Here is a 258153-nt window from a genome sequence, read left to right on the forward strand (position 1 = left end):
ATCATCTTCTGGCCGAGCTGCAGCAGAGCAGCACACTCTGGATTTATTAAGGGGTGCACCCCTCCATTTGGAGGGATTAATCAACATGGTGGTCGGAAGCCACCACATAAAAGGTTTAAGGCCGTACATTTTAATATAGCTTTTTAATGGTAAATGGAAAAGCATCCAAATTGGCATGGCCCTGCAGACCATGAACTCAAACTATTAAAGGTGGAGTAGGTAATGTTGGAGAAACCGGCTCGAGATCGCTAGAATTTGAAAATACACAGCCGGAAAAAATCTGCCACTTCCTCACAGAGCCCCTCCTCCAACACACACGAACGCGCACATGACCAATGAGGGCACGAGATAAGTGTGTTCCCAGATGGAAGGCTGACAGGCAGGTAGGCCATCCAGTCAGATTGGTCGTGCTTTTTACAGTATTACGGCTTCCACTGATTACATTTTTGTATGGACATTTTGTCAAAGCACTTAATATATCCATTGCTATCGGGATGTTAAGAGCATTCCATGGAATATAACAAAAAGTGTATCTCGAGCCGGTTTCTCAAACGTACCCAACCCACCTTAAGAAGATGTGCATTCAATGGCCACATTCAAACAGTGACCCCTTCTGTTTAGAGTGTGATGCTAATTCACTGTGCTAATGTAGCATTCATTATCGTTGTGATAAGCTATGAAATGTATAGTCATGCTCTACAAATGTCCTGAATACAGACTCCAGGTAAAGTATTCACAGCACACAAACTAACATGGTGATGAGGTGCAAGTGAGCAGGTAACAGGCAGGAGTAGGACGTGATTGGACATCCAGCCAACAGGCCATCACAGCCTGGAGAAATGCTCGCCCCGCCCACTTTCCGGTGAAAATAAAGAGTCAGCGCTACCCATGCCTTAAAGCTGCTGTGTCGTTGCACAAAGGTCCAAAGTGTACACGTTCTTTAATGTTCTATACTTAAAAGAAGGACGATCAAATGTAATATCTGTGTGCTCAGGCTCCACAGGGCAGAGCTCCAATGAGACCCGCCAGTCAAGACATATATCCGTCTGTTCCAAACACTTCCACACAGCTACATTATGATGCTATGAGGCTAACGTCAAAAAAGTATTTTGTATCCATGATCGAGGTCTGTGCCTAATCTCAACCAATTCCTATTGTCTCATCCTAACCACATCTGCAGTGGAAACAATAGAGACATAATATGAATCCTTCATGTTGATCTGGCTGAGAGCACACTGCTGCTACCATCTGGAGCGTCGGACCAGAAGAGCTCGTATGGAATGTGTCCAGAGAGTATGATGCACATCAAATGATGTCGCTGCCAGAGGAGGATCACATGAGGTTGTTTGCAACCTGGCAACTCATCATTTCTGATTGATAATGGCTTAATACTAATGCATACTCATTCATAAATAATGTGTTAACCACCAACACATATATTGTTTGAAAAGACAAGTCTACATTATTAAAAAGTGGTTGTAGAACTTACTCACATTAGAGCCAACTAAAGTCAACACATACAGTGAACGAAATAATGATGTGATTCCTTGCAGATTTTGTAAGTTTGCCCACTTACAAATAAATGAACAGTCTCTATTTTAACAGTGAGAGTAAGAATATCAAAAAGAAAATCCAGAAATTGACATTATATAAAAGATAAAAATTGATTTGCATTTAACTGTGTGAAATCATTATTTGATCCCCTTGCAAAACATGCCAAGATGTGACGGTGCATGGCCCCGTCCATCCTGTCCTCGATGCAGGAAGTGGTCCTGTCCCCTTAGCAGAGATACACCCCACAGCAGAATGTTTCCACCTCCATGCCTGACGGATGGTGTTCTGGGGTTATACTCAGCATCTCTCTTCCTCCAAACACTGCGTTTCGAGTTGATGTCAAATATCTCGATGTTGGTCCAATCTGACCTCATCACCTTCTCCCAAGCCTTCTCTGAATCCTTCAGAGGTTCATTGTCAAACTTCAGAAGGCCTTTCATGTTCTTCTTGAGCAGGGGGCCTTCAGGCGCTGCAGGGTTTGATCCATAATGGTGGAGTGTGTTACCAATAGTTTTCTTGGTGATGGCACCGACAGTGGTCTCCTTCTCACCAAGCTGCTCTCTGATGGTCTTGTAGCCGATCCCAGCCTGGTGGAGGTCTACAGTCTGGTCCCTCAGGTCCTTAGACAGCACTTTAGTCTTGCCTGTGGTGGAGAGGTTGGAATCGATTGATTGATTGATTGATTGATTGATTGATTGATTGATTCTGTTGACAGGTGTCTTTTATACAGGTAACAAGTAAATATTAGGAATATTTTTTAAGGCAGAGGACTTATGTAACCGGTCTGTGGGAGCCAGAATTCTTGTTGGTTGCAAGGTGATCAAATACTTATTTCCCACAAGTAAATGCAAATCAATTTATATCTCTTACATTCTGGATATTCTTTTTGATATTCTGTCCCTCATTAGTACATTAAACCGCCCATTAAAATGATTAAGATAGACTGTTAATTCCTCTGTACCTGTACCAAATTTAACAAATGCAAATGCAAATAATGAACATCAGAACCTTTTTATCACAGCCATTAGCAGTGTTTTTACTTTCAAGGTGCTATTTAAAAGTTAAGCATCTTACTATCTTATGCATCCTATATTTCTCTAAATAATTTAATTTCATGTTTTCCTGTAATTGTTTGTCTGAGTAAGGATAAGCTAAATACCACTAACTGTGCATCATGGTATGCATGTTCAGACCACAAACAGCGTGTCTGGACCGGACTGCACTAGCTACACATGAGCCCATCTCTAATATCATTTGTGAAGCCCTTTAGCAGCTACTTCACAAGTGATTTACTAAACCTTAACCTGTCTTTTACAAAATACTTTTATATATTACTTGATTGTTCAAAGGCAAGGTATTTTTGAGAGAAAGGAGATGTAAGGAGGTGGTCAAGGTAAGGGACTTTGGCCCCAGAGGCCCCTCACATTCTGTCTGTGGTTACAGTGGCTTCAGGAAGCTAAGGCACTCTGTTTAAGGTGAGTGAAAGATCATGGTTTATTGTAGATGTTAATTAACACCATATTTCTCAAGTCAAGTTAAGAATTTTCTAATTAAGATGGTTTTCCAATTGTCAGGAGAGATATGTACACCATGTTTCATATCATTCACTTTACTCTTCAGTTCAAACAGGTCAATGTACCAGATCAACACACTCTCACTCCATAATGTTCCAGGAGTGACCTTTGGTCAGGGTCCGTGGCGTGCAGTTGTGACGCTCCTAGGCTCCTTCAGCGTCATAAAGGGACGCACATAGCTTTCAACTGATTGCAATGTATTCCCATCTGCGGCGGGATTTGACGCTCATGGAAGCACGGCATTCGTTTGTGTCGGCTGCCGTTGCCTCCATTTTGTACCCTTTACATTCACACAATACATCTCAAATTATGATGCAATACTTTAAAAAAGAGGCAGGACCATAAGGAACCAATAGTAGTGTTTGAATTTGTCCCATGACTCTCTGGTGGCCAATTTGAAGACCCTGTTTGCCGCCTTTCCCACAAGGATCAGCTCAGCCATTTCTTGTCTGGAAAAAAATGTATTCACAATAATAGGTGAGTAAACCTTCTTTTCTAATAGTTTAATATACTTAATTTGCTAATTAGGTAATGGAAACTTGTTAAAATGCTAATGTTGCCTGGAGGCAACATCGTACCATTATGGTCAATTGTAAATATTGCCTTGAGGCAACACCGTACCATTATGGATTCACCATGATATTGGGGTATTGTGTGTTTAGGTATAAAATGTTCAAAAGCATACCATTCATCATAGATCTCTACAATTTAACCAAGATACATTTGATGTTAAAGCCAACCCAACGATCTGTGCAAAGATGGGATAAGAAAAAGAAAGAAACATTGCAGGTTACCTGCCCAAGTGTCGTGCATGCATACAATAAAAGTATGGGAGGAATGGATCTTCTAGACTCGCTGATTGCTCTCTACAGAACAAAGATCAGGTCAAGGAAGTGGCATCACAAGATCGTGTTGCACATGATGGACTTCACTCTAGTGAATGTGTGGCTCTTGTACCGCAGGGACTGCAAGGACTGCGGCATCCCCAAGAAAGAAATGTACAGCCTGCTGAAATTCAAAGCTGAAGTTGCAAGTTGTCTTTGCAACGAGAGGAAAGTCTTGAAAAAGAGGGGGAGACCATCTCATAATGTTGACAGAGACCTGGCTGAGAAGAAGCACAGAGGTTCTTCCTCATCAGTTCCATCAACACATGTGCATCAAGACCACACTGACCATTGGCCTGTGTGGGTGGAGAAAAAGGCCCGGTGCAAATATCCTGGCTGTAAGGGTGAAAGTGCAGTGATCAAAGTGTGTCACGTACCTGTGCTTCACTGCTGACAATAACTGCTTCATGAACTTCCACAAGCAGTGAGTCTATTTTGTCAAATGGCTCAATAAAGTTTGATGAAAGATGCCTAGGCTCTTCGTGTATGTATTCCTAAAGGTTGTTTCACAATGGTACAATGTGCCTGCAGGCAACATTCAGACATGTAATCTTGTTAAAATATAAAAAATAAAGATGTTCACATTTGAATTGGCATGCAATTTAACCTGTTGAGGCTATTTAGTATTTTCCATGTGTTTTTAAATACATTTTGTTCAAATTTGAATCAATAACTCTCTTTTTTCATAACTTACCATTATGGTACAGTGTTGCCTCAAGGCAACGTACCCCAAAAAGTACCCCCAAATAATAATTTATTTAAATGTCTTTAGATTATGTTTATTTGGTCTATTATATGACAAAAAAACACTCCAAACATTTTTTTCCCAAATGGCATCATAGTGCGTACCATAGAGGGCACACTCTCACTCCATAATCGTCCAGGAGCGACGTTTGGTCAGGGTCCCGTGGCGTGCAGTTGTGACGCTCCTAGGCTCCTTCAGCGTCATAAAGGGACGCAAATAGCTTTCAACTGATTTCAATGTATTCCCATCTGCGGCGGGATTTGACGCTCATGGAAGCACGGCATTCGTTTGTGTCGGCTGCCCTTAAAGGCAATGTGTGCGTCCATTCCCATTGGATAACGGAGAATTGTACACCCGGAAGTAAGTATTCCCCTTACTGTCGATTGATTTTACAGTGATATCTGCACTACTCATCGACTAAAAAACACCAGATTATCCTTGTTGATTACACAACATTGATTGGTTTAAATTGTGTGCAATGCTTTTGTATTTTTCCCCTTCGATTCGGAGAAACAAATATTTTTTCGGAGTAAAGGATGGCAGAAGACACTACACTACCCAGAATCCCCAGCTATCGTTTAGGACTACACCATGTGCTCTGTTTGACAAACCCCGTGATTAGTTCTCAAGCTCTGTGATTGGTTGACCTCCAACTGCATTTCATATGAAAAAAAAACGTTTCGTAAAAGAGAAAATCATACTTTATTCAGCAGTGCTTGCTTTACTCTTTGATAGTCATCACATGAATGCATTGTAATAATTGGTTCGGCTGCATTAAATATATTACACATCTGTCGTAGTTCTTTATTTTTATGTATCTACAGAGATCGGGCTCAGAATAGACCGGAAACTATTCTTTTACCCTTCAGTTTGAATTTCACAATAAAGTTATTAATATTTTATTTTAATATTATTGTTTTTTATTAACTACTAGACCGCTGGGTCATGTTAAGACCATCTTTTCTGTGTTGCTGTGGGTTTTTTCCATTGCTTTTGTGTTACAAATATCAAAACAATAACTAAATATATCCGTCATAAACTAAACCAGAAACAGCAGTATATTTTATTTTGTTAACACTGTAAACTTCACAGCTTTTTAACCCAAACCACCTACTGGTTAAAGCACGTTATTACACGTTTAGAGTAATTGCAATGCAGGAAGATTGTGTTGCTTTTTAATGACTGTTTAAAATGCCTTTTTCTTAATGTCTTTTATTATTATTAACTACTTGTTACTTGTTGCTAGGGATGCTCCTATCGATATTTTTTCTGTTATGTTTAATGGTGTTATCTTTATTGCTACCCCCTTCCCCGTCAATGTATAGTGTTGGTCCACAGCGCAAACTTATTAGCTTAACAAAATCCGCATCTAAAATTGTGGCATAGATAGCCTACGTTATTTTGCAATTCTCCATTTACTCAACAATAACACATAATTATCCTTATGTTTATTTGTTTGATTAATAAACACAAGTTGGAGTCCGTCAGGACCGAGGGTCGGAGCAGCTCATTTGCTTTAGAGAATATTACACCGGGAAGTAAGTATTCTCTCCGCTTCGCTTGACAAACCCTGTGATAGTCCTCAAGCTCTGTGATTGGAGAGTGTGCTCTGAGGGTTACGCCGAGCGTTGAACAGCACTTGAAATGCGATGGAACCACGGCAGACTGTCCAAAACTGGATTTGAACGGGTCCACCTTGTCCCCCCCTCCCCCACCCCGTCCCCAGAACTACCTATGCTGGCTATTGTGTTTCGCAACATGTTCTCTATCTATGGCACTTCTCTACTGGGAGTTGTCGTTTTAAACGACGTTTTCGTATTTCCCATAATAAGAAGTTGCCAGTATTAAACTGTGTACATCCCTGGAGGTTTAGGGGACAGGAAACACTCACATTTAAAACTTATAATATTATTATATATTAATAAATATATATTAATAAATGGGTCAAAATTGCTTGTGCCCATAATTGGCAGCATTAATATATACCCACAGGCCTAAGGTCAGAAGAGCTTTATTTAACAGCTGGTCTTATGTCTGTGACCCCTCCTGTTGTTAATTGATAAGCCTGAAACATGCACTTGTTCACAGGCAAATATTGCAAATATGGCAGTAGCCATCGATCATCTTAATAATAATAATCCTTATATTTATTATAGCGCTTTAACTTAAGATAAGATATACTTTATTGATCCCAAGTTGGAACATTTGCGTTACATCAGCATGTGTAACAGTTGTAAATATGCAGTGGTGTTTATTTGTAAATCATTTAGTATAATCACACAAATTCTGTGTTTTATATTTAATAATTCTGTGTTCTTCATTTATTGATTGTTCAATACCTGACAAGGCCGGAGATGAAATATCTATATACATCTTATAAGAGTATAATCAGTTAAAATAAGTGCTTCAATATAGTTAACATTGCTGGAGGTAATGCACTGTTGAGGAACCTCCGACCCAAGTGTTTCATTAATTGCATAACTACACCATAGTTGTGTATATGATATGTCAATAAACCTTAGAAAATCTTGAAATCTTGAAAGGGATGTGCAAAATAGTCATTATATGTGACCTGGGGGGTATACTACGAAGCAGGATTTTCACTTAGCCGGCTAAATTCAGGGAAAACTCCGGCTTTCCGGTCCTACGAAGCTGGTTCTCTTTTTAGCAGGCTAGATCTCCATGGTAACTTATGCTTAGCGGCTAACCTGGTCGGGACCAGGTTAGGTTGCAGGCTAAGAGCTCAACTCAGTGAAAGCACCGCCTGCTGACCAATCAGAGCTCAGTGTGCAGAGTTTAAAGCGATCAAGTCATATTACAGGAGAAAGGAAATACAGAAAAACTGCCGTTGCAGGAAAGACTGCCGGCAGAAATCACCGACTGTGTGAACGTGAACATTAATAGAATATCACCTCCATCTTCAGAGCAATCTGACTATTATAGCATTAGCGTTAAGAAAGCTTACTTAAATATCGGCCACAACATAAGTAACCGGATCAAAGTACATTAAGTACAGTCCGCGGCATATCACTTCATAATGTATCATATATCTCCTGATCTGAGTCAGCTGAGCCGTATCTGGCCGTGCAACACTCACAGTGTCACATACTGTATGCAGAAGTATTATTTTAAGCAACACATAAGTTGACGAAACACTCGAGACAAATGTAATTAAAGTCAGATCGTGTTTTAGACGCGCAGTGATATCATAAACCTGTTAATGTACGCATTCAAACACTTTTTCTGTTACCAGCTGTATTCACCTTGCAGGTGCAGCTATGTGGCTTTGATCCTGGATAAAGTGTTTAAGTAATGGATGTTTAAAGTTTAACTTCTTCATATTTGACTAGTATTAAAGTTCACTTTTCATTCAGGAAATATGACGCTGCGCTGTCAGTGCGCTTCTCCATGTTTGTGATTGGTCGAATGCTGCAGATACCACCCCTTTCATGTGAACGCGCACCTAACTAGATAGGACACGGCTGGCTTGAGCGATCCACTTGATAACCCGCGTCGTAGTACCGTTTAGCGACAGCGCGTATGTTTTGGATTAGGCCAACCGGCTAACTCAAACATATCAGGTTAGGTTGAACCAGCTTCGTAGTATAGGCCCCTGCTCTATTGAAATCAGTCGCATTGACCAGAAGACACATTTTGAGTTGTATACACCGTTGGAAAGAGGAGATTCCTAGCTTTCTAATGATATCAGGATTGTTGTTGTACTCCAAATATTAAGCAAAAATATGTCACATTATATAATGACTATGACTGAATCATCATTTTGAGAAAAAGGCCTTCAAAGTTTCCTCTTCTCTGGAATCCATCAATCTGAAAGTAGTATGGAGGGAAAATATTTTTGTTTGGATTACTGGTCTGGGGGAAGCTCACGAGTGTGTGTGTATGTATGTGTGTGTGTGTACAGTATGTTTGCGTGTGTATTGTGTTTGTTTCCCGGGGAAAACCCTCACGAGAAACACCGGCTGTTGTTCTGCCTGCTGTGACGTGAAGTTACTCCGTTCTCCGCTTGTAATTATGCCAAAGCTTCAAAGTTGTATTTATCATCTGAATTTGCCGAAACAAATTTAATATTCTGAAAGCCAAGACTTTGTTTATTTGAAATCAGATGAAAACAAACTGTAACGGACCCTGCTGTGTTATCTATGATTACTATACTATACTATATTTTATGACTATAAAGTCAGCCGAATTAGTGTTGATACTGCAAGGAGACGTATTGTGTGAAAAGAAATGTAAGATGTTGTTTAATTGCTGATATATTTATGATCCACGTCACGTTTTCAGTTCCTCATGTTTGTCTAAGTCTTCTCATCAGGGCTCTATAAATAGAGAACTACGGCACATATGTAATATTAAATGCAGCCGAACCGAGTATTACAATGCCGTTATGTGATGACTTTCAAAGAGAAAAGCAAGTACACTCGGAATAAAGTATTATTATTATTTTATTTATTTTTTCGGTCTGTTTCCAGTATTTGTTTATGACGATGTGCTGTGAGATGTGAGACTGGGTTGGAGAATTGCACAGGGGAAAATAACATATCTATGCCACCATTTTAGATGCAGATTTTATTAAACTAATACGTTTGCGCTGTGGACCAACACTATACATTGACGGGGAAGGGGGTAGCAATAAAGCAAACACCATTAAACAGTTACACAACATAACAGAAATAATATCGATAGCAGCGTCCCTAGCAACCACCTTGATAACAATGAAAACGTTGAATGGACACAATTTCCTGAAGTAATCTTCGTAATAACTAGCAAACATTTTAATCTGAGCCAACTTTATGGAATTGTAATATAAAACTGCTAGATCCCTTTCAATGTGCAAGAGATATTAGATGCATACAGCTTTCAAATCAATGCACTCAAGTATCACATAAAAACATGCTTTTTTGCCCACATAGGTTCATCCCACCAGGTATTATGTAACAACAAATTCAATCAGTCAACACTAGGTCTTAAGGTTTTAATGGCACAATGTATACACAAACATAACAGATAACAAAGTGTCTTATGTAAAGCCTGTATAATGTTAAAAAGCACAATTGTATATCAAACACAACATCGATATAACAACAATTGCTTAAATTAAATAAAAAATGACACAATTAAGCTGATTTATTAAGCACACACCTACTGGCAAACATGAGCCATTATTTAAACTTCCTTGTACTTCGTTCACATCATTTCAATGTGCAACGTGATTTATTATAATTCCAGGCATCAGTGCCTCGCGCACAGCAGACCCTCCTGCAGACCGGACCGGACCCAGGACAACAGGGCTTCGATCCTGAGCTGGACCCAGGACAGCAGGGCTTCAGTCCTGAGCTGGACCCAGGATAGCAGGGCTTCGGTCCTGAGCTGAGACGTGCCGCAGCAGGCCGTCAGTTCACCGCATGTGAGACTGTGCGCCCAAGCTCTGCGCAACCTAAAAATATCCCTCCCCAAGAGCGCGGATCAAAGGGGGCAGCAACACGGCCACGAATCCCGCCCAGGCATCTAACCCACAGCCTCTCAGAGGAGGAGCAAACTCCGTGAGCAAAGGGCCGCGGCATCCGGAGCTGTGAAAGGAGGGGGCTGGCTCGGGTTTCAGAGACGCGCACTGACGGCTGAACTGCGGCACGGTGCGGATCGCTCAGAGGAGAGCAGCGAATGGGATAAACGGAGCGGAACGCAGAGGAATCAGCGCCCGTCCCTAAGAACCAGAAACATCACTCACTGACTGATGACTAGCTACCATGTATGGACTCTAACTTCTAGCGAGCTGCTCACCTGAGTTTATTAGAGAAGTTTGGACAGTTTGAAGAGGAAGGAAAGACATCTAGTAAACTTTTGCATCAACAGAGAGGTAGCCTCATCACGCGCAGCAGGTCGACAGGATCTCTCTTCTGCTGCTCTTCACCTAATGAAGATAGGGATCCCTGTGGATAAAACCTGAGTTAGGAGTTTAAAATGTGTGAGGATCAGAAGTGGGGGGTCGCGGGTAAACAGGGTGAGGAGAGGACCCGCAGCGCGCGGTCCAAGCAGCCCCGCTGGAGGAACTGGAAGGATTTGTCAGGCGTTTCAATTTGCATTGCAGTGTCTCTGCTGTGCCTTGGAGTTTGCATTGTGGTTTTTGTGCGTAGCTTGGAGCTGCAGTCCAGGATATTAAGTCTGGAGCAGCGGGACGCGCAGCTCTCCGCCTGGGTTGGGTCTCTGGAGCAGGTGGAGCCCGTTATCATGGGCCGGCTGGACCGCATCCTGGAGGAGGTGAGCCCCTTTCTTTGAAAACAGAACCTACACGTTTGAGAAACAACATGGAATGTTCTGTAGGGGATATATCAGCTTATTCACATGTGAATACGTTTATTAAAATAGATGAATATTTGGGCTTTGTCTTGATATAACTGTCTCTCTTTGGTGTAGAAACACTCCACACAGTGTCTGTATAACTCACACCTAAAACACGCCAAACACTCGGACCTCATTTGCATAGCCTATTAATTCGACATTTTAGAAAAACCCATTATAATAAGTGCAATTAATCAAATCAATGGTGTCAAGGCCATATAACCATATTTCAAAGTTCTAATTTTCCTCTGTCAGGTTTGGTTTATTTGGGATACATGGATTGAATGTAGGTTTAGGGGTGTTGTCTGCACTGTTTAAGGGTTGAAGGGGCTAACACTCCCTGGTACTTTCTCTGGTCCTGTATTAGTGATATTAAAATACAACAACTTCAGCTAAACAGTTAACCCCCACCCCCCCCAAATAATTAGTAGTAGATACATTCAAGTTATTATGAGGTAAAAGGGTTCAGTTTCATATTATGCCTCATGCTGACATTCCAGACTTCGAGCGGTGGTTCAGTCACTTTGACCAGAGGATGGAGTTAGACAGAAGCATAGGTGATAAAGTGAGGCCACTGATTTTAGTCTGGATGGAAATCAACATCAAATATGTTTTTTAGTTGCTTCTTACTGTTTTCTGGGTGTTCTGCTGATGAATTATTACATTCTACAGAAACGTGTGAGAAATGTGTCTATAAGTCGAACTTCATTGATACAGCTTATTTTGGCAACACCCAAACGTGTTATTTGTAATAGCTTCTAACTGGTTTAAAGAGCATTAGTAAATGCTCATTAATTAATAGTTAGCCATCGTTGACAATTTATAAACACCTGATTCAGAGAAAATGTTAGGCGATCCAAAACATGTAAATGGACAATTATGGCTTCTACCTGATGTATAAATCATTACTAAAGGCTTTCTTAATCAATAATGAAGCTTTATCAAGCCTTGGGTAAAGGGTGCTACAGTAGAAGTACTACGAGAGGTTCCTGCTTGTCTCTGAGTGAGATGTTGCCAGTGTGTACATGTGTTATAAGCATCATGGTTCACTGAGATAACGCTGAGGGTCTCTCCCTCACATCTGCTGCTCTTCTGTGGCCCACTGCTGTCCTTGCATTGACCACTTCCACAGCTACACCAACAAACTGTCAAAGTGATTGAAGTCAGGCCTGTTTCACCTTCCTCCGTTTGCTTTGGCCAAACTGTTATCCCCCCCCACCCTGACCCCTCTCACTAGGAGTAGCACAATACACTGACCAGGAGAAGTGAGGGCACTGGGATCCTACGTTGGGGTGATGGCCTTATTGCACTCCTTATGTTAGCCAACATTTCATCAGACCAAAAACCTGAAAAAGAAGGCACTCTATATCTGGAAGAGGGTATAAAGAGATGATGAGCTGACAGGTTATTTATTGTTGTCATTTTGGGAGGTGTACGCATTCCTTTGAGGTGAGAAGAACGATATCAATGGATGAGTTCAGCGCTATGGGCATGATTTAAAAGTGAACTGAGGTCATGAGGTTAAGTCTCCTAAACCGCCACCCCAACAGAAGTGTAAATTACTTTTGACTAATGATGCATCTGCATTTCCCTGCAAACACTCTGTGTAGCCCGGGTAGTCCGGCAGGTTAGTGAGAACAGACTTGGTTTTGATCAGAAAGCTTTCAACGTGTTGCCAGGTTTATTTGATCCCCTGTAAACATAGCTCACTCCCTTTGGTCTACCTTAATGTCGAGCTCTGTTCTTAACACACAGACTTGATATCATTACCAACCATTCCATGTCACTTTCTTTGTGATGAACAAATGAGGTTGTACTTTTTCATATTTGTTTACAAAAAGAACATAGGGGTTGATGCACTAAACACACAGTTCTGGGGAGTCAGTGGTGTTTGTCAGAGGTGGAAACATATCTCAGGTAGGAATTCAACTCTGTTACAGTAAAAGTCCTGCATTCAAAATGTTACTCAAGTAAATGTAGAAAAGGCTACAAAATATAGTTAACGTACCAAAGGTAAAAGTAGTCATTGTGCAGATTGGTCCATTTCAGAATAATATATATGATATGTTTTATAATGATTGATCATTAACCTGTTGAACCCCATCCCCCCGCCCCCGGGCGGAAAAACGCATCATCTGCAGGAAACAGCGTCTGAGGGCTTCTTAATATTTAATAAACTATGAATACTTTATATCCATGTAACGGAAAGAAACTCTTTTTTTTTTTAAACCCACAAAGCTAGCGCTTAGCCTCTAATTTAGCCACGAGCGAAAAAATGCTAAAGCATTACTGCACAGAAACTCACTCATAACACCCTTATTACTTATCATAGCTGCACGTCCAACCCATCAATTAGCATCTTGAAGAGACACAAAATCGATAGGTACATACATTATCGCTCCATGATAAGAACTCGTGACTTTATAAACAAAAATAGACATCAAAACATGTGGCGCTAGGTACTGTAGCTAAAAATGGCAAAATGGCTTACCTGTGTGGTAGTCTGGTCAAACAACCCAGTCTCACGGCATTTCGTGTTCACCAACACGATTTTTAATCTATTGATTCGTGTTCACCAACACGATTTGCCCCTTTTTTTCGTGTTGCACAGCACGATTTTAAAAGCAATGTATTTCTACTGCCTGCAGCACGTCTTTTTCTCCGGTCGGGTCGAGGAAGACCGGAAGCTGTGTGGTTCATAAAAACATGTTCTTACTCAATATCAAGCCACAGTTATTGCTTTTATTTGAAATCGTATAATTTCGGACTTTTGTTGCAGTCTGTGAGGAAAATAAATGGGGCTCAGAGCCTCAGGTTACTGACATCTGTATTTTTTAAATCTTTTGTTCCTTCAGATGTGTTATTCTTTTCAAAATAACACACTGTTATTTACTCACCAATAACACTCAATTATCCTTGCTTTTATTTATTGGTTTAATTCCATAATCTCGGGCTTTTTTGGCGTCCGTCAGGAACTGAATTTCAAAATAAAAATAACCGGAAACAGACGTAGGCATTTCGAGCGATTACCCAAGATCCTCAGCTATGGTTTTAAGCTCGCTTATTGGATGTTTTAGCCGCAATGCATGCTGGGATTTGGTGTTTATATGATATGAAATCCGGAAAACATTTTAAAAGAATAAAATAATACTTAATTCCGAGTGTTCTTGCTTTTCTCTTTGAAAGTCATCACATAACGGCATTGTAATACACGGTTCGGCTGCATTGTATATTACAGATCTGCCGTAGTTCTTTATTTATAGCGCCCTGATGAGAAGACCTTTGGAAAAACTGAGAAAATGCCGCCGAAACTGAAAACTTGACGTGGATTATAAATATATTCAACAATTAAACAACATCTTCAATTTCTCTTCACACAATACGTCTCCTTGCAGTATCAACACTAATTTGGCTGACTTTTACATTTGATCTAATTCACAGATATTATATTTACACCATAATGGTGCACAGCTGATAGAAAAGGACTGTAGTTTTTAAAAATATTACTGATTTTCTTTGAATGTAAGAATGTAAATACTGAGTCTGAAATAGTATAGCAATATGCTGTAAAATTGCGTGAAAGCATGAATAAAACGTGTCCTACACTAATAATACAAAGTTATTATGGCTGTGTGTACCTTGTGTGCACCGCCTAGTGGTTAAAGCACGTTATTGAATTATTGTTTTTATGTGTTATAATATAACACATACAAACAATAATGTACTCTTAATATTTTTTTCATCAAATATTATTTCAATATTTGAATACAAATATGAAGAGTACATACTTTCATAGGGGGAAAGTAGAAGGTCTGTGATAGAAATATAGAATATAAAAAATCAAGAAGATACTATAAGTGATCTCTACAATAAAACAGTTTAGTGCAGGATGTACAAAGATATTAATAGGAGGATGTGCAAAACAGACAAACTAATTGACCTTTATTTAAACATTAAATAACAGATTAAGGTCTTCTTTTAAATAAGAAAAAAACTTTGGGGGTATCTACTGTATCTACAGATAAATATTAAGCCTGACAAAGTACTTAACGTCTAATATATTGCTTTCCTGCAATGTTAACTATGTTGAAGCACTTATTTTAACTGATATTATACATATGGATTATACTCTTACTGTATGTATGTAGATAGAATAAGAAATGTGCAGAATATGACAGTTTAATGGTGGAGGTACACACATATTGATAGATGTCTTGTAATGCACTGTTGAGGGACCTGCGACCCAAGTTTTTCACTACACCGTAGTTGTGTATGATATGTCAATAAACCTTTGAAAATCTTGAAAGGGATGTGCAAAATAGCCATAATATACAGTCTTTAATTAACTATTAGTAGAGAATAACGAGTAATGAATATACTTTATTACTCGTTTCCATTCATGTCAATTGCAGATACATGTTTAGTCTTCTCAAGCACCAACTATCAAATATCTCTCCTGATTGTTGGCACTTGACAATCACCTTACCTGAATTTTACTCAGGTGTAACTAAAGTCTGATTTAAGGGTTGTTTATATTTCACATCATTAATCAGAATCTGCAAAGTAACTCAAATAAATGCAGTGGAGTAAAAATACCAGGTTAACCTCTGAACTGTCGTGGAGTAGAATTACAAAGTAGCAATGAGCTGTCATGTGGGTATACGGCATTAATATAATGCTGGGCATTATGGACACAAGTGATTTTCACCCATTTATTAATTATATGTTTTACATTTGATAACACCTATGTGTTTAATAATGGCAACTTCTAATTGTGGGAAAAACGAAAACGTTCAGTAGAGACGTCCCATAGAACATTTTGCGAAACACAATAGCCAGCATGTGTAGTTCTGGAGGGGTGTTCGATTCCAGTGTTGGATAGTCTGGCGTGATTTCGTTCCATTTCACACAGCTGTTTGACGCTCTGCGTAACCTTACGGAGACTGTAGTCCTAAACGATAGCTGGGGATTATGGGTAGTGTAGTGTCTTCCGCCATCCTAAACTCAGAAATGTTGACAATCGCAATGATGCTCGAAATGTCCCTTATAGGCCTACGTCTGTTTCCGTTTTTTTTTGTTGTTGAAATTCAGTTCCTGACGGACACCAAAAAAGCCCGAGATTATGGAATTAAACCAATAAATAAAAGCAAGGATAATTGTGTGTTATTGGTGAGTAAATAACAGTGTGTTATTTTGAAAAGAATAACGAATTAGAAGGAAAAAAAGATTTAAAAAATACAAATGTCATTATCCTGAGGCTCTGAGCCCCATTTATTTTCCTCACAGACGGCAACAAAAGTCAGAAATTATACGATTTAAAATAAAAGCAATAACTGTGGCTTGATATTGAGTAAGAACATGTTTTTATGAACCACACAGCTTCCGGTCTTCCACGACCCGACCGGAGAAAAAGACGTGCTGCAGGCAGTAGAAATACATTGCTTTGAAAATCATGCTGTGCAACACGAAAAAAAGGGGCAAATCGTGTTGGTGAACACGAATCAATAGATTAAAAATCGTGTTGGTGAACACGAAATGCCGTGAGACTGGGTTGGGTCAAAAGTGGTCTTCAATGGCATTAAAACGATAAAAACGCTGCTGAAGTCAATCCATAGGTTAATCCAATGTGTCTGTGTCCCTTTGAAATTATTTCTGATAATCCATAAGCAATAAACCTGCTCTTCCGTTTCCAGATGTCAGAGCGAGAGATAGGTTCACTCTCATGCAAACCTGCATGCGCAAAGCCCCCTTTTTTTTGTTAACGTGTGTGTCTATGTGGAAATTCCCCTTTGATTCTATTGGCTCTAACGGTTAAAAAGAGATGTCAATCACCAAAATTGACCAATGGGTTCCAGAGAAACGGCAAAAACGCCCATTTCCACCCAAATCACCTCAGAGGTGGAGTTCTTTTTGCTAAACCTCTCTAAAAAGGTCAAATGTCACTTGTTTTGCATCAATCTTGATACAGGGTACTTATTATATGTTGTACTTTGGATTCCTAAAGCTTTTAGTCTACCTAACCATCATCCAAGGGTAGTTCACTATAAGTAAAAAATGATTTTTGGACGGACACTATAATTTACAGTTTTTTACTATGTTCAATCTGAATTTTTTTTTAAATAAAAAACATCTATATTGATTCTGACATTTCTACATCCAACTCACAGGTTTATCATTACTTTGAGAAAAAAGATTATTAACTTAACCCTTTTAGAAGTGTAGATATGGTCATTTGTTCTGGGAATGTCATTTTCGAGCCTGAGACCTGAAAAACAGGGATGGGGTTCAACAGGTTAAAGTGTTCTCTAAGCTGGTAAAGGTGCAGCTAGTTTGAATGACTTTGTAGACTGCAGGGTAGCTTGTGAATGTACTCCAGGTGGAACTAAAGTCTGATGTAACACTTGATTATATTTCACATCATTCATCCAGATCTGTGAAGTAACTAGAGGTATTAAATACACGTAGTGGAGTAAAAGTACACCATGTACCTCTGAATTGTAGTGGAATAAAAGTACACCATGTGCCTCTGAATTGTAGTGGAGTAGAAGTACACCATTTACCTCTGAATTCTAGAAGTACAGAGTAGCAAAACATTTAAATACTAAAGTAAAGTATAGTCTCTCAAAAGGATACTTCAGTGCAGCACTTGATAAATGTACTTACACCACTGGTGATTTGAGCCTGGCTCTGGGGCTCCTCCATGTGAAGGGGGGCTCCATCTTCAGCCTGCCTCTTTGTTTAGCTCTGTGTGTATACAGTAACTAATTATTATTAATGAGACACAAGCACATATGTGTCCAGTTGTTGAAAGAGAGAGATGTCTACGTAGACATAGAGTTACACCCAGCATTACCCAGAATCCTCCTCTCCTTCGGTGATGACCACTTATGTTCCAGCAGCATAAAGTTGTTTCTTTTTTAAATAATTATTATTCCAGTACAATTGAGGTCAGAAATCCATTTGCTTATTGAGGTATGATCAAAGAGATTGTTTCCCTAATGCACCATTACAAATAAATGACACATTTTAAACAAAATATGACATCAATGCACCACTTTGCTTAGCTGGATAACATGTTCCTTTATTACCATGAACACACTCTGTAGATGATTTCGACTCAATCCCATAACACCGTCCTGCTGTCACAGAACTCACAAGAACACCAAATGTGGGTTCATCCTCAGCTGATAATAGTCGCACCATTTCCTGCTCTTGGAGTAAAGTGTGTTAGAAATACACTGAGCAGCTGTTTGAGGAAATAATTTAGCCTTTTTATTTTTTAGAAATGAACCTGTACATTCTGAAGTGTTTTCAAAATAAATCTTCAGGAGGAACCAATGTAATGCAATGCAAAGAGCCACAGACAGGAAGAACATGCAGACACATTATTGGTTTGGGTCTTTTCCTTAAATTCGGAGACAATGAGAAAAATAATGAATAATGGAATCTTAACGCTTTAAATTGTGTAAACATCAAAAGTAGATCCATTTTAGATTTGAAACATTTCAAACCTTTTGTGAAATGCTCAGTCAGGAGTCAGGATGCGGTTAGCTTAGCATAAAGACAAACAGTTGGCCTGGCCCTCATTAACACATCTTGTTAAGATCCATTCTAGTTTTCTCAGTCATCGGAAGCAAAATTGTTAAGGTCAAAAGATGATTCATTTTATTATGTAGGATTTCACAATTTCTGTTTAAATGTGGATTAATTGTGAAATGTTAGGGTGGTGGTGGCTCAGTCCATAGGGTCTTGACTTGGGAATTAGAAGGTCAACCGAGTACCACCAATAAAGATTCATCTTATTCTTAAACATACAATCTATGATGTCCTTAGAGGTGTGGGTTGGTGTAGTGTAGCAGTTGCCGAATGTGTCCAGTCTTTATGTTAAGCTAGACTAATGTCCTGTTAGCTCCATGTCTAACCCACAGACATGACAGCCGTATTGATATTGTGTATATACTATAACGTAACGCTTGATTTTCTAGCAGCTTTAAAGCAGAGTGAGACATGTTTTTTGGATCTTACTCATCCAAAATATATCTCTCTGTTTGAGCACAACATAAAGTGTATTCCTATGTTCCTAAAGGTTGACAGCAAATTCTCAACGGGTGTCAGAGTTAAGAATAATGTTTGTGAGGTTCTTGAATTGCATGAAAACATGAAAACAACTGCCATAAAGTTAACAACACCCTTGAAAAGAGCCCCCCCCGCTCTGTCGTTATCTCACCCCACACTTTGAAAAGGTAAAAGCAATGGTTGACAAAGGAGATGTTGTTGGTGCAGTATTCTTGGATATACGCAAAGCTTTTGATACAGTCAATTATAAAGTCCTTCTGTCCAAACTGTCGGCTCTCCATTAACACTCAGTTGGATCATACCTCACTGGTAGGCGTCAGCATGTTACCGTCAATAATCGACTCTCTCCAGCTCTAGACTTAAGCACCGGAGTACCACAGGGTTCAATACTTGGTCCACTTCTTTTTACCTTATATATTAATGACCTGCGATCTGTCTGTCCTGATGTGGAAACACAGCTATATGCCGATGACACTGCGATACATGTGCATGCCAATACAAAGCAAAAGGCTGCTGATAAACTGACCTCAGCTTTAGTGCTGATCACTAGCTGGCTCATGCCTTCAGCTTAAAGAGCCTGTGACACGGTTTTCCCCCATCATCCAAACCCATCAATTTGAGTACATATTGTCCCCTTGAAAACCGTTACTGAACTGATTTTGGATATTTGTACTTTGATAACCATTAATCTGCCCTTCAATGTTGACAATTTTCTGGATCTTCTCGCGGATTCTTCAAGTCCCGCCAAATGATGGGTGACGTCATTGCGGGCACAGCGCTCCAGCTGCACCGTTCAGGATCCCAGCATCTGCATGTAAACCTTTATATATATACAGTCAGATGTAAACGCACGACGGCGCACACAGCAGCAAGCTCAGACAGCGATGACAGGTTAATGTTGAACGTGTCTGAGAGCTCATATGAGGCTGAAGGATCGGTTTATGTTGTATCTGTTAGAAGTTTAGGAATGAGGTGCGTCAATATGGGCGATCATATGGTCATGTAGCCAGTGGTGGAATGGGACTAAAAATCATCCCGGGACTCTCGACCGGCCCACTTCGGTACCGCTAGTAAATTGTCAACGGGGGGAGTGGGGGATGTCAGGGGCGGCGGGTGCTGTAGATAGTAAATGTAAATATGTAAATATTTGTGTCACTGCATCCTGGTAAAATACAAATATAATGTATAATGTCTGTGTCTTTGACCTTAGCGCTGCTAGCCACCTGTGCCCTGTACTACGAAGCCAGTTCAACAGACCCTGGATATGTTGTTAGTTTGTTTGAGTAACAAACAAACTAACAACAACAAACTAACAAACGAGATCTCGCTAAGCGGTCCTACGACGCTGGTTATCAACTCGGTAAATCAAGCCAGGGTTTCTCTCTCCAGCTGAGAGCGCGTTCACGTCTAAGACACGAGTGGATCTGACTTTAATTACATTTGTCTCGAGTGTTTCGTCAACATAATGTGTTAAATAATACTTCTGCATACAGTCTGTGACACTGTGTTGCACGGCCAGATGAGGCTGGAGAAGCTGACTCAGATAAGGAAATATATGATATATTATGATATTATATGATCGATGATCTGATTGATGATGTAATATGAATGATAAGTGTGACACGTCGGCGTCTTCTCTGCATACGGCAGTTTAAACTGTATTTTCTTTATCCTGTAATATGACTTGAGAGATTTAAACTCCGCACACTGAGTTGATCTCTTTTCTATAGACGCCGGAGGCGGGCAGCGTCAGGTAAAATAAGTTATTTGGCCTTCCCAAACCTGAGCCTCACGCTCTACTTATCGCGTGATAGTTACTTATCCGACCGGCCCACTTCGGTACCCGGCCCATCGGGATTCGTCCCGATGGCCAGTCCGCCACTGCACCCAGCCCACGTAAATTGTCAACGGGGGGAGCCTCGCTGCGGGGAAACGGTGGACCTAGTGTCCCGATCGGAGTGGGAATAATAATAATAATCCGTGCATTTTATCCATTAATTTCGCCAACATTGTGGTAAAAAAAACACACGTTTAATCCATGTTGTTGGTGTACTACAACTACAAAAAGCATCGGTTTGTTTTCTCATCAGGAAATGCAGACCGGCTCAAACAAACGATTTTTAATCATCATCCTCACTCATCATTTAATGTATCATATGTTTGCCGAATTGACATGAAAGCACTAATAAATGTAGTTTCATCCACTTGAGTTTACAACCACAAAAATAATCGATTTGTTTTTATATCACATCCGACGGGAGGAAATTCAGTTCCCGCATTGACGTCACTTCCGGCTTCCCCCAAAACTTCAAAATGAGTCGAAGGAATTTCCCCGCGATGTTCGAAATTATTGATATTTAACGGAACGGTATCGCTTTTTCTTTTTTAAACTGACGGTTCGAGATTACTAGTAGCCCAATATTTCATTGCACAACAGTTGTTGGGATGGTGTCACAGGCTCTTTAATGTAAACAAAACAGTAGGAATGTTTTTCACAAAAAGAAAAGCATAAGATATGAGATAAGCATCTCAGGTGAAAATATTGATATTGTGCCGCAGGTTAAGTACCTTGGAATCATTATTGACTCTAATCCAACATTTAAAACACAAGTCAAAAAAGTGACCCAAAGAGTAAAGTTTAGCCTAGCAAATGTTAAATACATAAGAAACACAATGACATGAATTCTGCCAAATGATACATGAATGCCATGATCATGTCACACTTAACATACTGTCTCACAAGCTGGGGGCAAACTAACAGCTCCACACTGAAGCCACTAGCAACCCTGTACAAACAAACCCTCAAAGTACTGAACCAGAAACCTAACCGCTCCCATCACTGTACCATCCTCAACAAGCATAACATCCTGAGTTGGGAAGATTTAATAAAGTATAGGAACATCGTTCTGGTGTACAAAATCCTGCACAATACAGCCCCTCCACCTCTTAACTCATTGGTTACTCAACGTAACAACACCAGACTGACCACTAGAAGCTCCACACATGGCGACCTATCAGAACTTTTGGTCAGTCATCATTTTCGGTCACAGCAATGCAAAACTGGAACTCTCTACCCAAGGCAAGGCAAGGCAATTTTATTTATATAGCACCTTTCAGCACGAGACAATTCAAAGTGCTTTCCAAAATAAAAATAAAAGACATTTAAGAATAAATGCAGCATTAACACATTATTAAATGACATTTAAAAACAGGCATAAAAAAGCAAAGATAATGAAATCAATAAATAAACGCAGCAGGTACAGAATACATGAATAAAAGGCATATTGCAGTATGAGTATGAACAGCTCATTTAAAAGCAGCGGCAAATAGATATGTTTTTAGTCTGGATTTGAAAATAGGAAGTGTTTCAGCGGACGTGCACGATTCCGGAAGTTTGTTCCAGATTGTCGGGGCATAATAGCTAAACACTGCTTTTCCATGTTTAGTCGTTATTCTCGGAACAGAGAGCAGACCCGACCCAGAAGACCTGAGACTCCTGGATGCTTCATAGTGATGGAGTAGGTCGTCTATATACCTCGGTCCTAAGCCATTTCGTGATTTAAAAACTAGCTGTAGTATTTTAAAATCAATTCTTTGACACACAGGAAGCCAGTGTAATGATCTCAGAACCGGAGGGATGTGATCCACTTTTCTAGTGTCAGTGAGGACTCTAGCAGCAGCATTCTGATGGATTTGTTTGTGAGCCCTGTGAATACACTATTGCAGTAGTCGAGTCTACTGAAGATGAAAGTACTCAAATTAAAGACATACATACACATACCACCTTCACAGCTCACTTAAAAACATGGTTCACTGAGAATTACACCTGCACACACTAGTCTGTGTTGAGTATGACGTGAGTGTTACATGTTGTGGTACATGTTGTGTTACATGTTGTGGTCATGGATGTTGCCCCTCGTTTCTGTTATGTGATTGTGATGTGCTCCATGTGAAATGTACTGTATGTAGTAACGTGTATTATTTATTGTTCTCTTTTATCCTCTCTTATCCTTTCGCCTGTATCTACTTGTCTTTCATCCTTTTTATTTTATTTTATATTTTTGTATAACTAATGCTGTTGATATATTGTAATTGTAAGGGTGTCTATTACCATCTGGCCGGGGACAACAGCTGGAAATTAGCCATGTCGGCTAAAGCTGCTCCATTTACTGTTTTTGTGACAGTTCATCGATGGGTACTGTCCACGACACTATAAATAAATAAACTAAACTAAACACTTGACCCCTCTAAAATGTACTATTTACCACAAAGTGCTCTCTGCAGACCTGGTAGAAGCCTGGTGCACATAGTGAGTGCAGAGGCATGATGGGAACTGGAGGCCACGTAGTGAGGTGTAGAAATGTGTAAAATATAGCATTTTATGACACAGTATTACATGCTTAAGGAGGACTGTGTGATTAATCATACCCACGTGCGGATAGTGTACCTGCCTCATAAATCAGAGGCAGTCAGAAAGGATCCAGATCTCCCAGCAGAACAGCAGGAGGCCTGGATCCCTGCGCTGTGTCTCCGGAGATGGCTCATAGACATCACATCCCTGCCAGCTCTCAGTGCTCTCTGGGGAGTTTATCAGTTATAAATGATTATCTTCTCAAACCAGCACTTGCTTATAAAAATTAACACTTTTGTATAGTCATTATGGTATGCAATTTAAAATGTTTATCTCAATCAATCAATGTTTATTTATATAGCCCAATATCACAAATGTTACATTTGTCTCAGTGGACTTCACAGTTTGTACAGAATATCAGTATGACAATACGACACCCTCTGTCCTTAGACCCTCACATCGTACAAGGAAACACTTCCAGAGAAGACCCACAGTTTAAAGGGGAATATGGGAGAAACCTCAGGGAGAGCAACAGAGGAGGGATCCCTCTCCCAGGACGGACAGATGTGCAATAGATGCCGTGTGTAAATTGAAGAGATAATACATTTTACAGCATAGGTAGTCCAAATGTTTGGAAATGCATGTGTCTATAATAAGAAGATGAATCCACGAGGATGTCAGCAATACTGTGGGAGCCATCAGGGAAGAAGTATGATGAGAGTCAGGCAGGACCACAGTGACAGGTTCAGCCACGACTCCAAGTCCAGGACTCAGATCAGGACTCAGGATAGAGGATCCAGGACACACGACCACAGCAACAGGATTAGCCTCAACTCAGGATCCCGGCGTAGATATAGACACAAAAAAGAGATTTGGGGGAAGCTGGGTTAATCGGAACATGAGAGTACACAGGTACAAACAGAAAGGAAGACGGAGTAAGGTGTCCCCCCAACAGTCCAAGATTTTCATTTCATTTCAAACCTTTATTTATACAGATAAATCCCATTGAGATCATTGATCTCTTTTTCAAGGGAGACCTGCTCAAGTAGTTCCACATGAAACATAAAAGCATAAACAGAACAACAAAAGGACATCATCCAGCATCATTTACATAATTATCCACATAAACAGGTACCAATAGCTTCCGATAGAGTAGCATCCAACCGAGCTTTAAAAACATTTAGTGGCACCAGATTGTTCAGTTTCCATTTAATTTGCAGACTGTTCCAAGACAGAGGAGCTGCGCATCTAAAAGCTGTCTTCCCTAAGACAGTCCTAGCAGTTGGCACATTTAATAAAACCACAGCATTCGATCTCAGGCAGTAGCCACTTACAATTCTCCGTGAGATCAGGGAGCAGATATAAGATGGAAGTTTCCCTAACATGGCTTTGTATATAAAAATGTACCAGTGACTGAGCCTCCGTACAGTTAGTGAAGGCAAACCAGCCCTTGCATACAGGGTACAGTGATGGGTTAATGCTTTACAGTTTGTCACATATCTCAGAGCACTGTGATACGCAGCATCTAACTTGACCAGGCAATGGGCAGGTGCATTCATATACATCAGATCACCATAGTCCAGCACAGGTCAAAAGGTCACAGAGCCTTTTCCTGGCCTCAAGCGAGAAACAGGACTTGTTCCTGAAGAAGAAACCTAGCCTAACCCTCAGCTTTTTTAGCAGGTTATTGACATGAAGTTTAAAGGTGAGACAATCATCAAGCCAGATACCAAGGTATTTGTAACAGGCAACAACTTCAAGTTTTGTTCCTTGCGTAGTTACAATATCTAAAACAGGCTCTGGTGTCTTTTTAGCTTTAGAAAAGAGCATTACCTTGGTTTTATCCACATTTAAAAGAAGCTTTAATTCAGAGAGCTGAGTCTGAATAATGTTAAAAACAGCCTGTAATTTAACAACAGCCTCTTTAATGGAGGGACCTGCACAATACATCACGGTATCGTCCGCATAAAAATGTAAAGTAGCTTCATCCACATTATCACCTACGCTGTTAATATATATGGAGAATAAAAGTGGTCCTAAAACAGAACCTTGTGGTACACCATTAGAAATGTTTAACCACTCAGAAGACAGTCCATCAAAATGAACACATTGGGACCTTTCAGAGAGGTAGTTCACAAACCACCCACTGCAAGGCTGGATATGCCAATACTGAGTAGCCTCTGCTTTAAGATGCGATGATCAACGGTGTCAAACGCTTTGTAAAGGTCAATAAACAGAGCTGCACAACTCTGCTTATTATCTAAAATACTAGTAATGTCATTTACGACTTTCATTGTCGCAGAGATGGTGCTGTGTTTCTTTCTGAATCCTGACTGATGTTTAGACAGGATATCATTTATAGATAAAAACTCCTTTACTTGTTCACTCACAAGTCGTTCGAGCACCTTAGCCAGAACTGACAATTTAGAGATTGGCCTATAGTTATTTAAAATAGTTGCCTCCCCTCCTTTCAGTAAAAGCAAGAAATAAGCAGACTTCCATACTTTTGGAATTGTATTTGTGCTGAGGGAGAGGTTAAAAAGAGAAGTAAGAGGTGGAGCAATAAAATCTGCAGCTATCTTTAAAAAGAAAGGTTCTAAGTTGTCCGGGCCAGCCGGTTTCCTAGGATCTAACTTGGATAATGCTTCATGAACAATACCAATAGTTAAAGGAGTAAAACTGAAAGGGTTTTCCAGACCACATTGTTCAGAGTCAAGGATTGGAGCGTTCACAGAAGCAGAAGTACAGTCAGTGACAGAATCAAACATAGAGCCACAAGACACAAAATGCTTATTAAAGCAATTTAGCATAGTAGCCCTGTCTGATATAGTGCCAGATGCTGTGGTGAGGCACGGAGGTAGCTCATTTGGTATATCACCAGTGGAAATCGATTTTATGGCTTTCCAAAATTTCCTAGGATTATTCAGGTTTTCTGTGGTAACCGACAAATAGTACTTTGATTTAGCACTTTTTATTTGAGATGTGAAGCTATTTCTTAGCTGCCTAAAACGTAGCCATTCTACCTCTGAGCCTGATTTCCTAGCCTTAGCCCAAGCATTATTTCTCTCATGAAGTAGACTGGACAGCTCAGCAGAAAACCAGGGATTGTTTCGTCCCTTCACTCTAAATGTACGCAGAGGTGCATGTCTATCTATAATTTTCATAAAACCAAGATAAAAATAAGACCATGCAGTTTCTACATCAGCACACAGATTGATTTGACCCCAATCAAAATCAATCAGATCATGTAAAAAACCCTGCTCCACAAAGTGTTTTTTGTCTCTCTTTGTGATGATACGTGGTTTAACCTTTTGGACCTTAGTGTCCCTAATTGTGGCTACAACACAGTGGTCACTCAGATCATTAGCAAATACTCCCACAGATGAGTATTTATGTGGAACATTTGTTAAAATTAGATCAATTAAGGAGGATTTATTTGGGGACTTAATATTTGGGCGAGTAGGACTGTCTATAATCTGGGTAAAATTCAAAGAGGTACACAGGTTTTTAAAATCCTCTGACACAGAAGTTAACCAGTCCCAATTAAAATCACCAAGCAGCACTATCTCCTTGTAGGAAAGTTGTGATAACAGTTTTGCCAATGACGATAAAGAGTCCTTGACAGCCGAAGGGGCCCTGTAGCAGCCCACCACCATGACCTGTTGACCCTTTGTTACCTCAATATTCACGGCTAAAAATGCTAGCTGTTTACTAACAGATTTGGAAACCATATTGGTTACACAAAACTTATTTTTCACATAAATGGCAACGCCACCACCTTTTTTAGGCCGGTCAGTACGATATACACTGTAACTAGTGCTGCGTACCGGTACGCCGAACCGGTACTGGACTTGTAAAAAGTTTCGGTTCAAGTCCGGTTAAAACCGGAACGTCAGGAACCGGTACTTGGACTCGCAAAAAAACTAGCACTTACGTATTATCTGGTGTCTGTGGTTATTTAAACATTCCCTGATAAACGTTATTCAGTGTCAATAAATGAGTGCTAATCCCAGTGTGCTCAGTGTACAACATCACATGTCATTTCACCTTCGATTCACGGTTTGAAGACGTAGCATTTCGCCCCATGCTAATGCTAACCGGAAGTGAAGAATTTTCAGAATAAAAGTATTAAGTAAATAGTGTGAACTTCCGGATTTTCAGAATAAAACTGATTTAAATTAAATAGTGTATTTAATTCAAAATTACGCCATATCAACATTGATTTTAATTTCTAACAGTATGTATGTACATCACTATGTATGTAGTATGTACTGTATAATGTAAACATGTAGAGTTGTAGAAAAGACATGGTGTACAGACAGTACAGTACACTCTGACTGTACAGTCACTACAGTGTAGCCTATACTGTATAGTAGGTGTGTAACAGTGTAATGTGTATAGTCTACTCTACACTCTACCTTTCAGCAACGTTTTAGGGATTGAGGCTCAGTCAGCTCAGGGACTGTTTGGTTACTTTAGTTTGGTAAATGAAATAAATGTTTGAACGTTGTAGTAGTTCACTGTAGTTGCTGTCATAAGTCATTTGTAGACTAAGTGGAAAAAAGTGTTTTTTTTACATTTGTACTTTTTAGAGAAATGTAGACACAAGTTGGAAGGGAGCACAATAAATCTGACGAGTTTGAATTTGAGTTGTTTATGAGTTAATTTCAATTGATAATTAGCTCACAATAAGTTCACTTTAGTTACTCGCACAACTTGACACAAGCCATGGGTTCAGGTCCGGACTTATAAGTCCGGACCTGAACCTGAACCTCTGGACTTGAGTCCGGACCTGAACCTGAATGTGAGTCCAGGTACGCAGTACTAACTGTAACCATTTATGTAAATGTCAGAGGCCAAAATGGATTTATCTAGCCACGTTTCTGATAAGACAATGACATCAGCATCAGTCGAACTCGCCCAAATACGGACAAAATCTAATTTAGGTAACAGACTACGCACATTTAAATGAATTAAACCTAGCCCAGATCTAGATATAAGATCAGCAGGAGTAGCTATTTGACTAATACTGCTCGGTGGACCTGGATTTGGCTGTACATTTCCAGATAGTAACAACAATAAAAATACCAAGCACCTTTTCCTCTTAATCAACACACATACATTGTCAGCTGTTCTAGAGTCACCAGCAAACTTCGCGAAAGTGAGATTAGAGTTTAAAAAACAATTTTGAAGAACCATCGTGGCAGGCATGTGAGAAAGACAAACATTTTCCGAAATGAATGTCCGCGACAGTGCAACCAGCAATTGTTTGTGCAACACCTCCGAAACTGTACAGGGGATGTCCACTGCGGGCGGCAGAACATACCCACATCCAGTAGATTTTTCAGGACGACTAGCGATCTTCTCCTTGTCCAGCACAGCCAAGAAAAGGCACAGCAGAAACATGACACCTGCCATTCTCCCAGTCCAGCACAACCAGCACAATCCACTCTGTTCCCGGAGCAAGGTGGAACCAGGCCTCAGCTACAGCAGCACAGCAGAGCAGAGAAGGTGGAACCAGGCCTCAGCTACAGCAGCACAGCAGAGCAGAGCAGGTGGAACCAGGCCTCAGCTACAGCAGCACAGCAGAGCAGCGCAGGTGGAAATAGCAGCTAAACTAACGTGTCTACATACATGCACTCCCTTAGGATAGGTTGAGGGAAAGGGGTAGCAAGTAAGAAGTAGGAAACAGAGGTGGAGGCACACGCAGGGAGAGAGGTCCCCACTGGAACCTGAATTGGAATTGATGAGAGTTAAGGAGGTATGCTGTGAATACGGTCTAAACACTCCCCGGCCGGAATAGGCCTCTCTCCGTTTCAGTGCACACAAAAACATAACTTGGAGAAATAAATAAATACGGATATGTTATTTAAAACCACCTCGAATATGTTGTGTTAATGTTATGAAATGTTTTCTCATAAATGATGCGGTAAGCAGGAGGACAGAATTACGTCTAAACCGACGCCGTTTTGCATTTCTTTAGGTTGTAGATACGAGCATGGTTTTATATACTATTCTAGTGCCGAGAGATAAGGAGTCAGAGGCGGTGCAAGGAAGGTGTAAAAGGGAACTTTATTTGAGAGCAGCTAAGGTCATGTTGTCCGGTTGCAGTCCGGGAAGAAGAGAGAGAAGCCAGGAGGGCACACAACATATATCGACAACACATTACATGTCCGGGTGGAAACAAAACCCCAACTGTAGTTCCATGTGTGAATTATGAAACCCAGTGTATTAATGAGTGGTCACTACACAATCATGTTTAATCGTGTTTTATGCCGTTTGCCAAGACTTGATAAGTCGCTCGTAAAACACAGGGGGTATGGAAACTAAGAACACCATATGTGGTAATTGTACAGCTAATATAACACAACACATTAGTTGTATTTCCTCTAACTGGTGGATATAGGGTTGCTGCGGGGCCGGGGGGGGGGGCTTGTGACGCACAGGCTGCAGTGGAGACGCTGCGCACAGCTGATCGACAGCTGGGACACAAACCACCAAATACAAAAACATAATTCAGATCCAGTCATGACTCCACTTCCCCGATCACTTCTTACAGTTTCTCATCAAGGGGGGGTCTCCTGTCCCCGGTACAAACACACTGCCTGAGGAAGGCTATGTGTATGTTTTTGCATTAACCTTTTTCGGACCACTTATTTATTTATTTTTGGATTCCTACTATGTAAGCAACCTTCCCACGTGAATCCTACGCACAGCGTTATAAATGAGGCCCCTGCTCTAGCAACAACCAACAACCGTGCATTCTTGGAACGCAATGCCCTAGTAGGACAGTAGGGTATAATGAGTTATTTAAGGTAAGATGGCGCCTGCCCATTAAGGGCTTTGTAGGCGAGAAGAAGTATGTAGCCTATTGCTAAGTATCGCAGTGGGAATTGTCGTTTACTATAAAGGACGATATGCAACCGGAAGGTGAAAACACACATTTGTATCTGTCCATTTTGCATTTCAGTCATGTCCTGACTGTAGATCATTTGATAAGGAACAAGTGACATGATTACAATATGACATGTGACATTATGAAACAAAAACTGACATTTTGAAAAAATTGAACTCATTAAAGTTTGCCTCAGATAATGAGATCATTGTTACATACAGAGCAAAAGCAGTTTATAATGTATGCACTTTTAGGAAAGTATGGATGAAGACAAGCAATAAAGACTAAAGACAGTGTTAGAAGTGAGGCTGGTGTGTTTACACTGTAGCTGCAGCTCTCTCTGTTAGACCTGAAGCTCCTCTGCATCATCAGGAGGATCTGTGTTCTGTTGCTTCAGGCTGCACACAGAGCTGGCTGCAGGGATCAGCCTCACTAAAGACTTCTCCAGTTGTGAGCGGGGTCTGCCAGTATCAACCAAATACATTCCTGGAAGTATTCATGAATAATATAAAGTGGGTTAGAGGAATTGCGTGCCTGAGAGTGCAGTCCTACAATTGATCCAGCATGAGGCCTGAATGATGAAAGCAATGCACTTTTGAATCTGTGGTTATTTTGAGGCATTCAAAGATTTGTAGTAGGTTTCATAGCCAACCCCATACATAATGAATGAAATACTCACGGAAAGCCAGGCGGGTCATACATCTATTTTAAGTTATTGTATCTGCATTTGGTTTCTCTTCAGCCTTAATGTGCAATAAAGCCTTATGCTTCAGACTAATGCTGCTACTGTCACCGAGTGGCAGCAATGAGGATTCTCAGATGGATTTTCAAAAATAGTGTGGCTTTTTTTCGAGTTGTGGGCCCCGAGTAAAACTCTCTGCTAGCTTATTAGCATACAAACTGAACACAACAGAGAACCTATGATGGCTGATCCAAAGGTTACTAAGTTTGTGTGCTACAAACTGAAAATAATGTACCCCCAATTTTGATGTATGAAATTAAAGGTGGCATCATTTATCTGTTCGCTGATGTGTGAGCAATGTGCTAAGGTCATAAGGTCAACAAACGTAGACGAGAAAATAACTATTAAGCGTGTTTCTGACATTTAAATGATCTGTGTGGCAGAGTTGCGGCCATCACACTGTCCTTCCTCAAACCAGGATCACACACTGATGTAACAGGCTGTACTCAGATTGCAGCAGGGCCTCCATAACATCCCCTCCTGCACCTGCTGCCTCTAAACATTCCGGGGATAGTAACGACCAGCAGTGGGAGCGACTGCTATTCTGAGAGAATGTCCTCGGATGCTTTTCTGTTCTGTTCAGGTTCAAACCACACGCAGCCTTTTGTATATCCACTGAGGTCAACAGTCAACTGTGCTGTCTCAAAAAAGACTAAAAGGTGTTGGCAGGTCTTCTGCTAAACAGTGAAGCCATAATAGACAACATCGTTTTTAGGTTTATATTTCCAAACACATTACGTAGGGACTGTTCCTATTCTAATGCAGGCAACTCACTAAGGCTACAACTAACATATTGTTTTATTATAAATTAAACTGCTGTGTAGAATCAGTTTTAAAATACTTGTATTCTTTTTTACAGCTCTTAACACTAGAACCGCCAACGGGTAAATGTTACCCGCAGCTGTTTTTTGATTGTATTTCACTTTTTTTCCATAACATATTAAAGTCTCCCAGTCGGTGACTTTTCCTGAAAGTGTGTTATATAGCACCCTCTGTTGTTAAAAATGGTCAATAGGAAGTCAGATTGAAAAAAATTGCCAAAAAAAATTGCCATTTATACCTATATCCACCAGCGGGTAATATTTACCTCATGGAAAATGCAGCGTAAACATGACGTGTTGCTATAGTAACGCCTTTTGTCTACTGCGGTTCCTTATAGATAGCTAGATAGAGAGAGAGAGAGAGAGAGAGAGAGAGAGAGAGAGAGAGAGAGAGAGAGTTATAGTGTAACATCTTAGAGAATACAAGATCTTGGATGACTGAGCTCACGTTGAGGACGTAATGCATGTGTGCAGGTTACGTGCCAGTTGAATAAAGATGGACACTCGGAATGAGAGAAGTAGTCTGTGTCGTCTGTTTATGTAGACAATTATATGTCCATAGAACAGAACATTGCAGATAGATCTATAGATACTGTAGTTATAGATAGAGAGAGAGAGAGAGAGAGAGAGAGAAAGAGAGAGAGAGAGAGAGAGAGAGAGAGAGAGAGAGAGAGAGAGAGAGAGAGAGAGAGAGAGAGAGAGAGAGAGAGAGAGAGAGAGAGAGAGAGAGATTTGTACCTAAACAAAACACAAGTCTAACACCAAGCGTTTAAATCAGCACTGGTAGCGATATTTTATACTTCATGCTATCAGCAGCACAAACGATATCATATGAAAAGTTGAGAGTCCACAGATTCTATTGGTATAAGTGTCATCCCTGTGCAATCAAAACTCACTGTTCTGTATGATAAATAAAAGAACATTGTACCTTGCAAATCAATAGCGGGTACATTTGACCCGTTGCCGGTTTTATGTATACAGCGACCTCTGGCGGTTCTAATATTAATGGTCCTGGGCCTAGGTATTTATCAGTTAGCTTTAACCTATGAGCACTATAGAACCCTCAGGTGTTCTGGTACTGGCTTTTTAATCATACCCAAGTGAAAACAAAGACCCACGGTGAGGAGTCTTTTTATCATCACGGCCCATGACTGTGGCACAGCCTCCCAGAGGACCTGAGGCAGCAGAGCACTCATACTTTTAAGAGCAAACTCAAGACCCACCTTTTTAATTAGCTTTTAACTGAATTGTATTTTATTCTCATTTTATTCTAATTTTGTTCTAATTTTGTTCTTTTTATTCAGCCCTGTGTTGGTATTATTTGTTCTTTTTAATCACAAAGCTTTGTTTTCTCTGGTTATTACCTGGGAAGGGGGAGATTGTTGTTTTTATTTGTTGTGTTTGGTTTGTGAAGCACTTGGAGATGAAAAGTGCTTTATAAATTAAGTTTGGTATTAATCATTTTCAATAAAATGTCAGCTAGTAATAGGAAAATGCATCTTACTATCTTTAAGTATATGGCGATAAATGGCGATCTTTAAAGTTCTTGTTTTGTCAGTCCAAAACCCAAAGACATTCACTTTGAAATCTCTGTTACAGAAAACTACATTGAGGTTTCTGAATCACATGTTTTCTGAATCTCTGATTTCTGCTGTGATGTGGTAACGTGTTTATGTCCGGGCCCGTAGGCGAGGGGAACTGTGGATCCTTTTGGTGCAACATGAAGGTGAAATGTCAGCATGTTCTACAATTATTTTTCTGTTCCTTCTCCTTCAGAAGCTTGCAGCGCAACTACCGAAGACCCGGGAGGTGAGAGAGGCCCCCTACAGCTGCCTGTGCCCCCCAGGTAAGACCCTGCCCCCCCACCCATCAACCCATCCACATGTGCCTCTCTCTCTCACTGTGTGTGACGGTGTACATGGCAGCTGGTGGACTCGCTGCACCTGTGTTTTGTTTTGATACATTTCCTTTGTCCCTCATAATTTAGCAAGCCAAAGAGTTACAGGAGATGCAACTTCAAATAATGCTTTCAGATCTGCATCCCAAAACCCATGCAGCTGATGCAGCTCACTTATTCACGTCATTTATAAAGATGGTAGAAAAGATTCCCACGCCTCTAGTGCTCACTTGATCGGACAACTCAAGAGGTCTTATTGATTAATTAAATCATTTATTTTATAATGTTAACCACATAGAACATTGATCAGCATCGATGTAAATGTACCAGTGTTATTTACAATTATTGTAATCTTCTCTTGTAGTTGTATAAAACAATTTAAATCAGTTTCTTGGATATGCATTTTAGCCATCACACACAAATCAGAGGAAACAGCAGAATGTTATTAATGCAGCCCAGCTACACACAGGTAGCTAAGCAAGGTGACATTTAATGAACTAGTTCTGTTTAAAACAACCACTCTTTATATAAAACAAATCCAAATGGCAATTATAATATTCCGTTTGCTGGATCATTACAAAGGGTAATTTCTAATATTTTGTCAACCACATAGAAACAGTTTTAGGAACATGGAGGTTGGAACTACAGCAAGGCTATTGCATTAGACTACATGTATGACGCAGTCCCGGGATATACTGGAAGTCTATGAAGTCATGATTTGTAACTAACCGACCATGTAGGAAAATCGATACAATTTTGTTTCATCATTTGGAACTTGTGAGTCGCGTTTTTACTGTTGTAGAGTGGTGAAATGTGAACACTTCATGTTGTTTATCATTTCAAAAATGATATAGCCTACCATGTTAGTATTTACCAGTTTCTGCTCTGGTGAGGTTTGGAAAAATGCCTTCTGCTTATACTCATTGGAGCTGTAGTTGTTTGTTGAATACAGGGGTACACATGTTGGGTACGGGCTCGTTTAGGTGATCTTCTGGTGTGTGTTGTCTGCCTGTGAGAACAGGGGGAGCTCCCAGTCACCATACATTAGTGTTAATTGGTCTGTTAGTGTTTTAACATGGTGGTAAGTGTCTGTGAGAAGGCGTGTGAACGCCTGTTAAGAGGGAGAGGGGGGTGTGCTCGCAGCTTCAGAGGAGATTCTCCAGCCGCTGCAGGTGTGGAAGTCTTTCAACTCCCAGCTTCCAGATGGTCTGCACTTTTACAGCTTTCTGTGACTTTCTGTGTCCCACAACTGCTTCAATGGGAGTCTGGGGGAAGAAGTTAGTGCCAAAACTCACTAGTTACCTGAAAGCAGTAGTGTATTCTTTATTTTGTTCTATTTCTCTGTAGTGGATGTTTCATAGAAAATACATGTATGTTAAAGGACAGGTTCATTACTTCTAAAGTCCCTCTTTCGATCCCGTTTACACGAGGACGATACGGGTTGTATCCGCATAGTTTCTCTTGCGTATAGCCCTTTCGTGAGGCCGTAACAAAACGATAGAAACGGACCCCGCAAACGATAACGGGTCCCAAGGTGGATAGATCTGAAAACGGAACGCTCTTGGGGGGCAAACGGCTCCGTGTGTAAGTCTCTATACCAGTGCTTCTCAAAGTGTGGTCCGCGGACCACTGTTGGTCCGTGAGCGCCCCCTAGTGGTCCGTGAGTATATTGGTAACATTTCACATTTGAAATAAATAAGTACATTTAAGTTTTCCGCACTCTCGCGGGAATATCTCCGCAATGGAGCAAGGTTAAGTTTCATTTTCAATTGCATGATATAGCCCAGCGCAACACCTTCATCACACATGTTGCCACTAGTTTGTACCATTTTCAAGCGATTTCTAATCTGTTCTAGAAAAACAATGTGTTTTATTATATTTGTGGAGTTAGTTGGTCCGCAAGTGTTTTTTTATTGGTTAAGTGGTCCTTGGTATGAAAAAGTTTGAGAAACACTGCTCTATACAATCATTTTCTGATAACTATGAAATAACCCTGCCTCCCTCTCCCCACGTCTCCCTCTCCCCACGTCTCCCTCTCCCCACGTCTCCCTCTCCCCACGTCTCCTGCTCAGAGATCAGCTGCTGGGCTGTCAGAAGAGGGGGAGGAAAAGAGAGGCTCCGTGTATTATTCTTATATTATTATTAGGGCTGTCAGTCGATTAAAATATTTAATCGCGATTAATCGCATGATTGTCCATAGTTAATCGCGATTAAGCGCAAATTAATCGCACATTTTGTATCTGTTCTAAATGTACCTTAGAGGGATATTTTTTTTTAAAGTTTTTAATACTCTTATCAACATATGAGTGGACAAATATGCTTTATATGTGTGTTTATTATCATTTGAACAATGACAAATATTCGAATGAATATTAAATACAACAAAGCTCGGTTGGATGCTAGTAAAGCTCGGTTGGATGCTAGTAAAGCTCGGTTGGATGCTAGTCGTGTGTGTGTGTGTGTGTGTGTGTGTGTGTGTGTGTGTGTGTGTGTGTGTGTGTGTGTGTGTGTGTGTGTGCATGTGCGTGGGTGTGTGCGTGGGTGTGTGCGCGTGGGTGTGTGTGTGTGTGTGTGTGTGTGTGTGTGTGTGGAGAGACACTGTGATGGATCGTTGGAGCTATGTGCAGCTCAAGGCATATGCTCGAATGGGAGCTGCCTGGACGCTGCAATCATGTTGCGCGCACTATCCGTGCTGAGTGTGCTGACTTTTCGTACAATGTCCCACTGTCTGGCTGCCTGCATCAAGTCAAGTGCTCGGCGAAATGTCGCTCCTCTTGTTTTCATTGAAACAGCTCCTTATATCCGTTAGCGCAGCTAGCTAGCACCAGATGCTAACAACAGCAATACACGTAAGGTATGCCTCGCTCGCTCGCGCCACACATACATACACCCTCCCGGTCCTCCCGATGGCCAGTCGGTGCCTGCCGGTGAGCGTGGAAGTGTGGTCTGCCGGGTCTGCCACAAGCGGGCGGCAGGAGCAGGGCTGTCAGCATCAGCTTGTAGAATGTTTTTTAAACTCGATGCTCTCTGAAACTACGGGGCGGCCGACGACAAAAAGTAAACATGCGTTAATCGCGTTAAAATAATTAGTGGCGTTAATTTTTTTTTGCGTTAACGCGTTATTAACGCGTTAACTTGACAGCCCTAATTATTATATAGAGTCGTTATCAATTTGTTTTAAAGCTCAATAGATAACAAAGAAGACCTCTGACTGCTGGAACTGCTACCCCGCGACCCGACCACGGATAAGCGACCCGACCACGGATAAGCGACCCGACCACGGATAAGCGGGAGAAGATGGATGGACCTCTGACTGGCACTTTTCTAATTTTGTCCAGAAGATTTCAACTTTGTTGACCGGCGGAACATTTTTTTTTAACGGAAACTCTGCAGTTCCCTCGTCCCTTGGAAGAGGCGGAGAGGTGGGTGTTTTTCATCTGCTGGTGGGCTACTGGAGAGATTTACAGCAGGAGCACACGCCGTCCACCGTGGAGAATAAACAGAAGGGCAACCATGGCAACCATGCTCCGGGGTCTTCTTCGCTGCTTTTGGTGTATTTTGTGGCGGCAGCAGCGCCACTTACAGGCCTGGAATATGTACTACAGCGTTTCCAGCGGTCTCGTGTGAACGGAAGACTTTCTTGAAAACGCATACGGTGCGTAAACGCAAACGTTCCCGTGTAAATGGGGTCTTAGTCAGGTGGCCATTTTCTGCATTCACCCTCCTGTCGTGCCCTTACTTTGGTGTTTCAGGTCAAACTTGACCGGTAACTGCTCTATCACTCTATCACAAAACCATGATTAATCTCCACATTTGAGTTAACATCCTTTTAAGCTGTAAACAATGTCTCACACTACTCCTACTACTGGTTAACATGAATATATGCAGTGAATATACAAAGAATAGACACGGAAAATGTATTCCAAGAATAACATTTTGTAGATGTTGGGTGTGCACTATCGGATGGAAGAACATAATCCCATTACCCATTCATTTCCTATGGCGCTCATTTTTGACCAGGAAAACCATAGGTGTAACAAAGCTGATTAAACCTCAACATTCAATGAAAGTGATCAGCAGTTTTATATGTTCAAATGCCTACTGTGGAGGATATCATAAACCCCTGAGCCGAACAACAGTAAAACACAATGTTTACGAGTGATGAAAATAGTAAATCGGTCAGATTTGACCCAAACACGACAGGAGGGTTAAACAGGTTGTGCTCGCCATGATGATTCCTTTTCATACCAGCCCTGCACACACCCCATCTCACTGAATGACTATGTGATGGGGGATAAAGTCCATAGAGGTCGCCAGAGTGTATTATTCTGTTAATTAACTCATAGCTGTCTTCAGTTCACTGAGGCTTTCGAGCACCAACTGTGGATTATTGACAATGGCAGGTGACAGAGGGTGGAGCTCAGATACAGAGATATGACACTACAGACTACATCTTATCACGTTCAATTACACAGAAAAGGGAACAGATTATGCCACAAAGAACATATATGATTGAATGTTATTACAGAATGGACACCCTATGATGTAAATAGTAGAATGGTTACAATACATTTTCTCAGCATGCTTATGCTTCCTGTGTTGTTCCAAGAGTTTAGATAAGTATGTGTTCTCTCTGTGCTTTTCATGTCAAGGTCACTGTGTATTATTCTGAGCATGAATATGAAAAATGACCTTTGTAAGTTGCTAAAAGCAGAGCACTAGGTTTGACAATCTCGAAGCCTCAAAGGCGCCGCAGAGTCTGTTGTCTTTCAAATGTTTATCATGACCATGAAACAGAGCAAGAGGCCTGGATCTATGTGTAACATACGTGTGGTTGCGAGTGGATGGAGATGAATCACCAGACACATGGCTTATGGCTGAGTGAGCCTCATATCAACAGTCTGGGTATGTTGTGTATGTGCAATCACCACATGGCCCTATTAGGGTCTGAGCAGGATGGTTCTGAAAGACAATAATAATAGAGCAAAGCCTGTGAGCCGTGTTAGGCAGACAACTGGAGTGCTGTGACACTCACATGTGACATATTCTGTTAGCCCAGCACACTCTTGGCTCTGAGAGGTTCAGTGTTAGCAGTCAGTGCTCAGCTTACTTCTAATGCTGCTCCCTCACACTGCTTACACACCTCCTCACACATGAGTCCACATATCACACTTTCTTGAAGTTATTTCAACAAAATATGTTTGAGTATATGGTGCAGACTATTGGGATGCACCTAGTATAGGACTTAAAGTTGACAGATTGCTGAACTGATCACATTACACAACTGTTTTACTGTCACTGAATACAAGAAATGTCACTCAAACTAAAACCGAAGTCTCTGTCCTCCAAACTTTATGGTACGAGAAAAGAAGCAAGACCACGCGTGAGAAAATAGTTATTTCTTCCAACAATGGATACAAAGGTTCAGGTCCCAATCGAACCAAAAACATGGAGTGTGGACCGGTAGTTGCTCTGCCACCTCTTTCATTCAAAGGTTTATTGTCATAACATATACACTAGGGGTGTAACGGTACACGTATTCGTACCGAAATTATTCGGTATGGGCCCTTCGGTTCGGTACACGTGTGTACCGTGAACGTGTGTACCGTGAACGTGAACAACTTTTTGGAAGTAATCTCAGGTGCTGCGTCGCAGCATTCAGAGTAATTTGCTCACATTGGGTTCAACGCGTCATAGAGCGACCAAGTCATTTAATTGGACGAGAGGCATACTATGAGAGCTGGTCACAGGGATGCGTTCAAATGTAGTCAGTAATTTGAGGAACTGTCGAAATGGCGAACGCAGACAAAGTTGAGCTCGAAAATCCTCCCGCATCAATGAAGTCTCCGGTTTGGGAACATTTTGGTTTCGCAGTTACGTACAAGGATGACGGACAAAGACAGGTGGACCGAACCAAAGCTGTTAGTCGGCATTGTTCAACTAAAATTGGTTACGCGGATAACAATACATCAAACTTGCACACTCATTTGAAAAGGCATCACCCGAAGGTGAATATCACCGGTACCAAAAGAAAAAAGACTGAAGTGCAAACCCTAGCGAGAGGGTGTTCTCCACAGCAGGAGACATTGTTAGTGCCAGCAGATCTGCCCTTTCGGCAAGCAAAGTGGACAAGTTCATCTTTCTTTAAAAAACATGAAAATACAATGACAAGCAAGTCCTAATGTCAAACTGGCTGCTTAGGTACTAGTACAGTAGAGTTCAAATACAGAGTATTTCAGTTCATCAAAATGCTGCAAATTAATGTTTATTTTATTATATTTTATATTTATTTGAGTGAATACATTATTCACAGTTTAATAATAATTAAAAACCCCCAACACATATTTTATGTTTTGTGATAATTGTTTCTGCTGTACCGAAAATGTACCGAACCGTGACCAAAAAACCGAGGTACGTACCGAACCTAAATGTGTGTGAACCGTTACACCCCTAATATACACAAATACAGTGTAATTATGTAATGCACAATTCATATGTATAGGTCCTGTTTGTGTGTACTTTGGGCGTATACGTATATTTCAGAGAACATTTTAATTGAAGTTGATCTTAATTCTATCTCCATCCTGGGATTAATTAGGTAAATTCTCTGCATCAACATTTCGATGTTGGTGTAGAGTTATGGTTACAGACAGTGAGCTTGTTCAGTTAGCTATTCCTTCTCTTGATGGGTGCTTCTGCTACACAACAGTAAACATACAATTAGCGGCTTAAGTAAGCTCTGCCATTTCTGGACTGTAACTATTAAAGGAAGTATACCTCATGGTCACATAAACAGAGGCTGTGGTGATGTTCTGCAGGGGGTCAGGCATTGTTGTGTTTCAGCACAAAGGATACACAGTGTATACATTATACAGTGATATATGAGTGTGAACATACATCAGCCTCATCCTGTCATAAACAATGTTCTGTCAGAGCCAAATGACACATCCCTCCAACTATTATTTTGGAGCAAAGCCAACACAAGGTCATATCTGAACAAACACGCATTAGTCGACGTAGTTCATCGGGTCAAAGCAAAGAGCAGAGGACCATAGCAGGGACATGATGCAGTCTGAGAGCTGACAGCGTTCCTCTGGGACCAGACCAAAGAGAAGAGGAGAAAGGATTTGAAAAACCAATACCCCTCTTCCCTCTCTTGTCAATCGCATTTCCGCCTCAGCAAAGAAGCCCTCACTCACGGATGTAGCTGCTTTACGCAGCTACAATGCTAAAGAGACTTCAAGCTATGGGGAGGGCTCTGTGTACTGATCTCTGAGCCACCATGCTGAAGTCTGGAGATAGGTGGGCTTTTGGTGGGGGACACACGAGTTGATCATCATAATATGGTGTCAATGGTTGATATTTTGTGTGCAAACATTTATTGTTTTATGGAAAAATTGAAATTACAATAATCCGTTTGCCGGGTCTTTCCGAGAGGAGTTTAAAATATTTTGTGAACGCCATAGACAAATTATTGAAAACATGAAGGTTGGAACTGCAGAAAGGCTATTGCATTAGACTGCATCGAGGGCTTACCTAAAGCATGGGTGATCCTGGAAAAGTCATGATTTGTACAAAGAACTGTCCAACCATGAAAGGAATCAAAGGTTTGAAAGCTTTCCAAACAGATGCACTGGAAGGCGGAGTAAAAGGCTGCCAGTCATAGACATCTTTAATGTTCTATGTCAGGGCCAGTAAATAGATGTGTTACATGTTGCTCTCTTAAAACGTTCTAGTTCCCCGGGGGTTGTCACAAAAAATCCTCAGGGACACTTTCTGATCCACTTTGACCTGCTTTACTAGACCCGGTATATAAACACCTTCCATACGTGCATACTGGGCTGGTACATGGTGTAGTACTCTGCAATGAATGATACTGACACTTCTTGTATCTTCAGTCTAATCTAAATGAAATGGTTTACCCTTTATGAGCTCCTGAACATCTGACTGCTGGTTGTTGTTGTCTGTCAAAACTAGTTTCCAGATCTCAGCAATTTGTTAAGAACTACGTCTTCATAAGGGAAATATTGCCCAAATAATTGAGGACCGAAGTTGTTAAAATGTTCCCTTGAGACCCCCATATTTGTATGATTACGACCATGCTTCTATCTTGGGGCCAGCTATGCTGATGTCGGCCCATCTCTATAGAGGGCCGGTCCACTTCAAACCCCCCAGCCACACTGGATTGGTGGAATAGTCCTCTGAAAAAACAGGAGGAGATGCGGGTGGGGGGTTCGGCTGGAAAGAGAAGGGAGGGGGTCTGGGGTCTAAGGCCCCTAAAGCCCTCCACTTCTGATGGAGGAAGTGGACTTTGACAGTGTACCTGGCTGTTGTCCCAGGGGAAGCTATGACAGAAGAGCAGAATATCTGACCCCCACCCCCTCTCTCCCTGCTTCCACCCAGCTTGCCATTGTGGGGATGATTCAGCCTTACTGCACCCGACCTGTTGCTCAACCACCGAACACAGACAACGTGTTTTGTCATAGTTTCAGATTTTGTTTTTGCTCTGTTTGTTGAGTGGTTACAATAATTGAATTAGATATGAAAAAACTGAACCGTTGACTTTAATTAAATGTATTATGTCAACACATTTCACATAACTGTATCAGGTCAGTTGAAAGCAGTAATATCAAGTTTAAATAAAAAATGTTGATTTAACTTAATATTATTGCTTTCTACTAACCTTATACAGTTATGTGAAATGTGTTAACGTAATACATTGAATAAAGTCAATGTTTCTGTTTTTTTCAGTGTGGTCCAACAGTTTTGTAATACAGCCTGTTGAAACATCAACATATGATTTGCTTTGTGAATACATCCAGAGCAACAGGTACAGTAAAGCAGGCTATAGTCAGTCTTCACTTAGTCATGGAACACAGGGTTACATCAGAATCTGAACACGCTGCTTGTGGCAGACGGACAGATGTCAGAGCAGACTGAGCTGATCCGGATGTTTCCTCCAGGCTTCATCAGCAGACCGCGCTCTGCTCTCATGGGCTGATAATAGCAGAGGAGCTTAGCTGTGCTTGTATCTGAGAGATGCAAATAGCAGCCGGGCTGGGACAGGAGGCCAGCATGTGCAGAAACAATGTGACCCTTTTATTTCCTTTTATTTCCCCAAGATACAAATCCTGGCTGCTTGGTGCCCCCACCACAGCAGCCAGGCAGCAAGAGCTACTGGATCTCCAGCATTAGATGAATGATTCCTTGTAATTATGATAACAATGCCAGATAATCCTCAACACTACTCCGTCATGCATTTACCCTGCTTACTTCTGGGTCACGCCTAGGCTTTGCAGCAATGTTACCAAATGTGTGGATACAATTCTGTCAGAAATTACACATTTTCCAGACTCAGAATGTTACTGACGCCATTGTTTTCCCCCAATCTGCTGTCTGCTATTACATTGTAGATATTTGACATCAACAAGGCATAGTGTGTGTCCTGTTAGGACAGTGGACCGCGTGTTGTGGAGTCGAGATCAGAGATGAACGCATCACATCGCAGCTCCGTAAATCTCCACCAGGACACTCCAAATCATTTATCAACCAGTGTGTAACCAAAATGTACAGAACTTCATACACAGACAGTTATACAAATCAACTTCACTTGACTTGATATTAGGTTGTAAATGAATAATCCTGTGAGGATGACCTTGTGAGTAGGAGTTTGAAAAAAGTATTCTGCTCATGTACATCTCACTGTCCTCATGGATGGATCACATCATGGAGCACACCGAGGGTCGATATGTTTCAGGTCTCCTGTACTGTGTATGCTTACATTAAACATTTCACTTTATATACTTACATTAAGCAGATATTGTCCATCTCCATACACGTTTATTAAATCCTGTACAAATATTCTCTTTGCTGAGGATACAGTTGCAGCTAAAAAAGAAACGTCACGATGTCCTTGTAAACAAGAGGCTTCTTCTAATCTGAGCAGCTGACCGAGGGGAAGGGGGTCTCAGAGCCGGTTATTTAAGGAGCCCCCAAGTTCACCTTGACATCTGTGCTGACAGGAAGAGAGAGCGGCAGATCCCCTTTCTTCATCCGTGATAAGTTCACATGGCAGCTGCCAGTGTGCGGCCATACTGGGAGGAATGTGGCAGCCAGAGGCATGGGGGGGCAGGACAGGATACTGATCACCATACACACACATACAGGAGGAGGAGGAGGAGGAGGAGGAGGAGGAGGAGGAGGAGGAGGAGGAGGAGGAGGAGGAAAGAGAAAAAGACAGTTGAACAGGAAAGATGAAGAGGCTTTTTGTGTATCATTGCCATTGCATTAGTCTGCAGCGCATCTCTGATATGCCACGTTATATGTAGATCTCTACTGACCATAGCTTTCGATGAATCACTATTTACAACCCCTGCAGGATCACATTGGGTGTTAGGAGTCAGCTGGTAGCCTATCCAGACTGCTGATGAATGAGCCAAAATGGATGCTCTGCAACCTTTTCCAAAATGGCTTGTTCGTCTTAAAATGCCAGCTGGGTGTCTCAGTGTGTGAACACTTTTGTTTTTGCTTGCATTTTTCATGAGATGAACTCAAAGATCTAAAACATTTTCTATAAACACAAAATAACCATTTCTCTCAAATATTGTTCACAAATCTGAAATAATGTGTGATAGTGAGCACTTCTCCTTTGCCGAGATAATCCATCCCACCTCACAGGTGTGGCATATCAAGATGCTGATTAGACAGCATGATTATTGCACAGGTGTGCCTTAGGCTGGCCACAATAAAAGGCCACTCTGAAACGTGCAGTTTTGCTTTATTGGCGGGGTCTGGGGGGGTCCGAAAACCAGTCAGTATCTGGTGTGAGGGGTAGAATTAGGGGTAGGGTTAGGGTTAGGGTAATGTTGTGAATCGAGTGGCCCATGGTGGTGGTGGGGTTATGGTATGGGCAGGCGTATGTAATGGATGACGAACACAGGCCACTCGATTCACAACATTACCCTAACCCTAACCCTAACCCTACCCCTCACACCAGATACTGACTGGTTTTCGGACCCCTGCAGACCCCCCCAATAAAGCAAATCTGCACGTTTCAGAGTGGCCTTTTATTGTGGCCATTCTAAGGCACACCTGTGCAATAATCATGCTGTCTAATCAGCATCTTGATATGCCACACCTGTGAGGTGGGATGGATTATCTCGGCAAAGGAGAAGTGCTCACTATCACAGATTCTTTCAGATTTGTGAACAATATTTGAGAGAAATGGTTCGTACATGATGCATTCCAAAAGTAAAAGTCTCCTCGCTTGAAGATCATCAACACTAAAGACGAATGGTATACTTTTCCAAAGCTCCACTGTATCTTGTTTCATGTTGGCCCATTTTGCGCATGTTTCTGTGAATGAGATTTAGGAAATGCACAGTCATTCAGCAAGACGGAAAACAACCACGCATGTTATTGAATACAGCAAGGTGTAATGAGTTGTAACTAAATCAGAACCTTCCCTTAGTGCACCCCATTCCCCAAAGTACAATCTTCAGCGACCTATCGTGGAGGAACGGGTTCTGACTGGAGTGTGGCTGCAGCCCCACAGTGAGTGAAGTTTACTGACGGAATGTTGCTGTGTCTGCGTGCTTTAACACAAGGAAATCAGGGATGCTGATTGGAGTATAGAAACGTTTATCTTGAGGATCTTTTTACTATACCTAACTTTAAATGGTGTAATGTCAAGTATTTTCTAGTGTGCACAAACACATGTTGGTGTGTGGGTGGAAGACTTGGCTGAAGATGCTTAATAGTTGCAGACGAGGAACTCAGAGAGAAAGTGAAGTATTTAAATGCAAAATCATCTTTGTTTGCATTGGATGTCGATCCCCAAACAAACACGCACTCCAGCTTTATTTCCAAAGTCAGATGATATTCCCATGGAGCTGAGTTGTTTTCCAGATGGGTTTGGAATTCTCAACAAAGCAGCTCACAGGTTCAGTACTAACTTTACTGCAGCTTGAACTGATGTTCGGCCAGCGTGTTGCTTTACATTGTTGCATTAAGAAGATTTACTGACTATTAGCACACATCTGTATCCTGATACTAGAGAGTTCACAGCTTCGACAAGTCGACCCACTCAAAACAACATGGGTGTGTTCAATCCACACTTCACTGACACACAGCTCATGTTCGCACATTTCAGGTTTGTACAGTGTTAATTAGTCCCTTTGTGAATATCGCACTTACAATTTCACACTATAACCACTTTAGCATCAGCCTGTGCAAGCCATTGTAGCACCGAGTGAACAAATGCTCCACTGCTCTTCACACCGAACATGAAAGAACCACATCCAACACTTTCATAGGAATCTTTTATGGCATTTCCTCCAAAACTTGGTTTGCTCATTAAAAACAGTTGTTCATGTGTTTAGATTCAGGCGTATCTTTTATGCACGTAATGGTGGCCTCAGGTAAAAAACACCTTCTTATTACATTCTATGTAGAGTTAAAGCTATGTATAGCTCTTTATATTGATAGAGTCATGTATTCATTCTATGTAAGAAAGTTAGTAAGTCCATTATTATACATATGATTTATGGACATAGGAAATATAAATATGTATTAGGGCTGGGCAAGTTAACACGTGCATTAACGTTTTTATTATTAATATTATTATTTTGAAAATCCATTGCTCACTGGCTCTGTATACACATACAGACACGTGTCTCAACCAATGAGAGCATAGGGGGCGGGCCTAAGACTGCTGCAGCGCTCACATGAACGGATTATTTCATATAGCAGTAGTTTAAAATAATACACTACTTTGGAATTCATTATTGAATTGCGCATAGTAAGGCAGAAAATCATGCGATTAATCGTGATTCAAATGTTAATCGTTGCCCAGCACTAATATACATGATAGAAAGATACTTGCTCCACACACTGGAGGCTAAGATTCATAAGTATTTACTTAATCAGATGTTCATAACACTTTTCCGAATGACATTCCTTCATTATTACCCCAAGTCCTGAACAGCGAATATGAATTGGTACCATCAAATCAGAGATGTAATAAGGCAAGACTGAGGCACTCTTCTTTGTAGTTGATCCTCAAATTAAATACAGAATTAAATCCTAGGTCAAATGTGCGTTAGAGGGTCCTGAGCATGCTTCTGTTGAGTAACCGTGATGTTATGTTAAATGTGTGTTCCCTTGTATCATGTCTTAATATTTGTCCTTGTTGATGTTGGTAATGGTGCTGTGGGATGCAAGACAGATGTAAGACTTGATCTGACAATAAAGTATTGTCTCATCATAATCGTATTGGGATGCTAAAACACAGTCAGATATACAGCGTCTCACAATATAGGTATACCAGTATTACATTTGGAAAATACAGGCTTGTTTATATCTGTGATCTGCAGAAAAAAATAACTACTTTTTTTGTGTGTGACATTACAAATGGTGGTGACCAACACCTCGTCCCTTCGTTGGCAGTCACCCACCATACAGGAACACACTGTGCTACCGTATCATCACCTGAGCTCTGTTAAGCTAATGGGTGTCATTAAGATACATGTATTCAATGATAGCTGTGTACAGGAAACACTGAGCCAACACTGATATACTGTAAGTTACCAAGAGAGTGAGCTATCACAGCTCCCTGACGAGAATCCCTGACACACACACACACACACACACACACACACACACACACACACACACACACACACACACACACACACACACACACACACACACACACACACACACACACACACACACACACACACACACACACACACACACACACACACACACACACGGTCTTTGGGGCGTGTATTGCTTTGCTCCAGACATCCTGTGGGTATCAGAGTGATTTAGCCATCCCACAGAGAGCGTGCTCGTGTGTTAACAGAGCTGGGCTGCCTGCCAACAGCAGCACGTTTCAGAGGCGTTTTCAGGGACTCGGTTGAGAAAATGTTTTTTTGTCCGCTGGCTGCAAGAGGGCACAGGGCATGGTAGTTCACATTGCAGTAGCTCATTTGCAAAAGGTCACGTATCACTCCAGAGTTCAGTTGTAATTATGGGCACTTGAAGGACAGAAGGAACACACACACACACACACACACACACACACACACACACACACACACACACACACACACACACACACACACACACACACACACACACACACACACACACACACACACACACACACACACACACACACACACACACTGGATAAACTGAAACGTTGACTTTAATTAAATGTCTTATGTCAACAGATTTCACATAACTGTATTAGGTTAGTTGAAAGCAAAATAGGAACTTCAACCTAATATATTTTATGTAAACTTAAAATAATTGCTTTCAACCAACCTAATACAGTTATGTGAAATCTGTTGACATAATACATTTAATTAAAGTCGACGTTTTACCTTTTTCAGAGCACACACAAACGTAGATTCTTGAATAAGTGTAGATTAGTACAGAGCAAAGTGAAAATGGACATCAGAGTGCTGAACGAAGTCGTTATTCAAGAGATTCATCTGCCACTATGTATTGGTCCAGGTGATTCCAAGAGTAAGATTCTAATGCACCTTACGTGTCTGTGATGTACATGCTACTCCATCAAACCTAATGAAAGCTCTCATGTCTACCCATCTCCTGCTCATTAAAGTGAAGGGCTTGCCCCAGAGTTACAGACAACTCCAGCTAAAGCACTCTTTAGGTGGACAGACCTTTATGGTGAAGCTTCTATTCTTATTGTTTCAGTACTTGCAATTATCAGTCAAAACTCTTTGCGTGTCTAACGGTTAAACAATGAATTGTGTCCATGACTTATTCATTATTACCGTGTTTGGCCAAACTGCAGTGTACAACCTGAATGTTGATGTCTGTCTTAAGTGACTCTAGGCAGAGGAATGGAAGCAGTACTGTGCTACAGGACTGAACTGGAATTATCTTAGAGCAAAGTTATGGATGATCATTTCATATTTGTAATGTTATTATGGTTTCTTTATTATTATTGAGCAGCCTTTAATCCTCTGCCAGGTTTTATGAAAAGTCTTCAATGTGCTGTTGTGGATCATTAGCATACTGTATTCACTGCATGGTCAGAATGCTAGATGTCAGTAAGGGAGGACCCATCTGCTTCGGATCACCATCTAATTGTCATATAGAACTGAAACCTTGAGTAATATTATGCAGCCTTTAAAACAAGTCTCTACACTTTGGTCGAGGAGCGGATTGTGTTCCTGCCTCTGCCCAGCTGTAACACCAGTAGTCAGTTCAGGAGGAAAGAGTTTATGCGGCGTGGTGAAACGGTTTTTTTCAAAATATGTTACACACACACACACACCCACACACACACACACACACACACACACACACACACACACACACACACACACACACACACACACACACACACACACACACACACACACACACACACACACACACACACACACACACACACACACACACACACACACACACACACACACACACCCACACACATCTTGCCAGCTAATGGCACAAATTGAAATGTAATCTCATGTATTGGAGGCTGATTTTGTTTCTGGGGTTTGATTTGGGGAGTCTTAGGGTTTGCTCAGGATTGATTTCCGTCTGTTATGTTATGTTACTTGTTTCACTGCAGTCCCTATATTTTGCTCTGAAAAAAGTGGAATGTGGAAAGCTGAAACCTACAACCTGGCCTAAAGGATGTGCCAAACATGCCTCTGCTGAGCAGAGCTCCAGAAGTGGCAAGCTCCTGCCAGACAGGTGATCTTTTTATTATTTCTATGGACTCTTTCCACTTAGAGCAACAGTCAGCTATTACAGTAGTTCAGAGCTACAGAGTTCCCTTCTTTAATCCGTTTTGTTTCTTTAGATGAGCCATATAAGTTACCTTTCCTTGAATGTATGCCTTCAATGCCGTTTTACCTCCTATTTTTAGGGTTACCTTGTAATGTTATTCATCTGTATCAGGGTTTCCGCTAGGATTTTTTCTCGCCGGTCAAATGTCCGGGCAGAATTTATTTTACCGGACTAATTTGAAACTTACCGGTCATATTTCAATAATAATAATAGTTGTGTAGCAGAGTTTCCGTTAGCAGGTAATTACCGGACTATGAGCAGATATGCTTCAGTTTAAAACTCAGTTCACGGGCTCATTTTTATATTGCTTCAGTTTATAATCGTAACAGATCGAAAAATTCAGATTCATTTTTCAATAAATGATTCCACAAACAACAAACAACATAATTATTACATTCAAACAAACTACTTGTAGTAGATAACGTACATTATTCAGAAGTTTACATCAACTTTGAATAATAACACGGGAGAAACGGATCCTCTCCCTCCCTCTCTCTCTCCTGACAGCACGTCAGTTTCTCATGCAGCTCGCTAAACAGAGGGCGGGGCTTCAGGTGATCCTGCAGAGCTGCGTGTCTCGGTCAGACTCAGCAGCTGATCTGATCTCTCTCTCGCTCCGGTTACACTTCACTCGCGTTTATGTCCATATCGATCAGATCCAGCTCTCCTGATCGGCCTTTATAGAGAGCACCGATCAAACTATTAAGAGTGAATATCGGCCGATAATGACCGGCGGCCGATCGTTCGGAGCCTCCCTAATTATTACCAGACATTTTGACCGTCAGGTTTTGAATTTACCGGTTTTTTATAAATTTTACCAGCTAAAAACCGGTAATTACCGGCTAACGGAAACCCTGATCTGTATGTAATGTCCTTTTTAAACATTGTACTTAAGTACAGTACTTGAATAAGTGTACTTAGTAACTTCCCACATCTGAAATCAGATATGGCTTTAAGTCATGTGATCATTTCTTAGTATTTGATCCTTCAACTTGGCCTCAGGAAATGCAAGGACTTCACATTTTTGGCAACAAGTTTTGGAGAAAGCAAATCGGAGGAGAAAAAAAAACACTTCTGGGTCCCTACCCAGAAGTGTTTTTTTTTCTCCTCCGTGTAACGGTATCCGTATTCGTCCTGTACCGTCACGGTTCGGACGTTACGGTTCGGTGCATGCAGTCACACGGCGAATACGCCTTTTTTTTACAAGTGGGAAACAAGTCTGTCATTCAGGGCTGTATCCACTACACTATAATCCAGGGGGCGGTATTGCACCTAAAAGCTGTTTGCCAGCCGACCTTAAACAACAAATGAAGAAGGACAAGAAACACAACAACAAAACGAACAAAATACAAGAAGAAGAAAAGTTAGTATTGCGAGTTCAGATATCACACAGGAGTTAAAGACCTGACCCACCTGCTTCTTTTAAATCAGCTGTGTGGGAACATTTCGGGTTCCCTGTGGACTACAACAACGATGGAGTGCGTGTGGTGAATGACATTAGCAACCCAAGACGACATTTTACATGGCCAAATTCCGCAAAGAATATTAAAAAATACAATAACAACCTTACTTGCAATAAATAAGCACTAATTAGAGGGTTATTGAGGAAAAACTCTCAACTAATGGCTTATTACTTGTATAATATGGTCATGCAGAATAAGGCATTAATAAGTGTTTTATAATGACTAATAAAGAGCCAATATACTGCTAATATGCATGTTAATTAACAACTAGTTGATGGTTAATTTGTGTACCTTAATATAAAGTGTTACCACAAATTGATATGATTCGATATTAAACAAATTAATTATAGTAGATTAACTATTCAAAAGTGTACAGTAATTTACAATAACACGGGAATAATACACGGAGCGCTCTCCCTCTCCTGACAGCCCGCCAGTATCATGCAGCTCGCGGATCCAGTAATGAGTGACCCGACAGTAAAACTAAACATATCTATAACTAGTTTAGGTAGTTTGAGAGGTAATTAAAATAGCTACGTGTGATATTCTAACCTGAAGTGTGTGTTTTGTTCCGCTCACCGCTGCATGTGGTTATGCAGAGCTGCGTGTCAAGTCTCGACTCGTCAGCAGCAGCTGATCTCTCTCTCCCGTCAGATTAGACTTCACTCGCGTTTATGTTCATATCGATCAGATCCAGCTAGTGATATGACTACCTGCTTATTAAAAGACAACTACACAATAAGTGTCGCTATGCAACTGGATGAGGCCACAAAGTATAGCGCAGCATTATGCATTTGTTTACATGCCCACCGGAACCCCGAGGCATTACCAACAGATCAACGCACAATCAACCCATACAGGACATCTCTTTCTCCACATTACGTGTTGGACATTAGAATTGACTATTCTTGTCTGTCACATAAGTGGCGCAAGTTGTACAACTGATGCGGTATTGCGCTAAGGGGAAATGATTTTGACCGGACACTTTGACCGGAGAGATTTCGATTTTCCGGTCTTCAGCATATTTTACCGGTCATAGTCCGGTAATTACCGGCTAACAGGAACTCTGATATGTGTCCCCGGTGCGTCGGGGAACTCACGCAGCGTCAAAAAATAAATCCCTCTCTCTTTTCCTCCGTACCCAAATCTTTTAAAAACGGGTGTACAACGAGCGGATACAGATTCCATCCGAACTGACGTCAAATCGGCAGCGGACTCACAGAAAGTTGCTATCAGAAACAATACCTGACGTGTTTTGGACGTAATCCCATCTTTGTTTACATTAGCAAGCCTCGCTAACACTCAGAGCTAACCTGTTACTTCACAGACATGTTTTGTATACTAGGTATGGCCCTACAATATTTGTTTCAAATATAGCATGACAGGTCCACTTTAAAGGACACCTATCATGCTATATTTGAACAATATATATATATATTTAGCCATGCCTCATTTAGCTCTATTTGCTCTTTCCAGCACTGTTTTTGCAGGGGGCTGATTCTGTGAGCTGCAGCGGACCAAGCCTCCCTGCAGGAGAGGGGAGCGTGCTCTGAGATCAGCTGCTAGGCTGCAGCGGGGAGAAGAGGGGGAGAAAAAGAGATCTCCGTCCTCCGTGTTTTATTCTTATATACACGGGGCAGAAACCCTCCTTTTTACGCAGCGGTCCAGACATAGACATCAAACGGCAACACATATTCAGTGTGCAGTTACTTTGGCATTAGGGCAGGGATATCTAGATACTTCCCAAGGTTTGACATAATGAATTGTGCTACTTTTAAAGCAAGCAACGATGTTTTCAAATCTGTAATCAAAAAGCTCCTCAAAAACGCTATCGAAGCTGTTCCTGCCGTTGCTACGTTAGTTCAAACAGTAACAACGGACTACTTTTCTTAGCGGATGCATGTCAATTTAAATCAATACAACTATTTTTTAAATCAATAACATCTTTTTATAAATCCATAAAAGCATTTCAATTAATATTGGGAGTCATAATAATATATAATAATATATTTAATTTATATAGCGCTTCTCATCTGCCAAGACAAATCTCGAAGTGCTTCACAACAAGGGATACTGATACACTTTGAGAGATTAAACAAATAATTGTAATAATAATAAGAAATAAAAAAAAATAAAATAAAATATAAAATAGAGTACAAAAATAAAAGTCGGAGATAGCGATACAAATGGCAGTACTCCAGGTGTACCATGCTCAAAGTTTATTGGAAGGCATGCCGAAAGAAGAGGGTCTTAAGGCCGGTTTTGAAGACCTCGGTGGAAGGGGCAGATCTCAGCTGATCTGGGAGGGAGTTCCAGAGGCGCGGGGCGAATGAGCAGAAGGCTCGGTCTCCCATTGTTCGGAGACGTGTGCGGGGGATGTAAAGAAGAGGAGCGTGGCTGGAGCGGAGAGAGCGGGTAGATGTCTGGGTATGAGACATGTCGTTACTTTGTCGAGAATGTGGCCATGTAATAAGCGGGATAATGTGCACATTGCATAATATGCCTTCATGCCGATCTAGATCCCTCCGCTTCACGTCGGGCTCCTGATCAGCCTGTCGGTGCTCTTTTCCCCATAATGACTGCGTCGCTGCACATTATCCCTTACATGTGATTATATAGAGTCATTATTCATTTGTTTTAAAGCAGGAGGCGCAAACGCTTGCCTCGGGGAGGGAGAAAAAGAGCCACAGCGGAGAATAAACAGAATGGCAACCATGCAAGGGAAGTCTTCTTCGCTGCTTTTGTGGCAGACTGCAGCGCCACCTACAGGCCTGGCATATGTACTACAGCATCTCCAGCGGAGAATTGACCAATAGCCGTAGTGCCACTTTACTGACGTCAGGACAGTGTTCAAATCTGGATCAGTCTGTATCAGCTCCGTTGCAGCCCCTTTTTTAGAGATTTGGGTATGGAGGAAAATAGAGAGGGTTGTGTTTTCTGACACTTGGTGAGTTCCCTGGAACACCGGGGACACATATTCATGTATAAAAGACGTATACAAGTGCATTTTGCATGATAGGTCCCCTTTAAGGGAGATTCAGATGTTGAGCTCTCATATGATGAGAGAGATGAGGATGTCACACCTGGGATAGAAGAGGGTCAAGAAGAAGGGGGGAAAGATGCAGGAGGCTCCATGAGCGCACAGATACAGACAGAGACAGATAGGGACGAGCTGGAGAGACATGGCCCTCTGTGGGCCAAGAGTAGCACGTATGTCTTATTGTTGTTTTAATTTTAAGTGGAGCGATGACAAATGAGAATTGCCTCAGGAATGCAAGCTTTGTTTCTATGAGCAGGTCAAATGGAGACCACATCCATAAATAAGTCAATGAGGTACTTTCCCATTACATCGACTACAAAGTCTTTGAAGATCTGGAACGATTCACCAAAAACCAAACTAGTTTTTTAGTGACCAAATAAACAGCAATGTTTTAAATAAAGCTGAATATATTGTTGTATTAATATCACTCTATAACCATAATACGTTACATGGTCTATCTGTTCATTTTGGCTGTCTTTTCAAACTAATATGGTCCCGACGTCCTCTACAGTGGACATACTGTAACATTTTAAAATGAAATTAAAAAAGACTAAATTGCAAGATGTTTTTTAACCCTAAATAGGTAGGAAATCACAAAAAAAGGAAATTGGAGGACACTTTTTTTCCTCGGGTCCCTAAAAAAAGCTGATAAGCAGACCGCAACAACGTCGGATTTCATCAGGCACTTGAAAACTCACCCGGAGAGGTCAGTCACATTAACGCATGGACGGTTAGCAAACATGTTTAGCTCAGCATCAGCTATGTAATGCTAACGTAGCTTGCTGCTAGCTTTGTAACTGAATATTTGAAAAGATGAGTGAATGTTTGCTTGTCACACTTGTTTGCGTTGAGTGGCGTTGACATCCAACTCTTGACATGACATAAAACAGGTCGGTCACGTTAATCATTACGTTCCGCTGCCACCATCTACTGGCTAACGTTAAACGTAGAAAAATACATAGTTACATACATAAATACATCTGTGGGTTTATAGGCAGGTTACAGGTTTATTGTTGACCACGTAACGTTGATGTTACAGGTTTATCAGGTTGCCATGACACTGGCTTTGAGTGAGAGGATAGAGGAATATGTTTATTTATAGTAGACTTAAAAGATGTAATTAGAGACCCAGTGTAATTAAACAATACGGTTGCAGAGGTCACATTTTAACATGTTTGTCCACTGGCCAAATGGCTAGCCGAGTGAATGTTGAAATGTTACCAGCCACTCAATAGATTGCCATTGTTATTTTTGGCTGGTGCGTGCAACATACAGTGCCAGCCACGTGCATGATTCACCAGCATGTGGCTGGTAAATGGTGTTAATGGTAGATATCTCTTTTGGAACAGGTCATGTTTTAATATCACCAGTTCAGTATATTTCAGATAATATTGCAGCAATAGTTTTTTAGTTGCAAATGGCACAGAACAAATGTTTACTTTGAAGTACTTTTAACACAGTTTCCCTGCGGGGGATTAATAAAGTATTTGTGATGCTGATTTCTTATTCTGAAGTGTTTTGCTTATAAGTTGTTTGCATTTAGCTAAAGTGTGATGTTTTCCTCATATTGCATTGCAATAGCCTGTTTAAAGTGATGATATAACAAACAACTAATCAGTACTGATACGGTATGCTAATAGATATAGGAGTGATAATAACACAGTAAATGCTTTGAATTTCTTAGATATAGCTGTGCAGTATTCTTAACAGACTGGATAGCAGCAGACAATAGAAGGCTTATTACAACCAGAAGAGACATGAGACTTTTACTTTTTAGAGACTTGAGACTTGACTTGGACTTGCAAAAAAAAAAAAGTGAATATTTCTGCCAGGAGACTTAGACATCATAGAGAAGTCCTGCCTCTAATATTTCAAAGGTGGAATCAATGCACTGATCATTCTAACAAGTAACATGTAATGTAATGTAATCATTAGTTTCTATGCTGCTGTTATGCTGCCCTTTCTACTATCAAAGACTTTTCCAGATGCGCACAGTATGAGAGGCTTCACCCATGGATGGTCATACCTTTTGTGTCAGACATGCTGCTTTGATTTGTCCGATCAGCCTTGAGGCTAAGCTCATTCCATTTCCCCTCACGCTCAATGGACTTTTCATATGAAGCCATAATCCACAGGGCAGTCCTTTGCTCTCACAGTGACTTTTACAGCCTTCAAATCAAACTTCAGTCTGGAGATGAAAGATCCATCAGCTCAACATTAAAACAGCTTGGCTAGTTTCTTTGTGTTTACTGACAAATCACAATTTCAGAAACAGCTAACAAAACATTTTCTGTGTTTCACAAAATGAACCTGACATCAATAGCAAACTCCATTTTGAACTGAAGGGAACAATAACTATAATGGAGTTGCTCAGCAATAATTAAAGAAGGAAAATCACATTTGGTAAGGTACCCTTTAATGATCAGTACACCAGCATACACATGCAAACAGCTTAGCTTCATGCCAGATCCTAACCTCTCTAGGTTGACACCTGTGGCGACCAATGGTTGGGTACATTTGAGTTGATCCTCTGAGACTGAACACTCAAAATAAATCATGCATCAATTTGGTGTGATGATTGATAATAACTATGTTCATGCAATTGGTGCAATTGGTGGGATTTGTGTCCCGATTGGAACCAAAACCCTAACCCTAATCATTTTCACCATGAAGAGGTTTGCTGCCTAAACCTATGTCCTGTTTTGTTTTGTCGTTGGACATTAATAGGACAACCTACTAAAAATTTTGTTAGACATCATACGAACCGTTATATGCTAATATGGTGGGTCTTGATAATGAGTAACATAAGGACTGTGAGTGCATTCATCACACAGCCATCACATGTGCTTTACTAAATCAACCATGTGCCTTCTATGACCTCATCACTGGGTCTGTAGCGTGGACGGATTTCAGAATTGGTTATTGATGGAGCCGTGTGGGGGGTTGTGCAGAGTGGGAGGTGAGAATCAAAAGTGTTACATCAGAAGACCCCTGCAAAGAAGGGGATCCATTACAATCTGAAAAGACTCCCGACTGGTCATTCTGACCCCTTGACCCTCAACCTATACCCACCCACTCTGGCCCTTTGGCTATCAGTTACTATACCTGAGACATGATGATGGGCATGCACACACTGAAGTCATAGTGCTGTCGTTTAGCATTTTAGTTAGAGTAATACTAATACCGTACATATTTCATATTTATTTTGTGTCAGGCTTTTATTACAGCAATGTTTTTTCGGCCTTTAACAAGACATTACTGTCATAATTCTACGAGATGTATTTTTCTTGAATCCCGCTGCGCTGGAGGTTTCTCTTGGATGAGACCTAGGAAGGAAAGCACGCCTCTCATTCTGTGACTAACTGAGGCTGAGAAAACAAATAGAGATGATTCATGTCCACAGTGCTCTTCCTCCTGAGGATGCAGTGTGGTGAGGTTCACTTCTCTGTTCAGGACGCTTCGCTTCCTTTTCTTATGCATAATACAATTTAAAAGCTTTAACAAACACAACAAAGAAACACAGTACCTCTCTGCCCTTTCTTCTTCCTGTTCAGTTACGCAATGCCATCCACTCTACAGAAATAGTCTCATGCTCTTTGTTCAAAGGGAACACAGAAAAAACGGAAACGTTGACTTCAATTAAAAGTATTATCAACTAATTTTGCACAACTGTATTAGGATAGTTGAAAGCAATATGCCACTTCCTTCCAGAGCCCCTCCTCCAACACACACGAACGCGCACATGACCAATGAGGGCACGAGATAAGTGTGTGCCCAGATGCAAAGTGTTTCTGAAATAAATGACATATCCCACCTTTAATATTATTGCTTTCAAATAACCTAATACAGTTATGTGACATCTGTTGATATATTACAGAGATTCAGTGAATATATTTTGTTGTGTGAATTTGGATGTGGACCCAAGTGCCTCAGATTCCGCTCAGTAGCCCAAGAATGTGCCTGCTCCCTCGTAGGAGCTTCTTGTTGTCTTGTAAAGACGTTAGTGCTCAGGTCTCTGAGGTGAGTTGAAGAATGCAACAGGAGCTCTATGGTTTTACCAGAGACCCTATGTCTTGCACAAGGCAGGGAAAAGATAGAAACCTGGAGCAGTGGAACCGAGGATGACTGGAGCATTGTATTGTGAAGAAGGAAAAGGCTTTATGGAAGCGCTCAGGTTGCATGTGACACTCCAGTAACTGCCGAGATCTGATCCAGACGGAAAGTTCAGCTGCTTTTACACAACCAACACTCTTGTCAATCCATCATTCAAAGACCTTGGTAAAGCGCCTGTGGTGTGGTCCTCCACTTCATCCATCTATCTCTCGCTGGTCCTGGTTTCAAACACATCAGCAAACTTCAAGCTTAAAACTTCTCCCGGCGAGTTCTCGGACCACAACTTACCTGATGCTGTAGCCAGGTTTTCTTTAGAACTGACACTAACCTTTCCTAAACTCCAGCACACCCTTTGCGGTAAAAGCCCCCCCCCATCTAAGAATAGTCGGTCAGTCTGTGGAGCTGTGAGGCTGACTGAGGTCCTCCCAGAGTCCCGCCATCAAAGCCACTTCAAAAGACGTCAAAATGCCTGCCTGGGGTCGGCTTTAAAGAGGGTCACAGTGGGAGAGCCATGTAAACCTATATGTGACATGCTGATGTTAATAATAACTGAGCACTTTCCATAAAAGTATCTTACACCCAGCCATAGTGTGCTAAAGCGTTTGAATGTCAGACTGTGCTTTTCATAATTATAATTATATAGAACAAGGTCACTCAGTTAGTGGCTGATGCATCACAAACATATTATACTTTCATTAGCAGAATAAACACTTATTACACGATGACACAGAATTAGTAAGCAGTCAAACATCTTGGATATTGGGTTCATCGTTACTATGATTATTTACTCTCTCTGGGTTTATAACTCACAATGGGGGATAAGTACTATTTCAGTCAATTAGTTTTTAATGAGTATAATGTTGGTCATGTTTGGGGGTTACCTTTGCTAAATGAGCATTCAAAAATAATGATATCAAGAATAACATAGATAAATAAATAAGATGGACCATTTGAATATAACATCACAACAATCCTGTCACACATAAATATCATCATTCACATTATCCAAAGAAAATGTCTATAGCCTTATACAGAAGATATCCTAAAATAAAGGTTGTTGTTGTCATTTGACTTCTATCTCCTTTTCCCTGCCTAGAGGACACAAGTACACATGGACTCATCCTACCCCACTGTCCCCTACAAATGTACATTTTATTTACCAAAATCATGGTCTGAATGCTCTCAAATATTTCCTTTTATTTTTACCAGCGCTGTCATCAGCGCTGTCATCAACACTGTCATCAACACTGTCAGGGCCGCCCCTGGCCAACTTGGGGCCCCAAGCGACATTGTGAGATGAGGCCCCCCCCCCCAACCGACAGGAGTGAAAAAAAAAATGTTTTGGAAACAAAGTAGGTTACTTTGCAAATATAATTCCTGTTTATTATTATTATCAACACTTTTTTATGCAGTGAGGTAAATGGTTGTGCATGTATGTCGTTCAGTATGCGTTTACAGGTGAATACGTCTGCATTTCCTGCCAAATACTAGCCTCAAAAAGATTAAAATATAATTAATGCAAATATACAACTTCTACTAATAATAATAATCATAATCAATTCAATAATATAAATACTATATTATTGTATTATAATATAGTTGTATAATCAAGACAAAACATGCTTATGACATGCTCAAAAACTGATATTTCTTAAATCTGTGTTCAAACGTAGTTCCCTCTGTCAGCAATGTATCAACAACTACACACACATTTCTATCAGTATATCTCTGTGTTGTGGTTGACATGATGATGACTGTTAGGAGTTAAGGGGAGAGGCTGAGCATCACCATGAAATGTGCAAATTGACATAAAAATGAATATAAGGTGGCTTATATTCATTATATACATGCTCCATGTTTTTTAGGCTGTAAACTTTAACTGTTATGTAAGCCAACTAGACAGACAGTGTATCACTCTTCCTCCTGTACATCAGCAGATGAAAGGCATCACATACTTGAATGAATGGTAAATAAAGAATGCTGGAAATAACTGCATCTCCATTAGCCTATATGCTCTGCAGAGACTGCCTTCTTCATGTCGTGAATTGCAGCTGATGTTTTAATATGGCAATTGGCAATTTGACCTATACAACATTCGCAAGTTGTACATTTGACAATAACCCTCCTTCGAGTGATGCTCTAGTTTCTTCAATTTTGTTTTTTTTCCCACGAGCTTGCGCCGGACTGAAACTGTCTTTTCACCGACATCTCTTCACCTGCACTAGTGGCCATATCAAAGCCGTGATTGGTCAGATGTCGATTCATTGCAACGGTGTCGGGTTACAGACGTGTCACAAACGAGCTGAGGACCAACATGCAGAACACGGGGAACCAGGGATAGTCGGTAACCAGCTTTATTGAAGGCAATAGGCTGGTAGGAGACAAAACGGCAGATAGTAGGCAAAGGGCTGGTCGGGGACAGGCGAGGGTTCCAGGAGAAAGCAGGACGGGAGTCGCAGGTACAGCACGGGTCTGGGAGCAGGCGAGGCAGGCTGGTCAGGGACAGGCAGGGTCGAAACCGGGAGAGCAATCTGAAGGGTAATGCGGGAAAGACTGGCATGCTGCAAAGTGCCATCTGGCACTGAGGTGAAAGTGAAGTGGGCCTAAATACTAATGGAGCTGATGGGTGTAACAGAGTGAGAGAGAGGGTGTGACTACCAGGTGACTACGGAATGTTAATGCAGAAAATAGGTGAGTGAGAAAGCAGACTGTGACAAGACGTGCTCCCCTTGTCACCTCTCACTCTCGCGTGTCAGCGGGTGCGCGGAGAACTGAGCGGAGAACTGCGCACAGCAGCTGAGGCCCTCTGGGTGGGGCCCCCTGCGCAAGGCGGGGCCCCATGCAGGCTGCGTGATTGGCCTGTAGGGAGGGGCGGCCCTGAACACTGTCATCCCACAATGCATGAGTTTTGGGGAAATGGAGGTGAATGTGTTTTGTTTGTTTTATTTGCTTCACTGAGCACTTGTCAACGACTATAAACACATACTCTATCCCGTAGTGTAGTAAAGTGTACTAATCCCTGGTTTTGGAAATGCCTTCCGCTCTGGATGAGGTGACGGTTCTGCTGCTAGTTGGAGTGATCTTATCAGGCTCTGTAGTCAGCAGGCCTTTCACCTACAGGTCAGAGGTCAAACCTGTTGCTGGATCACCCCGGGCTGTGTGTGTGTGTGTGTGTGTGTGTGTGTGCGTGTGTGTATGTGTGTGTGTGCGTGTGTGTGGTGTGGTGTGTATGTGTATGTGTGTGTGGTGTGTGTGTGTGTGTGTGTGGTGTGTGTGTGTGTGTGTGTGTGTGTGGTGTGTAGGTGTGTGTGGTGGTGTGTGTGTGTAATGGGTGTGTGGTGGGTGTGTGTGTGTTTGTGTGTGTTGCGTGTGTTTGTGTGTGTGTGTTGTGTGTGTGGTGTGTGTGTGTGGTGTGTGTGGGTGGTGTGTGTGTGTCTGTCGTGTGTGTGTGTGTGTGTTTGTGTTGTGTGTGGGTGTGTGTGTGTGTGTGTGTGTGTGTGTTGTGTGTGTGTGTGTGTAGTGTGTAGTGTGTGTGTAGTGTGTGCGTGTGCGTGTGTGTGTGTGTATGTGTGTGTGCGTGTGCGTATGTGTGGAGTGTGTGTGTGTGTGTGGTGTGTGTCTGTGTGTGTGTGTGGTGTGTGTGTATGTGTGTGTGTGTAGTGTGTGTGCGTATGTGTGTGTGTGTGTATGGTGTGGTGTGTGTGTGTGTGTGTGTGTGTGTGTGTGTGGTGTGTGTGTGTGTATGTGTGTGGTGTGTGTGTGTGTGCGTGTGTGTATGTGTGTGGTGTGTGTGTGTGTGTGTGTGGTGTGTGTGTGTGTGTGTGAAGGCAGATGATGACACCATGCGTCTGTGTGTAATGACTTCCCCAGCTGTAAATGACAGAGAGCTGTGTGGTAGTGAAGGGGGGAAAGGAGGAAGAGAAGGAGTGAAAAGGAGAGAGGGGGAGGGGTTGAGGGGGGGGACAGTTGCTTTGCTCATCTAGCTGTTACCCGGCCGTTTGATGTCACTTACACAAACACACTCGCTCTTTACTACGACCCCCAAACCAACAACAACAACCCCTGGCAAGAGGGCCATCAGGCACATGTGTGTTTTAGTTGTTTACTCTGGGTGCACCATGCTGCTTTCTGCTGCTGCTTTCTGTTGTTCTCTTCGTGCAGTTTTCTTCACATTCACAAAGACAGTATCCAGTGCAACCACAGCTCTCGGCCTTCAGCAGCATCAGGCTGCATTTCCACAGCTCTAACTGTTAAAAATGTAAACAAAACAACCCTGAGTGAATGACACAAATGTGTCAAGCAGTATACGTCTCTTTATAGATGAAAAGTCCCCCCCCCCCAGTCCCTCTGGCTCACATCACAGCCACCAAGACCTCATTAGAACTGGAGTGTGTGTGTGTGTGTGTGTGTGTGTGTGTGTGTGTGTGTGTGTGTGTGTGTGTGTGTGTGTGTGTGTGTGTGTGTGTGTGTGTGTGTGTGTGTGTGTGTGTGTGTGTGTGTGTGTGTGTGTGTGGCCTAGCATTACTATACTTGTGAGGACCTACATCTGTTTCACGTGTGGGGACTCGCCTCCCATATGGGGACAAATTGGAGGTCCCCATGAGGGGAATCATTAATTTTAGGGTGAATACTTGGTTAGGTTTAGGGTTAGGGTTAGGGTAAGGGTAAGGTTAAGGGTAAGGTTAAGGGTTAGGGTTAGGCACATGTTGGTTATGGTTAAGGTTAGGATAAGTCTCCAGGAAATGCATGTAAGTCAGACAGTAGAACTTCTGCAAGCTACCTGGATCAGAGTTCTGATGGAAACTAAATATTACACGGGGCTCAAACCAAGAGCAGGAACAGAGGTCTGTGTTCATTTCATTTCATTTCAAACCTTTATTTATACAGATAAATCCCATTGAGATCATTGATCTCTTTTCCAAGGGAGACCTGCTCAAGTAGTTCCACATGAAACATAAAAACATAAACAGAACAACAAAAGGACATCATACAGCATCATTTACATAATTATCCACCCAAACAGGTACCAACAGCTTCCGATAGAGTAGCATCCAACCGAGCTTTAAAAACATTTAGTGGCACCAGATTGTTCAGTTTCCATTTAATTTGCAGACTGTTCCAAGACAGAGGAGCTGCGCATCTAAAAGCTGTCTTCCCTAAGACAGTCCTAGCAGTTGGCACATTTAATAAAACCACAGCATTCGATCTCAGGCAGTAGCCACTTACAATTCTCCGTGAGATCAGGGAGCAGATATAAGATGGAAGTTTCCCTAACATGGCTTTGTATATAAAGATGTACCAGTGACTGAGCCTCCGTACAGTTAGTGAAAGCAAACCAGCCCTTGCATACAGGGTACAGTGATGGGTTAATGCTTTACAGTTTGTCACATATCTCAGAGCGCTGTGATACGCAGCATCTAACTTGACCAGGCAATTGGCAGGTGCATTCATATAGACCAGATCCCCATAGTCCAGCACAGGTAAAAAGGTCACAGTGACGAGCCTTTTCCTGGCCTCAAGCGAGAAACAGGACTTGTTCCTGTAGAAGAAACCTAGCCTAACCCTCAGCTTTTTAAGCAGGTTATTGACATGAAGTTTAAAAGAGAGACAATCATCAAGCCAGATACCAAGGTATTTGTAACAGGCAAAAACTTCAAGTTTTGTTCCTTGCGTAGTTACAATATCTAAAACAGGCTCTGGTGTCTTTTTTGCTTTAGAAAAGAGCATTACCTTGGTTTTATCCACATTTAAAAGAAGCTTTACTTCAGAGAGCTGAGTCTGAATAGTGTTAAAAACAGCCTGTAATTTAACACCAGCCTCTTTAATGGAGGGACCTGCACAATACATTACAGTATCATCCGCATACAAATGTAAAGTAGCTTCATCCACATTTTCACCTAAACTGTTGATGTAGACGGAGAATAAAAGTGGTCCTAAAACAGAACCTTGGGGAACACCATTTGCAATGTTCAACCACTCAGAAGACAGCCCATCAAAATGAACACATTGGGACCTTTCAGAGAGGTAGTTTACAAACCACCCACTGCATGGCTGGATATGCCTATACTGAGTAGCCTCTGCTTTAAAATGTGATGATCGACGGTGTCAAGCGCTTTTGAAAGGTCAATAAATAGAGCTGCACAACTCTGCTTATTATCTAAAATACTCGCCACATCATTTACCACTTTCATTGTGGCAGTGAAGGTGCTGTGCTGTTCTGAAGCCTGACTGATGCTTAGACAGGATGTCATTTGTACATAAAAACACCTTTACCTGTTCACTCACTAAGCGTTCAAGAACCTTAGCCAGAACTGACAACTTAGAGATTGGCCTATAGTTATTTAAAATAGTTGCCTCCCCTCCTTTTAGCAAAGGCAGGACATATGCTGACTTCCACAATTTTGGAATTGTGTTAGAGCTGAGGGAGAGGTTAAAAAGAGAAGTAAGAGGTGGAGCAATAAAATCTGCAGCTATCTTTAAGAAGAAAGGTTCTACGTTGTCCGGGCCAGCCGGTTTCTTACGATCTAGCTTGGTTAAAGCTTCACGAACAACATCAACAGTAAAAGGGTTTTCCAACACACGTTTTTCAGAGTCACAGACTGTGGTGTTCACAGAAGCAGAGTTAGTGACAGAATCAAATAGAGAACCACAAGACACAAAATGCTCATTAAAGCAATTTAGCATAGTAGCCCTGTCCGATATAGTGCCAGATGCTGTGGTAAGGCACGGAGGTAGCTCATTACGGATATCGCCGGTGGATAACGATTTAATGGCTTTCCAACATTTTCCAGGATTATTCAGATTATTTGTGGTTACTGACAGATAGTACTTTGATTTAGCACTTTTGATTTGCGATGTGAAGCTATTTCTTAGCTGCCTAAAATGCAGCCATTCTACCTCTGAGCCTGATTTCCTAGCCTTTGCCCAGGCCTTGTTTTTCTCATGAAGGAGACTGGACAGATTAGCAGAAAACCAAGGATTGTCTCGTCCCTTTACTCTAAATGTACGCATGGGTGCATGTCTATCAATAATCTCCATAAAACCAAGATACAAATAAGACCATGCGGTTTCTACATCAGCACACAGATCGATTTTACCCCAATCAAAATCAAACAGATCATGCACAAAACCCTGCTCCACAAAATGTTTTATGTCTCTCTTGATGATAATGCGAGGTTTAACCTTTTGGACCTTAGTGTCCCTAATTGTGGCTACAACACAGTGATCGCTCAGATCATTTGCAAATACTCCCACAGATGAATATTTATGGGGAAAATTAGTTAAAATGAGATCAATTAGGGAGGATTTATTTGGGGACTTAATGTTAGGGCGAGTAGGACTGTCCACAATCTGAGTAACATTTAAAGAGATACAAAGGTTTTTAAAATCCTCTGACACTGCAGTTAACCAGTCCCAGTTAAAATCTCCAAGTAGCACTATTTCCTTGTAGTCTAGTTGTGATAAAAGATTTGCTAGTGAAAACAAGGAGTCCTTGCCAGCTGAGGGGGGTCTGTAGCGGCCCACCACCATGACCTGTTGACCCTTAGCCACTTCTATATTTATGGCTAAAAATTCAAATTGCTTACTGATCGATTTGGAAACTAATGTGGTTACACTGAACTTATTCTTAACATAAATGGCAACGCCACCACCTTTATTAGGCCGATCGGTACGATACACATTAAAACCATTTAAGGCAATGTCAGAGCCAAAATAGATTTGTTTAGCCATGTTTCTGATAAAACAATGACGTCAGCGTCAGTCGAGCTCGCCCAGATACGGACAAAATCTAGTTTAACAGACTGCGCACATTCAAGTGGATGAAACCCAACCCAGACCTAGCTTTAAAATCAGCAGGAGTAGCGATCTGACTACTACTACTGGGCGGACCAGGGTTAGGTTGTACATTTCCTGACAGTAATAACAACAACAAAAACAGGCATCTTTTCCTCCGACACACATACATTGTCATCTAATTTAGAAACACCGGAAAAGTCTGTGAGAGTGTGATTAGAGCTTAAGAACCAGTCCATCGTCAGCTTTGGTGATTCGCTGACTTCTCATCTGACGCGCTCATGCAAGTTATTCACTTGGTTCCTCTCTTTCAACTCTACGGATTAATACAATGAGAAGGGTAGGAATTGTGCAAATAGTGAATAATACCTTCCGTGGGTCTGTGATAACCCCTTGGTGAGATTACCATTACATATCTGTGGACATTCATTCCCAGAGGATGTTTTCTAAGGTTGTGGTCAATTTTCCTCAGGTAATCTTGTTATTTTTTAATGTCCACTTTACCATCACATGACAGCGCATACATGCTCCAATCTGCATCGAGCATCCACTGTGCATGCACTATTTGTCTGTGTGAAAACATTCCTGCATGGGGTGTCACATGTCAACACTGCACCTTTATTGCGCCACCCGGGATGGGTTTGATCAATTTGATCATCAGATCAAGGGGGCTTTGGGGAACTCCAGTTCGAAACCCGCTCCCGCCCCGCTGCGTCAGGCCGTTGTGTCCTTGGGCAAGACACTTCACCCGAATGTGCTCCTGTGGGTATTGTCCACAGTAGGTGACATACATTACATGTATGATCTGTATGTGTAATGTGTATTTGTAAAGCGCTTTGAGAGTCTTTGATAAAGCGCTATAATAAATATAACGATTATTTATTATTTATTATTTACAAGCCTCACATGTGTGGTCCACATGAATATGTTGCTTTATTTGTGATCACGTTGACTCTTTTCTGGATGGTAGAGGGGTAGAAAACCAGGAAGTGCAGCAGGGGTCGCTGGTGGTGAGGTGGAGGAATGCGAGAAAGGCCTGTCAGTCATAACTCTGCCAAGCTGGAGGTAAACTGACGTTTTTGTGGCCAGTCCTGTTTTTCTCATTATGGGCTGCTCCGTATGAAACCTGATCCCATCGTGTGATTGAGCCTTTCATTTTGTTTGTCTTTGCAGTGGACATGCCATCCCTCATCAGCCTTTACTGTTTATTTTGAGAGGCTGTTTGGGAAGCAGAGTGAGACAATCCACTGAGCATTGACCTGAGGTTTACCACAGGAATTAGAATGCCTCCCTGTGTCCGTCAGATCCTCATTGACTACATGCTCGCTGGTGTTTAAGCCAAGTTATGCTAAGTAAAGACGTACATATGCAGTACACTTCATTTAGACATATAATATAGGCTTGGATAATGATGAGTGTATCTGGGGTTATTTCATTTGCCCATCTTCCTTCATCTGTGCTCCATACACACAGGAAACGTGAGTCCAACAGCCTGAAACCCAAAAGCACACATGGTTTGGAGTCCAGCTGACTAATGTGTCTTATGACAGCTCCCATTCTGAGCCTGGCCATGTGACATTCAAGTGTACCGGCTAATGACAAACAGCACACTTGTTGATGAGGCTGTTACTCTATGGAGAGCTGGAGGTTCTTGACCAACCAAACTAACTAGGCAGTAAGACCTGATATGAGTCCATACCCAAGTTAACAAATAAGTGTTTACATTCTTACTACATGTTTTATGTCAGTTAATATGTCCATCATGTTGTATTTCAACTTTTCTGAAAAAGAAAAGTGCTAATTGTGGCCTTAGCAACATTAGACATGGGCAGCAACCCAAAGCAGTCCTCAAGGAGACTGAATATTGCATTCTAAGAAAAGAGATAGAAGGTGATGGAGAAAAGCAGGCCCCCTCTAGTGGTTGATTATTGATGTAGTCCTGAAGTCTGGTTTGTTGCGATCAGCTCATTTTAACAATCATTATTATTTATAAGCAGCTCGGATCTAAATACTTTTGACTTCAAAAACTCTATACATGTTTCATTTCAGAGCTTTGACATAAATCACAGTCCAAATTCTTATTTTTTGAGTTTGTTTTTCTACCTGACAGGAGTGCTATTTCTGAAACACAGGGAATGCAAACAGTATTCTGGCTTACGTCCAGATACATGGGCAGCACATTGGCCTTCAGAAAGCTCATTGTGAGGTGTCGGAAGGAGTCAGAGGGTGTGAGGGCTGAAACCCGAGCTTTGCGGTGGTCCCACCATCAGACTGTAAGAGGGGGGGTCAGAGTGAATCTCCAGCTCATCGTTCAGCTTTGTGGAGCGTCAGAAACACTTCAAGGACGCCGCTCTCTATTGGTTGCCAGATATAATTACAGGCTAAAGGAAGTCTTGGGGAGGTGCTGGTTTAGAAACTCAGGCCCAGATCTAATCTTTTCCGCACATCATGCAATCTTAAAATGCTTTATAATCTGGGATTTTATTTTCCCCCGTACTTTTCTTTCACTTCCTTCTCCCCAGTTTGGGTCCGCCCTCTCTGATTGGAGCCAGACCCGTCCTGAGGACCTGTGATGTTTATGTTGGTGGTTCTGCTTTTGTTATTAGTCTGACAGGGGAGGGCTATTAGAGTGAGAGCCTTGGTTTTAACACTGAGAGCAGTGTGGAGCGTGAAACCCCTGCAGTACACATGGTAAAAGCATTCACTTCCTCCATGTATTCCAGCAATCTCTCTGTCTGTGAGCTTCTGTTTTAATAGCTCGCATAGCATCGTGTCTCTGCTGCCATTCCTCCTACCTGGTAACTCCATCTAAGAATGAATCACCTCTTTAAATCCTCGCTGCACCTCATTCTTAACGTTGGCAGAAGACTGACTTATGAGGTCACATGGGGTCCTGAGGTTCCAGCCCTGCAGGGCCTCAGGGCCATTTCAGCCACATATTTCCCATTAGTGATGTGACGGAGCTGGCCTCCAGTGCTGGCCTGACTCCACAGTGAGACGACAGACCAGAGCACACATCGGGGACCCGAGGAGACCAGCCCAGTGTGTTCTGGTGGACTTAAGACCGCAGGGTGTCTGGAAAGCGACTAATTGTCATGTAAAATGAATGCTTTGATTACATTTTTTGGAAAAACATGACAAATGCCAGCAGCCCCCCGATGAATAATACTGATGAATGAACTCACAGATGAAAAATAGTTAGCTCATATGAATTACAGCTCAGAGTAACTCTAAATGAGTTGGAGGTGTATTAGATCCATAATGTAAGGTCAATAAACAAGATCCTGCTCCCTTCTCATCTCATCAGACTGACATGACACTAACACCTCTGAGTCGGACCAGCATGCACCTGTCAGGCTCCAAAGTTCTTCTTTTGAATGTATTCAATGTAGCTATGAATGTGAAGATAATAGTGTATTTTACATGTTTCTTTTAGTACAAACTTGAACTATTTTCGTTGCATTTGAGCCAACTGTTGCGGCTTGTGTTTCCTAATGTCCACAATCTGCTGATATTGTTGTCTTATAATACGGACACACTTAAATGAGATGAGACTGCAGATGGACTCACTTGAGTAGTTGCGAGAATATAAGAAATGCACTTATTGTGTGTATGCTCTCCCGGCCCACGTCCTTCTGGGAACAGCAGAACATGAACGGCAGGCTGAGGTACCTGCAGCTTTGACGCTAATGTCACAACACATGGTCTCTTGCACAGAGGGACGCGTCTAAAAGTCAAACGGGAAACACGTTCAACAACGATAAACTACAGCCAACAACAACATAAGAGCTCAGTTAAATAAAGAATAACTATTAAGGGCTTGTTATGAATTAAGAACACAATAATATGACTGTAAATCCCATCTGTACCAGTCGATATGAATGTGTTAATGAAGTAATGTATCCATGACTTCTGGAACCTGAAGCTCTAGTAAAGCCTCAGAAGACTCTCTTATGAATGAATGAGGAAGGAACTGTCCAACCGGCACAATGCCCTGCCTGTTGTGCTAACCCGTCCCAAAGCCTCCATGGGTTCACCTTGGCCAGCGTGTTATTGTAACCTTTGCTAGGTCTCCATTTGTCTGGGGTAAGTGATGTGCGGGGGTCAGGCAGGGGTGGGGTTTCCCCCCCGTGACGGCCGCAGGCTGCTGTTAGTGTGAGGCAGAGGAAAGAGTGGCGCCTGGATACTGCAGGCATCACAAGTGCAGTGAACTCAGGCTATTATTAGAAGCAGCCTTCAAGACATGATTGAGAATAATGATATCATTTCTTTAAGAACATGTGAATGGAAAGTCGTTTTGGACCCAGGTCATTTCTCATTATCCAACACTGTGGATATGATTGAAGTCATAAGGGGCAAGAGGACATCATTCAAACAACCCCTCAGAACTCACCTCTTCACTCCGGGCTTCACCTCCTAACCCCCCCCCCTCGCCCTATTCCACCTGGCTTAGCACTTTTAACTTTTGTTGTTATTGTTCTTCTTTACTTGCTTGTCAAGCGCTTTGAGCACCAGGACAAGCGCTATATAAATAACATTCTATTATTATTATGATATAATGTGAGTCAAAGGCCTGTCCTGCAGTCGTCTGCCTCGCCCTCAGCTTCAGCCCCTCAAAGCCCCTCAAAGCCCCTCAAAGCCCCTCCACCCAGAGAGCTGTTCACATTCCCCCCCTCAGACCTGCACCCAGAGAGCTGTTCACTCCCCTCCTCAGACCTGCACCCAGAGAGCTGTTCACTCCCCTCCTCAGACCTGCACCCAGAGAGCTGTTCACTCCCCCCCTCAGACCTGCACCCAGAGAGCTGTTCACTCCCCCCCTCAGACCTCCACCCAGAGAGCTGTTCACTCCCCTCCTCAGACCTCCACCCAGAGAGCTGTTCACTCCCCCCCTCAGACCTCCACCCAGAGAGCTGTTCACTCCCCTCCTCAGACCTCCACCCAGAGAGCTGTTCACTCCCCTCCTCAGACCTGCACCCAGAGAGCTGTTCACTCCCCTCCTCAGACCTGCACCCAGAGAGCTGTTCACTCCCCTCCTCAGACCTCCACCCAGAGAGCTGTTTACTCCCCTCCTCAGACCTCCACCCAGAGAGCTGTTCACTCCCCCCCTCAGACCTCCACCCGCCAGGCCCACAGCTTCTGGGGAGCGGCTCCAAAGCCACAGGATGCATTAGAAACACTCGTTCAAAGGGCAGAGCAGATGCATGCTGCTGCTGTCTCTCTGGTTCCACGCGCCCTCGTCTCCCTCTCCCTTTAGCTGGTGGCAACAAGCAAAGGAAGCACGAGCTGAATGATGACATATTGCTTTCTATGACAGGGGCCCAAGGACTTAAGGAGGTTATTTAGCAGCAAAGGGCCCCTCTTGGGTTACAGTGTGGGAGGAGAGCGCTTCACAGCCACAGGCGATGAGAAGGAGCCTTTTTCCGCTGCCTGTGTCAGTGACATTCTTTCAATCTTCCTTTGAATCCGATGTGTGAACTTCCCAAAGTCATCCTCTATTTCAGGAGAGGTCTCATTCTCTTCAGCATGTCTGCATCGTTAGTCTGACTGATCCGTCAGAGTCCCTTATTATTATATTATCATAGTGGTGGAATGTAGGGAAGAACATGTGTTTGTTTTTTTACTTTTAGGGTATTGTACTTTACTTGAGTATTTTTACTTTATGCTACTTCATACTCCACTAGGATTCGGAAGCCACTATTATACTCCACTTCATTTATTTGAAACAATTAGTCACTACTTTACAGATTCAGATTAGCTAAATCAAAAATATAAATAAACTAATAAATAAACTATGATATATTATTATGGGTTAAGATATCGAGCAGCAGTATATCAATCAAATGTAAATCAGCTTCGCCATTACCAGCTGTTACATTAACACATTCATGCACCAACAAACCCAAACAATGAATGTATCACATACAATTCTAAAATGTCACATTACTCACAATAAGTACTTTTACTTTTGGTACTTTAATTATTTTTGATTACCTTTTCTTGAGTCAGAATTTAATTCAGGACTTTTCCTTTTAACAGAGTATTGTAACACTGTAGTATTCAACTTGCACTTAAGTAAAATATCTGAGTATCTCTGCTCATTGTATTTAGTTTATTCTCAGCCTGCATGGGGGGGGCAGTAAAGCACACGTTGAATGAACCTCCGTGTAACCCCACCATGCAGTCACTGAGAGGAAGCTGCAGGCTCAGTAGAAGCTGCACCAGGAAGGCTGACGGGGATGTGTGTGCTTGGCTGCATTAGCGAGTGAGGGAAGTGTAACCCTAACCCTGAGGCGCTAACACTCATCTCCTAATGATAGATCTGTCGCTTCCCGAGCTCTGGGGTGTTGCCTTACAACAAGAAACAAAAGCATTAAATATGAATAAGAGGACGCATTCAAAGAACATTCAGTTAGATACTCCGTCTCAAATGTGGACATGCTTCTGTTCCAGCATCTGTTCAGGTCTGCCTGACTCTAACCATACTACTTCCCTGATGGCTCCCACAGGATTGTTGACATCCTCGTGGATTCATCTTCCTATTATACACACATGCATTTCCAAACATCTGGACTACCTATGCTGTAAATGTATTATCTTTTCAATTTACACACGGCATCTATTGCACGTCTGTCCGTCCTGGGAGAGCGATCCCTCCTCTGCTGCTCTCCCTGAGCTTTCTCCCATGTTCCCTTTAAACTCTGGGGTTTCTCCGGAAGTTTTTCCTTGACAGAGGGTCTAAGGACAGAGGGTCTAAGGACAGAGGGTCTGAGGACAGAGGGTCTAAGGACAGAGGGTCTGAGGACAGAGGGTCTAAGGCCAGAGGGTCTGAGGACAGAGGGTCTGAGGACAGAGGGTCTGAGGACAGAGGGTTTGAGGACAGAGGGTCTGAGGACAGAGGGTCTAAGGACAGAGGGTCTAAGGACAGAGGGTCTGAGGACAGAGGGTCTGAGGACAGAGGGTCTAAGGACAGAGGGTCTGAGGACAGAGGGTCTAAGGACAGAGGGTCTAAGGACAGAGGGTGTCGTATTGTCATACTGATATTCTGTACACACTGTGAAGACCACTGAGACAAATGTAACATCTGTGATATTGGGCTATATAAATAAACATTGATTGATTGATGACAATATTTAAAAGGTGGAATAAAGTATAAACATAGTCAAATAAAAATAAGATTCAAAACCAAATACCAAAATACTGTAGCAGAAATACTTCTAGGCGCAGAGACATATTACATTACATTACATTTAGCTGACGCTTTTATCCAAAGCGACTTACAGTAAGTGCATTCGACCAGGAAGACACAACTTGAAGAAAACAGAATCATAAAGTACATCAGGTTTCATAGAGCCAAGCATTTCAAGTGCTACTCAACTGGCTTTAGATAAGCCAGTCCTTTGTTAGTATATAAGAGCTTTGTTAATAGTTATATCCTCGAGGTGGAGTCGAAAGAGATGAGTTTTCAGTCCGGAAGGTGTGTGAGCTTTCTGCGGTCCTGATGTCAATGGGAGCTCATTCCACCATCTTGGAGCCAGGATAGCAAACCCACGTGTTTCTGCTGATGGGAACTTGGGTCCCCTTCGCAGCGAGGGTGCAGCGAGTCGTTTGGTTGATGCAGAGCGGAGTGCACGTGCTGGGGTGTACGGTTTAACCATGTCCTGGATGTAGGAAGGGCCAGACCCATTCGCAGCATGGTACGCAAGTACCAGTGTCTTGAAGTGGATTCTAGCAGTTACCGGAAGCCAGTGGAGGGAGCGGAGGAGCGGCGTGGTGTGGGAACATTCAGGAAGGTTGAAGACCAGACGAGCCGCTGCATTCTGGATGAGCTGCAGAGGTCGGATGGCACATGCAGGTAGACCAGCCAGGAGGGAGTTGCAGTAGTCTATATATATATATATATATATATATATATATATAAACATTACAGACGTGCATGGTGGCTGCTGTGCTAATGCTTCATGGTTATGGAGGGGGAGAAACTGAAACCATGGAGCAGTGAGTTCTCTATATCCCACAGTATCTCCCGTTATCCCTCCATTCTTTTTTTAATTTAAAGTAAGAATGTTGACATTAGCAAGTCCAATCCGACTTCATGCTATTAATAATAATGAGATAGCTGATGTAGCATTTGTCACTAATGTTGTAGTTCTCTGAAGTCTTTGTTCACACCTTGGGATCGGCACAGACTGTTCACTGACAAGGGAGACATGTGAACATTGTGTCAACATAATCATATATTAATAAAGTCATAATTCTACTTTAAGTATTGGCCGTAATTTGAGAGAAGAAAATGTGTGAGTCAAAACTGAAGTACAATTGAAACACCCTACTGCACCCCCACTCTGCCATGACTGGAATGAAGAAGCCTGTCTTCTGTCCAGACTGGATTGGAGCTATTGGAGCCCTTTCAGAGAGTAGCCATTGGACCAGGTTCATAATCACTGGTCTGTAGAAACACTGTATGTATTCAACCCCTGGTTTAGTGTTGATGTTGTAGTACAGTAGGCCTGTTAGAACATGTTCCACTCGCCCTACAAAAGAGTTGGTACCGAAAAAAAGATCTGCACTCATTAATTTGTTCCATTGTTGGATTGACAGAAATGACATGAAACAGCTGGGCAGGGTCTAATGAAATGAGATTGTGTTTGTGTAACACTGGGCATGTGTTTGGCCCCTACATGATTGAATGCATCACATGTCCTGCACACCAGCTCTTTGACGGTCTGCACCTGGAGACGTCATCAGTGCCAACGGTGTGTTGTTCCCAACCCTGAAACATATTGGCTCCACAGCCTGGGCTCTGAGGTGTCATATCCCACACACCTATGGACCCTAACGTATTCCCTGTGTGACACCCTTTGGCTGCGCAGCAAACTGCAAAGTTAAGGAAATGTTTCTGAGTGAGTGCCCTCTGTCTGACAGCAGAGACAAGATCGTTCCCAGAGCTAAGTGGCTCTTGAACAGTATTCAAAAGATACTCCTTTCATGTTGGAATGCAACCTTTTTCTGAATTGTTCAGGTAAGCATAGCCAAATAACTCACAGGCAGCCTTTAAAGCAGGGGTGGGGAACCTTTTTCCTCTCAAGGGCCATTTCAATGTGTACAATATCTTCCCAGGGCCGTATACAAGTTATTGACCTCTGCTTAAAAATACTAAAATCACAGATTCATTTTGCCTTTCTTTCATGCTGTGCAAAGAAAAAAACAACCTCTTAATCCAGATATTTTACCATGACTCGTGCACGCATGGATGCACGTGCACGGTTGTGGCATGACCACCAAAACAGAAAGATATGGACACAAGATGTGTGCAAAAGTATTTAGTTTCCTATCCATGTGGACATGATTTAAGTGTGGGGGGGAAGCTAACCTCCTCTAGGGGGGGGGGGGGCATGCTCCCCCGGGAAGATTTTTTTTTTAAATGTTGAAGCAGATCTCTTTTTCTTTATGGATATTTTACAAATCACTCACCTTTCAAACTGTGTTCTTGTTTATTAATAACAACTTTGTTTTACTGTCATATTAGTATTTTATACCTGTTTACTTTATTCTCTTAACTATAATGATCATATAAAGATGTGCCTTTACCTCACTGGTTGTAGAAAAAGCTTGTTATATTCGTTAGCATAGCTAGCTAACCAGATGCTAATAACAACAAAGTTATTGACTGTATGATCAGCATGACAGATCGCCACTGGGCTTTCAACTAAAGACACAGCCACGCAAAAACTGCGGCATGTGTACGGCTCCTTATGGGTACTGCAATTTCTGGAAGTGCCGGAGTGACGTTCTGGTGCCCTCCGTCAGAACTACACCCCTGTCAGACGAGACATATACCACGTGATGACACGTTAGGTTCGTGTTGTGTTCAAGGACCCTGACCTTGGCTAGGAAAAACAGAAACTCGCTTGTTTAATTTTTTTGCGGTCTAGATTTCTCTAATTTTTTTCTTTTTTGCTTGTGTTTATAAATTACCTCGAGGGCCGTACCAAATTGTCTCGCGGGCCGTATACACCCCTGCTTTAAAGTGTGACTTCATGTTTGACTGTCTGAGCTGTGTTGAATTAGTATGCAGAGGATGAGGATGGAGAGTGGGAGCCTTCGTCCTCACTCTGCTGCTCTGACATTTCTGCTTTTCACTGGACAGGCTGGGAAGGAACAGGGAAGTGCTCTTTGATGAACTGTTAGTTTGTCTCCATGGAGGTATTGTTGTGGGGGACTCTGAACTAGGGCTGCATGATATATCGTGTCGTGATGATAATCGCGATATGCGCATGCACGATATTCAATTTATTTTTAAATGTCTTTACATTTTTTTTTTAGGACTTGCGATATTAAGTAGGTAAATTAACTCAAACATGTCATGTTACAATTATTTTGCTGCTTGCTGTGTTTCTCCAGGCAGGCAGTTCGGCGCTGCTAACCGAGCTAGCTCAGCTTGTTGCTCTGATAACTCCAGACGTCCGTGACTCAAATCCTTCATCCGGTTAAATATAGTTTAAAAAATACCAATTGTATAGCATTAAAGTTCAAGAAAGGATGGTTTGTGGAAAGAAAACTGTCTTCTTTTCAATTCCTGTATGTTTTCATATCGCAATATATATCGCAGGGGGGGGGGAAATCGCAATGTCAGTTTTTTCCAATATCGTGCAGCCCTACTCTGAACCCAATATCAATGCTGTTAGGTTTGATTAATCCCCCAGGATGCAGCAGTCCTCTCACTTCCCTTCCCTACGATGGCTGTCTCTCCACTTTCTCCATTGGGAAACTGAAGGCCTGCATGTCAGGCTTTTCTCTTCCCTGTGAACAGGGTGCAAAAGTGAATTGAGTTGTATCCTTTGATAGTTACACACCCCTCAAAAAAAATCCCCTCCACTGTTTGCAAAGCTGCAGCTGGAAACCCTTCAAGTGTGAAAGTGAATTAACATAGCATAATATGTTTTTTCCTATAAAAGACAGCTGTCATTTTGAACTATTTTTTTAAAGAGTAAAGTGATGAATGCGTGGCTGTGATTGGACATGCTCTGATGACAAAGCAAACAGGCCTATCCTCTCACCATGTCATAATAAAACCTTTGACTTTAGGCTGGATTGAGTTTGTACAGAGCATGGACTACCCCTGCGGAACGTAACCATGGTTGACCATTCCATTGCCAACCATGGTAATACCGTGGTTGACCACAAAATACCATGATGGTCACAGTAACATGGGAAGAAACCATGGTCTACCATGGTCTACCATTTCAATATTTTTTCCTTTTTTTTCTCACTCAAATGAATAATTATAACAAAGTACAAAAAAATTATAATAAAAAAAACAATTAAAAAAAAAATAGCTTATTGGATGAATTGTGCAGGTGGTGTGAGGTCAGTTTGGGATGATACCCCTGCGAAATGAACATGGTTCATTTAACCATGGTAGACCATGGTTGGGATATGGCACCATAGTCAACCATGGTAGAGCACTGATATAAACCATGGTCATAAACCATGGTCTAACCATGGTCTACCATGGACATAAACCATGGTCTACCATGGTCTACCATGGACATAAACCATGGTCCACCAGTACCATGGACATAAACCATGGTCCACCAGACTGGAAATAATATAAATTAATACAAGCTTTTCAATAGTTTCAAGCATTTAATTTTAAAATATTTGTATAGATCATGTTAATTGCACTTAATTTCATCTACAGTACACTGTCACTCTATAGTTGCACACACACTCATTAAATGCTCATTAAACAGTTGGTGAAAATGTAAAGACTATTTGATATACATCCATCAGGTGACGGTGCCTGCATGAGCCTCATTAGAATGATTGTCGACCATGGTTTCTGTAGACCATGGTTTCTTGAGACCATGGTTCAAATATTCAAATGGCTGACCATGGTTTCTGGAGATGACATTGTGATCAGGCTGACCATGGTTGACCATGGTTTCTTCCCCATGGTACTGTGACCATCATGGTATTTTGTGGTCAACCATGGTTGGCAATGGAATACCATGGTGACCATGGTCAACCATGGTTACGTTTCGCAGGGGTTACATTGGATACAGTTATTACACATATCTCTCTCCGGTGCTTGCCAAATGAAAGCCTCGCACCCAAAACAAGCGGCTGCTGCAGTGTGTTTTGGAGGACACTGGAGAAGCCGGGGAATCTGAGGGAGCACGGGTCAACACAATGGCTGTGCCCGGTTTCTGGATCTGGATATTTTCAGAACTGAAATTCCACGGGTTATTCCTGGATCCATATGCTGGAACAGAGATAGTGTTGAGATGGCAGCCAGCACACCACATCACTTGACATGTTGTAACATAAGAGGGAAAGGAAGGTACATATTAAGGGGCCATTATTATGTTTGATTTAAAGGTTGTGTTTTCATGCAGATGCAGAGGTGAACATATTGTAGAACCTCGGGTCTTGTAGCTAGGCCTACTCTTTTTGCCTCTATATAATAATCACAATCAGAAACAGGTTTACAATTACAAGGAATTTGCCTCGGTGTACATGGCATACATAAACACAGTTAAAGAAGATAACAAATTAAAATAAAAACAATTATAATTTTTATTTTTTAAAACAACTATTCTACGTTAAGATATAGAAATTACTAAAAAGTACTTGAGTACTAGAGTAATAAAACAAAAATAAATGATGTGCAGTATTGTTATGCAAAGTGGACGAGAGGTAACTTGCGTACAAATGTGCAACATATTTGGAGGGTTGTGCAGAACTGGCAATACTTCAATTAAAAACAAGACATAGTTTGCATAGTGTGCATTACGGTAATGTAATCCATACAGAGTGGCTGAGTGTCAGTGGGGGTCCGAGCCTGGTAAGACGTATCATGTTATATTAACGGCATCATGTAGAAATGCTCTAGGAGCAGGAGAGAGGGTTCGTCTATGACTTTGCATGTTGGCATGCAACAGATCTCCATATCCGGACACATGGAACTAGCGCTGTTACATAAGAGACAACAGGTGTTAGACAGCATGAAGAGAGAGGGCTACTGGCATGAATGCAGCCTAGCAAATCCCTACGTGTGTGCGTGTGTGTGTGTGTGTGTGTATGTGTGTGTGTATGTATGTGTGTGTGTGTGTGTGCGTGTGTGTGTGTGTGTGTGTGTGTGTGTATGTGTGTGGTGTATGTATGTGTGTGTGTGTGTGTGTATGTGTGTGTGTGTGTGTGTGTGTGTGTGTGTGTGTGTGTGTGTGTGTGTGTGTGTGTGTGTGTGTGTGCATGTGTGTGTGTTGTGTATGTGTGTTGTGTGTGTGCATGTGTGTGTGTATGTGTGTGTATGTATGTATGTGTGTGTGTGTGTGTGTGTGTGTGTGCGTGTATGTGTGTGTGTGTGCATGTGTGTGTATGCGAGTGTGTGTGTGTACGTGTGTGTGTGTGTGTATATGTGTGTGCGTGTATGTGTGTGCGTGTATGTGTGTGTGTGTGTGTGTGTGTGTGCGTGTATGTGTGTGTGTGTGTGTGTGTGTGTGTGCGTGTATGTGTGTGTGTGTGCATGTGTGTGTATGCGAGTGTGTGTGTGTACGTGTGTGTGTGTGTGTATATGTGTGTGTGTGTATGTGTGCGTGTATGTGTGTGTCTGTGTGTGTGTGTGTGTCTGTGTGTGTGTGTGTATTAGTCTGTTTCATGTTGTGCCCACTGCTTGTTGCATGTAAAGCTGTTCCCCCCCCCCCCTGCCCCCGCCCCCCCAGGCGCCACTTCAGACTCTATATTTGAACAGCCTTCCCCCAGGACCCCAGCATGCCTTTGGATCTGCACAGGATGTGATGGCAGGCCCAGAATGCAACAGGTCTTAGCTTCCCCTGAGGGGAGGGGAGGACACCTGGTGTGGGCTGCAGGGGGGACCACACGCTCTGCACTCACTGTACTGAGTAGTTCGTGCTGAGCCTTTCTTACAGATGTCTCTCCCTCGGTTTGAGGACATTGAAGTTCAACTTATCACCAGTTCTTTGACTGTTATCCAATCCTGAAACTCTGAACCCGACTTCACTCTAATCCCATCAAGTTGTCTATAAACCCCTCCCTCACCCTGACTGCCTCTTTCCCTTTGTCCACCTGCTTTCCATGTTATGAGAGTACAACGAGAACAGCAGGAGTTGAGAGCAGGATGTGAGGAGGGTCTGCTGAGAACAGAGAGAGGGTCTGGTGAGAACAGAGAGAGGGTCTGGTGAGAACAGAGAGAGGGTCTGGTCTGGTGAGAACAGAGAGAGGGTCTGGTGAGAACAGAGAGAGGGTCTGGTCTGGTCTGGTCTGGTGAGAACAGAGAGAGGGTCTGGTCTGGTGAGAACAGAGAGAGGGTCTGGTGAGAACAGAGAGAGGGTCTGGTCTGGTCTGGTGAGAACAGAGAGAGGGTCTGGTCTGGTGAGAACAGAGAGAGGGTCTGGTGAGAACAGAGAGAGGGTCTGGTCTGGTGAGAACAGAGAGAGGGTCTGGTGAGAACAGAGAGAGGGTCTGGTCTGGTGAGAACGTGGAGAGGGTCTGGTGAGAACAGAGAGAGGGTCTGGTCTGGTCTGGTGAGAACGTGGAGAGGGTCTGGTGAGAACAGAGAGAGGGTCTGGTCTGGTGAGAACAGAGAGAGGGTCTGGTCTGGTCTGGTGAGAACAGAGAGAGGGTCTGGTGAGAACAGAGAGAGGGTCTGGTCTGGTGAGAACAGAGAGAGGGTCTGGTGAGAACAGAGAGAGGGTCTGGTGAGAACAGAGAGAGGGTCTGGTCTGGTGAGAACGTGGAGAGGGTCTGGTCTGGTGAGAACAGAGAGAGGGTCTGGTCTGGTGAGAACAGAGAGAGGGTCTGGTGAGAACAGAGAGAGGGTCTGGTCTGGTGAGAACGTGGAGAGGGTCTGGTGAGAACAGAGAGAGGGTCTGGTCTGGTGAGAACGTGGAGAGGGTCTGGTGAGAACAGAGAGAGGGTCCTCTCTCACAACAGACTCACAGTGATGTGTCCCACCTCGCTGTGAGTGACCTAACAGCGTCTGGAGGATGAAGTGTCTGGTTCAGCAGAACTTCATTGTGTGCTCATGATGATGTCAGGGGAAGCTTATGGCTTGTTTGTTTGTTTGTTTGTTTGTTTGTTTCTTAACAAAAGCTTTATTTTACAGGGCTGACTGTTTTGGGGGGATAGTCATAACACTACTCTATAACTTCCTGTGGCACTTTTTTATTTATTTTTAACACAGGTTTTTACCATATTTAAGCTTTTTGTACCTTTTTTCTAAACTACAATATCCATGCAAATACTTGTAAATACCTGATGATCACGTGTGTGTGTGTGTGTGTGTGTGTGTGTGTGTGTGTGTGTGTGTGTGTGTGTGTGTGTGTGTGTGTGTGTGTGTGTGGGTGTGTGTGTGTGTGTGTGGGTGCGTGATGTCCAGACGAATAGAGACATCTCTTGATCTTAGCAGTATTCATTGAAAACAAAATGTAATATTCCGACTTTAGAAGACACTAAAGGTCTGCACAGAAACAGTATGCCGTATGTCAATGATTGAATCTGACGTGTTTTTGAAAGCGTCGCATCGGCTCCACCTGTGTGGGGAAAGAATCTTGTATCTAAAACATGTTAGTAATGCCCTGACTCTGAACGGTACTTGTTGATGTGTAAGAGTGTTTTTTAAACTGTGAAAGTGTACATTTTGACTTTCCTCTGCATAGAGGCTACTGGGATTATTTGTGAAGCATTTGAATGTTGCTTTAGCTCAGGGTGTTGGCTGGATTAACAACCAGATACCTGCTCAAGCCCACCTGGGGCCCACGGCTCCTTTTGGCTTATTTCACCGTGTTTAATATGAACCAAGCAGCTGATGTGTGCACACTGTCTGTATGTAATGTATGTTGTATCATTCTAAATATGTATCTTTTCTTCTGTCTTTCAGGACCTCCAGTAAGTACCTGGCCCCTGTGTGACCTGCATGTGGTAAAGTGACTGCTTATGTTTGCACTATGGTATACGGTGGATAAACAAAACATACTTTTGTCTTGTCTGGATGCAGTGATAATGTGCAGTGCTATTTTATATTATTATAATTAACAAACATAATTCTATTCTGACATCAATTAAATACATGGAATGTGTCCAAACTGTTCTGATTGTTGAAATCATTGCAGTTTTGTCATTTCCTGTGTGAACGTGGCCTCCGACAGAGGAGTTTAGAGGGGTTTCTGAACTGTACATGTTCTGGGTGGGTTTCCCCCAGATGAAGGACTCTAAAGGTGTCAGTGGTGTGACAGACTGTCCACCTCTGGCCCAATGAATCCTGGGATCAGTTCCAGCCAGTGGCGGTTCTAGACCAATTTGACTGGGGGGCCACTGGGAGGCCAGTTATTTTCTGAGGGGGGCACAATAAATGCAGGACGAAAAAGAGAACTACACAGTATGAAGTAATTGCGCATAAGAAAACAATGCAATACAGTTATTGGTATTTGTTTCAGTACACTTATTTATTTCAGATAGATCTTATAGTTATTACTGTTAGCTTTAGCTTAAGTTATAGTGCAATGTTTGCACTAACACTATATTTCTATAAAAATAAAGGCAATGAACTGTTACATCTCTACTTTACATAAGGGTGTCTGCACAATCTCACATTACAGCAACAAAATCCTGCGGTTTTTGGCAAATCGAGTACCAGAAAATATACATTTAAAAAAAGGGGGGTCACAGGTCAGTGTTAGGGGCACTGGCCCCCCCCTGGCCCCCCTAGAACCGCCCCTGGTTCCAGCCCCATGCACCCCTGCAGCCACAGGACAGTGGGTCACATCAGATATAGTAAATAGTTTAAATGAAGGCTTTGGGTAGAATGAAAGCTCCGGACTCCTGCGCCTCGATTGGCCGAACATTTCCAGACACATAGCCTCTATGAGTTTGACTTCTGTGGATCAATGTCAGTTTGAAAATGACTTCTGCCAAATATCCCTCCCTGGAACATTTGAGGGAAAGTTTCTGCAAAGGAAGTCTTAAGGTACATGAGGTCAGACAGCGAGGCGGATTTTCCACTTCCATCTCCACAGGACCTGAGACTTTCAAGTTCCCCCAAAATGGCACAACAAAACTCTTTTTGATGCCCTGGTGCCCGCTGAAGACCTCTGCTCTTAACACTGACTGCATCAAAGCAGAATGTCGTACAGTCATTTCAAAGTAGGTGAACAGAGTTTAAAGCTATAAGCAAAATCTACAGATACAAAATGTATCTGATGGCTACAGCATCACATTGAAATGAATCATTTTGATGCTTCTGTTTGAACAGATGAAGCAGAGATGATGAGACTTTAATTGTACTTTAACCAGCCTTGTCAGTGAACTTTGGAGTACTCAACTATGTGGACATTTCAAAACAAAATGATGTCCTGCTACCTTTTGGAATCCTTTTGATCTACCAAGAGAATTTGACTAGTTCAATCTAGCTAACCAAACCAAGGAAAGAGTACCACAGAACCAAGAGAAGGAGCCTTCTTCAGTGACACTACACATGCTCTCTCTGTCCACGTGCTTCCAGCTGTATGGGAGCACCAACGGCAGATGCTGGGTCAAATACAACCAATAACAATGATGAAATCAAACCTATCTTCTTTACATGCCAACTCACTTCTTGAGCAGGGAGCACCCCGGGGACCCTCCACATACGTTGGCCAAATATACCCCCCACTCCCAGCCTTCCCATTCATTCAGCAGCACTTTGCCAAATGGGAGCCACATGTTGGAGGGTTACTGTGTAATTCAAGTGAAGGGTTCCTTCCGGCACTGGGAGACCTTTGCCCCCTGCAGATGGCCCCAGGAGACCCAGTAGCTAACGGGCAGGCACTTACATGCAGCATGTTCACACTCAGCACCTGGACGTGCCCCTCGGTGCGCTGCCCCCCCACTGCCAGCCCAAGGTAGTGGACATAATATGCCAAGCAGCAGGGCAAGCACATCACGAGAACAGCTTCATTGGGAAATGTGTGGCTTTTTTAACATTATAAAACAATTAGGGTCCGCAACACACTGTGGTACTGTCCCCAATACGAGTTCTGTTGTAAAATACATTGATTTCCTACACGCTAAAAAGGTCTTTGTATAGCAACTACTGCATTTGTATGGCGAACAGCACTTCACACAGCTACTGTTTTTTCTACAGTATATGAACAACACATTGACATTAAACACATGAAACAATGACAACACAGAGGAGAACGGAACATCACTACAGGAATATTACGCTGACCTGTTTTTGTGCATTCGAAGCCTTCAAAAGTGGCGTTTCAAAAGTGTATAGCCATTTAACTATCACTGCACCAAGATTTATAAAATCCTTAGAAGCGTCCACAAAATAACTAAATGTGCAACTCCTAGCCTCTAAAGGCCACTGTGTGTCGGTTTGTTTTTCAGACATTTCAGTCATTGGAACATTCCCCAAAACACATTCTGTGTGCTCCACCAGTTGTCAGTTAAAATGCTAAGGACATTACGGTGTGATCTGCATCAGTACCTTCCAATGAGGCCATCTAGTACAGTAGTACTAGCAGCGCTGGCATTCTACAGTATGTTCAATAATGAAATCACATGTCCTAACCCTAACCCTAACCCTAACCCTAACCCTAACCCTAACCCAAAGAAAGAGATTTTCTATCAATATCTAAATAAACATTTGTATTTGAACATCAACGATGAGCTGGATGTCTGACTAACTTACCATTCAGGACTGAATGACTTCCCCTCTCTTGCTGACACGCACACACACACACACACACACACACACACACACACACACACACACACACACACACACACACACACACACACACACACACACACACACACACACACACACACACACACACACACACACACACACACACTAATTGGACTCCTCATGGACGAATATTGATGACATGCCAGCATTCTCCTCAGCAGAGCGTCAGCAGCTTTTTGGAAAATATCAAGAGTTCCTGTTCTGACTTCCAACCAATTACCTGTGTGTCCTTTACTGAAGAGCTGCTCACAGAAGAATAATGAACACAACACACACTTGACTCTTCACAATGAGCTCCTTCTTGTTCCTAGAACCCGGCCCTAACTGAAAGCCATTCTGTCTCTTTGTAATGTGTTTACGTAATGGAAGCCAACAGACTTGTTGTATCCGCATTACTAGCAAGGTACTCAGGAAGAGTCAGGCACGTTTTGAATAGGGGTTGTTATGCAGTACATACAAACTATCAGCATGCATTATTTCAAAACCAATCTTTGCATGAGTCTTTGTGGTAACATTAAGTTTGTGTTTTATAGTGTTAAAAACTGCTTGTTTTGTGAAGTTTTGAAATTATGAAATGCTTGTTGATTAGAATGTATAGAAGCATGTTTTTACATGTTCAAATTCGGCCTCGTCCACACGTGCACAGGTGCTTTTGTAAATCCAGTGTTTACTTTCCTCCACACCCAACTGTGTTGTCGACTCACAGCTGGGTTCATCCAGCCAGGCTCAATATGTTCAGAAACTCCAATTGTATTATAACAAGGATGTGCTTTTGGCTTGTCACGTAAAGACTCTTCTTTACTGACAGCGGTCACTGTGTGCATATGTGTGTGTGTGTGTTTCCATTGTGTGTTCTGGTTATCTGGTTGGATCATTTATTCAAGCTGTGCTTACCCAGATTGTATTTTTTATTTAGACAATCCCCTGTTTACAAAACGCCTGTGTCTGTGTGGATGGTTTCCACTTCAAGTGATTTGGTGTGGCCTGGTTCGGTACAGCATATATCGTAATGAGGACTTTATGTGTAAAATGTACTCTTTCCTTTTTGTACCAACTTTGTCTCACCCCTTTCTCAGGGTCCCCCCGGACGGGCAGGCTTTCCGGTAACGCTCCTTTGAACTTGTGTCTCTGTGTTTGCATGAGTCATCACTGCAGTATTGATCTCTCACCTGCTTCCACTGACACATGCTCTGATATCCAAATTACTTCTAATGAACATAGATGAAGTGAAACATGTACAATAACTACCATCTACTCTATCAGATGATAGCTAGTTATAACTACATTCAAATAAATTGATTAATTATCTTGATCAAAAATATCTTGAACAACGTTTTCTCCAACAAAATACATCTTTATCTATAAAACTCTTGTGTTGGATTTGCGCTGGAGCCTATTTGGGGCAATGATTAAAGAAAGGCTTGCAACTCAATAAAAACACATCCACACCATCTTACAAATGAAGGTTGAATCCAAGAGCAATGATCTCCATACATGAATGTACATGACCGGTACTTCTTGTAGCTTACAGCAAACTTTTGCTACATATTGTAAAATGAAATGAGTTTGTAGCTGGACCCAGGCGATAGTTACAGAACAGGGTTCTTGGAGATTATTTCTGTCTTGCGTTCAGGCCATGAAATCATGATGTGTTAATATGGATAACAAGGTCTCTCTTAGTACAAACAGGATATAAACACCCGGGTCTGCATCAGTGGCGGCTGGTGGAATGTACTCTAGGTAGGGCCGTGCCACATGCAATCCATCTCAGCAAACATCCCAGTATGACTCCATCCCAGTATGACTGCATGCAGAGAAACCAGGAGTTGTCAGTGTTCATTTACCAGTCTTACATTTTAATGCCTCCATAAACAATTGAAGCATTTGAGACTGAGGACTTTGTACACAAACTTAAAAACAATGGCATTAGCAATACTTGCATACATATATGAATGTATATGTATATATATGATGTATGTCATATATATGTATGGGAATATATGATATATATGTATATGAATGTATATGTATGTAAATAAATATACACATATATATATATATATATATATATGTATATTACAGAACAACAGTATAATCAACAGTAATACAAAAAGCTGAAGATGTAACAAACTAATAATAATTGTTCTTATTCTTAAAATCAATGTGGTGTACGTCTTTGACGTGCCTTTAAAAACGGTGGCGGTCTTCAGGTGCTCTTCCAGCACAGAGTGCAGGGAGGAAACTAAATCCACCAATCCCTTGAAAAGGCCAGGGTTGACTGAAGAGTCTCGTCAAGCCCACGCAAAGCCAACTCAAAAGCCCCACGAAACTATGCCTGTTTTTATCCACCTCCTCATTGTGTTTCCTCACCGCAATCCTGTGGCCGTTGTCCAGCTGCTTCGCAGTTGCTTACTTGGGGCGATACAATAATAGCCCCTCCGGAAGTAGTTTTGAGGATGCTGATTGGCTACCGTTTTATCACACATGTTCATATCTTGAATCAGCAGTTGGCTAACCTGCTACAGAGACCCGCCTCCGTGGGGCGATTTCTCCATCGCCCCAGAACAGTACTTCAGTCATACAGTGTACTAGGGAAATCATATATATTGCGCAAATTATTTTAAAATCATATTTTACACATATTTCTGGGTGCATTCCATATTTTAAACACACAAATAATGAGAATTTATATAATTAATTAGTATAATTATTATTATTATTATTATTATTATTATTAATAATAATAATGTTTTTGTGTGTGGTTTAGGGAGGGCGCTGTCCTGGTCTGCATCAGGTTCAAACTACTGAAACATTTCAGATATATAATGAATATTGTCATGGTTACAGGCTTTAAAATGATTGATAATATTCCCTAGGTGTGATTAATAAAGGTGTTCTCCCTTATTGGACATACAGACTGCGATCTGTGCGACCACACAGTCGCAAACAAGTTAGAAATGAACGGAAACAGTTTTGCATTAAACGTAATCCCTCAGCACGTTAACCATCCATCAATGCCTCAGAACGTGAGACCTTTTACTGTACAAGGAATTAAAATGACTCAAACACTATGATTATTGTATATGATCACTCCTCAGCTCAGTGCAGCAGTGAATGCTCATAGCTTTCAAACCTAACACCGTCCTTCCATAACCCCAGGCTTCGCTCATCGTTTGGATTCAGATTCCGTCACTATTTCCGTCACAGAGTTGTTTCTGTTGTATCTCCCCCCCCTTCTGTTCAGTCTAACACTGTCTTCCTCTTTCTGCTGAGCTAGCGTTTCAACATGTGAAAGCCACATGGCTCCTATCATGACAACAGGTGGCCATCTAGTGTTTGACCTTTGTCCTGGGTAGCCACTTACAACCAGCAATCCTCCATTTGGTTCTGAGAAACTTGCTTGTGAAACAGGTCCATAAAGCGTCTCCAGCAGAGACTGCTCCCATGTGTTCTCCCGTGCTCAGACAGTGTGAGTCAAAGCAAGGAGGAGAGTCCTTGTAGGATGTGTGATCGATGATACCCGTCAGGCGGTGGTACATTCAATCATGAGGATGTGGTTTCTGAAATAATTGAAAATCAGGGAGCAATGTTTCCCATAGCATGTGGAGATGTATGTCTTTATGACCGAGAGGTAGAGCCCACTGAGACGATGATGGGTCATACACACAGTGTTCCCTCTTCATAGTAATAATAATGATAATAATAATACATTGCATTTCGAAGCGCTTTTCCAGGTGCTCAAAGACGCTTTACAGTGGTGATAAAACATGATAAAATAGAATTTAAAAGTTATTAGAACAAGATAAAATAACATTTAAAAGTTATTAAAACGGCAATACAGCATAATTCACAGATTAAAAGCCAGTCTGAAGAGGTGTGTTTTGGTCAGTGTTTTGAAAGTGGGGGGGTCAGTGCAGTCTCTGATGTGTTGTGGGAGGGAGTTCCAGAGGGTGGGGGCAGCGATGGAGAAGGCTCTGTCCCCCCAGGTTCGGAGCTTGGTTTTCTTGGGGATAGAGAGGAGGTTCGCTTCTGATGAGCGAAGGCTGCGGGAAGGGGTGTAGTGGTGGATCAGGTCGGAGAGGTAGGGGGGGGGCCTGGTTATTGAGAGCTTTGTGTGTTAGCAGAAGGATTTTGAAGTGTATTCGTTGACGAACAGGGAGCCAGTGCAGGTTTTGAAGGACGGGGGTGATGTGGTCTCTGGAGCGGGTGTGGGTGAGGAGGCGGGCAGCGCAGTTCTGGATGTATTGTAGTTTATTTAGGATTTTGGATGATGAACCATACAGGATGCTGTTGCAGTAGTCCAGTCTTGAAGTGACAAATGCGTGGATGAGGGTTTCAGCAGCCGGGAAGGTGAGTGAGGGACGGAGGCGGGCAATGTTTTTCAGATGGAAGAAGGCGGTCCTGGTGATGTGGTTTGTGTGTTTGTCAAATTTGAGCTGGCTGTCAAAGATTACTCCAAGGTTGCGAATGTGAGGAGAGGGGGTTAGAGTGGTGCTGTCAAGGGTGAGGTTGAAGTTCTGAGTGGTGTTGGTGCGGGATGGGGGTCCGATTATGATGATATCAGATTTGTCGCTGTTCAGTTGAAGGTAGTTTGTTTGCATCCAGGATTTAATTTCTGAGAGACAGTTGGTGAGAGTGGAGGGAGTTGTGGCAGTGATGGTTTTTGTGGAGATGTAGAGTTGGATGTCATCAGCGTAGCAGTGATACTGGAGGTTGTGGCGACGGATGATTTTTCCAAGGGGGAGTATATAGAGGATGAAGAGGAGGGGACCAAGCACCGAACCCTGGGGGACGCCTTGGTTCAGAGGGGCAGTGGAGGAAGTGCAGTTATTGATGTGGATGAACTGGTGTCTGTTGGTGAGGTATGATTTCAACCAGGAGAGTGCAGTGTCAGTGATGTTGAGGGATGATTCCAGGCGGGACAGCAGGATGGTGTGGTCGATGGTGTCGAACGCTGCTGTGAGGTCGAGGAGGATGAGGATGTTGAGATTGCCGGAGTCTGAGGAGAGGCGGAGGTCGTTAGTGATTCTGAGGAGGGCTGTCTCTGTGCTATGTTTTGTCCGGAATCCTGATTGAAAGGATTCAAACAGGTTATTGGAGCTGAGGTGGGATTTTAGTTGGAACGCTACAACACGTTCGAGTAGCTTTGATAGGAACGGGAGATTGGAAATGGGCCGGAAGTTGGACATGATGTCATGTGTGAGTAGTACATAGACACACAGCTCACGACCACATTCCCACATGCAGGTGGACCCGGCTAGCAATGTGCAGCACTCCTGTAAGTACTACTTACTCAAATAATCCATCATGAACTCATCAGTTAGAAAGATAACCTCAGATATCTGCCTCCTCTGACCCTGCAGAGCGACTAGCACCACACTGTGTCTCATGGGGCTCTTTATCTCAAGTAGTACTTATACTGGTGGTGAGCTGTGTGTGAGCTGTGTGCGTGTGTGTGCGTGTGTGTGTGTGCGTGTGTGTGTGTGTGTGCGTGTGTGCGTGTGTGCGTGCATGTGTGCATGTGTGTGTGTGCATGTGTGTGCGTGGGTGTGCGTGTGTATGTGTGTGTGCGCACGTGTGCGTGTGCGTGCATATGTGTGCGTGTTTGTGCGTGGTGAGGCTCATTGAGGCAGTAAACCCCCCCACATTGCACTATAAAAGACATGCATAAATCCCTTTGACCGCAGTGTGTGTCGGTGTATGTGCTGTAGGTAGGTGTGTGTAGCTGTGTGAGTAGGTGTATGTTCTGTAGGTAGGTGTGTGTAGCTGTGTGTAGCTGTGTGTAGCTGTGTGAGTAGGTGTATGACTCCTATATGTGCAGGAAAGAGTAGAATCATGTTTGGAGGTACAGCAGGGGAGCAGTGATAAGGTTTCCGTCTGTGGACATGACCTGGAAGAGGTTTTACAAAACACTCCAGTTGTCTCGTGGCTGTCAGACCTTCTTTTCTGAAGGTTGTATTTTGTGGATTCAGTAAAGAATCCGTGATGCGTTGCAAAGCCCCCTGCTCTGGATCAAAACCCTTCTCAGTGGTGGCAGAATCTCCCCAAGGTCTTGGTTTAGATCAGGACCTTGGACAGGGCTATAAAGAGCCCAGCTGCGGTGGTATTTGAAGATAAACCACACACTAATGCAAGAGACGCCTCTGATGTTTCAGGACTGAGAACAGCTGGAGCTAAGTGTTGGTCCACGCAGATCAGAGCTGAGATGAGTTTGATTAAGAGAAACAGCCAGGTGTCCTCTTCTCTTGATCTCGTTACATCGCGGTCCGTCTCCTCTCTGCCGGGCTGCACCAGCCCTGCCACGACATGGGGTTCTGCTACAGCAGGAGATCCACAGTTCATCCACATCAGGGGTGTCAAATAAACGGCCCGGGGTGACTTTGCAAAGGGTCAACATGACGACATGAACTGTCTTTCTTAAGACATGTCAGGTTGTTCATAATGTTTTGTAAAAAGATAGTTCATTAAATGTGAACATTTTCCGAACGTACTTTTTTGCACTAAAACAAAGGGAAATATATTGAATTGTTGTTATTTACAGGTTATTAGCTCTGATCCGGCCCACATGTGTCTTTATGTGGCCCCTGAACGAAAATGAGTTTGCCCCCCCTGATCTAACATTGTCCTGATTGGACACATCTCCCTGGACACTCATTGGTCCGTGTTCTAAACAGGGCTGTTGGAAGAAACCCAAACAATAGTTACTTTTCTGTGGCATTTCTCTCAGAATACTCTCTCTAGTGTTCTGCACCCATGTGTAGATACGTGTGGTGCAGAATGTTGAGATCAGCGTTATTTGAAGCAGTCAACTATCGTGGAACCAGAGCAAAGCTTCCGTTAAAACCCTCATCTGGGAAAGGTGTGTATTCAGACTCCACCGGACACCTCCAGTTGGAGTGTAACACGAGGCAGTCCTTCATATCGAAGGCATGGTATTCATGAATGCACTTCTAGTTGTCAAATGAACTTTGTTTGTCCTAAATGGTCCCTTAGAAATACAACCAAAACGTTTTTATTTCTTTGTACCGGCTTTAGTTCAGGAAATTAAGCATAGTCCTTGAGCTGTAAATAATCTTATGATGATATTGATCTTCAAAATGTGCTGTGTAGTATATGACTGTGAATACCTTAGACATGGAGAGGTCCATGATGTGTGCTGCGAGTTTATTCTCAGTATCCCCAAAGTCTCCTCAGTCGTGCCGGGGGTCTTCTTCCCTCACAGCATGTTCACAGAGCGGGCCCTGACCTTCACCGACTGTCCTCTCCCTGTAACCACCCCCCCACAACAACCCTCTTAACATCATGACCCCCTGCGGCCATGAGTCTTCAGACAGCTGACATCAGCAGAGCAGCGCCTGGTCTCCAGACACTGCTCTGACTGCAGAGGGCTCTTCAAGTCTTTAGAAAGGTGTAGAATCAGTAGAATGAAAACAATGGGGACACATGTTTATAAAGCTTAAAGGTCACCTAGTATGCAAAATCCACCTTGTCATGTATTCTATTAATATGTGTCTCTTCTGTGTTAAGAGACTATGAATGTTTCAGGGAAAAAGGAACCCTCTCTTTTTGTCCTTATCCATTTCTATAAAAACCTGTCCGAAAATGAGCTGATCAGATTTTGGCCACTTTGTGATGTCACAATGTTTTTTAGCCAATAACCAACCAAGGTAACCCCCCCCCCCCCCCACCTTATCACCTGAATCTCCTCCTAGAGCACCATTGTGTTTTTTTAAACCAATCACTTCTCAGAGGGGCGTGGCCAGCAGCCGCTCATTCGCATTTAAAGCTACAGACACAGAATCAGCCCTTTTGGAACAGGGCTCAGACGCATGTTTTATGTGTATATCTGTGGACCTTTAAGTGCAACTATAGAACTATATTCTGAATGTGTCAAGTACTTTTTTCTTCATGGCCATCACCCATTCTAAATAATATAAGTAATGTTTTACAATCACTTTGCAACATTATTCAAAATATCTCAAATGTATCATGGGGTTGGCTGCATTCAAATCATGTGTTTCTATCCCAGCTTAACGGAATGCGTGTCTCTAGTCTCAACATTAGGCATGCGTGGTTAACACACTAACCATTCTCATTACACATTGTCTTCGTCTTTAAATGGATATCATAGCACGAGGACTTTAACAAACCCATCATTAGCATGTAGCATTAGCATTAGTAGCAGCCTTTAGTTGAATGATGCCTTCTCACAAAGTCAGTAATGTGAGGCAACTGCTCCTCTTATAATGTGTTGTCAAATGTGTTTTAAATTAAGTTTTTCAATGACATGAAATGAATGTACTGGAAAGACTAAAGACCTAGTTTAAATGTCATGGCATCCCTTTAAATCTCAGTCTGCATTCTACCTTCGGTATTGACCTTGTTCCTTCTGAATGTCCGTTGGTCATTAGGGGGACAAAGGCATCATGGGGATTCCTGGGAGAATGGTGAGTGAGCCGGGCGTGTACAGTAACTGTTGCATTCATTATGACTGGGGTGTCCAAACTCTTTTCACAGAGGGCCAGATTAGACCATGTGAATATGCCCTGGGGCCAATAGTCCCTTCTGACATTATTTAAACATAAAAGTAACTTACAAATACACTGTTATCACAATTTTGCTAGTCACAATTATCTTTGTTTTTCAAATGGCAATATAACTCAATATAAGCCAATAAAGCAGGCATGAAGAACTCTAAACCCCTGCCATGAACAGACTATATGGAATACCTTAAACTTTGAATCAGGTCCAATTTTTTATAAAGTGGGTGGTCATTCAGGATCAGGTCTGACAAATAATAATCTTAAATATTCAACAGAAATGTTTCAGTCAAACCATACACAGATGAATTAATCATAGAAATATCTCCTCCATCACCGAAATGCAATACAAAATAAATCACACATCAATTTCCATTTTAATCAGATATATTTCATGGGGGAAAATAACACATATTAGATCAGTGTGTGTGCAGTGGGTGTGGTGAAAAGAGTCGATATATACAGCAGTGGCGGCCGGCCCATGGGGGCGCTAGGGCGCCGCCCCACCTCTTCCCACATTCTAGATTGTGATTAAAACATATTTTAATTTTTTTATTAAAAAATTGTTTTTTTAATGAACAAGGCACATATTATATAGTTGGTGTCAGTTAAATGTATAATCTACGATAAAATATCGATAAAAATGGTTTTCCGATGTCTAAAGTTACTGATAAGCCACGTGTTTCCTTCTTGGGGCACAGAAATCTTTGCCCATTGACTCTCGTTATAAGTGGTGCATGCACAGCCCGCACCTCTTCAATGCAACAGATAGGAGCAGCTCGGGGCGCACCAAACTGCGCCCAAAGCAGCTGTTGACACCTCCAACAACTAGGGGGCAGCAGGAGCGCCAGAGTGAGTGATTGACGTTTGGATGAGAGGGTTAGACTTTGCGCATAAGATGTGGACCCCTGAATGTCGGACGTGTTTTGCTGGAGCATTTTGCAGCACCTCAGCGCCAATGTCGGCATCCTCATCTCCCACATTTTGTTGCGGCAGTAATATTTAATGACTACTTTTACTCCCAATAATTTAATACCTAATTGTACTCACGTACCCTTCTTCATGCAGTACTCTAACTTGAAATGTAGTACTTTTACATCATAGTATTATTATGTTTACTCAAGTAAAGAAACGTCCAAGGTGTTAGGGCTTCACAGATACATCTGTGTAACCTTAGTACTTTTGGAGTCCTCCTTCACAACATCTCCAGAACACATTGTGCAAGCTCAACACAAGCACTCTCAAACCAATGCTCACAGTCGTTTAATGAGCCCCATCTAGTCAGGCTTTCACAGAGCCAGTCGGCTACATCAAAGACCATTACATACCGTGTGATGTCAGGACATAGTCATTAGCTGGTAGGTGATCATAATAACTAATAATAAAACCTTGATCAATAATGTATCCGTCGGCTGTGTGTAGTATTTCGTCCAGGTTTCAGGCTGTGTGTTGTTTAAAGCAGCTGGTGTTGAAGTCTCTCTCAGCCCACCCAGGCTGTCGTTCTGAACCCACAGACTACAACCTGCTTCACTTTGATATTACTTCCAGTCATTTATTTGAAGCTAATGGCCTGTAATATAATTTACAGAGTTACCACTCAATTCATTTAGTTAGTTTTGAATTTAACCATATTTCAAACAATTTAAGCACGGCACCATGTGTGTCTGTTTCAAGTCTGGGTATATGTTACATATATGCCATATATAATATATAATGTGGTCTCTGCAGCTCACAGGCTTCAACTAGCTAAGGCTCTTTGAAAACAAGCCAGGTGCTCCATTAACAACACACTCTCACTCCCTAAGCGTCCAATAGCGACGTTTGGTCAGTGTCCGTGGCGTCCAATTGTGACGCTCCTAGGCTCCTTCAGCGTCATAAAGGGACGCAAATAGCTTTCAACTGATTGCAATGTATTCCCATCTGCGTCGGGATTTGACGCTCATGGAAGCACGGCATTCGTTTATGTCGGCTGCCCTTAAAGGTAATGTGAGCGTCCATTCCCAGGAGTAAAGGATGGCAGAAGACACTACACTACCCAGAATCCCCAGCTATCGTTTGGACTACACCATGTGCTCTTGACAAACCCCGTGATAGTCCTCAAGCTCTGTGATTGGAGAGTGTGCTCCAAGGGTTAAGCCGATTCTCGAACAGCACTTGAAATGGGATGGAACCACGGCAGACTGTCCAAAACTGGATTTGAACGGGTCCACCGCGTCCCCCCTCCCCCACCCCGTCCCCAGAACTACACATGCTGGCTATTCTGTTTCGCAACATGTTCTCTATGGCACGTCTCTACTGGGAGTTGTAGTTTTAAAAGACGTTTTCGTATTTCCCATAATAAGAAGTTGCCAGTATTAAACTGTGTACATCCCTGGAGGTTTAGGGGACAGGAAACACTCACATTTAAAACATATAATTAATAAATGGGTGAAAATTGCTTGTGCCCAATATGGGCAGTATTAATATATATACCCACACGCCAGCTAAGGTCAGAAGAGCTTTATTTAACAGCTGGTCTTATGTGTGTGACCCCTGTGATAACATTACATTACATTAATTGATAAGCCTGAAACATGCACTTGTCAAGGTTCAGAGGCACATTTTGCAAATATGGCAGTAGCCATCGATCAGCTTAAGATAAGTTATACTTTATTGATCCCAAGTTGGAACATTTGCGTTACATCAGCATGTGTAACAGTTAAATATGCAGTTGTGTTTATTTGAAAATCATTTAGTATAATCACATAAATTCTGTGTTTTATATTCAACAATTCTGTGTTCTTTATTTATTAATTGTTCAATACCTGACAAGGCCGGAGATGAAATATCTACATACATCAAGAGTATAATATATTATGTATAATATCAGTTAAAATAAGTGCTTCAACATAGTTAACATTGCTGGAGGTATGCACAAATATTGATAGATGTCTTGTAATGCACTATTGAGGAACCTGCAACCCAAGTTTTTCATTCAGTGCAGAACTACACCACAGTTGTGTAGGCCTATATGATATGTCAATAAACCTTAGAAAATCTTGAAAGGGATGTGCAAAATAGTCATTACATACAGTCTTTAATTAACAATTAGTAGAGAATAACGAGTAATGAATATACTTTATAGCAGGGGTGGGGAACCTTTTTCCTCTCAAGGGCCATTTCAATGTTTACAATATCCTCAGAGGGCCGTACAAGTTATTGACCTCTGCTTAAAAAAACTAAAATCACAGCCCATTCATTTCATTCTGTGCAAAGAAAAAGCAACCTCTTAATCCATATATCTCACCATGACTCGCGTATGCATGCACGTGCAGGGTGTGGCGTGCTCCCCTGGGAAGATTTTTTTTAAATGTTGAAGTTAAAAGCATCAATCTGGTGCACTTTGAGAGCAACATTAGGAGATCTATGGACACATCTCTCAACACCCAAACACAACTGTAAGCAGATTTTCTTTTAATTTATGGATATTTGACAAATCACTCCCCTTTCAAACTGTATTCTTCTTTATTAATAACTGTCATATAGTATTTTATACCCGTTTACTTTATTCTCTTATTTTTTGTATAACTATAATGATCATATAAAGATGTGCCTTTACCTCACTGCTTGTAGAAAAAGCTTCTTATATTCGTTAGCATAGCTAGCTAACCAGATGCTAATGATAACAACACAGTTATTGACTGTCTGATCAGTATGACAGATGAGCAGATCGCCACTGGGCTTTCAACTAAAGACACAGACACGCAGAAACTGCGGCATGTGTATGGACTTATCGGTACTGCAATTTCTGAAGTGCTGGAGTGGCGTTCTGGTGCTCTCCGTCAGAACTGCACCCCTGTCAGTCGAGACATATACCACGTGATGACACGTTAGGCTCGTGTTGTGTTCAAGGACCCTGACCTTGGCCAGGAAAAACAGGCACTCGCTTGTTTAATTTGTTTGCGGTCTAGATTTCTTTCATTTTTTTATTTTTTGCGTGTGTTTATAAATGACATCGAGGGCCGTACCAAATTGTCTCGCGGGCCGTATACGGCCCGGAGGCCGGAGGTTCCCCACCCCTGCTTTATAGGGATCGTATTAATATCTAATATTAAAAATATTGAAATTCAATAACATGCTTTAACCACCAGGTGTCCCTTTATATCAACTGTGCACCTTTATGGTGTAAATACAGCCTATCTACCAACTGGATCAAATATAAAAGTGAGCCGAATTAGTGTTGATACTGCAAGGAGACGTATTGTGTGAAAAGAAATGTAAGATGTTGTTTAATGGCTGATATATTTATGATCCACGTCACGTTATCAATTCCTCATGTTTGTCTTCTCATCAGGGCTCTATAAATACAGACTGGAATTGAACAGGGGGAAATAACGTAGGCTATCTTTAGATGCGGATTTTGTTAAACTAATATGTTTAGGCTGTGGACCAACACTATACATTGACGGGGAAGGGGGTAGCAATAAAGATAACACCATTAAACAGTTACACAACATAACAGAAATAATATCGATAGCAGCGTCCCTAGCAACCACCTTGGTAACAATGAAAACGTCGCGATTTCCTGAAGTAATCTTCGTAATAACTAGCAAACTAAAGATCATGTACATCCACTGCACACATAATCTGAAATAACAACTCATATTTCTCGCATCAAATGACATCAAAACGCATTTTAATGGCCAAACTAACTTTAAAATAGACATTTTCTACAGAGAATAAAACGAATTTCGGCCATGTTTTCTTTTTCTGCAGGGAGAAATTTGAAGATCACGTGACATAGACGCCAGCCATCGGAATGAATGGTGAAAAAAACGGGGTTTGTCAAACAGAGCACATGGTGTAGGACAAACGATAGCTGGGGATTCTGGGTAGTGTAGTGTCTTCTGCCATCCTTTACTCAGAAAACATATTTGTTTCTCCGAATCGAAGGGGAAAAATACAAAAGCATTGCACACAATTTAAACCAATCAATGTTGTGTAATTAACAAGGATAATCTGGTGTTTTTTAGTCGATGAGTAGTGCAGATATCACTGTAAAATCAATCGACAGTAAGAGGAGTACTTACTTCCGGGTGTAGAATTCTCCGTTATCCAATGGGAATGGATGCTCACATTGCCTTTAAGGGCAGCCGGCATAAACGAATGCCGTGCTTCCATGAGCGTCAAATCCCGACGCAGATGGGAATACATTGCAATCAGTTGAAAGCTATTTGCGTCCCTTTATGACGCTGAAGGAGCCTAGGAGCGTCACAATTGGACGCCATGGACACTGACCAAACGTCGCTATTGGACGCTTAGGGAGTGAGAGTGTGTTGCCATTAAAGGTCACCTATCATGCAAAATGCACTTTTTGATGTATTTTATACATCACTATGTGTCCCCGGTGAGTAAGGAGACTCACAAAGTGTCAGCAAATAAAACCCTCTCTCTTTTCCTCCTTACTCGTATCTCTAAAAACCACGGAGCTGATCCAGATTTTTCTGCGGTCATGATGACATGACTAAAATGTGGGCTGGCTTTACGTTGAACTCCTGGCAACGTCCTCCCCACGTCCCCACCTATCATCCCCATATACAGTCGCTAGCTGAATCGCCTCCTCAGCTGTGTGTGTGTACGAGAGAGTTGTTAGATATAATACATATAATGGCACTGTTCTAGCAGTAAACACTTAATAACGTAAAGTATGTCAAGCTATGTGCTGAATCAGAAACAGTGACGTGTTCTGGATGTAATATAGTCTATGTTTACATTAGCAAGCATTGCTAATACTCAGAGCTAACGCTGTACTGGAGAGAATATGTGTAAATATATAAAAGGTACTGTCCTTCTGGTAAATCAGAAAGCGTTTGAGCTCCATACTGTTTCAGAAATAATCCATGATGTGGTTTGGAACATAATATGGCGTTAATCACGCCAGCATTTAGCTGAGTTTCTGCTGGTAGACAGCCTTCTCTTCACAGAGCTCACTGCTTACATGCGGAAGAGGCGTGGCCAGCAGCAGCTCCAAAGGGCGTGACCAGCAGCAGCTCCAAATGGGCGTGGCCAGCAGCAGCTCGGGTACATTTAAAGTGCCAGACCCAGAATCAGCACTTTAGTAACAGCGCTGAAATAGAGGGGTATGAGGCATTCTACAATGGGTGATCTGTTTGGTATTTTGAGCAAAAACTTGTATAGATATGGCCCAATAATATATTGTTCAAATATAGCATAATAGCTGACCTTTAAGGGTGCATTCACACCAATCAATCAATCAATCAATCAATCAATCAATCAATCAATCAATCAATCAATGTTTATTTATATAGCCCAATATCACAAATGTTACATTTGTCTCAGTGGTCTTCACAGTGTGTACAGAATATCAGTATGACAATACGACACCCTCTGTCCTTAGACCCTCTGTCCTTAGACCCTCACATCGTACAAGGAAACACTTCCGGAGAAAAGCCACAGTTTAAAGGGAACAATGGGAGAAACCTCAGGGAGAGCAGCAGAGGAGGGATCCCTCTCCCAGGACGGACAGACGTGCAATAGATGCTGTGTGTAAATTGAAAAGATAATACATTTGCAACATAGGTAGACCAAATGTTTGGAAATGCATGTGTGTATAATAGGAAGATTAATCCACGAGGATATCCATCCAGGACCTATGATCCAGGACCACAGCCATGACTCGCGATCCAGGGCTCGCAATCCAGGACACAGGACCATCCATGACTCCGGATCCCGGCGTATATAGACACCAAAAAGAAAGACATGTGGGGAAGCTGGGTTAATCGGAACATGAGAGAACACAGGTACAGACAGAGAGAAGGAAGAAGTAAGATGTCCCCCGACAAACTTAGCCTATATCAGCAAAACTAGGGGCTGAATCTAATCAGCCCTAACTATAAGCTTTATCAAAAAGGAAGGTCTTAAGTGCACTCTTAAAAACGGATAGGGTGTCTCCCGCCCGAACACAAACTGGAAGCTGATTCCACAAATGTGGAACTTGATAAGAAAAGGCTCTGGCTCCCATTGTACTTTTAGAGACTCTAGGAACAACCAACAACCTGCATTCTTGGAACGCAATGCCCTAGTAGGACAGTAGGGTATAATGCGTTCTTTAAGGTAAGATGGCGCCTGCCCATTAAGGGCTTTGTAGGCGAGAAGAAGAGTTTTAAATGATATTCAACTCCCTCCTGGCTGGTCTACCTGCATGTGCCATCCGACCTCTGCAGCTCATCCAGAAGGCAGCGGCTCGTCTGGTCTTCAACCTTCCTAAATGTTCCCACACCACTCCGCTCCTCCGCTCCCTTCACTGGCTTCCAGTAACTGCTAGAATCCACTTCAAGACAATGGTACTTGCGTACCATGCTGCGAATGGATCTGGCCCTTCCTACATCCAGGACATGGTTAAACCGTACACCCCAGCACGTGCACTCCGCTCTGCATCAGCCAAACGACTCGCTGCACCCTCGCTGCGAGGGGGACCCAAGTTCCCATCAGCAGAAACACGTGGGTTTGCTATCCTGGCTCCAAGATGGTGGAATGAGCTCCCCATTGACATCAGGACAGCAGAAAGCTTACACACCTTCCGGCGCAGACTGAAAACTCATCTCTTTCGACTCCACTTCGAGCAATATAACTATTAACAAAGCACTTATATACTAATAAAGGACTGGCTTACCTAAAGCCAGTTGAGTAGCACTTGAAATGTTGTTGCTCTATGAAGTCTGATGTACTTAATTCATTCTGTTTTCTTCAATTTTGTATTTTGTTGGTCGAACGCACTTATTGTAAGTCGCTTTGGATAAAAGCGTCAGCTAAATGCAATGTAATAATGTAATAATATCCTCTGTTCTATAGGGAGCCAGTGTAAGGCAGCCAGAACAGGAGTAATGTGGTCCCTTTTCCTAACTCTGGTTAGTACACGAGCTGCAGCATTTTGAATCAGCTGAAGCCACTTGACTGACTTCTTGGTACTCCCTGATAATAAAGAGTTACAATAATCCAGCCTAGAAGTAACAAATGCATGGACTAGTTTCTCTGCATCGTTTTTTTTTTTTTGCAATGTTACGTAGATTGAAGTAGGCGGTCCTTGAAATTGATTTTATGTGGGCGTTAAAGGATAAATCCTGATCAAATACAACACCAAGATTCCTTACAGTCTCACTGGAGGCCAAATTAATGCCATCCATAGTTAGTATATCTTTAGATCATTTGTTTCGTAGATTCTTTGGGCCAAGTACAATAACTTCAGTTTTGGTCGTGTTTAACATCAAAAAATGTAAAGTCATCCACATTTTGAAGTCCTTGAGGCAGTCTTGAATTTTATTTTGATGATTAATTTCATCAGGCTTGATTGATAAATATAGTTGAGTATCATCCGCATAACAATGAAAATGTACAGAATGATTCCTTATAATATTGCTTAACGGAAGCATATATAATGTGAACAAAATAGGTCCGAGCACTGAGCCCTGTGGCACTCCATGGCTAACTTTGGTTTGCGTGGAAGATTCATTGTTGACACGTACAAACTGAGAGCGTTCAGATAGATAGGACCTAAACCAGCCTAAAGCAGTTCCCTGTATGCCAACTAAGTGCTCTAGTCTTTGCAATAGGATATCATGGTCGATAGTATCAAATGCAGCACTGAGATCGAGCAAAACAAGAATAGAGACAAGTCCCTTGTCTGAGGCTATTAGAATGTCATCTGTGACTTTAACCAGAGCTGTATCTGTGCTATGATGTGTTCTAAAGCCAGACTGAAAGGCTTCAAATAAATCATTGTTTTTTAAGTAATCACACAACTGTTTTGCGACCGCTTTCTCAAGAATCTTTGAGAGGAAAGGAAGATTAGAAATAGGTCTATAATTGGCTAAAACCTCTGGATCGAGGTTGTGCTTTTTAAGAAGCGGTTTTATCACTGCTACTTTGAATGATTGTGGAACATAGCCTGATAATAAAGACATATTCATAATATTTAATAAAGAAGTGCTAATTAATGGAAAAACTTCCTTCAACAGCTTAGTTGGAATTGGGTGATGGTTTAGAAGAGAGAATCATTGAATGTAATTGTTCAAAGATACATATAATTTCTCCTAAATAACTGCAGACTCAATTTTTAAACAAAAAAATATTTATATTTATTTATATTTGAAAAGCATTCTAGTTTACTATCTAGTGTAATATTAGAACGTACGATTCCGGGAGCTGTTGATAACACTATACTGGTCAAAGGCAAGCGGTCATTCATTTTGTTTCTAAGAGTAACAATTTTATTGTTAAAAAAGCACATCAAATCATTACTACTGAGTGCTATGGGAATATAAGGCTCAATGGAGCTGTGGCTCTCTGTCAGCCTGGCTACAGTGCTGAAAAGAAATCTTGCATTATTCTTATTCTCATCTATTAATGAAGAGTAGTAGGCTGCTCTCGCTTTACGCAGTGCTTTCTTATATTCATTGAGAGTAATATGCCAAATTAAACGAGATTCTTCAAGTTTAGTGGAACGCCATATCCTTTCAAGTTGTCTCGACTTTTGCTTTATTTTGCGGGTTTAGGCATTATGCCATGGAGCTAATCGATGTTGTTTTGTTTTCTTCTTTTTCAAAGGAGCAACAGAGTCTCATTGTATTCGCAGCGCATCTATAGCACTAACAACATGATCAATTTGGGGTGGTGTACATTTTGTATATGTTTCCTCCCCTACATGCAGACATGCTATCGAGTTAAGTATTGGTGGAATCTCTTCCTTAAATGTGGCTATAGCACTAACAGATAGGTTTCTGCTGCAGGAGCTTTTGACTAATGCTTTGTAGTCTCGTAACAGTACTTCAAAAGTTACTAAGAAATGGTCGGATAAAGCAGGATTATGCGGTTCGACTAATAGTTGCTCAATTTCAATACCATAAATCAGAACAAGGTTGAGAGTGTGATTATAGCAGTGGGTTGGTTTATTTACACTCTGACAGAAACCAACATAATCTATTATAGAGTTAAATGCAACAGTAAGGCTATTTTTATCATCGTCAACATGAATATTAAAGTCACCTACGATAATTACTTTGTCTGTTTTAAGAACCAAAGTTGATAAAAATTCAGAGAATTCTGATAAGAATTCTGAATAAGGACCTGGTGCACGATACACTGTAACAAATAAGATTGGCTGTAAAGTTTTCCAGGTCGGATGCGTAAGACTAAAAACGAGTCTTTCAAAGGAGGTATAATTTAATTTTGGTTTAGTATTGATAAGTAAACTTGAGTCAAAGATTGCTGCAACTCCACCTCCTCGGCCCGTGCCTCGGGCAATATGAGTATTGATATGGCTGGGTGGAGTGGCCTCATTTATGCTGACATATTCCTCATGTCTCAACCAAGTTTCAGTGAGACAGCATATATCAATATTATAATCTGATATTAAATCATTTACCAATATTGCTTTAGATGCTAGAGATCTTATGTTTAAGAGACCACATTTAATCTTCCTGTTTTGTTGCACTGTAGTAGTTGTTACATTTACTTTTATTAGGTTATTATGTATGACACCTCTATTAGGTTTTACCTTAAATTGTCCTTGGGCAGACACACACACCGCTAGTATTGGGTATTTTATTGGGTTCGGGATTCCTATGGGTGACTGCCTAGGAGAGAGCGCAGAGAAGCGTGTAAGACTGCGACTCCGCCTCCTGGTCTCAACTCCACTTTGTCATGGATTAAGTCCACAAAGCCCTGAAATGTTTGCCGAAATGAGATGTGCACCTTTCAAAGTAGGATGAATGCCGTCCCTCTTAATCAGACCAGGTTTTCCCCAGAAGGCTGTCCAATTATTTACGAAGCCCACATTGTTTGCTGGGCACCACCAAGACAACCAGCGCTGAAATGATGACATGCGGCTATACATGTCATCATTGATCAGATTGGGGAGGGGACCAGAGAGGATTACGGTGCCCACATTGTTTTAGCATAACTACACACCGACTCCTGACAGCCTGTCAGTATCTCATGCAGCTCACTGATCCAGTAATGAGTGCCCCGACAGTGAAGAATACATATATTTATAACTAGTGTAGCTTGTTCCAGAGGTAGATAAAATAGCTAATGTGTTAGGTCTAACTCTTGTGTGTTTCGCTCTGCTTACCGGTCCGGCGGGCGGAGCTGCAGGATGTCTGCTTCACACACACGCTGCATACCGCTATTTTACTGTCTTTTTCGGACACCTTCAAATAATGCCAGACCGGTGAAGCCATTTTGGCGAGCTTGTTCTGCCGCGCACAGAGAAAAGTGTCATGTATTTTACGTCATGTGATCGGCTCTCGCGATCGGCATGTTTAGAGAGCACCGATCGATCGGTAGAGAGTGAGTATCTGGCCATCTGGAGGACCGGGAGGGTGTGTGTATGTGTGGCACGAGCGAGCGAGAGAGATACCTTACATGTATTGTTGTTAGCATCTGGTGCTAGCTAGCTGCGCTAACGGATATAAGGAGCTGTTTAAATGAAAACAGAGGAGCGACATTTTGCCGACAACTGCGCCGAGCACTTGACTTGATGCAGGAAGCCAGACAGCGGGACATTGTAGGAGAAGTCAGCACACTCAGCACGGATAGTGCGCGCAACATGATTGCAGCGTCCAGGCAGCTCCCGTTCGAGCATATGCCTTGAGTTGCACATAGCTCCAACGATCCATCACAGTGTCTCTACACACACACACAAACACACACACACACGCACGCACGTAGGCACACACACACACACACACACACACGCACGCACTGTATTGTATTATTGTATGAGAGAGGTTCCAGGTTGAATTGAGGCGAATAGTTGTAATGTTCAGAGGTTGTTGTGTTTAATATTCATGAGGATATTTGTCATTGTTCAAATGATAATAAACATTTGCATAAAGCATATTTTTCCACTCATATGTTGATAAGAGTATTATATTATAAGAGTATGCGTGGGCCGCTAGTGTCTGTTGATCTCCAGATTAACAGCAGCATGAGAATAACCTGCCGAAAGTGCCGATGCTCCATGGCGGAGGCTCCGGTAGAAATTGCCAGGATTTGCGTTTTTACCCCCTTAATGTCTGACCAATGGTTGAACAGCATTTCTGTGCACATGACTTGTGTTTAAAGTTTATAGTCCGTTAGAGTTTTGCCCGTGTGAACGCAAACCGAACCTTCTGAAAAATGAAACAATGCAACAAACTGTGGTCTGGTGCGCACCAGAGAAGCGGACTATTAGGTGTGAATGCATCCTAAGATACTATCATTTAACTTTCCCCTGTGCCCCTTCTCAAAGGAAGTGACATCCTAGACCTTTATTGAGATTGGCTGTATCACGTTTTGGACAAGTCCATCTTGATGATGCCTTCACTGTGTGCTGCAATCCATAATGTCTCAGAACGCTAAACATATTGCTGTCATCTAATGGCAAACATGTATCCAATAACTTTAGTGTTTCCTGTTAATATCACAGTGATGAAGCATGTTTGGAGATCTTATTTAGACCAGGCAATGTAGATACATGAACAAAGTTGCCGTATGAACAAATAAAAAAATACTGGTAATAATCTGTTTTCAAAAGTAGGGGCTTAGCTTTATACACAACATCCTGCATCAGCACAGGTCTTTCAGATCTCAATACAAATATTCATGGTATATCAAATTGTCTAATTGGTGAAATAACCTCATGGTAAAGCTTATCCTGTGTGAATTACATACTTGTCTCAAGTACTTAGTAAATATATGAATAAAGGGAAATATATATTTTGATGATATATATCACTCTGTTTGAAGATCACTGAGGCCTTTAGTTTCCACTTAGCTCCACATGGCTTACACAGATAGTAGCCCCCCCCCCATCACTAGTCCTGATGATGCTGCATGCCCCAGTCCCTCTCATGTCTCTAACACTGGTTCCTCTCTTCTGTGTCTCTCTCCTCCCTTCATACCTTTTTGCATGTGATGTGTCTGCTGTGACTGAACAAGGGTCTAATGCCACGAGCAGGGGAACAGGTAAGTTTAGGACCATGTGACATTAGAAGGATGAAGTAAAGACTCTAGCTACTCTGCATCAGTCAAAGACCAAATTAACACGCTGCTTTTGCTGAGACATTGCTCAAATGTGTCTGGCTGGTGGGTGTACGTGCAGAGCTGTGTGAACAGGTAGCATGTGAGTTATATCAGGGGCTCAGCTCGAAGGTCCCTTTCTTAATGCTTTCCCACCCTGGTTGGATTACCTGAACTCTTCACACCATGAAATACAAGAGTAACGATTTGTCACATAAGAGTCTGAACGTTTACATTTAATACTCCCCAAAGAAAGTGGAGAAAGGTTTATTGACTTCACAGCAGAGTACATGAGGAGATTCTCAAAGAGTACTTCAAACGAATAGAGTTATATATTGAGATAAATAAATGTTACTGGTGCGTTTCACCATTACTACATCTCAGCTCTCTGTCTAAGTTAATAACTATAAGCAGCCAGCTGGAAGAGAAAAGATTGATATTGGCCCCAAGATGGAAATGACACGTAAGACACATTTTACAGTAGGATGCGATATCTCCCGCTTGACTTCAGGAATTGCAAAAGTGTGTCAACAGAGACGGCCAACATGCAGTAAATCTGTCAGTGTCAGCAACAAAGGAACATACCAGTCTAAATCAGGGGTGTCAAACTCAATTTCATCACGGGCCACATCAGCATTATGGTTGCACTCAAAGGGCCGGTTGTAACTTTAAGACTATATATAAATATTTTATATATTTAAAATAATGTATTATATTACTTTATTGCCTCTGCATTGGATTATTATCGGATAGGGTAAAAGCTTCATAGATAACTATGTCTGAAAGAAGAAGTCTAGGGCAAATAAGTGCAAGTCTCTTCAGTGAGAATGTCACAAAATTATTTTAAAAGAAAAGCCAAATTCTGAAAAAAAGTTACAGTTAAATAAAAAATCTAATGTAAGATGCATTGTGGGACATGTAGTTTATGGACATCGTGCATCTGTAAATCGGCCTGTAACCGTATAATAATAAACATATTACATTCTTTCAGAGCCACATGAAATGAAGTCGCGGGCCGGATTTGGCCCCCGGGCCTTGAGTTTGACACCCCTGAATGATCATTTTATTCACATAAATGTAATGAGCTCCATCCATGAAGAGTATTTCATGTCTGCTATGTTTTTGATAGGTTCATTTTGAGTTTATCAATGAACATGAACTAAGATATGGAACTTATTTGAAGTCAGATACACATCTGCTAGCAAGTAAATCACTTGAAGTGCTGAGGAGCAAATATGTGTTGTAGTTTGTTCTTCTGCACACATAGATGGACGCACATGGTGCTAACCAATGGTTACACACTGCTCCACTGATCAACAGGTCAGGACATGACACATGCAGCAATCAACAAAGTATAAGGGAGGAAGAGACAGCTGATACACACGTGTAAAGCCTTAGAGATGGGCCTGCCACGTTCACACACGTGTGTGTCACAAACACTGACACGTTAAGTACAATACAACTGTTTAGGGTATCTTTAGCACTAGCTAGACATGCTCTCTGCCAAAGTTTCAACATGTTGAGCAGTTTGTTTTTAGCAGCACCTATAAAGGTTTTTCTTTCAAACAATGACATGAACACCCCTCAACAGGACGGTGATGGTGGCCTGTGTCTGCTGGTAATACAGAGGCTTCATGTCTGCCATGCAGGATGATGTGTCTTCACTTTGTTCGACTGCCCCCAAGTGTGAAAACAAACAAACCATTTTGAATGCACCTTATTAAAAGAAGGTGTCTCGCGTTTCACCTCAACATGTGCTGAATGCGTTTCAACCCTCTTCCAAACGGGCTCTGCACAGTTGTTAAAGTAATCATAAGTCTACCAATCAACTGAATACAAGCCAGAAACATCACATGTCTTCCCATCAAAAGCTTGATTTGGATGTGCAGCACTGAGTGTGCAGCCAAAGGGAAACGCTCAGCACATTCTGTGTCATGTTACTACGACAAGTGTGCTTATAAACCAAGCACCTTAAATAGTGTTGGTGAGGCAACATCAAAAGGAGTTATGGTCTCGGCCTGAGAGAACACAAATAGGAACCTGACAAGCAGACAATGGAGTGGTGGCTTTGTGGATAGCTTTGAGACCCACAGCCAAAAGCATCTATTGGTTTACTTTTTACCTCGGCAGGGAACTATTTGTAACGATCAGGTCCTATTTGTGGTTAGTCTCTCGAGTAGTGGCTGGGGCCGAGCGGGTGAAGACACATTATACATTATACACAGCAGGCATGTCTGTAAATCATCGAGAGGAAGCATCTTCCCCAGGAAAGGAAGAGGAGTGGAACAGGGACAAAGAGAATAAGGAAAAACAAGATTTCCAGAACATTGCAAACCAATCTGTCATGTGTCTGCCGCCCTGGGTTCTGTGGGAAGGCGTTAGAGGCCGGAGGCTGGCAGAACATACACAGACAGAAAGGATGGTCCTGCAGAAGAACCACAGCAGTGCACACTCCACTCGATAGGCTAGAGTCCACAGAGTTTGGTCTGCTTTTCATTCCACAGGATATGCATGGTTGTGTGCGTGCTCCGAGAGGGGCACGGTTTGAGTTGTGATTCTAACTTTGCCTTGTTACCAAAGTAATACAATCTCTTCACACGTATACGTGTAGATCTGCACTCGTCTAATCTACTAAAACCAAGATGTACTCAGATGATATGATCCCTCTCTTTCATCATTACTTGTTTGCCAGCTCCTGTTGTGAGCACCTACATGTTGAGTACCCCAAAGTGTTATGTTAGAAATGTATAGTAGGGATATTTGAGGATGCTGAGTCCATTTCTGACATTTTCAGGATCAGAAATGTCAGGTTTAACTAGAGAATGTCCGTATCTGTCCTCCCAGTGCACTGACTTTGATAAATGTGTGGGTCTATTTTGAAGGTGTAGGGGTTAAATGGTGACGCAGCTAAACTTCCAGCACTTCCTATCTCCCACCATCATGCAAATCAATTTAACTGGCAAACGTTTCAGTGTGACCAGAGCTTTACATATGCACGTCCACCACCTTTGACTGCATGTTGGTACATTGCACAGAATCTCAAGAACCTCTACTACAACTATTCACCTGCTTTAAATGACTGCACCGATATGTTGCATTTAGCTGATAATATACGTCTTTCTTCCTCTCTTTCTATCTGTCTATAGGGAGCACCGGGGGAGCCAGGTCTCTCCATCATTGGACCGAGAGGACCTCCTGTAAGTGTCTTCACCTCTCCCTACACATAATAAAGCTCTTTTGTTCAATCAGAGCTGCCGGCCTGCATGCTAAGCTTTTTATTAGCTAGTAGCTACCATTCGATAGACCTCTGCTTAACACATCGTGTTCTTAAACAAAAGACTTCTCGCTTACGTTGATGAAAGTAGACGTTTGGAGGGACGTGCTCTTTCCAGGCTCGTGGGGTACTGGCTCGAGTTTATGTTAGCTGAGCCAAGCATGAGAATGCACCACAAACGATAGAATAATGATATATAATTACAGTCTGCGTGGATGCAGCAGCATTGTTCAAGGTGCTGTGATTTGGCCACACTTTGGATCATTAGTCATGCTTGCTTTATCAGGGAAGAAAGCAAGACATGTGATCCTGCTCCGACTGGGGTCAATGCAAGTTATTCAGACACTAGGCCGTAATAGATTATACTGACATGACCCACATTCTCTTTATATGAGGCCCATTACATACATTCTTCAGGTGAAAAGTAGAATAATATGCCTTGGAAAAAGAGATGGCCCAAGGGTCCAGCCAACTTAAGTGGAACACACATCTGCTCTTCTAATTGATGGTTCCTAGAATCCATAGCTGAGTGCCCACTCCTCCGTGATGGTAATAGGCGTCTATAATGAATACCAGGCTGTGGGGGAAGTTCTCTGCAGGCGTTGCGAAGTCCTGAAGCCAGAGGGCCAGCCAGTCAGAAACACTTAGAAGCTGGTCTCCACAGCAGGTGAGACTGACACGAGAGACTACAGACCTGACCTCAGTTGGAACAAGGGACTCAATTCAAGAGAGAAGTGAAGGGAAATGAGAGGGAGTGACAGCTGGCCAGCTTAGTGCCTTGGCTTCTTCTCCTCCCTGTCATGTCAGCGGGTTAGATGATCAGTGGAGATGCTTTCCCACCGACAGCGGACCACGGGCTGCACAGCCCTTTTGTAGTGACATGCAATTGATGCATCATAGCAAATCACTTCTTAAATGCATTGGAGGACAAAACATTTTAAAGAAAATATTTTCCGTGTTTCCATGTTTGGACAACTTAACTTAAGGTCTAATGGTCTTCTTCTAAAAACAGAAACCAACTCAGGAGGTCCCTCAAATGTTCTTTCAGGAGGATAACTCAATATTGTAGAGCTCTCAGCAGCACATCACGCGCTTCATCAGGCGACGCACCGGCGGATTGAGGTGGAGTGAAAGAGGTCATACTAGATCTTTGGAAAAGTACTTTGACAAAAATAGTATCTAAACCACAAGGTTGTTGGAACTTCGCCCCTGCGAAACGTAACCATGGTTGACCATGGTCACCATGGTATTCCATTGCCAACCATGGTAATACCATGGTTGACCACAAAATACCATGATGGTCACAGTACCATGGGGAAGAAACCATGGTCAACCATGGTCAGCCTGGTCACAATGTCATCTCCAGAAACCATGGTCAGCCATTTGAATATTTGAACCATGGTCTCAAGAAACCATGGTCTACAGAAACCATGGTCGACAATCATTCTAATGAGGCTCATGCAGGCACCGTCACCTGATGGATGTATATAAAATAGTCTTTACATTTTCACCAACTGTTTAATGAGCATTTAATGAGTGTGTGTGCAACTATAGAGTGACAGTGTACTGTAGATGAAATTAAGTGCAATTAACATGATCTATACAAATATTTTAAAATTAAATGCTTGAAACTATTGAAAAGCTTGTATTAATTTATATTATTTCCAGTCTGGTGGACCATGGTTTATGTCCATGGTACTGGTGGACCATGGTTTATGTCCATGGTACTGGTGGACCATGGTTTATGTCCATGGTACTGGTAGACCATGGTTTATGTCCATGGTACTGGTGGACCATGATTTATGTCCATGGTACTGGTAGACCATGATTTATGTCCATGGTTTATTGTGACCATGGTTTATATCAGTGCTCTACCATGGTTGACTATGGTGCCATATCCCAACCATGGTCTACCATGGTCAACCATGGTTAAATGAACCATGGTAGACCATTGTAGACCATGGTAGACCATGGTCTACAATGGTTAATTTCGCAGGAGCGCTCACAAGACTTTAAAACGTTTCTGTTTCTTTGTCAAATTATAAAATCTTGGAATGCAAATCCTAAACATAATGCTCCCCATTCAAAGCTCTATCTAACCAACTACATCTGTGTCATTAGTCACTTGCACCTCTTTATATTGTCACCATTCCTTCTCTCCAGGATAATATATGTCTTGTTATGTTTGAAAGGGCAGGTTATCAAAGCCATGCTGATCAAAGGATGCTGGCTAATTGAAGTGGACAGTCACTCGTGACGTCAGATTTTCAGAAGAACAACAAACACATGACTGACTTTCTGTTTCTCTTCAGGGACAACCTGGAACCAGAGGATTTCCAGGGTTTCCAGTAAGTCATACCATCTTCAGTCAGGCTGACACTTTTATAAATTAAACACATTGATCATTTGTGTCAAATATGGACATTTCTGATATCATTGATTGGGACGAGATCCGGCGATCCTTCGGTTCCAAGTCCCTACAGACTGAGCCTCTGCCACAACTAGCATCAGCTATACACGTAGCTTCCATCCAGCAGCTGCAGCACTGAGGGCTGCTGAACTGCTCTCAAGTCAGTTGGGGGGTGAAGAGAACTTTACTTTGTTACACCAACTTTCAGCTGATACGTCTGAGTCCTGTGCAAGGCCTCTGCTGGGCGACGATGTATAGAACACCTGAATCAGGACTAATGCTAACCAAATGTCACTTTACTGCCAACATTATGTATGAATCATTATCACTCGACCTCTGCACTTTACCTTTATTGCTATGTATTTAGCACTTAAACTGTTTTCTAACTAATGTATAATGGGTCCAGCTGTTGGTGCAGTCATTTGTGATGAACTCTAACATTTGCCACTCTTCTTTTATCCCAGGGTCCAATTGGGTTGGATGGCAAGCCTGTGAGTGTTCCGCAGTTCCTGTCATAAAGTGAAATAACTGAGTAATTGAGTGTTTCTTTAGGAGCAATGACCAATCATAGGGTCACGATAATGAGCATAATTAGGATAATAATAATGATGGTCATTACCGTAATAAAACCAAGTGTCATTAGTGTTATTATAGGGCGGGGTTAACCATGCTCTGGATATCTAAGAACTGCAAGAAAGTGAGTTTGCATTGGTTCCGTCACTCCACCACCTGCTGACCACTTTAATGTTCACACAGGGGCGGCACGGAGCGAAGGGAGACCTGGTAAGCATTCCTTACATTTTTCAACATCACAGTTTCAATATAATACCATTACCACCAGCCACGCACTCATTTGAGCCAAGAACACCCTGATCATAGATGTGCGGGCATGTTGAGTGACATGTTCACACATTTACAACATGTAAAGCACTTGTTTTGCTGCTCAGTTTAACCTTAGCGTTGTGTTCATGTTGAGCCCACGCAGTTCTAAGACAGACAGAGTGGTGCCTGATGTATGCACACAGTGCCGGGCTAGCAGTGGACGGTCACATGGGAGCTGTCATCAAGCTGTGGCTTAAATCAGTGTTAGTAGGCCCAAGTCTGACTACCTGCAAAGGGCACTAAGGGACTGCTCTGTGTTCCACTGGGACACATGTGATGCCCCCTCACTATAACAGTCTGTATCCTAAAGGTCATAGTATGAGCATCGTGTTGCTGGTGAGACAGGTTAGGTTTCTGAAGTCATTCAGTTTAGATCCATGTTGGAAAGACGTCTTACTCTGGCTGGCTCTCAGCTATTACAGAGATAAAGCAAGTGTTTATAAGATAAGATAGGATAGGAAGGATAGGATAGGAAGGATAGGATAAGATAGGATAAGATAGGATAAGATAGGATAGGATAATACTTTATTGATCCCAATTTGGGAAATGTTTGCGTTGCAGCAGCATAAGAATACGTGGCATTGTACAATAACAATGATTGTATGAGCTTCCACGGGGTGTTATGGGGTTTATGTTCAGGTTCAGGTTCAGTGCAGGAAGGCTGTCCTATTAAAGTTGAAAATGAATATGTGGAGGTTGGAGTTTGTGTTCTATCTTAATTGAACCACACTCCTGAGCCATCTAACCTTAACGATGGAGTGTGTTTGCCATAACTGTGCTGCTAACCTACGAAAGGTAGCATGTGCAGGTATGGTAAAGAAGAAGAAGAGAAAACAGTCATGTGTGTCCTCTCTCCGACTGCTGGAGTCCATCTGGACATGCGACCCGCCCATTTAGATCATTCTCTGGATAATGTGTGGCTTTAGTTTAGATGTGCAGTTTGAAACAGCTCTGGACTTCACTGACGGTGTGGGTCATCTCAGTGTTGTCCCGCTGATGCTAACGCTCTGGCTTGTATCATGCCCGCTGCTCATTGCAGTAGCTTCTCCAAAGCCTCTGTTTGAACACCATTACTCTCGCTCAGACGGGGGTTTGTTTTCTGAAGCAGGGGGACAGCTCCAAGGAACTCAATGCCAGGACAAACGCCAACACTTCCAGGAGGCCAAGTGGGGTTGGATACTGTTGGAACATGTTTAATGTTGATTAATGAGCCCATAATGGCTCCTGTTTCTCAGTCTCCTTCCTGACAAGTCTTAAAACGGGCTCTGAGGGCTTGCCTGCTAAATGTAGAGATGCTGTTGCCTTCAGTGGCTCTGGAGCTTAGGGCCAGGGGTCCCCAGCATGGGGGGCACTGGATGTGTTCTGCCGGCCCTCTGCCTGGGCTCATTAATCACCCAGACGCTGGGCTCTGACAGCTACTTACAACCCGGGCACACCCAAGGGCCTGCTGGGAAGTCAAACTCAGTGCCTTCGCCCGTAACAACTAATTGGAAGAGACTACTGAGCAGCTTGTTCAGCAGACAGATTGATGCCTCGACATATTTACTCATTCCATTCGTGTTCGTTGGAGGGATCGTGGTCAGTCATGTATGTTTTCTTGTGGAGCTGAAGATCTACGCTTTAATCACATGAAAGACTGAGTGTGTTGCTCTTGTCTTGCAGGGTCAGCGTGGCGTTAAAGGACTCCAGGTACGTTTCTGAAGTCTGGTATCAGGTCTGACATATAAGCTGCTAATCTTTGCAGCTAACTGCTAAACCTCTCACTGATCTCACTCACCTGTGTTGTTTCTGTTTCTAGGGGGAGCCAGGACTCAAGGGGCAAAAGGTGAGTTCAACAAGTATTCAGAATACTTACTGATTGTGAAAGAGTTACTGCAGAAAATCAGCAGTGCACTTCTGTCAGGTTGGGAGACTCAAGAGAGAAGGTTACAACACGTCTAAAGAAGCAGAAGATAACTGTCAGAGCGTAGTTTTGGAAAAGTGACCAAACCCTACACTTCTCTGATATACACGTGTACTCTTCAAAGGGAAGTCTCCTCTGATTGACCTCTTTCTGTTCTTTCCAGGGTGTATGTGGAGACTACACACACCGGGTATGAAAACATACTCACAAACATGTTTTACACATTCATTGTTTCACAGAAAAGTGTTTATGTTAAAGATGAGATATGATGTTTGGTTGCCTAGACTACAATGTACAGTATATGTTTAAATGATGCCGCAAAGTGAACCTGTGTTGTTGTCCGTCCTACAGCGAGCAGCACACCTCTCTCACAGGTCAGCGTGTGTACGGTCATAATGTTGGAGCAGGGTAGGAAAGTGAAGCTGGAAGAGGAGAGCAAGTCCTCCAGAAGCCGGACAGACTAGTAGCGGTGATGGGGAGCACATGCTGAGCAGGGTCTCTGTGGTTTGGCTAGTTGAGAGAAAACAAGGCAAACCGGCAGCCTGCTGCAGCGCTGTGATAAGAGCCTGTGCGGTGCCAACAATAAGAGTCTCCTGGGTGAAGGGGGATTTCTCAGATAGCAAAGTCCATTTCCAGCGTAATTAAACCCTTCAGTTATTAAACTGCTCCTGCTAACATGATCAAAGATGTTTGTTTGGCATGCCTTGCCATTGCCTTGACTTTTGCTACCTTGAAGTAAAAACAGTTGTATGTGTTGCGATATACGTCTCTGAGCAGTGCATTATTCAGCCTTTAGTCTAAGAATGGGGAGCTCAGTGGAAGAAGAGAGTGGTTTGGGTTTGATAGCTCTGGCATGAAAGGAGCCCGGCCCACTTCTAACAAGCTGTTTGTCTGTCATTCAGGTTTCAGAACCCCTGCAGCGGGCTGTACAGGGGGTCCATTCCAAGTGTCTGCTCACACTTCAGGCTTCAATCCTGTAGTGAGACCCTATGGAGGGGGGGTGGGGTGGATACTGTAAGGGACCGCATAGTGTTCAGTGTTTGGAACGTGTTAGGACAGAGCCGGCAAGATCAGCACATGTTTCTTTTGTGTAAAATAATGTTAAATAAAGTCATTTAATGACATTATGAACGTAATATACTTATTTGCCCTCTTTTCTCAGAGTACAAATATTGATATCAATCTCACGTCTGTGCGAGTACAAAACTGCATTCAAGATATGGTTGGACTTGAAGTGGTGAGATAGCCTGGCCTGAAGAGAGAAGCAGCAGGTATGAAGCTGTTCAGGTTCTTATACACAGAGCCAGGTTGGCCTCGTCCAGCATCTACCGGAAACACTCAGCAGAGTATTCATTCATTTGAGCTGTGCTTTAAACTGACATATTCTCCAAGTCTTCCTGAGACATGACTCACTGTGTGTGTGGTTGGATGGCTTCGTGCCATGTGACCTGCCCTGACTGAGATACTGTGTGCAGGGCCTGTTTGTGCAGGAGCTGCCTCTGAAAACCCTGGCTGCCTTGCGCTCCAGTCAGGCTCTGATGTTGAAGGTTTGTGGGTGCCATCAACACCCAGATAGATAACCCTCAGCAGGGGTGTCGCCAAGTTGTGCCGCAAAGAGAGCCAGCGCCCTAGAGCCAAGGCCCCCCCCTCCCACCCTGCTCTCCACCCAAAGGGAGACCAAATATCAATGAGGGTGCTACTGATTTTGTTTAACTGTCATTAAAAAAAGTTCTATTTGTAATATGAAGCATAGGGATACTAATAATAAAGACATATGTTTTCCATGTTTGTGCAGATGTGTGACAAACATAAATGCACATGGTCTGCATGGAAAATAAAGGTGACAGTTACATTTGAATTCAATTCCATGTTCGTAATGCTAATGGAATGCCAGTTACATTTATGTTGCTTTGTTATTATCACCCAACACATTCTGATACAGAGTTAACAATACAGACCAACACCAACACTGAACATGAGCATTGACAGATGGCACATGACACTCGGGATGGTAACAGCCCTTTGTGTCCACCCAGATCATAATACATTATAACTATTTTCACTATTTGAAGTCAGGAAATAAAAAGGCTTAGGAGTTTACACAAAACATATATTTTGTAAAGGACTCTTACAATTATTTGAATTTTCTCACACTCAACAAATTAATCTAATTATAAAAAACACAGTTGGACAAAATCATTGAAATATCAATCTAGGATATCGCCCTCTTATTGGCAGCTGTTGACTTCTTAACATTGAACCCGGTGTGGTGGAGATCTGGAATGGTGAGGGACAAAGCAGCACACTTGCCTACTTGCTACATTTATCCCCTACTTATTTGCACTAATAACATTCTGTATATATTTCCATTTAATTGGTACTCTTCTTATTTTTGGCCTTACTCTAATATACTGGAAAATAGTTTGACAGACCACACAATATAAATAAGTATGTTCCAAAATAATGCTGGGTTAACCATGTAATAATATGGAATAGTCCTGAATACTTCTTTTGTGGTTAAGGTATTGGCTAAAGGTAGTCTTCCTTTAAAGATGCTGCATAATAAAACAATTTGGAAATATGTACACTGTAAAAAGTAGGCAAGTTTCTATTTTGTGTCAGCGGGGAAATGTAGCGATCATACCTGTACTGTCCTGTCCTAAACGTGTATCTGACCATGCTGGTCGTCTCAACAGAAGCGGCGTATTGTACAGCCCTGTGTGGGACAGTTGGCCACAGTAAGTCTGGATGTGTCTCTGTACTGCTGTCCTCTCTTTGTGGCTCCGCTGCGCCCACCTCTGCTCCGCTGCACTCTGAGGGCATGGCCACGGTGAAGGGGACATTGATGCACATTATCCTGAGTTGGGGATGCTTAATGATTTGCAACCATCACTCTGTCAGTACCTCAGAGACGAGAAACATAAAGAAGCATCCCAGTGTATCAACCATCCCCTTTGCCCCCCCAGGCCCATAGTTTGCTGTGCCGGTGCATTTTGTTGTTTCTTTCTTCTACCAGGTTTCCTTTTGTTTTATCCTTTGCCCTTCCATTTACTTACTTTCCACTCTGATGTTCTATTTCTCTTTTTCCTCCATATCCCTCCCCCTTCTTCTTCATTCTCCTTTCCTTTCTCTCTCCTCCTGGTGACCTTTGCCCTGTGACCTTTTTTCGGCAGATGTTGCCCATCAGCGTGCGCAACATGCCCTCAATAAGCCCTCTAATCCTAAAACGCCTCAAGGTACAATTCTCTCTGCCCCTTACTTGCCCCCTCTCTGCCCGCCCTGTGGATGCCACCCGCCATCATCCGTCGCAACCCCCCCCTCCTCCGTCGTCATGCTGTAATTAACCTCCTCTGGCTGCTACTGCTTCATAATGTTTAGTCTTATTCAAGGTTCTGTCAAAGATGCTTGACCAGAAATCAAACAAAAATGCTGTTGCTGCACTGGTTTTACAAATTGTTATATTTATTTACGGCTTTTGCCAACGTTAAATACAAATGATTCTGGTTAAAACTATTCAGTGTGGTTTTAAGTGGAGTTAGCCAATGGCAACATACAAAAACAGAAAAGTACCCTTACTTTTTGCCAAATGTCTTCCTGTATGGCAATGAATGTTGGCAATGAATTTAAATGGTAATAACCAATTAGAAATGAAAAGACACAGAATATATCTCTACATTTCCCAGAAATAAAAATAAGCAACCTAAATATGTTGTAAGGTGTAAATAATAAAACATATTGTTTTTCTTTGGATACAATAAAGTATATCATAAGTTATGACATTACAATACAAGATCATACTGTGTGTGAAGGAGCCTTATTTGGTACTCTGGCACAGGTTGGCCCCTTGTTAGGACATGATATAGTCATATATTGAAAAAAAAGATTTTCTGATATACCGTATAAAGTTCATATAGACTCCCTATAGTAAATCAGATACAAGCCAGTCACTGTAGACCATCTGACATAGTGGGAAGAGAATAGAGTTATGGCTGGATTTGATGTTCTTTCCTGTGATGAAATTGTGCGGAACAGCACATGTTATGATCAGCTATTGGCAGCTGGGACCTGCCCATAACAGTGTGTGTAATCCTGAGAGCAGCCTAACATGTCCAGAGACAGACATCATATCATGACAGTTGTCTGCAGGAATGATCAAATGTGGATGTTATGCTTATGGATATGTTCTCCATTATCTGAGAATAGAGGCTTGGCAGCACTCTGGTTCTGAGCTACTGTACATGTGGGTTCTCCTACCATAACACAGTGATTGCTTAGTGACTGAAGTGAGGCCAGCGCTTTGTGTAAGGAACTTCTCTAAGTTGAACCACATGTGCAAATAAATCGTGTACTGTGTACATGCCCTGCAGACCTGTTGCCCTCTATGATAATGCGTATTTCCATATGTGTACAGTATATTATCTGTAAAATATTGACCTGTAGCGATCAACAAATTGATTTTATGAGGTGAAAAAATCATCGGCGGAAATTATTTTCTTTTTAACCCCCCAAAAACATATCTAATCTTGGAAAAGCACCTTTGACACTACTGGGGGAAAATCTGCAATCGAGTAACATTGATTGTATTAGGCTGGTCAAGAAGAAAGAGAATCACATCAATGTCATGGATTATATTTCCCATTATATTGCTCTACAAACAAAGGTACTTCTAGAGAAGAACACTCAATGCGCTCACTAGATTTATTAGTGGAACGTGGTTGAACTTGCTCAGGTGTCACCAAGTAACTGAGTGACACACTTTGGTAACATGTCAACTCCGGCAGTGGCTCAGTCAGGGGCTTGGACCGGGAGCTGTAGAGTCGCTGGTTCAAGTCCCCGACCAGACCTAAAGATAGAGTGTGGACTGGTACTTGGAGAGGTCCCAGTTCACCTCCTGGGCCCTGCTGTGGTGCCCTTGAGCAAGGCACCGGACAACCCCCTCATTGCTCCCCGGACGCTGTACAATAGCTGCCCAATACTAAGACAAGGGCCTTCAATGTCTTTACACTAATGCAGATTCTGTTACGAATATGAGAAAGGAACTGGTAGCAAACATTGATAAATATGATCCAGATATTATAGCTATTAGTGAAGCACTTCCAAAAAACCCACAAGTACCAATCCAGTTATGTGAATTGAACATCAGTGGATATGACATTTTCAACAATCTAGATGAGGGTAGAAGAGGTGTCTGTATCTACACGAAATCCTACCTCAGAGCAGTACCTAAGAACTTGAAGGGCTGTACATCTACAGAATCTGTGTGGTGTGAAATACAACTCCGCAATACGGACCGTCTTCTGGTTGGATGTGTCTACCGGTCACCAAACTGTCAAGATATTGGCAACTCTGAAACTTAACTATCCTGAAATTGGTTGGCAACCCATACGGGCACCAGAGAGTGAAAACCATGTTCCTTGAATGCTTGAGAGACTGCTACGTATTTCAACATGTAACAAAACCAACTCATGCAAGAGGAAACCAAACCCCACACGTGCTTGACCTAATTATCACAAATGAGGAGGGAATGGTTGAGGATCTAAGCCATGAAGGACCACTAGGAAAAAGTCACCATGAATGCCTGTCTTTCAAATTTCTATGCTACCATGAGATATGCGATAATCCAAACCGCAAGTTCATCCTTGATAAAAGAAATTATGAAGGCCTGAAACAGGAAATGATTGGGACAGAACAAGTCAGCTTCAGCACAGTGGGAGGCCATGGAAGAAAACATCCTAACAAGTTGCAAGAGGCACGGTCATCGGAAAAAAGTAAGAAAAATCGCTCTACTCCGGAATGGATAAATGATAGAATCAAACATCAAATCAAATCAAAAAGTGCAGCTTACACCTTACAAATATTATCTGGTACAGAGAGTGACCGTTGTTCCTATGCAAAATTGTGCAACCAAGTTAAATGGGAGCGTCGGAAAGTTAAAAGAGAGCATGAAAGACAAATTGCAAAGGAAGCCAAAGAGAATCCGAAAGCTTTTTATAAATATCCCAGAAGCAAGCTAAAAGTCAATGCCACAGTCGGAGATCTGAAAAAGGCTAAGGGCAGCCTGGCTCAAAATGACAAGGACAAAGCCAATACACTAAATTACTTCTTTGCTAGTGTGTTCACAAAGGAGGATACCTCATCAATATCAGACTTCCAGGACAGACCATTTAATATTACACTAAATAAATTGGACTTCACATCTAAGGACATCCATAAAAAACTATCGAACTTAGATGCCTCAAAAGCATCAGGACCGGATCTATCCCAGGATTCTCAAAGAACTGTGTGACGAACTAGATAAACCCTTACTTACTATATTTAAAAAAAAATCGCTTGATGAAGGTGTGGTACCACAGCCTTGGAAGGATGGTCATGTAACTCCTATATTCAAAAAAGGTGACCGAAGCAATCCTGGAAACTATAGGCCTGTCAGCCTTACAGCAGTAGTATGCAAACTCCTTGAATCCTTGGTGCGTGATGCCGTCATAGAACATCTTGACTCAAACAACCTATTATCAGACCGCCAACACGGCTTCGTCCAGGGCAGACCCTGTTCAACCCAACTCCTGGCCTGCCTTGACATATGGTCTCGTACCCTTGACGAAAGAGGAAGTCTCGATGCCATTTATTTGGATTTCCAGAAAGCATTTGATACTGTACCTCACAAAAGATTACTGAAGAAGCTCTATGGGTATGGTATCCGTGGAGACATACTCACCTGGATCTCAGACTTTCTCAAAAACAGGCGACAGAGAGTCTTTGTTAACGGGAAACCATCTGGATGGTGCCCAGTTCTCAGTGGAATTCCACAAGGTAGTGTCCTGGGTCCTGCACTGTTTGTCCTCTATATCAACAACCTACCCGATAATGTGAGCTCCATGGTCCAGATGTTTGCAGATGATACCAAAGTCTTCAAGGAAATTAAGTGTAAAGAGGATGCAGAAAAACTCCAGTCAGATCTCAGAGAAATGCAAAGATGGTCCGAGTGTTGGCAGCTCAAATTCAATGGAGCAAAGTGCAAAGTAATGCACTTAGGTTTTCTGAATTGAAAATATGACTATAATATGGGTGATAATTCAAACACTATAAACCTATCCGAGACTCAGAATGAAAAGGACCTCGGTGTGAATGTTGACAATACCCTGACATTTAGTGACCATATCCGTCGGGCAAGTAACAAAGCGAATGGTATCCTAGCAATGATCATACACTTATTTGGACTCTGACGTAGTACGCAGTTTATACATCTCTCTTGTATGGCCACTCCTCGAGTATGGGAATGTCGCTTGGTCCCCCATATACAAAAAGGATGCTGAGCTCATCGAGAAAATACAGAGAAGGGCAACGAAGCTGGTTCCAGAACTAAAGGACCTACCATATCAAGAACGACTGCAAAGTCTTAAAATCCCGAGTATGTATTATAGAAGGGCGAGGGGAGATATGATCGAAGTTTTCAAATATCTCCACAACATCTACAAAACATCATGCCCACTACAACGGGATTATAACAACAGGACTCGTGGACACTGCCTCAAGTTGAAGAAACAGTACTCAAGACTGGCTATCCGCCGCAACTTTTTCAGCCTGCGTGTGGTTGACTTGTGGAATGATCTGCCAGAAAGCGTTGTCACATCCAAGACAGTTAACTGTCTCAAATCCCGCCTCGACCACTACTGGTCAAACATCACCTTCACTTTGGACTATGTGACTGTTGCCAGCATCCATGGTAAATAAAGAATCAGTGATCTACTTATTTATTTATGAGCGACTAAAAGGCTTTAGGCCTATTACAGCCGTATCCTATTGATTGAATACTGCTGTACTCCTGGTACTAGGATGGGTTAAAAGCAGAGAACAAATTCCACTGTGTGTGCTGTGCATGTGTGACCATTAAAGAGGGTTTCATCCCTCCCAATTACAAAACTCATGCCCGAATGTCCTCCTTGATCTTGATCCTCTCTCTGGTCAGTGATAGTGACCACTACCTCAGGGTCTACGCCTATGTAAAGGGCCTGGACATTAGTTACAACAACGACTAGGAAGAGGTCAAAGTTATCAACCAGGAGTCCTTAGCTGATGCTGCTGCTGGTTTCAGTCTCATATTTTAGACACCTCATTTCTACCCTACTTAGAAAGCCCCCAATGTCCTGACACCTGAGCAAGCTTCTGTCCCTGGTGTCCTTTGAAGCCTTAAGGCAGAAGCCTTTGAAAAGAGTCAACCTTGAGTTTGGAATATTTGATCACAGATTCCTGTTACAAAGGTCAAGAATGAATATTCTTGTGCAGCATTTTAAGCGACGCTTGCCTTGCCCCCCCGCTAACCTTTCTCTCTGCAAGCCCCGCTGCATTTATTTGTGGTGTTGTGTGAGGTTGTTGTGTTGGCATGACAAGTATGGCAAGGTGTGTTCCAGCACGGCAGGTTGTAACTCAAGGTCTCCCAGCAGGGCGGGCTTGGAGCGCAGGGACCCCCAGGACCTCCAGGACCCCCCGGAACTCCAGGGACACCGGGCCTTAATGGAGCCTCTGGCCCAGCAGTGAGTTCATTTTTGTTACTCTGACACTAGCAAAGGTATAAAAAGGCAATTTTTAAGAAACAGAATAGTGCAACTAAAAAACACTTCATCAAATAAATAGGTAGAACAAGTCAAGATAGCACACTCTAGGAAGAAACACTGGGAATTAGCTGAGACTCAAAACATACGAGACAAACTGGCACAGACAGAATATTTTGAGAGGAAAGATGATTAGGGACAGGTGACTGATCGGGCGGAGTAGATAATCACCAAGCTGGTAATGCATGAGGACAGGAAGGGGAGTATTTAGACATGGGGTGGATGTGACCCATCATGGAACTGCATTGGTAGTTTTGTTGAAAAGGACTAATTCCCGTCTGCTCTTCTGTGCAGGGTAAGCCTGGTGAGCCGGGCAAACCTGGAAAAGACCCGAGGGTCAGCTTCGCTTCAGTGAGTCCTCCACATTTATTTTCCACATTGTTCACATAACTGAAACTGTGTTGGTGTGACATTAAACTTATTTATTTCCACATTGTTTCTGCAGCTTTTACCAGGACTGAAGGTAAACATATTTCTCTTCTTGACCAAACAGCAAAATTACATTTCTGAAAAACATAATTAGCATCACTGTGAGATCCCATGATGTCTTAGACAAACACACTGAGGCCCAAACAAAACAAGCCATAGAACCAGGACCAGGTCTCTGTGCAGCTGCACACATATCAGACCAGCCCCAGCTTCACAACAGAAACCTTTGGATTGGATGTTTTTTTAACTCCACGTGATGACTTTATCGTCCGTATTACTTGGAAGGAACTGTAGATTGTGAGGTCGAATAGATGGTCAGAGACTTATTAATGCTCCTCAACAGGCTGAGTCTCATCAGCTTTAGCATGAGCAGTAACAGCTGATCACAAAGGCATTCTCTGGAAGTGTTTCCTTGTACGATGTGAGGGTCTAAGGATAGAGGGTGTCGTTTTTCTCATACTGATATTCTGAACAATCTGTGCTGTTGTATTTGCTGTAAAGTGTCTCTACTGTAGGCAGGGACGTGCACAGACATTTGGAGGGGCTATTGCTCTAAACTAGAAAAAGGGCCCTGCCCCCCCCCCCCCCGCCCAGAAAAAAACACCTTTAGAATTTTTTTCTAAATGAAATCCAGGGAAATGTTTTGTTTTGCGGTCCATATCTCATTAAAATATCTAATGTTACTAACTATTAAAGAAAAAATGGGGACAATTCTGTTTTAATATAGGCTAGTTTGACCATTGTAACTTCTGTGCAGACATACTGATAAAATAGGGCTTCTAAGTAATTTTCTTAAATAAACTCACTAATTAATTAAACTAGTTCAATACGCATTATTCTTATTCTTATCATTCTTTATGAGCGCAGTAATGGTAAGGTATCTAATTACTTATTTAGGATTCCATAACTTAATAACAGAGATGGTCAAACTAAAGTAGAGACATGGCAGAAATCCTACAATGAAGCGGGACAGTGAAGAGTTCTCTGTGAGAGGGCGATCAAGAAAAGAGAGAGAGCGCCCCCGTTGAGGGAGTTTACGGAGCAGATGAAAAGACACAGAAAGACAGAAGCACAATAACAAGTATAACCTATTTAGATTGTTTTGGTGTAAATAACCGACGGTGTCAAGAGGAAGTAAAGTGCCCTGGTGTGTCCCCTATACTCTAACTGCCATGAGAAAACTCAAAATCAATTTAAGCATATTTAAAAACGGGGACATTTCCGGGGACAGATTGACCCGGGGATTTGCCACCAAAGCCAGGTGGGCATTTGGTATGATCACCATAGCCATATGAGGCCGGAGGGCTGTCCTTTGCTTTCAGCTGTCAGATTGTAAACAAAGTCACGTGACTGGGGACAGGTGACAGCGCTGACAAGGTGAGACGCTACAATACTAATTGTGGGCTTATCATGTTTATTCGGCCACAACAGAAAAAACATAAACCTCTCACTCTCTCCAGAGGGGCAGGTCAGCCAAAAATGACAAAAGGGCCGTTGCCCGGGCAACATTAGCCCGTGCCTGTGCACGTCCCCGACTGTAGGCTATTTTTATTATATGTACAGCACCTTGGCTCGACCAACAATCGTTTATAAATGTGCTATATAAATAAAACTTAATTTGATTTGATCCGAGAAAGACATGATTTTAAATCCTTAAAAACAAGCCTCAGCCAGCTGCATTTCTGTTCATATTTATTTACACTCTTGTTACTCTCCAGGGTGAACCGGGAGTGCCAGGACAAAAGGTGAGCTATCTTCTGTGCTTAACTTTTAAAAATAAATACGGTCAGTAGAATCCAGGATGGGTGATTGGGTGGAAATATGAGAACACACTCCATCACGTAATTAATAGATTTGTAATCACAAAAGTCAAGCAAAAAACATGTGTTTCCCTCAGTAACGGTGGTTCTTCATATACCATGTGTTTAAAGGCAGCTGCAAGGATACATGCAGATGATAAAGGAAGGTGTAACCATCTGTAAGCTGCTATATTAACGAGATAAATACGTACAATATAAAAGTTCATAGAGGGTCTTGAAAGCACCTCAGAGGGAAATGGTCCACACACCATGTTTGTTATTCGTCAACTTCCTGTCAATCAGTGTCTGATATTTGTCTTTGTGTCCCTCCCCAGGGGGATCGAGGGAACGCTGGCCCAGCGGGTTCTGACGGCTCAAAGGTATTCCACTCTGCCTGTATATAACTTTTTACATTTAATTGCAGCATTTTTGTTTGTCATTCAACGGTTAATGACAACAATAAGTTTAAAACAAACTTAAGCATATGCTTAAGATCTACTTAACATGTATGCACATTGAAATGAATCATGGATTATTGTGGGGAGGCTGTGGCTTGGGAAGTGTGCTGGACTTCGAATCAGGGGGTAACACGTTTGAGTCCCACTGCAGTCGGCATGTCGTTGTGTCCCTGAGACCCTTCACCCTAAATGGCTCCTGAGGGGATTGTCCACAGTACTGAGTATGTAAGTCGCTTTGGATAGAAGCGTCTAACAAGTGAATGTCATGTGATGTAATCAGGCCTCTCCTCCATTCTGGCCGTGAAGGGATCCTTTTCTAATGCACTTGCACCGTGAGAAGCTCTGGAGAAACTGCAGTAAGGAAGACATGATTAAAACATGTCAAGTCACCCTGACTTGAAAATGTAATTGTGCACTATGTCAGCTATCCGTAGATTTGATAACGATATATTTTGATTAGAGGTGTCAATCAATTGAAACATGTTATTGCGTTCATCACAATAATAAAATGTGATTAATCATGAGCAATAACAGTTTAAAATCGTACCCACTTTCCGTCTACCGTGCCATGTCTCCATGCTATCGAGAAGTATCATTTGAGACATTGTCATAACTGATGTGTATGTTCATCTTGACTGGAACAGGGTGTGTCATATTAAAGGACTGGACCTTTGGACTGTCTGACTCTAATATCAGCCTGAGCTCTAAAAGTGAAGGCTGTGGATGTTGTCCCCCATCTTGTCCAAGTTAGCACCACAGTCATTATTAATGAAGCTGGTTTTGAAGTTGTGTGTAATAAAAATATTACAGCCCTGACCTCACAAAATGATGCAGGTACCATCTGCTGCCACATTTATGGTTTTGGCATTTATTTAATGGGATACATTTGTTCGATTATTGAATGTTAGTCTCCTAAGTACTGACAGGAACAACAGCGCGTATGCACACGCACACTTACGCACACACTGTGTCGATGGCAGACACAGTGTCTAAATAGTCTAATCTTGCTTTGAAGCTGTGAGTGATGCTTCACTCCACCTGCCTTACCGTCTCATAATGTCTTGGCACACTTCTGTTAGAGGACACAAACAACAACTAACAAGTACATGTGCACAGCCAACGCTTTGAAATCCAAGCCTTTACATGGTTACACATAACAAATGTCTTCATGTTTAAACTCTCATCAAATCTTTACCAAGAGAGGTTTGCGGTAACAAAAACTTTATTTTATGACTTTTTTTATGTTAAAGGTGGGGTAGGTAAGTTTGAGAAACCGGCTCGAGATACACGTTTTGTTATATTCCATGGAATGCTCTTTACATCCCGATAGCAATGAATATCTTGAGTCCTTTGACAACAAATCTATAAAAAACATCACCTGTGGAAGCCGTAGTACTGTAAAAAGCACGACCAATCATCTGAGCCGGCCCGGCTAAAGTAACTGGATGGCCTACCTGCCTGTCAGCCTTCCATCTGTGCACAAACTTATCTCGTGCCCTCATTGGTCATGTGGGCGTTCGTGTGTGTTGGAGGAGGGGCTCTGGAAGGAAGTGGCAGATTTTTTCCGGCTGTGTATTTTCAAATTCGAGCGCACTCGAGCTGGTTTCTCCAACTTACCTACCCCACCTTTAAGACAATGTGAAATCGCAAGTAATCTTGCTGTCTCACTCAGAACTTAAGGGAGAAGTGGGCCCTGACACAGCATGCAGCCGCTGATTTACATCCAGCAGACACATTCATTTGGAGTTGTGTTGCTGGCCAACTCAGTTTCTCCCTGTGTCTGTAGTTGTATCAGTGCTAAAAGAGTCATGTATGACCTCGTCATTGTGTATGTTACTCAATCTTTATTGTACCATTGTTACTTGACTTTCTCTTTTTTGGTTTTCCCCTAAGGATATTACCTTGTAACTGGTACTTTCTTTAGTACCACCTCAGTCAAGGTTCCCAGCGAGCTGAGGCAATACTAAAATGTGACATAAGAACTTGGTCAGTACTTCCAGCACAAACCTGCCTTTAGACTACCGTAAATAGTGATCACATTTTATTTTTCACTCAACCCAGATTGTATAAAAAAAATTACAGCGATCTAAAATATGTATAAACCACGCCTTTCAATTTAGGAAGTGCAGATGTTCCTCTTTTTGGTTGCCAATGAAAGGCTTCAGTGAGATTCCCTACACACAGCATAGGGTTCAAATCAATATGATATATTGCAAATAACCAATAATAGAGATTTGCAGATTCAAATAAAAATGTAGCTTTTATGCCAAACAACACATAATGTCTGCAACTGAGATATATTTTATATAAACTATCAGTGGCGTTTCTATATGTACAAAAGTGGTGGGGCACAACAAACTTAGATGTCTATACAGTATATAAGCTTCTGCAGTGAGGTTCATGGCTGCTGAGGCACTGGCACTGACTCTTCAGGTTTACAAATATTATATTTTGACCTAAATCAAAATATAATATTATTTTCAAAAGCTTTTTTTGTCTGATGCTTCGATTCATTTTAAACAGACAGTTCAACAAAAGGATACCCAAAAAAATCTAATTTTATCATTTAAATATTGAATTGTTCTCTCTTAGTAAGATCCCATTTTCAATACAATTGTGGTCTTACCTTGACTTGAAGATGAAGTCCATTTGCCTATCCTTCTGGACAAAAATCTCTATTACTTTTTTGTAAAAGTCCTCCTTATCTTCTTGTAGTTTCAAAAGTCTATCATAAATCTAAATGATGGATTTATGATTCGAAAATGATAAAAGTAGGGTAGACATGTGGATATTATCCGGTTGAATAAAAGGTGCATTTATCTAATAGGTACGTTTCCCACAGATCTTATTTTGAGCTATTTTCTAAAATCCTATGGAGAAATCTCGTTGCTTACTTCCTGGTTTTAGGACGCGTCTCTCTCCTCCTCTTCACACACCACACTTTTCGCGGCACACATACTTACAGCCAATCAGCTCTGAATTATGTGAGATGATGACGTATGGTGGGGATGGCAGCTCAATGCCCCTATGGTCATTATTTATTGCCACACACATTAAATAGGAAAATACTCTGAGCATGCGCAGTGTAGTTTTTACAGTCACCGTTCACTTAGACAGTGAGAGGGAGGGGCAGGATCGGGTTTTGTCCCACATGGCTCTAAACAGCTCAATAGGCACACACTGTAGACACTAATTAGAAGAACTCATACTAAAACAGCAATGTACAGACGAATCAGATGATTAAACATGATATATATTTTAATTTATTTTTTGCATTTTGTTGTAATCATTATTTTAATACTTTCTGCTGACACTAGTGAACAGTCGCCACTGTAAACTATAATTCTTTAAATTCATAAAAAATAAATGCATTTGTTATTTTTAGAGCCGGGACTCGATTAAAAAAATGAATCTAATTAATTAGAGGCTTTGTAATTAATTAATCGAAATTAATCGCATTTTTAATCAAATATACATATTTGACCTGAGAACAGTGAGAAGCAATTTTCACATGGATTTTACTCCAAGCGGTCTACAGTCGAGTGCAGTCCAGTGAGCCAGGGAGCTGGTTATTTTCTCAGACGTGGACTGACTTATCCTGGCCCTGAAACCAGTCATCTGGTTGAGTGTGGGTTGGGTCAGGGTGTGGTTCCTTGCACTCGGAGTCGGGCTAACGTCCACGCTAGCTGCTACATCCTTTGCATTTAGGTGATACTTTAGGCTTGATGTGCTGCGGTGATATGCACATTCTTTTTTGCATAATTTGCACACAACCGTGCTCTTATCGACGCTTCCATCCGTCCGTTTTTTAAAACAAAATGTTCCATCCACGGGGCCGACCAAAGTGGTCTCATCAGCTTGTTCGTTCATGTTTGACTATTGTTCACCGTGGTTTGTTGTTGTTTGAAGTCCCATGCTGAAGTCATGAACGTTAGTTGGTGCTCCAGTATAATCGGTACGCCTGAAACTCATCCAGTGAGAAACGTTCCGCTGTGCAAAAATAAGTGCGATTAAAATGCGTTAATTTTTTTAACGCGTTAATTTGTGTGTAATTAATTAATCTTAATTAACGCGTTAAAGTCCCGGCCCTAGTTATTTTCAATCGTCAATAAATTCCCCCTCCACTAACCTCCCCAGAGGTAAAGTCAAGCATCTCAATCCTCTGGGTATCATCCAACAGTTTGGCTGCTGTCACAACAGAGCGCAGAGTATCCATTGCATCACTCTCTGGGAAAGTGCTTTTCCTGAAGCCTTCTGAAACGTTGTGGCCGGGTCTGCTGGAAGAACTTGGTTGCTGTGAGTTTCTGTGCACAGTATAGCCTTGTAAACTTCAACCATTCTTCCATCTTATTTTGTGTTCCCATGATTCTGTTTTCTGCCATGGGCTTTATGAGCACATCAGGCGACTCACTTGAGGGTCAGTGAGAGGACAGAGGAGAGGAACTATTTCCAGGCTTTTCCTCCAAAGGTTGGACAACAACTACAGAGATTAAATGCTCCTTCAGTTTGCACACCCCCTCAGTGAGGGGTGGACCCAGTCCTCTGTGCTCATTGTAACGCTCACAGAGGGTCTCCTGCCCCATCTAGTGGACTGCTGTTATTGTGATCCATTGATGCACTCAACGGTATCTGTCTCTGCTTCACAGGGAACAAAGGGAGACCTCGGGACAAAGGTAAGATTGTTTACCTTTTCATTTTTCTGAAGAGTCCTAACTGTTTAAGGAACTGCTACAAATAAGGGCTGAAGCTCATTAACCATGTTCTGTTCAGGGTCCACCATTGTGGAAATGCTTGACCCCCATAATCCTCTATCCTGAGCCCATCATAGACTATTGTGTTCATTCTGTTTGTATTCATTAGATTTTATTTATTTTTTACAAAATAATTTTCTTTAAAGATCCTCCTACAATATTTTTTTTTGGAGCCACCTTTAATAGCTAAACTGAAAACAATAAACATTGACTTTAATTAAATGTATCATGTCCACAGGTTCCACATAGCATTAGGTTAGTTGAAAGCTATAGTTATTTCAATTTAAGGTTATTGCTTTAAACTAACCTTATACAGTTATGCGAAATTTGTTGAAATAAAACATTTAGTTAAAGTAAACTTTTCAGTTTCTTAAGTGTAGTAAATGTTTGTGAACGGCCATTTTGTTCAGACATGCTTTAACTGGAAACAATAGGCCCTGCTGTCATTTGTGAAGATGTAGATCTCCTCCTGTCAGCTCCATGTCAGGAGGAGTACTCCTCTCCCCCTGAGCCTTCGCTGTCTTTTCATTTTCTCGTGGTTGAAAGGGTGTGTCTGTTTTAACTGCCCCACCACTTCTCTGAACTGCTGTTTCATCCACTCTGTAGGGAGATGAAGGGAGGAGGGGTTTCCCAGGAGGGAGGGGGGGGGAGGTATAGAGAAAGCCGTGTGTGTGCGTGCGTGTGTGTGCGTGTGTGTGTGTGTGTGTGTGTGTGTGTGTGTGTGTGTGTGTGTGTGTGTGTGTGTGTGTGTGTGTGTGTGTGTGTGTGTGTGTGTGTGTGTGTGTGTGTGTGTGTGTGGCATGTCAAAGTCTGTTCATGCATGGCACGATCACCAACGTGGCCACTGAAGCTTGGATGATTGAAACTGCGTTGCCATGTTAAAATCCATCATGGATTTATACATTTAGGAGGACACACAGTTACACTTTATTGGTTTGACTTATATTACGGTAATTATCACAGTTTCAATGTTCAGTTGTGCTTTGAGGCTTTACCTGGCAGTAATGCACATCTCATTTGTTTTTAGGAACTTTTATTTATTTGTTGTCATGATGGATAATCAGGCCAGTTTTTATTGTAGTTTCTTCAAGGTTTGAGTCCTATTAAGTCCAATATAAACATTCAGAGTTAACTACTTTAGTGCCTACAGGGACTCTCTTTCTGTCGTTTTTGTTCTTAACACTTCCATTTGGCCCGCTAACTAATTGATATAATAAATCTATGTCCACTTTATGCGGACTACACATAGGAGTCTTAGTCCCAGCTGACCTGCAGCAGCTCTTCTTTGGCCGCTACCATGTGTGTGTTTTCTCTATTAAGCCAAACATATGGACAGGTGTGGGAAAGAGGAAGAACAAGTAAAAAGCGAAAACTTCAAGGGAAGTGAATATGCGTTGGTAGCCACAGGAAAAACTGTTCTGGAAAAAGCTTTTATTATTTAATAAGAGGAAGTGCTTTTGCAGGCCGATTTTTTTATGTGGGTAAGGTCATTTAAGGGGTTGGGCTTCCATCAGCCCAGGGGAAATCTCTAACCTCAATGAGCTGGCTGCTGGTGCCCCTTCCAGACTGAAAATAATGGCCAGGTAGAGGTTCTGGGGGAGAAGAAACAAGATCTGCACGATGCTGACCGCAAATGATGACTTCTCTAAAGCACAGGAAGGAAGCTAACGAAACTACCAACCCAAGTCCCATCTGTCAACCTGGTGAAACACTCTACTACTTCGCTGTAGACTAGACGTGTAATAATCTCTGTCTTTGAAAGCAGCTTTGATTTGACTTTACCTGTGGGAACTGAAACACACGACATCAGAGAGAGTGACTTTTACGACAAAGGACTGGTTGCCAACAAATGCACTTCTTTGAGCACATGAAAAGCTATCTCGACCTTCTTCCTTTCACTGCAAATGAGAAGCAATGAGCTCCCCAGCTGGAGACATTACTCTGAGCAAAGGGCAACACAGCAGTTAAGTTTCCCAATCACCCACCATGTTGGGTTGTTCTTCACAGTGACCATACCATCTGCAACACTTCTTGTTTCAGCTCTTCATGAGTGCAGTGAATCAAGTGGATCAATGTCCATGTCTTACTGAAATCATTGAAACATCATAGCATTTTACTAATATGTTGTTCTTATTTCTATCGAGGATGCTTCCTTGAAGATTTCTGTTTGGTACATGAACTGTCGTACTGGCATTCTCAGGCCACTCTTCATAATACCTATAACCATATATATCACAGTAACTCCTTGGGGGATTGTAGGGGAGCAGGATGAACTGCAATGTCTCCATGGACAGGCGAGAGGAGAGAGGAGCGCAACGCAGACACCAAGGCAGAGCAGCGACTGCACGTGTTCTGTGTATAATCAGAAAACTGGCTTACTGGCTGAACAAGTGTCCCAACATGCAAACACTGATGACAACTGCAATGACATGAAGGGAACAGTCATACTGAAAGGATAAAGGTCCACATACATGTTATTAAAAGAAACACGTCACAATATCATTCATTATTTATATATTTGACAATGAATCTTTCAGTGTAATATATTTGTTATAATATTTGGCCTAAGTGATGGCTGAATAACTTTAAAGAGCTCATAACAGCTTTGCATAAGCACACTGATATATTGGCCTATGCCTAATCCTATCATTCTGTTACCAAGCATCCTGGCTCACTGTCAGTGTACACATGGAACCTGTACATATAAGTCATTAGCAAAGGTCTGGCCGTGAGTAGCTGAGTCTCCATGTCCCTCCTCTAAAGCTCCCTACACACCAAACTGACACCAAAGAACACACGTCTCCTGCGTCTTGGCCATGTTTCGCACTGGAAAACACCGCAAAGACTTCAGCCTACGATTACATTTTTAGTCCAAGAGATGCTGATTTGAAACCGTTGTTACATACAGTTACGGCACTTCCTGTTTCTGCCGGAGAGAAGGGAGGCCGTCCCCAAGCTTGCTGCTGTGTTTACTCCCTCCATCTGACAGGAGGAGCCTCGTTGAGCTGCGAGTGTGGCTACAGACGGAGTTCACTCCGTCACGGAGGGGTAGGGTAGGTGGTTTGGGATTGGGCCACAGACTGCGTGATAACCGAGAGAAGAAGAACAGACTGCGTGATATAAACAAACAACAAATAGCATGTGCGTTCCATTTTCACTCTACAGCGAGAAGCTCACGGGGCTTTCCCGATCCTGAGTCGAGAGCTGGAGTTAAAGGAAATCTCAGATTTGCCTTCTTAATCGTTTGTTTTGGTCTCTCACTTCCGTTTCGCTTCTCATGCACTGATTCGCTAGCTGAACAGCCAATCAGAGTGATTTCTTTGGCCGACAGCCTACCGATTCGACAAGTGGAATCGGCGGCGGAAGGTGTCGTCACGGCCGGAAAGACACGACGGTGCAGTACACACCAATCTGAGTAGGGCGACATGACGCTCATCGACGTTCCGACATCTGTCGACATCTATCGATGCCGAAAATGGGCTCGGTGTGTGAGGACCTTTAAACTGAGTTGGCTGCTGCACAAGAACAATGAAAACAAGTGCTATATCCCCGGAAGATGATAACACTATTGGTTCAGACTCATTTCTCATTACTTCCCCATTGAAGTGGAAACCCCTGTGTCTGCATGGCTTCAATTAAGAGATTAGCATATTGATAAATCATGACATTGAATGTGACATTTAAGCCTGCACACACTTTATGTCACGGAAAGAGAGATGTTAAAATAGTTGCATGGTCAAACTTTCCAGAGGAATGCTACAGGCAGATCAAAGAGGGACGCTGCTTCCTGTTTGGGTCAGCTGATTGTTGGGGAGCCGCTCTAATGGCCCTCTGTGCATTTTAAGCCATCACCACTCAGGTCCTTCTGGGGGTTTGGAGATCAAGCTTTCATCTGAACACAGACTAATGTGCACCAGTGGACATTCTGTCGTCGATGTGGTCACTCCTACCAAATCTGTCTTAGGACGGACACGTACAGCTTTAATGACACCATTACACCACAACACTCTGATGATGTGCGGTTAGAATTGGAGAGAAGATACGTTTCCAAGGATACAGTTATAACAATAATAATATCAGAGACTGGATGCTTGTTGTATTTCCCCAATGGTTGGCAGGCAGTAGAAGACGCTGGAGTGATAACAATGCTCTCAATAACATATCAACATGTACAATACACTGTACACTGTATGTGTGGCTGCATGGTTCTGGTTATTAAGTCCACATATATCAGTTGAAATGTGCTGGTCTACTTTCCTTTCTGTTAATAACTAAGGGATAATGAACAAATTATAAGAAATTCAATTTAAGTATTAGCAGAAACAAAGTTGAGGGCATATTGATTCCACTAGGCGGGCAACCCGGACTGAAGGAGCTCCCCCCACCAGAGAGCTGGGTGTGGGTGGTGGTCACAGCTGTGACTGCTCATCATCTTTAAACCATCGACTCGGTCATCTGAAAGAGCAGCAGCTACAGATGAACTGAAAGGCTCAAGTGCGTTTCCCTTTCTATTTGTAACGACCACTTTCACAGAGTTCCTCATGCTGTGATGTAATCAGTCACGGTTTGTAATGTTACTGTATACTTTAATATTGAAAGATACAATGGGTCCCTCCCTAGCCCCCCAACCCACTTACAAGTACAACCAGACTGAAGGTAAAGTGTGTTGTAGTTATTTAGCGTTGTGCAGTTCTGCAGAGAAGCAGTCCTCTCAGACTAGAGACACACACACTGCTCAGATGTTATCTGGAGTCTTTGTTTGCCTCTTTGCATTTCTTTGTAGTTATTTTGCATGTGGTGTGATTGCGCTTTTCTGCATGTCGTTTTTACGATCTGGAAGAAACAATATCAACTGTTTTTATTTTCTTCTTTTTCCACCATCTTTGACCTTGTTGCCGTGGTAGGGAGGATCAGGACTCCCGGGCGCTCCTGGGTTCAAGGTGAAGTCAAGTCTGAGCTGTGTGGTAGTTATTACACGCATTGAGATCAGTGGGTCATAACCATGTTTCTCCCGCTGCAAAGGGCCAGGCTGGCGTCCCTGGGTCCCCTGGCATCCCCGGGAAGAGGGGCTACAGGGTAGGCCTTGAATGGAACGGCACCCCTAACTGTCTGTTGTGCTTCTGTCAGGGGTCTTCACTCCTCTAGTAACTGGACGTCTGTGAAGTCAGATACTCATCAGTGCTTTGCTTGGTGTTGTGACTGCCCAAAGCTCCCTGTGTTGTGTTGTACCTGTCTGTGCTGCCGGCCATGCTTCACCTGCCATTACGTGGAGTTCTTTGGTCTTTTTAAGGATGGTATCATTCACATAACTAACTCTGTTGTTGACCTTATCATATGTGTCAGTCATCTGTCAGTGGATGCTACACAGTATCATATGATTCAGTATGAATCAATGAAGAATGTATTGTCTTGGATGTGTTGTGAACTATCTCACTAACTCGCTTTGGAGATTTGGAATTCAGCTCGATGTGGGGATCCCATTTTAAGTGTGCCATAAGGGGTTTTGTAATGGAAATGAGAAGTTTTGAGTACAATTAATATTGACACAAATATGTAATTAACTGGCCAATTAAAAATGATAATAAAACAGTACAGGATTGAGACCATTTAAATGGACATTAATTACCAGTCAAATAATTCTTTAATGTCTTTTCGGTAAGCATTCTAATCTATGAACAGTATTTGTAGTATTTACCAAGTACCTTTAAGGGGGCTTTGGTTGCATGCAGCTAAACTGTGTGGAGTGCAAAACATGCCATAATGCAATCTCAGAGCCCATCTAGCTTTTACAACTTTTTATCAATTTGGCTTATTGGCTAATTGGCATGACATCTTCTCTTAACCCCAACTGTAACTATGAGCTCACACAGAAGAGGAACTCCTGGCCTGGATATCTGCTGGTTTCCCTGGAAACCCAGAGATAATATTTGAAGCCCCCAGAGGCTAAACGCATGTCAGACTGACGATGGACCCGGAGATTGGGTTGATGGTAATAAGGGTTCTCTATGTACTGCAGGGGGACAAGGGAGAGCCACGCATTGCTGCCACGGGAATTAAAGGAGAACCGGGTTCCCCAGGACTACCAGGCCAGCTGGGACCCAAGGTAAAGGGAAACCGTTTGGCACTGAGTACCAATCATAGGTTATTAATTAGCACTGTTAACACAACACATCTACTGCCCATGGAAGTCACAATATATATTCCTTTTCCAGGGTGACACAGGCAACAAGGGAGACAAGGTAAGACAACAGCATTTAAAATACTATCACAAGCTGAGACTGTGGATGGAGGGTCTAAGTGTCATACCTTCCTTTAACCTCTAGGGGGAAGCAGGACCTGAAGGCTCAGTTGGACCAAGAGTAAGTCAACCCATATATCGATACATAGTACATCAAATATGAATTTTCTTATCAAAATGTTAATGGTTATTGTCTTTCTCTCCTTATAGGGTCTTCCAGGCCCAACTGGGGAGCCAGGAAAGGCTGAAATCCACAACAATGAAAATGTATGTAACTCATATTATGTTTCACTTAACTTACATGTATAAAACGTGTAGAATCAAATAAAGATTAATTCAACAAATTGTATTCCTCCACAGGATATTCGCAACATACCCCTGATGGTAAGAACTTCAAAGCATTTCCATGACATGTGCAGACACAGTAGAAAATATCCTTTTGAATGACAACATGTGTCCTCCTCTTAGGGCCCCCCTGGATTACCTGGACCTTCAGGCCCCCCTGGAAACAAGGTAGGAAAAGCTATTTTATTAATCATTTAGTTTTATCATCAGAGGATAATTCTGGTAGGAGGCCCTGGGGCAAATCTTGTTGGCCCCTATAAACCAATTAAGGATAACTGGCCCCTGGTTTTTGATGTCAGTTTATTGAATCAGGTGTATTTAAAAAATAAAAATAAAAAGGATAGCCTAAATTAACAACAACAATAAAATGATTTTAGGGACTCTAGCCTTCAAACAGTTGCTTGCTTTGCCTTGTGGGTAATAAAGCCTTGGTGTTTCCTCAGGGTGAAGTTGGTCTGCCGGGTGCTCCAGGTGTGGACGGAGATAAGGTAATACCAAACAGTTGAATAGTGACACCATGGTGATCACATGTTGTTAACTTCATCAGCTGATGACACATGGAGAGGGTGCACCATGCTCCCGTTTGGACATGTCTGTAAAGGATGTGTGTTTTCACGTGGATTCCTTCAGGCTCATTACATGGGTTTGTGTTTCAGGGACCCAGAGGGAAGCCTGGAGATACTGGTCCTGCAGGCCCAGCCGGTCATGAAGGGCCCAGAGGGGAGAGCGGTGTCATGGGCTTCCCGGGACCCAAAGCAGACAAGGGAGACATGGGTCTATCTGGATCACCTGTGAGTGCCCCCCCCCCACATCACTCACTGCCTGAGGTTCCCCGACCAAAGCCCAACCCCACATATGTCGTTACCCAGAGGGAAGGCTGTGGCTTTCTAATTAGAGACTCACTATCTTGGAAGGGGCCGACCGATGACATTGCGCTTATCTTTTGATTCACTGTGGCTTTGATCCCAAATGTGAGCCATATTAAGGGCTATGCTACTTGGAGGCTGGTGTTCCTTTGAGGCAGTCCTTCTGGACGTGTAGGGGTTGGATGGTGTGGCCTCCAATACAGTATATCTTTGGGATGTCTATTCCCCGTGTCATCCTGTTCTGAATGTTTGACAGGTACACTGTAACATTTAATAAGTTGGCAAACTCATGTCCTCACAATAAGTAGGTTGAGTAAACTTAGTATTGTGAGTAGGTGTAACTCACATCTACTGTTTATTATAAGTGTACTTTAATTCATTTAAGAAGTACAACTGACGAAAATGTTTTAGATGAATGATACTTCAAAACAATGCTTATTTATTTGATTCTGTGTGCAATACATAATACTAGTTGCATCCTTCCTCAACCTAACCCTTTAAGTTCTACTCGCTCATCATTTCCAAGATTCACCTAATTCAATCAAACAAAGTCATTCCTGTGAAAGGAGATCATTCTACAACAAATATAATTATATTAGTCAACAACAACAACAATAAATACTTTATCTATAAACAGATTTTGTTAACCAATATTCCCCTTAAAAAACAATGCATTGAGACTCATTTGGTTCATTCAGCTTAGACCTCTTACCGTGTGAGATACTTACATTGTTGGTATTTATATCTTGCTTTGTTTGTTTATGATTATGTTTGATGTAAAGGGATGAGTGAATACAAAAAGAATACAAGAACAAATCATTGAAATAAATCGGCCCTCACACCACTCAGTCCCTGAATAGAAAATGCCTTTGTATAAACCATATGGTTTATAACATTCATGAAATGCTCCTAAAAATTCAGTTGGATGCTAAAGTGTCTTCCATCCGATCCCACCTTATCCTGAACAGGACAGGCCCTGTGCTGCTGGCGGTCTGCAGCGGGCTGTTTGGCCCCCTGTGTTATGGGAATATGTGAAGGACAATGTGCAGTGGCCAGTAATGGGAAGACAACACCTAAGTAAAAGTACTAATGCAACAATTTAAAAAGGCTTAATTGCAAATCAAATCCACATTCAGAAACATAATAATAACAATACAAATAAACGTAAGCAAAATGTACTTTAAATATCTTATATGTGCTTTAAGAAATAAAATGTGCCATACCAGCCCCTCATTTTGTATATAATATGTAAAATAAACAAATCCATGCTTGTTTGTGTCACAAACGAGCTGAGGACCAACATGCAGAACACGGGGAACCAGGGATAGTCGGTAACCAGCTTTATTGAAGGCAATAGGCTGGTAGGAGACAAAACGGCAGGTAGTAGGCAAAGGGCTGGTCGGGGACAGGCGAGGGTTCCAGGAGAAAGCAGGACGGGAGTCGCAGGTACAGAACGGGTCAGGGAGCAGGCGAGGCAGGCTGGTCAGGGACAGGCAGGGTCGAAACCGGGAGAGCAATCTGAAGGGTAATGCGGGAAAGACTGGCATGCTGCATAGTGCCATCTGGCACTGAGGTGAAGGTGAAGTGGGCCTAAATACTAATGGAGCTGATGGGTGCAACAGAGTGAGAGAGAGAGGGTGTGACTACCAGGTGACTAAGGAATGTTAATGCAGAAAATAGGTGAGTGAGAAAGCAGACTGTGACAGTTAGTAGCATTGTCATTTTTATTTTAAGCCCCCTATACTATTAAATGTGTTATGATTTCATCAAATGTTTTTGGCGAAAATATGACTTATATGTAATAAAGAAAAATGTAAAGCACAATATTTACCTTACACTTTATACATTAGCTCAGGGGTCTGCAACCTTTTTGATGAAAAAAGCAATTTTTTCCCCTTTTCCAACCATTATTTTTGTATGGAGCCGCAAAACATATTTGATAGATTGAGTGCTTATAAAGTTGTATGTATTGGGTACCACTTTACAATAAGACTACCCTTATAAAGGATTCATAAAGGGTTTATAATTAGGTTATTAATTAGGTTGTAAACACTTTATTAATCATTAACAACCATTTATTAACCAGTTCTAACATAGTTTTCATACATCAACACAGGCTCACTATTTGGCAAGATGACTAAGCCTTATATTGGCTACTTAGCTTACTTCGTGTTCTTCATCAGCTAGCATCCTTGGTATCTGTTGTTCACTGAGTTGATTCCCCCCTTCCATCTTGATGTTTCTTCTCTTTATGACCATTTATTTACGAGTTACTACAAGTGTTAAACAAATCACCATTTATTAATGAGTTACAACCATTTATAATTTATCATTTGTATTGAAATGTGTTAAACAAATCACCATTTATTAATGATTTACTAGCATTTATAATTAGTTTAAGTTATATTAAGCCTTAAAGTTATGCATAAATCAGGGCGTGGTCACATTGAGTGACAGGTCTGTCCATTGACTGCTGCTGTTAGCTTTCTGCTCTGCTAGCAGCTCCGTGATGCTACAGGGGCTCTGCCTGCTTAACTCATCCGGGGAACATAACTTGAACTCTGCCGTGTGTGTTGTGCTGGTGCCTTGTGGACTGTTCTTCATGCTTATATCGTACTATTGTGGCTTAAAACAGACGGTGCATGAATGCAGTTTTGCGGTAAGTGAAATTCGAGTAATTTATTTATGTGTTGCTTATGTTTTTAGTCAGCTAATGTTAATGAATGTTAAGGCTTGAGTTAACATGTAGTAAGCAAGTGATGGCTACATCTGTGCTAACAATGCTAATCACAGCCTCCAAGTTAGTTTAGTTTAGTTTATTATTATTTTCCGAGCGTGTAAAACCAAAGCAAATACAAATGAAACAAAAGATGATACAGACATGATACAGTACTATACAAATGAATGCAATAACAACACGAAATATGTAACTAATAATTGAAGAATCTGTAGTGTCATTGTCTGATATCAATAAACAACAAAGCTTTAGCTAATTACACTTCCGAAAAGGGGTCAGAAGAAATGTACACTTATTTATTCCGACCCCTTCTCCCTTTTTTTCTCCTATTTTTTTTTTACATCTTAATATATGTTAACATACAATATAAATGTATACTTATAATCTTGAATAATTTATATAATCATTCATATAATATATACAGGCAAGTTAGGAGAATGGTCTCTATATATTTATATATATATACATATGTACATACACCAATTCATACAAACACAAATTCACTAATAGAATACAAAACAAGAATATAAACAGTTATGGTTTAGGAATGTCATCCCTGTACCTTGTGAGAATTGTGTCTTTATACCTCTTTTTGAATAGTTTTATGTTTGTTAAAACGTAATAGAGAAGTGTTAAGCGTTAAGTGGGATAATACTGTAGAACAAACGGCTTCTGTTTGAGGTTAGTAAAATAAGTTCATCCTTGTAACTTAGAGAGATATTTTATTAGGTAGGTAACTGTATGTTTTGATAAGATTCATTTAAATTAGCTATGATCGATATGTAGACAAGCTAACGTCAAAGTCGTGTTGAAGAGCGGCGTAGTGTAGTTGAAATCAACCTCACAATAAGATGTGTGTATATTACAAATATTAATGTAATTTCTCAAGATGATTACTTAGATATTACAATATGGTTGGTTGAGCTGGAGTTCATTATTGAGCTTACACGTTAACGTCACAGTCATCTGAAGAACGAACCCAAACCTGGTTATTTTTATTAATTGTATTACCAAATTGGTATCAAATAAATAGTAAACTATTTTATTTGAGTAGTCCTATGTCCGGCAGTTATAGACTGGGCTTTCTTGTATAAGAGAATATATATATTTTTTTGTATTACTGTATAATTATCCTTAACTTATGTTATACAATGCACCTAATAAACAAGTATTGCATTTTGAAACATGATGTGCAACAATTGTTACTGTAACTTGTGTGCATTTTGTTGTTAACTAAGATGATGTTATGATTTATTTTTTTGTTAGTATGCACGTGGACGCTTTGGACATACCTGGAGAAGGAATAAATGGGTCTTCGGAATGATGGGAGTTAAAGACAAAAGCGGAGACTAGTGGAGAAACGATCAAGATGCCACCTTGTCCCACGGATTAGACGGCATGTTAAGTCAGGAAGTAGCATTATGAGTGATGAGTGGAGGGCATACAGGAGAGTGCTGAGTAACATGGGGTACAACCACTACACCATAAACCACAGCAGGTGGTTGGTGAACCCCCAGACTGGCAGTCATACCCAACATATAGAAAGAGCGAGGTCGACCGTCAAAGGACATGTCCGTAGACTGAGAGGAAACCGTACAGAGAGTTTGTTGGAGGAACACCTCAAGGTTCTTGAATGGTCATCTTGGCTTGGCTCTGTCTCACCCTGGTGGACGCTTTTTCAAGGTTCAAAGCCTTTCCAGTCTGAGTACCATTATCTCTTACCAAGTCTTTAATATGTTTAAATATGTGTATCAGTCATACTAAACAGTCATTACTTTGAGTCCTGATTTTCTTCATGTGTGAATAAAATGTTTTGCTTGGCGCTTTGCATCTTACTCTGCATTTCATGTGAAAAATGTGTATTAGGACAGCGTGAATGTTATAACTCATTCATAAATGGACATGTATATTAAACTTAAAAACAACGCACCCTTTCAGTAGTTATAAATGGTAGTGACTCATCAATAGATGGTGATGTGTTTCACACTCAGAGTTGGGTGTACTGAGTTTACTGTAATAATATTACTTTTGGCGGTAACGGAGAAGTGTAACGCGCTACTTTTATAATTCAGTAATCACACTACAGTTACTAACATTGCCCGACACGCGTTACTTCGTTACTTACTAAAATCAGTCATAATCAAACCTCAACAAACACCTGCAAAGAACACATGCTAAGGTGAAGCTAACGCACAGCTATTTGTTGTTTGTTTATATCACGTATTCAACCCAGTCTCACGGCATTTCGTGTTCACCAACACGATTTTGAATCTATTGATTCGTGTTCACCAACACGATTTGCCCCTTTTTTTCGTGTTGCACAGCACGATTTTAAAAGCAATGTATTTCTACTGCCTGCAGCACGTCTTTTTCTCCGGTCGGGTCGTGGAAGACCGGAAGCTGTGTGGTTCATAAAAACATGTTCTTACTCAATATCAAGCCACAATTATTGCTTTTATTTTAAATCATATAAGTTCGGACTTCTGTTGCCGTCTGTGAGGAAAATAAATGGGGCTCAGAGCCTCAGGATACTGAAATCTGTATTTTTAAATATTTGTTCCTTCTAATTTGTTATTCTTTTCAAAATAACACACTGTTATTTACTCACCAATAACACACAATTATCCTTGCTTTTATTTATTGGTTTAATTCCATAATCTCGGGCTTTTTTGGTGTCCGTCAGGAACTGAATTTCAAAATAAAAATAACCGGAAACAGACGTAGGCCTATAAGGGACATTTCGAGCATCATTGCGATTGTCAACATTTCTGAGTTTAGTATGGCCAAAAACACTACACTACCCATAATCCCCAGCTATCGTTTAGGACTACAGTCCCCGTAAGGTTACGCAGAGCGTCAAACAGCTGTGTGAAATGGAACGAAACCACGCCAGACTATCCAAAACTGGACTCGAACGCCCCCCCAGAACTACACATGCTGGCTATTGTGTTTCGCAAAATGTTCTATGGGACGTCTCTACTGAACGTTTTCGTTTTTCCCACAATTAGAAGTTGCCAGTATTAAACACATTGGTGTTATCAAATGTAAAACATATAATTAATAAATGGGTGAAAATCGCTTGTGTCCATAATGCGCAGCATTACTATATAGCATTAATATATACCCACATGACAGCTCATTGCTACTTTGTAATTCTACTCCACTACAATTCAGAGGTTAACCTGGTATTTTTACTCCACTGCATTTATTTGAGTTACTTTGCAGATTCTGATTAATTATGTGAAATATAAACAACCCTTAAATCAGACTTTAGTTACACCTGAGTAAAATGCAGGTAAGGTGATTGTGAAGTGCCAACAATCAGGAGAGATATTTGATAGTTGGTGCTTGAGAAGACTAAACATGTATCTGCAATTGACATGAATGGAAACAAGTAATAAAGTATATTCATTACTCGTTATTCTCTACTAATAGTTAATTAAAGACTGTATATTATGGCTATTTTGCACATCCCTTTCAAGATTTTCAAAGGTTTATTGACATATCATACACAACTACGGTGTAGTTATGCAATGAATGAACAACTTGGGTCACAGCCGGTTCCTCAACAGTGCATTACAAGACATCTATCAATATGTGTGTATCTCCACCATTAAACATATTCTGCACATTTCTTATTCTATCTACATACATAAGAGTATAATTCATATGTATAATATCAGTTCAAATAAGTGCTTCAACATAGTTAACATTGCAGGAGAGCAATATATTAGACGTTAAGTACTTTGTTTGTTTGTACCTTAATCTGTTATTTAATGTTTAAATAAAGGTTAATTCGTTTTTCTGTTTTGCACCTCCTCCTATTAATATATTTGTACATCCTGCACTAAACTGTTTTATTGTAGAGATCACTTATAGTATCTTCTTGATTTTGTATATTCTATATTTATATATTTATACTTTCCCCCTATGAAAGTATGTACTCTTAATATTTTTTTAATCAAATATAACACATAAAAACAATAATTCAATAACGTGCTTTAACCACTAGGAGGTGCACACAAGGTACACACAGCCATAATAACTTTGTATTATTAGTGTGTATGTACAACATCTGAAGATGTATAGTTTCCTGCATGCTTTCACATAATTTTACAGCATATTGCTATACTATTTCAGACTCAGTATTTATATTCTTACATTCAAAGAAAATCAGTAATATCTTTAAAAACTACAGTCCTTTTATTTCAGCTGTGCACCGTTATGGTGTAAATATAACCTATCTATGAATTAGATAAAATGTAAAAGTCAGCCGAATTAGTGTTGATACTGCAAGGAGACGTATTGTGTGAAGAGAAATTGAAGAGGTTGTTTAATTGTTGATATATTTATGATCCACGTCAAGTATTCAGTTTCGGCATTTCTTCCAGTTTTTCCAAAGGTCATCTCATCAGGGCTCTCTAAATAAAGAACTACGGCAGATCTGTAATATGTAATGCAGCCGAACTGTGTATTACAATGCCGTTATGTGAGGACTTTCAAAGAGAAAAGCAAGAGCACTCGGAATTAAGTATTATTTTATTCTTTTAAAATGTTTTCCGGATTTCATATAATATAAACACCAAATCCTAGCATGCATTGCGGCTAACACATCCAATCAGCGAGCTTAAAACCATAGCTGAGGATCTTGGGTAATCGCTCGAAATGCCTACGTCTGTTTCCGGATATATTTATTTTGAAATTCAGTTCCTGACGGACGCCAAAAAAGCCCGAGATTATGGAATTAAACCAATAAATAAAAGCAAGGATAATTGACTGTGTGTTATTGGTGAGTAAATAACAGTGTGTTATTTTGAAAAGAATAACAAATTAGAAGGAAAAACAGATTTAAAAAATACAGATTTCAGTATCCTGAGGCTCTGAACCCCATTTATTTTCCTCACAGACGGCAACAAAAGTCCGAAATTATACGATTTCAAATAAAAGCAATAACTGTGGCTTGATATTGAGTAAGAACATGTTTTTATGAACCACACAGCTTCCGGTCTTCCACGACCCGACCGGAGAAAAAGACGTGCTGCAGCCTGCAGGCACAAAACACATTACCAGTAGAAATACATTGCTTTTAAAATCGTGCTGTGCAACACGAAAAAAAAGGGGCAAATCGTGTTGGTGAACACGAATCAATAGATTAAAAATCGTGTTGGTGAACACGAAATGCCGTGAGACTGGGTTGCACGTATTCTGTTCTTCTTCTCTGTTTTCCGGTTGTTGCCTGTTTTGAATGACGAATACACACTACCGCCGCCTGCTGGTAAGGAGAGTTATTGCCACTCACGCATGCGCAGTTCGTATGTGCTCGGCTGAAGTCTTTGCGGTGTCTGGTTCCAGTGCAACACATGGCCAACATGCAGGAGAACACGCCGATGCAACAGCGTGAGCAGAGATAGACTGCGCAAAATATACAGATAGCAGGAGACAGAGGACAGCCATGGTCAGATAGGAAAACATTCAGGATCTGGATCAGTCAATGGAAACTGAACTAAAGAGAACATTTGAAACTTTAGCAGTCTGCATGATCTGCCTGCAGAGAGGGGCGGGCCGGCCCTGCGAGTAAAGTAACGAGTAAAGTAACGAGTAAAGTAACGAGTTACTTTATGTAGAGAGTAACGAAGTAGTGTAATGTATTACTTTTTTAAAAAGTAATATGTAATATATTACTTTTTTTTAGTAACGACCCCATCTCTGTTCACACTTTACAATAAGACTCCCTTATACCAATTATAAATGGTAGTAACTCATTAATAAATGGTCAAGAAACATCAAGATGGAAGGGGGGGAATCAACTCAGTGAACAACAGATACCAAGGATGCTGGCTGATGAAGAAGACGAAGTAAGCTAAGTAGCCAATATAAGGCAAGGCAAGGCAAGGCAAGTTTATTTATATAGCACTTTTCAACGCAAGGCAATTCAAAGTGCTTTACAAAAAATGAAAGACATTAAGCATTAAAAAAGAAAAGCTAATCAAATAAACATTAAAAGGAAAAATACATGGATAAAAGTTACAGTGCAGTCTAAAATATGAATAGTTCAATTAAACATTAAAAGAAAAAGTACATGGATAAAAGTTACAGTGCAGTTTAAGATATGAATATTTCAATTAAAAGCAGCGACAAAAAGAAAAGTCTTCAGCCTGGATTTAAAAGTAGTAAGAGTTGCAGCGGACCTGCAGGTTTCTGGGAGTTTGTTCCAGATATTTGGAGCATAATAACTGAACGCTGCTTTACCATGTTTAGTTCTGACTCTGGGGACAGGAAGCTGACCAGTCCCTGAAGACCTGAGAGATCTGGATGGTTCATAGTTTAGCAGGAGGTCAGAAATGTATTTTGGGCCTAAACCATTCAGTGCTTTATAAACCAGCAGCAATATTTTGAAATCTATTATTTGACACACAGGAAGCCAGTGTAAAGACTTCAGAACTGGAGTGATGTGATCCACTTTATTAGTGTTAGTGAGGACTCGAGCAGCGACGTTCTGAATCAGCTGCAGCTTTCTAATAGATTTTTTAGTGAGACCTGTGAAGACACCATTGCAGTAGTCGAGTCTACTGAAGATAAAGGCATGGACAAGTTTTTCCAAATCCTGCTGTGACATTAGTCTTTTAATCCTAGATATATTCTTTAGGTGATAGTAGGCTGATTTAGTAACTGTTTTAATGTGACTGTTGAAACTCAGGTCAGAGTCCATGACTACACCTAGATTTCTGGCTTTTTCTGTTGGTTTGAACATTGCAGACTGAAGCTCAGCGCTAACTTTTAAACGTTCTGCCTTGGCTCCAAAAAGCATTTCCTCAGTTTTATCTTTGTTTAATTGGAGAAAGTTCTGACACATCCCGTCATTGATTTGTTCAATGCACTTACTCAGTGTTTGAATTGGAGCATAGTCTCCTGGTGAAATTGTTATGTACATTTGAGTGTCATCTGCATAGCTATGGTAACTTATTTTGTTGTTCTTCATTATCTGAGCCAGTGGTAGCATGTAGATGTTAAAGAGAAGAAGCCCCAAGATGGAGCCTTGAGGAACCCCACATGTCATATTTGTCAACTCAGATGTGTATTTACCTATAGAAACAAAGTTGTTTCTATCCTTTAAGTAGGATTCAAACCAATTTAGAACTGTTTCCGAAAGTCCCACCCAGTTTTCCAGTCGGTCTAGTAATATGTTGTGGTCAACAGTGTCAAACGCAGCACTGAGATCTAATAATACTAACACTGAAGTTCTGCTACTGTCTGTGTTTAAGTGGATGTTGTTAAAGACCTTTACAAGAGCAGTCTCAGTGCTGTGGTTTGGACGAAAGCCTGACTGGAACACATCGAAACAGTTATTTAAATGCAAGAAATTACTCAACTGTTGAAAAACAACTTTTTCAATGATTTTACCTAGAAATGGGAGGTTTGATATGGGCCTGTAATTGTTCATTACTGAAGCATCTAAATTATTCTTTTTTAAGAGCGGTTTAATGACTGCAGTTTTCAGGGCCTGTGGAAAAATACCTGAGTGAAGAGATTTGTTTACTATATGAAGTAGATCTGAGGCCATGCAAGGCAAAACATCTTTGAAAAATCCTGTTGGAATAATATCAAGGAGGATTTCAGAAGTTGTATAATGTCCTCTAGGTTTTTATCATTAATCTGATGGAATTGTGTCATGGTGTCTGAATTGATGTTAAGTGGACACAGAGACAACACATTTGCTGTACCTGATGCAGAGGCACTGACTGCTGATTTTCTGAATTGGATAGAAATTCAGAGGCTACTGACACTGGGGGGTTAGTTAGTCTGTCGACGGTAGTGTTTTTGGTAATGATGTCAGAGAAGAACGATTGTCGTGCGTTTTTCAATTCCAAATTATAAAGGCCAAGTCTCTCTTTATAAATGTCAAAGTGAACCTGGAGATTTGTTTTTCGCCACCTGCGTTCAGCTCTCCACTTTTTTCTGTTTTAACGGTCATGGCCTTTCTCCACGGAGATTTTTTCTTCCCAGTCACTTTCTTTACCTTAATTGGAGCAATGGCATCTATAACATTTTTAATTTTTGAATTAAAATGATCTACTAGCTCATTTACTGAGGTGATAGCAGGGGCAAGTGTGAAAGAAAAATTCTGAGTAAACATTTCCCTAGTATTTTCAGTTAAATATCGCTTTGTGGTTACCTCTTTTTGAACATTTTTGTGAACAGAAATAGAGCTCTCAAAGAAAACACAGGAATGGTCAGAGAGTGCAACATCAGTCACCACAACCTTAGAGATATTCAGACCCTTTGAGATAATTAAGTCCAGAGTGTGCCCCTTATTGTGCGTGGGCTCCGTCACATGCTGAGTCAGTCCATAGCTATCAAGAACACAAAACAGTTCTTTAGCCCCTCTGTCCTGGGGGTTGTCAACATGGATGTTAATATCACCAACAATGACTAGACGGTCAAAGTCAATACACACTATAGACAGCAGTTCAGTAAAGTCATCAAAAAGCTTGCACAGTATTTGGGTGGTCTATAGATATTTAGGAATAGAGCTCGAGAGGAGCATTTCAGCTGAAGGGCCACATATTCAAAAGAATCAAAGTTTCCATACGATGTCTTCCTGCATTGAAGGGAATCATTGAACAAAATAGCAACTCCACCCCCTTTCTTATGCATTCTTTCCTGACTCATAAAACTAAAGTTGGGAAGGGTTGATTCGATAAGAACAGCTGCACTGTTATTTTGTTCAATCCAAGTTTCTGTTAAAAACATAAAATCAAGATTGTGCTCAGTGATAAAATCATTGATTAACATTTTTTTTTTCTGCCAAAGACCTGACATTTAATAACGCTAGTTTAAGTTTGTTAAACACACTATCAGTCATGTTTTTTGTAACAAGCTGTGGCTGACATGGAATCACTGCTAAATTAGATACACTCACACAAACGTTTGGGCGCTTCCTGTTTCTAAGATGATTCACCGCTCTTAATCTATTACCTATCAACACAGATATCGGCAAAGCTACTGTCAGGCAGGGCCTGTCCTGGAAAGAGTTGAGAGTGCCATATGCCCTTGAGCCTGGACCCCACACATATCAGTGAGAGTTTGTTGCGTTTTGTACACACACATCCTTATCAGGCTTCGGAGACTGCAGATGCTTTCTTGAAGGGAGGGGAGGTGGTTGACGTAGGCACGGTGATGGAGACAGGGGAGATGGTGCGGGGGTAGAGGACATGCTGCCAGGGTGGGGAGGTGGTTGACGTAGGCGCGGTGATGAAGACGGAGGAGATGGTGCGCGTCTCCGCAGTGTTTTTGGTGGGCGTCGTTGAGGAGCGGGGGTAAAGGACATGGTGCCAGCCCTGCGTATCGCCTTAGTTTGGTCTTTGAACTCCAGGAACGGAGTATCCTCAAAGGCGTTGACACTCCTCTGTGTGTCTCCTCCGTGTGTCTCCTCCGTGTGTCTCATATGTCTCCAATAATCAGAACATTCCTCAGGCGGGTGCAGTGATACTTCTTCAGGGTTTTCTGCGCGATGTGTTGTGTCTATCTCCTGTTTTGATTCCTCTTGCCGCTTTTCCTTGGCAGAGGGAACAGATTGATGACGCAGGCAGTTGAATATGTTAGAGATAAACAATTTCACTCCTGACTTGTTCAGGCAAACTCCATTTGCCTTAAAAAGATGTCTGCGGTCCCAGAAAAAGTTAAAATTGTCAATAAAATGCACAGAATGGTCAGTACAGGCAGTTGAACGCCACATGTTCAGTGCAAACAATCTGCTGAATCTCTCCACTCCTCTTCTGCCTGGCGGTAGAGGGCCACTGAGGAACACCTCTGCATTTAGAGAACTGACCGTTTCCAACAAACATTTAAAGTCTTCTTTCAGCACTTCTGACTGTTGTTTCTCAACATCATTTGTTCCAATGTGCAGAACCACATTCTTCACAGTCGGATGTTCAGCCCCAATATGCAGGATCTTCTCAGCCAAGTCAGAGACCACATCCTTGGGAAAACAGAGTACTTTGGTGTTGTTCTTACTACACAGACCTTTTACATCTCTTACAGCAGAGTCACCCACAATCAGAGTTTCAGGCCCAGTCGTTAGCTTTCCCTCTAGCCTTTTACTTTTGGAGTAGCTATTGGGCCTTACCCTGCTGTGTGAAGAGGACGGGTTATCCAGGTCATCAGAAAGAGATCTCCGGGTCTTGGTCAGCGGAGCGTATCTGTTCTGGATTGGCACACTCTGTGGTTTAGGAGGATTGTTTGTAGTTCTCCCTTTAGCAGCTGTCCACGGCTGTTTCCTAGTATGAATAGGGGTTGAAGCGGCGCTCTTCCTGGGTGATAACAATGCAGACCAGCCGGTCGCATCACAGATTTCAGAGCGCTGGGCTCTGCCTGTTGTTCGTCCTCCCAAATCCCATGGAAATGATTTACTCTTCGGCCTTGCACCCAGAGAGTTCCAGGGAGGACTACCACTTGTAGATTTATTACCCAGTACACAGCCCTCCTGTTCCTTGGAATCCTTGTAGCTGCTAACTAGCTGTGAGTTAGCATACCCTTTTTCATTATTTTGCAACACTGGTAAAGTGGTGTCATTCCCACGACATAGTCCATTCACTTCCACGTTAACTTCCAACCGTTGCATTTTCATTTCCAACACATCCATCTTCTGTAGAAGTTTGTGGAAGTCATCTGTAGAGAACGGAGGCATTTTGCTACCAACTAGCTTAAGCTAAATAGCATGCAGTAGCCTACCAGGCTTTAGCTGTTGCTAGGCCACTCTACTGTAAGACTGAGGTCGTCGTAAAAATGTTGAAATATGGCTGAGATCCTCCGTCTATTTACGAAGATGAACTGTCCCAGTGATAAGTTAATGTCCAGGAGCAGCTGCTCGAAGTTTTCAGAGAATAAGAATAGGAAAATCAGCATAAAAAGTAAGCAGAGGCAAGAGCAAGCAGAAAAGCGTCTGCACTGTAAGAAAGAAAGATAAGATAAGGCTTACAGATACATGAGGGCTAATTATTTGGCAAGCAACCGGTCAAAGTTGCCCTATTTATCTCATGTCTTATAAAAGCTTATTCATGATTTATAAAGTGTTCACAACCTAATTAATAAATAACTTACAAACTATTCGTAAACCCTTTATAAGGGTAGTCTTATTGTAAAGTGGTACCAACAACTCTTATAAGGAGAATTAAAAAAATACACAGGCCTACTTTAAAATAAATCAACACAGCACTTGGGGAGTCCTGTGCACATTTGAAGAAAATTAATATAATTAAAATGGGCCCACTTTGAAATAAATCAAACATATAGCTGCACCCTAAAAAGAGTTTACTGATTGAATTATGACTGAAGATCATCAGCTGTATCCCTCTTCCGTGTTTTTCCTCCAATACGTAAAGGCAGCAACACCTTTGACAACTTCTCTCCACAAATCAAACATACCGCTAAGCCAGCATCGTTTGCTTGAAAGCATATAACTCTAACCACGCAGAATTAAACCCTCTGTGTTCCTCTGATACTTTTATTTTCTTTAATTTATCCATAGTTTGCTCATCGAGCCGGGAGTCAGGTTATTCGCCTGCAGGAAAAGGCGCGGGACCGAAGCAGGATATGACGCAGGATATGACGCAGGATATGATGCATATTTTAGTTGAACTAATTAAAACCGTTTTCTTTTTTTTAAATGTATGTGTCACAGTATCACCTCAAAATATAAGATACAAAACATTTTCAACCATGAAACAAATATAAATAGACCTACAAATATTTGTATTTAATTTCCTTCTTATTTTTGTCTAAGCTCAAGGGAGCCAGAGCAGAGGGCTTAAAGAGCCGCATGCGGTTTCAAGAGCCGCGGGTTGCAGACCCCTGCAATAGCATAAAATGGCAAAACTTGAGTAAAAAAGTACTTCAAACTGTTGAAAGTATGAAACTCTGGATAAAACTGAAGAGCATGTCATTAGACCATACAGTGCAGGTAAAGGCATCTGCTGTCATCGTGATGTCCATGTCCATTTTCTTATTCTGTAGGGTTTAGATGGCCCCACGGGTGAAAAGGGGTCAAGAGGGGCCCTTGGCCCCATTGGATTACCTGGCTCAATGGTACGCAGTGGGCCCTCAGCCTGCATCTTGCTGGATGCAGAGTCTCACCTGGCAAGGGGGGAACCGTTTAAATGTTTCATATTCACCCCGTTGCTGCTGAGTGTTCACGTATTGTTTACCTGACCAGGGAATATATGAGCAGAGTGATGACTGCTGTGTCTCTCACCACACAGGGTCCTAAAGGAGAGCCAGGAGAAGGAGCCAGGTCAGAGATGGTAAGGGTCAGTCATTCACTCAGGTGTGATTAGTGTTCCTCATGGTGAACTACAACACTAAATGTTGCTTGTGTGTGTGTCTGTAGATGTATTGTCCTCCAGGGCCCGCCGGACCCCCAGGACCAGTGGGGCCAGCCGTGAGTCAAACATGTTATTCCCTCCTGAAACTTAACTGCAAAAAATCAATGAAATAAAATAGGATAATTCAATAGAAATGGTGTGCACAGACACTGGCTGAGAAACAGACTGTCAGTAATGCTGCTGCCTTTGTTCCATCCAGGGAACTCAAGGATTCTCAGGGCCTAAGGTGAGATGTTGTTCCTATAATCTCATATGTAACAGCTGCTCATTATATTCAATCTGCCTCCATTTACATTGTACCGTAGCCATTCCGAGCATGGGAGAGTAATGATTGGACTGTACCATGTGCTTTCTCTCAGGGGGAGCTCGGCATAGGCATCAGAGGAGAAAAGGGAGCGACGGGTCTCAAGGGCGACAAGGGGGACAGAGGCCATCTCGGACTTCCTGTAAGTACCCTGTACTTCCTGTCTGTTCATAAGTCTCGGAAATCCTTGACTTCCATTTTTTACATGTTATATAACAATTTTTTTAAACATTTGAATGCAATGTTGAGTATTTTAGAGATGATATCACTGCATCAGTACAGACATGTGAGCATTACTCAGTGTTAACCTTACACAGCCTTACGTTTTTAACCGTAGTTTATGTATTTGTTACTGACCAGATTCATGTCTCAGATGTCTGCTTCTATGTCGTCTTAACCCTGTTCAAATGTTGCATGGGGGTGCAGATTGTTTCCAAAATAAGTAAATCATCAACATACAACTCCATATCTCTACATGTTATTGCTTTTATTTTACTTTTTTATTCAAAATTATTTTAAAATACTTTTTCTTTTATACTCTTTAAAATTGTGTTATTCTATTCTTATTCTTTGTTTACACTCACATTCAGGAATCCTTTATGTAGAGTGCATACAGTACTGTCTGTATCGTCCATGACCATACATCTGCAGGTTTTTCACTAGTAGGGACCAAATATGAATCATGTGGTTGTGATAGCAATAAGTGTCACATCATTGAACAGAAAAAACACAAAAAGTAGATTTTTGGGGGGGGGGGAACTAAAACCTAACCCACACAATGCAGAGTTTCTTCCTGTCTGAGTATCATTAGGGACTAGCTGAAATGACAAGCCAACAGATGTGGAGAAAGTAGTCATATCCTTTACTTAAGTAAAAGTTCTAATAACACGCTTTAAATAATACTCCATTACAGTTATAAATGTTACTTAAAGGTGGGGTAGGTAAGTTTGAGAAACCAGCTCGAGATCGCTAGAATTTGAAAATACACAACCGGAGAAAATCTGCCACTTCCTTATAGAGCCCCTCCTCCAACACACACGAACGCGCACATGACCAATGAGGGCACGAGATAAGTTTGTGCCCCGATGGAAGGCTGACAGGCAGGTAGGCAGGTTGTGTACTTTTTACAGTACCACGGCTTCTACAGATGACATTTTTTATGGATTTTTTGTCAAAGCACTTCAGATATTCATTGCTATCGGGATGTTAAGAGCATTCCATGGAATATAACAAAAAGTGTATCTCGAGCCGGTTTCTGAAACTTACCTACCCCACCTTTAAGTAAAAGTACTTGCATTTTTTAACATTATCGTGCTCAAGTATCAAAAGTAGAAGTACTGATTGTGCAGGGTGGGTTTTTATTATTATAGAATATTTTGGTATTATGTTATTATTATTAGAACATTTTAGAGTTGTATAATGCTGTCATCGTGTGGCAAATGTTGGATACTATGTGTACTACTGAGTAGATTAGTTGTATATACATACCATATAAACACAAGTTGTTATTCATGTACCTAGTAACTAAATAAATCAACTCAATAAATGTAGTGGGGTATAAAGTACAATAATTCCTTTTGAGAACTTATGGAACTGAAATATAAAGTAGCATAAAATGGAAATATAAGTACAAGTTGCCCAAAACTATATTTAAGCAGTACTTGAATAAATGTACTTAAGTGCATTCCACTACTACTAACTAATTAGCAGAAACTTGCTATAGGAAATGTTTTTATTAAATACATGAAACCGTTGTGAGGTGTTTCAGTAGGAACCTATGGGCCGCAGATCCAACATCATACGTGCTCTGAACAAAGTGAAACTTCAATTAAATGTATTATGTCAACAGATTTCCAATACCTGTAGTAGGTCAGTTGAAAGCAATAACTTTAAGTTGAACCTAATATTTTTAATGTTAACTTAATATTACTGCTTAACCTAATACAGTTATGTGAAATAGGTTGACATAATACACTTAATTAAAGTCAACGTTTGACTTTTGTCAGTGTGGAAGAAATGACTCACATTACTGTTACTCACTTCACCTTCACCCCCACCACCTCCACCACCCTTCATTTGTCATCATCTGAATGTGTTTTTGATGTCACCTGAGTCACAGCTTCACTCACCTTCCCATCCACACCCCCACCCCCACCTTCCTCCCACCATCTCCCCCATCACCTCTGCTCTCTAACTGTGTACGGCGCTATACAGGGGGCTCATGGGTTAGACGGCAGACCTGGTCCAGTGGTGAGTGGCGCAAGTCCGGTTCCGGCCCCCCACCCTTCTTCCTTCTCTTCCTCCTCCTCCACCCCCTGCTACAGCTTGCTTGTGTCTGCCATGTCTGCTCATCTGTCCGCTCGCTCTCCTGATTCCCATGCTTGTCTCGTCTCTTTTCCTTCTTGAAGTGTCTCTGAGGACGGGCTGTTCAGGGGGGGTTCTGAGGATGCACTGGCATGAGACTGTTTGTTCAGAGAAACAAGGCAACTCTTCCCACGCAGATGTTCCACATTAAAGCCTTCCAGTGGTTCAATGAGCATGATGCCACCCTCACTATCTGAATCAGAATCAGAAATCCTTTATTCATCCATCAGTGGAAGAATGTACATTAGCCCATAAGGTAGGCTGCGAAGAAATGTGCACATACATCTGATCGGGTATCTTCTACAGAGGTGGAAGGAGTATCCAGATGCTTTACTTACTTTACCAATACATTATGTGACATTTCTAGAAAATGTTGTTGCATCAAGTAGACACAGTTCTGATTTAATTCTCGTAAAATATTTAAATTATTTGAATCTTTTGTGACTTTAAGAGTTAGTCCACTAGTTTACTTTTAGATATGCACTTTGTTAAAAGTAGCTAAAGCTGTAGTTGAGTAAAATAACATTATTTCCCTTTTAATTGTAGTGGAGTAGAAGTATAAAGTAGCATAACATGGAAATACTCAAGTAAAGTACAAATACCTCACAATTCTACTGAATTGCAGTACTCACTTATTCAGTTACTTCCCTCCTCTGATCTTTTATTTCAAGTTTTAAATGAAAATGCTTTTTATGAATACAGTAAGACAGAAATATGACTGAACTAGTGATTTTTTTAAATTAGAGCGCTACAGGAAAATCCCTATAATCAGTAGGTATCTTCCACCAGTGTTTTCGTGTTGTCTGATACTGGACATCATGCCAGTGTACCCTCAGTCCGGCCTCAGATCCTGTTTCAGCTGGACTGCACACTGCCATTAAGAACCGATCCAGAAGGAGCATGCAGAGATGATGCATGTTGACATGTCTTCAGTGAATCTGGACAGCTGTACTCAGTGTACGTGGATATGCCTGAGATGCAGGGTCTTCCTCTCCCAGCCTGATGCTGCTTCGACAGCTGCAGCTGTTCACATTTAATTCATTTCCCCTGATTGTAACAGCAGTTTGGTCAGTACTTCCACAAGCTTGGTGTGTAAATGCTACAGGTGTCAGGACAGAAAAGTGTCCTAACCTTTTTTGAAAAAAGCCTTCATCCAAATGGTCCATCTTTTAATTTACACCAAAAGCTTGTTGATTTACTGACATGAGGCATTTAGTGATGATATTTTCCTGGTACTATTATATGTGTTTCTGCTAACATGTATACATTTCCCATGTTCTGTTTTAAAGGGTCTAATAGGACCAGCAGGTGTTTCAGGACCCGCAGGACCAAAGGGAGAGAGAGTGAGTATATTTGGTGTGTTTCTCACATGAATATATTTTACAATAAATACAGTTATAGGAAATGATATGCTTTGTTTTTTTTCTCATCACTTCAGGCTGAAAAGGGAGATGCAGGATTACCAGGACCAAACGGGCCTCAAGGCATCCCTGTAAGTCTGAAATGACTTTAAAAAAGTTTATCACAGCGGCGAGCATCTCATTGCTCATTGGAAGCATCTTGCTCAAACCATCAACCCAAAACAACCAGCCAAAAACATTCACCTGCTGGAGACTGGGTTGCAACCCAGTCTCCAGCATTTCGTGTTATAGTCACAACATTTAATCTATTGATTCGTGTTCACCAACACGATTTTCCCCTTTTTTTCGTGTCACACAGAACGATTTAAAAGCAATGTATTTCTATTGGTAGTATGTTTTGTGCCTGCAGCACGTCTTTTTGTCCGTTCGGGTCTTGGAAGACCGGAAGCTGTGGGGTTCATAAAAACATGTTCTTACTCAATATCAAGCCACGATTATTGTTTTTATTTTAAATCGTATAATGTCGGACTTTTTTGTCGTCTGTGAGGAAAATAAATGGGTCTCAGAGCCTCAGGATACTGAAATCTATATTATTTAAATCTTTGTTTCCTTCTAATTTGTTATTATTTTCAAAATAACACACTGTTATTTACTCACCAATAACACTCAATTATCCTTGCTTTTAGTTATTGGTTGAATTCCATAATCTCGGGCTTTTTTGGTGTCCGTCAGGAACTGAATTTCAAAATAAAAATAACCGGAAACAGACGTAGGCCTATAAGGGACATTTTGAGCATCATTGCGATACACAGCCACTGAACTGATTACCCAAGATCCTCAGCTATGGTTTAAGCTCGCTGATTGGATGTTTTAGCCGCAATGCATGTAGGGATATGGTGTTAATGTGAAATATAATAATAATATGAAATCCGAAAAACATCCGAAAAACATTTCTGAGTTTAGGATGGCCGAAGACACCACACTACCCATAATCCCCAGCTATCGTTTAGGACTACTGTCCCTGTGATTAATCTTCAAGCTCTGGGATTGGATGTTGGAGTGGCAGTGCGCCAAGGTTACGCCGAGCGTCAAACAGCTGTTTGAAATGGAACGAAACCACGCCAGACTATCCAAAACTGGAATCGAACGCCACCCCAGAACTACACATGCTGGCTATTGTGTTTCGCAAAATGTTCTATGGGACGTCTCTACTGAACGTTTTCGTTTTCCCACAATTAGAAGTTGCCATTATTAAACACATTGGTGTTATCAAATGTAAAACATATAATTAATAAATGGGTGAAAATCGCTTGTGTCCATAATGCGCAGCATTAATATATACCCACATGACAGCTCATTGTTACTTTGTAATTCTACTCCACTACAATTCAGAGGTTAACCTGGTATTTTTACTCCACTGCATTTATTTGAGTTACTTTGCAGATTCTGATTAATGATGTGAAATATAAACAACCCTTAAATCAGACTTTAGTTACACCTGAGTAAAATTCAGGGAAGGTGATTGTCAAGTGCCAACAATCAGGAGAGATATTTGATAGTTGGTGCTTGAGAAGACTAAACATTTATCTGCAATTGACATGAATGGAAACGAGTAATAAAATATATTCATTACTCGTTATTCTCTACTAATAGTGTATACTAGCTATTTTGCACATCCCTTTCAAGATTTTCTAAGGTTTATTGACATATCATACACAACTACGGTGTAGTTATGCAATGAATGAAAAACTTGGGTCGCAGCTGAGGTTCCTCAACAGTGCATTACAAGACATCTATCAATATGTGTGTACCTCCACCATTAAACTGTCATATTCTGCACATTTCTTATTCTATCTACATACATAAGAGTATAATTCATATGTAAAATATCAGTTAAAATAAGTGCTTGTTAACATTTCAGGAAAGCAATATATTAGACGTTAAGTACTTTGTCAGGCTTAATATTTATCTTTTGATACCCCCAAAGCTTTTTTCTTATTTAAAAGAAGACCTTAATCTAAAGTATTATTTAATGTTTAAATAAAGGTGAATTCGTTTTTCTGTTTTGCACATCCTCATATTAATATCTTTGGACATCCTGCACTAAACTCTTTTATTGTAGAGATCACTTATAGTATATTCTTGATTTTTTATATTCTATATGTATATCATTGACCTTCTACTTTCCCCCTATGAAAGTATGTACTCATCAAATATAACACATACAAACAATAATTCAATAAACCACTAGGTGGTGCACACAAGGTACACACAGCCATAATAACTTTGTATTATTAGTGTAGGACACTTATTTATGTACAACATCTGAAGATGTGTAGTTGTATTCATGTTTTCACATAATTGTACAGCATATTGCTATATTATTTCAGACTCAGTATTTACATTCTTACACTGAACAAAAATATAAATGCAACACTTTTGTTTTTGCTCCCATTCATGAGATGAACTCAAATATCTAAAACATTTTCTTTATACACAAAATAACCATTTCTCTCAAATATTGTTCACAAATCTGAAAAGATCTGTGATAGTGAGCACTTCTCCTTTGCCGAGATAATCCATCCCACCTCACAGGTGTGGCATATCAAGATGCCACATTCTTCACAGTCGGATGTTCAGCCCCAATATGCATCTTCTCAGCCAAGTCAGAGACCTTATCCTTGGGAAAACAGAGTACTTTGGTGTTGTTCTTACTGCCCAGACCTTTTACATCTCTTACAGCAGAGTCACCCACAATCAGAGTTTCAGGCCCAGTCGTTAGCTTTCCATCTAGCCTTTTACTTTTGGAGTAGCTATTGGTCCTTACCCTGCTGTGTGAAGAGGACGGGTTATCCAGGTCATCAGAAAGAGATCTCCGGCTCTCGGTCAGCGGAGCGTATCTGTTCTGGATTGGCACACTTGGTGGCTTAGGAGGATTTGTTGTAGTTCTCCCTTTAGCAGCTGTCCACGGCTGTTTCCTAGTATGAATAGGGGTTGAAGAGGCGCTCTTCCTGGGTGATAACTAGAGATGTCCCGATCCGATCACGTGATCGGGGATCGGAGCCGATCACGTGATTTTCAAAAGATCGGGGATCGGGAGAAAAAAATCGGGAATCGGGATTTTTTTTTTTTTTGTATAAAATATTTTTTTTTTATTTAATGTTACAAAACAAAAATGACCATGTTCACGTCTTAAAGTCATCCTGAGGACTTAGTTTTGGTTTAAAATGACACAACATCATGTATGTGTTGCTTTCTTTGGGCTTGTTTTTAGACCTGCTTATTCCTCTGAAATCTGGCAACAGAGTGGGTGCAGTGTCTAATAGTAGCAGTAAGCTAACGAGAGGCTACGTTCAGCTGGTGACTCGGGAGTCGGGACAGAGTAAATGTCAGGAGTTTGGAAGTATTATAAAATTGAAAGCGAAGGCAGTGTAACAGCCAGATGCAATGTTTGCAAGGCAGAGGTTCCGCGTGGTGGAAAGAACAGAGCTACGTTCAACACGACCAATCTAATACGCTACCTGAGAAACAAACAACAACAACAACAACAACAACAACATGGCGAGTACACAGCGGCCACTCAGGTAACGGCACTGAAACAACCGACACTTTCAGAGACTTTTAAAAGGAAAGAGAAACTGCCCCAGAACAGTGAAAAGGCCAAACAATAACAGCCAAGATAGCTGAATTCATCGCGTTGGATGACCAGCCGTTATCTGTTACCTTTTTTTCTCTTAATGCATTGCATAAAGATCAGATCGGGAAAAATCGGTATCAGCAGATTGTCAAAATCAAATGATCGGAATCGGATCGGGAGCAAAAAAAGGTGATCGGGACATCCCTAGTGATAACAATGCAGGCCAGCCGGTCGCATCACAGATTTCAGAGCGCTGGGCTCTGCCTGTTGTTCGTCCTCCCAAATCCCATGGAAATGATTTACTCTTCTGCCTTGCACCCAGAGAGTTCCAGGGAGGAGTACCACTTGGAAATGTATAACCTGTAGATTTATTACTCGGTACATAGCCCCCCTGTTCATTGGAATCCTTGTAGCTGCTAACTAGCTTTGAGTTAGCATGCCTTTGTCCATTATTTTGCAACACTGGTAAAGTGGTGTCATTCCAACCAAGTCCATTCACTTCCACCTTAACTTCCAACCGTTGCATTTTCATTTCCAACACGGCCATCTTCTGTAGAAGTTTGTGGAAGTCATCTGTAGAGAACGGAGGCATTTTGCTGCTAACTAGCTTAAGCTAAATAGCATGCTGTACCAGGCTTTAGCTGTTGCTAGGCCACGCTACTGTAAGACTGAGGTCGTCGTAAAAATATTGAAATATGGCTGAAACCCTCCGTCTATTTACGAAGAATAACTGTCCCAGTGATAAGTTAATGTCCAGGAGCAGCTGTTCGAAGTTTTCAGGAAAAGAAAAATAGAAAAACAGCATAAAAAAGTAAGCAGAGGCAAGAGCAAGCAGAAACGCGTCTGCACTGTCAACCCAGTCTCACGGCATTTCGTGTTCACCAACACGATTTTTAATCTATTGATTTGTGTTCACCATCACGATTTGCCCCTTTTTTTCGTGTTGCACAGCACGATTTTAAAAGCAATGTATTTCTACTGGTAACGTGTTTCGTGCCTGCAGGCTGCAGCACGTCTTTTTCTCCGGTCGGGTCCTGGAAGACCGGAAGCTGTGTGGTTCATAAAAACATGTTCTTACTCAATATCAAGCCACAATTATTGCTTTTATTTTAAATCGTATAATTTCGGACTTTTGTTGCCGTCTGTGAGGAAAATAAATGGGGCTCAGAGCCTCAGGATACTGAAATCTGTATTTTTAAATATTTTTTTCCTTCTAATTTGTTATTCTTTTCAAAATAACACACTGTTATTTACTCACCAATAACACACAATTATCCTTGCTTTTATTTATTGGTTTAATTCCATAATCTCGGGCTTTTTTTGGTGTCCGTCAGGAACTGAATTTCAAAATAAAAATAACCGGAAACAGACGTAGGCCTATAAGGGACATTTCGAGCATCATTGCAATTGTCAACATTTCTGAGTTTAGGATGGCCGAAGACACTACACTACCCATAATCCCCAGCTATCGTTTAGGACTACAGTTCCCGTAAGGTTACGCAGAGCGTCAAACAGCTGTTTGAAATGGAACGAAACCACGCCAGACTATCCAAAACTGGAATCGAACGCCCCCCCCAGAACTACACATGCTGGCTATTGTGTTTCGCAAAATGTTCTATGGGACGTCTCTACTGAACGTTTTCGTTTTTCCCACAATTAGAAGTTGCCATTATTAAACACATTGGTGTTATCAAATGTAAAACATATAATTAATAAATGGGTGAAAATCACTTGTGTCCATAATGCGCAGCATTAATATATACCCACATGACAGCTCATTGTTACTTTGTAATTCTACTCCACTACAATTCAGAGGTTAACCTGGTATTTTTACTCCACTGCATTTATTTGAGTTACTTTGCAGATTCTGATTAATTATGTGAAATATAAACAACCCTTAAATCAGACTTTAGTTACACCTGAGTACAATTCAGGTAAGGTGATTGTCAAGTGCCAACAATCAGAAGAGATATTTGATAGTTGGTGCTTGAGAAGACTAAACATGTATCTGCAATTGACATGAATGGAAACAAGTAATAAAGTATATTCATTACTCGTTATTCTCTACTAATAGTTCATTAAAGACTGTATATTATGGCTATTTTGCACATCCCTTTCAAGATTCTCTAAGGTTTATTGACATATCATACACAACTACGGTGTAGTTATGCAATGAATGAAAAACTTGGGTCACAGGTTCCTCAACAGTGCATTACAAGACATCTATCAATATGTGTGTACCTCCACCATTAAACTGTCATATTCTGCACATTTCTTATTCTATCTACATACATAAGAGTATAATTAATGTGTATAATATCAGTTAAAATAAGTGCTTCAACATAGTTAACATTGCAGGAAAGCAATATATTAGACGTGAATTACTTTGTCAGGCTTAATATTTAATATTTAATGTTTAAATAAAGGTTAATCCGTTTTTCTGTTTTGCACCTCCTCCTATTAATATCTTTGTACATCCTGCACTAAACTGTTTTATTGTAGAGATCACTTATAGTATCTTCTTGATTTTTTATATTCTATATTTCTATATTTATACTTTCCCCCTATGAAAGTATGTACTCTTAATATTTGTTTAATCAAATATAACACATAAAAACAATAATTCAATAATGTGCTTTAACCACTAGGAGGTGCACACAAGGTGCACACAGCCATAATAACTTTGTATTATTAGTGTGTATGTACAACATCTGAAGATGTATAGTTTTATGCATGCTTTCACATCATTTTACAGCATATTGCTATACTATTTCAGACTCAGTATTTACATTCTTACATTCAAAGAAAATCAGTAATATCTTTAAAAACTACAGTCCTTTTATTTCACCGTTATGGTGTAAATATAACCTATCTGTGAATTAGATCAAATGTAAAAGTCAGCCGAATTAGTGTTGATACTGCAAGGAGACGTATTGTGTGAAGAGAAATTGAAGATGTTGTTTAATTGTTGATATATTTATGATCCACGTCAAGTATTCAGTTTCGGCGGCATTTCTTCAGTTTTTCCAAAGGTCTTCTCATCAGGGCTCTCTAAATAAAGAACTACGGCAGATCTGTAATATGTAATGCAGCCGAACCGTGTATTACAATGCCGTTATGTGAGGACTTTCAAAGAGAAAAGCAAGAGCACTCGTAATTAAGTATTATTTTATACTTTTAAAATGTTTTCCGGATTTCATATAATATAAACACCAAATCCCAGCATGCATTGCGGCTAACACATCCAATCAGTGAGCTTAAAACCATAGCTGAGGATCTTGGGTAATCGCTCGAAATGCCTACGTCTGTTTCCGGTTATATTTATTTTGAAATTCAGTTCCTGACGGACGCCAAAAAAGCCCGAGATTATGGAATTAAACCAATAAATAAAAGCAAGGATAATTGAGTGTTATTGGTGAGTAAATAACAGTGTGTTATTTTGAAAAGAATAACAAATTAGAAGGAAAAAAAAGATTTAAAAAATACAGATTTCAGTATCCTGAGGCTCTGAGCCCCATTTATTTTCCTCACAGACGACAACAAAAGTCCGAAATTATACGATTTAAAATAAAAGCAATAACTGTGGCTTGATATTGAGTAAGAACATGTTTTTATGAACCACACAGCTTCCGGTCTTCCACGACCCGACCGGAGAAAAAGACGTGCTGCAGTCTGCAGGCACGAAACACATTACCAGTAGAAATACATTGCTTTTAAAATCGTGCTGTGCAACACGAAAAAAAGGGGCAAATCGTGTTGGTAAACACGAATCAATAGATTAAAAATCGTGTTGGTGAACACGAAATGCCGTGAGACTGGGTTGGCACTGTTGGGGAAAATAAACAAAACGCATAAACGGGATTTGATTGGCTGACGCTTCCACCGAAGCTTCAGAAGCTTCAAAAGTTGAACATTTCTCAACTTTTGCAGCGAGCCCAGCCAGCAAAGCTCTGCTTCGCTTCCCACAATGCAGTTTGGCGAAAAATGACGTCACCCCATTCAAGTGAATGGTGAAGCTTTCAACGCACGCCGCTGTGTGGACGGGCCGTCACAGTCAGGTTGCTTCTCTGCATCTGAAACTTCTGCTCCCAGATTTCTCCTCTGCTCTTGGATCAGTGTAATAATAATGCATAACCCTTGCAAAAGTCCTCAACCAATAGAATGCCAGTTAAAGTCTTGACTGATTAAAGGATTCCTTGCTCTTTTTGCCACGTTTGTAAAAGAAAATGACGTGTGCAGTCAGTGTATAAATAATCGTTATATATCATAACTAAAGCCTTGAAAGGTGGATGTGGGTAAATGAGCCTGCTGGAGGGGTAACCCCCCCTCCAGGGCCGCTCTGAAACTAGATTGAACACACTCTCTGAAACGACTTGTTGTAACATTTAATTGTAGATCTGTTTTAAATTTATATAAAAGAAAGAATTAGCCTGTGTGCATCAGAAATATTTGATTGAAGTTTTTTTTATGTGTGGATTTTTTTATGTTTGCATTACAATGACTATATTTGTGTGCATTTAAATTGACTTTTCAGTAGAGGGTAATTTATATATTTAAAGGGATAGTGGAAATCCGTGAATTTTGGGTTTAATTTATGTATTTTTATTAAAAATAAGCATAATAAACCATTTTTTTTTATTTCATGCGCCTAGTTTCATTTTATTTTCAATTTTACTGCTCCCGACCACGCCCTCTCAATGAAACGAAATACTTCGGGAATCTTCGGGTCATGACGAAAACAAAGGAAGACGGGCACAAACATTGGACGAGGCACGAGTATTTTATTATGTTTTCTGGCTGATTTAATGCATCATTAGCCTGTACCATTGTGTACAACGCCATTTATTGCCTGTCGATTAGGCGACCGGAGTCCTCGTCATCCGATAATCCGGTACACAGTGTCGAATGTGTACACTACAGTCATCATATACGTAGACATGATAGACTAACAGTACTGTGAGTACAGCCTACACTTGACAGGCAGCCTGGCTAGCCTAGGATTAGGACCATACTACGTCAAAAGACCGATTGGCTCTAGCTGTATATCATGCTAGTATACAATTCATTTAAATGTATTCGTGTAATTAATGCCCATAAGGCTGTTACATATACAATAATAAATGTGACAAGATAATTTATGTGAACCTGACCCTGGTATGTTATGAAATGTACCCTACATGCAGTCATCCTCGGGCATAGCCATAGGCCTACAGTGCATGCATGCCAACTTTTGCAATATATAATATAGCGCCTAGCGTGAGCTATGCTTGGGGACCTACCAGTCAAGATTATTTGTGCGTAGGGGTGCATCATCTGGCGCCTGGTCCTGGTCATCCTCGCCATTGCCCATGCCGTGAACTAACTCCATCTCCTCGGGCTCGAACAAATAAGGACGTAATGGTCCATCGTCTGGCTCAATATTCTCACCATCGTCGCTTACTGAACCGGATTCAGATTCAGTTCCTAAAACTACATTTTCGCAGGAAAGCCGAGAGGATGTTTCTGACTCGCTATCATCACTGGATACCTCGTACAATCCTTCTTCTTTGTCTGGTATATTTGCCCTTCCACGTTCATTCTGCATAGACGCCGTGGTTTGTTATTGTTTCGTCTTCCTGAGTTTTCCTCACTTCCGGTTTGGCTGACTCGATCATTTCGTTTCTAAAAAAGTGCGGGGAAGCTGCAATAAAGTGCTTCTAACATGCGTAAGGCAATTATTATATTTTTGTAATCAGGTGTGATTGTTTTGGTACGTAATTATGCTTGTATATAAGTTAAAACGAAACTATTTGGGGTTCAATTTCCACTATCCCTTTAATTAACCAAAACATGTGTATAAATCCTTCTGTGTGCAGTGTGTAATATCAAACTGATCTGGCCCTGCAGGCTTTACATCGCCTCGCGGCAAAAGGTCCACCAGTATTTTCCTGTGTCATGTTTCACATTGTTCACACGGCCAACAATGGCAAGCAAGCATATTTCCCAATATGTGGCAAATATTCACAGTCATGTCTCATTTATTTTTGCAGGGTTTAGTAGGACCACAAGGACTCAAAGGGAACCGGGTAAGATACCACATATAATATTTTGCTAGTTATATAGATAGTTGATTATTCTTGAATAAGATTGAATCTGTGGAATACATACAAAACAGATCACTTCATTGCTTTTAATCGAATGCTTATTTACTTTATTATATTCAGCAATGAAATAAAAGTCTGTATGCATCATAATAAACAGAGCAGGCTGGTATTTGCCCCCCCAACATTAAACCCTGCAGTTGTTGGAGCGGGTCAGTGGAGAGGTCAGCTGACCACAGTCGTGACTTCAAAGTGAATTACCAAGCTAAATATGAATACATTGGATATTCTCTTTGATATCCATCATGAAAAGAAAGCCACCTGAGTCAGATCATTTGCTTTGATTTTTCTATTGATCCTGAATCATTCATATCCAAATGTTTGTTTCCCCTATGAGGCAAATCTGTATACAGTGGCTTCAATTTGAGTATCAGCACTTTTACACATTAAATGATAATGAAATTATAATTATTCTTTTTAAAAATTACTATTCTTTTATCAAAAAATGTATACTATGATTCGGTAATAAATAATATAATAAATAATAAAGTGTCCTTAGAAAAAGCTTTGTTTACCTTCCACATTTATCCTGTATATGTTGGATTTGACATTTAACAATTCCGTTTGGATTTCAAATTGAGAGATGGATATACAGTAGGTGTCATGACAGTGCGTTAAAACATTTGTAACTAATATTTGCATAACAATGGATCAGTTAGATCTTTGGATGCACCTCCCCACTATTTGTTTGTGGTAAATCTATGTAAAAAAAATCCACCGACAAATAGCAGAATTGGTCAAATGGCAGATCACACACAGACTTTCAGGACAAAGTTCCCACTTATCTATTCTGTCATGTCAAACAGCATGTCAAAGTGATGGCTTAGTGGCCTTCAGTATGATCCATGTTGTGAAAGGTTTTACTCATGTTGCTCTTCACCCCAGCTCCCTGAAACAAACCCTCCTGAGTGCAGCTGTATACCTTAGGAACAGAAAGATATTTATATCCATCTTCTTACTCTTAAAAATAAAGCAAATAAGCATATTTCCAAAAATATTGAACAATACCTTCAATTGGCACTGAATATTAAAAGCACCCTGCAAAATAATATGTAAAGAGAGTATTTCATCTCCATGTTGCTAATGTCCACAACCCTTCCTTTGAGAGAATGTTTCTGTTTCCTTCCCATTAACCTGTGACTCTTTAATATGTACACTCCCATCTTGTGAGTCTTCACGTATCATAAGCTCTCTCAGCACATTCAACTGGCCTCTAAATACATATGTCTGATGTCCACCAGCAGTTAAACAGAGCTGCGTGACAGTCCAGTTGAACGTGTTGAAGAAAAGCTGTGGGATGGTGTTGGTGTTTTTACTCTTTGTCCTATCTCCCTCTGTTTCCGCAGGTCTTCCTCTCCCCTTTCCTCCCCTCCACCCTGCTCTGTGGCCCGTGGCTCTTTTTTGCCGGGGTTGCCCTCTCTCCCTCTCACAAACCTTGGCCTCCTGCTCTTCCTCCTCCTGCATTCTAATGTAGTCCTGGTTTAATCTTCCTCCTCTTACACCTCCTCCCTCCTCCTCCACCTCCTACCTAACAGTACGTGTTCCCTGCAAGCCTCTCTGTAGTCCCTCCCACCCCTGACCCCTTCCCCCAAATTAGCAAGCATCACAGTCTCTCCCATCACAGTTAACATGTGTGCTACATCTTGATGCTACCAAACATGCTGCATGTTTCTGGTCATTCTTAGTATAATTAAACGTGTTGTGTGTATGTACACAACTTTAAGTAAGATTTCCCACACACTGCTCCTTTAAATAGTGCATTCCAAACATTAAATAATACTTGATTGGCAGTATTTGTAGTTCTGACATTATTTGCAAACTCCTAAAAGGACAGGCAGTGGGCGTCATCATTTCCCAAAGTGTCACAACAACTAAATTAAAGAAATGCAAGACTGCACACGAAAAGGTCTAGACAGTAATGTCACATTTGAAAATATATTTACTGCATTCATCACAGCTGGTAATTGTAAAATTAATTGAATTACTTCATACAGTATACTGCTGCACGATATCTTGAGCTATAAGCATAGTGTATATATTAGTATAATCTATATTTTGTATATGCTTACAATCTGAATAGGTAAAGTAACTAATTGTGTTATATAAATGTAGTGGAGTAAAAGTACAATATTGGCTTCTAAATTGTAGACATGGGTGGAGCAATAGACAGCATTTGGCAAAAACGGTTACGCACAAATAACAACACTTTGTCTGTGCTTTAGTATAAGAGTATAACTAATTTAAGGAATATATGTCCAATTAAAAATATATACAGAAAACAGTGGCATTAGGAATGATTATATTTCAGAGCTCTCAGGCTGTATCTGCTTCATGTGTTTTCAGGACTGTATGAAAGAGAACACACACAGCAGTGATCTCTGTCAAACCAATATATTGTCTCTAACAAGGAGACAGTGTGGACTGTGCTGTGTAAGATGTTATGAAGGGATTCCCATACTTTAATCTCTGACTTTATTTTTAAAATAATTTTATTTTAATATAATTTGCAAAGGCGGGTCAAATAGAATTGTTCCATGTGTATTTCTGCGGCAGCAAGGTACCTAACACAGCCCGTCATTTACTTTTAGCTTTTAGTTTTGGACAATGATCCGTTTCCTGATTTTTATATTCAATGTTGTGTCCATCAGAATGTTCCCCATGATGAAAATATCAGAGTGCATGTAACGACTTCTCACTTCTTCCAGAACCTACTTTAATTGAAGCTCTTATAGTCCTCCACAAAAGCTGAAACCTGCTCAGCAACTGCCCGGCTTTCATCTGTCCTCCCTAACTCCCTCTACTTACCTTCCCTCTAAATCTACATTACAAAGTCATACTGTCTTTTGAAAATTGCAGTACGCAAACTCATTGTTTGATTAGAATAACTTTATTCTCATATTGTATAAATAACATGTATTTAGCTGATGAACAAAACGTTGCTTCCTGTGTGGCTTAATGAGGGAGGACTAAAGTTTGTTTTTCTTAATACGCTGTTGTTTGCAGGGAGAGAGGGGCAAGAAAGGCAACAGGGGGGCCAAAGGGGAAAAGGGAGACCAAGGAGCACCTGGATTAGATGCCCCCTGTCCGTTGGTATGTTAGTAGTGTAATCTGTAACCAAGAGGCAAAAGGAAGGATGGATCCTCAGGTTCAAAGTCAGCTTCCTTCTGCCTCTGGTCTTCTCTGTTCTAACCCCCCTCAGGGAGTGTTGGGTCCAAGGGTCCACTGAGCCTGGCAGAGATATGGGGAGATATGGGACTGTTGAAGTTGGTGAAACTGATGACTTTTGATCCATTAAGAAAGTTTCATTAGAGGTTATAGCCTGCAGGTGAAAATGACTTGGACTACAGCTTTTCCTGAGGAACATCTTTTTTCCAGGAATGAGACAGACAGGAACCTGGCACTGATGATGATCAACAGAGACTAAAGTGCACTGCAACCCTGAACAGAGGATAGGTTGGAGTCCTGCCAAACCATGTCTTTTATATCCGGCCCTAATAAGTGCAAATGGTACTTTAAATGAACCAGATGTGACAGTGAGCCAGATTAATGCAGTACCTGAATTGGTTAACCGCTGGCTCTATGTTTTCTACCTGTTGGGTCAAACTTGCAATGCAATGCAAAGAGAAGGCAAGGCACGTTTATTTATATAGCACCTTTCAACACAAGAGAGAAGAAAGTTACTTTGAAAGATAACCCCAACCTGACCCGTGAATCTACCCCTTTTCAGCCATGTATCTGTGACTGGGTCTGACCACAGGGTCCCTCACAGGGTCTTCTATTTATCAGACCGGAAAGACATCCAGGTGGTACCGTGAGAACATCACTGCTCCACCTCGACGGCTTCTTTAGAGCAATAGTCAAAACAGAGCTTGAAACAATATCTGTACCCTGGTAGAGTTCTGGTTGGCATCAGAACTCTCGATCAAACCTTATCTTTACTTTGTATTTAAAACATTATCATCACAACCTGAAATCCTGTCAGTCCTCTCACTGAGCCCAGTTCCTGTCTGTCCCAGGTCTCCTGCATGCTCAGGAGACCTGCGTCCCGCCGGTGGACAGCAGTGGAGATCTCCTCGCTGTCGAGCAGCAGAGGGCAACCCCCCCTCTACTGCACAGAAGCTGCAGAACTGGCTTTAAATGGTTGATTTCACAAACAGGGTTTCCGTGGCTTTAAAGGGGAGAAAGGTGAACCGGGCTCCCCTGGCCTGGACGGGCTGGATGCCCCGTGCCCTGTGGTATGATGCTCTCTCCCTTCCTTTTCTAAAGCATGCCTCACCTCAACCCTGGCTTTCTATGCATGGACGTTTCCTTCTACTACTGATTTAAGTCGACTCACCCTGTAATAAGCCCTTTTCCCACTGACCTCCTGTAGAATTATCCTGTAATAACCTTTCTCTCTAAAAGCTGAATTTAGTTTAACTCCAACTTCCAGCTGCTCATATTAAAGGTCCCATGTCATGGCCATTTCTACTGATCATAATTCCATTGTTGAGTCACTAGAATATATTTACATTGTTCAATGTTCCAAACTCACATTGGTTTCTCATACAGCATCTCTGTATAGTCTGTGTATTCACTGTCTGTCCTACACGGCTTGTTGGAGCTCCTGCCCCCCCCCCCTCCCTATGAGCCCATTGTGCTCTGATTGGTCAGCTCGCCCAAGCTGTTCTGATGAGTCCGCCACCGTTACGGTACGTCCACACAGCAGCGTTAAAAAAATCTTGGAGGTGGGCGTATCTGAAGATTTTTTGCGACCAACAACCAATCACATGAATCTCCCGCCCTCGACATACAAAGCAGTAGCGATGTTAAAAAGAAGTAAACTGGATATAAACTCCCCAAACAGACAAAAACCTACCAGTTTCACCCACTGTCTCTGCCGCCTCCCGGTTCCTCCGGTTTGTATCCCGGTAAGTAAATAGCGACTGGTCATAAAGAACCAGGTGATTTACTACCGCAATAACTAATTTCTCCTCCATTTTGTTAGGAATATAGAAAATGAACTGCGGTATGTCCCTCCCAGCTTACACGCGGTTTGATTGGCTAGCGCTTGTACTGTCAGATTTGCATAAACGTGATTTGATTGGCTGATGTTTCCACCTCAGCTTCAAAAGTTGAACATTGCTCAACTTTTGAAGCCTGGAAATCTCCGCTTTGCTTCCCACAATGCAGTTCGGCGAAAAGTGAGGTAAAGTGACGTCACCCCATTCAAAGTGAATAGAGAACCGCAGTGACACGTCCTATTTTCTCGAAGGAACCGGACGTGGTAAAAATGCTAACTTACTTCCGGGTTTTAGGACTCGTCACTGCGGTTCTCTATGGGCAGAAGCGTTGGAAGATTTTTTTAACGTTACAGCGGAACATCAGGGATTATTTGCAACCAGAAAATGACACCAGTAATGACAAACAGATGAGAATGCTGCGTGGGGTCTGGGTGCGTGTTGGCGGGGCTCACTGCTGTGTGAAGCGAACAGTGTGAGCTCTATTACTGGTGTTGTTTCCTGGTTTCTGCGTGGGGTCTGCGAGACAGCGAGACATCGCGAAACTCGGCCTGAACTCAGCCTGAGCACCATGGACGCGGGAAGGGGGGGTGCTGAGGGGGCTGCAGCACCCTTTGCAGGTCTCCCTTGAAAAAGAGATCTATGATCTCAATGGTACCAATCTGGACAAATAAATGTTACAAACAAACAAACAAACAGCACCCCCATCTGTGAGGCTCCACTAGCACCCGCACCCCCAAACGCGGTGCATCTACAGTGTAAGCACGCCACAGTTTCACCGCTGCGAGGCTCCACTAGCACCCCCCCCCCCAGCACGTCACAGTTTCGCCGCTGAGAGTGTGTGTGTGTGTGTGTGCGTGTGTGCGTGTGTGTGTGTGTGTGTGTGTGTGTGCGTGTGCGTGCGTGTGTGTGCGTGTGTGTGTGTGTGTGTGTGTGTGTGTGTGTGTGTGTGTGTGTGTGTGTGTGTGTGTGTGTGTGTGTGTGTGGGGAGCTCCACGGATTGGTGCATTTGGACCAATGGGTCCATTTGTGTATGGTCACGTCACTGTACCCAGCAAGAAAAAGAGCAATCTCCAACGAGGCGTTCTGGGGCAGCATAGACAGGTATTTTCTGTGTTAGAGTTTTACTCGCTGCAGGGTGTACTCTGAGGGTTTGTGACTCTGCAGACATGAATAAAAAGCTTCATAACGGGGATGGGTAATAACCAGAAAAGCATGACATGGGACCTTTAACTCCAATAGCAGATCTATGATTGTTTATAATGCTACCAATAACACAACAGTATAATCTAATTTCTAAATCCTTAAGATTGTTGTTTAAGTATCCTGGACCCTCTCACCCTAATACTTTGTTTCCCACTCCATCTCTTGCATGGAGCACCAGTTTTTCCTTCTTCAAGGCATCAGAGTACCACAGGTGGTGAACGTATGAGACCGTTGTATTTGGTCAAAGCAAACCAGAGTCCTTTTATTAGCATGGAAGCATCATTGCTGCATGTTTTTTTATTCCTTTTTTAATATGCTCTTAGCCTAACAAAGCCATCCTGCAGATTTCTCACTACTCAGAGTAAATAGCCTTTTGTTGTGGCTTTTGTTTCCAATCGTCTTCAGTGACGTTTTTATATGTACAAAAGTGGTGGGGCACAAAAAACGTAGATGTCTATATATAAGCTTCTGCAGTGAGGTTCATGGCTGGTGAGGCACTGGCACTTCAGGCTTACAAATATATATATTTTGACCTAAATCAAAATATCATAATATTTTCTTTTTTAGTCTGATGCTTCGATTCATTTTAAACAGACAGTTCAACAGAAGGATACCCAAAAAAAATCTAATTTTATCATTTAAATATTGAATTGTTCTCTCTTAGTAAGATCCCATTTTCAATAAAATGGCGGTCTTACCTTGACTTGAAGATGAAGTCCATTTGCCTATCCTTCTGGACAACAATCTCTATTACTTTTTTGTAAAAGTCCTCCTTATCTTCTTGTAGTTTCAAAAGTCTATCATAAATCTAATCGATAGATTTATGATTCGAAAATGATAAAAGTAGGGTAGACATGTGGATATTATCCGGCTGAACAAAAGGTGCATTTATCTAACAGGTACGTTTCCCACACTTAAACACTCCCCCTTACCTGCTTATTAATCCAACATGCATCTTGTTATGCAGTAGTTATTCCCAGTAGGTCTCCAAAACAAATAAACAAAACGAGGATTGGCTTTGCAAGGCTAATGGATTCTAAGTGGTTACATTTGGTATTAGAAGATAACTGATCAGGGTTCAGAAATCTGTTTAAGGACACTCTTTATTTCTGATTGTACACAGGTAAGGTTATGTTTAACACATATTCATGTCTTTGTAAATGGTGTGTGGATCCGCTGCATCATGACTGAAATGCATGAAATCATCTGTCATAGTGTTGGTAGACGGTTGCATAGAACCGGCAGCCTGGTGTTTACACTAGAGTGTGTTTGTGGGTCATTTGTTGTCACCCTCTACCTTAAGTGGTGAGGATAAACATGGTTAAGTGATTTCTCAAGGATTAAAACATTCAAATATATTTTTAATTACAGAGACTACCAATGGTTGTATTTATTCTTACAATCATGAATTCTTTCTTTGAATGTATTAAAGAGTTGTGAAGTTCTGAATTTTTAACCAACACAAAGGTTTCTTTCAATGAAATCCTTCATGTTCCTTAAGAGAAACACACTTCTCTCAATATAACCCATCATCTGTGAAATGAAGTCTGTATTCTGTCAGTTTAATGTGGCAAATACCTGAACCGTCAAATCAATATATCACTGGTTGTCATTGCAATTTAGAATCAAACACGGCACCATAGTCTCCAAATGTATCTTAAATGTACTCAAAATATTAAAGTCCACTGATTTTAAATCATAAATATGTTATCCAGGTTAACCAAATTGTTACTTTTAGATAGATAGATAGATAGATAGATAGATAGATAGATATTTAAATGAAACAAAAACTATTACGATAAATACTTTTTGACAACAATTATTCTCTCTACAAAATGTATCAAAATCAGCCCACAGAGAGTACACATATTGTCATTTTCTGGTTAATACTGCCGTTTTAGTCCTGAAAAAAACACTCTTCAAATTGTTTAAATTAACTATTATCCACATGGGCTATGCCATTAATGCTAATTAACACACCTTATGCTAATTGTTCAAATTGCCCAACATATGCAGGTTAGCATCCGGCAGTTTCTATGTGCTGGAGACCCTACTATACATTTCTAACATTAACCAGGGTACTTAACACTTCCGGGTTCATAGGACTCTGTGAGATGGCAACGAGACTAAAAGAGATTTTGGAAGCAAAAAAAGCAGAAAGAGCCACTAGAACATGGGACATCTATTTCACTTTGGAAATTCAGACCATGGCACATACGATGCATATGCAGAAACAGAACAGGACTCTCCTACAGAACCTGGACGACCCAAATAATACATTTTAGCACTTTATAAAGGGAATACTGATTTCTGTGTTGCATCATTGTAAGCATCGTTGCTTCAGGCATGCAGAGCCTTGACTGTTCCGCAGTGCTTGTTGTTAACTTCATCCGTCTGTCTTTGTTCAGGGAGACGATGGCTTACCTGTACCCGGATGTTGGAATAAAGTAAGTTTGAGTCTCCCACTGTCTGCTGAATTCACCATGAACTGAGTTTGAACTAACATTTCATTTGCATTTTGCTTTTTCCTTGCAGTGACGATAACTTTGGAATGGCTTGTGTGATTGTACATAGGATATTTATTTTTTTACTTTTCCCTATTCTGTTATACAAGGAAAAAAAAAATGGAATCCTAAAAATATATGGCAACATGTTTGTATAGATTGTTTATTTGAATATGTATGACTGTTTATGTATTGGATTTTTATATCTGTGTTATTTTAATATGAATTGGACAAGGAAGGATAAGAATGTGTCAACAGATGCATGATATTTGTGCATAATGTGAAGTGGATAATGCTTATTAACTTATTGTATTGTGTTGTTTTGTTGTAACAGACCATGCTGCACTGAGTTGTGGGGCTGGAAATATGTAGTTTTAGTGTTCTGAAAGTCTTCGCTGAGCTCTCCTCCGTGTGATGAAGTGTAGGAGACAAACAGTTCAGTCATATGTTCACACAGTGGCAGAGAGATAAAGATATCAAATCATCAGGGTAACAGTTTCATAACCAAAGGATTCTAAAGTGATCCAAATCCTCACAGCTGCATATGTAGAAACTGATCATGTTATAGTTGTACATTACAACAGATTTTATTTAACACTGAGGATGTAAAGTGCCTTCATTGGAAACAAATGCTAACCATGTAGCATAGTACTATTTGTATAATATTACACATGTTGCCTATAATCAACTATACATCATAGTGTTACCTATGGGATTGGTGTTATGGGGGGACCCCTCAGTGACAAAGGGCAGCATACTCAGTGTATCCCTGAGTCAGGCTGCAGTGAGGCCTGCTGTATACACAATCACTTATCACTTATTGCATTACATGCGACACACAATTACATTTCACGCTCAACATATTTGGTTTATTTTGTATTACACTAACACATCATTTCCCAGAGATCATTCTGAACAATTGTAGTAGCGTACGGATTCCTTGTCTAAAACAATGAACGATTCAACATTTTTCCTGGAGTTAATTCCAAAAATGATCTGCGACATCTGCATCGGATACAAATGATCTGATTTGAAATATTGCAGACGATCAGTTTGCGTTTAGCATGTTTAAAGCCAGTGCTTGTGTCCCGGAGGAGAGTGTCAACAAAGATCTTTGAATCATCTGAAGCTTTAAAGTTCAGGCAAGTTAAGCATCCTGAGCAGTGAAAGGAAAGCAGAAGCTCCATGTAAGCTTCATGTTCTCCTTCTGATTTCACTTCATTGTAAATAGCTCTGCCACATGTTAAGGACAGCCACTTCCTGCTTTATGATTGTCATGCTCTGTGTTTAGCTGCAGTGTCTGTAGTGTGTGTTTGCGTGTCTTCTAATCTGGGGCTCAGTACACACTGACAAAAGTGAAACATTGACTTTAACTAAATGTATTATGTCAACAGATTTCACATAACTGTATTAGGTTAGGTCCTTTGGTTTTGTATTTAAACGTAATATTTCAACTAACCTAATACAGTTAAGTAAACTCTCCTTACATAATACATTTCATTCAATTCAACGTTTGGGTTTCTTCAGCGTACAGCCGTATTGTTGGAGGGAAGTGTTGCTGCTCACCAAAGGCATGCTGCTGCGATCATCACATATATTTGATCCCTTTATGAAGAAAGATTTAACCTTCCTGACATGGAAATGTGTTTATTTAAATCAACTGTAGGACATGTATTCAGCAGTGTGTGTTCCTCAGTAGCTGTGTTCATTAAGCTAACCTCATTAACTCCACGAGTCACTCAGTGTTGAAGAACTGGAGGAGAGGACCTGGTCCGGTGTGTGCTGCTCCCTCACAGCTCCGTGTGTGTCTGCCTGGTTTGATGTTGCCATGGGAGATTGTTGTTGGCAAAACAATATTCACAGTGTCATGTTGCTGCACCATACCTCGCATTAACCAGGTCCCTAGCTGGCCTTCATTTACCTGTCATACTGATCGTACATACTCCAGATATGTTCTGAAATGTTCAAAGTATTGATTCTGTTCAGCATGACCGTCATAATTAAATATACATTTCTGAGGATTTTGGCTTTGTTTCTAAAACATTTCTCACACCAAATAATGTATGGAGGCAGGACAGTGCATCTACATAGACTCTGGTCCTTTCCTACAGGTCCAAGCACTTCAGAAAAGGAATTTAAAAACTGAGACAAATGAATTCAAATGAGGCTGTTGCTTTGCTTTGATCTTAGTTGCCGTTCAAGGTTTCAGACGTGTTTAAACCTGTGTTGTCTGGAACAGAACCGTGTGGTCTCTTAAACTGCACCTGTGGTTCAGTCTTAACCAGTTAGTTAAACCTACTGCTGAGCTGGTTTAACTCCCGTTTAATGTCAAACAAGTTTACAGACACACTCTCTAAAAGATATTTCATTTGTGTACCTTTTATTACATATTTGACTGCTGGTAGGGAAATGTAGTCATCTTGTTTCATATCTGTACGTTAACTCTTATTCACATTAACATATTTAATATTGTAGAGTCAGACTGCTGAAGGACATGGTACACTTGAGTAGACAGATTAAGTTATATCTCTCACAGGCTCCGCCCTCTACTGGACTCTATGGGTACTACCTTACCCTGTGAGCATTCTCCCACTGAGACTTCTATAGACGTAGCCGGCCTTGGGCAGGCCTACCTGAATGCGCGCGCATCACACCGTATAAAAGGAGGCCTCGCCTCCTGACTATCATCCTTTTCTCTTCAGCAGCGGAAGTGATTCCACAGAGCTTAAAAAGACGAGAAAAATAGAGAGTAATGGAGTCAGTTCTTGACCACAGCACCTGCCCGAAATGTCCAAACCTGATTGCGGGGACGGATCCAAACCCCTTCTGCTTTCTGTGTATGGGGCCTGACCACGCCGTGAGCGGTATGGGCCCCGCGCCGGCATGCTCAGCCTGCCAGATGCTTCCTCGGCTCACGCGTGAGCATCGTGGGCAGCATTTCCTGTCGGTGGAGGCCCAGCAGGAGGAGGTGGAGGATCCGGATCTCGACATCGTCGAGATGGGCGATTCAGGAGAGGAGGAAGTGCCGTTCCGGTTCTCCCTTCCGTGGGGCCAGACGACCCTGATTCCGGAGGAGGAGGACGAGGACGCCTCGGTGTCGGGAGGTCCGACTCTCAGGTCTGCACGTATGGATTTCCCAGCGGTGATGACCCTGGTGGCGCGTAGGCCTACTGCTCCCCCCACCGCTGCCACAAGGCCTGTAAGCCGCCTGAGACAGGGGTTTTACGGCCTGAATCGCCACATTTCTCGCAGGAAATTCTGCATGTTAACTGTGAAACAGTTACTGGGGCTTGTGCAGCCAGGCGATTGGTTCACCACCATCGACCTGAAAGACGCGTACTTTCATGTAGAAATTGCTCCAGAGCACAGAAAGTATCTGCGTTTTGCCTTCCAGGGAATAGCCTACGAGTACAACAGGCTGCCGTTCGGCTATTCCCTATCCCCACGCACATTCAGCAAAGGTGTGGCCACAGCGCTTCAACCGCTGCGCGCACACGGCATGAGAGTTTTATTTTACATAGACGACCTCATAGTCATGGCTGGGTCACGGGAACAGGCAATGCTTTGCACAGCACAATTGATCACACACCTGACCAAATTGGGCTTTGCGATCAATTGGAAAAAGAGCACCCCCATACCTCACCAACGGCGTTGTATTTGGGTGTGGTGCTCGATGCAGGCGCGTTGTGCGCCACCCTGTCAGAGAGCAGACGTACGTCCCTTCTTCAGGGGGTGCGCATGCTGCGACAGGGGGCAACAGTGACAGCTTTTACTGTCATGCAGACGCTGGGTCTCATGGCGGCTGCTCACATGGTGGTCCCGTTAGGGTTACATATGCGCCACCTGCAGAGGTGGTTCTCCAGCCTGCGCTTGGATCCCAAGAGGCACAAGTGGCAGCTGGTGACCATCCCCCCCTCAGTGGAGGGCAACCTCCGGTTTTGGGGGTCCCCGGATCACCTCCTGAGGGGGTCTCCACTGGGACGGGTGACCTCCTACATCACAGTGTTCACGGATGCATCCGGAACAGGATGGGGAGGGACCTGCCTGAAGAGGGCTATAGGTGGGCGCTGGGCTCTAACAGAGTCTCGACACAGCAACCTCCTAGAGCTACGGGCGGTAGTGTTAGTCCTCCAGCATTTCATGCTCCTAATTCAGGGAGGCATGTAATGGTCAGGAGCGACAACAGCACCACAGTGGCTTACATCAACAAGCAGGGCGGAGTTCGATCTGCCGCCTTGTTGACCACAGCGGAGAGGCTGTGGTTATGGGCTTCAGAGGTGGTGTTATCTCTGAGAGCCCTCCATATCCCGGGACTGGAGAACAGAGGGGCCGACCTCATGTCGAGGGGCGGCCCCCTGCCAGGCGAGTGGGTGCTTCACCCGAAGGTGGTGAAATAGATCTGGGCCCAGTTCGGGAGAGCGGAAGTGGATCTGTTCGCCAGCCGGCGAAACAGCCGTTCTCCGTGGCTCGGAGCGACGACCCACCCTTGGGGGTGGACGCGTTTGCACACGAACCCTGGCTAAGGAAGCTGCTATACGCCTTTCCACCGCTGTGTCTCATTCTCCCTCTCCTGGGGAGAGTGAGGCGAGAACGTCTGTCAGTCATCCTAGTGGCTCCGGACCACGTTGGGGCGCCGTGGTACTCAGAGATGACACAGATGAAGGTGGGCCAGCCCTGGGCGGTTCCCCAGTTCTGGGGGGCGATGTCTCAAGAGGCAGGTGCAATCGGGGCGTTACCCACTCTCGGCCGTCCTCTCCAGGTTTGGCTCCTGAGAGGGACAGGCTGAGACAGGGTGGATTGTCTGACAGTGTTATTCAGTCTATCCAGGCACCTAGAGCTGGATCCACCACAGCCTGTTACAGGCCGAGGTGGCTAGGATTCCAGCGATGGTGTGAGGAGCGGAGAATAGAGCCCCTATCTTGTGAGTTAGGCTCTATTGTATCCTTCTTACAGTTACTGGTGGACAGAGGGCTTGCACATTCAACAGTGAAAGTGTATGCAGCAGCCATCTCGTCCTGCCATGAGGGATTTGGCGGCAGGTCAGCCTTTAGTCAACCACTGATGTCGCGGTTTTTACAGGAGTTCAGGAGGCTGCGCCCAGTAGTGCACGCCTCCACCCCACAGTGGGACCTGTCCCTAGTGCTCGAGGCTCTGGCCTCGGGGCCGTTTGAGCCTCTGGAGCTCTCCTCTCTAAAAGCATTGTCGTGGAAAACAGCTTTGCTTCTTGCCTTAACGTCAGCCAAAAGAGTGTCCGAGTTAACTGCTCTGTCGGTGCACCCGAGTTGTTTACTGATTCGGGGTGACCGGAGCGGCGCGACACTCAGACCGAACCCCTCCTTTGTGCCCAAAAACCTAAGTAGTGCATTCAGGTCGAGGGCTATTCAGTTAGGGGGTTTTAGTCTTCCCCCCATGGTGGGGCCAGGGAAGCTAAACTGCACCTCCTCTGCCCGGTGCGTGCGCTAGCATGTTATCTGGAGCGCACGGCTGCCCTTAGACGCACCGAACAGCTGTTCGTGTGTGTGGGGGGCGGTGTGATCGGGAAAGCTCTGTCCAAGAAACGCCTGTGAGGCTGGCTCTGCGAGTGCATTGCACATGCCTACGGACAGGCAGGGAGAGCCTGCCCCACGGGGGTTTGTGCGCACTCCACACGGGCTGTGGCTGCGTCGACAGCCTTAGGTTGCGGCCCCACGAGGACGAAAACGGCTAAACGCATAGGATTAACGCAAACGCAATCGCAAACGGCTTCCGTCCACATGCAATAGTCATCCGGATAGTGTCTGTCCACACGAGACCGCTCCGTTTAGCTCCAACCGCTGGAGAAGCTGCAGTACATATGTAGGAGCCTCTACGTGGCGCTGTAACTTCCTCCACAAAAGCAGCGAAGAAGCATGGTTGTCATGGTTGCCCTTCTGTTTATTCTCCGCGGTGGGGGCCGAGGGAACCGGGCAGAGTTTTTCGCCGGTCAGCGTGTATTAAAGTTGAAATCTTCCGGACAAAATTATAAAAGTGCCGGTCAAAGGTCTTCTTTGTTATTTATTGAGCTTTAAAACAAATGAATAACGACTCTATATAATATAATGATAAAATACACGGAGCCTCTCTTTTTCCTCCCTCTCTTCGGACAGCGCCAGTGTCTGTCTCATGCAGCAGCTCATCCAGTAATCAGTGACCCGGCCGACTGTAAAAATAAACATATTTATAACTAGTTTAGGGAGTTTGAGAGGTAATTAAAATAGCTAAGGGTGATGATCTGACTTGAAGTGTGTGTTTTGCTGCAGCGGGAGGAGCGGCAGGTGAGCAGAGCTGCGTGTCTCCGTCCTGTCAGATTAGACTTCACTCGCGAGAGAAAGATAAATAATCTGAATTCAGGGTGCAGTTTACTTTGACGTGGGGGTGAGCAGCAGAGGTGGGGAGAGGCGGGGCTATTGCCTCATCATTATTGCTGTAGATGTTGCACAAACAACTGTAGCATGGTCAATAGCGTCCGGAGCACGATAGCAACTCTGCGATCCGCCATTGTTGTTGTTGTTGGTGGCGAAACACTTCAGCACTGGCGCGGGGTAAGCGGAGGTGAGCAGAAGAGGTGGGGAGAGGCGGGGCTATTGCGCAATCACTATCAGTGATCTGAAAATGTCCGTATAGGGCGCACACACGGAGCTGTTTGACCCCCCAGAGAGTGGCGTATGCCGTTCTATCCACCTTGGGACCCGTTGTCGTTTCCTCAGTCGTTTAGTGCCATATTCGGTCGTCCTCGTGTGGCCGAACGGTCTATATGACACTAAACAGTAACGCAAACGACCGAATTCGTCCTCGTGGGGCCGCAGCCTTATTCAACGGTGTGAGTGTGGAGGATATATGCACAGCGGCGTCTTGGTCGACGCCAGGCCCCTTCATAAGGTTTTATCTCTTGGACATGTCAGGCTCTTTCTCCTTGTCTGTGCTTGTGGGGGCAACACAGGACTGGTAGGGGGGGGTTGTGGGTCAGTTGGCATCTGACCCCCTCCCCGGACGTAATGCGCCTTCACTGTTCTCGGGCCCTCTGAGGGTCCCGGGATGGGCGAGGGGCGTGCTGGGCCCTTACAGCCCTGCACACTTTAGTCCACACACTCTGGTCAGTGTTTGAGTGTGGGGCATGGGCTCTGGCGCTCTCCCTGTTATCCTTAGGGATTCAGGGAGGCAGGCATGTAGTAAGCCCATTCGGGGCCGAGGGGGCTGTCCCCATCCGTCTGTGGGCGGGGGGGGGGCCTGTTTTTTGAGCACACTTTCTGCGAGGTAAGCGCAGCAGGGTGTGCTCTGTCAGCCACAGCCCAGATTTCTTCTCGGTTATAACCGGGTTAAAGGAGAATGTGGGGCAGCAGCTGCTGACCATAAAAGCCGGTCAGGGGCAGTAGGGTGTAATGTTGTTGTTGGACGACAGTGCGCGTATACATCGCGGGTCCACCCACTGTACCCATATAGTCCAGTAGAGGGCGGAGCCTGTGAGAGATATAACGTTGGGTTACGTATTGTAACCCTTGTCATATTAGCACAGGCGGAGCCCTCTACTCAGGGCACTGTCTGTCCTATTCCGCTCGCTGAAGAGAGGTGTAGGATGATAGTCAGGAGGCGAGGCCTCCTTTTATACGGTGTGATGCTCGCGCATTCAGGTAGGCCCGCCCAAGGCCGGCTACATCTATAGAAGTCTCAGTGGGAGAATGCTCGCAGGGTAAGGTAGTAGCCATAGAGTCCAGTAGAGGGCTCCGCCTGTGCTAATATACAAGGGTTACAATACGTAACCCAACGTTACTCAGGGGTGCATTTAGCCTAAAGCTGGTCAAATGTAACCCTTAGTAGCAGATCTTCAGAAACTGTAATGTGAAGGGAGGCCTTCTGCCTTTAAAGAGAGTATTCTGACTGCATGCAGTCTAAAGATGGCTGCTCACATTGTCCTGACCCTGTCCATACATTATCACAAAGGATGTGTCTGTCCCGACAGCATGGGTTGTGTGCTGTGGTTTTGTTTCAGCTTTTTAATGATGATAACGTTAACATGTTTGATTGAAGAGGTAAGATACACTTTTAGAAAAGGCTGTCTAGATGTCCAGTGCAAAGCAGAGGGTTTTTTCTGATAACAATGATCACATCGACAAAGTTCCTCCAGCAGAGGTGAAACCCACAGAGGAGGGAGGAACTGCTCAGTCCGAGTGTGAAAAAACACTCACTACTGATCTATTTAAAGAATAGATGGCTCACTGATCTATTGGCTACGACTAAAAGCAGACTGCTGTTTCCTCAAACCTGCCAACATCTTTTCTCAGTTGTCCTTTCAAGTTCTTTTTTAGACCTCTGTGCCATTTGTAACCTTTTCACAGTCATTCAGGAGTTTTTCCACTTAGGCAGCATGATGTAAACTCCTGTCTGTCTTAGAACAATCTGTTTAAAACAGGACCCTGACAACAACGGTTAAAGATGAACGTTAATATAATCCCAATGTATTTATTGTGGGAAACACTGGAGACCTATTGCTCATCAGAGTTGGAAGGCTTACTTTAATAATGTATTCTGGGACAATGTCTGCAGTAGATGCATGTCAAACTATTGAATCAGTATTCAATCTAAGTAACACAATATAAAGTATAACCTGATAAAAATACATATCAATAAGAGGTTTTAATGAGTCCTCTAGACTAGGAAACCAGAATAGTTTAGTTTACAAATGCAGTTTTAGTTTAATACATTGATTAAACACATCATGTTTGTTTAACAAATCAGGTGTCGACCGACTGCATTCAAAAAAGAATGTTGAAATAATTAAGAATGAGAGAGAAATAAAAACCAAATATACAATCCAGGCAGTGAGTCTACAATGTATCCAGTTAGTTATCCCTCTTGTAAAAAGATGTATCAGTAATCTGATGACGCATTTTCTTTATGACAGTTACCTGTATACTGATTACGTACTCCTGTTACATGTAATCCATTACTCCCCAGCCAGCTGCTATTCACCTGGAAGTAAAAGGAAGAGCTTCCTTATTATTTGTAAGGTTCAACAATCACACTTTTTCATCTTGCTTTAGGGACATGAAACCAATCGTCAGCACAAGGTTCAGTTAATTAGATCATCTTGTGTGATGTCCCTATAATGTTGTTAAAACGGTTTGCACACAAAATATGATAAATGATTGTCACATGAATGTAGTCACAAACATATTCACTGTGGAGTTCTGTTGTATCCTGACTTATCAACCAAACCACCCAGGCAGGATTCAAAGAAATAAAAAGTGAAAATAACTTATCATAATGTTTCACATCAGGAACAAGGACAGCGAGTGCTGTAGCACAGTGAGAAAGCTGTTGACTCCCTTATTAACGAGGATGTGTACTCACAGAGAGACCTGACAGTCACTAGTTTAGTTTAGTTTATCTGTTTATAGTGTCGTGATCAAGTCACCTCAGATATTTAAACACTTTCATATCAGACAATAGAGAGGAGAGGGTTCTGGGGATTTGCCATTAGGTCACGTGAGGTAAAAGGACAAAAGGGATAAAACTATGAAGAAAATGTCAATAAGAAAATGATACTCAAATAAACTCTGGAAATGCACTGGGCATTAAAGGCTAAACATAAGTAACATGTAATGGATGACTCATTCTAATATCCCTGAAGATGTTGCCTGTGCTTCTGAAGTGAATAAACCGTGTTCACACGTGTGTTTAAAGGGTCAACATCCTTTCCAACTGGCTAAGAAGTAGTCCTTCCAGACACTGTCTCCATGACGCCACAGAAAGAGAACTTGAAGACTTTTGGAGATACCCAAAACCTGGAGTTGGCATTACAGCGTGTTTCCAGGGGTCCGGACACAGGGACGGTCCCACAGAAGCTCCGGGGCAGGGGTGAGCTCACTTCAATAGACTGGGAGGAGAGGCCGTCTTTATTTACTGATGAAGGCTCTCTGGACAGCGTCTCAGCCACAGGGAGACACTGTCCCTACTCATGTGTTTCTTTACTGCATACACTTTGATCTATTTAACTCCTAGTGAAGCGAGCGTGGACACTTTAGCAAATGCTGTTTGATTTGACGTCAATACTGTAACTGTGATAAAGAATTCAGAGCAGCTCACAGAGCAGGTGGATGTCTTTCCAAGAAAAACAAAGGGAGACCCTCATGATGATTCCTTCTTCATATTATCTGACTCACTGCCTTTTCAAAAACCCCTTTTCATGCAGCTATGACATTGTGTGTGAATGATGTGGCTGCATATGAAACCAGCATCACACTTCATGCTTGGCACATAGATGATAATCCTGTCTTTTTTGTATCTATTGAGGTGTTTCCAGGATTTAATGCTGTAAAAGTATTGTACAACATAAGACGAAGGATTGTATGTATAAAGGTACTCTTTGTAAATAGATTGCATTGATGAAACACATTTATGATTTTCCGTACAAAATGAGCATCAACATTTTAAAAGGGTAGTTTTCTTATGCTGAATATGTACAGATGATTGTGACAAAAAAGGAACTATTCTCACATTTGCATGCTCCACAAATCCAGTTTCCTTGCAAAACAAATATATTGCATGCATATACAGTGTTATTAATTTATCAAATTAGTTATTAACATCATTTTTTTGGTTTGTCGGTGAAAATAAATGGGAATTAATTAAAAAATAAAACAAAAAAACACAATTATCAGAATATTTGAACAGCTGTTACTGTACATAATAATGCAAATATCTAAAAATGCCCTTTGTCAGTGTGTCACACTTTGCAGTTTCATTGAAAATTAAATGTACAGAAGCATTCCTTATGTCATATTGACAGCTGACTTGTAAACAGACCTGGGTCAAAATGGTGATTTTCAATTCCTGTTGTTTTTCCAGTTTTTGAAATAGTAGATTTTATTGAAAAGTTCTGGTAGAATTGGTAATTTATTGTGGTTTTTACTAACATTTCTGTCAGGCAATATGGAAATTATATAACTTATTTCAAAGGTACACCTTTTTTCTCAACAGCCCTCTCCACTCCCATCTCTGTACCCTCATTACATCAGAGGAGAAGGGAGAGGGTTTGTTTGTGATATCTGTTTTAACCTTCACATTTCTATTTTGCACAAATATGGAAACTAACACTAAGCCACTTGTTCATTTGCTTTATTTATTTGGTTTTCTCTTTCCTATAGTTCTATATAGCTGATTGTAACAGTGTGCTCATGTGGAATACAATGCAAACAAAGCAGGAATCACCACGTTGTTGTGCATGCATTTTGGTTTCACAACATACGTTTTATGTAAGTTAGTTTTGATTAACCTTGTGCAACAGGTTGTGAACCAGTGCATGCTAGCAAAGGCATTATTTGACTCGCTTCACATGCAGGTGCACTGTGTTTATTCCTTCACTTGATGAGTTCTTCAGGTATGCCAAAACAGACACATGTATTCAAAAATGGTCATAGATGAAGTGAGGGCCATATGTCTGAAGATGAGGTTTGTGTTCGCTAATTTCTACGTTCAGACTGAACGTTGAATACAGAAATGAGCATTTTACTGCTCTGAACTTCAGAGCATTAAAATAGCAGCAACCAACTATTTCCCATGTAAAAATAATGTGTAGTAATATCTACCTGAGCAGAGGTTCAAGTTGTAATCCAGCTTCTCTGTGTTTTTTTAACGTAGCTGGGCACGTTAGCGCTGATACTCTGTTTAGCTAGCTAATGGCCTCCACCCTGTACTGTGCTCATTTGTTGGCTTCTACTGATAACACATTTGGCATAGAAACGTCTGATGAGAAAGTCTCTACCTTCCATCCTGTCTAAAAGGTCTGATTGGAGGATTTACTCTCCTAAATGTGTTCGTTTTGAATCACTTATTAAGAAATGTGGGTGACAGAGGTCTGGCCAGAAGGCCATTACTTTCTTTAGTGGAGCACCTCAGAGTGCATCATTCACTTTAAAGGCATTGTGTTTTCAAACCATTGTAGCATTGCGAGCCAACATTAATGACTTTACTCAAAAAGCTTTAAATGACTTGGTGTGTTTTACCATGCCTGACAGTGCTCTTCAAGGGTAGAGTAAACTCATGCTGCATTTTATTTACAGCAGCAGTCCTTTATTTAGGTCACACTGTTTGCATTTCAATTTGAAATATAAATAAATATTAATATTTAAAAAAAGGTGCTCATAAAGGCAGTTAACCTGCTTCATGTTGATCAAAGTTGTGATGATGTATTGATGTATAATATGTTTCAGTTTGATATTATTTTCTTGTCAGATTCAAACTATAACTCAGAATGGATACGAGGGCATTATAGAGAATTTGCATGCAATTTTTTTCATCGTTTTCCTATATCAGTAATGGAACATAGATATACTGTACATTTCATGTTATTTCGCACATTCAAGAGGAATCTGCAGAGTGAGACAGCATTCAGTGGAGATGTATCAGTTTGTTTCCTATGTGACTTCCAGCCACAGTTGAGACATGCTGATTGGCTGTTAGTTACAGGATGTTTGTACGGTTATGGTATTGTTTTTCAAAATATTTTATTTTTACTTTTTATAATCCAATCACTGGCAGCTGTCCTCACTGATTGCCAAACAGATTCCAATTTGTAGGCAATTTGTCACTGACTCAGAATAAAGAAACTATTTTAAATGGGACCAGTCGTTTTGTTGTTATGCTGCATGCATATGTTTTGTGGTTAGCTGTTACGTGTTTCCTTTTTTAACAATGCTTTTGACCTGACACAAAACTGCCATACAATCCTGGTTAAATGTGTTTTCAACATCCAGTGCAAACATGTTGCAATGTACTTTTTTGCAATGTTGCCATGTTCATTACTTTACACCACAAGCAGCAATGATTGCCGCCACAGTAATAACATTTTGGTTTGGTTTCCGCTTTAGAATAATCTATTTTACACAGAATCAACAAACGTCTCTCTCAAACGCTTGGTCTATTTTACCAACCTGTGGTGTGTAAAGATAGTTGGATACTTCACAAATTGAAGTTCTCCACAAATGTGAATTCAATTAAATTCAAAACCTTTATTTATCCAGGTAAAATCCCATTGAGATCAATGAACTATTTTTCAAGGGAGACCTGCAGCAGTAGGTTCCACAAGAAGACATAAAAACATAAACAACAGAACAACAAAAGGACATCATACAGCAAAATGTACAGGGATTACAATTTACATATCAAACCACATGTACAGGTACCAACAGCATCTGATTTTGTAGCATCCAACCGAGCTTTAAAAACATGTAGTGGTACTAGCTTGGTAATTTTTCATTATTTTTGCAGACTGTTCCATGTTAGTGGAGCTGCACATCTAAAAGCTTTCTTCCCTAAGACAGTCCTAGCACTTGGCACATTTAATAAAACCACAGCATGCGACCTCAGGCAATAAGTACTTTCAATTCGCAGAGAGATCAGGGAGCAGATATAAGATTGTAGTTTATCCAACATGGCTTTGTAAATGAAAAAGTACCAGTGACTGAGCCTCCGTACAGTTAGTGATGGTACAACCGCCTTGGTATACAGGGTACAGTGATGCGTAAGTGCTTTACAATTTGTCAAAAATCTCAGTGCACTGTGATACGCAGCATCTAACTTGCTCAGGTAATTGGCAGGTGCATTCATATATAACAAATCACCATAGTCCAGCACAGGTCAAAAGGTCACAGTGACGAGCCTTTTCCTGGCCTCAAGCGAGAAACAGGACTTGTTCCTGTTGAAGAAACCAAGCCTAACCCTCAGCTTTTTAAGCAGGTTATTTACATGAAATTTAAAAGTGAGACAATCATCAAGCCAGATACCCAGGTATTTGTAACAGGTAACCACTTCAAGTTGTATTCCTTGCGTAGTTACAATATCCAAAGCAGCCTCCGGTGTATTTTTAGCTTTAGCTTTAGGTTTTATCCACATTTAAAAGAAGCATAAGCTCAGAGAGCTGAGCCTGAATAATGTTAAAAACAGACTGTAATTTAACAATAGCCTCGTTAACCGAGGGACCTGCACAGTACATAACGGTATCGTCCGCATAAAAATGTAAGGTTGCTCCTTTGACATTTTCACCTAAACTATTAATATAGATAGAGAATAATAGTGGACCTAAAACTGAACCTTGTGGTACACCATTAATGATGTTTAACCCCGCAGAAGACAGCCCATCAAACTGAACACATTGGGACCTTTCAGAGAGGTAGTTCACAAACCACCCCACTGCATGGCTGGGTATGCCAATACTGACCAGCCTCTGCTTCAAAATGCGATGATCGATGGTATCAAAAGCTTTGGATAGGTCAGCAAATAGAGCTGCACAACTCTGCTTATTATCTAAAATACTCGTAATATCATTTACCACTTTCATTGTGGCAGTGATGGTGCTATGTTGCTTTCTGAATCCTGACTGATGTTTAGACAGGATGTCATTTGTACATAAAAACTCCTTTACTTGTCCACTCACTAGGCGTTCACGAACCTTAGCCAGAACTGACAATTTAGAGATTGATCTATAATTGTTTAATAAGGTGGCCTCCCCTCCTTTTATTAGTGGCAGGACATAAGCTGACTTCCATACGTTTGGGATTTTGTTCGTGCTGAGAGAGAGGTTAAAAAGAGTTAGTAAGAGGTGTTAGAAATTAAAAATCAATGTTTTTAATGGCATAAAGTACCTTAAACATACCGTCAGTTTAAATGCTGTTTTCTACTGAAAAACCAGAAGTTCTTGTGCACAACCAGTTGTTAAGCTTTTATTCTGAAAATCTAGCATGAGGCTAAAATACCATTTACTATAGAGGTGAATTTAGCAGCGATATGATGTTGCACACCGAAACCTACTGATTTCAACACTACAACTATAGAAGTCGAGATATTATTATTTGTGAATATTAAATGAAAGTACAGTTTATTTGAGTACGTTATTGTTTACAGATGTGGGTAACATGTGACAACATTCAGAACGACCGGAAACCAAACTGCCGTGAAGTATTTCCTGTTTTTTGGAGTATTGATTACAGCGTTTAGAATGTGTTAAATGAAAAGTCATGAAAGAGTTAAGGAAGAGAAAAGGTGTGTTTAGATATATATTGAATGTACAATGTCCGTATCCTCTGATATGCGTAACAACGGACATTAAAACGTGGAGAGCCGGCCCGCAGGGAGGAGCCAGCAGAGGATATATAAACAGCGGGACCAATGGGGTTCGGCCTCTTTTCTCTGCTAGCGAGAGCCGGACGACAGCTGCTTTTCTGTCTGATCATATACCTGTTTGTAACATTACCGCGCCATATTTTTAATTATGTACCCCCCATTTGAACTTTCACAGAGACTCAATTAGTCTCCTTTTTAAAGCTTCTCTCCTGGACGCGAGAATAACCAACACAGATAACAATTGGGACCAGTTGACGTGATTTTCGTTAGACCGGGAGAGACTATAGCCAGCTGTTGCCCGGAGCCGCTGGCAATCCGTTCGACACACAGAGAGCTCGAACAACTCGGTAAGTAGAAGCCTGTTAAATCGAATTATTCAATAGTTTATGCAGTTTATGGATCCTGAAAATAGCTGTGCAATTAATGTTAAAACAGCCTAAATTCATAAATATAGTTATCTTATAACAACGTGGCGTTGTTTTGTCACAAGCAGGTGAGTTCAAATGACTTTTTTCTTATATTTAACCCTGCATGCTCTTCGTTTGTCTGTTATTACATGTCGGCTTAAGGCCAATCGCTCCAATAAGTGTTTTTTGTTACGTTTTAAGTTAACGTGAAAGGTTTGCGGCTATTAAGCAGTTGGGACTGTTTGAGACAAAGAACACGATCACAGTGGAAGCTGAGAATATTGGAGTGAGTGTTTGTGTTAAAGACAGTGTGAGGCTGTTTTTCTTTTATAAAAGTCCTTGGTGTGATGAGGGCAATCATTTCAAAAAGTGTTTCTTGTTACGTTTTAATTTAACGTGAATGGTTTTAGGCCATTAAATAGTTGGGACTGTTTGAGACAAGAACAAAGTTGAGTGAGTGTTTAAATTACAGTGTGAGGCTTTCTTTTTTTAAAAAGTCCTTTTCGAGGAAAAGTCCTGAAAAGTTTGAAGCTTTCAGTGGTTATTTTGTTGTTTTCAAACAGACATTGCGTGTGGATTACGACGAGAAATGCGACATTCGTGCGTTAGACAGACGATATTCTTCTGATTGTGTTTGGCTAGCATCCCACTTTGTCCCATTATAGCGTGTTTAAACAGAGGAGATAACCATACTGGCTCTTAAAGTCAAAACATTACGTATATGGGTTGAGGGCTATGACATAATATGAGGGGGAGTGGTGCTGAGGAACAGCAGAGTGCGGGCTGACAGGTGTCTGTGTTGACATTCCCCTTATTGTGGAATAAGGGGAATGCAGAAACTGGCTACAAGTGTTTTAGGTTAAAGTTAGACAACTAATGTCTGGGTTAGTGTTCATGACTTCATGTGTATGTCATCTAATGGTTAATCTCAATACACACACATTTTCCGTGCTTTCCAATAGTTTAAAATAGTTTTATTCCACTGTTTAATAACCTGTTCAATACAAACATGCCACTTGTAAAAATGAAATAACATTTCTGTGAACTGATATTTGTTTAGTGAGCTTATTAGAGGATGTTCCCATTTTTTGGGGATGTTCCCTTTGATTGTAAAATGTCAATGAAGATGTCAGACTTAGTATATTTGTTAATAATTACATACAACACATGGAATTTTTGTGTGTGTGTGTTCCAAGTGAATCTGCGGCCCCCTGGTGGCCAGTATATCAATGATGTGGCCCCCACCACCATCAACGTTGCCCATCCCTGACATAGAGGAAACACTCAATAGCATTTTGAAGTTTAATTGTAAGTGTTATAAATAAACACATGCTTCATCGCCGAGATATAATTGCAAGTGGTTTCTAATTATAAGATAAGAAACTTTACATAATACTCTTTCAAATAAGCAAACAAATGTATTGTAGCTAACACAAGTTATGACATTTACATAATTTCATACACTTCGGTATGCACTGTACACAGTAGATTTAGATTTTCACCAGATTTCTAATTTTCATATTTCAAAGTCAAAACCATACACTGTACAATTTTTATTTTAACATTTCAGATTTTAAAATGTGCATAATTTGTATCTTTTAATTAACTTTATTAATATTTGACAAAAAAACTTAAATCATATTTAAAAAAAAAATAAAAATCTATAAATTAAAAAAAAAAACAGAAAAGCCCCCAGATTTAACAATTCTGATGACATAGGATATTTTTTGAAGGAATACAAAGGTACTAGTCAGAGGACTAGTGCTTCAATCTTTGATCATTCGAATAGTTAGAGAACATGTCACCAAGAGAAACTAAGTTGAGACCAGACACAGAGCGAGGCTCGACTGCAGATATCAAGGGAAGGATACAAATCAGATCAGATGCTTTACACTTTCCAATTAAAAGACAGAAGCCATGGAACCAAATAGAGAAACTGTTGGAACAGTGGCAAACAAGAGGACTGGTTCCAGCAGATGATCAACCTGGACCAACAAAAGCCCATAGAAGAGCAGTACTCGACTATGAGCACGAACAATGCCTACAACAGCTAACTATATGGAGAGAAGCTGAAGAAAGATGTATAAGAGTTACAAGTCTGATACTCCATCTGGAATATGCCAGCCTATTGGCAGACAGCATACATGTGGTCCAAGTAGCAATCAAAACACCTGATAGAAGAGAACATACGATTAGAAGAAATCACAGAAGAAAGACAAACACAAAAGACAGAAATGGAAGCACTACAACTGAGACTCTTGAAGATGCAAGTAGCTGAGAAAGATACCGAAACTAATAAAAAAAAGAAAGCGGCAAGGCAAATGACAGCTACATCAGGAATGGCCATAGAACCAGAGAAGGCAGGTCAGACACCTCCAACAATTCAAGCTCAGGAAGTGCCAGAGATGCAGGTGCAGAATCAACAAAGAGGGGGAGGAGGTTTCCGAGGAAGACAAAGTGGCAGAGGAGGAGGGCGTTTCCAAGGAGGTAATCGATCAACAGGACAAGGTTTCTAAGGTGAAGAATGCTCCATATGTGGTCAGTTCTCACATTGGGCCAGATATTGTCCGCAACACAGGATGCTGCAAGTACCAGAATATTTTCCCACACAATTTCGGCAACAGCAAACACCTGCATATTCTCCTACCCAAGTACAGCCGCAAGCACAGGCATACACTCCCATACAGCATCAACAAAAGGGACAATGGAGAGGAGAGCCACGGTTATAATCAAGATGATTCACCCCCTATATATGCAGTCTTGTATCAAATGATGAGATGGGTTTAAGTGATCGGGATAATCAGTGATGGGGATTAACAGATTAGGGGAATCTCCAAATACACTGGATCCATGTTTTAGTCTGTACCAGAAACACCCCCTGTTAAGTTTATGGACAACCGGCCGGTGACCTGAGCACAATTATTGAAAATGATTACAGTAGAAACAGGCTACTAACCCACAACTACAGCTTTTACGTACAAACTCAATGAACAAAATTCCCCAGCAGATTGTGGCGACATTGCAGATATGTCCAGTCACAAAAGTTACTTATGTTCTAAATAACAGTGAGATTTAAAGTGATGGAGAAAATATGGGGACGTTATTTTATAGTGTGTGAAAAATGTGGTGCTTGAAACATGAAGGTATTTTTAAATTAATAGAAGAAAATGGTTTCTTGAAAGAGTTATTTGGAGTAGCCATGTTATAGTGGGTGAAAACAATGTTTAGGGATATGGCACAACCATTAGTAGACATTAATTGGGTTTAGATGATATTTAACATCTAAGACAGATAGTAAGATTAGGAAAATAGAGTGGAAAGGATTGGATTTATTTTACCTCAGTGTGTTAGAATTAGCTATAGGTAATGGATTGCGAGATCTCTCTATCTCTCTCTCTCTCTGCCTGTCAGAACGCTACGACCCCATATTCAGACAAATGACCTCACCACAGGAGACTCCTCCTCCTCCATCGAACAGACAGAGAACCCGAGCTGAACCAACAACGACCTGAGGCATCCAGAACCATCTCCACCTGAGGCATCCCGAACCAAACCAGTATGCTGACAAAGAGGCAAACTCTCATCGGTCCCTCAGACAGGACATGAAGTTCCAAACTGAGCCACTAGATTTGGCACAAGAGCAGAGTGTGGGACATGAGAGGGGAATACGCCCTCCATGAAACAGCGTAGAGACTGAAAAGGAGGAGATGAAATGCAAAGCAGTTGAGCCACTGAAAAGTGTTACAGCGGAAGGATTCAAGAACGGATGGACTGTGGAGAAGACAGGACGGAGGAGAGGACAGAACCAGAGGAGTTGGCTCGGCCAGCAGAACCTGAGGGGGTCGTGGCTTGACAACCAGAGGGGGAGAGAAGGAAAACGGGAGTGAGTGAGTTTACACATAAACACACTGAGGGTAGAACATATTATTCAATATTTTCATCATATAAACAAATTATTCTTTAAGAGATTCTTATTCATGTGTGCATTTGGGGAAGATTTAATTTGTTACAATATAGATCTACAGTTTAAAGGGATAGTTTTAATAACCACTCGATAAAGGCAGACAAATCTTTATTTGTATGGAAAATGTTAAAGGTAGAGCTAGTACCAAGCCAAAGAAAGTATTCCAATCTAGAGTATTGATTTCACCATTGTAGCATGGTTATTACCATAGGAGAACTGTTAAGGTGGAAACAACATTTGTTTGTCGTCCAAGATGTAGAGTTTTAAAAAGAAACTAGGCAAAGAGCGATTGCACATTTTAATTCTGAAAAACTAGTACAATTGGGAGTAATACATGCGGGGCCTTGGACTAGAGATCTTAGTCCAAAATAGTTAACAGGCACAGCAGAATCCCGATATGGGCCATTTTCCCAGACCAGCACACAGAATCCGCGATGTTCCTGGAGCAAAATCAGCACAGCAGCAAAGGAGTAAATACCTCTCCAGTGCAGCCCTACTCTACAGGTGGGAGCAGGCCTCCATAGATCGCAGATCGCAGGCAGCAAACAGGTGGAGCCGCTCCGTCTCTTCGCGACGAGCAGGCCTCCGTAGATCGCAGATCGCAGGCAGCAACAGGTAGAGCGGCTCCGTCTCTCCGCGACGACTCCGGGGTAAAGCTTCAAAAGTAAAGATTCAAGCTTCAAAAGTCATATCACATCATAATGTATCATATATCTCCTTATCTGAGTCAGCTTCTTGAGCCGTATCTGGCCGTGCAACACTTACAGTGTCACATACTGTATGCGGAAGTATTATTTTAAGCAACACATTAAGTTGGCGAAACACTCGAAACAAATGTAATTACAATTAATACAATGTTAACTGCTGAGGGAGATGGTTTTAAGATCTCTCATTGTTATATCTCGTAAAATCTGTTAAGTTAATGTTTTACGTTCAGTCTTGTATTCTGTTTTATTTTGTAGTAACCTTTCCTTCTTGTTGCAGATTACCTCACTTCCTCCCCTTGTGTGTTTTCCCTCCACTGTGATTGTCGACTCCACCCTAATTGTCTGCACCTGTTCCCCCTTAGCCTGCCTATAGTCTATATAGTTTCTGTCTCCCTTGTCTTGTTGCCAGTTTGTTTCGTTCCATGTGCCTGACTGCCAGCATGAAGTCCATGTTATCTGCTAAGAGCTAAGAACCGAGGTTTTGGAATTTACTTTATCTTTTTGACTTTTGATATATGTTAACCATTTCCTCGTAAGAGTGTTTTTTGTTATCGAAACCTGTACCTCTACGGAGAGCTCACAGTGTCACTATTTTTTCAGTAAAGACTTTTATTTGTACTTTGTTTGTCGAGTCGTGCTTTTGGGTTCATACTGGTTTGCCTAGCCGTGACAGTACGAACTGGCCAGTAAAATGGACCCAGCTGACTCAGAACAGCTGCAAGCTGCCCTTCGCTTTCAGGGGAGACGTATGAACGAACAGGAGGAGAAGATGTCTGCCATTCAGCAGGGAGTTAAGGATCTTGTTGGTAACCACAAGGGTTTTGAGTCCTCCGTAACCACACAAGTTAATCACCTGGCTGAGCAGATCCAGCGTATGCTTACTCACCTCGGGACAACACCTTCACCCCAGCCTCCAGTGGCCTCTGGAGGGTCCCCAGCTTCTCCTGCAGCCCTGGTCGCCTCTTCAATCCGTCTGGCTCCTCCAGAGAAGTTTTCTGGGGAATCTGATGGCTGTCTTCCCTTCCTGGTGCAATGTGACCTACACTTTCAACACCAGCCTGCGGCGTTCCCCACGGAGCGGTCTAAGGTTGCTTTCCTGGTCTCTCACCTTACTGGATGGGCGGCAGCATGGGCGGCAGCATGGGCAACGGCCGAGTGGTCAAGGGACTCGCAAGTCTGTGGTTCTCTTCAGATGTTCACTGATTCTTTAAGAAGGATTTTTGACCACACTTCTCCTGGCAGAGAGGCAGCCCGAGTTCTATCAAAGCTTAAACAATGTAATCACACTGTTGCAGACTATGCCATTGAATTCCGCACCATAGCCGCAGATAGCGGCTGGAACTCATTAGCTCTTTTTGATGCCTTCCTCAATGGACTCTCTGACCCTGTTAAGGATCAGTTGGCTCCACTAGACCTACCCCCTGATCTATACTCTGTAATTGCCATGGCTATCAGGATTGATAATCGCCTTACGGAGAGAAGAAAGGAGAAACTCGGAGCTGTTTCCACCAACGTCTACCACAGAGGGCAACCCAACTCGCCTCCCTCATCTGAGAGATTCTTCCCTCGTCAAGCCTCACCGCCATCACAGAGGACTGCATCCCCCAGCTCATCGGAGGAACCCATGCAGCTGGAACGTTCCAAGCTGTCAGCTGAGGAGCGGCGTTGGCGTCTTCTAGAGGGGCTGTGTTTCTACTACGGACAACGAGGTCACATGCTACCAGCCTGTCCACTAAAAGAGCAGGCTCACCAGGGAAAAGGAGGGCGCTGGTGAGCCGACTTTCTGCCTCTGGTTTCCCTTCTCGCATCCTGACCAGCGCCCAGGTACATTCTGCTACTATAACATTAACTCAAGGGGTATTAATTGATTCAGGGGCAGATGAGAGTCTGATGGACTGGGGTTAGCTAATGAGTTAAAAGTCAAGACCGAACTGTTGACCCAGCCTCTACAGGCCAGCACCTTGGACGGCAGATTGCTTTTCAAGATAACTCATAAGACTGAACCCTTAGAAATTGTCATTGATAATCATAGGGAACTCCTATCCTTTCACTTGTTTAACTCTGCTCAACACCCCGTCATATTGGGTTTTCCCTGGTTGAGGAAAACACAATCCAAACATTGATTGGCGTTCTGGTAAGATTAAAGGGTGGGGGGAGGAATGCACTACTGATTGTCTCAGACAGGGAGAAAAGATAGCTGTTGGAGGGGCTTCTTGGAATAGTGTAAGGACTGCGTCGCCAGACATTGACCAGAAACCTGAACCTCCAGACTTGGGATTAGTACCTACCTGCTATCATGACCTTGGGGACGTTTTTAGCAAGGCTAAAGCCATGACTCTTCCTCCTCATAGACCTTATGATTGTGCCATACCTTTGATCCCAGGAGCGCCTATACCTTAAGGAAGACTTTACTCAATCTCTGGTTCTGAAAGAGATTCCATGAAGGAATATATAGACACTTCGCTAAAGTCAGGGCTTATTCGTCCCTCATCCTCCCCTGCTGGGGTGGGGTTTTTCTCTGTGGGGAAAAAGGACGGTTCAATTAGGCCCTGTATTGACTATTCCCCGTTAAACAACATCACAGTCAAGAATACTTATCCTCTCCCACTCATGGTTTCAGCTTTCGAGCAGCTTCAAGATGCCAAGATCTTCACCAAATTAGATCTTAGGAATGCATATCATCTGGTCAGAATTTGCGAAGGTGATGAATGGAAGACTGGTTTCAACACCCCCACTGGCCATTATGAGTATTTAGTTATGCCTTTTGCTCTCACCAATGCTCCTGCAGTTTTTCAAGCCCTTGTCAATGAAGTTTTAAGAGACTGCTTGAATCGGTTTGTTTTTGTCTACCTCGACGACATTCTGATATCCTCACCCGACAAAGACTCACATCCATCATGTACGCCAGGTTCTCCAGCTTCTCCTCAGGAATCAGTTATTTGTCAAGGCTGAAAAATGTGATTTCCATGCCACTACTGTTTCATCATATCCCCGGGTCTTTTTCAAATGGATCCTGCTAAGCAGAGATGTTCACAAGTCTTTTTTTGCAAGTCCAAGTCAAGTCTCAAGTCTTTGGTCACAAGTCCAAGTCAAGTCTCAAGTCTTTGTGGGGTGAGACTTGATCAAGTCTCAAGTATTTGGTCACGAGTCCAAGTCAAGTCTCAAGTCTCTAAAAAAATAAAAGTCTCATGTCTCTTCTGGTTGTAATAAGCCTTCTATTGTCTGCTGCTATCCAGTCTGTTAAGAATACTGCACAGCTATATCTCCGAAATTCAAAGCATTTACTGTGTTATTATACACTGGGTCTCTAATGACATATTTTAAGTCTACTATTAATAAACATATTCCTCTATCCTCTCACTCAAACCCAGTGTCATGGTAACCTGATAAACCTGTAACATTAACGTTACGTGGTCAACAATAAACCTGTAACATGCCTATAAACCCACAGATGTATTTATGTATGTAACTATGTATTTTTCTACGTTTAACGTTAGCCAGTAGATGGTGGCACCGGAACGTAATGATTAACGTTACCGACCTTTTTTATGTCATGTCAAGAGTTGGATGTCAACGCCACTCAACTCAAACAAGTGTGACAAGCAAACATTCACTCATATTTTCAAATATTCAGTTACAAAGCTAGTAGCAAGCTAAGTTAACATTACACAGCTGATGCTGAGCTAAACATGTTTGCTAACCGTCCATATGCGTTAATGTGACTGACCTCTCCGGGTGAGTTTTCAAGTGCCTGATGAAATCCGACGTTGTTGCGCCAGCATCCTTGATTTTGATATTGCAGACTTTGCAGTGTGCGCTCCTTTTGTTGGTGCCGCCAGCGTTTTGTTCGAAGTGTTTGTAGTTGAACCTAATTACAAGCGGTACAGCCGCAGGTGTGCCGCCGGTCGCCATGGTGTTACTACGAGGTAGTAACAGAGGCGCGCACATCTGCGTAATGAGCCTGGCTAAAATAACTGGATGGCCTACCTGCCTGTCAGCACAAACTTATCTCGTGCCCTCATTGGTCATGTGCGCGTTCGTGTGTGTTGGAGGAGGCAGGCTCTATAAGGAAGTAGCAGCCTCTAGCAGATTATCTCCGGTTGTGTATTTTCAAATTCTAGCGATCTCGAGCCGGTTTCTCTCAAATGTACCTACCCCACCTTTAATACGCCAAAAATAGAAAACACAATGATTGTTCACGAGTCCCAACACACGAGTCCAAGTCGAGTCTGAAGTCTTTTGGTCACGAGTCCAAGTCAAGTCTGAAGTCTCTGTGTGTGCGACTTAAGTGCGACTTGAGTCCCCATCTCTGCTGCTAAGGTTAGTGCAGTAGCCCAGTGGAAGACTCCTGACAGCAGAAAGAAGGTCCAGCAGTGTTTGGGGTTTTTTAACTTCTATCGAAGATTTATTAGAAAGTTCAGCACTATTGCATTACCACTTTATGGTCTTACATCCCCTCAGGTTCCGTTTGTGTGGTCTACTCAGGCCGAGGATGTTAGGAATGGGTGAAGCAGGTAGGACTCAAATGCAGAATAACGAAAAGCGAGCTTTATTAAATAAATTAAAGCTGTGGCAAAACAAGGCAGAATCCAAAATATCCAACACCAACGAGCAGCACAAGGAACACAGACCGTGGAATGATATGGAGGGGAAACAATGAACAGACATGGAACACAGGGGAAGACTAAATACACAGAAGGGTAATCACAGAACAAGACACAGCTGGGCAGGGGAGGAGAAACACAAGGACAACAGGTGAACACAATTGGGTAATCAGGGAGGGAAACAGACAGAAAGCAGACAGGCAGGAAACGGGGGTGAACACTTTACACAATAAAACAGGAAACCCAAAAACTACAAATGTGACATAACATGAGAATCGTGACAGAACCCCCCCCTCAAGGGACGGATCCCAGACGTCCCAAAAAAAACTCCAGCAGGGTGGGTGGAGGGGGACCGGAGGGAGGACACATAACTAGGGCCAAGAAAGGGTGGGTGGAAGGGGTCTGGAGGACGGGTCTCGGGCGGACGGCCCGGGGGAAAGGCAGAGACCAAGGAGGGGGTCTCGGGCGGAAGGTCCGGGAGCAAGGCAGAGACCAAGGACGGGGTCTCGGGCGGAAGGCCCGGGGGCAAGGCAGAGACCAAGGAGGGGGTCTCGGGTGGACGGCCTGGGGGCAAGGCAAAGTTCAAAAAGGGGCGAAGGCCACAGCGGGCAAACTCAGGGGGCCGAGCATGAGGGCAAAAGCAGCGGCAGGAAGAGTCAGGGGGCCGGGCCCGAGGACGAAGACCGCGGCACTCAGGGGGCCGGGCTCGAGGGAGAAGACCGCGGCTCTCAGGGGGCCGGGCTCGAGGGAGAAGACCAGACAGCTCCGGAGGCCGGGCAGGACCCGGTGTCGGCCGAACAGGAACCGGAGCCAGTGGGACAGGCTTCGGCAGGATCCCCCACGGAAGAGGACCAGTAGTTGGCAGGACCCCCGGTGAGACAGGTGATGGTGGGGCCTCCAACGGAACAGGACAAGGGGTTGACAGGACCCCCGGCAGAAGAGTTGTCGGCGGGACCCCCAGAGGAACAGGACATAGGATTGGCAGGACCCCCGGCAGGAGAGCAGTCGGCGGGACCTCCAACGGCACAGGACATAGGGTTGGCAGGACCCCCGGCAGAAGAGTAGTTGGCAGGACCCCCGGCAGGAGAGTAGTCGGCGGGACCTCCAACGGGACAGGACAAGGAGCTGGTAGGACCCCCGGCAGAAGAGCAGTCGGCGGGGCCTCCAACGGCACAGGACAAAGGGTTGGTAGGACCCCCGGCAGGAGAGCAGTCGGTGGGACCTCCAACGAGATGGGACAAGGAGCTGGCAGGACCCCCGGCAGGAGAGCAGACGGCGGGACCTCCAACGGGACGGGACAAAGGGTTGGCAGGACCCCCGGCAGGAGAGTAGTCGGCGGGGCCTCCAACGGCACAGGACATAGGATTGGCAGGACCCCCGGCAGGAGAGTAGACGGCGGGACCTCCAACGAGACAGGACAAGAAGCTGGCAGGACCCCCGGCAGGAGAGTAGACGGCGGGACCTCCAACGGGACAGACATACGATTGGTAGGACCCCCGGCAGAGGAGTAGTCGACGGGGCCTCCAACGGGACAGGACATGGAGTTGGCAGGACCCCCAGCGGAACCTCCAACGGACCAGGACATTGGGTAGGGACTTGAGACGTGACTCGAGAGTGGAACTAGAGACGGAACTCCAGAGGGGACTAGAGGAGAGACTAGAGGAGGAACAAGAGGAGGGAACTCGAGAGGAGACTTGAGAGGGGAACTAGAGAGGGGACTTGAGGAGGGACTAGAGAGGGGACTAGAGGAGGGACTAAAGGAGGGACTAGAGCAGGTACTAAAGGAGGGACTAGAGCAGGGACTAGAGGAGGGACCTCGAGAGGGAACTCGAGAGGGGACTGGAGAGGCGTGACTTGAGTAGGAACTAGAGATGGAACTCGAGAGGTGACTGGAGAGGGGACTCGAGAGGGAACTGGAGATGGGACTAGAGAAGGGACTAGAGAAGGGACTAGAGAAGGGACTTGGGAAGTGACTAGAGAAGGGACTTGGGAAGGGACTAGAGAGGTGACTAAAAGGGGGACTGGAGGAGGGACTTGAGAAAGGAATTGAGTAGGGACTAGAGAAGGGACTATGGCAGCTGGGACCAGGACTGGGGCCGGAACCATGGCTGCTGGGGCCGGAACCATGGCTGCTGGGGCCGGAACCATGGCTGCTGGGACCGGCACTGGAGCCGGAGCCGCTGGAGTACGGGCTGGAATCCTGGCTGGAATCCTGGCTGGAATCCTGGCCTTGCATCTTCCAGAGACCTTTTGGAGGCTCCGTGGACCTCCAAACGCCAGACGGGTTCCTGAGAAAAGGTCTGAGGTTGGAACTGGAGCCGCTGGAACCGGAACAGAGGCCTGGACCATGGCTGTGTGGGCCAGGTAATCGAGCAAGGAAAAATAGCTCTGCGGGCCGGTACTGGTGCATGGATCCATGGCTGTGGAAACCGGAACTGAAGCCGGGATCATGGCTGTTGGAGCACTGGCTGGAATCCTTGCCCTGCGTCTCCTAGAGGCTTTTTGGAGACTCTGTGGACCTTCAACAGGACAGTAGAGGAAAGGGTTAGAAGCTTGTGCCAATTCCTTAGGGCTACTTGAAAAGGTTTGTAGCCACTCCGGCAACAAGCTCTTGAGCCAGGGCTTGCGAGCAACCTCCCGGCGTGACTCCTTCAAAGCAGCCTCTTTACCCCGTCTAGATGAGGCGTTCTTCCAGGTGTAAAAAATGTACTCCAGAGAATACCCAAGACATTCCGCCTGTGGGGCCAAAACATTGAAATCTGCTTAGTCCAAATTTGGTCGGTTCATTCTGTTAGGAATGGGTGAAGCAGGTAGGACTCAAATGCAGAATAACGAAAAGCGAGCTTTATTAAATAAATTAAAGCTGTGGCAAAACAAGGCAGAATCCAAAATATCCAACACCAACGAGCAGCACAAGGAACACAGACCGTGGAATGACATGGAGGGGAAACAATGAAGAGACATGGAACACAGGGGAAGACTAGACTAAATACACAGAAGGGTAATCACAGAACAAGACACAGCTGGGCAGGGGAGGAGAAACACAAGGACAACAGGTGAACACAATCGGGTAATCAGGGAGGGAAACAGACAGAAAGCAGACAGGCAGGAAACGGGGGTGAACACTTTACACAATAAAACAGGAAACCCAAAAACAAGAAAAACACCAACACAGACAAAACTACAAATGTGACATAACATGAGAATCGTGACAGAGGAGGCTTTCACTCGGCTCAAAAGTATGTTCACCTCTGCCCCCATTCTAACCCAAGCCGTCAGTTTGTGGTGGAGGTGGATGCCTCCAATCTAGGTGTAGGTGCTGTCCTGTCGCAGCGGTCGGAGAAGGACAACAAGATGCATCCCTGTGCTTTCCTCTCCAGAAAACTCTCGCTGGCTGAGCAGAACTACGATGTGGGAAACCGTGAGTTACTGGCTGTAAAAATAGCGCTGGAGGAGTGGCGACATTGGTTAGAGGGGGCTCAGTTTCCATTATTAGTATGGACGGATCATAACAATGTGGAATATGTAAGAAAAGCTAAACGCTTGAACTCTCATCAGGCTAGATGGACTTTATTTTTCAACCGCTTTAATTTTACTTTGTCTTACAGGCCGGGGTCCCAGAACATGAAGCCCGATGACCTGTCACGTCTATTTGACCCTGAGCCTATTGCCAAAGAGCCTGAAGCCATCCTGCCACTGAAGTGTGTGGTTGGAGCGGTGACTTGGCAGATAGAACCAGAGGTGAAGCAACCCCCACTTGCCATCCGGGGGTTAAGAGAACAATGTTTTTCATCAAGCAACGTTTTTGGTGGCCATCAATGGAGCGAGAAGTCCAGGAGTATGTGGGGGCATGCCCGGTCTGTGCTCGGAATAAAACATCCTCCAGGGCGCCAATGGGGCTTCTCCGGCCACTCCCTATTCCCAGCCGGCCATGGTCTGAGATCTCTGTGGACTTTGTCACGGGTTTACCAGAGTCTAAAGGTAACACCACCATACTCACGGTGGTGGACCGTTTCTCTAAGATGGTACATTTGATTGCCTTGCCCAAGCTTCCATCAGCCAAAGAGACGGCTGAAGTAATGATGACTAACGTTTTTCGTGTTCATGGCTTTCCAAAAAACATTGTTTCAGACAGAGGACCACAGTTTATATCGCGGTTCTGGAAGGAGTTCTGTAACCTGATCGGAGCCACAGTCAGCCTCTCGTCCGGATACCATCCAGAGTCCAATGGCCAAACAGAACGCCTGAAGCAGGATTTGGAGACGTGCCTTCGTTGTTTGGTTGCTCAGAACCCTTCGTCCTGGAGCAGATGCCTTACCTGGGTTGAATATGCCCGAAACTCGCTTCCCACTGCTTCTACCGGGTTAACCCCTTTCCAATATGCCTATGGTTACCAGCCACCTGTGTTCCCGGAGACTGAGAAGGAGGTCACGGTCCCCTCTGCCTACGCCCCGGTGAGGCGTTGTCGCCGCATCTGGAGTGCCGCTCGCAAAATGCTTATGAGAAACTCTGAGCGAATGAAAAAGGCAGCAGATCAGAGGCGCCAACCAGCTCCCGTGTACAAGCCTGGCCAGAAGGTCTTGCTCTCAACGAAGGATCTTCCTCTTCACGTCGCCTCCCGAAAACTTGCACCTAGGTTTGTAGGTCTGTTTCCTGTGACAAAGGTTATTAATCCTGTGTCTGTCTGTTTGCGTCTTCCCAGGTCCCTGAGAGTCCACCGAACTTTTCATGTGGGAAGACTGAAACCAGCAAAAGAAAGTGTATTGGTCCCCGCAGCCAACCTCCTCCACCCCCCGACTGATCGAGGGCGGCCCGGTTTATGCAGTCAAGCGTCTGTTGGCGGTACGGAAGAGAGGAAGAGGCAGACAATTCCTCGTTGACTGGGAGGGTTATGGGCCTGAAGAATGCTCATGGGTTCCATCAAGTTTTGTTGTGGGTCAGGATCTTTTTGACGATTTCTACCGACGCCATCCACAAGTGCCTGGGCCGTCAGGAGCTGTCCCTAGAAGGGGGGTACTGTTATATCTCGTAAAATCTGTTAAGTTAATGTTTTAAGTTCAGTCTTGTATTCTGTTTTATTGTAGTAACCTTTCCTTCTTGTTGCAGATTTCCTCCCCTTGTGTGTTTGCCATCCACTGTGATTGTCGACTCCGCCCTAATTGTCTGCACCTGTTCCCCCTTAGCCTGCCTATATATAGTTTCCCTTGTCTTGTTGCCAGTTCGTTTCGTTCCATGTGCCTGACTGCCAGCGTGAAGTCCATGTTATCTGCTAAGAGCTAAGAACCGAGGTTTTGGAATTGACTTTATCTTTTTGATTTTTGATACAATGTTAACCTTTTCCTCGTAAGACTGTTTTTTGTTATCGAAACATGTACCTCTACGGAGAGCTCACAGTGTCACTATTTTTTCAGTAAAGACTTTTATTTGTACTTTGTTTGTCGAGTCGTGCTTTTGGGTTTATACTGGTTTGCCTAGCCGTGACACTCATCATTTCTTCTCACAAAATGGACTGTTGATTTTCTTTCAGCAAAATGATTGACACCTTTCACTCTGACGGAGCGTCCACACTACAGCTTCAAAAAAAGCTTGGAGCTGGGCGTGTCTGAAGCTTGGGGATTTTATTCGAGCAACGCGACCAACAACCAATCACATGAATCTCTCGCCCCCGACATACAAAGCAAAAAACCCCGGGGGATTATGCAATATGCGAGCAATATATATATATATATATATATATATAAACTCCCCAAACAGGCGAAAACCTACCAGTTTTACCCACTGTCTCTGCCACCTCCCTCCATGCCTGGTTCCTCCGGTTTGTATCCCGGTAGGTGAAGAGGGTCTGGTCATACAAAACCGGGTGATTTTCTACGGCGATAATTAGTTTCTCCTCGATCTTTTTTTTAAATATAGAAATGAACGGTGGGATATCTCTCCCAGCTTTGACGCGGTTTGATTGGCTAGGGCTTGAGCTGTCAGATTTTCAGAAACGGGATTTGATTGGCTGGCGCTGACTACTCCGGCGTCTCCGAACATTGTTCAACTTCTGACGCCTGTGGTAATTGAAGATGTTATCACCTGATATATAAGAAGTGTTACGTTTGAATGGCAGAAAGTCTTGTTGCCATTTCCAGATATTTAGGGAGGCCCCTTGAGTTTCCCTGTTAATTATAAATAGTCTGTGCAAATAGCGGGGGAAGCCAAAGGGGGATTTTCCTCAGATATAATGGTTAAAATCTTCTTAAGTTAATAATGCACAGCCTGCAGGCCTTGAGAATTGAGTCACTCAGTTAACAAGACAATAGTCGGTCTGAATTGTCAATGAATGCATTCATTCCAGTAAACGCTGACATCAAGGTGAAAGGAAGTTCACAGAAGCTCTTAAAGCGACAAGAAAAATTTACTTCTGTTAATACTAAGGAGTGTGTGTCTATATGAGCAGCTATATGTGAATTCTGCTCAGACAATACCTGTGTTTGTGGTTTATTGATTTATTTCTGTTTTATTCTTTCATGTGTGGGTACTAAATTGCTACAACATAAAGGGGGTGCAGTTATGCAGGACAGGAGACTAGGGGGGGAAGGGGATATTCTTCTTAAGATCTCCAGCAGGTCAGGAAAGTCTAGGCAAGAATGTGAGATAACGGACTCCAGATGTGTTTTGCTACAACCGGAGAGACACTTGTTTATTATCTGGCTGGATCGCGCTGGCGCTACGACACGCCATCTTTTTTCATCCCCCAATGAGATAACCTAAAAGGAGGAGCATCTGACCACAGCTCCTCCTGTTTTGTTTTTGCATGAAAGCCTGTTCTGTCTTTGGTTCGGTCTCTTCCTCCTGCTGCCAAGACGAAGTAAGTAAGATTTCCCAGCGGGAGGAACCAGGGCCGGGGTAATCCGGATTACTTCATGATGTTGTGTTATTATATATTTTGCCATTAAATCAGCATATTTGTTATAACCTTACCAATGGTTGCTGTGAATTCTTCCTCTGTTAATCTGACCCATTCACAAGAGGACGCGCGGAGGCAGAGGGGGGCCTTAGAGCCCCCGCCAAAGAATGACGTATGCTACAACAAGTGGTGACAACGACGTGGGTGAAAAGGGTTTGTTAGAGGAAACACTAGCAGCCAGCGGATGGAGGGAGATGCCTGGAATAATCTCTGACAACTAAGGATCCTACAACTGAAAGGTAAAACGGACGCCTGTTTCTATCGAAGGTCTCTAATTGGCTAAGCTAACATTTTAGATTTGTCAAAGATATTTCCAAGTGTCATTTACGGTAAATAATGCAATGCATAGTTTATTATAGGTAGGTACGTTATAAAATAAATAAAGCAACGAGGTGTTAAGAGTACGGTGAAAGGCCCAGTAGGTTTTTCAGAATCATACGGCTAAACTCGTTAGGTACAGGTGAAGCGATGAGGTGAAAAACCCAGTGGATTTTTTCAGAAATCAATATTACGACATACTCATCGGGGAATTTCAGTGGTTTTCTAAAGACTCCATCCAGAACAAACCAGAATAATGCTTTCCAGTCTCATAGGAGCTGCAGTTGTATTATATGTAAAAAAATCCAAGTGCAGAAACGCAAACTTCAAAAGCCATTGAAATTAACGTCTGTGAGAGTATTCCCTCCCCCCTTTTTTTATCTCTCCTGTTTGCTCTCTTCTTTAATGTCTGAAGAAAAAGGAGTGAATTTAAAACAAGGAGTGAATAATCAACGAGTGATCTGAAGTTGAAGTGAATAACATTGTAACATTAATAGATCAATGTGTGATTTGAGGTGGTAGATATTTAAATAAATAAGAAACTATAATTTGTTGTTTTTAGCATAGTTTTTGTGGGATACAGTTACGTCACATTGTGGTTTTTATGAGAAGTTTTGAGAACTGATTGTTACTATTGCATTGCATTGTGAATTTCGTGATATTTGTCATTAACTGAGAATTGTACTTAATTAGACTTCAGAGGAACTTAATTACATACAGTAACGTTGAGGGAAAGTAAAAATAGGTTTTAATGAGTACATGCAGAGTTTGGTTCCAAAACGCGATAAACGCCACTTTTGAAAAAAATGAGTTCCCGCCGAAATCAGTATTGTATTTCGTCGGTATTGAAAAGTCAACATTCAAGTTGATGCACAACGCGATATCCGCCGTGTTATTCTGTCCTGTTTTCTCACTTTCTTTCCAAACAGCGACAAACGCCAGTCTCCCTTCTCTACAGAATGCGATACATCCGCTCAACCAATCACAGCGCACCATTCCACGCATCTCAACCAATCACAGAGCATTTCACGCAGTGTAAACAATAATGGCGGCACCCTGAATGTACCGGCTTTCGTCATTATCTACTTCAACAAACAATAAAAACATGAATAATTTTGAAGGCATTGATGAACCTGTGGTGGTTTCTGCGGTGGGGAAGAAACGCAAGCCATCGAAATGTAATCATGTACGTGAGGAGATTAAGAAAATGAGACACTCGGGAGGAGGAAAAATGCCGGCTGTCGCTTTTTATCATTCTCATACAAAAGCAAACTTCTGTCACGCAGGCACATTGACCCCAGGGGATCTATTAAAAAACTTTCAGTGTTTTTACTCTGGATCTACTAAAATCGAGCAGGATCAAGTCCTTTTGCAGCTGATCACTGTCAAAAAAGTTCAGCGGAGACGTCCAAAGGTTGTCAACAGCGATATGCAGAAGGATAGGGAGGTCACTAATGAATATCATTTGCTGACCGAAGATCATCCCACAACAATTCCTGTCTGCAAGGCCACCTTTTGCAGCGTTTTGGTTGAGTTTAATTTTGATTTACGAATGATATTATTCATACAGGACTGCCTGCTCTTAAAACGTGTGGATCATTAAACGAAGCTATGTTGATGTGAGCACATCACTGGCATTTCAATGCAACCTGATGTCTAGCCTAGGTTATATCATGAAGTGAACAAGGCACAATTAAGCTTTTCTTTTGAATCTTTAATGTTTAAGTGTCTTGCTATTTTTTCATTTGTTTTCATGTTAAAATGTAGCCTACTTAAGGAATTAGTATCACTTAGCCTATAGCTGTCTGATGTATTGCTAGGGCACAAATGTCCTAGCCTAGTTGGCTGGTCATCTGCCATTGTTATTTGATAAATATGCCTATTGCAAGATTAATTAATGTAGAAAAGTAGGCAGTAGCCTAAGTAGGTACTTACACACACAATACATAGGCTACATAAATAGGACTATCAGGCTATAGGTTTGCATTTAAAATGTATGAATAACTGCTATTTAGTTGTCTGATGCACTGCTTAATCACAAATGCCCTTCTTGGCCATGTCATCTGTCATTGTGAATGGATACTGTGAATAAATAAATGAAGCAATGGATGACATAATTAATTAATTAATAGATAGATAGATAAATACATATATAGATGAATACTGTGAAGAAACTTCTGTTCAGCAATGCAATGAAAGAATGGAAGCTGGAATCTGCTTAATCAACCACTGAAGTTTATTGAGAGTCAAAACGGCCGGAGCATTCACAAGGTATCTCAATCATTGAATTACCCTGACAACACTGAGAACGCAATGCAGGAGAACCTCTATATGTTAAAAGGGGGGGGGGAGCTGGTAATCGCGCGCTTTCCCTAATTAGTACCAGACATGTTGAAGACAAAGAACCGGTCTGTTAAAGCCAACGTGCATGGTCCACACTTCCCCCACAGGAAAAGCAGGGCCTCTTGACCTTTGCCCTGTTCAAATTACAAACAGGACACAAGAGAAAAGACTAAAAGTATCCAAATGCACAGATCACATTAAAATATTTCCTTAACAGATCCTTTCTTTTATCAATTTATTGATAACCAATTAACAGTAGTCTAAGAATATTTCAGTCACTACTTAAATCAAATAAAATGTCCTCAGAGTTGTGTGGGTTCCTATTACATTAATTACATCAAAAGCAGAATAAGATTGAAACATTCAACCACAATGGTTGATACAGACAACCACAATAGAAAAATCATCTCTCTTCAGTGTTTGACTTATTTTGTCAAAAAGCACAATAATAACACACATGCAATACAAAAATATAGTAGTAAAATATATGTTTCAAAAACAAGATCTTTTATCATTTATCACTCAGTTAATCTCATTCATCAAACACAAATTCAAAATCAGCTTACATCTCAAAGATTTACTTCAAGGCAATTACTTATTAAAACACAATTAGAATGTAAGATTATAAGAAATCCAATTGAGGTATAAAATCAGAATCATAAGAGATCCAGTTAAGATTCCCAGTTAAGGTATACATTCACAGTGATGAATCGATCAATCTGTAATCTGTAAAGCTACAGTGTCCTCAATCTTTAACATTGCATTACGTTTACTTCAGTACGCTTATTCAAGAGTAAGGCACTTTTACTACATACATTTTATTCAAATACATTTGTTAAAAATCTGAAAAGGAAAAATCAGACATTTTATTGTAACAACCTGAGGAAGGAAAAATCTTTATTAAAGGAAAAATCAAAACATCTGTTATTTATTCTGAGTGTCAACTTTAATCAATTTATCAATCGCTGAATGGGGGTACCCATGGTGCAGAAACTGCGATGGAGTCCCATGGGTCTGGAAGCTCGGCGTCGTACATCAACATTGTGTCATCTACAGTTGAATACCCCACTAGCCTCTGTGGGACCTGGAGGGCAGTCTTGGCAACCCTGCGTATGGCTAATTTAACTACAGTGATCAAACAAATCACTAGGATTAGCACAACCAAGATAAACACTGAAACAGTAACCACACATTTAACCAACCCCGCTCCCCAGGATCCAAGGGTTCCACTTAAATCCCCAAATGTAAACCCATGAGTTTCATGCAATTCTTTTATCCCGTTAGCAGTATCATCAATCATATCCATAACTTCAGAGACAAAAGAGCAGCACTCAGTAAAGTGCCCCCCTGGGCAGCTAAGAGGAGGTCCAGCGCCATGCAATTCTTTGTGTTCAGCTAACATCGCTGTGTTAGATACATTTAGATGATTTTCCACTACTTTGGATAACGCCATGATTTCCTGCTGACTAACATAAATGCCGTACCAAGGCAAAAATAGGCTCGCAATCTGTTGTCCTTTTGTAATGGACCTGCTGTTCCTGTGTAGAGAGGGAAGTATCGCTGCAATCTCATTAGCCTCTACTTTACGGATTAAAGGAATTAGGTAGGCTAGATAACAGGTGCCATACAAAATGTCATAGGGCACGCAGCCATACGCTCGGTCCCACAAACTAAGTAAACTCTCTGTGGGAGGGGAATTCTGGCTAATTTTACCCTCACTATGGTATTACAGTCGCTGTGTCCCACATCTGGAGAGGTGTGAGATCCTGCTTCATTCTGGAAACAGATGGACACATTCTTCCATTCATGTACTACAATTGGGGGAACATATATTGAACAGTCACGTGTAGGGGGATTGCCTAGGGGTATTGGTTGCGTACAGTCATGTATTTTAACCTCAACGGAGTCCACTGTTCTGGAGCCAAACCAGGGCACCACTGTCACTAAAGCTTCAACTAACAAAGATGCCATGTGTGGTTGTTTTGTGCATGTTGGACTTGTGGAATTAACCGAACAATTAGTTTGGACCAGAGCTAACTGGAATCTGTATTCAAAAGCTAGGTTAATGTATTTCTTCACATATATTAGTTTTAAAAACATCAATCGTTTGAAACCATCAGGCAGGTAATTTTTATTTACTGTATCAACAATGAGAGTAGTGGAAGGAGTGTAGCAGTCCTCAGCCTCATCGCTAATTCTGGATACCATGTCATTCCAGCTCACTAAATCATAGTCAGCTTTCGTGAAAGGAATTGGGCTAAACATAGGAGAATGCATGGATTCTGGCATATTTTGGCCCAGCCAACAGTTGCTAATATTGCGTTGATGCGCGTAGTCTAACATTAAACTTACTGCAGAATTAGTTTTAGTTCGTTTAAAATGAGTAATTAAGGCCTTTTTTGAAAAATCTACATCACCTGTTGAGTATTTAAGTGGAGTGGATAGAACATTTGTTTTTCTATCTGGTCCAGAAATGTTGCATGCAGTAGCACCTGGATTGGGAACCTGGTAATCTGGTTTCCTCATTCTACATGTTGCCTTATCCCTTATCAGTGTCTTAAACTGTTCTACAGTGCTACACCACAGTTCTGGGGGCATTTCTTCAATGGTGTTGAGAACTATTCTTACCCCCTCTGATGCGACCCCGTCCCTATGGTACTGGTCCCTTGGATATATCTCCCACGTTGAGTAAACTAAGGACACAGGAAATACAATAATACAGTTAGATGGATCACATATTGAAGCTGGACAGTTAAAAGAAACAGCCTCTGATTTATGATCAAGGAGGGAGACAATCCTCCTGATTCTTCCTCCTTTTCTCTCTCTTTGTGTCTCTTGCACCATACTGAATGTCTGTGTGGTGATTGGATACAACCTGTCCTTGTCGCTAGGCACTGATTTGCCCGTCGGTGTCGTTTTGCCCTCAGGGTCTGGACCCTGAGTGGTCAAGTCGTCTGCGCTCTTAGATAAGAGCACCTTATTTTCTCCCTCAGAGGGGCGAGATCCCTCGCCACCTGTCGTTGGGATTTCCACAGCTTCATCTAGCAGGGCGTCCTTGGCCAGGTACAGAAGACCCAGAATGACGATGATGATGACTGCCTTCACACGCCAGCATCTGGTAGAGGAGAGAGACGACATCTGGTAGCGTGAATCCACTCCGGTCTCCCTTGTACTCTCAGGGCTGTTCTGGTCACTATTAACACCTGGAAAGGACCTTTCCACCTGGGAGACAGAGCATATTTCTCAAGAGATTTGATTAGTACATTATCACCAATCTGAAAGGGGTGGGTGGGCTCCTCTCCAGGCTGGGGGAGCCTGTCAGCCACTTGCCTGTGAAACTTTCTCAACATGTCAGTTACAGATGTAGCGCTTCGTTTCAGACGCCTACCCGTGCGGGTCCGTGATCGGCACGGGGTGGGCCCCTGCTGAAAAGGAAAAATCCCCGCAGGACTTGAAACGCCCCCTTGATAAATACATTTAATTATAATGAAACCAGCTGCAATGGAGCCGTGAAAAGCTGCCACACTGGAACTCATGTGAAATAAACAGCTGATCTACAGGTATCTGATATAGCGGATATTTGTTAAGATCCATATGTCACGGATAGGATCATATTCTGTGCTAAATAAGAGACATGTAATCATTTACTAAACATCACCATGTTTTTATTTAACAAAATAATGTTTAATTCACGTTGGCGTAAGTACAAAACCATTGCTATGTTTTTAGATCAGGAAATGCATCCAGACTCAAACAAACGATTTTAAATCATCATCCTCACATTCATTTAATGTATCATATGTTCGCGAGTTGAAATGAATGCACTAAATGTAATCCACGTGAGTTTACAACAACACAAATAATCGCTTTGTTTTTATATCACATCCGACCGGAGGAAAATGCAGCGGCTCTCACTACCGATCATCCTAATCCCACGGGCAAACAATAATATGTACAGTGTTAATAGTTTACTGTATTATTAGTGTCTAATATTACTGGGGATTTCGGAATGGTAGGCCTACTGGATTTTGATGTATTGTATCGGCTTCATATCGCAATATATTCCCGAAGTCTGAAATGCAAAAATGTCCCACATTAGGGCAATTCACCCTACATTTAATCATTTAAGCAAAATCATATTTCGTTTCTTTTTAACGAAATAAATGTGGTTTAATCCACATAATTTACTGTATTAATTGTTTACTGTAGTAGTGTGCACATTACTTTTCGCTGCTTGTTGCACCTGGTTAGAAGCTAAACTGCATTTCGTGGTCTCAGTACCTGCAATATGTGCAATAACAATAAAGTTGAATCTAATCTTGAGCAGGAACAAATGTATTTAGGCTACTTAGTACATATCTGACATAAACGATTAAACACATTTCTGCATTCTTTAAACCGAGTCAAGCCGAGTCCGGAGGCGGCGGCACATTAATGTGTGCACCTGATTGTTTAACTTGAAGGTGCCTGATGACATTTAATCATTCAAACAAAATCATATTTAGTTTATTTTTAATGAAATAAATGTGGTTTAATCCACATAATTTAGACCTACTGTGTTAATTGTTTACTGTAGTATTGTTTAACTTGAAGGTGCCTGATGCAGAGTCCTGCACGGGTCTGATTTTCAAGACCCGCTCCCGCCCTGCGATGTGCAATACCGAACCCGCCCCGCTACCCGCACATATTGCCAATTAGTTCCGCGACCCGACCCGTCGGCACAAGATCCGTAACCCAACCCGAACCCGCATAGCCTAGCCTATATATGAGTAGTGAAAACGTGCAATTATTAACACATGCAGTTGCATATTTGTCTCAAAAAGCGTGGGATGTTGGTTATTTCCTCCATCTAGGATGACACCAAAAGCCTCCCGGACGTTGGATTTCGGTCTTGAGGAAGTGTTATTAAAAATGCTGTATTCTCCATAGAGAGCATCACCTCAGCCATTTCGAATGTGGCGCGCACAGCAGCAGATTGATGCGCTGCAGAGGTTATGATTATGCGCGGTCCCGCGGGGGAGAAGTCTGAGGATTTAAACATTAAACTAAATTATTATTATTTTAATATATTTATTATGCAATACCCGCGACCCGACCCGCATCATCTTTGTTTTACCCAGAACCGAACCCGGAAAAAGCGTTTGAAAAAATACCACCCGCGAATCACCTTTTTTGCAGGTCACCCGATGCAGGACTCTGGCCTGATGTGAACATTTCCAGAAGAACTCTAGCTTGAATGGCCTTTGTATGTATACAGTAGGCCTACAGTATAGCCCAACCATGTACACCTTCCTTTTTTCCCATCCAAAGTTTGAATTGGATAAAGGTAATGGTTATCGATGGTGCTTTTATAGCCTATTGTATAACTGTGTGATTTATATTGCTTTTCAAATGCATATATGGCCACCCATTTACACGGCTCTTCCCATCAAGAATATGAATAGAACTTAGTTAGATTACTTTACATTTCTGCAAATTAATTTTTAATAACACACGTCTCTCCACGTCTCCCCGTCCCGAAAATGATAAATAAAATAAAAAGAGGAAACAATTTTCAAGTTCAGTTGTCAACGTTTTATTTAAAATAACTGACATAACAGACACCATACTGTAGGCCTATCTGCTGCGGAAACCAGGACGAACTATTTCGGGATCTGTTTTTCGGGGGCTCCCTCTTATTTACCCGGCTCCTGATCTTATCAATGTCAATGTTCAGATTTGGGAACCAATTGGAAACTTCAATCTTTTTCAACCTCTTGACGGGAAAAAAGGAAGGTGTAAATGTTTGAATGACGAATAAACAGTGAGGAGGGGTACAGTATGAATACACTAGATATATACAGCAGCCCAGCCTGTGAGCAGTATGAACACCAATGAGCGCTCAGCTCGAGATACCAGCGAGTCGAGAGAGAGAAGGATATCTGCATTTTCTCTTTTGGTTTGATTAGGACATCCTGGGGATTGTGTTTACAAACATTGACCAGACCGCTCACCAGCCCCGACCCCGCATGTTGCCTATGCTGTCCTGTGTTGCGAACTCTTTGTTTAAAACGAATTGGCCATCGGAATATGTGGAGGAAGGGTCACATTCCACAGCCCCCCCCCGCCCACTCTGTAGGTTTTTCTTTGCATATTTCTATGCCGTAATGTATACTGGTCCTCTCACACACATACATTCTCCTTACAGTATACATATAGGCTATATGAGTCCGTGTATCTATGGACCATTTGTTTTTCTTTATTAAAAAAGTAAACGGAAGAGCGTCTGAGAGGCGTTTTTGCCCTTTTGCTTTTCACCTTACTAAATGGTCTAATGGTCAGTGGAGCGAGGGGGGGGGGCCGCGAAACTCGCGGAAGTGATTTCAAAACAAAAAGCACTCGTTTGCTTGGAACAAAGAAAACGGCCAATACACACATTTAGTCTAGAAAATGAATGTTATTAAGGGCTGTAAATATAATAAGCCTGTGTCTAAAATTGACAACAGGCTTATTATATTTACAGCCCTTAAGATACACTTTTGTGTTTAACAGCTGACCACCATGACATACTTTGTTTTAGTAGATTTCGCATGAGAGCAAAATGTATAAATATGAGCATTACATTATATGAATATGAGAACAAAATGCATGAATGTGTGAGTGACAATATATGAATGTGTGCATTGAGATATGATAATATGAAAAGTGAAAAACAATGAACAAGACTTAACGTATTCATCATAATTAATTATATTTATTTCGTATGGATGTAGGATTTTTGACTTTGTTTAGAGCAGTGATCTTCTACTATATGAACATTGTGGACCCAAAATCACAAAAAAAACGTAAAAACAGATTTTGAAAATGATATTATTTTTCATATAGGTAACACAAACATACACAAAGAAACCATTTAAAAGCTGGAAATATATAGATGGGATGTCACTATGATAATGTGACAGTTTGATTGAGGTAGCATGGGATTTCATTCTGATAAGGCAAAAGTATTATTATAAATATAATACAAATATATATACACATTATGTACACAAATCAGTTTTTTCTGTCTTTATCTGTGCCATGCTTCAAAGCGGTTTCTGTCAACTACGACACAGAGGGCAACATCACAGATTCCTCCTCCTCCAGGTCAAAAAACAAGCTTAAAGCTTGACTCACGTTCAGAGTTCTCTTCATCATAGATGAATCTTCAAAACTCTAAATCTATCTAACTATATCTAAATTCTCAATGTTTGTCTGTCACTTTACTTCAATCGCAGTCTCTCTTTGTCTCCTGCCGCCTGTCTTCGTATATCTTCGTCTCTCTCCATTTCCCGCCGTCTCTCTTCGGTTCCCACCGTCCCTCTTCGTCTATTTTCGTCTCGTTTCGTATCACTCCGTTTACCTGATTACCTCACCCCCTCCCTGGTAAATACATCCTGTTGAGCAGAATCTACAGTTTCCAGTGTTTTCCGTTTCGTAAAATGATAAAATACGGTGAAGATATTAAAATATGTGCTTCCATTATTTATACTTCTGAAATATATCTGTATTAACTTTATATCATCGTATGTCCGTGTGTATTGGGTATTTTTGCATGAAACAAAGACTGGCATATAGTTTCAAGCCAGTACTTTCGACAGAAATACACATATACATCCTGTTGAGCAGGATCTACAGTTTCCAGTATTTTCCGTTTCGTAAAATGATCAAATACGGCGAAGATATTCAAATATGTGCTTCCATTTGTCATAATTTTGAAATGTATTAACTTTATATCATCGTATCTCCGTGTTTACTGGGTATTTTTGCATGAAACAAAGACTGGGATATCGTTTCAAGCCAGTAATTTCGACAGAAACACACGGCAATGTTGTCCGGACTGTTGTTTTTATGCGGCACCGGCTTGAACAGGTCATGTGATCTGATCACGCCGGCGTGACGGTCGACTCCACAGGGTTAATATTAAATACATATAAGTATTTTTACAACTTGTATTTAGAAATACTCCGTTGTAATTATTGATGCATACATGTGTTCATCCATTCAATGTGGCATCTGCTATAATGGGGTTAATGTATGATATTACTGAATAATACAATACATTATAATACATGATATGATAATTACATTTGAGTTTTATTCATTTCTTATTTCATAGTTTCTCATTATTATTATTGTTATCGCTCATCTTATTTTGGATTTTATTAATCTGTGTGAATCTGTGCTGTCCTGTTTTTCACTCTCACCCTGCTGCTGTTTGAACTACTGAATTTCCCCACGGGATTAATAAAGGTCCATCTTATCTTATCTTAATGTATAAGTTGATTTACTTCAATCTACTGTACTGTGTAAAAACACCCCAACAATATTACAAGAAATATACTGCATAAAGCAAACTATATACTTGATTTGTTCTAAAATATTGATGTTTCTACACCCAGTTGTCCTTGTGTATTTTGTGAATAAAGCGCCATCTCAAGGTTAAATCCTGTAATTGAACAAATGGGGAAATTGGGCAACGCCCTCTAGCAATTTGGCAACACCCCCAGCCACTGGCATCCGCTGGGCTTTTGACTGGGATACACCCATGTGAGTCCTATCTGGGGTGCTACATCTGTAGATATTTGACATAGTTAGTCATGTAATCATCTGTCCACAAAAGAGTGAGTTTGTGCGGTGTTACTGGGGGGCTAGATCCTGCGAACATTACCCTTCCCATCAATATTTCGTGTGGGCTAAGCCCTGTCATTGCATTTGGTAAACTTCTAATGGAGCACAGAACTAGCAGCAGCGCGTATACCCATTTTAGTCCTGTGGTCAACATTGTTGTAGTGAGTTTCTCCTTTATAGTCAAGTTCATTCTCTCAACCTGGCCTGAGCTCTGTGGGTGATAGGGAACATGCAATTGCCATTTGAACCCTAACACTTTAGCTAGACTCTGGGTTATCTTAGAAATGAATGCTGGACCTCTGTCACTGTTAATTCCTGTGGGCACACCAAATCTAGGAATAACACTTTACAACTGTTCTAGCGTCTTATTTTCTGGTAGGGTAGGCCTCTACCCATTTGGAGAACTGGCACACTATTACCAAAATATATTTGAATCCTTGGCATGGTGGCATATGCGAAAAGTCAATTTGCATATTTACAAAGGGCCCCGAGGGGGGCGGTAAGTGTTCATGCTGAACTTGACCACTTCTTCTTGTCTGCTGGCATATCATGCATCTATCTACAAGGGTCTGTGTAGCTAGTGTAATGCCAAACCATTGTGACTTTATAATCCCATTCATCCCTCCTTTTCCTACATGTGATTTGCCATGTGCAACATGTGCCAAAACATGGAGGAACGAACGTGGACAAACCATCCGTCCGTCTGGCTGGAGCCAAAAGCTGGACTCAGCGTCAAGTGTACAACCTCGTCTTAGCCATAAATCTTTCTCCCTAACATCAGCGCGGGCTTGCATGTCCGCAACATCATTAAAGGAAGGCAAACAAATGGGTTCTGCGGGTTGTGTTGAGGGGCATTGGAGCACCATAGAAGAGCAGGAAACTGCTGTTTGTTTAGCTGCGGTGTCGGCTAACGCATTTCCACGCGAAATAGGATCATCAGAATTTGTGTGAGCAGCACACTTAACTACTGCTAGCTGTGTAGGGAGCATGATAGCGTCTAATAGCTCAGCTACTAACGCATGATGTTGAATAGGCTTACCGGCCGATGTTAAGAAACCGCACATTTTCCACAAGACACCAAAATCATGGCACACACCAAATGCATACCTGGAGTCTGTGAAAATGGTTGCAACTCTATCTTTAGCCAGAATATACGCCCTCAGCAGAGCATACAACTCTGCGGCCTGAGCCAACGTGCCATTTGGCAAGGCCCGGCTTTCTAAAACCTCCCAGTCGTTCACAACAGCATAGCCTGCTAAGTGTACTGTGTCAGACGGCCTGCTCGCAGACCCGTCTGTGTATAGCATCATATCTGAATTAGGGATAGGAGTTTGCAACATATCAGTTCTGGGGGAAGAAGACATGTCAATCGTTGTGACGCAGTCATGTGTTATTTCAAAATCTGGAATTGGCACCAGCGTAGCTGGGTTTAGAGGGGGGGAGCGTTTAAGTGTGATGTGTGGGCTTGAAATAATTATTGCTTCATAACCATATCGCCTTGCTGCTGTCATATGCTGAGTAGCAGAGGTGTTCAGAATATGCAAAACTGCATGTGGGACATGTACTACACAGTCACTGGCCAGTACAATAGGAGAGGATTGTTTGATAACAATTGCAACTGCGGCCACTGCCCGCAGCCAAGAAGGCATACCAAGTACCACAGGGGAGAGTCGAGATGAGTAGTATGCAACAGGCCGGAAATTAGAGCCATGCTTCTGTACCAAGATGCCCGTTGCAAAGCCCCCCTTTTCATGGACGTGCAGGTGAAACGGCTGATGGTAATCAGGGAGCCCCAGGGCAGGAGCTGATGTCAGGGCTCTCTTTAAGTCCTGAAAAGCTGTGTGCATGTCCTCAGACCATTGAACAATGTTAGGAGCAGCCTGCAGAGTGGCAGCACGCAGGACAGAGTCCATAGCAGCTTACTCGTATATCCAGTGTCTGCAATAATTTGCTATGCCCAAAAAAGACAGCATGTCTTTCTTTGTGCGGGGTGGTGCCACTTTGTTCAAAAGGCACATCCTTGCTGGCGAGAGGAGTCGGTGTCCATCCCTCAGAATGTGACCCAGATACGTGACATCAGTCTGGCAGTACTGCAACTTAGCCAGGGATGCTCTGTGTCCGCATTCAGAAAGTCTTTTCATGAGCAGAATGGAGTCGATGTGACATGCGTCCATGTTAGGAGAAGCTAACAACAGTTCATCTGCGTACTGAAGCAAGGTACTACCTCCTGTAAGGACCAAAGTGTCCAGATCTCTCTTAACCGCTGCTGCGTACACAGTAGGCGATTCAACATACACCTGTGGGAGGCGCGTGTATGTGATTTGTTTACCTTTAAAAGTAAATGCAAACAGATACTGGCTGTCTGGATGCAGAGGAACAGAGAAAAATGCTGAACACAAATCAATAACTGTATAATATTTTTAATCTGGCGGCAATGATGCAAGAATCGAATTAGTGTCAGGCACTATAGGAGCTGTCGGAATGACAATAGCGTTAATAGCTTGCAAATCTTGGACACAACGCCACTCATCAGGGCGATTGTGTTTAGGTATGGGCAGAATCGGAGTATTACACGGGCTGGTCGTGTAGATTAATACGCCTTGATCGAGCAGAGATTGGATGACTCCTTCAATTCCCAAAATGGCTCTATGGGGTAAATTGTACTGTCTGATAGCTGGTAATCTGGCATTGGCTTTAAGTGTGACTCTGTGTGGAGGGGCTGAACAAACAAACCCCACATGATTCTTGTGTTTAGCCCATAATGTGGCCGGAAACTCAGAAAAATCTGATGGGGGTCCATATTGTGTGAGGGCAGGTGGCTGTAAATGAAGAAATGTGCTTTGAGGGAGAGAAAGTTGCTCAGAGAGATGCAGCATGTAATGTGCTTCTCCGAGGTTAATTAGATTATGTGTATGTGTATGTGTGTGTGTGAGGGAGAGAAGCTTTTGCAGCTTCCAGCAGAGCATGGCAGTGGGCTGTCATGGCCCCCACTTCCTCAGGTTCACTTCCTAGAGTGACCGCTAGTGTGTGGTGAGGGATCGTGTCTGCAGCATAAAGAGCCTGCTGTGTGGTTGTGAGCCTCAGGGGCAATGCGCACCCCTGGGGTCCTAAAAATAGAAACTGTTCACATTCCAACTGATCTGAGCTGTTGCAAAAACCTCTTACTGATAGCGCATAGTCATCTGATGGGTTAAAAGCAGCTGTGCAGTGACAATTCAATACAGGCCGCATAAGGGACATTAAAGAAGCACACACAGGGGAAATGCTAGCAATTTTCTGAATTCCTGTTGTTGAAAAAACAGAAATCATGTTGAAATCTGGAAATGACCAACAATAAAGGTTGTCTTGAGATGATTGAATGAATTGGACAGCTTGATAGACTTTGCTGTCAGGAATAGTCAAAAACAATCCATCTGGAGTGCAATGTATTGTTGCTTGTAATTTACAAAGCAAATATCTGCCCATTAGATTAATAGGACTTCCATCTGAAATAATGAAAGAGTGTTGGACATTTGATCCTTCGATTGAAATATTAGTATTCTCTGAAATGGGCTCGGACATAGGAATGCCAGAAACTCCCATTGTTGTAACAAAATGATTAGTTGCTTCACATACTTTTTTCTTTGTGCGCACTGCTGACAATGTTGCTCCGCTGTCAATCAAAATATCTACCGCCTTACCACTAAAATCAACGGGCATAATCGGATCTTCACGCGGGTTATTGGAAAGGCGAATTGTTGCTGCTTGGATGGGGAAATGCTGTGAGTTTGATCCTATTTCTCCATGGCCTCCCTATCGTCTATTAAATTGACTTTGCTGACCGTTTTGCCCCTGTTGAGCCTGCCTCTCGTAGTGACTGGTAAGGGAAGGGGGGCGGGCAATAATGCAGGATGGCGGGGGGGCTGGGGGAGAGCAGGCATGGGTTGTGTATTCTGCTGTGCTCCCCAGCGTCTTTCGCACTGCCCTGCCCAGTGGTCCGTTGCACCGCAAACATGACATGGCATCAACTTTTTGGAATGTTTGTTCTGCTGCTGTCTGCCCTTGTCTTGATAAACCTGTGATCTTCCCTGATTTTGATACTGCTGTGTGCGGTTTTGTCCCTGAAACTGCTGGGAGTTATCCACACTCTGATAAGCCTGTGTATTTTGAGGCAACTTTTGCATCAGCTGGGCAATTCTGGGGGTCAGAAATATCTGATTTCTATGTAACGCGCGCATTGTGGCTATTGTGATTTGCCAGGTTTTGATTTTCCAGTCAGGAGTTGCCATCATGTAGGCCTGAGCTGTTTCAGGGATTAAATTATGTAACAAACTCTGTATGGCGAACAAATCATTGCCCTCCCTTTTAATGCCCGCATTATTATCCCACACTGTCATGAAATGCTGGAGAAATTCTGGGACAGTTTCTGTTGGGTTCTGTACGCAAGCCGTCACTTGCTAAAAATCTGTGTGAGTTTTAGCGCATGTTCTAATCGCCACGGCAGCTACGTTCTGGATCCACATATCACGCGTCTGTGTCGCAGGCCAGTCACCTGCAGGCGTACAGTCAGGGAATGTAAACTCGTCTCTGCACGTGGGTCAATCTGCCTTGTATGTTAGGATTATCAGCTGTTTAACATCATGAACCAAACAGTTATAAACTGAGCAGACATTAGTCAACCACGACAGATACTCATCTGGGCTTTTAGTGGGACTGGGAGCGTGATTAGTGACATCCATGACCTCAGCGGGTGTCCAAGGCTTATAAACTGGAACTTCTCCTATCAGAATTTTCGGTGCGGTCACAGCTTCAGCAGAATTATTATCCTGAGATGTTTGCAGTCTTGTGATAATTCAACAAACCAGCCTCTGTTAGAATGGAAATTAGCTGAGCTGTGCTGGGAGATTTCCCTTGTCTTTTCAGCCAATCGTACATAACTGATTTCGCAATGGCTGCAACGTCCTTTCCGTGTCTTTCCTTAATTCTGGACATGTTCTCTGATTTAACATCAAAAGCAGCCTCTAGGCTAAGCAAATGACAATTCGCTGCACATTTAGAAACTCGATCAATTAAAGCCTTGAGCTCAATGGAGCCTCGCTCGGTGCCAACTGATTTTTCATTTTTCCGCTCATCATAACCTCTTTTTTCTGCAATAGTCATCCAAGCTTTAACACATTCCTTCATGTATGTTACATCCCAGGAGCAATTCGCCTCATTTTCAATTAATTTGAATGCCTGCCACAACACGGCCATGTCAAAAGTACCCGTTAACGGCCAATCAAATAGAATCTTCCCTTTCTGACTATTCTGTTGTGAGTGTTCACAAAGTAACGAGGTAAACGGTATAACTTTAGACCAATCCAAGCTTCTTCCGACAATTCCAGACGGCATATTGGGGGAAAACATGTGCGTGTAATGGCTGTCTGTAATAGGATTTTTTGGAAGTGTCTTGGTGCGTGAATTATTTTTCCACTTACCAACCGAATCGTTTTTGGAGACAGTATTACCCATGTTTAACGGTTAGTACAATAAAACAAACACTGCAATTTAGACAAACAAACATAAACTCTCAACAATCGCCAGCGTGACAAAAAACTCTTCCAGCTTAGTTTAATCCGAATTAGGGAGACTTTCAGAGGGGGTAGAGAAATATCTGTTTAATTATGAGTGCCTTCTTAATCATAATCCTTGTACAAGTGCTAAGAACGGAATCTGTTGAAGAGCAATAGCTAATTTGTTCTCAAATCAACAACCACTATGCTTATTTAGTGGTGCTTTGCTTTTCGTCCAAAAGTATAGACATTCATTTTTTCTCACCCTTTCTTCCAAAAAAAACAACAGCTAAATTCAGCAATTCATATATGACATTCTCACACCACGTTTAACCACTTTCTTTAGTTAAAAAATGGCAATATTGTGGAAATAATGACTATGTGCTGTTCCTCTCTCTTTGCCTGCATGCGGCTCTCCACAGGGGGGGAAGAGAATCGGCAGCGCAGCAGGAATGCTGTTGATTTAAGCAGTTTAACCTCTGAAATCTCCAGAATTATTCGATTTGTTTCAATACAAATCTATCACATTGCTTCTAATGCAGAAGCTCCACTTTACTGATGCTCTCTTTTAAGGTCTCTCCGAATATTTGCTGTGTGTAATTGTCCGTTAATTTAATTCCGAGAATCACACACAGAGGAAATCGATGAAAGTCGATATTCCCAGGTTATTTATTAGCCCCAAATATTCTCATTGTTTTTTACATGAGCCGTGTTTGTTCTGTAGGCACATGCCCCAGCAACAACCACAGGGTAAATCGGACAGGACAAAGTCCCCTAGACACCAATTTCCAAGGTTATGTATTAGTCCTCCAAATGTAAACGAGTAGAGAAACCAAAAAAAAAAATTGCAGCAGCTCAGTTTTTTACAGGTAATTTATGATGCCGTCAACCAAAGATACTGGCAAGCCAATCTCAAAATAGAAATGTACTTACCAGCCTCTGAAGATCTTTTGGTATGCTGTTCGTGACGCCAATTTGTGAAGAAAACTTCTGTTCAGCAATGTGATGAAAGAATGGAAGCTGGAATCTGCTTAATCAACCACTGAAGTTTATTGAGAGTCAAAACGGCCAGAGCATTCACAAGGTATCTCAATCATTGAATTACCCTGACAACACTGAGGACGCAATGCAGGAGAACCTCTATATGTTAAAAGGGGGGGAGCTGGTAATCGCGCGCTTTCCCTAATTAGTACCAGACATGTTGAAGACAAAGAACCGGTCTGTTAAAGCCAACGTGCATGGTCCACACTTCCCCCACAGGAAAGGCAGAGCCTCTTGACCTTTTCCCTGTTCAAATTACAAACAGGACACAAGAGAAAAGACTAAAAGTATCCAAATGCACAGATCACATTAAAATATTTCCTTAACAAATACATACATACACACATACATACTATAAACACACCTACATACATCAAAACAAAATGTATTTTTTCTGTCATTGCAGGTATTGGCAAGGATCGTGTGTCTCGAGTGGCACGGTATTATGCACTCAACGCTACAGCCAGACCATAACTCAGGGGTGGTGCTCGTAAGGTGGCAGAAAATGATGCCAAGAAGCAGCATGTGATGGATATCACATCAAAACGTTTACATGTAGGGCTAGCCATTATGGAAGAAGGGGAGCACCTGGCCGGAAATACCTACCCTGTGACCTCAGTGTGAAAAGAATGCACGAGCTATTCGACCAACAAAACCATGATGTAGTCAGCTACTCCCTGTATTACACTGTGTTTCGACAGCACTTCAACCTTGGATTCGGGCATCCTGCCACAGATGCCTGTTCTTAATGTGCCAGGTTTCAACTGAGAGTCAAGGACCCCAGCTTGACTGAAGAAGAGAAACGCAGTGAGTCTGCATCCTACATCCTACACAGGAGACAAGCACGGGTGTTCTATGATTTGCTGGGGCAGGTAGATCATGATGCAGTGACCCTTTGCTTTGACATGATGCAGAATTTGGTACTCCCTAAAACCGCCATAGGTCAGGCATACTATTCCAGACAGCTCTACATGTATCTCTTTGGTGTCGTTATTCACCATGGGACGGGAAGTAAGCAAGCTGTGGATGATGTTCATCTGTACACATGGATGGAGCATGAGAATAGAAAAGGTAGCAATATGACAGCTTCAGCTCTGGACCACTGTTTACGTCAACAGTTGAGTGGTGCTCTTCACCACGCTCAGAGGCTGCGATTGTTCAGCGATTCTTGTTTTGGTCAGAACAAAAATATTAACCTGCTGTCCATGCTGTTTTCCTTTATGAAGGAGGCCTTTCCAAGAATCAGTGCTGAGTATGTGTTTCCTATAAGGGGGCACAGTTTTCTGCCCGTGGATCATGTGTTTGGGAGGATTGAGCAACAGGTTCGAAAGAAGGACACCATTCTTATGCCAGAGGAATACTACCAGATTGTGCGCAGTCATGGCAATGTACACGTCTATGGTCAAGACTGGGAGGCTTATGATTTCAAAACAGAAACACAGGCTTTTGTAAAGTCACAGAAGTCATTTAAGCTAATTGAAGCAAGAATGCTGGAATTCAGGAAGGAGAAACTAGGATTCAAGGCTGTGTATAGCGGTGAATACTGCTACCACTCAGTGTTGAAGAGAGGAAAGAAGTGGGCAAACTTCAAGCCAAGTCAGCTTCCCAGAGTTAGGAAAAGGGACCACATTACTCCTGTTCTGGCTGCCTTACACTGGCTCCCTATAGAACACAGGATAGAATTTAAAATTCTTCTTCTCGCCTACAAAGCCCTTAATGGGCAGGCGCCATCTTACCTTAAATAACTCATTATACTCTACTGTCCTACTAGGGCATTGCGTTCCAAGAATGAAGGGTTGTTGGTTGTTCCTATAGTCTCTAAAAGTACAATGGGAGCCAGAGCCTTTTCTTATCAAGCTCCACATTTGTGGAATCAGCTTCCAGTTTGTGTTCGGGCGGCAGACACCCTATCCGTTTTTAAGAGTACGCTTCAGACCTTCCTTTTTGATAGAGCTTATAGTTAGGGCTGATTAGAATCAGCCCCTAGTTTTGCTGATATAGGCTTAGTTTGTCGGGGGACATCTTACTTCTTCCTTCTCTCTGTCTATACCTGTGTCTTCTCATGTTCCGATTAACCCAGTTTCCCCAAATGTCTTTCTTTTTGGTGTCTATATACACCGAGATCCGGAGTCATGGATGATCCTGCGGTCCTGTGTCCTGGATCGCGAGCCCTGGATCGCGAGTCGTGGCTGTGGTCCTGGATGGATATCCTCGTGGATTCATCTTCCTATTATACACACATGCATTTCCAAACATTTGGACTACCTATTTTGCAAATATATTATCTTTTCAATTTACACACGGCATCTATTGCACGTCTGTCTGTCCTGGGAGAGGGATCCCTCCTCTGTTGCTCTCCCTGAGGTTTCTCCCATTTTTCCCTTTAAACTGTGGGTTTTCTCCGGAAGTTTTTCCTTGTACGATGTGAGGGTCTAAGGACAGAGGTTGTCGTATTGTCATACTGATATTCTGTACACACTGTGAAGACCACTGAGACAAATGTAACATTTGTGATATTGGGCTATATAAATAAACATTGATTGATTGATTGACAAGCCCTAATGCATATTGTTTATTTATTTTTATAATGGTTAATATACCACTCTTATCAGAAGTAACAATTTGAAAGTATTTAATTTCTTCATCTTTGAAAGACACTGAAATAAAAAAATAAAAACATCTTTCTTGTGAAAATCTTTTTTTTTATTTTCAGAAAATGTGATCAATTAATCTAAATGAAAGCAAATTGGGGTCACTACTGGAAAGGCCACTTCATGTTTTTTCTTTTACCCAAGTAAGTAATATCCAGTGCTAAAATGCCAACATTTGTTGTACCTTAACCTGTTAAAACCCGAGCCTGTTTTTCAGGTTTCAGGCTCGAAAATGACATTCCCAGAACAAATGACTATAACTTCACTTCTAAAAGGTTTATATGAATAATTGTTCTCAAAGCAAGGTTACATCTGTGAGTTGTATGTAGAAGTGTCAGAATCAATATAGATTTTTCTGTGTCAGAGTACATTCAGATGGAACATAGCAAACAAATGTAAATTCCTGTCTCCGCCTAAAGAAAACCCATTACTTATAGTGAAGACCAACCTTGAATGATGGGTTAGTAGCCTAAAAGCTTTAGGAATCCCAAGTATTACATATAAGTACCCTGTATCAAGATTGAGGCAAAACTAGTGACATTTGACCTTTTTAGAGAAGTTTATGAAAATAAAGTCCAGGCGGAATAGGCTTTGGGCACATTTGGGCACATTTGGTTCCATCAGTGCCATTTCACCTTTTTCAGGTACCAGACTATAAAAATCATTGTATTACATTGAATCATCACTATAGGTATTCATTCCACCCAAAAATAAAATAAAAAAAATATTTCTTAAAAATAAATACAAATATTTCTTAAATTGTGTGTGCGTGTGTGTGTGTGTGTGTGTGTGTGTGTGTGTGTGTGTGTGTGTGTGTGTGTGTGTGTGTGTGTGTGTGTGTGTGTGTGTGTGTGTGTGTGTGTGTGTGTAGGTGTGTGTGTAGGTGTGTATGTGTAAGTGTAGATGTGTGGGTATGTAAGTGTAGCTGTGTAGGTATGTGTAGGTGTGTATGTGTAAGTGTAGCTGTGTGTGTATGTAACTGTACCAATATACAATAAAACTAAACTGTAGGTCATTGTGTGTAAGTGTACTTGAACAATAAAAAGAAACGGAAACATAGGTAACATTTGACTCCAACTGGGGCAGATTTATTTCAAACATTTTACCAACACACTATAGGCATGTAAAAACAAACATTTTACCAACGTACTATACAATAAAACCACACTGTAGGTTTGTAAAAACAACAAATATTTTACCAACACACTATACCAGGGGTCGGCAACAGGCGGACCGCGGTCCGGATCCGGACCCAGACGCCGACCTATACGGACCCTGAGCTATAATCAATATATTAATAGGGGATTGTTCGGCGCCTCCCGCTTTTTTAACGCTGATTTGGGTGACTTGTGTAATTCGTGGAGAACCGAAGAGTTTTCGTTTTGGGGGTGGGGGGGGGGAGGGAGTCAGTCCGACAGACGGACAACTTCTCACTTCAAAAAAGAAGAAGAAATCTAGACCACAAAAATAATTAAACAATCGAGTACCTGTTTTTCCTGGCCAAGGACAGGTTCATGAACACAACACGAGCGTAACGTGTCTTCAGGTGGTATATGTCTCTTCTGAAAGGAGTGCTGAGCACCGGAACGCCGCTCCAGCCCTTAAAATATTGCAATACCCATAAGGAGCTACACATGCCGCAGTGTTTGCGTGGCTGTGTCTTTAGTTGTAAGCACAGTGGCGATCTGTTGTTATTAGCATCTGGTTAGCTAGCTATGCTAACGAATTTAAAGAGCTTTTCTACAACCAGGTGGAAGAGACAACCTGATCTCACCAGAATGCGTGACTCCACCACGACTCCTTAACACCACAATGCGTGGTGGAGTCACGAACTGTGTTACATTTGCGTGTCGGCACCACGCAAACAACCCCAATGTAAAGTGAATGAGGCTCCTTTGTCGTGGTGCACACACGCATTTCTACAACGTCCCCCCTGTAAAAATTACATTAGTTACGAATTTGTGTTCTCAAAAAACAGTGCATTGTGTGTAATGCAACTGTGATTTTTATTAAATTAGTTAGTTTTTAAGGAAGGCCAGAGCTTCAGCTGTGTCAAATAGATTGTTCCCTTTAGTTAACGTTATTTAAAAGATAATTATCATGTCTTGTATTACGAGCGTCCATTCCCATTGGATAACGGAGAATTTTACACCCGGAAGTAAGTAGCCTATTCTCCTTACTGTCGATTGATTTTACAGTGATATTTGCACTACTCATCGACTAAAAAACACCAAATTGTCCTTGTTAATTACACAACATTGATTGGTTTGAATTGTGTACAATGCTTTTGTATTTTCCCCCTTCGATTCGGAGAAACAAATATTTTTTCGGAGTTTTTGGACGGCAGAAGACACTACACTACCCAGAATTTTCAGCTATCGTTTGGGACTACACCATGAACCCCGTGATCAGCCCTCAAGCTCTTTGATTGGTTGACCTCCAACTGCATTCCATATGAAAAAAAAACGTTTCGTAAAAGAGAAAATCATACTTTATTCAGCAGTGCTTGCTTTACTCTTTGATAGTCATCACATGAATGCATTGTAATAAATGGTTTGGCTGCATTAAATATTACACATCTGTCTTAGTTCTACAGAGATCGGGTTTAGAATAGACCGGAAACTATTCTTTTACCGTTCTGTTTTAATTTCACATTAAAGTTAGTAGTAATATTTTGTTTTGATATTATTGTTTTTTATTAACTACTAGACGACTGGGTCATGTTGAGACCATATTTTTTTGGTTGCTATGGATTTTTTCCATCGCTTTTGTGTTACAAATATCAAAACAATAACAAAATAATATTCGTCGTAAACTAAACCGGAAACAGCAGTATATTTTATTTTGTTAACACTGTAAACTTGACAGCCTTTTAACCTATGCTTTTAACCCAAACCACCTACTGGTTCAAGCACGTTATTACACGTTTAGAGTAATTGCAATGCAGGAAGATTGTGTTGCTTTTTAATGACTGTTTAAAATGCCTTTTTCTTAATGTCTTTCATTTTTGTAACGCACTTTTGAATGTGTTATATTTTATGAAACATTCAAATATTAAGAGTACATACAAAATAGTGGGAAAGTAGAAGGTCAATTATATAAATATAGAATAGAAAATATCAAGAAGATACTCAAATGATATCTAGAGTAAAACAGTTTAGTGCCTGATAGGAGGATGTGCTAACTAATAAGGCTTTATTTAAAGAAATGTGCAGAATACGACAGTGTAATGGTGGAAGTACACACATTGATAGATGTCTTGTAATGCACTGTTGATGAACCTGTGACCTAAGTTTGTCATTCATTGCATAACTACGCTATTGTGTATATGATATGTCAATAAATCTTAGAAAATCTTGAAATCTTGAAAGGGATGTGCAAAATAGCAATTATATACAGTCTTAATGAACTATTAGAGAATAACGAGTAATGAATATGCTTTAAACGGATCTGCAGATAAATATTTAGTCTTCTCAAGCACCAACTATCAAATATCTCGCCTGATTGTTGGCACTTCACAATCACCTTCACTGAATTTCATTCAGGTGTAACTAAAGTCTGATTTAAGGCTTGTTTATATTTCACATCATTAATCCAAATCTGTAAAGTAACTAAAATAAATGTAGTGGAGTAAAAATACCAGGTTAACCTTAAAGAAAGCCCTCAGGATTATAAAAGACCACCATCACCCCAGCCACAAACGGTTCTGTCTGCTGCAGTCTGGCAGGCGGTACCACAGCATTCGGACTAAAACCACCAGACACAGAGACAGCTTCATCCCACAGGCCAGAAGACTATTAAACACCTGAATTTAGAAATAACATTCATCTGGCTGCTACTTAGAAATTATTTATCTAATATATCATATTCCAATCACTTGTATATAGACTCTTATTGCACTATTTCACTATTTTTTCTGTGTATCTGTTTTATTGCGTAGCACTGTTGGAGGAGCCTGTGACCTAAGGGGGGGAGGGGGTAGGACACGTTCGATTCCTGTTTTGAATAGTGTGCCGTCGATGGGTTTCATTCCATTTCAAAGTCCTTTTGGACGCTCTGTGTGTAAACGTCGCGCAACCAATCACAGAGGTTGAGGACTGATCACGGGGTTTGTCAAACTAAGCACATGGTGTAGTTCCAAACGATAGCTGAGGATTCTGGGTAGTGTAGTGTCTTCGGCTATCCTAAAACGCCGAAAAAATATTTGTTTCTCCGAATCGAAGGGGGAAAATACAAAAGCATTGCACACAATTCAAACCAATCAATTTTGTGTAATTAACAAGGACAATTTGGTGTTTTTTGGTCGATGAGTAGTGCAGATATCACTGTAAAATCAATCGACAGTAAGGAGAATAGGCTACTTACTTCCGGGTGTAAAATTCTCCGTTATCCAATGGGAATGGACGCTCGTAATACAATACAGAGGACATGATCATTATCTTTTAAATAACGTTAACTGAAGGGAACAATCTATTTGACACAGCTGAAGCTCTGGCCTTCCTTAAAAACTAACTAATTTAATAAAAATCACAGTTGCATTACACACAATGCACTGTTTTTTGAGAACACAAATTCGTAACTAATGTAATTTTACATTCTGACGAAAAATAAAAATAATTATGAATACAAATAAAATAAAAGAAGCCTCCCGTGAGTTACTACACGCTATAAAGTAGATTTTAAAAACGTTGTATAGAATAAAAGCTCACTGCGGGACGTTGTAGAAATGCGTGTGTGCACCACGACAAAGGAGCCTCATTCACTTTACATTGGGGTTGTTTGCGTGGTGCCGACACGCAAATGTAACAAAGTTCGTGACTCCACCACGCATTGTGGTGTTAAGGAGTCGTGGTGGAGTCACGCATTCTGGTGAGATCAGGTTGGGAAGAGAGCTCTCTCCTGAGATGCTCAAATAACCTCAGCTCAGTGAGGTTAAGGCACACCTTGATATGATCATTATAGTTATTAATGAGACTAAATGAAAAACAGGTATAAAATACTATATGACAGCAACACAAAAGTTGTTAAAAATAACAAGAATAGAGTTTAAAAGGGGAGTGATTTGTAAAATATCCAAAAAGAAAAATATGCTACAGTTCTGTTTCATATGGGTGTTGAGAGATGTATCCATAGATCTCTTAATGTTGCTCTCAAAGTGCACCACATTGATGCTTTTAACTTCAATATTTAAAAAAAAATCTTCCCGGGGGAGCATAGAGGAGGGTAGTGAGTGAGTGAGGGACTGCAATATAAGAGGGAAAGAAAGAGAAACTTTAAAACTGTTCAATTGTTATGATGTGTAAAGACTGATATTGTTCTATAATCGGCTGAAACTGTTAAGTCATGCTGTGAAACGGTTAACAAAGAAAAAGGGACACTCAAGCTGCTGCTACACTTTATTTTATTTATCTAAAATTAAGCACTTTTAAGATGCACATATTTTCAAAAGCTATTTTATTTATTTTCTCTATTTTATTTGTAAATGCAGCCCGAGAGGAACATTACACATATCCACAGTATTTAAGTAATGTTAATTGACAATAAATATTGTTGTTTTTGAATTGTACTTTCTTTATTTGATTGGCAGTCAGTTGTTGATTACATGCAGACGTTGATAAAGCTACAGGTCACTTCAATATATATCACACTAATTCATAAAGCAACTGAGACATTTTGATGTTCCGGACCTTTGCATGGGGACATTTTCTCTAACTGGACCTCGTTGAATTTTAGTTGAAGACCCCTGCACTATACAATACAATCACACTAGGTATATAAAAACAACAAGTATTTTTTTTTAAATAAACACTCGCAAAATGTTATACCTACCTGAACTTTATACCTACCTGAATGTTCCAGTATTTAGGTCGTGCCACTCCCTGAAACAGTTATTTTTGACAGTGAAGCACAGAGGGACCTGGCACTTCCTGCATTACACAGGTGTCTTCACCCTTTTGAGTCCAGCATCTAGACACCTCCTGCAGTTCTTCCTGACCTTGGTGGCATTTTCCCCATAATACTCGGGCATGCATGTGAGTGGTGGAGAAGGGGGTGTGGAGGGGGTGGTGGAGATGCAGGGCCTTCAGCAGGGCCTTCAGCAAACTCCAACAATTCTGCAGCAAGCTGCTCCCTGAAAGTCTTCTGGGTGTGTGGCTTTGTCCTGCTGGGGTCACACCTCATCTAACAAATGTGGAAAAACAAAGAGATTAGATTAATTCACTATACTTATAGAATAATATTGGACTATAAATGAATAATAATACACCAAATAAATAAGTAAACACATATATATTAATTCACTGGCCATTCATTTAGAAAATGTAACCCCAAAAAGACAAGTAACACTATATAGCATTTTGGCTAATCATTCCTGTTGGCTAAGCTAACACTGTGATGCAGTTCCACCACACACAAAAGTAATATATAAAAAGGATAATATTGGACAATAAATGAATAATATTACACCAAATAAATAAGTAAACACATATATATATATATATTCATTCACTGGCCATTCATTTAAAAAAATGTAACTCCAAAAAGACAAGTAACACTATTTAACATTTTGCCTAATCATTCCTGTAGCTTCTTGGCTAAGCTAGCACTGTGACGCAGTTTCACCAAACACATAGTAATATATAAAAACATAGAGATTACATACCTGTTGTGGAAGTTCAACATCCGAGTCACTACTGTCCGGATCCACGTCTGGCTGGAGGAGATCTTCATCATCCGACGAAGAGTCATCTGGTATGATCATAGCTATCGTCAGCTAGCATCTCTAGCACCTGCTCTGTGGTGAAGCTCTCCCTTCTGGCTGCGTAATGCGTAATGGAGCCGGAGCGGGTGTAGTTTATACTACGCAGGATCATATCTTTGGAACCCATAGGTCGATTTGGGTGATTGACACCTTTTCTGAACCGTTAGAGCCAATATAATCGAGTCACAGTTAGTAAGTCCCGCTAAACACTTACGTAAAGTAGAGAGAGGTTTGCGTAAACAGCACGTAAAACAGCATTAGCTTGGGACTGCGAAACTTTGTACCTACTCTGCTGCCATGAATGTAATGATAGATTATCAGGAACAATTCTAAAGTGACTAAGAGACATTGGATTAACCTTAAACTGCGTTTTTATTCCCTTGAACAAGAGCTTTGATCACAAAACAGCAAAGGTAAGAAATAATTATTGTTATGGTTTTGAAAACTGTTGTTTTTTTTCTTCTCTGTTCTGGCTGCTAGCTCAGTGAGTTTGTGTCCTACAGTGATGATACATATAACAACAATAATCTGTGGAGTATCAGCTTTCAGATCATATGTAGTTCGTGCAGAAAATATTAAGTTTTAAAGATCGTTTTTGCTAGTTAGCACCGGAAGTAGCATCTGCCCGTTTTAGCTAAGGGCTAATGCTAACGCTTCTTGTGAGACTTGTGTTTTGTTTCTGTAAAAATGGTTCATATTGTCAGTTAGCTGAGATCCTTCTCGTTAATCTGGTATAACACATTAATAGATTTTTAAATATTAAGATGCCCTGAGACACAGTGTTGTGAAAAACCAGGGTTGGCGGGGACCTTCGAGCTTAACAGATTAAAGGATAAATCCTAATCAAATATAACACCAAGATTCCTTACAGTCTCACTGGAGGCCAAATTAATGCCATCCATAGTTAGTATATCTTTAGATAATTTGTTTCGTAGATTCTTCGGGCCAAGTACAATAACTACAGTTTTGGTCGTGTTTAACATCAAAACATCAAAACATCCACATTTTTAAGTCCTTAAGGCAGTCTTGAATTGTATTTAGATGATTAATTTCATCAGGCTTGATTGGTAAATATAGTTGAGTATCATCCGCATAACAATGAAAGTTTACAGAATGATTCCTTATAATACTGCCTAACGGAAGCAAATATAATGTGAACAAAATAGGTCCGAGCACTGAACCCTGTGGCACTCCATGGCTAACTTTGGTTTGCGTGGAAGATTCATCGTTAACAAGTACAAACTGAGAGAGTTCAGATAGATAGGGCCTAAACCAGCCTAAAGCAGTTCCCTATATGCCAACTAAGTGCTCTAGTCTTTGCAATAGGTTATCATGGTCGATAGTATCAAATGCAGCACTGAGATCGAGCAAAACAAGAATAGAGACAAGTCCCTTGTCTGAGGCTATTAGAATGTCATTTGTGACTTTAACCAGAGCTGTCTCTGTGCTATGATGTGTTCTAAAGCCAGACTGAAAATCTCCAAATAAATCATTGTTTTTTAAGTAATCACACAGCTGTTTTGCGACCGCTTTCTCAATAATGTTTGAGGGGAACGGGAGATTAGAAATAGGTCTATAGTTGGCTAAAACCTCTGGATCGAGGTTGTGCTTTTTAAGAAGCGGTTTTATCACAGCTACTTTGAATGATTGTGGAACATAGCCTGATAATAAAGACATATTCATAATATTTAATAAGGAAGTGCTAATTAATGGAAAAACTTCCTTCAACAGCTTAGTTGGAATTGTGTCTAACATACACGTTGATGGTTTAGAAGAGAGAATCATTGAATTTAATTGTTCAAGGTTTATGGTTGAATAGCATTCTAGTTTACTATCTAGTCAACTTTATTGTCAATCTTACTCAGTTTGTGTTTATAGACAGAGATCAAAAAGACGTTTCCAACAATCCCAAATACGAAAAATTAAATTATACAATTTACAGATATGTATACAAATATATATATATATATCCTATATACACCATCATGTATAATGATGGTGTATGATGTAGAAGGAAGTGTGGTAGATAACAAGTAAATATAGAGTTACATACAGATCCATGTTACAGCAAAAGATGGAATAACTAAGAAGCACGCAGTATAATAATAATTACATGCAACAATTAAATAACTGCTCAGCGTCTCCACCACAATCCCAATCTGCTGTGTCCTGTTTTCCTCCCCTCTGCATAACACCCTATCACACATACGAAACAACGCAGAGTCCCAGGGTGTTAAGAGTATGTTTATTTAAATGTTCTCCTCTACTGGCCAACACAGGGAGCATATGCTGGGTGTAGAAGTTCTCCAGGAGGAGGAGATTTCAATGCCATGCAGGGTCTTTGGGGATGGGGATGATGATCGCCTCCTTCGTGGTCCACACAACAAAGTAGCAGAGACTCCGGTCTGTGATGTGCAGCTGCCCTTGGACCTGGTGCCAGTGTGGGTGATTCTTTTTGAGAAAATATGACCCACCCTCACGGAGACAGAAGGATGGTAACTGGACTGCCTCCGCGATGGTCATGTTCCTCTGGCTGTGTGGACACTTCACCTCCAGCAGGGCAGATGGCTGCACAAGTCCATCGGGTGATGCTCCCAAAACACCCGACTCACTCACAAAGAGACCAGACTCGAACACTGTCACCCGATAGGCCTGCACAAAAGCCTTCACCGCTTCGGCCTCATTTACAACCCCCCAGTTCACAGCCATGACTCTGTCCAAGTTGTACCCCCCAAGCACCCTCTTCATGAGGGACGCGCATGGAGTGGATGAAAGTCCCGACCGCAGCACAGCACCAAAATTGCTGGCTGTCAACCTGCCCTGCCAGTGTAACTGCCACTGAGGATGTGTCCGCTGTCCTACGGTGGCTGTCTGGATGGCAGCTTGCTGGTCTCTGCTCAGTCGCATTGAGGCAAGAATTGCTTCAAGCCCCCGACCCCCATGCCCCTTCACCAGCTCCGGCACGGTGACAATGGCCTGATGTTGAGGCCGCGGCTCTGGCTCAGGTGACAAAAGCCATGCCATGCCACACTGTGCGCCCCTCAGTGCAGACCTGAACCAGTCTACATCCTCAGTGGAGATGTCTCTGGCCAGTGGGTTGTATGTCTCCTCTCACTGTTGGTAGAGTTGAGACACCGGCTGGACTACTTTGGAAGTGCCAGGCTTCCTCCACTGGCACTCAACATCTGTGGAGCTGATCTGCCATATGGCACATATTGCCAATGCTGCAGCGTGGCTGCATTTGTACATCCCCCGTGCACAATCACAGACAACGCTCTGCATCGCGCCATCGTCTCCCATGCAGATCTGTAAAAATAAAGTAAGTACCATTTTTTAGCATGCTATAATAGATTGAATGAGCAATAATACAAGGATGGTCCGGATCTGGGGGTGGGAGGGTTTATTTTTCCATAGTTTTGTCCTCCTGTCTGATTGTTGTTATTGTTTGTTTTTTCTGTATTTTTTGTAATTTGTGTTGTATTGGTTGTGATTGTACATTGTATTTTTCTAAATGTGTATGAATACATTTTTAAAAAACATTTGATCAACAATAAAAAAGGATTTGGTCAGGATCTAGACTCAGTGTGTAGTTTATTAATTAAGCAATTAGGAAAACACATACCAGTGTACCAGAGGGAGTCACACACAGCTGTGCCTGGATAACCAAACAAATTGACAAGATAACCAAAATCCTTGAATCTACACACAGCAAATAAACTCAAATGACACAACGAGATGTAAAAGGAGATCACACATACAGTATAGTCGATATAAAACTGGCCGCTTCAATCTGAAGAGCAACTAAAACAAAACACGGGAGTGTATCTTGTTCTTATGAACACTAATGTTATCCACAGCATACACAGAGACCACGAAGTTCTTAAGGAGAAAACTAGTTGCTAAAACAAAACACGTTAGTGTACCTTGTTAGCTAATGTTAGCTAGCTGACATTAACGTTACACATTGCACTCATATTACTCACCGACATCTTGTAAAGCCGGTCCCGCTGAACCGACTAACTCCCCTTTCGTGTATGTACAGCTCTCAACATGCCCAGACTTGTAGTGATTTTCAACTCGTTTTATACTTTTCGCCTCATTCTGAAAGAAACAGTTGACATTTGCTAACGTGACGGCCATCTTTGTGATGGTGACGCGTATTGTGCGAGACCAGAGACCTGTAGTTCACTGAGCGGTTTCACACACAAACATGTGTAACTTCACAGTTTTACGACACATTTTAATTTTTTTGACTTGCAAAATGTTCTTTTAAATTGACAAATATCATATGTGTCATTTGTGGCACAATTCAAACGGGATCAAAAGATAACTTTTCTCTCTCCATTGACTTCAATGTATAATTTTCCGCTTCCGGGGTCTCATGGAGGCTCCCGGAAGGGGAGGGACTTCGCCTCTCTCTATCATGCAATCGAAAGTGAAATTTAAGCTCGCTCCATTGTGGAGAGATTCACTACCCCCCCCCCCCCCAGTTGACAGGGGTCGCCAGGGGTCGCCAGTCACTAGCACTGTTATTCTGGGGGTCGCGGGCTGAAAGGTTTGGGAACGCCTGCACTAACAGCTTCTTATACCATCACTTCATTTACCTGCCAGAAACGATAGACTATGATGTAGATCCTGCTTTACATATTCTAGCGTAAACGTTAAATGTCTCAATATCTCTATCTGCAGCTTTTCTTATGACATTTTTCCACAGGCCAACAACAGTTTAAAAAAAACTATTTCCCTCAAAGAGAAAACCAAACATGCCCTGTTGTCTTGAGAGAAAAAAGTGCAGAAGGAAACATCCATTGACCTTAGTGTGATGCTCTGTGATGGCGCCAGCGTATGGCTGGGGTAGTCCAGGGTTGGGTTGTAACGGAATACATGTAACGGCGTTACGTAATCAGAATACAAAAATCAAGTAACTGTATTCAGCTCGCGTTACATTTAAAAAATGAGTAATCTGATTACAGTTACTTTCGTAAACCTGAAGTGAATACATTTTGGATTACTTATTGCAATTATTGGTGGAAAGAATTCCTCACAACATTTAATATTCATTACTAAAGGTACAGCCGAATCATCACAGTGCACAAAAACCTTTACCGCCGCAGATGGACCAAAAAAGGGAGCGTTGGAAAAAAAAGGGGCGGGTCCGCTCAGTGAAACAATAACAACGAAACATGGAGGAACAAAAGTCTGCGTTTAAGTCGTGTTTGTGTTTAGAGGTGTGTGTGGTTAAAACACATCAGCCTGCGGTCGCTCTTTAGCCTTATGATTCTGAAGGTAAACACAGCGAAGGCGGTGCGTGAAAGGAGGTGCGTGAAAGGCACTGCGCGCTCGGCTTCTCAGAGGCTGAGTTAACCCTCCCGCTGCCTCCTGGGGCCTATACTGTGAACCTGGTTCAACCTAACCTGGATATGTTTGAGTTAGCCGGTTGGCTTAATCCAAAACATACGCGCTCTCGCTAAACTGTACTACGACGCTGGTTATCAAGTGGATCGCTCAAGCCAGCCGTGTCCTATCTAGTTAGGTGCGCGTTCACATGAAAGGGGTGGTATTTGGAGCATTCGACCAATCACAAACATGGAGAAGCGCACTGACAGCGCAGCGTCATACTTCCTGAATGAAAAGTGAACTTTAATACTAGTCAAAAATGAAGAAGTTAAACTTTAAACATCCATGACTTAAACACTTTATCCAGGATCAAAGCCTCAGAGCTGCACCTGCAAGGTGAATACAGCTGGAACAGAAAAAGTGTTTGAATGCGTACATTAACAGGTTTATGATATCACTGCGCGTCTAAAACACGATCTGACTTCAATTACATTTGTCTCGAGTGTTTCGTCAACTTATGTGTTGCTTAAAATAATACTTCTGCATACAGTAGGCTATGTGACACTGTGAGTGTTGCACGGCCAGATACGGCTCAGCTGACTCAGATAAGGAGATATGATACATTATGAAGTGATATGCCGCGGACTGTACTTAATGTATTCTGATCCGGTTACTTATGTTGTGGCCGATATGTAAGTAAGCTTTCTTAACGCTAATGCTATAATAGTCAGATTGCTCTGAAGATGGAGGTGATATTCTATTAATGTTCACGTTCACACAGTCGGTGATTTTTGCCGGCCGTCTTTCCTGCGACGGCAGTTTTTCTGTATTTCCTTTCTCCTGTAATATGACTTGATCGCTTTAAACTCCGCACACTGAGCTCTGATTGGTCAGCAGGCGGTGCTTTCACTGAGTTGAGCTCTTAGCCTGCAACCTAACCTGGTCCCGACCAGGTTAGCTGCTTAGCATATATTACCATGGAGATCTAGCCTGCTAAAAAGAGAACCAGCTTCGTAGGACCGGAAAGCCGGAGTGTTCCCTGAATTTAGCCGGCTAAGCGAAAATCCTGCTTCGCAGTATACCCCCCTGGTGCTGCAGAGATTTCATGAAGTGAAGGAGGTGTTCCTTCTATAGAACAGCTGTGGGCAGCAGATACTGTGAGTGTCACGGACATGAATTCATAGATCAAGGCAGACTGGTGCACAGAGTATCCTGTTTTGCCAATCCGGTGCTTAAACAAATATAGCTCTACACCCCTGGCCGAAATGTCCTTAAAATGAAGTCTGAGTTCGACATGTTAATTCATGTCCTGCCAACACTGACAGGACAGAAGGCGACACGCCCTTTCTAAGCCGTGTCCCTCACTCCTCACATCCCAAGCTGCATTCTCAAAAAGTGTATTATGTTGTTGCATCGTTTCAGATGTTATGTTTTAGTTGTGCTCTTGATAAGCCATTAAAACAGTAAAAACACGTTCAGTTTCCTTTTGCTTTTTGTGTCTCCTGTTCACCAAAACATACCCATCTGTGATGGAAAAAGAAAGTAATCCAAAAGTAATCTAAAAGTAATCTGATTACGTTATTACTTTTTTAAGACACGTAACTGTAACTGTATTCGGATTACTTTCAGAGCCATGTATTCAGTAATCAGTAACTGATTACATTTACAAAGTAACCCTCCCAACCCTACAGCCATACCAAGAAATGGCTTAGCCCCACCATGAAAAATGATGTTAAAGTAAGCAAAATAAAGTCCGCCAACTCGCGCGGAGTAAATTGCACAGACAGCAGTTAGTAAGATTGATTTCAGTAGCCACTTCTGGTCTGGAAATACCGAAGACTAGAAACTGTTTGGAAAACTTTTGTCACGTAGTGATCGTCTTCTCAATAGAACATCTTTGATAATGTATTCTGGCCAATCAGAATCAAGATAACGGCGTTGCAGGTGTTGTTGCAGGAAGTCCCGACGAAGAACACTTTTGCTGTAGAACATCTCTATATACATTGATACAACATTACGTGTTGATAGAAATCAACACATAATGAAATGAGACCCCATGGTTTGATGATTGATAGGTGTGTGCCCTGTCTTTCATTTTGACACACAGAACAATGGGGGCTATCCACCCTTATCCAAAATGTAAAGTAATTCATTCAACCTCTTCTCTCTGTGAGGAGCAGCAGCTTCAGCTTTCAGAACAAAGTAACACAAAACTAAAATCGCATTCATTTTTTTAAATATGTCGTGTAGTAATAGCTTTATTTATTTTTCTTCTCAAGAGAGTACCAGAATGTGTATTTTCTGTTTGTATTTAAAGAAATCTCCTGGGGGAGAATCCCCCCAGACCCCCCTGTTGGGGTTGGGTTTTCAGCATGTCAACTCTTTCACTTGTGGGGAAATTGCAGGATTGGTTCCAGGTCGCCCTTTTCATTTACGACAAGACAAATGTGCCTTTTTATTTCGTACAGTTTAATTTGGATTGAGACAGGGACATAATCTAATCATCACGCGTGGCGTTTCACTGTCAAAGGGAGCGATATAGCGTGTATGTAATTACATTGCAAATACTGACTTGAGCCCCACCACTGTATGGGTTAGCCCTACCATAGATTACCCAACACAAATACTCTGGCGCCGCCACTGGTGATGCTAGTTCAGACACTTGGCATCTCATCTCGGGTGCAAGTTCATCAATGTTTGGGCTCAGGCTCTGAGCTGAGGAGACCCTCAGGATGGAGTGAAGGTGTGCATGCAATATACCGGCGGGCTAGATCTAATAGTAATTAAACATTATCCTGCGGGTCTAAATGAAATCCACCAAGGGCCTGATTTGGCCCCCAGGCCTTGAGTTTGACACATGTGACTTAGGTAATGAATAACAGAAAATACCAGGTTCTTTGCAAAGAAGGTAAGAGAAAATAAATATATTACGTAAAAGCGATGAGTCAAAAATATTGTTGCAAATTGTTTACCTACACCCTAATAATTAGCCCATTGCGCAATATATGTCAAGAAAAAGCCTAAAAATAACACCAATACCTTATGAATAGATATCATACTGTGTTAGCCCCTTTAAACCCACTGCAGCGCCCTCTACAGGTCAGGCTGAATGCTTATATATAGAGCCTGTAATCAGTGAAGTGATCACAGCTGCTGAGGAGACAGTCAGGATGCTAATTTGTTAGTTTGTTGAAACTGTGTTGCACTACGTGGCTTATGGTCTTCATCTGCATGCTTTCAGGTAAGAATGTAAGCATTCAAAAGTACAAATTGTGCCTAATAATAATGATTATTCACTCTTTATTTTCATGCAGTCGTTGGTGGTGTCCCCAGTAATGCAACACAGGAGGATACCAGTCATGCCAGGTTGGTTCAATTGATTATTGTTTTTTAAAAGCATTTGATCAAATATACAAATTATTAACGAGGAATTCCTTGTTTTTGTAGACAATGTTACTGCGATGTCAGATGTGCAAAAACAAGGTAAACAGTAATTTTATACAAACTGAACATTCTGTTTATATCTCTATTTGTTTTTAAACTATATTTCACTTAATATTTAATGTACAGGTAGTGTCATTCCCTTAAATGGCACCCAGAATATGACTCATCCTGCAACAGGTACGTTTATCAGATATTGAATGTCGTGTTTTAAAATGATTTGATTTAACCCTCAGATTTCTCTAGGTGTGTTGGTGTCAATGCTAGAGCCACAGCGATCCAGCTCAGAAACTCTAGAAGGTAAACTTTGAATACATGTGTAAAACAAATATAGTCTTTCATAGATTCAATGTACAGTGACTCGTTTTATCACGTCGTAGGGCTTGAAGATGATGTGATTGTCCAAGAGGGAGACATGTTGATCCCGGTAAGGACAACTTTTATTTCCCACATTTCTTTAGGATGCAATGAAATTCCTGGCCAACTGTTTTTATTATTGTAGAATAAAGACTCCTGAGCACCGAGGGGCGAGCCGGCACACTAAGGGACAGCATTGAAGGGGAAATTAATAAAACAAATGCATTAAACTACAAATATTTAAACTAATACCAATTATGCCTTTGCCACCACTACTCCCCTCCCGACTACTTCTTAGAATTATTACAAATAATAATAATGCTTTTTTTAAGTCAGGCAGACCTTAAAGGTGTGGTAGGTAATTCACTTCAGAAACACTTGTTATATTCCATGGAATGCTCTTAACATCCCGATAGAAATGAATACATTAAATGCTTTGACAATAAATACATTAAAAAATGTCATCTGTGGAAGCCGTGGCGCTGTAAAAAGCACGACCAATCATCTGAGCCGGCCTGGCTAAAATAACTTGATGGCCTGCCTGCCTGTCAGCCTTCCATCTGTGCACAAACTCATCTTGTGCCCTCATTGGTCATGTGTGTGTTGGAGGAGGGGCTCTGTAAGGAGGTCTGAAGGAAGAGGCAGATTTTTTTCCGGCTATGTATTTTACCCATGGATGTATAAGACTAAAGACTTTACCCACCTTTTAAGTTGTAAAATGAAGTCTGCAAAATTCTGCAATTGTTGATTGAAATTGGGCTCAAAACTGGTAAATTAAGACGATGAACAACCATATTTATAAATCCATGAAAGTGTGGCGATAAAACCGAACCGTTGTTGCTGTTTATATTTTCAGGAGGACAGGAATGCCGTGCAGAACCTGTGGTCGGACGCCGTCATGCCGTACACCATCAGTCAGGAACTCGGTGGGTGGATTCTTTATTAACCCGCTCTAATGTTTGACTCATTAGCAACAAGTGATTAGCAACTGTTATGTTTTCATTCCAACAGCTGATCGAGCGTTTGACATCCACGCTGCCTTCAAGATGATCTCAGACGTCACCTGCATTCGCTTCACGCCTCACACCACAGAGCTGAACTACATCGAGTTCCGTAATGGCAAAGGGTGAGAGATGTTACTATTCAACCCAAAACTATTATTATTTCTCTCTTGTCTTGAGGTATTTTGATTTGTGTCTTCACTCATAACTATCTAGTAGTAATATAACACTTGTGAACACCTTAAATATATTTTTTTCTTTTCACATAAGGCAGCAAATTAAGTCAAACTCTTTTGTTTTTTAAGTATTAGAAGTTAAAATACAAGTGTTGCTCTCGTATAAATAGCCTCGACTGAAGGTTATTTATTTGTATCTATTTCAGGGAGTTTCTCCAGTGGATATAGTTCCAATGATAACTGGGAAGATGGATTAAAAATAAAAATTGTGCAAATAACTCTCAGAAATAAGGTCCCATGGAGGTCCCCCGGAAAGGGAGGGACTTCGCCTCTCTATACTGCAGCAACACGTGGATACATTTGGTTTAAAAAGTTTCTTTCCGCTTGGCTTTATGTTACCAGAAGTAGGAGAGTAAATGCATTTTCTTGTCTCTGCAGCTACACATCCGTCCTACGTTGGATGTGTAGGAGGAGCCCAGGCGCTGTACTCCGCACCCTCGTGCTCTGTGGGTAATGTTTGCCATGAGATCATCCATGCTCTGGGTCTGCACCACGAACACAACCGCAGGGACCGCGACCAGTACATCTCTGTGGAGTGGAGCAACATCATGCCAGGTGAACACCTCGCTGGGAGACATTATCCTGTATTAAGAAAACGCAATGAATAGTTTTTCCATTTCGCATATTTTAAACTGCATATGTATTTTTGGGGAAATTCGATGTAGAAGTACATTGTAAGGTTTTAATGTTTTCTTTTAGATGATACAAATCCTTAAAGGCACAGAAATAAAACATAAAATGGTGCTGTAGCTTAGGATGATTAGAACAAACCAACTCCATGTTCTGCAGAAATCAAGGTGTAATGAATTATTCCTGATTTTAAAAAGGGAAACGAAGCAACTTCGAGGTGAAACAAGGAGACACTCAGAACCTGCCGTATGACCTCAACTCCATCATGCACTACGGAGAGTAAGTCTGAACCCATCCTCGTGTATTTCTTCCCCTGCATAACATTTAAAAAGAAAAACGAATAATAATGCCAATACAGGATGAATGAATTCTAACTTGGGAAGAACTGTATGTTATAATCCTACACAACTATTTAGTAAATTATCTTTTGTTTCAGGTCTTACTTCAGTCAAGATGGCAGTCCGACGGTGTTGTCGAAGACTAGCGGGGTGCAGATAGGTCAAAGGACACACCTCAGTGAGCTGGATGTACTGAGGCTGAACTCACTCTACCACTGTGGTAACGACTAACCAACTGCGCTACTGTCGAAATATATTACAGACGCATGCATAATCCAAATTGAAGTACAGTTTTCAGTTCATGCAAAGTATTCAAACTTTATTCAGACATGAGGAGGGACGCACTGAGCCACGCTGATGTTAACTGACATTAACCATGAGATTAATAAAGTTTTTGAAAATCCTACCCCGCTTGCTCTTTCCTTGTATTGAAAATGTATACCTACAAGCCTATACCTAGAATTCTCTGAGTTTGTATCAACTTTGGTACCTAAAACGGATAAAGGAATTACTGTAGGTGACTTTAATATTCATGTTGACGATGATAAAAATAGCCTTACTGTTGCATTTAACTCTATATTAGATTCTGGTTTAGGTCCTATCTATCTGAACGCTCTCAGTTTGTACGTGTTAACGATGAATCTTCCACGCAAACCAAAGTTAGCCATGGAGTGCCACAGGGCTCAGTGCTCGGACCTATTTTGTTCACATTATATAAGCAATATTATAAGGAATCATTCTGTACACTTTCATTGTAATGCGGATGATACTCAACTATATTTATCAATCAAGCCTGATGAAATTAATCATCTAAATAAAATTCAAGACTGCCTTAAGGACTTAAAAACGTGGATGAACTTAAACTTTTTGATGTTAAACACGAACAAAACTGAAGTTATTGTACTTGGCCCGAAGAATCTACGAAACAATTATCTAAAGATATACTAACTATGGATGGCATTAATTTGGCCTCCAGTGAGACTGTAAGGAATCTTGGTGTTATATTTGATCAGGATTTATCCTTTAACGCCCACATAAAATCAATTTCAAGGACCGCCTACTTCCATCTACGTAACATTGCAAAAATCAGGCATATCTTGCCTCAAAACGATGCAGAGAAATTAGTCCATGCATTTATTACTTCCAGGCTGGATTATTGTAACTCTTTATTATCTGGGAGTACCAAGAAGTCAGTAAAGTCGCTTCAGCTGATTCAAAATGCTGCAGCTTGTGTACTAACCAGAGTTAGGATAAAGGACCACATTACTCCTGTTCTGGCTGCCTTACACTGGCTCCCTATAGAACACAGGATAGCATTTAAAATTCTTCTTCTCGCCTACAAAGCCCTTAATGGGCAGGTGCCATCTTACCGTAAATAACTCATTATACTCTACTGGCCTACTAGGGCATTGCGTTCCAAGAATGAAGGGTTGTTGGTTGTCCCTATAGTCTCTAAAAGTACAATGGGAGCCAGAGCCTTTTTTCAAGCTCCACATTTGTGGAATCAGTTTGTGTTCGGGCGGCAGACACCCTATCCGTTTTTACGAGTGCGATTCAGATCTTCCTTTTTGATAAAGCTTATAGTTAGGGCTGATTAGATTCAGCCCCTAGTTTTGCTGATATAGGCTTAGTTTGTCGGGGGACATCTTACTTCTTCCTTCTCTCTGTCTATACCTGTGTCTTCTCATGTTCCGATTAACCCAGCTTCCCCAAATGTCTTTCTTTTTGGTGTCTATATATGCCGGGATCCGGAGTCATGGATGATCCTGCGGTCGTGTGTCCTGGATCGCGAGCCCTGGATCGCGAGTCGTGGCTGTGGTCCTGGATTGATATCCTCGTGGATTCATCTTCCTATTATACACACATGCATTTCCAAATATTTGGACTACCTATGTTGCAAATGTATTATCTTTTCAATTTACACACAGCATCTATTGCACGTCTGTCTGTCCTGGGAGAGGGATCCCTCCTCTGTTGCTCTCCCTGAGGTTTCTCCCATTTTTCCCTTTAAACTGTGGGTTTTCTCCGGAAGTTTTTCCTTGTACGATGTGAGGGTCTAAGGACAGAGGGTGTCATATTGTCATACTGATATTCTGTACACACTGTGAAGACCACTGAGACAAATGTAACATTTGTGATATTGGGCTACATAAATAAACATTGATTGACAAGCCCTAATGCATATTGTTTATTTATTTTTATAATGGTTAATATACCGCTCTGTGATCAGAAGTAACAATTTGAAAGTATTGAATTTCTTCATCTTTGAAAGACACTGAAATAAAAACATCAAAACATCTTTCTTGTGAAAACCTCTTTTTTATTTTCAGAAAATGTGATCAATTAATCTAAATGAAAGCAAATTGGGGTCACTACTGGAAAGGCCACTTCATGCTTTTTCTTTTACCCAAGTAAGTAATATCCAGAGCTAAAATGCCAACATTTGTTGTACCTTAAACCGTTCTAACCCTCGTTGGTATCGCCACAATATATTCAAATAAACAATGAAGTGCTAACAGTAGGATCTGATTGTATCTGACAACCGTGTGTGTTGTAGGAGGAGCTAAAAGTACAGCCTGTGTGCTGTACACATTTTTTCACATGTTGGGCTCACCTGGGCTTTTTTTTGTAAAAATGCTATTAAAACATGAACCTTGGTGACCATCGGGCTGGCCTGCATGGTCGGCCTACAAAACACATTTGATTTTAAATTAAAAAAAATAATAATTATGCATGGGTGGATGCATATAGGGGAGAGCGGGGTAAGTTGAGCCATTTGTTAGTTATGCTGTTCTCTAAGCAAGGAGAAATGACACAGTAAAAATGAAAACACACACTATCAATGACAATAATTAATATTTGATCAAGGGCAGTGAAAATATTACTTCTTACAAAAAAAAAAGTCTTGTGGCTCAACTTGCCCCGGTGTAGGGGTAAGTTGATCCAGGTCAGGGGGTACATTGAACCACTGTTCAAACCTGGGCATACCTACAACAAATCTTAAAGGTAACTATAAACTATAAATAACAAACCAAATACAAGCTTAGTTTTTCAAATATTTGTAATATAAATTTCGATTGAATTGATTTTTTTTTTAACATGTTAAAAGGAAATGTAATCATACAAATGGTGATACAATTTCATACATCTTACCAATCAAACATAGGGTAAATTCAACTTTAAATGTAGCCTACAATGAGCTCTTATTTTCAACTTTCATTCATTTCTCCATTGCATTACAATTCAGAGTCATCTTTAGCTTAATGATTCACATGGTTTAATACGCTGCCAACACATCAACATATACAATATATGTGTTTAAACCTGGATACTTTTTTTTGACATGACAGCCGATATAGCTGACATCTAGAAAATGTACTTGACAAGCAAAAAACGTTTTTTTGTAAAAATATTTACTTACCAGACCACAATGAGCATCTCTCTTTCACAGGCAATGAGAAATGGGTGGAGCTTGCATAATTTCTAGTCACTTGATTACAACTATAAGGCATTGCCTGGTTACAGGGGTGGTTCAATGTATCCACTGGCTCAATTTACCCCCTTCTCCCCTACTAGATAATAATCTCTCACTCCTAAAACATCTAAATCTACTTCCAGCGTGGATATTTTTTCATAAAATACATCCATTGTTTGTTCTATACGCTTCTTGAAATCCTAAAAACACAGTTTCGTCAACTTAATGTGTTGCTTAAAATAATACTTCTGCATACAGTATGTGATACTGTGAGTGTTGCACGGCCAGATACAGCTCAGCTGACTCAGATAAGGAGATATATGATACATTATGAAGTGATATGATGTGATATGAATGATAATGGGACACATCAACGTCTGCACTCACAGTGCCGTGGACTATAGGCAACGTAATGTTACTTTGATCCGGTTACTTATATTGTAGCAAATACTTAATTAAGCTTTCATAACATAATAGTATAGTTATAATAGATTGCTCTGAAGATGGTTGGTGATGTTCTATTCATTTTCACGTTCAGTCGGTGATTTTGGCCGGCCGTCTTTCCTGCAACGGCAGTTTAAACTATTTCCTCCGCACACTGAGCTCTGATTGGTCAGCAGGCGTGGTGCTTTCGCTGAGTTGATCTCTTATCCTGGAACCTATCCTGCTTCGGAGCACAGACCAGGATAAGTCACCATGGAGATCTAGCCTGCTAAAAAGAGAACCAGCATCGCAGGACCGGAAACCCTGAGTTTTCCCTGAAGTTAGCCGGCTAAGCGAAAATCCTACTTCGTAGTACAGGCCTCTGATATTAATCCTACACTGACTGGACAACTATGATATTGAAGCCAATTAACATTGCAGCCAATAAAGAAACTGCATAGTTGTCATGACAATATTCATATCAAATAGAAAAGGCAATTTAAATGTACAAAGGTGTGTATCCTTCTCGTCTAAATGTTGTGCAATGCTGCATTGATTTGGGGTCAGTAGGTCACATACGGTAGCTATTGAAACAACAAAATGTTTTATTTGTTAGTTTTATATTAATCTAAAAAAAGGGACTGAAATCCACTAGAAAAGAGGTTCAGACAGTTAGTGAAGCAGACCTAGAAAACACAAGTGAATATCCAACCTAAATATACATTTATTTTGAAGCAAAGCAGAAGTGAATTTGTTTTACTCTGTCAGGCTTGAAAACAGATAACTCTATCTCCTGTGAACTAAAAGGGGTCTCTGTAGCCTTACCTAGTCAATAGTGGATGAGTCCTCTGTTGTAGAAAGGTGTCTCATAGCTGCTGTCACTCTGTATCGCTAAAGAGAAGTCCTCCACCGCTTCACCTAAATCCACCCGGAGGTACTTTATCTGTCCGCGGTTGTTGTAAGCAGTGGCCACATGACTGGCTTTACAATCCCTATGGAAATATGACAGCGTTGAAAGTCTCTAAAACAATACATGTAATGAAATGACAAAGTGACATTACACGATGGATGTTAGCTTTAACCGGGGACACAGAATTTGACGGGTAGCAGAATACGCTGCAACACTATACAGATATCGCCAAAAATTGAACAAAGAGTACCTGGACTGTAAGGAGATATACTTTGTATACAGTTGTTCTGCACATTTGAAGTTCTAGTTTGTAAACTCAGAGTGAGCATTTTTAAGTATTTGAGGGTTGTCTTGCTCCATTGGCTGTGAATTCTGTTAAGGTTTGTCGTGTTCCCTAAAGGCGGAATGACGACATGCAAAAATAAAAAACGCCCAATCATGTTTTAGTGCGTCTCAAGTAGGCGGGGCAATAATAACTTCAGAACGTCTTTCATTTAGCGCCTAAATCAACTTATCATTTTTAGTTGTTTATTATAGGATATCATTGCTACATAATGTTGATGCTTCTCTGCATTTTCTTGAAATTATGAGGGTACTGGTTAACACAGAACCTGCTTCTATTAATATGTCCCTTAAAATTGACCACAGAAGATGCAATACATTGAAAAAAAGCGACTATATAAATAAATGTGGCTTTGTTTTAATGAGTTTATTTTTTTCACAATACAAGAGTCGTTACGGTCATCCATCAATATAAAAGTCAGTACATTCATTGATAAAACTGTTCCCCTGGTCCCAAACAAAACAATGAACACAATTACATAAGGTGCAAATGACAATGTAAACACTTGTAGAAAATATTCAAAGGTTAGCCAGAATAATTGCCCCAGAGGAGATCTGCCTTTGGCGTGTTGAGTCGGTGCTTCTTCGCTCTGCAAAACAAGTAACGATTACCAACTGCACATCCAGATCGACTACATTTGTTCAGACTCGGTCACTTACCCTTTTTTACACCTGCAGGTCTTGAGTAGCTCTGACCTGGAGGATGCACACACTGGCCTCTGCAGGAACCATCTGCCTGGCTGCTTGTGTCACAAATCACTGCATCACAGTGGGACATAGATCTGTGGACGGACAGGATGATTTATACACGTGGCTACATGCAGCAGTGGCCAAAAGACTCCAGATTTGGATTACAAGTCTTACCTGGTCTTTCAGAACCTCGTCATCTTTAGTGAAAGTGAACATCTTTACAGAGAAGAAGCGCTTGATGTGGGACGGGACCTAAAACTCTGGAGTCACTCACAACGGGATGGAAAATTGTTGCATAGCTGTCATTGCGATTCTCACAGCTAATGAAGGAATTTCGAAGTTAATAAAGCAGCAGTTAACAAATGAAATGAGAGTAGTTAGTAGTTAGTTTTGCACAACATTACCTGTCCACAATGATGTCCCAGCTTGGCAGAGATGTCCTATCTTCATAAAGGGTTGCCCAACAGTTCTCAGCAATGAGTTACAGGTGCGGGTCGGTAGAATGCATCAGCTCCACCTCAAAATACAGAGGCTGCTGCAGATATTTCACCACTGGATAATCCTCTGCTTGGTAGAAGAACTCGTAGGATGGATCTGCAGGAGAAGAGTCCCGTTAGAAACAGGAGGACTGGACATTTACGGTTTCATGTCAAACCTTTATTTAATCAGATTAATCCCTTGAGATCATAGATCTCTTTTTCAAGGGAGACCTGCAAACAGTGTTTTGTATGCATTAACCACCATGCCTTGGGAAAGCCTCATCTGCACCATCAGCTCCCCGGTGCCGATCTCTGCAGCGGGCTCATAGGTTCTTGGTTTAGCGCTGAAGGCAACAGTCCGAGTCTCATTGACCACATAGAAGCAGGAAATGGTTTGCCTATTGGGGGAAAAAAATTAAATATGTAAATGCATACATTGAAGGTATTCATCTCCAATTATACAGAATCAATATTTTTACCTGTAATCAGGATCAACTTGGGTGATGTGTTGGCTGCTCCTTTTGGCGTTGTTGTAAGACAGGCGGATCTCATTTTCATACATCATGTAGTTGTCAAAGAACTATTAAACAACAAAAAAGCATTAACATTTGACAAAATACCCTTTTGATATTTAAATGTGATTCACAGTCACCGTTCTGGTGGTTCCACAGGTATCCCAAACTGAAGGTAGAAATATGCAACGCGATCGTCGCCTGAACTGTGGTGTGCAGGGTCTGGTCCTTTAGCGTCAGCTGGACTTGGCTTCAGATTACGAGTCGATTCAACCTTCACAGCCACAGCGGTCATTGTGCCATTGGGGGTGGCACTCTGGAGGAAGAAGCAGGCAATGTGTTAAAGCAACACAAATCCATCAATTAAAGCAGCAAATATACTTGCATGTCCCATCTTACCTGTTGCTTTTTAAGGGGAAGTAGCACGCCAGATAGAGATCAGCAAGCACCCAGTCGTTTTGCACGATCCAACAGAAGCAGGTCAATTCTGGATTGAATGATTCTGCAGTGAGCAGCTGTGGGAAAAGAAAACTAAAGTTAGCCAATGCAGAAGATCTATGGTGGGATGTTCGTAGTTTTTGACACTACCTCGAAAACAGCATCCTTGGCAGGTATGGCAGAATGAGGCTGATGAGGTGTGTGCCGTTTCTCATAGAAATTGTAGTCTTCAGCCATCTCAGCCGTCAGCTCTCGAGGTCCAACGATAGCCTTGAAATTAGAGCCGTGACTCCCCGAACTTTCACGCTGGATATAAAACTGTTTGTTCTGGTCACAGGTGCCAGCCATGATGGGTAGCACTAGAGCAGCCAAAAGAGGCATTAATCCATTGATTGGTAGTAGCTTTTTACTCTTATATACATTTTAATTTAATTTTAGAAACACAATTTGCATGAAGATATTGTCAAAATCAAATTAAATATGATCTCACCAATATCCTGCAGAGAGGCCTGAGGTCGACCGGGAGACCAAAATGAGTTTCTTCAGGCAGGACGATCAACCCAAAGATCAGAGGGAGGAAGTAGGATGTCACCAAGCGCTCAGGATTCTGCAACAAATGAAATAAAAGCTCAGCAACACTGAAAATATGCTGGTACAAAGTGATATTTTGAACCTATAATGTCGTACACGTTTTAAGACAACATCGGCATCAAAGGGCACTTAAAGAGAAGACGCTCTTGGACCATTAGCCAAGCTGTGTTCCTGGACTGTGAAGCCTTTGGCATTGCTCTCCTCAACAGTGAGGACCCCGGTGGAGAAGGTGATGTTCCTCAGCTCAACGTCATGGAGGAAGGTTCCCAAGAGAACGCTGAACACCCGAGTCTCTGGGACAGTGTCTGAGGAACAGAAAGTGGCAGGTTTACAACTTCTCAACATTGATAGAGAAAAATTGAGTAGTTGGATTGAGTGCCATTTAAAAAAAACAAAAAAGTGGCTTCAAATCCCATCCAAACACACCATTTTGCAAAATCTGAAGACTTTATTCAATGGTTTAGCAGTCTTTAGGATATATCCGAGCAAGCCCGAGTTCAAATGTCATTTTTTTTTCATACCTACTAGAAATGTGACTTACCATCCTGGATTTGGGGAGATTGAGGCATTAGAGGGGTCATGATGGGGAACAAAACCTTGTATCTGGTATCATCTTGGGAAGTCATCTTCTCTCCACAGTACCTCAAGCATGGGCTCCACAAAGTAAGTGATGTGGTACTGGTAATCTGGGGCATGGCTCTGCAATAATTCATGACATTTCAATAAAACATGCAAATGCACTAGTGACTCTTGCATTTCTAATCTAGAGATTTCCCCAACCTTGTAGTAACCATCAGGCGAGCCCACTGGGATCTCGACGACGATGTGGAAGTCTGTGGTGCTCAGTGTGTACCCCGTGCGGCCATCTGAGATTATCAAGCCTCTGCCGTTGATTCCATGTGCATTTCTGAGACTGTAATTCTGCGTCAACAGAGGAGTCACACGTCGAGGTACGTGCCAAGAGATCATATCCTCGGTGTGAAGAGGACCGCCACTGTTGATGACAAAATGAGCTGTGAGGTAATCTGTGCAAACATTAAGCTCACTGTGAAGCAATATGTTGCTCAGGACTCACCTTTAGGACAACGCAGACTGCCAAGTTCACTACATTCAGACCCTGTGGTGCCATGTAGTAGGCGCTCACCCTGAAACTTCCATGGGGACTCCAGCCACCTAAAGAGAGGAGAGGTTTAATATAATTGACAAGGAGGGAAAGGAAAGAAACACTGTATAGGAGTGTGTTGCTTACATCCTCTGAATAAGTCTCTGCTGTATTGTACGGGCTTCGCATAACCACGACTGGAGGTAGTTTTGGCAGCGTAGCCGGCTTGTTCAGCCTCTTGCAACACCATGGCCACTGGTTCTGGGGTGTAAAACGTCATCTTCCAGATACCTTGTGATGCACCAGAGGCCTACAGGAAAGAACAAATAATAATTAAATCCTCATTGGTGTAGGGAGGAATTAAACTGTAGTATCTGAACAGTTTAATTCAACATACTTCAAGATTGGCGTTGAGCTTCTCGTCTTTACCATCCCGAGTCTGACCCTTAGCTTCAGCATCAAGGTTAGCCATGTGGTGCGAAACCTAAAACAAAATGGTGGTTTTAGCATTCGTTTCCATACACACAAGATGGTGGACTCATCAATGTAAAGATGACCTACTTCCATGTAGTTCCTGTCGCAGAGGATCTCCCTGGAGGCCCAGCGAGTGTAGCTGCAAGTCTGAGACACGTCATGACTGACCACGTCTGATGGATTCTCGCCGTACATCTGGAGTCTCAAGCCAACGTTAAATGTAGCATCATCCTATAAATATAAAAAAACTAAATTAAGTGAAACTCCCCAATATTCTTGGTTCCAGCTTCTTGTCATTAAAATGAATATCCTTGCCTTCAGGGACACATTTGAAGTCTAAATGGATATTGTGTATGTAACAAACAAGTCAGAAAGTACCAGTAGATTGAGGAATACATTGAGTGGGCAGTGCTAATATTTTAGGGATGTACCAAACAAAAAGGGAAATGTACTTTGGGTCTTTTAACGGTAAGGGGTTACAAATAAATTCAGGGAAACACAAAAATGGGAGCAACCATGTGTTTGTTGAGCCATTAATTCAGTCACTTGAGACAGAATTAGCACAGCTAAACTTGGTAGAAAATTACATTGAATGCTGTTAAACCACTTTAGCTCAAACAAACCTTGTTGTCCACAAAGCAGCCCATCAGGGAGGTGTAGATTCTGGTGTACCCCACGGGTCAGACTCCATGCTGTATCCACACTGAGCAGCCATGCTAGGTGTTAACAAAATGTGCTTGGTGCCATCTGAGGGGAGAAATAAGCTTTGTCAGGGACCCCTTTCCTCAGTGATGAACCAATCAGCTGCATTATTAGCAGTTCGTACTTACCGATAGCCTCCACCTCAAGCTGGTTTCCCACTGCTAAAGCCTTGTCCAACGACAGTCTCATTACATTTGCGGCACAGTCAGACCTTAACCCACTGCCTGTTAAAAGAAAAGGCTTGTGAGGAGAATGTAAACCGACTTAATATGCGTGTAAAATACTTAATTGAAGCTTACTTGACTGCGAATTTAGCTTCACATTAGGCCTGGCTTGACACAAGATGATAGCTGCAGCCATCCATAACAAACTTGAACACATAAAACACATCATTTAGAGACAATTAAGTACACACATAGAAAAAATCTACAAGAAATGTAACTTACATGTTCCCAAGCCTCAGCATGTTGCAGTTTAAGCAGTACAACAAAAGAATACAGTCAGTATCAGAGCTTGGCAATGTCCAGCACACCTTCCAACAAAAACACAAGTCTAAAAGGAAGGGGACTGGATGATTAACTGAGACATCAGCAGCTGCTGCTTTATATTCCACTTAACGAGGCTTGTTAAGGATTCTCCACACACACACACACACACACACACACACACACACCACACACACACACACACACACACACACCCACACACACACACACACACACACACACACACACACACACACAGGGTGAGCTGATGTATGCCTAGTTTATTAAGAACATATTGTAAAAACATTGTATGGAAAGGAAAAACACACATTTTTCAGTAGTGTAAAAAAAGGATTTATTGTTCAGCAAAAGTAGATTTGTATTATACATATATTACTTTTTATATTTGAAGAAGCAACAAAATAATCCACAGTTAATAATAAATTAAACTTTTCCTTAAAATCACATGTGCTTTTGATTTTCCTTTGAGCCTCCTTATAATCTAACACTTGATTATTGTTTGTATATTCTCAAACCACTAAGGATGCTCTAACATTTATTACAGACAGTAAAACCCGAGCTTATCGTTTCACCCGGGTCGATTTTGCTCTGTCCAATTATGCAATGATATATGTTCATTTATGAGGCCATAACAATATGTTCCAACTGGAAGAGTGTTGAGTCAGTGCAGAAGAAGGAATAATCAATGCTCTGCTTAACAAAAACCATATCAAAATGTCCCTGTGGGATTTCTACTTGGTTTCATAGGTTCAAACTGAATGTTTTTGCAGCAATAGTTTTATTTTCATTGTTTCTGTTCCTTGTGTAGGTTATTTTTTTATGTGGTTGTTTATGTAAGGTTCATATTCTATTTTTTAATCAAAACGATAGCTGTATATTATTGTAAATAATTTGACAAAACTGACAGATTGTTTCTTCAAGCCAACAGATTTCAGGATTTATAAAAGGTATATTCTATAGTTTATGGAGTTGTCAGTATCCCCTGTCTATCTTGTGCTGCTGGTCCAG

At 41.8% G+C, this 258153-nt stretch overlaps 2 protein-coding genes and 1 pseudogene across 2 annotated transcripts; 2 read left to right on the forward strand and 1 right to left on the reverse strand.

Annotated features, from left to right (window-relative positions):
* Positions 1-85980: 85980 nt before the first annotated feature.
* Positions 85981-188732, forward strand: col13a1 (collagen, type XIII, alpha 1). Its single transcript, XM_071205674.1, has 39 exons — positions 85981-86006; positions 93315-93350; positions 106422-106448; positions 109649-109699; positions 112089-112124; positions 112651-112677; positions 112943-112969; positions 114731-114757; positions 114867-114893; positions 115135-115161; positions 116447-116518; positions 118145-118207; positions 123413-123502; positions 123875-123931; positions 124026-124043; positions 125728-125754; positions 126144-126188; positions 130913-130939; positions 135922-135957; positions 136040-136093; positions 137034-137120; positions 137230-137256; positions 137341-137376; positions 137466-137522; positions 137616-137639; positions 137724-137768; positions 138044-138088; positions 138257-138391; positions 153461-153502; positions 153589-153639; positions 153783-153809; positions 153943-154029; positions 156102-156137; positions 157541-157594; positions 157690-157743; positions 167279-167314; positions 170393-170479; positions 176004-176042; positions 185799-188732. The coding sequence occupies exons 2-39, from the start codon at positions 93330-93332 to the stop codon at positions 185829-185831; spliced, it is 1761 nt and encodes a 586-aa protein (XP_071061775.1). The 5' UTR covers positions 85981-86006; positions 93315-93329; the 3' UTR covers positions 185832-188732.
* Positions 188733-243655: 54923 nt separating this feature from the next.
* Positions 243656-246907, forward strand: LOC117460140 (hatching enzyme 1.2-like). The gene is made up of 11 exons (XM_034101387.1): positions 243656-243739; positions 243813-243864; positions 243946-243981; positions 244069-244119; positions 244186-244239; positions 244320-244366; positions 245153-245222; positions 245308-245425; positions 245919-246088; positions 246361-246442; positions 246600-246907. The coding sequence occupies exons 2-11, from the start codon at positions 243834-243836 to the stop codon at positions 246730-246732; spliced, it is 792 nt and encodes a 263-aa protein (XP_033957278.1). The 5' UTR covers positions 243656-243739; positions 243813-243833; the 3' UTR covers positions 246733-246907.
* Positions 246908-252008: 5101 nt separating this feature from the next.
* Positions 252009-258153, reverse strand: part of LOC117460045 (uncharacterized) — a 6934-nt pseudogene continuing 789 nt past the window's right edge.

This window comes from Pseudochaenichthys georgianus, chromosome 15 (assembly GCF_902827115.2).
Source record: "Pseudochaenichthys georgianus chromosome 15, fPseGeo1.2, whole genome shotgun sequence".
In the NCBI taxonomy this organism is placed as follows: Eukaryota; Metazoa; Chordata; class Actinopteri; order Perciformes; family Channichthyidae; genus Pseudochaenichthys; species Pseudochaenichthys georgianus.

Coding starts and splice junctions, on each gene's coding strand:
- col13a1 (XM_071205674.1), top strand. CDS start 93,330: ATGGGGATTCCTGGGAGAATG. Junction 126,189..130,912: donor CGGGTTCTGACGGCTCAAAG/GTATTCCACTCT, acceptor TCTGCTTCACAG/GGAACAAAGGGAGACCTCGG. Junction 137,121..137,229: donor CAGGCCAGCTGGGACCCAAG/GTAAAGGGAAAC, acceptor TTCCTTTTCCAG/GGTGACACAGGCAACAAGGG.
- LOC117460140 (XM_034101387.1), top strand. CDS start 243,834: ATGCAACACAGGAGGATACCAGTCATGCCAG. Junction 244,367..245,152: donor AGGGAGACATGTTGATCCCG/GTAAGGACAACT, acceptor TTATATTTTCAG/GAGGACAGGAATGCCGTGCA. Junction 245,223..245,307: donor CACCATCAGTCAGGAACTCG/GTGGGTGGATTC, acceptor TCATTCCAACAG/CTGATCGAGCGTTTGACATC.